Source organism: Suncus etruscus, chromosome 12, assembly GCF_024139225.1.
Source record: "Suncus etruscus isolate mSunEtr1 chromosome 12, mSunEtr1.pri.cur, whole genome shotgun sequence".
Taxonomy (NCBI): Eukaryota; Metazoa; Chordata; class Mammalia; order Eulipotyphla; family Soricidae; genus Suncus; species Suncus etruscus.
In genome coordinates, this window is record NC_064859.1 from 51,754,500 (window position 1) to 52,040,173 (window position 285,674).

General features: G+C 47.5%; 5 protein-coding genes, 1 non-coding gene and 1 pseudogene across 6 annotated transcripts in view; 4 read left to right on the forward strand and 3 right to left on the reverse strand.

Annotated features, from left to right (window-relative positions):
- Window positions 1-28,560: 28,560 nt before the first annotated feature.
- On the forward strand, window positions 28,561-202,552 carry TCF7L1 (transcription factor 7 like 1). The gene is made up of 12 exons (XM_049784921.1): window positions 28,561-28,809; window positions 28,913-28,976; window positions 29,190-29,317; window positions 187,813-187,896; window positions 195,611-195,740; window positions 196,276-196,378; window positions 196,661-196,744; window positions 197,046-197,189; window positions 197,718-197,877; window positions 197,958-198,065; window positions 199,902-199,977; window positions 201,917-202,552. The coding sequence occupies exons 1-12, from the start codon at window positions 28,561-28,563 to the stop codon at window positions 202,348-202,350; spliced, it is 1,764 nt and encodes a 587-aa protein (XP_049640878.1). The 3' UTR covers window positions 202,351-202,552.
- LOC126024504 (receptor of activated protein C kinase 1-like) lies at window positions 69,520-70,531 on the reverse strand (annotated as a pseudogene).
- Window positions 202,553-213,300: 10,748 nt separating the features above from the next.
- Window positions 213,301-220,586, forward strand: TGOLN2 (trans-golgi network protein 2). Its single transcript, XM_049784609.1, has 4 exons — window positions 213,301-213,349; window positions 213,594-214,828; window positions 217,090-217,173; window positions 220,117-220,586. Exons 1-4 carry the CDS (start codon window positions 213,301-213,303, stop codon window positions 220,120-220,122), a joined length of 1,374 nt encoding a protein of 457 aa, XP_049640566.1. The 3' UTR covers window positions 220,123-220,586.
- Window positions 220,587-226,465: 5,879 nt separating this feature from the next.
- Window positions 226,466-242,047, reverse strand: RETSAT (retinol saturase). Its single transcript, XM_049784920.1, has 11 exons — window positions 241,816-242,047; window positions 237,526-237,708; window positions 236,994-237,235; window positions 235,067-235,268; window positions 234,499-234,696; window positions 231,153-231,272; window positions 227,721-227,859; window positions 227,498-227,607; window positions 227,257-227,423; window positions 226,986-227,145; window positions 226,466-226,791 (listed from the first exon to the last, which is right to left on the reverse strand). Exons 1-11 carry the CDS (start codon window positions 241,982-241,984, stop codon window positions 226,652-226,654), a joined length of 1,830 nt encoding a protein of 609 aa, XP_049640877.1. The 5' UTR covers window positions 241,985-242,047; the 3' UTR covers window positions 226,466-226,651.
- LOC126025391 (small nucleolar RNA SNORA19) lies at window positions 240,809-240,932 on the forward strand. The gene has a single exon (XR_007501397.1). It is a non-coding gene; the product is annotated as a small nucleolar RNA SNORA19 (small nucleolar RNA).
- Window positions 242,048-242,207: 160 nt separating the features above from the next.
- ELMOD3 (ELMO domain containing 3) lies at window positions 242,208-269,221 on the forward strand. Its single transcript, XM_049784937.1, has 12 exons — window positions 242,208-242,289; window positions 245,423-245,710; window positions 251,282-251,356; window positions 252,355-252,424; window positions 258,260-258,328; window positions 260,238-260,329; window positions 261,357-261,480; window positions 261,745-261,867; window positions 264,742-264,872; window positions 267,881-267,957; window positions 268,096-268,223; window positions 268,577-269,221. The coding sequence occupies exons 2-12, from the start codon at window positions 245,657-245,659 to the stop codon at window positions 268,768-268,770; spliced, it is 1,137 nt and encodes a 378-aa protein (XP_049640894.1). The 5' UTR covers window positions 242,208-242,289; window positions 245,423-245,656; the 3' UTR covers window positions 268,771-269,221.
- A 2,994-nt stretch (window positions 269,222-272,215) lies between these two features.
- CAPG (capping actin protein, gelsolin like) overlaps window positions 272,216-285,674 on the reverse strand; it is a 17,459-nt gene continuing 4,000 nt past the window's right edge. The window contains 12 exon segments of the mRNA XM_049784997.1: window positions 272,216-272,360; window positions 273,152-273,240; window positions 276,182-276,314; window positions 276,726-276,818; window positions 276,999-277,148; window positions 280,011-280,178; window positions 280,288-280,304; window positions 280,307-280,439; window positions 280,528-280,565; window positions 280,568-280,600; window positions 280,603-280,706; window positions 280,835-280,870. Coding sequence (XP_049640954.1) covers window positions 272,295-272,360; window positions 273,152-273,240; window positions 276,182-276,314; window positions 276,726-276,818; window positions 276,999-277,148; window positions 280,011-280,178; window positions 280,288-280,304; window positions 280,307-280,439; window positions 280,528-280,565; window positions 280,568-280,600; window positions 280,603-280,706; window positions 280,835-280,857 — 1,047 coding nt within the window. The 5' untranslated portion in view covers window positions 280,858-280,870 and the 3' untranslated portion in view covers window positions 272,216-272,294.

The window sequence follows — 285,674 nt, forward strand, 5'->3', positions numbered from 1 at the left end:
GTTAATATTTTGAAATACTTTCAAAACTCAGTACAGGAGCCATAGCCAATGGTCTAGTGGGTAGGAGCACTTGCCTTGCATGTGGCAGACCCAGATTTGATTTCTGGCATCTCAAAAAGTCACCTGACTGGGGCCAGGAGTGACCTACTAGCATAGAATCAGTAGTTAGCCTGAGCAGAGCTGGTATGGCCCCAAATTTTGTTTGTTTTTGGGCCACACCTAGCAGTGCTCAGGGGTTACTCCTGGCTCTGAGCTCAGAAATCATTCCTGGCAGACTTGGGGGAGCATATGAGATGCTAGAAATTGAACCTGGGTCCATTCCAGGTTGACCACGTGCAAGGCAAACCCCCTACCACTGTGCTATCTCTCTGGCCCTAAGTGTGGCTCAAAATTAAAAAAAAAAGGGGGGGGGCAGAGAGATAGCACAGCTGCGTTTGCTTTGCAAGCAGCCGATCCAGGACCAAAGGTGGTTGGTTCGAATCCTGGTGTTCCATATGGTCCCCCGTGCCTGCCAGGAGCTATTTCTGAGCAGATAGCCAGGAGTAACCCCTGAGCACCGCTGGGTGTGGCCCAAAAACCAAAAAAAAAAAAAAAAAGAAAGAAAGAAAGAAAAAGAGGGGCCGGAAAGATAGCATGGAGGGAGGGCGTTTGGCTTGCATGCAGAAGGATGGTGGTTTGAATCCCAGCACCCCATATGGTCCCCTGAGCCTGCCAGGAGAGATTTCTGAGCATAGAGCCAGGAAAAACCCCTGAACACTGACGGTTTGACCACACACACACACACACACACACACACACACACACACACACACACACACACACACATAAAGAAAGAAAGAAAAGAAAAGAAAAAAAAAAGAAAGGAAAAGAAAAGAACTTACCATTTCTCACATAACACATTAACAAACTTGTTTGGTTTGGGTGGGCCACAGGTGGCAGTACTCACAACCAGGCAGTTACTCCTGGCTCTGTGCTCAGGGATGACTTCTGGCAGGCTTGGGGTAACCACAAGGAGGTGCTGGGGATAAAACCCAAGTCAGCTGTGAGCAAAGCAAATATTCTACACACTGTACTCTCTTCAGTTTCATCACATTTGATTTTTCTTTTCTTTTTTTTGGGGGGGTCACACCCGGCGGTGCTCAGGGGTTACTCCTGGCTGTCTGCTCAGAAATAGCTCCTGGCAGGCACAGGGGACCATATGGGACACCGGGATTCGAACCAACCACCTTTGGTCCTGGATCGGCTGCTTGCAAGGCAAACACTGCTGTGCTATCTCTCCGGGCCCCACATTTGATTTTTGAATTAAAGCTATACAGTTGAGAAGTTTTAAAAAGAAGAAATATAGGCCAGAGATATACTCAATGGACTGGAGCATGTGCTTGGCATGGAAGAGGCCCAGTTTGGCCACCAATACTGCATGGCCCCAAGCAACAGTTAGGAGTGAGTCCTAAGTGCAGAGATATGCCAGGTGCAGCCCTAAAACCAAATAACATGTTGAAATACCTCTCTTCAGCAATCCATTCTGGGCATTAATGCTGAGGAAACAGTGGACTTTTCTTCAGAGGCCTGTTTATGATGGTATTCTGGAGAGCTGTGGCAATGCTGTAAAACGTAATTTGAACATGTCACATTCTGATATTAGAAAATTCTGCCAGGACTAAAATCACATGAGAAAGCATGTTTTCTGGCATAAATATATGAAATATGAAAATATTTCCAGACTATCTAAAGGGACAAGGGCCAAGATATGGTGCTGTTCTGGTCCAACTTGCAAAATAAATTATATTAAGTAAACAAAAATGTGATCTTTTTGTGAGTCAGTAATGTGCAAAAGAGGGACATCACACACACATGCACACACATACACAACACACAAACAGATCCTCAGGGCAGGAGTAGTGATGTGGTGAGCGAGAGATGGTGCAAGTCTACAGCCTAAGCACAGAGGCCAGCAGCCAGCCAGACTTCAGGAGAGACTGTGAGAAGACCCAGAGCATCTGCCCCATTGAGATCCTGACACAAAGGAAATAGGAAAACCAAAACAAACCCACTTTCAGAAATGTGCCTTAAAACCACAGTGTAGGTTGGACACCAGTACAGCCGAGAGGACACTTGCTTTACACTAGGCCCACCAGGGTTCAATCCCCAGCATTCCATATCCCCAGCAGCCATTATCACTCCTGCCAGGAATGATCTCGGAGTAGAGTCAGAAGTAAGCCAGGAGCATTGCTGAGTGTGGCCCCCAAACCAAACCATCTGCACAGTGCCAAGGGCAGAGCCTCCAAACTGCAAATGTCAGCTCAAGAGCTACTCCCCAGGCTGACCTGAGGGCAGGAACCATGCAGCTGCCTCCAGTTCACTCAGTGATGGGGACAGACACCCCAAGCAAAGACAGGGGAGGCTCCAGCTGGCAAAAAGAAACAGGAATCACCTGGAGAAAAGTCTTATAGTCCCAATCTTATCTCTGAAAAGTAGGATTAACTCTTACTTCTCTTTAGCAATCCATTCTGGGCACGGATGCTGAGGAAACAAAGTAGACTTTTTTTTTTTTTGGGGGGTCACACCCGGCAGTGCTCAGGGGTTATTCCTGGCTCCAGGCTCAGAAATTGCTCCTGGCAGGCACGGGGGACCATATGGGACGCTGGGATTCAAACCGTTGACCTCCTGCATGAAAGGCAAATGCCTTACCTCCATGCTATCTCTCCGGCCCCAAAGTAGACTTTTCTTTGGAAGCCTGTCTTGAGGTGGACAAACTTGCATTGTCCAAGGCTTTTCTCTGGAATAAACATTGATCTTTTGGGATTTGAGCTGCACCCAGAAATACTCAAGGTTTACTCCAGATTCTCCACTCAGGGATCAGTTTTGGCAGGGCTAGAGGGACTCTTTGTGGTGGGTGCCAGGAATAGGAATAGGGTCAGTAGCATTCAAGAAAAGCACCTTAATCCTTTTGGGGAAGGAAGAACTATACCTGGCAGTGCTCAGAGGTCACATCTAGTGATGCTGAGGGACCATATGCAGCACTGGGATCAAAACACTGTCATAGTTGCAGCCACTTACAAGGTTAATGCCTTTATTTCTGAACTCTCTCTGGGTCCATATATTGCTTTTTTTTTTTTTTTTTTTTTTTTTTTTGTAGGCTGCACACCCAGTTGTGTTCAGGGCCTATTCCTGGCTCTGTGTTCAAGGATCACTCATGATACGATTCTGAGGACCATATAGGATACTAGTGATCACATTTAGGTCAGCTGCATGCAAAACTGGGTCAGCTTCTTGCAAGGCAAGTGCCCTACCCACTGAACTTCCACTCCAGCCCTTCCATTGACTTGCATATTGAACCATACTTGCATCTTGGGCACTCTATCCACTTGGTTGTAAGTCTAATTATTTTTCTATATTGATAAATTTCATATGTGGAACCATATGTGGTGCTGGAGATCAAACTTGAGTGGGCTATATACAAAGCAAGTGTCTTTCCCACTATACTATATCTTTGCCCTTGTCTTTTACTTTTTTAATTTGGGGGTTACATCCATCAGTATCAGGAGTTACTCCTATATACTCAGAGGTCCCTCCAGGCAGTGCATAAGGGACAAGCATTGATCTTTGGCAGTTTCTGTTCTTTCTGACATAATAAGATGTTTCTAGGGGCTGTGTGAAATAGTGGGACATGAGTTTCACAATCCCCAGAGAGGGAGAGGGATCCCAATCTGGGTAGGACAAGAGATGTAGGTCCAACAGCAATTCCAATGCATAAAATAATCCACATACAGTTGGGAAAGAATAGCAGGCCAGAAACTCACACTGCAAGCTGTTCATCCACAAGCCAATCGGTCCACCACGTGAAACCATGAGCCTAGATGACAGACCTCCTCCTCCAGGCCTCCTGAGTAGCCTTTTTTTTTTTTTCTGGCCACACCTGTTGTTTCTAAGCACTCAGAAATTACCCCTGGTTTGGGGGGGACCATATGGGACGCCAGGGGATCAAACGCGGTCCTTCCTTGGCTAGCACTTGCAAGGCAGACACCTTACCTCTAGCGCCACCTCGCCGGCCCCTCCTGAGTAGCCTTTATTGGGAAAAACAAAGCCCACTTCCAAGGGGAGGGGAAAAAGCCAGATGAGGAGGCAATGGGGAGACATCTTTTTTACAAGAAAACCAAAGGAGCCAATCGAGAGACATCTAAATAGATGGCATTGAGAACCAATCCAAAGGCCTCTACCAACAGGGTTGGAGAAATATTACAGTAGGTAGGGTGCTTTTCTTGCACATGGTCAACTAAGTTCAATTCCCAGCACCCCAAAGGTATGCAGTCCAGTGATCACAACAAAATTAGCATCAAGAATGAAGGGAGATGGGACTGGAGCAGTGGTGTGGAGTAGTAAGGCCTCTGCCTTGCCAGTACTAGCCTAGGACTGGCCGTGGTCTAATCCCCTAGAACCCCATATGGTCCCCCAAGCCAGGAGCGATTTCTGAGAGCATAATCAGGAGAACCCCTGAATGTCACCGGGTGTGCCCCTCACAAATAAAAAAGGAGAATGAAGGGAGGGTCAAAGGGAGAGATAGCATAGTGGTAAGGCGTTTGTTTGCCTTGCACACAGCTGACCCAGGGCTAACGGCGATTCCCAAGTCAGCCAGAAGTGATTTCTGAGCGCAGAGCCTGGAGTAACCCCTGAGCGCCACCGGATGTGACTGAAAAAACAACAAACAAAAAAATGAAGGGAGAGGCCTGAGCAATAGTACAACAGGTAACACGTTTGCCTTGTACATTGCAGACCCAGGTTCAATTCCAGTACTCAAATGGTCCCCCAAATCATATCAGGAATGATCCTTCAGCTCCTGAGAGCTACTGTTGCAAGATTGGAGGCTAAAAAATGGACCCCAAAGCATAAGTACACAGCCCTCAAGACCACTTTAGCTACTTTTACTATATGGCAGCAGAGGGAATTAATGCTGGGTCTCCATCATGGGGCAAGGCTGATAGACATAAGGAGCATTGCTTCATCCTGGTTAGACTTAACACGTCTGGCATTTCTGCTCAGTGCCTTGGAAACACCTTACAGGTGATCTATCAGGAGGAAATGCTGTTCCATTTCATCTTTGGCCAAATTCCCAATTTACAGAGGGAGGTATGACAATGGCCACTGGACAATGGAGTCCATTGATCCACTTAGTACCAAAAGAAGTTTCTGGAATAGTAGACTAAGGGAAGTTTACTGAAGATGTAGCTGAAAAATCAGCTCAGAAAAAAAAAAAAAAAAAAGAATCAGCTCAGACAGGTTACTCCATGAGAACCAAATCAGAGGCACCAGAGAGCTAGTACAGCATGGAAGGCACTTGCCTTGTACTGCTGACCAGGGTTCTCTATCTCCAGCACTACATAGGGTTCCCATGCTCTGCAAGAGTGACCAGAGCACAGAGCCAGGAGAAAGTCCTAAGCACAGGTCGGTGTGGCCAACTTCCTCTCCTCAAAAATAAGTTTATTTTTGGCTTCCATCACATGGACTCCTTATACTTAGAAACCAGCAAAAATGAAAAGTGAGATAGGGACCAGAGAGATAGCACAGCAGTGGGGCGTTTGCCTTGCAAGCAGCTGATCCAGGATGGACGGTGGTTTGAATCCCAGCATCCTATATGGTCCCCTGTGCCTGCCAGGAGTGATTTCTGAGCACAGAGCCAGGAGTAACCCCTGAGCACCACTGGGTGTGACCCAAAAACCAAAAAAAGAAAAAAGTGGGCCGAGCGGTGGCCCGGTAAGGTAAGGTAAGGTAAGGTAAGGTAAGGTAAGGTAAGGTAAGGTAAGGTAAGGTAAGGTAAGGTAAGGTAAGAGGTAAGGTGCCTGCCTTGCCTGCGCTAGCCTTGGACGGACCGTGGTTTGATCCCCCGGCGTCCCATATGGTCCCCCAAGCCAGGAGCAACTTCTGAGCGCATAGCCAGGAGTAACCCCTGAGCATTACCGGGTGTGGCCCAAAAACCAAAAATAGGGGCCGGAGAGATAGCATGGAGGTAAGGCATTTGCCTTTTATACAGAAGGTCATCAGTTCAAATCCCGGTGTCCCATATGGTCCCCCGTGCTTGCCAGGAGCAATTTCTGAGCATGGAGCCAGGAATAACCCCTGAGCACTGCCGGATGTGACCCAAAAACCAAAAAAAAAAAACCAAAAATAAATAAATAAATAAATAAAATAAAGAAAAGAAAAAGAAAAGTGATATAGTCATGGGTAAGTGATTAATCAAGATCTGGGCTGGAGCAATTGTACAATGGGGGAGGGCATTTGCCTTGGATGTAGCTGACCCAGGTTTGATCCCTGTTATCCCATATAATTCCCAGAGCCCATCAGGAGTGATCCCTGAGTACCACTGGGTGCCCCCCCACCAAAAAAAAAAAAAAAAAAAAAAAAAGCACAACCTCAGAGTGTTATTGTTCATGATCATCAGGAGATGGAATTGCTATTACTCAATAGCAGCTGGAAAAATGATTCTTTTTGAAAGGCACACCCAGTGATGCTCAGGGGCTACTCTGCACTCAAGAATTACTCCTGCATGGCTTGGGAAACCAGATGGTTGCTGAGGATTGAATTCAAGTCAGCTGTATGCAAGGCGAATGCCCTACCCGCTGTGCTATTGCTCAGAATGATCCTACACCAGAGTAATTTGCCAAGACATCTGCTCACACTCCCTGACCAAATTTGATGATCACAGAAGTGTCTGGTCACCATAGACTCAATCTACTTCACAACAAGGTTCTGGCCTCTAGGTCAAGCTTTTAGTCTGAAGAGAAAGGAAATCTAGAATTCTAGACAAGGGGGCCTCTTAGAGGAGGGAGATCTAGCACCAAACCGGCAGAAGCAGTGAAGGCTGCAGTTTGTCCCACTAACCCTCTTCCCTAACGTTTTCCCACAAAAGATCTTTTAGAATCTGGATTCCTTCCCAGATGGAGTCAATTGACTAAACAAAGGAAGTGAATCCAAGTGGTGCAAGTGAAGCTGTGGGTGCTGTGCTGCTCCACACAGATCCCCCCATTATGGCTGAAAGCCTCCTTTTCTTCACTGCCAGCAGTGTTGGCAGCCAATCTCGCTGCCAGCTGAATCTGCCTCTAGGAATTGCTCTGGGCAAATGGGAGTTGTCTTATCCAAGACTGTGCCTCTTTTATGGCGACCCATAGTTAATGATGAGTCAGTGTAGAGATGCAAAAGTGTAGATCCGGGCTGAACCTGAGTTTGTTTGTTTGTTTTTGTGTCACACCCAGCTGTGCTCAGGGGTTACTCCTGGATCTGCTCAGAAATCGCTCCTGGCAGGCTCGAGGGACCATATGGGATGCTAGAGATAGGACCCAGGTCTGTCCCGGATAGGCAGCGTGCAAGGCTAACGCCTACCACTATGCTATCATTCTAGCCCCTGGACCTGAGTTTGATCCCCAGCATCTCATATGATCCCCTGAGCACTGTCAGAAGTGATTCCTGAGTACAGAGCCAAGAGTAAGCCCTGAGCACCAAAACAAAAATAATAACAAAAAAGATGCCACACCTACTCCTCCCTCCTCCATAAAACTTCACACAAATCACCTCACAGTTTTCTAAGTGCCTGACCTGAAACTGCCCTGCTGTTCCCATTCTAGAGGTACTCACACTCTGATAACAGACATGGGCCCCTAGACTTGGAAGTATAGTAAAGAAAAGCCAACGAGATATGATTGGAGTTAAGACATTTGCATTGCATGCAGCCAAACCTGTTTAAATGCCCTGCACCATGAAACAGGACAGTTGGGGAGAGAGAGAGAGAGAGAGAGAGAGAGAGAGAGAGAGAGAGAGAGAGAGAGAGAGAGAGAGAGAGAGAGAGAGAGAGAGAGAGAGAGAGAGAGAGAGAACAGCAAAGTTAGAACAGCAGAGTTAGAACAGTTGGAGTTAGAGAACAGCAGAGTTAAAGCATTTGCTTTACATGTGGCCTACCCAATTTTAATCCCCACTCCCTCATATTGTCTATAAGCTCTAAGCTCTACCAAGAGTAATTCCTGAGCACTGCCAGGAATGGCTCAAAAACCAAACCAAAACAATAGGAGCCAGAGAGATAGCCTGGAGGTAGTGCATTTGCCTTGCATGCAGAAGGACAGTGGTTAGAATCCCACCATCCCATAAGGTCCCCCGAGCCTGCCTGGAGCGATTTCTGAGTGTAGAGTCAAGAGGAACCCCTGAGCACGCCGGGTGTGACCCAAAAACAAAACAAAACAAAACAAACAAAAAACCCAGAAAAACCTTTGTATAGGTCCTTCACATTTTTAGTCAAGTTGATTCCAAGATATTTGAGTTTGTGTGGCACTATTGTGAATGGGGTTGTTTTCTTAATGTCCATTTCTTCCTTATTACTATTGGTGTATAGAAAGGCCATTGATTTTTGTGTGTTAATTTTGTAGCCTGCCACCTTGCTATATGAGTCTATTGTTTCTATAAGCTTTTTCATAGAGACTTTAGGGTTTTCTAGGTAGAGTATCATGTCATCTGCAAATAGCGAGAGCTTGACTTCTTCCTTTCCTATCTGGATTTGCTTGATATCTTTTTCTTGCCTAATCGCTATAGCAAGTACTTCCAGTGCTATGTTGAATAGGAGTGGTGAGAGAGGACAGCCTTGTCTTGTGCCAGAATTTAGAGGAAAGGCTTTCAGTTTTCTCCATTGAGGACAATATTTGCCTCTGGCTTGTGGTAGATGGCCTTAACTATATTGAGAAAGGTTCCTTCCATTCCCATTTTGCTGAGAGTTTTGATCAAGAATGGGTGTTGGACCTTATCAAATGCTTTCTCTGCGTCTATTGATATGATCATGTGATTTTTATTTTTCTTGTTGTTGATGTTGTGTATTGTGTTGATAGATTTATGGATGTTAAACCATCCTTGCTTTCCTGGAATGAAACCTACTTGATCGTAGTGGATAATCTTCTTAATGAGGCACTGAATCCTATTTGCCAGGATTTTGTTGAGGATCTTTGCATCAGCATTCATCAGCGATATTGGTCTGTAATTTTATTTTCTCAGAGCATCTCTGTCTGGTTTAGGTATCAAGGTGATGTCGGCTTCATAAAAGCTATTTGGAAGTGTTTCCGTTTGTTCAATTTAATGAAAGAGTCTTGCCAGGATTGGTAGTAGTTCCTCTTGGAAAGTTTGAAAGAATTTATTAGTGAATCCATCTGGGCCTGGGCTTTTGTTTTCGGGCAGACATTTAATTACCGTTTTAATTTCATCAATAGTTATGGGGTGTTTAGATATGCTACATCCTCTTCCTTCAACCGTGGAAGATTATGAGTCCAAGAATTTATCCATTTCTTCCAGTTTCTCATTTTTAGTGGCGTAGAGTTTCTCAAAGTAGTTTCTGATTACCCTTTGAATCTCTGCCATATCAGTAGTGATTTCTCCTTTTTCATTCCTAATACAAGTTATCAAGTTTCTCTCTCTGTCTCTTTCATTGTTAGTTTTGCCAGTGGTCTATCAATCTTGTTTATTTTTTCAAAGAACCAACTTCTGCTTTCATTGATCTTTCGGATTGCTTTTTTGGGTTTCCACTTCGTTGATTTCTGTTCTCAGCTTTGTTATTTCCTTCGTCTCCCTATTTTTGGGTCCTTTTGTTGAGCACTTTCTAGTTCTATGAGCTGTGTCATTAAGCTACTCAGGTAAGCCCCTTCTTCCTTCTTGATGTGTGCTTGCAAAGCTATAAATTTTCCTCTCAGTACTGCTTTTGCTGTGTCCCATAAGTTCTGATAGTTTGTGTCTTTATTATCATTTGTTTCCAGGAACCTTTTGATTTCCTCCTTGATTTCATCTCGGACCCACTGGTTATTCAGTATGAGGCTGTTTAACTTCCAGGTGTTAAAGTTTTTCTTCTGTGTCCCTTTGGAATTCACAAATAATTTCAGAGCCTTGTGGTCAGCGAAGGTAGCCTGCAATATTTCTATCCTCTTGATTTTATGGAGGTATGTTTTATGTGCCAGCATGTAGTCTATCCTGGAGAATGTCCCATGTACATTGGAGAAGAATGTGTATCTAAGTTTCTGGGGATGGACTGTCCTATATATATCCACTAGGCCTCTTTCTTCCATTTCTCTCCTCAGGTCTAGTATATTCTTGTTGGGTTTCAGTCTGGTTGACCTATCCAGTGTTGACAAAGCCGTGTTGAGGTCCCCCACAATTATTGTGTTGTTATTGATATTATTTTTCAGATTTGTCAACAATTGTATTAAATATTTTGCTGGACCCTCATTCGGTGCACATATGTTTAGGAGAGTGATTTCTTCCTGCTCTACATACCCCTTGATTAATATAAAATGTCCATCTTTGTCCCTTACAACCTTCCTGAGTATAAAGTTTGCATTATCTGATATTAGTATGGCCACTCCAGCTTTTTTATGGGTGTTGTTTGCTTGGATAATTTTTCTCCAGCCTTTTATTTTGAGTCTATGTTTGTTCTGACTATTCAGGTGCGTTTCTTGTAGGCAGCAGAAGGTTGGATTGAGTTTTTGATCCATTTAGCCACTCTGTGTCTCTTAACTGGTGCATTTAGTCCAGGGGTCCTCAAACTTTTTAAACAGGGGGCCAGTTCACTGTCCTTCAGACTGTTGGAGGGCCAGATTATAGTGAAAACAAAAAATATGAACAAATTTCTATGCACACTGCATATATCTTATTTAGAAGTGAAGAAACAAAATGGGAATAAATACAATATGTGGCCCGCAGGCCATAGTTTGAGGACCCCTGATTTAGTCCATTGACATTGAGTAAAAGAATTGTCCTGGTTTTTAATGCCATCTTTATATCGAAATTTGGTGTTTCTTTGGTTAGTCTTGTCTTAAATAAGGTCTTTCAGTTTTTCTCTTAAGACTGGTTTTGAGTCTGTAAAGTTTCTGAGCTGTTTTTTGTCTGTGAAACCATGTATTCTTCCGTCAAACCAGAAAGTAAGTTTTGCTGGGTACAGTATTCTAGGTGAAGCATTCATTTCATTCAGTCTTGTCACAATATCTCACCACTGCTTTCTGGCCTTGAGTGTTTCTAGTGACAGGTCTGCTGTAAATCTCAAGGATGCTCCCTTGAATGTAATTTTCCTTTTTGATCTTGCTGTTTTCAAAATTCCGTCTCTATCTTTGGGATTTGTCATTGTGACTAGGATGTGTCTTGGGGTATTTTTTCTGGGGTCTCTTTTGGTTGGTACTCTTTGAGCAGGCAGGATTTGATCACATATATTATTTAGCTCTGGAAGTTTCTCTTTAATGATGTTATTGACCGTTGATTTTTCCTGGAAATTTTCTTCCTGGGTCTCTGGGACTCCAATGATTCTTAAGTTGTTTCTGTTGAGCTTATCATAGACTTCTATTTTCATCTGTTTCCATTCTTTGACTAATTTTTCCATTGTCTGTTCATTTGCTTTAAGTTTTTTTTCCCAATCTCTCCCACTGTATGGAATTGTTATTTATCTCATCTTCCACAGCACCAATTCTATTCTCAGCTTCTGTTACCCTGTCCCAGAGCTTATCCATTTTGTCATTCACTTCGTTTATTGAGTTTTTCAGGCCTGTTAGTTGACATTTATTTCAGTTTCATTTATTGAAAGTTATTTCAGTTTGGAATTTTGTGATTTCTGTCTTCATATTTTCTTGGTTCTTGTTAGTGTTCTGTTCAACTCGATCCATAGTTTCTTTAAGTTCTTTGAGCATCTTCCATATTGCTTGTCTAAAGTCCTTATCTGAGAGGTTGATTAGTTCGTTGGTCATTATCTGGTCATCAGAATTGTCATCTTCATTCTCTATGTCTGATGCTGGCCTGCATTGTTTCCCCATTGTCACACTTGTATTGTGAGGTTTTCTACGTGTTGTGGTGGTATTCATTGGCTAAATGATGTATGCAGCCACACTCCTCTGGCTCCACTCTTTCTGGGTGGGTTGACTTGCCTCCAAGGGAGGGGAGTCCTCTGTGGATGAAGCCTCTCACAGGATCAAATCTTAGGCCTGAGCACGCAGCAGAGAAGTATATAAGAGAGGACACGCAGAACTGGAAGCACATACCCTGCTCATGGATTGACAGGATTAACATAATCAAAATGGCAATACTCCCCAAAGCATTGTACAGATTTAATGCAATCTCTCTAAAGATACCCATGACATTCTTCAAAGAAGTGAATCAGGCACTTTTGAAATTTATTTGGAACAATAAACACCCTAGAATAGCTAAAGCAATCATTGGGAAAAAGAATATGGGAGGAATTACTTTCCCCAACTTTAAACTATACTACAAAGCAATAGTTATCAAAACAGCATGGCATTGGAATAAAGACGGGCCCTCAGATCATTGGAATAGGCTTAAATACTCAGAGAATGTTCCCCAGACATACAATCACCTAATTTTGTATAAAGTAGCAAGAAACCCTAAATGGAGCAAAGAAAGCCTCTTCAACAAGTGGTGTTGGCACAACTGGCTAGCCACTTGCAAAAAATTGAACTTAGACCCCCAGCTAACATCATGTACGAAGGTTAAATCCAAATGGATGAAAGACCTCAATATCAGACCGAAACCATAAGATATATAGAACAACACATAGGTAAAACATTCCAGGACATTGAGACTAAAGGCATCTTCAAAGAGGAAACTGCACTCTCCAAGCAAGTGAAAGCAGAGATTAACAGATGGGAATATATTAAACTGAGAAGCTTCTGCACCTCAAAAGAAATAGCATTCATGGGGCTGGAGAGATAGCATGGAGGTAAGGCGTTTGCCTTTCATGCAAGAGGTCATCGGTTCGAATCCCAGCATCCCATATGGTCCCCCGTGCCTGCCAGGAGCAATTTCTGAGCATGGAGCCAGGAGTAACCCCTGAGCACTGCCGGGTGTGACCCAAAAAAACCACAAAAAAAAAAAAAAAGAAATAGCATTCAGGATACAAGAGCCCCCCACTGAGTGGGAGAAACTATTCACCCAATACCCATCAGACAAGGGGCTAATCTCCAAAATATACAAGGCACTGACAGAAATTTACAAGAAAAAAACATCTAATCCCATCAAAAAATAGGAAGAAGAAATGGACAGACACTTTGACAAAGAAGAAATACAAATGACCAAAAGACACATAAAAAAATGATCCACGGGGCCGGGCGGTGGCGCTGGAGGTAAGGTGCCTGCCTTACCTGCGCTAGCCTAGGAGACGGACCGCGGTTCGATCCCCCGGCGTCCCATATGGCCCCCCAAGCCAGGAGCGACTTCTGAGCGCATAGCCAGGAGTAACCCCTGAGCGTTACCGGGTGTGGCCCAAAAACCAAAAAAAAAAAAAAAAAAAAAAAAAAAAAAAAAAAAAAAAAAAAAAAATGATCCACATCACTAATCATCAGGGAGATGCAAATCAAAACAACTATGAGGTACCACCTCACACCCCAGAGATTGACACACATCACAAAGAATGAGAACAAGCAGTGTTGGCGGGGATGTGGAGAGAAAGGAATTCTTATCCACTGCTGGTGGGAATGCCGTCTAGTTCAACCTTTATGGAAAGCAATATGGAGATTCCTCCAAAAACCGGAAATCAAGCTCCCATACGACCCAGCTATACCACTCCTAGGAATATACCCTAGGAACACAAAAATACAATACAAAAATCCCTTCCTTACACCTATATTCATTGCAGCACTATTTACCATAGCAGGACTCTGAAAACAGCCAAGATGCCCTTCAACAGATGAATGGCTAAAGAAACTGCGGTACATATACACAATGGAATATTATGCAGCCATCAGGAGAGATGAAGTCATGAAATTTTCCTATACATGGATGTACACGGAATCTATTATGCTGAGTGAAATAAGTCAGAGAGAGGAAGACGCAGAATGGTCTCACTCATCTATGGGTTTTAAGAAAAATGAAAGACATTCTTGCAATAATAACTTTCAGACACAATAAAGAAAAGAGCTGGAAGTTACAGCTCACCTCATGAAGCTCACCACAAACAGGGATGAGTTTAGTTAGAGAAATAACTACATTTTGAACTATCCTAATAAAGAGAATGTACGAGGGAAATAGAAAGCCTGTCTAGAGTACAGCGGGGGTTCGGTGGGGAGGAGGGATATTTGGGACATTGGTGATGGGAATGTTGCACTGGTGATGGGTGGTGTTCTTTTGTTGTTTTTTTTTTTTTTTTTGGTTTTTGGGCCACTCCCGGCAGTGCTCAGGGGTTACTCCTGGCTGTCTGCTCAGAAATAGCTCCTGGCAGGCACGGGGGACCATATGGGACACCGGGATTTGAACCAACCACCTTAGGTCCTGGATCGGCTGCTTGCAAGGCAAACACCGCTGTGCTATCTCTCCGGGCCCAATGGGTGGTGTCCTTTATATGACTGAAACTCAAACACAATCATGTATGTAATAAAGTTGTTTAAATAAAAAATAATAATAAGAAAAAAGAGAACTGGAAAATAGTACAGAAAGTAAGGTATTTGCCTTGCATGTAGCTGACCTGAATTTGATCCCTGCCACCCCATGTGCCCCCTGAACCCCACCTGGAGTGATCAAGCCCTTTGCACCACCAGGTGAACCCAAAAAGTGTAAAGAAAAAAATCACTTCTATGTTCCCACTTGATGCTTTCCTGCACCAGAGGTTTCTTGGCATAAATGGGCCCTTATAATAAATGGTGCCAAATGCTTCCCTTGCATGCAGGAATCGTCGACATTCTGCTTTGTTTTTGTGAAATAAAGGTTGACTTGGTAGTTTTGTATGGGATTTTAGTTTGCCTTTTTGATTTTTGGGTCACACCCAGCTGTGCTCAAGGCTTACTCCTGCTCTGCATTCAGGGATCACCCCTGGCAGTGTTGAGGAACCATATGGAAAAACAAAAACAAAAACAAAAACAAACAAAAAACAGAAAAACCCAAGAAAGTAGCCAATTAGCCCAGTCCCACGAAATAAATCTGCTCAATAGTGAGTAGTGCTTTAGATTATTCATTGTTTTGTTTTATGTGGCCCATATTACTTTCAAAATTCTAAAAAGTAATACATTAATACTATCTTTAAAAAAACCTAAAATGACAAGAAAATGAGATCGAAAACTTAATACGGGAATTAATTGTAGGGCTCTTGCCAGCAGCAGCAAACTCCTTTCATTAGACCTGGGTGTGCATGTGGGGACTGTCTCAGTTCACGGAACCCGAGTATTTGAGTACTCTATAAGCTGCAATTAAAGAAAAGTACGAGCACTCCATCTCGCCTTTCAAAACTAAAGGGAGGAGGAAAAAAAAAAAAACCAAGTGTCTGTAATTCTGCCAAGAATAGTAACACCAAATGCTCGGAAGCTGAAAACTTGATAGTAAAGAGAGAAAAGAAAGTGAGCTTGTTTGAAGAAAACACTCAATAGTAAGGTTTTATTTGCATAAACTCTCATCTGCTGCTGGCCAACCCTGTTCAGATTTCCTCAGCTGAACCCAAAATATTAGCTAACATTTTGTTTTTAGCTTGTTTATGTGGACAATGAACCCCAGACAGGTTTGGTTTTTTTTTTTTTCCCTGATTCATGGATGAGGGAAGATTGTGTTCAAGATACTAAGTAAGGTGACTTGTCAGAATCACAAGTCAAGGGACAGGAGAGAGCAGAGAAGGGAAGGTGCTTGTTTGCCTGCAGTTCGGAACCATCAGGAATGATCCCTGCACAAAAAAGCCAGGAACAGGCCTTGAGTAATGCTGTGTGAGGCCAAATTCCCCCCCTCCCCAAAGGATCAGAATCCAAATTGCAAACACAAAAAAGTATTTAGATCATAGCATATAATTTTTCATGTTCTTCATGTTGAGAGTAAGAAAAAAGATAGGTCTGTTGCATAATGTTATTTTTATAAATCCAAAGAATGCTTAATAATCATTTATTGAGATGACTCAGTATACTTTTTATGGATGGAAAAGTTCTTTAACTCATAAAATGAGTAAGTAGGCTGTGTAATCTTGCTCAAATGTTAACTCATCCAATAAAAGATTTGATTCCATAGCAGTAAAAAAGATTAAATAACATAACTGGAAAACTTCATTCTGACCATAGGAGATTGATGACAATAATGTGGCAAAGTAAACAAAATTTTAAGTGCATAGTCTTTATGAACTTGGTGATACATGCCAGGAAAGTTGGAGTCTGCCTGGAAGGAATATTTATTCTTTCAGAAAAGGTAGCTTCCCAAAATATAACTCGGGACAAACATTTTCCAGGTAAATAATATTCTGTAAAAGGATTCCAAAACAAGAACAATAAATAACCCTGACTTCTGCAATCAAGATGAAAACAAAACCAATTTCCATGTCTTCATCACCCTTACCACTTTCATTCCTGGTGTATAATTAAAATAATATCCAATAATTGCTACAAGTTTTCCCAGAACACATATCTTCTAGCTGCTATAAATAAACACTAGTTTATTATTATTATTATTATTATTATTATTATTATTATTTTGGTTTTTGGGCCACACCCATAGTGTTCAGGATTTGCACTCGAGAATTACCCCTGGTGGTGCACCAGGACCATATGGGATGCTGATGATTCAACCTGGGTCTGCTATGTGTAAGGCAAGTGCCCTCCCCATCTATCCCCATACTATCACTTCAGCCACAAAACACTGATTTTCAATGTAGCAACCAACAAAAGGTGGACTGTGAGGTTGCTTACAGATGGTCATTCAGTGGAAACTATGGTACAGTAGGCAAGGCACTTTCCTTTCATTTGGCCACCCAGGTTTGATCCCTGGCACCAAGCCCCACCAGGAGTGATCTCTAAGCACAGAACCAGGGGTAAGTCTTGATCTTTGCCAGATATGTATCCAAAACAAAACAAAAAACATAATATACTTCATATTCTACATAGTTTTTCCCTTCCCAGGAAAGCAGTCTAGAGAGGCCAAAGTGATAACACAGCAAGTAGGGCATTTGTCTTGCACACAACCAACCCATTTGGTCCTCTGAGCCTGCCAGGAGTGATTTCTGAGTGCAGATTCAGGAGTAATCCCTGAGTGCCATCAAGTGTGGCCCAAAAAAACAAACAAAAAAATGCAGTTTAGAATAGGGCCCGGAGAGATAGCACAGCGGCGTTTGCCTTGCAAGCAGCCTTGATCCAGGACTTAAGGTGGTTGGTTCGAATCCCAGTGTCCCATATGGTCCCCCGTGCCTGCCAGGAGCTATTTCTGAGCAGCCAGCCAGGAGTAACCCCTGAGCAATGCTGGGTGTGGACCAAAAACCAAAAAAAAAAAAAAAAAAAGAATAGGGTGCTCAGGGCCGGAAAGATAGCATGGAGGTACGGCGTTTGCCTTTCATACAGGAGGTCATTGGTTCGAATCCCGGTATCCCATATGGTCCCCCAAGCCTGCCAGGAGCGATTTCTGTGTGTGGAGCCAGGAGTAACCCCTGAGCACTGCTGGGTGTGACCCAAAAAAACAAAAAAAAACAAAAGAATAGGGTACTTATCACTGTAAATATCTTTGTCTTTTTATGAACTTTGTATAAACAGAATTTATGTCTAGCTTTTTTTTGCTTCACATTATTCTTTTTGTTTTGTTTTGTTTGTTTGTTTTTGGGCCACACCCCGAGATGCTCAGGGGTTACTCCTGGCTGTCTGCTCAGAAATAGCTCCTGGCAGGCATGGGGGACCATATGGGACACCGGGATTCGAACCAACCATCTTTGGTCCTGGATCGGCTGCTTGCAAGGCAGACGCCGCTGTGCTATCTCTCTAGGCCCACTTCACATTATTCTTATGATATAATTTCATAATTTTATGTCATTGTTCTTTTTTTTTTTTGGTCTGGTTTGGTTTTGGTTTTGTACCATACCCAGAACTGTTCAGGGATTACTCTGGGTTCTGAACTCAGGTATTACTCCTGGTGGTACTCAGTGGACCATATGGGATATGGGGAATTGAATCTGGTCAGCCACATGCAAGGCAAATAATCCACCCATTGTTCTATTACTCTAGCCACTCATCATTATTTTTTGTTTTGTTTTGTTTTCTTTTAGATCACACCCGGTCACGCTCAGGGGTTACTCCTGGCTCTACACTCAGAAATTGCTCCTGGCAGGCTCGGGGGACCATATAGGATGCCGGTATTCAAACCACCGACCTTCTGCACACAAGGCAAACGCCTTACCTTTATGCTATCTCTCTGGCCCCCCCACTCATCATTATTTTAAATGTGCATTTTTTGGTATAGATTATTTTTGTTTTAGGGCAGGGGTCTCAAACTCACAATCCGCGGGCCGTTTGCGGCCCTCTGTACAACATTTTGTGGCCCGCAACCGGCCTTCAAATATCGCAGTATTCGTGATTATTCGCTTACCAAATGATCGCAATAAAAATCGCATTAGTAAGAAAAAAATCGCATTAAACATTAGCATACCCCAGCAGTTCCATTTGGGGTATGCCAATGTTTAATGTGATTTTTTGCGATTTTTTTCTTATTAATGCGATTTTTTATTGCAAATATTCAGTAAGCAAATAATAGCGAATACTTTGCACCTAGTACAGACGTCATTTCCTCTGCTCCTGCCCGCTGTCCCTTGCATTATCGGAGGCCTAAGGGAGAGAAGTTTATTACAGAATTAGATTTTGTCATACCTTCATCATGACTTCATCAAAGCCTGCAGTGAAGAGAAAGATTGATGGCGAGCACAGACAATTTCAGGAAAAGTGGGAGACACAGTATTTCTTTGTTGAGCAAAGGGGCATCCCCACATGTCTTATTTGTTCTGAGAAAGTTGCAGTGCACAAGGAATACAACTTGAAACGCCATTATGCAACTAAACATGCTGAGGAATGTGCAAAATATCAAGGAAATGAGAGAGCCAAACGGGTTACCAGTCTTCAAGCATGTCTAATGAGGCAACAAGATTTCTTCAAGAAAGCAACCAAAGAGAATGTTGCATCAGTCGAAGCTAGTTACATGGTTAGTGAGATGATTGCTAAGGCAGGGAAACCATTCACAGGAGAGTTTGTTAAAAAATGCATGTTTACTGCAAGTATTATCTGTCCAGAAAAGAAAGGCCAGTTTAGCAAAATCAGCCTTTCTGCCAACACTGTGGCAGAGCGCATTTCTGACATGTCAAGTGACATTTATCATCAACTGTGTGAGAAAGCCAAATGTTTTGATGCATACTCAGTTGCTCTTGACGAGGGCACAGATATAACAGACACTGCGCAGCTCACAATTTATGTCCATGGTGTTGATTGCAATTTTGAATCGACAGAGGAGCTGCTCACAATAATTCCAATGCATGGCCAGACCACCGCTAATGAGATATTTTGGCATCTGAGTGATGCCGTTGAGAATGCAGGTTTGCCATGGAAGAGGTTTGTTGGAATAATAACCGATGGAGTGCCATCGATGACAGGGAGGAAAAATGGACTGGTGGCACTTGTTCCAAAAAAACTTGAAGAGGAGGGTGTAGAGAAGGCCACTGCTCTTCACTGCATTATCCATCAGCAGGCCCTTTGCAATAAAATGCCTGCCATGTGACAGTGTGATGTCTGTTGTTGTGAAATGCATCAACCAAATCAGATCCAGGGGCTTAAAGCACAGGAGGTTCCATGCTTTTTTTTTAGAGGAAATGGAGTCAGAATATGGAGATGTGCTCTATTTCACCGAGGTACATTAGCTCAGCAGGGGAAATGTCCTGAAAAGATTTTTTGAGTTGAGAGAAGAAGCCTTCATGGAGAAAGGGCCGAAGAGATAGCATGGAGGTAAGGCGTTTGCTTTTCATGCAGAAGGACAATAGGTAGGGCACTTGCTTTGTACACAGCTGACCTGAATTCAATCTCTGAAATTCCATATGGTCTTCTGTGCACCAGAAATTATTTCTGAGTGCAGAGCCAGGAGTAAGCCCTGAGCATCAACGGATATGATCCAAACCCCCACTCCCAAAATATTCTGTTGTTCAGGGCTGGAGAGGTAGTATAGGAGTGCTTACCTAGGGCTGGAGAATTAACACAGCAGTAAGGCATTTGCCTTGCACATGGCCGTTCCCAGTACAGACCCAGATTCAATTCAGACCGGAGTCTGCCAGGAGCAATTTCTGAGCACAAAGCCAGGAGTAAACCCTGAGCACCACCGGGTGTGGCCCCAAAAAAAACAAACAAACAACAACAAAAAAATGGAGTGCTTACCTCACATATAGGTAGCTATGGTTCAATTCTTTGTTTTGTTTTGTTTTTTGGCTTTTGGATCACACCCGGCTGTGCTCAGGGGTTACTCCTGGCTCAGAAGTCGCTCCTGGCAGGCTCAGGGGACCATATGGGATGCCGGGATTCGAACCACCGACCTTCTGCATGCAAGGCAAATGCTTTACTTCCATGCTATCTCTCTGGCCCTATGGTTCAATTCTTAGAATAGTACATAGTCACATGGGCATAGCCAGGAGGTCACTCCTGGGCAGAGAGCCAGGATTAGCCCCTGACTGTGGTTAGGGTTTGTTCCAACAACACCCCCCAATTCCCAATAATAAATAGTCTTTTTCATCTTTCTAATATTTGTTTGCTTTCTCAGTCAATCAAGTGAGCAATTTTAAGGTAAGCACTTCTGCTTAGGTCCTGTTGTATGGGGCACATTTGGGCCATACTGGCAGTGCAAGAGCCTCAAGGGCTACCACCTGGTAGTGCTCAGGGAACTCCAGGGCTACACCTAGTAATGATTGGAAGACCATATGGACCTCCAAAAAGAGACTATACTGGTGCAGAAATTAAACCTCAGGTCAACTTCAGCTTTCTCATTTTTGTTAGTATTCATTTCCTCTCACTTGGGAAATTGTGATGGGTGGAAACCTTGAAAATTCCTCTCACTGAGGAAACAGAAAAATAGTATAGTATAGCAGGTAGGGCACTTACTTTGCACTTGGCTGACCTAGGTTCAATACCAAGAATCCCATATGGTCCCCTGACCCCCACCAGTTGTAATCCCTGAGCACAGAGCCAGGAGTAAGCCTAAGCAACTTCCAGGTGTGGCCCCAAAACAACAACAAAAAGAAAATTCCTCTCACAAGACTCTTGTAATGTTGATCAATATATGTATACATATATTTGGACCATACATAAATATAAACATATAACTGGAGAGAGGGGATTGGGCTCCACCAGAGGTACTTAGGACTTACTCCTGGCTCTGTGATTAGGTGTTATTCCTGGAGATATTTTGGGTTTATGTATGGTTCTGGAAATCAAACTGAAGTGGGGTGCATGCAAGGTAATAACCTTATAACCTTTACTATCTCACTCCTCTGTTAGCTAGTCTTCTTGTTTCTTTTATTTTGTTGCCAATCCAGCAGTGTTCAGGGTTACACCTGGCTGTTTCAGAGATCACTCCTAGTAGGTCTTGAGAGATCATCTGTGTTACCAGGGATCAATTGTGAGTAGTCCAAGTGCAAAGTCAGTTTACCTACTGTTCTCTCTCTCTTCAGTACTCATAGTTATTCTTGATGGAAGACTCATTGTAACTTGAATATTCCATTAGAGGGGCTAGAGAGATAGTATAGTAGGTAGGACAGTACAGAGACAGTATTGTAGATAGTTTGCCTTGCATACAACCGAATAGGTTTAATTCTCAACACCCCATGTGATCCCTTCAGTCCCATCAGGATTTGTCCCTGAGAATGACCAGGTATAGCCCTGAAAACTAACAAATATTCTATTAAGATGGGAACAGACAGGGCCCGAAAAGATAGCACAGCGGTGTTTGCCTTGCAAGCAGCCTTGATCCAGGACCTAAAGTGGTTGGTTCGAATCCCAGTGTCCCATATGATCCCCCGTGCTTGCCAGGAACTATTTCTGAGCAGACAGCCAGGAGTAACCCCTGAGCACCGCCGGGTGTGGCCCAAAAACAAACAAACAAAAAAAAAAGATGGGAACAGACATCCTTACGTTACTGGAAGGTGAAGGGGCTTGGACTACCAAACAGTTCTGGGGCTATTCCTGGCAAGCTCAGCTGTGCTGGGGACATAACTAGGGTCAGGAGCATGTAAGGCAAAAGAGTCTTTTTGTTTGTTTGTTTTGTTTTTTGGGTCACAACCGGCAGCGCTCAGGGGTTACTTCTGTCTCTATGCTCATAAATCACTCCTGGCAGGCTCAGGGAACCATATGGGATGCCGGGATTCGAACCACCAACCTTCTACATGCAAGGCAAATGCCTTACCTCCATGTACTCTCTCCAGCCTCGCAAAAGAGTCTTCACCCCTGTACTGTCTCTTTGACCTGAAATAGTATTTAATCTGTAACTGTATTCACTCTACAGAGCCACTCTCCACTTTGATGACCCTATTTCCTCAATGCCATGTTATCCCGTTGGGTGAACACATATGGTTCTTCCCTGTGACGGTTCCCAAATCGCCTCCAGCTTCCCACTGTCACAGGCACACAGCTACCTGGCAGTTAACTTGAGCACCTGGTTATTTCCTTTGTATAAAACCTCAATGTCCCAGATGAGTCAAAGGGTTCACACTTTTAAATGTTTTTCCTTGATGTTGCCAAACCTCCCTCTGGAATCTTACACAACAGCATGCCCAGCAGCAAGTGTTTCCTTCCACAGGGCCAGCACTGGGCTCTTCAGATCTGTCCTACCTTTGCCAATCTGATAGGCGAGAAATGGTGTCTCTGGGTTGTTTCAATCAACATCTCTTCTATGGTGACAGGCGTGGAAGGCTAGTAATAGCTCTCTCTCTCTAAGGAAACACCAGGAGCCTCTGGACTATTTTTCTAAGGAGAGGGGGTCTTTGCAGATGGGATTAAGGTCCTGGACCCACTGGAATGATCAGAATTATTGGAGTGGACCATAAAGAAACCCCCAGTGTTCTTTTCTTATAGAAGGCAAAGAGATATACTGTAGACAAAGGAGAGGATCACATAAGCACTGGGATAGATGCTAGACTGCTGAGAGCTGCAAAAGAAATGAAAGGAGATAGTGGTAAGGTATTTGCTTGCACGTGGCTGACTCAGGATGGACTTCGATTCGATCCCCGGGGTCTCATATGGTCCCCCAAGCCAGGAGCAATTTCTGAGCTCATGGCCAGGAGTAACCCCTGAACATCACCGGTGTGGCCCAAAAACCAAAAACCAAAACAAACAAAAAGAAATGAAAGGAGTGGGCCCGGAGAGATAGCACAGCGGAGTTTGCCTTGCAAGCAGCTGATCCAGGACCAAAGGTGGTTGGTTCGAATCCCGGTGTCCCATATGGTTCCCCGTGCCTGCCAGGAGCTATTTCTGAGCAGACAGCCAGGAATAACCCCTGAGCACCGCCGGGTGTGGCCCAAAAACCAAAAACCAAAAAAAAAAAAAAAAAAAAAAAAAAAGAAATGAAAGGAGTAAGAATTATATTCTCTTGAGAGCCTCTGGACAGAATACAACACTGCTAACCCCTGGGCTTTGATTCCAGACTTTCACTTTTCAAAGCAGTAAGAGCATGCATTTCTGATACTTGAAGGCTCTCAATTTGTGGTGCTTTGTTACATAAACCCAGGGAAACCAAAGAATAGGTTTCATGTGTTTATGGGCCACATGAGGTAAATGGATGACTTTTAGACTGAGGGAGATGGCTCAGAGAACTGGAGTGCATGCTTCAGTAATGCATGTGCTGGATCCAGTACATCAAGGAGTACCCAAGCAATAAGATGGGAGTAGTCCCCTAGGATTTATGGGTGTAGCCTTTAAAAAATGTATAAGAATGAAATATTATACACTAATATGAACAATATAGCACTTTTTTGGAGGGGGCATTGGACCACATCTGACTGTGTTCAGGGCTTGTTCCTATCAGGGTTTGGGGAACATTGTGGTGAGGGAGATCAAGACCTACCTACTGTACTGTCACTCAGACTCAGAATATTTGGGGGGGTTTGAATTACACCCAGCGGCGCTCAAGAGTTACTCCTGGCTCTGTGCTCAGAAATCGCTCCTGGCAGGCTTGGAGGACCATGTGGAATGTCGGGATTCGAACCATTGTCTGTCCCGGGTTCACTGCATGCAAGTCAAATGTCCTACCGCTGTTCTATTTCTCTAGCCCCATGATACATTTACTTTTAATGTAAAAGTAAATCTGGGCGGGACGGGGCTAGAGAGATAGCACGGAGGTAGGGCATTTGCCTTGCATGTAGAAGGACGGTGGTTCAAATCCCAGTGTCCCATATGGTTCCCCGAGCTTTCCAGGAGTAATTTCTGAGCATAGAGCCAGGAGTAACCCCTGAGTGCTGCCAGGTGTCACCCAAAAACCAAACAAACAAACAAAAAGTAAATCTGGGGCCACAGAGAGATAGTACAGAGCTTTTACCTTGTAGTGATTGGGACAGATTTGACCCCTAGCACTACAAATGGCCTCCTGAGCACTATCAGGGGTCACTCTTGAGCACAGACCCAGAAGGCCCCTTAGCATCATGGGATGTGCCCCCACTAATCAGAATATCTGTAAATATGTTTACATGCTCTTATAACTGTCTAGCAGTTGAAGGGAGCTATGAGAAAGGTTCTGTGACAATAAAGGAAGAGGTTCATTTACTTTTTGGGGTGGATGGAGTTTGGGGCCACACCCAGCTGTGCTCAGGATTTATTTCTGGCAGGTTTGGGGGACCATATCTGGTGTAACTAACCCCTGTACTATCTCTCCAGCCCTAATATATGTACATATATATATATATATGTTGTTGTTATTGTTGTTGTTCTTTGGGGGGGGGGGTGTTTGGGCCATGCCCGGCAGCACTCGGGGGTTATTTCTGGCTTTACGCTCAGAAGTCGCTTCTGGCAGGCTTAGGGGATGCCGAGAATTGAATCTAGTCCTTCCTGAGTCAGTCTCATGCAAGACTCTGTGCTATTTCTCTGGCCCCTGTATCTGTATGTGTGTGTATATATTTAAATTAAAAAATGGGAGTGGAGCTGGAGTGATAATGCAGAGGTTAGTACATTTGTCTTGCATGCCACAGACCCAGATTAGATTTTTGGCATTCCATCTGATCCCCTAAACCCACCAGGATTGATCCCTGAGCTCAGAACCAGAAGTAATTCCTGAACACCATTGGGTGGGACCCCAAAACAAAAGAAACAAAAAGGATAAACTGGCAATATGTAGAGTGCACACTACTGACCTCAGTTCAATTCCTGGCACCACACATAGTTCCCTGAGCACCCCACGAGTGAGCCCTAAGCAGTTTTGGTGTGCCACCATCCAAATAAATAAATAAATAAATACATAAATAAATAAAAGTTTAGAAAGATGGGGGCCAGAGAGATAGCATGGAGGTAGGGCATTTGCCTTGCATGCAGAAGGACGGTGGTTCAAATCCTGGCATCCCATATGGTCTCCCATGCCTGCCCAGGGTGATTTCTTTTTTCTTTTTCTTTTTTCTTTTTTTTTTTTGTGGTTTTTGGGTCACACCCAGCCGTACTCAGGGGTTTTTCCTGGCTCTATGCTCAGAAATTGCTCCTGGCAGGCACGGGGGACCATATGGGATGCCGGGATTCGAACGGATGACCTTCTGCATGAAAGGCAAACGCCTTACCTCCATGCTATCTCTCCGGCCCCCCCAAAGTGATTTCTAAGCGCAGAGCCAGGAGTAACCCCTGAGCGCTGTCGGGTGTGACCCAAAAACCAACTCCTCCCAAAAAGGAGTAACCCCTCAGTGCTTCCGGGTGTGACCTCCCCCCCAAAAAAAGTTTAGAAAGAAACAAATGGATTCTCCCATATTTTGCTGTGCCTATGCAAATAAACAACTGCCACACACACCTATCTTTTTTCTGTGTATCTCCTATCTTTAAAAAATAAGGGGGAGTAGTTTGGGGGTCACACCCCGCTGTGCTCAGGGTTTATTTCTGGCAGGTTTGGGGGACCATATATAGTATAACTAACCCCTGTACTATCTCTGCAGCCCTAATATATGTACGTATATATTGTTGTTACTTATATACATATGTATTTTTTGGGGCTACCGTATTAATGACTTTATTGGTGATACAATAATTTTCACGGATCTAGTCGCTAATGAATCTTTTCATCTTTTTAGTCCATATTATTTTTTGTAGTTTTTAGATTTTCTATGTTTTTCTTTTCTTTTTCTTTCTTTTTTTTTTTTTTGTTGTTTTTTTTTGTTTGTTTGTTTTGGTTTTTGGGTCACACCCGGCAGCACTCAGGGGTTACTCCTGGCAGGCTCAGGGAACCATATGGGATTCTGGGATTTGAACCACTGTCCTTCTGTTTGCAAGGCAAACACCCTGCCTCCATGCTATCTCTCTGGTCCCTCTATTTTTTTTTTTTTTTTTTTTTTTTGGTTTTTTTTTTGGGCCACACCCGGTAACGCTCAGGGGTTACTCCTGGCTATGCGCTCAGAAGTCGCTCCTGGCTTGGGGGACCATATGGGACGCCGGGGGATCGAACCGCGGTCCGTCTCCTAGGCTAGCGCAGGTAAGGCAGGCACCTTACCTCCAGCGCCACCGCCCGGCCCCCCCTCTATTTTTTAATAACTTTGCTTTCTGTCGTTCTAAAGCAAATGTACTATAATCAGTTATGTCAACTATGTGACACTTTCTTTAAATAGATAATTAAAACAACAACAACAACAACAACAACAAATGGAGACCAGAGCAATAGTATAGCTGTAAGGAATTTTTTTGCACTGGTGGACAGGATTTGATCCCCAGCATTCCATATGGTTCCCGAAATGGTTCCTGAAGATCACCAGGAGTGGTTTTTTTGTTTGTTTGTTTTTTTTTCTGTTTTTGGTTTTTGGGCTACACCCGGCGGTGCTCAGGGGTTACTCCTGGCTGTCTGTTCAGAAATAGCTCCTGGCAGGCACGGGGGACCATATGGGACACCGGGATTTGGGTTTTTTTTTTTTTTTTGGTAGTTTTTGGGTCACACCGGCAGTGCTCAGGGGTTACTCCTGGCTTCATGCTCAGAAATTGCTCCTGGCAGGCACGGGGGACCAGATGGGACGCTGGGATTCGAACCGATGACCTCCTGCATGAAAGGCAAACGCCTTACCTCCATGCTATCTCTCCAGCCCCTTGTTTTTGGGGTTGTTTTTTTTTTTGGTAGAGGGACACCGGGATTTGAGCCAACCACCTTTGGTCCTGGATCGGCTGCTTTGAAGGCAAACACCGCTGTGCTATCTCTCCGGACCCAGGAGTGGTTTCTTTGTACAGAGCCAGGATTAAGAGTAACCCCTGATCCTCTCCAGGTGTACCTCCCAACCCCCCAAAATTAACTAAAAAGAAACAAATGTATGCAGTTTTGTAAAAGTAAAATGAAACATACCATCTTTTGTGTGTTTGTGGGAGAGGGGATGCTTGGACCAGAAACTAGTTGTACTCCATTTATTCCTGGCTCTGTGCTCAGGGATTACTCTATGCAGATCTCAATGTACCATAGTGGTGCTGGGAACTGGACGGGATCAGCCAGCATCGTACCCTGATACCCTACCCCTATCTACCCTACCCTACCTTATCCCTAAACTATTTCTCCAGCCCCTCAGTACAATCTTGATGTTATTACAACAGGCCTGTGTCAAGTACAAGATTACTGGGATCTTTGTCATAAGCCCGTAAAGCATCGATCAGCCTTACAAACCGCTTCAGGAGTCTTGGCTCAAACCTTTATCCTTCTAAAGGAAAGAAACCCGAATCCTTCCTGAACTCAAACCCCATTACAGACCTAGTCTGTAACTGTGGAGTGAAAGTCATTTTTGAGATTGTTGGGTGGGGGGCGGGATTCCGGAAACCTGGACAAAATGGAAAGCTTGATCTCAGAAAGAGGAGGGCGCACCGCGGACGCCCACAGGACCGTAGCGCGGAAAGGTCACCGGGGCGTGCCTGTCTCCAAGCCAGGGCGACCAGGCCGGGAGGGTCCCGGAGCTCGGGACGGAGCTCCCAGGGCGCCTTGCAAAGTCTTCCCGCAGGAGGGCAGTGCCGCCCGCCTTGGAGCGGATTTAGCCGTGGGAGGGGGGTGTGCAGCCGGAGCCGGACTTGTGGGGTTAAGTTGGAAAAAAGTTGGGGGATGCCTAAGGGGGGGGTGAAGGCGGGCCTCTAGCGGCTCTCGGGGGCTCGGTGGCGGGGTCTAGGGTCGGTGTCGGGAATGGGGAGCACCGTGGGGAAGTTCGGCCCCCGGAAGGTGTGAGCGCGCGGTGCGCAAATGCGCGTGCCAAAGTGAGTGTGGGTTGTGCGCGGAGGCGCACGGGTGTCAGCTTGCAGCCGGGGCTCCTCCCTCCGGGCCCCCTGCCCAGCCCAGCCCCGGGTCCCTCCTTCCTTCCCCGCTCGCCCCTCCCTGGCGGGCCAGGCGCTGGGACGGCCCCGGCGGAGCTCGGCGAAGGCGGCGGCGAGTTGGGGAGCCCCGGGCGCGGCGCTTCTGGAGGGGCCCGAGCCGAGCGTCCCCGCCCCGGCCGCGCGGTGCGAGGGGGACCCCCGCTTCCCGCCGGGCCACGCCCTGTCAAACTTTGTTGGGGGCTTGCGGGAGCGGAGCGCAGCTTAGCTCAGCGCAGCGCAGCGCGCGGGGCCCGGGGCGCGCGGGGCGCGCGGGGGCAGCGGCGGAGAGCGGCGGCCCCGGCCCGCGCGCGGCCCCACTATGCCCCAGCTCGGAGGCGGCGGCGGCGCGGGGGGCAGCGGCGGCGGCGGCGGCGGCGGCTCGGGCTCGGGAGCGGCCGGAGGAGGCGACGACCTCGGGGCGAACGACGAGCTGATCCCCTTCCAGGACGAAGGGGGCGAGGAGCAGGAGCCGAGCAGCGACAGCGCCTCGGCGCAGCGGGACCTGGATGAGGTCAAGTCGTCCCTGGTGAACGAGTCGGAGAACCAGAGCAGCAGCTCGGACTCGGAGGTAAGGAAGGAGGTGCCCGCCCGCGGGAACCCCGACCCGGCGCCCCCCGCTCACCACCACCACCACCCACCCACCCTCGCCTTTGTGTCTGTCTCCTCGGCAGGCGGAGAGGCGCCCGCAGCCCGCCCGGGACGCTTTCCAGAAGCCGCGCGACTATTTCGCCGAAGGTACGTGCGCTCCTCAGGGGCAGCCCCCCAACTCCGGGCCCCGAGGCGATCGGCGCACCCCCTCCCGACGCCGCCCGCTCCACCGGGGTCCCCGCAGGCCGTGCCCGAGGGTCCCCCACTTCTCCTGGGCCGCAGCCCATCGTGGGGCGCGCGCTGGGGGGCTATGCGGGGGAACCCGGGGGCCTCATTCCCTTGCCTTGGTCCCGCCCGCAGTGAGAAGGCCCCAGGACGGCGCGTTCTTTAAGGGGCCCCCCTACCCTGGGTACCCCTTCCTGATGATCCCGGACCTGAGCAGCCCGTACCTCCCCACCGGACCTCTGTCTCCCGGCGGGGCGCGCACGGTGAGTGAGCCTCCGTCGGGTCGCGCGAGTTGGGGACGGGGTGGATTTGCGGGGAGGCCTAGGCTGGAGAGTTGCGCCCCCCAACCCGGGCTGGGCGATGGGCTGGGGGATGGGCCGGGCCTTGGGGATCCCGGACAGAACTTGCTTTGCGAAGTTGAACTAGCTCGCTGCTCCGCCGGGGTGATATTTCGTCAAGTTGGTTAAAATCTTTTCTCTTCCCTCTGCTGGGACTAGGCTCTTGGGGTCCGCTTCTGGGGAATGCCTTGGCCTTCCCCCCAGTTTCTTTTTCTTTCTTGTTGCTCGTTTTCAAGGAGAACTTGGATTTGTGCCGACTTTTTTTGGGGGGAAGGGCGTGGGGGTCTCACTTTCCTTCTTGGAAGTCGCTCAGCTTTCCCTGGCACTCAGGCCACCTTGTCTCCCTCCCCAGCTCGCATTGCAATTGCAGTGGGCGACCCGGACCTGGAGCCGAAACAAGCTGGGGTGTCTGTCTGTGGTCCGCTTGTTTGCAGCACACCCCTTCCCTCCCCCCATCCCCCAGCTCTTGGCGCGGGGCCTCTCATTTGTGGGGGGGGGGAGCACTCAGGATTTTCAAGCTCGTCTCGAGGATTTCGAGGGTGACCCCAGGCATTCTCCAAGTTGAGGAACTTGGCTTTTTCGTCTTTTGTTGGCGGCTTTTCTCATTTAAAGCGAGCGCTACGACACTTTAAACCTGTTAATGGGTGCGCATTGTGTGCCTAGCGCTGGCATTTAGAGTGGTGATTAAGCAGATTGAACAGGCCGCAGACGACGTGCAAATGGGGTGGATCCCAGCGACCCCCTCGCTGGCTCTCCACTCCCGCCCCCCGCGGCGCGAGGGGCGCTGCCCCGGGACTTGGCCGGGCCTTTGTGTGCTCCGAGCTTAGCTGCCTTGGCACCCCGGGTTCGCCTACCCCGGTGCCACGGTCCGACCTGACGTCTCGGGCAGCGCCTGCCTCCCGCGTGCCCGGCTTCCCTCGCGTGGCTCCAGGGCATCAAGCGCACAGCGATGATTCTTGGTGCTTCCCGCCTCGAGTACCAGGGCCTGCTAACTGGCTGTGGATTCGGACGCAGTGTTTGGCTTCCTTGGACCGTCTAAGTTTATACTCAAGGTATCCCAAAGTAAAGATCCTCATTAAAGGTCTGCTGAAAGGACGTGCCCTGCTGTCATAGCCAGGGGTCCATGTGGAGTGTTTGCTCGCTGGCTGCGGGGCTGGCATGTGGGGGTGCGGATGGGTGGCTTTGGCCTAGGGAGATGGAAGGGGTCCCCTCCACCCTCACATTTGTAGCTGAGAAAGAAGGTCCTGTTGCTTTGTCCTTGCCCTGGAGAATCCTGGGTGGCTGGGGGGGGGGGGGTCCTGGTCATCGCTCCAAAGGCAGCTGCATTTCTGGCGCTGCTTTTTCTTATTCATGAAACACAAGGTGCAAGTTGCCAGATAACTTGGCGTGGGTTTTCGGGGCCCCACGAACCCTTGGGGCAGGCGTAGCTAAGCCCAAGTTTGGTTAGGTCCTGACACTGAGTGGGCTGTGCAGACACACACACACACACACACACACACACACACACACACACCCCAAGCATCAGAGCCCCCCTTTCCCCCTGAGATGTCTGGAAGGAGCAGAATGGGAGGTGCTCACAGTTGAGAATGGAAACTGATGACATCCCCACCAGACACACAACCCCTCTGGAACTGCTCCTTGCCTCGAACCTCCTCTGAGAGTGACCCACAAGTGCCGGCCTGCATCATTGCCTCCTGGGGATGCGCCTTTGTATGTCAGTCTCGTTTCCTCCTGCCATCCTGTGTCCTTCCTTCCGCCTGCCTCTAAGTGGTTTTCCAGAGCCTGGTGTTTGCTGGTACTGAGGCATCCTGATGGCTCAGTCTGGGCCTGTGGGCACTTTGGGGCTTTCCCACCTTCGGGCCTCTCTGCACCTCTTCCCTTGTCCTGCTGCCTTCTCTCCCACCATATTACTCTTTCCTGGTAAGCCTCCTTCTTGGACTCTATTAGTGTGTCTAGTCCCAGCCCATACTCAGTTTGTCTCCCGAGAACTTTTCCTTCCAGAAGTTCAATTCCCCACGTTATTCCGTGCCTAATATGCCTGGTTAGCAAGGTCTCGGACTGGGTCAGTTACTGCAGTGAAATCAACCTGCAAGGCAACGGAGGAGATACATGTGTGATTATCTCAGTTATAGACTTGAGGGGATGCTTATGTTTGTGATTCTCAATTAGGCACCAATGGCCCTCTGGGGGGGAGGGGGATCCTAGTCTGATAAAGTGAATGTCGGCATCTGAGCATGTGCGAATGGATAGCAAGGCTCTATCATAGGGTCTCTCACATCCCCAGGCCTTTTGGTTTGGTTCCATCTCAATGTTTCCCCACTGTAGGCGTTCCTTTTTTGTGGCCTGTGTGTGTTCTAAAATTGGGTCACCTCAGGGCTTTGTCGCTCAATGATTTTGGAAAATACCAAGCCAGAAGCTTAAGTGGAGAAGGGCTGGAACATTTTCAGGGTGCTAATGGGCCCTGGGAAGAGCAAGAGTAGTACAACTGTAGCATATGCGCCCATTGGCCTCATTCCTAATTCCCAATTCCTTAGTTCTGTATCTCCCCCCCCCCCTTACCTTTGCCCTCCTCTCTAAGAACTGTGAGGCTGGGAAGTGGCCTCTTCCTGAGGCTCTTTAGAGAAGAGGTTCCCCTTAATCTGGGGTGTGTGCCAAGCCTCTGAGCTGTGATTCATTCTCATCTGGAGTCTAGGGGTCCCTAGGAAGAGAATAATTGCCACGAACCCTTCTCTCCTTCAGATTGTTATCCCCAAATTCATGAAGAGGAGCCGCGTGTGTGTTTACTGAGTGGTTGGTTACCTTGGAGCCTGTTGACTAAAATTTTTTTTTTTTTTTTTTTGGTTTTTGGGTCACACCCGGCAGTGCTCAGGGGTTATTCCTGGCTCCATACTCAGAAATTGCTCCTGGCAGGCACGGGGGACCATATGGGACGCTGGGATTTGAACTGATGACCTTCTGCATGAAAGGCAAACACCTTACCTCCATGCTATCTCTCCAGCCCGACTAAAATTTTGTTAGGAAAGAAATGTAAGTCCACCCAGAAGACTAGATGGATTTCAAAAATAGTTGAAGACTCCTAAGAGCCGAAAAGAACATTTTGCTTGTGGTTTGGAGAGTGAGCTGCAAAGCGATTGAGTAGTTGGCCTGTGACTATACATGAATGCAAGTTAATTACTTGGGAAAAGAACATTTCTAAGGTGGAATGGTGAGCTGAGTTATGATTTTAGCCTAATTTGGAAATTTAGGAGATGCTCTGGGCCACCGGTTTATTCAGATTATCTTCTTCACATAAATTTCTGTGTGGACTAGGTCTTTTCCCACGTTTGCTTGTTGTTTTTATTCCTGTTTGTTTTAGAGTTACTATGAGCAGGGCACAGAGCCTATTCCTGACTGTTCAGGCATCACTTTTGGCAAGGCCCAGAGGACCTATATGATACCAGGCATTGGACCCTATTTGGCTGTGTGCAAGACTACTTAGCCACTGTACTATTATTCCTCCAAACCATAAACTTGTTGGGGTTTGGGGGGGGGTTAGTTTTTTTTTGTTTGTTTGTTTTTTGGACCACACTCGGTGATGCTCAGGGGTTACTCCTGGCTCTGAGCTCAGAAATAGCTCCTGGCAGACTCGGGGGACCATATTGGATGCCAGGATTTGAATCACCATCCTTTGGCATGCACTGTCCGCCCTGGATCGGCTGCATGCAAGGCAAAAGCCTTACCATTTTTCTATCTCTCTAGGAGGGGGGATAGTTTTTGACTTTTTGCTGGGGGGGGGGGTTATATCTGGTAGTGCTCAGAAATCACTCCTCATAGTGAGCTGGGACGAACCATATGGACTGCTTGGGATCAAGCTCAGGTCAGCTACACAAAAGGCAAATGCTTTCCCCACTGGCCTATTGCTCCAACTTCCCCATGCTAGTTTGTTTTTAAGTCTGTTTGCTCTTGTTGCTTTCCACGCTCAAACTTCCAATAATCCTTAATGCTCCTGGGGGTGGGGGCTTTCTCCCATGGCACAGTGAAGAACCCAGGCTGTAACCTTTGTGTTCATGTGGAGAAGTTGTCTGTCGAAGTTGTCTGTAAAAGTCAAGTCAATTTTTTTTCATTTGTTAAAAGATAAGCATGCTGCTTTTGGTAAAATTCTTTTAAGCCATTTCATCTAAATATAACTTTTGTTCCATGTTTTTTTCTAAATATAACTCGAGGTTTAATGAGGGCTTTTCACATGGCTGAGCTTTCGTGTGGGCTTGTTTTGTGTTGCCCAAGTTTTGTCCCTTAGCTTGCTGGTGTGACAGTTACAGACTCTGCAAAGGCACAGATTCCTATCAGTCGTTTTTCTTGGGTAGGTAGATCTGCCAGGGTATAATTTGTTTGCTTTGTATAAATGTGGAAGTTGGCCATCTCAATCTTCTTTTATTTTACCTCTGGAATTCTTTCTTTGTTTTTGGGCCACACCCAGTGTTGCTCAGGGGTTACTACTGGCTCTGCTCAGAGCTCACTCTGGCAGGCTCAGGGGGCCAAGTTGGGGTTGCGTGCAGGATAAACTTCCTCCTTGCTGTATGTACTATTGCTCTAGCCCCATCTCTTGGAATTCTTGAGGAGAAAAAATTGTACAAACTTGAAGTTTTTCACCCGGCGGTGCTCAGGGGTTACTCCTGGCTGTCTGCTCAGAAATAGCTCCTGGCAGGCACGGGGGACCATATGGGACGCCGGGATTCGAACCAACCACCTTTGGTCTTGGATCGGCTACTTGCAGGGCAAACGCCGCTGTGCTATCTCTCCGGGCCCAAACTTGAAGTTTTTACTGTACTTTTGTATTGGTTCCTTTTGGAGTAAAGTTGAACTGAAAAGATTGCATAATGGTTAGGGGGCTTGCCTGGCATATGGCTATCCTAAATTTAATCCCTGGTATCCTGTAAGGTCCCCTAGAGGAAGACCAGTGTGGGCCAAAAAGAAATGGAAGGAAGGAAGGAAAGAAGGAAGGAAGGGAGGGAGGGAAGGAGGGAGGGAGGGAGGAAGGGAGGAAGGAAGGAAGGAAGGAAGAAAGGAAGGAAGGAAGGAAGGAAGGAAGGAAGGAAGGAAGGAAGGAAGGAAGGAAGGAAGTTTGTCTTCCTTTTGTCCCATGTTGCTGCTGCTGTTACTGTTGGTGCTAGGTAGGGCCATGGCTGTGGTGAATTTGAGGTTCTTGGTCATATTAGTGGGGTCCTGGCTAAACCTACTGGCACCCATAGCAGAGATGAGGTATGACCTGGGAATAGGACTTGGCCTCACACTTGCAAGGCAGGTACTGTTGCCAGTGAAGCTGGACCTTGGTGGGCACCTTGGAGATAGTGCGGGGATGTGTACCTGATCTTCCCCTGCCCTCCGAACATCAGCGCCATGTGGTCCTAGGTCCTCTGAGCACTGTCATGGTGGCTCCTGGCTCCATGGGGATAGAAGAGCACATCCAAAGAGCTGGCACTGAGTCACCAACCTTGCTGGGAATGGCCTCTGTCCCCTGTGATAGTCCTTGGGAGCCCCACACAAAGAAATAAATACAAAATAAACAAATTAATTTGTTAGTTGGTATGTGGAGGTGCAGGTATAATCCTGGGTGCCCAAAGGCCCCATCTCTTCCCCCAACACTTCCCTGGTGTAATTCCAAAACAAAGATAAACAAAGATGTAGCTCTTCCAGTTCATCTGGTGTGTACTGGAGGGAGGAGGCAGTTATAGACAACAGTTAAGGGAAATGTGGAATTTTAGAGGAGTTAGACTCAATTTTGCTCTAAGAGATTTAAAAATTGAGTCCAGAGGGCAGAGTTAAGGGTCATTAAAACTCACAGCTGATGAAATAGTACAGTGGCTTTAGGCACTTGTCTTGCTTTCTCAGCCATCCTGGGTTTGATCCCCGGGATTACACCTGGTTCCCTGAGCAGTCCCAGGCGTGATCCCTGAGCACAGGTCTAAGAGTAAACCCTAAACACTGGTTGTGAACTGACTCTCCCCACCTGCTTTGCTCTCCCCATCATTAAAGTCCAGAGAAGAATGTTCAAAATTGAAGCAATTTAGATAGAATTGCTTCAGACTGACCTTAGAAAGGAATAGTAAGTTGATTTGTTTTCCTTTTGGGCCACACATGGTGATGCTGTGGGTCACTCCTAGCAGTGCTCTGAGAACCCATGTGGGGCTGGGGATCAACTTATTCCAGTATGCGAAGCAAGCTCTTACCTTGGCCTGCACAGGACACTTTAAAAGTGCAGGGTTGTAGAGATTCATTAGGCAATTGAAGATGCATATTCCTTGCATGGGACAACCCTGGTAATAGACCCTGCACCACACAGTACCCAGAGCATTGTTGTCACCCTGAAAGCCTCTGAGTGACCCAGGTAATTCTGATGCCAAGTAGCACCACAACCCTGTGCCCAAGCATTGATTGAACAACCAGTCTGAGTGGAGCCAAGAATCAGTAGAAGTGGCTCCAATCCCTGAGCACCACTTGGGAGTCCAGAGTAGAACAGAGCTGGAACTCAAGACATTCTTGGATTCAAACTCATTCTTGTTCATTCCTCAGAAACTCGAAAAAAGTGTTGAGAGGTGTTCAGGGAAGTGGACAGAGTTCCTTCTCATTCCCATCTTGAGGTAGAAGTCAGGAAGAGCAAAGGTGAAAAGTTCAGGGCTATTTGGGGCAATAGAAATGATTCCATCTGCCTGGAAGGAAGGACACAGAAGGCCCCGAATGCCAGGGGTGGAATCTGATCTTTTACACGAAGCAGCAGAGAACCATCGAAAGTTGTGCTGGGATGTGATGTGACTCATCGGTGAGCTTAGGAAGATGCCGGGGAATAGGATCCGGAAGGAGCACGAGAGAGAAACCCCACAGGCATTCAGGAGGAGGTGAAGGTTCAGGCAGGAGAGGCTGGGGTGCTGGGAGGGGGGCTCAGGCAGACCTGATGAAAAGGCATCCCACTCAGACATGGTTTTGTGTAGTGCTGGCAGCTGGGTGACTTTGGGCATCAAAATGCAGTTTGGTTGCATTCAGGCGCAGATATTAGGATGTGATTAGGGATGAGAAATGATTGACAATCATGTAGCAAAAAGTGTCCAATAATGTACTTCTGGGAAGTGGGGTTATGTCTTTGTTTTGTATAATGTTCTTTCCTAATGGATTGAATTGAAGACTGATGAAATAAATTTGTTGTCAAACCTTGACACTTGGAAATGAAGGAAAGGGGGTGGGAGAAAGGGGTGGGGGAATGCAAGAAGAGGTACCTCTTCATAATTGTTTTGTTTGAAGGCTACACCCAGCAGGGCTTGAGGCTGGGCTTGGGATCACTCCTGGTGAGACTTGGGGGACTGAATGAGATAGTGGAAATTGAACCCAGATCACCTGTGTGCCTTTGGTTTTTGGTCACACCCGGCAGTGCTCAGAGATTACTCCTGGCTCTATGCTCAGAAATCGTTCCTGGCACACTCGGGGGACCATATGGGATGCCGGGATTCGAACCACCATCCTTCTGCATCTACCGCTGTGCTATCTCTCCTGCCCCCTCATTGTTCAATTCTTTTGTGTGTGTGTGTGTGGGGGGGGGGGTTAAACCTGGCAGTGCTCAGGGGTTATTTCTGGCTCCAGGCTCAGAAATTGCTCCTGGCAGGCACGGGGGACCATATGGGACGCCGGGATTCGAACCAATGACCTCCTGCATGCAAGGCAAATGCCTTACCTCCATGCTATCTCTCTGGCCCCATTGTTCAATTCTTGACTGAGATTCAGAAAAATGTAAGAAATGCTCAGATCTCTCAATGTCAGATACCTTGAAGGGTCTAAAATAAATTTTAGAATCCTAAAAGTTTCCTTTTCATTGTGAATGACCTACCAGTTTACATGGGGAGAATGAGCATGTAGTTTAAAAATATGGTTCAGGGCCTGGAGACATAGCACGGGGCGTTTGCCTTGCAAGCAGCCAATCCAGGACCAAAGTGGTTGGTTCGAATCCCGGTGTCCCATATGGTCCCCCGTGCTTGCCAGGAGCTATTTCTGAGCAGACAGCCAGGAGTAACCCCTGAGCATCTCCGGGTGTGGCCCAAAAACCAAAAAAAAAAAAAATATGCTTCAGGGGCCAGAGAGATAGGACGGAGGTAGGGCATTATTTGCCTTGCAGGTAGAACAGTGATTCGATTCTGGCATCCTGTATATTCCCCCGAGCCTGCCAGAAGTGATTTCTGAGTGTAGAGCCAGGAGGAACCCCTGAGCGCTGCCAGGTGTAACCCAAAAACCAAAAAAAAAAAAAAAAAAAAAAAAAAAAAAAAGCTTCAGAAGCTGGGGAAAGAGTCCAAAGATTGGAGCTCATGCTTTGCATGCCCGAACCTTGGGTTCGATGCTTGTCTCTGCATGGTCCCTCAAATGCTCCAGGAGCATTTCCCCCTAAGCACTACAAGTGTGTCCCCCTTCAGAATTGATACTTTAAAGCTTTAGAATCAAATAAAAATGATTTTAACTAATCTTGGCCTTTTCTAGACATTTTTTAATCAATAAAGTGGTAAGTAGCAACTAGGAGAGCTCAATATAGGAAATGAGATCATACTCTCTTTCTCACACTGAATCCAGCTGCTTAGTCTTGGGTCTTGTTATAAAGGAACAAAATATTGTTCAGGTAGGGCCTGAACAATAGCACAGCAGGTAGGGCATCTTACTTGAATGTGGGACCTGGATCCATCTCCTGAGCCTACTAGGAGTGATTCTTGAGTTACAGAGCCAGGAGTACCCCCTGAGCATCAACAGGTGTGGTCCAGAAACCAAACCAAAACTCAGTCAGACATTCACCCTAATTGGGAAAATCAAACAAATCATAAAATGCACAGAAAAAACTCAAGACTACTAACACAAGTTAGTTTTCAATACACATTGAAAATTATGGCCAACCTCCCAGGTAATCCCCCAAAAAAAGAACATAATTTTGGGGCCAAAGCAATATTACAGTGAGTTGGGGGTTAGATCTTCAAAATTCTTTATGGTTTCCTGAGCTCTGCTAGATGTGGCCATCCTGCCTCGTCCACAGGGGGGAAAAAAATAATTTTAGGCTTCCCTTCCCAAATTAGCAAAGATTTTATCTAAAGGTCCAGAAGCAAATAAAAGAAAAATAAAAGTTGAGTCCTAATTTGCTGTTCTTCTAAGTGTACATAATGCCATCTCGTTTCGAGAGCACTTGGCAGTGGCTCCTAAAACCTAACATTTGTCATCGTTTCTGACCAGCTAGGAAGTAGATACTTGCTGCTCCTATTTCATTGCTATGCAAACAGACTTGTAGAGGTCAAGTATCTTGCTCAAGGTCACATTGCTGGTTATTGAAGGCGCCAAGGTTTGAACTTGATTATGAGTCCAAAGTCTAGGCCCTTTCTTCACTGTGACTCTCCCACATGTAGGCTGGTAGAACTGGTCCCTCCTCCTCTCCAGAGAAGGGAAGTTGAACTTTGTTTCTTGGTTCAAAAATCCTGCTGTGAGTTATCAGATGGGTGGAGGGTGGGTAGATTTGTTCAGACTTTACAAATTGGAAATGTCCCTTCCCAAATAAACAGCTCTGGCAATGAGTGAGTGTGACTCAAGTTCCTTCCGCCACTCAGCACTCTAGAAGTGTTAAATAACCTCTAGTGGGTGACCCCAGGAACTGTTAAATCCCTTTTTAGAGGAAGAAGCGGCCTCTAACATTTGGATTTGGGGGCCTGTATTTCCCTTGTTGAAGTTGGTGAGGCTTGGAGAAAGATGTATGTCTGGCTGAAAGGAGGAGGAGGAATAAATCGACTACCCCAGCAATTTGGGTTACAGAATAGTTTGTTGAATTTAATAGGCCAGATTTCGTGAACCGTGTGTGCAAATATTATTGCCTTGCTCTTAGGTTTGTAAAATGTCTTATAAGTTCGTTGTTTTGTGAACATTTGTGTAGAGAATTATTTAGGTAAGGGCAGAGAATGGATTCATCTTTTCCCTCATGACCTTTTTCTTTTTGTATTTTATGTGATTCAGTCTTTTCCCTTCAGTTTCCAAATTGTCTTTTTCTGAACCCATGGTGGGAGATTAGCAAGAGGGATTAAGAGTCTGGTTGGTTAAAAAAAAATTGGGGAAGGCATTGCAAATTCTAGCTAAATCATCCTGGTAGGTTGCAAGAACTTAGTGATAGAATTGCTCTATACCTTATTAAGGAATGGCCCCAGCCATTCTTTCTGGGAATGACCATAGAAAATATATAGAAAAACAGAAAGGCATAAATACCTGTCAGAAGAAAAGGGATCAAATAAGAAAGAAAAACACATGAAGTAGAAATATATTGCTATGGAAAATGGAGAATTTGCAAATTCAGATTTGTTGGCAGTAGTGATTTCTGATGTTTGGGAGGTCATTGTTCTCCCTTAATTCCAAAGAGGATTAAAATCAATTGGATTTATCCAAATTCCAGGGTGGGCTGGGTGCTTCTCCCTGAGATTCTTATGCAAGGACTCTGCCGGGAGCCCAGAGCCCCATGAGCCAGGAGAAATTACCCAGAGGCTGCCCAGTCAGATGTGCCAAGAGCAGTCATAGACTAGGGCTGCTGCTCTTGTCTACAAGGGTAGATCACTTGGCAGTACAACACTGGGTTCCAAATAACCAACTGGGGAGTAACTCCTAAGCACTGCTGTGTGGTATAGTTCCCCCTTCAAAAAATTTCTACTAAAAAAATTTTTGTTTTTGTTTATTGGGCCACATCAGCAGCACTCAGGGGTTACTCCTGGCTCTGCACTCAGAAATCACTCCTGGCAGACTCAGGGGATTATATGGAATGCTGGGAATCAAACCCAGGCCCACCAGATTGGCCACATACAAGGCAAATGCCATACCACTGTGCTATTGCTCCGGTCCCAAAAATTATTTTTTTGTTTATTTTTGGGTCACACCCAGTGGTACTCAGGGGTTATTCCTGGCTCTGCGCTAAGAAATCACTCCTGAAAGGCACAGGGACCATATGGGATGCCAAGATTCGAAAGACCTTCTGTCCTGATTGGTTGTGTGCAAGGCAAGTGCCCTACTATTGTGCTATCTTTCCGGCTCTAAAAATTACTATTAAATTTTTCTGGGCCATACTTGGTGGTGCTTGGAGTTTTCTCTTAACATTGTGCTTAGGGATCACTCCTGACAGACTTGGGGGTCTTATGGGATGCCAGGATTTGAACTCAGGTTGGCCATATACACACAAGGCAAGCATCCTGCTTGCTGTACTGTTCTGGCCCTTTCAAAAAAACTCGATTAAGCCCTACCTCCTTCACTTCTGGTAGGTGATTCAACATTTGTTGAAAGTTGGGAGCAGGAATATTTAAACATCACTATTGGAACAAAAAAATAAAATAAAAACAAAAAACAGCCCAGGGCACTATCACACCATTTTCTACTGTTTCTGCCTTGAACTCTTGCACATCCGATAGTATCTAGTATCTCTATTATCACTTTCTTGTCCCCGGGAGGCTGAGAGCGGTAAATCAGGGCACACTCTCCTCTGTAGGTGAAAGAGCCCGTAGTTAGGCACAAAGATAGTTTCCCTCTGCTTGTCAGAGTTGACTGGCAAAGGAAAGTGATAAATGATAAAGGCCTCCCCTGACCCCATCCCTAGAAATGCTGTGTTCAAGGGAAAGGTGGGGCCTGAGGATGGTCTCTTTGCTTTCATGCCTCTGGGGCATTTCCAGCTCTTCAGTGCACTTTGCTGCTTTGCTGGGCTTGGCTTTGCCTTCAGGCTGCTCTTTGAGGGTGTTAGAGATTGTTCCTGGCTGCCTCAGTCTTCCTTTGAAAGCCTTTCTCTTTTCCCTGTGGTTTCCTTCTCACTTCTTGATGTGGAAACTTGGTTTCTTAGCAGTTAATGTGGTTCACTCACTCAGTTGCCTGCTTCAACTCTTGCTCTGCCCCCATTCGTGCATATGCATCATTTATTTAATACGTAAATAGAGGATAATCCGTGTGTAACAATTCTATTGCTTATTTAAATTGTTCTACATGGGCTTTGCGGAGGGTAGGTATAGAGAGTATTAGAGATCTATGAGGTGAAAACACTTGATATTTCTTATTGTGTTGTTGGACTACACCTTGCAATTATTTTTTTGGGGGGGGTCACACCCGGCAGTGCTCAGTGCTTACTCCTGGCTCTATGCTTAGAAATCCCTCTTGGCAGGCTAAGGGGACCATATGGGATGCCGGAATTCAAACCATCGTCCTTCTGCATGGAAGACAAAGGCCCTACCTCCATGCTGTCTCTCCGGCCCTACACCTGGCAATTCTTAGTGGTTACTCCTGGCTCCGCATTCAGGGATTATTCCTGGCATAAGGTTCCTGGAATCTTATGAGGTATCAGAGATCGAGCCCAGGTTGAATGCACATAAGGCAAGCATCCTATCTGTTGTCCTATTATTCTGGCCCCAGTGGCCAACAATTCTGGGGTTTGGGCCACACCTATTGGTGCTCAAGGGCTCTCAGGTGGTGCCGGGGCTTGAACTGGCACCTGCCATGTGCAAGGCAAGCATAGTCATTCCTGTGCAGCTTAGGCTCTATTTTAATAAACTTTTTTTATATGGGAAATAGTTAAATTGTATCATTAAGGGAGATTCAGAAATATTTAAAAAATATATCACTTCAGAGGCCGGAGAGATAGCAAGGAGGTAAGGCGTTTGCCTCCCATGCAGGAGGTCGGTGGTTTGAATCCTGGCATCCCATATGGTCGCCTGTACCCGCCAGGAGCAATTTCTGAGCATAGAGCCAGGAGTAACCCCTGAGTGCTGCCGGGTGTGACCCCCCCCCCAAAAAAAAATATATATATATATCACTTCAGCATTTATTTGTACTATATAGTCTTAGTTTCTTTTCATGAAATTTCTAGGTTTTACGAATTCTTCATTAAATTGCTCCTACTGATGTCTTGTAGCAAAAGGCAAGTGCCCACCCAGTTATACTGTCTCAGGTCCTAGCAGAAACAGTTTTGGAGGGGACTCTGGATAGTGAAGCAGGTAAGGCATGGCATTTGCTTTGCGTGTATCCTGCCTGGGTTGGATTTCGAGCACCCCAGAAAGCCCCTTGGGTTCCACCAGGAGTGATTCCCCAAGCACAATGATGCTTTTCAAGCATCAATAAAATTTCTTTTTCTTTTTTTTGAGGGGGGATTTGGCCACACCCATTGACATTCAGGGGTTACTCCTGGCTATGCACTCAGAAATTGCCCCTGGCTTGGGACCATATGGGGCACCTGGGGATCAAACCGCAGTTTGTCCTAGGCTAGTGCATGCAAGGCAGATGCCTTACTTCTACCACCATCGCTCTGGCCCCAATAAAATTTCTTTTTGAGGGAACAGGATCCAGAATGAAAAGTCCAAGATTATGTGTTCTAAGGTCACTTAGTTTTCCTGTCACCAAGTCTCCTTCCAGTCTAGCACTTGCTCATTTTGGGGAGACTATGTGCATGGGTTGCTCTTTGCGCAGTATTGGACATAGAACAATTTTTGGGGACCACATTCAGCACTACTGAACCAAACCCAGGTGTTACTCCTGGCTCTGTGTTCAGAATTTATTCCTGGCAGGCTCGAGAGACCATGTAAGATGCCCAAGATCAAACCCCTGCCCACTGTGCTATTTCTTTGGTCCAAGAGCCTTGAACATTTTTTGTTTGTTTTATTGGGCCACATCCAGTAATTATCTGGGGTTACTCCTGGCTATGCACTCAGAAATCGCTCCTGGCTTGAGAGACCATATGGGATCAAACCGAGGTCTGTCCTAGGCTAGCACTGGCAAAGCAGATGCCTGACGGCTCCGCGCCACTGTTCCAGCCGCAAGGCCTAAAACATTGTTTTGTTTTGTTTTGTTTTGTTTTGTCACACCCAGCAGCGCTCAAGGGTTACTCCTGGCTCCATGCTCAGAAATAGCTCCTGGCAGGCTCGGGGGACAATATGGGATGCCAGGGTTCGAACCAATGATCTTCTGCATGAAAGGCAAATGCCTTACCTCCATGCTATCTCTCCAGTCCCAATCTAACACATTTTTTTTTTTTTTTTTTTGGTTTTTGGGACACACCTGGCAGTGCTCAGGGGTTATTCCTGGCTCCAGGCTCAGAAATTGCTCCTGGCAGGCACAGGGGACCATATGGGGCGCCGGGATTCGAACCGATGACCTCCTGCATGAAAGGCAAACGCCTTACCTCCATGCTATCTCTCCGGCCCCAATCTAACACATTTTTAACTTAATGAGAAGCAAGTTGAATTTTAGCCTGTGGACTGGCCTAAAACATTTTTTTCAGTCTGTGTCTCTTGTGTTCTTGACATTTGAAGAGTACAAGCCATTTATTTGTAAAAAGATCCTGACTCTCCCCCCTTCCCCCCCAATATTTTTTCATGAGTACACTCAGGCTGTACCTTTGCAGCCCAGCTCTGTATGTTGCCCTGCTAGGGTTGTCTTAGTGCTTCTCCTTCCAGGCTGCATTCATTTTAATCACTTGATTAACATTATGTTTGCCAGGTTTCTATAACCACTGTCTGTTATAAGAAGATACTTTAGGGGCCCAGAGAGATAGCACAGCGGCATTTGCCTTGCAAGCAGCTGATCCAGGACCAAAGGTGGTTGGTTCAAATCCCGGTGTCCCATATGGTCCCCCATGCCTGCCAGGAGCTATTTCTGAGCAGACAGCCCGGAGAAACCCCTGAACATCGCCAGGTGTGGCCCAAAAACCAAGAAAAAAAAAAAAAGAAGATACTTTAGGAAACTATGTAAACATCCATTTCTCTCACTCTCTTTTCCTCTCTCTTGATTTTGGGGCTACATCCAGCGGTGCTCATGTGTTTACTCCTGGCTCTGAGCTTAGGGGTCACTCCTGATAGGGCTAACAGAACCCTGAGGGGTGCCAGGTATTGAACCCAGGTCAGCCAAATGCAAGGCAAGGGCTTTACCTCTTATAGTATCTCTCTGGCCCTTACAAACATCCTTTTTCTCATCAAACTTTTGTTTATTTGTTTTGGGACACACCTGGTAGCAGTCAGGAGTTACTCCTGTCTCTGCAGTCAGAAATTGCTCCTGGCATGGGGCCGGGGAGAGAGCACAGCAGTAGGGCATTTGCCTTGGATACAGCCCATCCAGGACAGATGGTGATTTGATTCCCGGCATCCCCGATGGTCCCCCAAGCCTACAAGGGGCAATTTCTGAGCTCAGAGCCAGAAATAACTTCTGAACGCCAATGGGTGTTACCCAACTGCCCCCTCCCCTCCCAAAAAAAAGAAGAAAAAAGAAATTGCTCCTGGCAATCTGGGATTGGGGTGGGGAACATATGAAATGCTGGGAATCTAACCGGGTTAACCACATGCAAGGCAAACACCCTACCCACTGTACTATCTTTCTGGTTCCTCTAGGCAAACTTCATACCCACTGGTTTTTATTACCCATTGCTGTTTTATTATTTATTTATTTTCTGCCAGAAGCTGTTCCTGCTGAGGTGATATTTGATGGTGGCAAACAAGGGCATGAGAGTGGTCCTTTCCCTGCACTGAGGTGTAGGGTTGCTGGCCTGGTGCTCTGCTGCATACCTGTGAATACCAAATAAGATGAAGAAACCTCATTAGCTTTTTATTTGATGACTCCTGTGGCGGTCCTCACAGTTTGGTTTTTGGTAAATGCCATCCCATGATGTGTTGTAAGAGATTTTCTTGCCCCCTGGAGTTCTTGTAAATTGTCAGCTGGCTTTAGATTCCTGATCAAGCTTCAGGGTTCTCTCCTCTCCCATTTAAAGTTGATTTTGAAGCCTCTTGAATGGGTGCCCTGGCCCTGGGATATGCTCAGAATCTCTGTCTTTACTAGCAGTTTCTAATAGGTGCAAGTATTATTCCTTCACCTGTAAGTTGCAATTTTTTGTTTTTGTTTTAGTTTTGTTTTTTGGTTTTTGGATGACACTGGGCAGAGCTCAGGGTTAATCCTGGCTCTATGCTCAGAAATCGCTCCTGGGACCATATGGGATGCCGGGATTCAAACCACCGTCCTTCTGCATGCAAGGCAAATCTCCATGCTATCTCTCCTGCCCCAAGTTGCAATGTTTTAAGAAGAGAAACTATTCTGTATCAGCTCTTGGTTACCAAACATCAGAGGTTAGCACAGTCAAGCCTACAGGCTAAAATTCAACTTGCTTTTCTCATTTATTTATTTATTTTTGGGGGATTGGGCCACACCCAGCAGTTCTAAGGACTACTCCTGGCTCTGTTCAGGGGTCAGTCTAATGGTGGACGGGGACCATATGAGGTGCTAGAAATTGAACAGAGTCAATTAACCCACATCCAAGGATTAACTCACATGCAAGGCAAGTGCCTTTGGCCCCTGTACTATCTCTTCTTCAGGTCTACCCCTTTTGTTTTTTGGGTCACACCCAGCTGTGCTCAGGTTTATCCCCTGGTTCCCTTCTTAGAGATGACCCCTGTCAGGTCAGCATATTCAAGTCAAGTGCCTCACTCTCCAGCCTGCCTGCTCCCTTTTTTTTTTTTTTTTTTTTTGGTTTTTAGGTCACAGCCGGCAGCGCTCAGGGGTTACTCCTGGCTCCACGCTCAGAAATCGGGGGACCATATGGAATCCCAGAATTCTAACCTATAACCTTTTGCATGCAAGGCAAATGCCTTATCTCCATGTTATCTCCCTGGCCTCCTGCTCCTTGTTTTTGAAAAATAAAATTTCTTTATAACACAGCCCTGTTCATTCATTTGCATATTGTCTGTGGTTCTTTCTGTATTCCATGGACTAAACTAAATAGTTGGTAAAGCCCATAGAGCTGAAAATATCAGGCCCGTTACCTAAGAAATTCTTTACTTGTACTCTCAGTCTAATGGAGAAAACAATTTCAATAATTTTTTTTTTCCTTCTTAATTGCCAGTTTGCAGGGCCAGAGAGATAATTATCGGTAGAAATTGGGGCCAAGCTATAGTACAGCAGATGAGATGCTTGCTTCAAATGTAGCTGACCTGAGTTTGATTCCAGGCACCTCATATTGTCTGGCCCTTATCCAACCAGAAGTGTTTACTGAGTGCAGAGACAGGAGTAAGCCTTGGACACAGTTGGGTATAGCCACAAAACAAAACAGATATTTATAATTTTCAGTTGGTTTCTTGACATCCTATAAAGATAACCAGTGAAATTAGTTTCTCTAAATTTCATTATGAACTTGTAGTATACAATCTGATGTATTTCATTTTATTTTATTTTATTTTATTTTTGGTTTGATTCACACCCAGTGCTGCTCAGAGTTTATTCCTGGCTCTGTGCTCAGGAATCACTCCTGGCAGTGTCTGGGGGACCATCTGGGGTGCTGCCAAATTGAAGCCAGTGGGCTACATGCAAAGCAAACTCCTATATCTGATGTTTTTGTTTGTTTGTTTGTTTTCATTTTTGGATCACACTCAGTAGCACTCAGGGGTTACTCTTGGCTCTATGCTCAGAAATCGCTCTTGGCAGGCTCAGGGAATCATGGGATGTCGGAAATCAAACCACCATTTGTCCTGGGTCGACTGCATACAAGGCAAACACCCTACCGCTGTGCTATCTCTCTGGCCCCTAAATCTGATGTTTTTTAGTCTATTTGTGATTATTATTTTTATTGATGGTTTATTAATTTTTTTTCATTTTGGGCCATACCCAGTGGTTCTCAGGGATAATTCTGACTCTGTGCTCAGGAAACCATATGCAGTGCCATGATTCAAACACTGGTTAGCCACATACAAGGCATAAGTGCCTACCCACTGTGCTATGTCTCCTCAGCCCATAAAAAAAAAACAAACATAGGCTTTTAATGCTTCCCTGCTTGTCGTATGTCAGGATGTTCTAGGTTCATCTTGCGCTTTTCCTGTCCCAGGCCACAAAAGAAACTCAGATTCCTTCTATTGAAACATGTTATTTAGAGACCATAGTCTGAACTATGTGTACATCTAAGGCATAATGTAATGGCTGTTCTGGTTAATGTTAGGAGCAGCCCAAGCAAGGTCAGAGTATATAGGAGTAGATTATGATATGCCTATTATAATTTAAAAGGATTTACTAGGTATTTACTTGCTCTAAAAGCATATAAATGTGAGTGTGTGTGTGTGTGTGTGTGTGTGTGTGTGTCTGTCTGTCTGTCTGTCTGTCTGTCTGTCTGTTGTAGCCACAGCAGGCATTGCTCAGGGGACACATACAGTGCCAGGAATCAAATCTGGGCCTTCAGCATACAAAGCTTGGACACTAGCACTTGAGTTATCTTTCTGCTCCCCCTCAGCATATAATAGTCTTTAAAATGTATTCTTCATATTAGCAGTACTGTTAGCTCTCATTAAATAATTGTAATTGGGGCCAGAATGATAGCACAGCGGTCGGGCGTTGCCTTGCATGCTGCTGACCCAGGATGGACCCAGGTTTGATCCTCTGCATCCCATATGGTCCCCTGAGCCTGTCAGGAGCTATTTCTGAGCACCTAGTCAGGAATAACCCCTGATAGTCACCTGGTATAGCCCCAAAAGGAAAAAGAAGTAGGTCCCGGAGAGATAGCACAGCGGTGTTTGCCTTGCAAACAGCCGATCCAGGACCAAAGGTGGTTGGTTCGAATCTCGGTGTCCCATACGGTCCCTGTGCCTGCCGGGAGCTATTTCTGAGCAGACAACCAGGAGCAAGCCCTGAGTGCCGCCGGGTGTGGCCCAAAAACCAAAAAAAAAAGGAAAAAGAAGTAGTTATTTGTTCTATTTTTTTCTATGTAAGGTTAGTGTTTCATGGTATGTGTTATAATTTCAATAAAAGTTATATATACAAGAGCCAGAATGATAGCACAGTGGTAGGGTGTTTGCCTTGCATGTGGCCTACCCACGATGGATCCTGGTTCCATCCCCAGCATTTCATATGGTTCCCCAAGTCTGCCAGGAATGATTTCTGAGTACAGAGCTAGGAGTAACCCTTGAGCTCCACTGGGTGTGGCCCCAAAACAACAACAACCAGCAAAATTGAATATGATCCACTTGGTGATTTCCCATACTTTAATGTGAATTAGCTATGTTGGTACCCTGTGTGACCAAATTCACATCATCTTCAATCAGACAATTTAGGGCCAATAATGACCTAAGCTGAAACAGTAACAGATTGTCAGTGAATGCTGAGGTCCAGGTAGGTCTAGGATCTACCTTATTGGCACTGAGATTAAAGTCATAGACTCATAATCCAGCATTAAACTAGCATATTATAAAGGCTTTATTCACATGAATTTATTTTCCACTTTAGAACCCCCTTAGTGACTGTCAAGTTCAGTCTACCATGTACCAGCCCAAGAGCACTGATGCTTAGTTTTACAGTTCTAGTGTTCTGGAGTCCACATTCTTTTTGGTTTGGGGTCGCTCTTCATTGATGCTGGGGATTGCTGCCAGAGGGGGTCCTCATGCATACAAAGCATGTTGCTTGCTGCCTATAGATTTAGAATCATATTCTTTAGGATCCTGACTGTCACATTTTCCTTCATCCCCCATGTTGGTCACAGAATTTGCAAATGAGTGAACATTTGTTATCACATTTATTTTATTTTATTTTTTTGGTTTTTGGGCCACACCCGGCGGTGCTCAGGGGTTACTCCTGGCTGTGTACTCAGAAATAGCTCCTGGCAGGCACGGGGGACCATATGGGACACCGGGATTCGAACCAACCACCTTTGGTCCTGGATAGGCTGCTTGCAAGACAAACGCCGCTGTGCTATCTCTCCGGGCCCTGTTATCACATTTATTTTACTCTTGCTGTGTATAGTGTATAATAGAGTGTTAAGAAATAAAGCTGTCGGGGGCCTGGAGCAATAGTATAGTGGGTAGGGTGTTTACCTTGCATGAGGCTGACGCAGGTTCAATCCCTGGCATCCCATATGGTCCCCTGAGCACTGACAAGAGTGATTTGTGAATTCAGAGCCAGGAGTAACCCCTGAACATTGCTGAATATGGCCCAAAAGCAAAACAAAAAGCTGTTTTTTGGGCCCAAGCGATAGCACAGTAGTAAGGCATTTGCCTTACATGCACTGCCGACCTGGGATGGACCTGGATTCGATCCCTGGAATCCCATATAGCCTCCCCAAGCCTACCAGGAGCAATTTCTGAGTACGGAGCCAGGAGTAACTCCTGAGTGCTGCTGAGTGTGGCCCAAAAACTAAAAATCAAAAACCAGAAACCAAAAAAAAAAGAAAAAAGGTTTTTATCTTGGATAGTTTTTAGTTAACAAGGAAAACCTTTGTTCCCTTTTGATCTTCTCAGGATATATATAATCCTGGATAAGTTGATCATTGGTGGTTGATCGGTTCCCTTTGATTTTCTTTGAAGGCTTTTGTTATTCATCTGAGTATTGTCTTATATCTTTCTATTATGAAAAGCAAGTCGCTGTTGGAGTTAGAACTCTGGATGCATCTGTGGACTTTTCTTCATCTCTGATACCCAAAGTGTGTTGGCGGTTGTGGAAGTCATGTTTTTATATGTCCGTGCCAAGGAAAATACTTGAGAATTACGTTAGCAACTCCTCGGCCTTTGGGCTGTTCTGAGAGGACGTAGGAGCATTTTCCAGTTATAGGCATAAGTGCTTTTGTTTTATAAGGAAGTTTCTTATAGACTGTAGAACAATAGTGTTTCTATCAGCATTTCCCAGAGGAGGGCCCTTGGGATGCTGAGAGGTACGAATGCTCCTTAACTTGCCACGTACTCCCTAAGTCTCCTACCGGGCAGGCTCTGCAGTCTTCCAAGGCCAAGTCTTCCTTGTATTTGGATCACTGCCCTTTATTTCATTGCCTTAAGTGTATAAAACTCACCATATGTTCCATGGTCTTAGGTCTCTCCTTGATTCTCTTGTCTTCTGAATTCTAAACTCAGAACAGGGAATGTCTAGTTTTCTCTTATATTCTCAATACCAGGCAGATGGAGGGCTCTCAGATGATGTTGGTTGGATGCATGAAACCACCATAGAACCCTTTAATTCCAGGTAGCATCTACAAAACTGCAAAAACACCTTTGGGATTGTAGATCTGTCTATAGTATCTTTGCTCGAGGTGGTTTTGTGCTCAAGTGTGATTAACTGGAATTCTTATCTCTTTAGAATTATAGATCAGTTACTGAGAGCATTTAGTGAGCAAAGAACTGTCAGGATATGTCAAGAGGAAGTCCGAGTGCTTGAAATCACTTTTCATCCTGGACTCTCCTGATACCTGTGCCGGGGCTCTACAGAGGCCTGTCTGCCCCATTAGGAGTTTGCTGGTTACGTAAATAGAAACTAGTGTTTCAGACTCTTGGGGGGGGCAATCAGATGCCCCTTTGTACACTGATTAAGGCAGGCAGAACAAAAGACCCCGCTTGGTTTTTGAGTTCAAGTTTGCCTCATATGTGGTCCTCAGTGAAGATTTTGATCTTGGATAAATGAAAAACAAATGTTAAAGAAGTCATAAGGAGGTAGAAAGGGATCAGGATTCTTGTTTTAAACACTAGACCTAGGGGCCGGGGGGTGGCGCTAGAGGTAAGGAGCCTTCCTTGCCTGTGCTAGCCTTGGACGGACTGCGGTTCTATCCCCCGGCATCCCATATGGTCCCCCAAGCCAGGAGTAACCCCTGAGCATCACCGGGTGTGGCCCAAAAACCAAACCAAACCAAAACAAAACAAAACAAAAAACACTAAACCTTAGACATGCAGTTTTCTTTCTTGTCTTCCTTCCTTCCTTCCTTCCTTCCTTCCTTCCTTCCTTCCTTCCTTCCTTCCTTCCTTCCTTCCTTCCTTCCTTCCTTCCTTCCTTCCTTCCTTCCTTCCTTCCTTCCTTCCTTCCTTCCCACCCTCCCTCCCTTGTTTTTGGGTTACACCTGGCAGGTCTCAGGGGTCACTCCTGGCTCTATGCTCAGAAATCGCTCCTGTGGGATACCGGGATTCAAACCTCCGTCCTTCTGCATGCAAGGCAAACGCCTTACCTCCATGCTATTTCTCCGGCACCTTGTTTGGGTTTTGAGGCCAAATTCAGTGGTGCTCAGAGCTTACTCTTGGCTCTGTGCCCATAGCTCACTCCTAGCAGGGATCAGGGGAAATATATCGGGTGCTGGGAATAGAACCTGTGTCAGCCATATATGAAGACAAGCATTCAACCTGTTGTTCTGTCTGGGCCCCCATTCACCTCCCTTGTACCTCTTTACCTTTGTGCTCTAGATAAGAGTACTGATTATTTTAGATAAGTTAGCAAGGTGGGCGCATCCATCCAGAGGACTCATATCAGGATGCCTGTGATCTCTATGCCTTAAGCACTTCTGCACTAGGAAATGGAAGTGCAGGGATAGAGATGCTTCGCATGTAGGAGGTTTGAGTTTGGCTCCCAGCACTGCATACTCTCTGGAGTACCACTGGGAGCACTGCCTGATGTGTTCCCCAAATAAATCAAAAAGGAACAAAGAAAATGTAAGTTTGAACAAATCTGCTTATTTGTCAATTCAAAGGGGATTGCTCAATTGACATGTTCTTTTCCTCAGAAAAAAACTCACAGTAACCCACTGTTATCCCCTTCCCAATTCTGCTTCCTTGTGCTCAAGCTCCCTAAGGCAAGTGTTGGGAAGGACACACAGAGGCCCCCCTGTGTTCTCCCTGAGGCTGAATTCCCCAGCACATTCTTGACTGGAGCTGGGAAACTCTGGGGCCCCACTAGTTTACACACTAAATGGGACTCTGTATGAGCTGCCAGATGAGGCCTGCGCTGCCTTTAGCACAGTGCCCTTCACAGATGAAAGGCACGCTGTGGGTTGTAGTGTTTGTCTCACAATCCCTGGAGTTTCCAGGAGCTCATGCAAAGGGCTTTGTGCCTATATTTATTCCCTCTGTGCCTGCCACAGACAGCTCTTCATTTTGTCAAAATCTGCATCGTATTCTTTTGTTTGTTTGTATTGCTACACTCTGACAATACTTAGGTTGCCTCTCGGCTCAGCATTCAGTCCTGGTGGGGCTTAGGGGGAACTTATGTGGTGCCAGATATTAAGCCTAAGTCAACAGTGTCCAAGGCAAGAGCCTTATCCATGCTCTGCACCATATTGTGTGTGTGTGTGTGTGTGTGTGTGTGTGTGTGTGCGCGCGCGCGCACGAGTGCACATGCATATATAGTTCTCAAGAGGGATACCCCTGGATGCATTTGATAATAGTTGGAGACATTTTGGGTATTTGGGGGGGAAGAATGTTTGGGTTCCACTTGGCAGTGCTCAGGGTCAAACCAGGATCTGTTATTTGCAAAGCAAGTTTCTTAAGCCCTGTACTATCTCTCTGGCCTGCTGGAGACATTTTTATTGTCAGGGCTCTGGGAGGGTTGTGGGAAAACTCTTTGTAACTTGAGGCAGAGGCCAGTGATGCTGCAAAGCATCTGTGAACAACAAAGGCCCTGAAACAAAACTGTTTTCCCCAAGTGTCTTTGATGGCTATAGTTTCTAGACATACATATGTGTATGTGTGTATGCTTATGTTTAAGAAAGACACCTAAAGAGGTTCACCAGGTTTTTACTTGGAGGCTCAGAGAGGCAGAGTTCCTGGCCTCCTGGAACCAAAGAGAAGTAGTCTTCTCTGAGCTGTATGGAACACAATATTCAATGTATTGTCTAATGTATTGGTCACAATGTCCCTGTTTCTTAGTGTCCCAGAGGTAGGCATCTTTCCCTACTCTGTTCAGGGGAGGTCTTAGGGGTTAGAAGGAGGTGAAGGCCAATTAGAGGTAATGACAGGGTCTACTGCATATGGTGTGCCCCATAGCACCCCCCCCCCATTGTCTAAGTCTTTGCTGAAATAATGTTAGGGTCAGAAGAAAAGCCCAAACTGCATGAACTCTACAAGGTTTTTTATTTTGTTTTATTTTTTTTTGTGGGGGCTGGGAATCAAACCCAAAATATTATATGCAAGTCGATACTCTATAGATAAGTGCTAAGCCCCATGCCCTCCGACAAGTTTGTTTGACCCAAACCCCTATCAGTTTGACTGGATTCTGTTGGGATGGGGAATGTGAACTTTTTATTTCCTTTTGAGGCCACACTGAGCAATACTCAGGAGTTACTTTTGGCAGGCTCAGGGGACCATATGGGATGCCGGGGATCAAATCCAGGTTAGCAAGATAAGTGCCCTCCCTTCTGTGTTATTATTGCTCTCACTCCTGATCTCCTTTTGGAAATAAGAATTGGTGTTTTTTTGTTATTGTTTTTGGTTTTGGTTTTCGGATCACACCCGCAGCACTCAGGGGTTACTTCTGGCTCTATGCTCAGAAATTGCTCCTGGCAGGCTCAGGGGATCTTATGGGATGCTGGGATTCGAACCACCGACCTTCTGCATGAAAGGCAAATGCCTTACCTCCATGCTATCTCTCCAGCCCTAGAGTTGGTGCTTTTCTAACTCTTGACATTTCCTTCATTTGGGTGCCTGTGTTAATCAAATGCCCCTCGTGAGTAGATTTTTTTTTTGTTGTTGTTTTTGGGCCACACCCGGCGGTGCTCAGGGGTTACTCCTGGCTGTCTGCTCAGAAATAGCTCCTGGCAGGCACGGGGGACCATATGGGACAACGGGATTCGAACCAACCACCTTAGGTCCTTGATCGGCTGCTTGCAAGGCAAACACCACTATGCTATCTCTCCAGGCCCTCGTGAATGGATTTTTGATTTGGTTTTTGGGCCACACTCAGCAATGCTCAGGAGTTACTCCTGGCTCTGCACTAAGAACTTACTCCTGCTTAGGGGACCACATGAAATGCCAGAGATTGCTGCATGCAAACTAGGGTTGGCTGCCTGCAAGGCAAACACTCTACTTGTTGTGCTATTGCTCCAGACCCATGAGTGGATGGATTACTGAGCAGGACAGCAAACTCATTTCTCTGTCCTCAGGCCTGTGCAGGCCCTGGTTCTTTGGACATACTCCAGAACCCCAGAAGTGTAGCTCACCTGCTGAAGGACTACTGGCACCCCAACAGGCCACACCCTGCCCTGCCATTCTGTCTGTCCTTGGAAGGCTGCTCTCTGCCCCCCCAACAAAGATCCCCTTTGTGGACACCCCTCTTCTTTAGACCTGCACTGCTTTTCCATCCCCAGTACAAATTGTCTCCCCTCAGGCCAGTTTCTGTCTTGAGCTGGCTGCGAGGCAGCTGAACACAATCAGGCTTTGTGGGGATCCAGGGCTCGTGCTGTGCCTGCAAGGTGGGGTCTGGCCTGTGTAAATAAATAGCAGCAGGCTCAGCCTCAGGAAAAGGGGATTCCTGGAACCAGGAGCAGTTGGGGCTCAAATCAGGAAACTTCCTGGTATGTCTGTGGCAAGCACTCAGGACCAGACCAGCAGCCCTTTAATGTTGCCCGTTTATAGGATCAATGAGCAGCCTCTGGAGACAGTGCTCTGGGCTGCCTGGGACTATTTGGGAACCAGGATGGCAGCTGCCTTCCCTGCTTTAGGTTGCCTCTGCTTCCTTTTCTCCTTTTGCCATTGTGGTGCTATGCCCAGCCTAGCTAGGAGCCCAGCCTGCGGGAAGGGTGTACAGGTCTGCAGGCTTGTAGGGTAAAGGGAGGGAGGGAGGCTTGACTTTTTCCCTCTCTGTCTGCCCCTGGGCTGTGTGGGGGCTTTAGACTTCTGAGACTGGAGAACATAAAGCTATTTAAGCTCATGTCCTCAGCCCAAGGCCACAGGGAGTCTTGGTGCTGGAAATGTTTAGGGGCAGAGGGAATCTGTTCTTCAGGCTCCAAACGGCACGCTTGGCCTCTGGTGGCCCCACCCACAGTTTATTTCTATCCCTAGATAATTTATTTTTGTTTTTGTTTATTTTTTGGGGGGTCACACTTAGAATGCTCAGGGTTTACTCCTGGCTATGCTCTCAGGAATCACTCCTGATGGGTTCTGGGAATCATATGGGATGCCAGGGAATTGAACCAGGGTCAGCCATGTACAAGTCAATCTCCCTACCTGCTGTCCTATCACTGGGCCCTCCTTGCTGCCATCTTTGTGGCTCTTTCTCCATCCATTGCTCAAGGATTCAGCCCTATCACAAGGTCACTGTAGCTGTCCCCTGTTAACCTGGCCCAAGTGCACTAACCATTGGTCTTTTGCTTCTTTGCCTGGTTTGAAAGTCATGACTTTGGTCCCCTGTGCTGGCTAGACCTGGGACTGTTCCTTGGGGGCAGAAGGTTGCTAAAGCTGGGACATCTCTGCCAGCACTTTTTCCCTCTGCCAAAGACCTGATTGATGCTATATATATAATTATTTTTCTTTTTAAGTGGAAAACAACATTTAGGAAAAGGTACTCTTTTTGAGGTGTTTTTGTTTGTTTGTTTTTTGTTTTTTGTTTTTTTTTTTTGGGGGGGGCACACCTGATGATGCTCAAGGGTTACTCTTGGCTATGTGTTCAAAAATCTTTCCTCGCTTGGGGTACCATATGGGATGCGGGAATCAAACTGCAGTCTGTCCTAGGTGAGGTGCCTGCAAGTGCCCTACTGCTTGTGCCACCACTCCAGCCCCTCTTTTTGAGGTGTTTTATGAGTTTTGTCCTCATCCTGGGCTTCCAGCAGTCCTTGGGCCTGCTGACGTACTGCTTGGGCCTGGTGTTGGGGTGACACATGTATGTGGTACCATGAGATGCAACTTGGGGTCTCATATATGCAAGGTGTGTGCTGCTCTTGGATCCCATCCACTATGCCATGGGTTTTAGCAAATAGAGCTTTGTAACCTAAAACCTAAAGCCACAGTTTTAACTCTTCAAGGCTCTCTGTGGATCCTTCCCTTTATGGCCAGGCCTCCCACTCTACCTCCACCCTACCTCCCCACAAATGGGATGGTTGTCTTATGCAGATCCTCCTAGAAATGTTCTCAGTGGGAGAGAAAAGTATGAAACACAAGGCTGCTCACCTGGGAGCCCCATTTTCAGCGCCCCTAGTTTGAACCTGGCAGAGCCCATGGCTCTGTCTCTGTGCCACCTACCCTCCCTCCCTATTTTTCTGCTCAGTTAGAAAGGCACCATATAATGTGGAAGAAGAAGCAAACTCAATACTCAGAGGAATGTTATTTATATGGAGTGCTGTTCGGCCATAAGAAAAGATGAAGTCATGTAATTTGCTGATCCATGGATGGATCTGGAGAGCATCAGATTGAGTGAAATGAGTCAGAGGGAGAGAGACAGATACAGAAAGATCTCACGCATAAGCATGATATACCGAAACATAGCAGGGGAAAATGAAGCCCAAAGGCAATAAAAATTAAGAGCCGGAGGACTGGTCTTTCATTGAGAGCTTGTCGTGGGGGTGGGGGGGAAGTGGGGTAAGTCAGGGAAGGGATGTCACGACAATGACAAAGGGATGTAGCCACTCTGGACCAGGACTAGGCACTGAAAGGAGATAAAATGATGTGTCTGATACCTTTTTAGTAATTGTATGGTAAACCTCAGTGCCTAAAAGAGAGCTGGAAGGGAAAAGGACAAAGATAAAGTGTCTGCCACAGAGGCAGAACAGGGGCCAGGAGGGAAACTGGGGACATTGGTAGAGGGAAGTGGGCACTGGTGAAAGGGTAGATGTTGGAACATTGTGCGCCTGAAACTCAATCATAGATAACTGTAACTCTGTAATTCATGGTGAATCAATTAAGATAAATAAAAGAATGTGATTAATCCTAAAAGAAAAAGAATAGTTGGGAAAAAGCATGTGGGAAATCTGGCAATGAATCTGAACCTTTTTGGTTTTGTTTTTGATTTATTTTGGGGGGTGTACCAGCAGTGGTCAGGGTTTATTTCCTTCTGCACTCCTAATGTGGCTCAGGTAACCTTACAGGATGCTGGGAACTGAACCTGATCAGCCACATGCAAGGCAGACACCTTTCCTGATATTCTATCTCTGCACCCCCCTGCTTTGTCTCTAGTCCACAGATAGAGACTCCCTGGCATTTGTCCTTGTCCTCCTTGTCCCTTTGATTTACTTGGTGTTGATTTACAACTTGTTTCACCCTAAACAAAGCTGGCTTCAGGCCTCTTCCCTGCTCTCTTTACATGTCAAAGACTCACCTAGGTGGGACTAGTTCTAGATAGGCCTCATGTCTTCATTCTTCCCCTCCTGCCTGGCGTGATCTTTGTGCTTAAAAAAATCTGTAGTTTTGGTGGGTAGTTCTTCTGCTCCATGAAGTTGAAAGCTCCCAACTACATGTGTTTCACCCTCTCAAGCTTGGGCTGGTTTATTTTCTGTGGTGACCCCTGCTTCAGACCCGTTTATCTCAGCATTGGATTATGGTGAATGGAACCCCATATCTGGTGCCCGAACTGGGATCTGAGAACAGAGATCTCAACGAAACGGTGAGTGGACATGACTCTCTGGAGGATCATCGCCATGGACAATGAGTGGATCCCTTGGTGGATTAAGACCATGGTGGCCTCCTTGTACTGGACTGAAAGTGACATGTTCTTTACTGGAGTGGCAACATACATGCCAGGTGGCTCTATGTTATTCTGGTGCATTCACATACATTTCTCATACTGGAATTTACATGCTGGCATACTCTCTAAAATCTTTTCCATGCTCTAAAGCATAGAGGTGCTTTCCCAGCAGTGATGTGCTCTCTAATTAGAAGCCGTCCCAAGGCCAATAATTTATTGTTCACTACTGGCGTAAGACCTGGGATTCTTCCATCTGCCAGGTTTAGTACATTAGATTAGGGAGCTGCTTATGACGAGCTGGCTACTACCTCTTTGGATTCAGAGTCTGAAACGGCTCAGTAGAAATGCCCTTCTCTTCCACCGCTGTTCTATAGAGACTACTCTAGACATAGTTTCAAGCAAAGCTCACAATTACCACCTAGTTCCTCTCTGTCCATCTGGGGGATAATCAGCCTCCATCTTATGAAGGCTTGAATATGGACTTGTTCAGCCAGTTTAAAAAGACCTGTGACAGGGGTCAGGAAGGTGGCGCTGGAGGTAAGGTGTCTGCCTTGCAAGTGCTAGTGTAGGACGGACCGCGGTTCGATCCCCAGGCATCCCATATGGTCCCCCCAAGCCAGGGGCGATTTCTGAGTGCATAGCCAGGAGTAACCCCTGAGCGTCAAACAGATGTGGCCCAAAAAACAAAACAAAAAAAAAAGGCCTGTGACTTGTATGGACCAACCTCTCCATACTATAATGAGAACTTAACAGGTTGCGATTTTCATGTGATTGCTAAGATTTGCCTAACCCCTTCACAATATATGCAGTGGAAAATGTGGTTTAATTGGGGCTGGAGAGAGCATGGAGGTAAGGTGTTTGCCTTTTATGCAGAAGGTCAGTGGTTCAAATCCTGGCATCCCATATGGTCCCCTGAGCCTGCCAGGAGCGATTTCTGAGTATAGAGCCAGGAGTAGCCCCTGAATGCTGCCGGGTGTGACCCAAAAACCAAAAAAGAAAATGTGGTTTAGTGATGAGGCCAAGACAAAACTCCACACTCCTAGGTTGTTTTCAGAGGAAATTTCAGGGGTTTAGTTGATAGGAGATGTTGATTGTGGAAGAATAATAGATCAACATAAGAACATAAGTGGCCTTGTCTCGTGCTATCCAAGCACAGGTCCGTGAGGTAGCATTGTGGGTTTGGAAGAAGATCGACACTGATGCTGAATTCAAAGGAGGTTATACAAGGATTTTTCTGGGAGTTTTCGAATGATAAGTGGAATTTTGGGGAAACTGATAGATGCAATTCAGAGATACCGTAGGTTAGAGGTAAAGAAACAGAGCAGCACCTAGTAAGACTATTAGCCTTTGAGAATGCTATCTTGCACCCTATAAGAGAGAGAGGGAGGGAGAGAAACAGAGAACAGAGCCTCTCCTAATTCGACCCTTCAAGGGCATCACCCAGACCCTGCCTGAAGTGCAGCAGGGGAAACCATTGAGCTAGAGACTGCAGCTCATCAGTAATCTGGAGAAACTGGTGAAGAGGTCAGCGCCAAGATTCACAAGCTCAGAGTAGATATTTTAACTGTGGTAAATTAGAGCATTTTTGCAGAAACTACAGGACTTCTCAACCTGCCTTCTCTAAATCATTACCTAATCATTTTGTTTCAAGAAACTGACCAAGGGACCACTCCCAGGTCCTACAAAATCAGAGGACACTCCCATCTGCCTTTCCCTTCCCTTTGCTCTTTTCTGAAAATACCGTGCACCAAAGGCTTGAGGCTTTTACCTGAGCTGCAATGGGGGCTGGCTGCACCCCTTGTGGGAGGGTTCCAGCAACTGTCTGTCATAGCTTTAGCTCCACAGCAGGCCCATTGCTGAGGCTCGATGATTTCTCACTGAAGAAATATGAACTCTGGGGGCCGAAGCAATAGCACAGCAGTAGGGTGTTTGCCTTGCATGAGGTCAACCCTAGACAGACCCTGGTTAGATTCCTGGCATCTCATATGGTACCCCAAGCCTGCCAGGAGCGATTTCTGAGCGCAGAGCCAGGAGAAACCCCTGAGCAATGCTGGGTGTGACCACAAAAAAACAAAAAACAAAAAAAACAAATATGAACTCTGTGGTGGGGAAGTGGGGTGTGGGTGGTGTAACCCAGGGGCTACCCCTAGCCTGTGATGAGGTTTCTCTCCAGCAGAGCTTCAAGGATCTTGCAGTCCTGAGATTGAACCAGGGATATCTACATATAAGACAAGTGTTTTAACTCCTGAAATAATTCACATTCGTGTGTGTGTGTGTGTGTGTGTGTGTGTGTGTGTGTGTGTGTGTGTGTGTGTGTGTATGTGTGGACTTGGCTAGCTGTGTGGTGCTCTGCAGTCAAGCAGAGCTCTAGTTCAGGGGCCTCTGCAACCTGGCAACTCTCTCCAGCCCTGGGAGCCAGGGTCTGTCTCCTTAAATGTCTCTACCTGGGGCTGGAGCAGTGGCGCAAGTGGTAAGGCGTCTGCCTTGCGCACGCTAGCCTAGGACCAACCTCGGTTTGATTCCTCGGTGTCCCATATGGTCCCTCAAGCCAGGAGCGATTTCTGAGCGCATAGCCATGAATAACCTCTAAGTGTCACCAGGTGTGCCCCCCCCATAAGCCTGTCTTTGCACCTAACAGAGCTAAATTAGTTCAGCTCATCATGATTAAGCCTGCTCATACTTTAGTTTGTTTGTTTTGTTTTGTTTTGTTTTGTTTCAGTTGATTTATTTGGGGGCACACCTGACTCTGCTGAGGGTTACTCCTGGCTCTACACTCCTGGTAGTCACTCCTGGTAGCTCTTGGAGGACCACTCAATATGTAACAGATTAGTATGTAAAGCAAACACCCTCCCTCTACCTGCTGTACTACAACTTCGGCCCCTCAAAGAAGATGTTCTGATTCTCCTTTAAGAATCATTTTGGGGTGTGGGCTGGAGAGATAGTATAGCAAGTAAGGTGCATGCATTGGATGCTCCTGACATAACTTCGACCCCTGGTATCTCATATGATCTCAAGCACTGTCAGGTGATTACTGAGTGCAGAGCCAGGAGTAACCCCTGAGCATTGTTGTATGTGATCCCCCCCAATAATACAAAACAAACATAAGGATTTGACCCAGGGAGTATAGGGGAATATCAGTGTAGGGGGAAAACATACTGGCCCCAAAATAGAATCCTCCCATTTTTTAATGAGGGGATGGTGGTCGTTGGGGAATATCCAGTAGTGCTTGTGCTACTCTTGGCTCTGTGCTCAGGTATCATTCCTGCTAGTGTTCAGGGAATGATGTATGATGTCGGGATGGAATTGGCCTTATGCAGACATGCACCTTAACTCCTGAACTATCTCTTCAGCTCTGACCTTAATGTTTTTTTTTTTTTGTTTTGTTTTGTTTTTTTTTTGGGGGGGGGGTGTCACACCCGGCAGTGCTCAGGGTTACTCCTGGCTCTATGCTCAGAAATTGCTCCTGGCAGGCTCAGGGGACCATATGGGATGCTGGGATTCGAACCACTGTCCTTCTGCATAAAAGGCAAATGCCCTTCCTCCATGCCATCTCTCTGGCCCCGGAACTTAATGTTTTAATGAAAGAGTCAGAGAAACTTGACTGTCCCCATCCCCATGCCACTGTCCTTTATGTCCATCAGAAGTCTTGGTTCCCTTATTCTCTGGAAAGGCTGCTGGACTGGACCTGCAGGAAACTAGCTCCAAGGCAGCCCAGCGCTGCAGAGAAGCACCAGGATAAACATGAACTGCCCTCTAGCAGACTTCTGAGAAGAAGGGCCTGCAGGGGTCATGGGGTCCAGTGACTCTCAATGCCGGCTGCACACGAAAACCATCTGGGGAGCATTTATAAAGTGCTCATGCCCGGCCCTCGCCCCAGAGGTTTACTTCAGCTGGGCTGGGGTGGGGCTCAAGTTTTGTGGAATTTTCTGACCGCTCTCCCGGGGTTTCTTAGCTGTAGCCAAGTTTGCAAACCACTGCTCCAGCCCTGAGCTCCTCTCTGCATATTTAAGCTAAAGGATTAGGAAGCTCCCTGCTGGAAAGAGAATGGACTGTTCCCAGACCAGGAGCTGCTCCCTGCCTTTCCCGAGCTGTTCTAATAACAGGGCCTATGCTTGGCCTTGGGCTTCTCTGGTGACCCCAGCATGCTCAGCAACTATCCAACCCAAAGAGAAGTAGTGACAGCTCTGGAGGAAGCTGGTCTCCCGTGGATCTTGACAGTGAATATTGTCTTCATCTGTGTAGCTTAGGGGCACAGCAGAAGTGTAGGAAGTGTGTTGCCCTGGAAGTCTATTATTGTCCTGCAGTCCTGGATTCTCAAAGTCTGGAATCAGGCTGTGGGCAGGGTTGGTAGCTTTTGAATACCCAGAGACACCATCTGCTTCCACACCTCTTTCTCCCCCTTTGCATCTTGTCCTCTCTAAGTTAATTTTTGCTTTAAGGGCCACACTTGATGCTCTGGGACAAACCCACACCCCTGCATCATGGCACTCAACACAGCACATTGAGCTTTCTTTGGCCCTAGTTATTTTTTTTATTCATTTTATTTTATTTTTATTTATTTATTTTTTGGCTATACCTGGTAGTGCTCAGGGGTTATTCCTGGCTATTACTCTTGGCAGTATCGGGGACCATATGGGATGCTGGAGATCGAATTTACAATACTGTTAGTAATGCACATAATTCCAACTTTTTGTTGTTGTTGTTGTTTTGCGTCACACCCGGCAGTGCTCAGGGTTTACTCCTGGCTCCATGCTCAGAAATCGCTCCTTGCAGGCTCGGGGGACCATATGGGATGCCGGGATTCGAACCACCGTCCTTCTGTATGCAAGGCAAACGCCTTACCTCCGTGCTATCTCTCCGGCCCCTAATTCCAACTCTTGTCCTACGTGTGTATGTGTGTGTAACAGGTAGATTATGTGATATGTGTGTCTGTGTGTATCTTCTAAGCAGTGCTCAGGAACCAGGGGATCATCTTGATTCCCCCCCCCCTCTCACTCTCATGCTCTCACTCTATCCCACTCACTCTCTCTCCCACTTTCTCCTCCTCCTCCTCCTCTCTCTCTCCTCCCTCTCTACACACAGGACTTAATCCTCTATGGGATGCCAGGGATTGAACCTGGGTCTACCATATTCGAGACAAATGCCCTCCCCCCACGGTACTCTCCTGACAACTCCTGGCCAACAGTTTGGTGTGAGGGTCTGAGGATACAGAGCTGCTGAGGTCCCCTGCTGTGCCAGGGGCTACCCGAATCTCCTAGCAGTACTCAGGAAACCTTGTGATGATTGAAATGAGGTGACCATATGTGTCATACGCTTTAGCCCCCGGACTGTTTCTCTGGTTCTCTTTCTACGACTATCGTTACCTCATCATGACATTATTCCCTCTATAGATAACTTATCCATAAAGTTAATTTCTGAGGTATAGGGGTTGTGATATATATGCCTGTTTGTATGTATAATAATATATAGTAGAGGACAATTTAAAATATGACATGTTTTGTCAACTTATATCTAATAAACATTATCTGAACATTTCAACTTAACTGAAGCTTTAGTGGGTTGAACCACCAGTGGTCCATTACAAAATTTTTTTTTTCTAAATTTTGGGCCGTACCCAGTGACAGGGGTTACTCCTGACTATGTGTTCAAAAATTACTCCTGGTTTGGGAGACCATATGGGATGCCAGAAGATTGAACTGCGATACATCCTAGGTCAGCTACATGCAAGACAAATGTCCTAGCGCTGTGCTACTGCTCCAGTCCCAACCATTACAATTTTTCCATACATTCTTGAGTCACCAGGACCTGAGGCCTGGCTGGGCAGCTGTGGTGGGTGACAGCTTCATCGGTCCCAGCAGAGGCTGAGATTCTGTGTTCACCATGGCAAGCTCAGCTCAGACTAAATAGTGAATGAGCTGGGACATGGCAGGAATGGGTCCTGCTGTTTAGCATAGGCTTAAGTACAAGCTCTTAATGGCAAGTGCTGATGCACTGGGTGATGCACTGGTATACAATGTGCATACCTGGAGCTGGAGCAACAGTATAGTAGGTAGGGTGCATGCCTTGAATGCAGCCAACTCTGGTTTAATTCACTGTTTCCTGTTTCCTGTTTCTTGAGTTCTTCCAGAGAATACAGAGCCAGGAGTGCTCTAAATCCATAGAAATGGGAGCTGGAGAGATGGATAAAACAGTGGGGTAGTGTGAAATGGTGGGTTGTGTTCCACAATCCTCAGAGAGGGAAAGGTATCCCCATGCCCCAGGTCTGGGTAGAGAAGAGACGCAGGTCTAACAGCAATTCCAATGCAGGAAATAATCCACACACAGTTGGGAAGGAATAGCAGGCCAGAAACTCACCACAAAATGTTCACCCACAAGCCAGTCGCTCCACCACATGGATCAAGCCAAGATGGCAGCTTCCCCTTTATGCCTCCAAAGCAACCTTTATTGGGAAAAACAAAGCCCACCTCCAAGGGGAGGGGAATAAGCCAGATGAGGAGGCAATGGGGAAACATCTTTTTAACCTATAAGTCAAAGGATCTAATCGAGGGACATCTAATTAGAAGGCAATATGAGGAACAATCCAAAGGCCTCCACCAACAGGTATGAAAGACTCTTTGATTTACATGTAGCAGCTACTCTGGGTTTAATCCCTGGCATCCTAGATGGTTTCACAGCCCTGCCAAGAGTGCTCTTTGAGCTTAGAGCCAAGAGTAAGCCCTTAACACTGCCCAGTGTAGCCCAAAAACCTAAAACTAAATAAAGAAGTAGAATAGAATGTATCTGTATTGTTGGTGACCAGGTTGAGGGAGAAGCTGGGTGCAGTTAGGTAGCTGCTCCATGACTAGCAAGTTATGAGTCAACTCCGTGACTCTGAGTTGGCCCACAGAATCCAGATGCTCCAAAAACTTAGATGGGGGAAAATTCCCTTTCATTCTTATTTGCTCAAAGGTCACATTTCCTGCAGTTACAATTGCAAAAACAACCATAGCGAGAAGCATCAGTGGTGATAGGAACCTCAGCATCCCCGTCACTGCATCTCAAGGCTATTAGGAGGCTCACTGCTAGGCCTATGTAAGCCTGTGACAGCTACTACCCGTCTCTTATCCATCTACATATCTACCTACCTATTATCTCTTATTTATCTATCATCTATCTACCTATTTATCTACCATCTACCTTCTTACCTATTATCTATCTTGGTTGTGGGACATACCTGGTGGCTATTCCAAGCTCTGTGTTATTTTTTTTGGGGGGAGGGGGTTTGCTCTGACAGTGCTCAGGAGTCCATATTGCTTTGGGAATCAATGCAGTATTATTCCACACGTAAAGTAGCCTGTCTATAATGTTAATTACAGGTTATAATAGTAATCAATACTTCTTTTTCCCTTTTTTTTTTTTTCTTATTTTGCTTGTTTTGAGGCAATACCTGGTGTGCTCAGAAGTTATTCCTGGGGCCGGAGAGATAGCATGGAGGTAAGGCGTTTGCCTTTCATGCAGGAGGTCATCAGTTCGAATCCCGGCGCCCCATATGGTCCTCTGTGCCTGCCAGGAGCAATTTCTGAGCGTGGAGCCAGAAATAACCCCTGAGCACTGCCGGGTGTGACCCAAAAACCACCAAAAAAAAAAAAAAAAAAAGAAGTTATTCCTGATTCTGCACTCAAGAATCAGTTTTATCAGTGCTCTGCAGATCATATAGGATGCTGGGGATTGAATCTGGGCCAGCCACTTGCTAGGCAAGTGCCCTAGCTCTGCGCTATTTCTCCAGCTCCATGAACTCCTTTTGATATATTTTATTGTAATCGATATCCTTTGCAGTGCTGAAGTAAATGTGCATTTACCACTATTCTGGGGCAGTCCAGTGTGTTGAGGCAGTGTGTGGCCCTAGAGGTGTCAGGACGCAGTGCCTGGAGATGAGGTTTATGGATGTGACTTGCCTGGCATATGTGAGGCCCTTGATTGATTTCCAGCACCACAGGAATGAGGAGAGGAGTAAGAAGCTGTGATTGGGCAGAGCAATAGCACAGTGGGTAGGGCATTTTTCTTGCATGAGGCGTTTGCCTGGGTTCGATCCCTGACATCCCATATGGTTCCCAAGCCTGCCAGGAGTGATTTCTGAGTGCAGAGCCAGGAGTAACCCCTAGAACCTGAGCACTGCCAGGTGTAACTCAAACAACAACAACAACAACAACAGAAGAAGAAGAAGCAGCTATGGTTGTTGTAATAATTTCTTATTTCCATTGGGTAGGTAAGTTCTTTTAATTAAAATGTTTCTAGGCTACATAGGGCTAATAGTAACTGATATAATTTAAATTTGTAATTTAATTTTGGCTCCTTAAGATTAAAATGTTCAGGGCTGGAGAGATAGCATGGAGGTAAGGCATTTGCCTTTCATGCAGAAGGTCGGTGGTTCTAATCCTGGCATCCCATATGGTCCCCTGAGCCTGCCATGAGTGATTTCTGAGCATAGGGCCAGGAGTAACCACTGAGCGCTGCTGGGTGTGGACCCCCCCCCCAGAAAAAAAGATTAAAATCTTCTCCTTCCCAAACACTGGAAAGAATTGGGTAGACTTAGATTAGGTCATTTTTGAACAAGCTGTGCTTTTCATCTCTCCTCTAAGTATTGTTGGGTCCAGTTTGGGAAAGCAAGTTTTAACTCAGGCCCATTGTCTGCAATAAGTGGGGCTAAAGAATCTAGGCAGAATTGTCACTTACTCTTTCCACTGTCAACTACATTCAGAGAGTTTCTGGATCATTCAAGAAAAGTGCAGATCTTGTTCTGTTGCCTTGTCTGTGATGGAGACCAAAGCTGGGCTGGGGGACTGATTACAAGTGGCGTGGAAAATGTTTGTTTTTATTTTGTTTTGGGTTTTTTTTTTTGGCCACACCCAGTGAGGCTCCACCAAACTCTGCTGGGTTCACAACATAAGGCAGGGATTGAATCCAAGCCTCCACCTGGAGCTACCCTGGAGTTAATTCTCCAGCCCTGGGAAATGCCCACTTACAGGTCCTGGTGTGCATGAAAATCGTGTGATTGTAGGTGATTAGTTTTATCAGTTTCTTTTGAAAGGACTGGATTCCAGGTAGTTGGAAAACCCATACAAAGAGTTGAGGGAGTGGTATGACTCAGAGGGCTGGAGCATATGCAGTACATGTAGGGGACCCAAGTTTGAATCTTGGCACTGCATGGTGCCCTGAGCACGAGCCAGAAGCAGCCTTAGAATATTGCCAAGTTGGCCCTGAAGCCAGGGGGATCTTCACTTTCCTCACAATGGTGCCATTTTCTTCTGTAGCTCAAGCTCAGTCTGAAAACTGGACCCAAGCCTTATCCTGCTCCCACCATTCCCACAGGCCTTCACAGGTGGGACTCTATAAACAGTTCTGTTTTGTTTTTTAAAGAAAGATCTTTTCCAAGAGAACAAATGGGATGCTGAGGATTGAATCCAGGTTGCCTGTGTACAAGGCCCCCAGCTCCCTTTTTGAGGGGGCTCATCTGGTTTGGGCAGACTGTGTATGACAGTGTAGAAACTGTGGCAGGAGGTCATTGGAGGAACCTGCCTTTAGTTTCTTCCTTTGGCTTTAGAGGCTCATTATTAGTCTTCAGTCCTATCTTCCCACAGACACCACCATTTATTGTTGGTTTTGTTTTGGGGTCACACCTGTTGGTACTCAGGACTGACTTCTGGCTTTGTGCTCAGGGATCACTCCTGATGGGGCTTTGGGGATTCTGTACAATGTTAAGTCCAAACCTGGGTTGGCCACATTCAAGGTCAGTATCTTCATTCCTCTCTCGAATTTCTAGGAAACAGGTCAAGTTGTGCCACTGCCATTGGGAAATACACTAACCAGACTGTTCACCCACAAAACTTGTTCATTTTTTTAAAATTTTTTTGGGGGGGGGGGCTACACCTGGCAGTACTCAGGGCAACCCTTGGCTCTGCACTCAGAAATTGCTCTGGCAGGCTTGGGGACCATATTGGATGCTGGGGATCAAACCCAGGTTCATCCCGGGTTGTCCTTGTGCAAGGCAAACACCCTACTGCTATACTATCACTCCGGCTCCAGGACTTGTTCATTTTTTTCATTTTAGTTTTGGGGCCACACCTGGTGGTGCTTTAATGATGCCAGAGATTGAAGCTGTATTGGCTGCATGCATGGCAAGCACCCTACCCACAGTAGTCCCTTGCCTGGATCTTGGCCCCTGAATGATACCAGGCATATTGGAGGTGCCCGATCAAGTGTTTTTCTTTCTTTTTCTTTCTTCTTTCTTTCTCTTTCTTTCTTTCTTTCTTTCTTTCTTCTTTCTTTCTTTCTTTCTTTCTTTCTTTCTTCTTTCTTTCTTTCTTTCTTTCTTTCTTTCTTTCTTTCTTTCTTTCTTTCTTTCTTTCTTTCTTTCTTTCTTTCTTTCTTTCTTTCTTTCTTTCTTTCTTTCTTTCTTTCTTTCTCTTTCCCTCCCTCCCCCCTCTCTCCCCCTCCCTCCCCCTCCCTCCCCCCCTCCTTCCCCTCCCTCCCTCCCTCCCTCCCTCCCTCCCTCCCTCCCTCCCTCCCTCCCTCCCTTCCTTTCTTTTTGTTGTTATTGCCTTTAGTTTTCAGTGTTTTGGGCCACACTCAACTATACTCAGTGACCACTCCTGGCAGTGCTCAGGAGATCATATGTGATTCTGGGCATCAAGCAGGAGATAGCCAGGCCAAGTGCCTCCAGCCAGGCAAGTGTCTTCAGCCCCCAATAAATAATTTTAAATATACAGTGTCAAAAAATTCTTTTAAAATACAAATATTTCTCCTTTTCTCTTACCTATTGCCAGAGAAAAATTGACCATCTTTGAGTTGGGTCTCAGCAGAGGTACCCTCTACACCCTGGCCTGGCCTGTCTGACACCTCTCATCCTGAGAAGGGATGTGAGCACAGACCCACGCCTGCTGGGGAGAGAAGGTTGCATTTGATGTGATTGACAGACTGACAGGGAGCATTAGAGGAAACAGTAAAAAGGGGCTGACTTGTGGGAAGATGTTGGAGTCATTAGGGGACATGTTACTTTAATTATGGTCCAGGGAACTCATAGACTGAGAACTAAAATGACAACCTTGAATTACTAGTAAGGCTAATTTTTTTTTGTTTTATTTTGTTTTTGGGTCACACCTGGCAGCACTCAGGGATTCCTTCTGGCTCTATGCTCAGAAATCGCTCCTGGCAGGCCAGGTGTGTGTGTGTGTGTGTGTGTGTGTGTGTGTGTGTGTGCATATGGGATGCCAGGATTCGAACCACCATTCTTCTGTATGCAAGGCAAATGTGCTACCTCCATGCTATCTCTCCGTCCCCTAGTAAGGCTAATTGATTCAATCATAAGCATACCTTGTCGAATAGGTGAATAATGGCACATATATATAGAAAATGCTCATCAAGCCAAATTGAGAAAATTCACAATTTTATTGAGATATGATTCATAGAATTTCTTGTTTTGTGTTGGATCACATTCACGCACGAGCTCCTTGGCTGTTCCTGGCACCATTCCAAGGAGCAGGCCCTGGCAGTGTGCAAGGAACTATATGTGGTGTTGGGGGTTGAACCAGGCTTCACACATGCGAGGCCAGTGTCCTACCTCTATAGCCCTAAATTAATTTTTTGAGGGTGGGGCCACACTCAACGACGACGCTCAGGGGTTACTCCTAGCTCTGTGTTCAGAAATTGCTCCTGGCAGGCACGGGGGCGGGGACATATGGGATGCTGGGATTTTTTTTTTTTTTTTTTCCAAATTCAAGGCTTTATTTCTGATCTGTTTTTTGTCTAATGTGTGCCAATGGTCACTTGCCACACTCGCACCAGGTTGTCTGCGTAGCCGGCAAACAGTGTCTGGCCGTCAGCAGACCATGCCAGAGAGGTACACTGTGGAGGTTCTGCCTTGCTGCTGGTGCTGATCACTTCCTGTTTCAGCTCATCAACAATGATCTTGCCCTCCAGGTCCCAGATCTTTATGCTGGGCCCGGTGGCAGCACAGAGCCAATAGCGGTTGGGACTGAAACACAGAGCATTGATGATGTCACCTCCATCAAACGTATACAAGTGCTTGCCCTCGTTGAGGTCCCAGAACATCGCCTGGCCATCCTTGCCTCCAGAAGCACAGAGGGACCCATCTGGGGAGACGGTGGCCAATGTGATTAGTCTTCAGCTTGCAGTTCGCCAGGTTCCACACCTTGACCAGCTTGTCCCAGCCACAGGAGATGATGATGGGGTTACTGCTATTAGGTGAGAAGCGGACACATGACACTCACTCAGAGTGGCTCTCGTCTTGTACAGTGTACTTGCACACCCCCAAAGTGTTCCCGAGCTTGATGGTCTTATCTCTGGAGCCAGAGACAATCTGCCAGTTGTCAGAGGAGAAGGCCACGCTCAGCACGTCCTTGGTGTGGCCCACAAAGCGGCAAGTGGTGGTGCCCGTTGTGAGATCCCACAGGCTCAGAGTTCCATCCCAGGAACCCGAGAGGGCAAACTGGCCATCGGAGGAGATGACCACGTCACTCATGAAGTGCGAGTGACCCCGCAGAGCCCGATGCGGGATGCCATAGTTGGTCTCATCCCGGGTCAGCTTCCACATGATGATGGTCTTATCTCGAGACGCCGACACTGTCGGGGAACTTCAGGGTGGTGGCGATCTGCGTCACCCAGCCATTGTGGCTCTTGAGGGTGCCACGGAGGGTCATCTGCTCGGTCATGGTGGCGGGAAGCGCGGGGTCGCCGTGGCGACGAGGATGGCAGCGGATCCTTCTGGAGCAACGAGGCCAGCCATTGCTCCGCCGAGGCTCCGCCAGGGAAAAGGGGGATGCTGGTATTTATTTATTTATTTATTTATTTATTTATTTATTTATTTTTGTTTTTGGGCCACACCCCTTTGATGCTCAGGGGTTACTCCTGGCTATGCGCTCAGAAGTCGCTCCTGGCTTGGGGGGACCATATGGGACGCCGGGGGATTGAACCGCGGTTCGTCCTACGCTAGCGCTTCAAAGGCAGACACCTTACCTGTAGCGCCACCTTCCCAGCCCCGGATGCTGGTATTTAAACCAACGTTGGTCCTCAGTCGACCGCTTGCAAGGCTAACGCCCTATACTGCTGTGCTATCTCTCTAGCCCCTCCTAAATTATTATTATTATTATTATTATTATTATTATTATTATTATTATTATTATTATTATTATTATTATTATTATTGGTTTTTCGGGCCACACTTGTTTGATGCTCAGGAGTTACTCCTGGCTGAGCACTCAGAAATTGTCCCTGGCTTGGGGGACCATATGGGACACCAGGGGATCGAACCGTGGTCCTTCCTTGGCTAGCGCTTGCAAGGCAGACACCTTACCTCTAGCGCCACCTCGCCGGCCCCTCTAAATTAGTTTTTAAGCACATACCCCTCATCTTTGGTATTTGTAGCTCTAGGGCATTCCCTCACCCTATAAGTTGTCTTCTCTCTCCTGTCTCTTCTCCCCAATTCTTGACAGCCACAGTCTGTGAGCTGGGCTTTGCACATCATGAGATCCATTCACCATCTTTGTGGTGCTGTGCCCAGCTTCTTTGGGGGAGCTCTGTGTTCTTGGTTCCTCCACACTGTGGCACACGGATCAACACACCATTCTTTCTGATGTACCATTGTCTGGAAAAACTTACATTTTTTCACCACATTTTTTTGTTTGTTTGGTTTGGGCCACACCTGGTGGCACTCAGGGGTTACCCCTGGCTCTGCACTCAGATATGACTCCTGGCAGGCTCGGGGGACCATATGGAATGCTGGGAATTGAACCCAGGTCCGTCCTGGGTCAGCCAAATGCAACCCTAACCTACCACTGTGCTATCTCTATGCCCCACAACCCACATTTTATTTCTCACATTCATGATGGACCTTTAAGTTCTGTGGGACTTGAAGCTGTCATGAGTCCCTGACAGGTAGTGGACAACTGGAGAAGAATAGGGGCTTCTCAATTTTAAAGTGGGGGGGGGCTGCCTGTCATCTGGGGGGGGGTGGGGGAAGCCACAAGGTACAGACAGCTCAAGACATCTCAGCAGCCATGCATCAACCATTCAGAGAAGGGGCATTTCCCACTTCTGACCAGTGTGTGAGATCATTAAAATGGTCTTTTGACCTTTGAGTCAAATTTAACTGGGCAGCCCGACACCTTGAGGCCGGATTCTCTCTACCCTACCCTCCATTCTACTCTGCCCCAGTCAGTTTGTTCACAGTGCTCTGTGAGGGCCTCCATCTTTCCATAGCTTTACTCAGCCCTGCTGGGGCCTTCCAGAATCTCTGTGTTGGCTTGCCCTTACCTCTTCTGTCAGACCCTGTCTCAATGATTAGGCCACTTGGATGCTGTTTTCAGACTGTTACCTCAGGTGCCTTTCTGCTTATAATTCTGTCTCCTTGGTGGTCTTGTCTTGCCAAGGGACCTGACTGCCTCTCAGCCAGTGTTCTGTCATTGCCCCGTCCAGATCCCAGTGGCTCTGCTGATTGTGGGCTGGTCTGATGTCTGGGAGTGGGGAGCCCTTTGCCATGTAATCGGAGCGGGTGGAAGGAGTGAATGAGGCACCTGCTCTGTTGTACAATGCTCTTTGGCGCAGGGGGGATCAGGTTTTAATCATTTTGAACCCTGCGTTAACCTCCCATTGTGAATTCCTGAAAGTGCATGGATGAACTAGCTACAGGGTGAGCCAATGTGGGGCCTGGACTTCAATGATGAATTTTCTTTCTGCTCTTGTGTGAATTCCACAAGACCACACCAGCCCCCTGCCACCACTTGGTGGGACCTTTGATAACCCCATGCTGTGCGGGACAGCTGGGGCAAATGGTTTCCTCCCTCCTGATCACCAACTTGGTGTTTGCAGTTCCAAGGGGGGCAGGGTGTGACTCTAGATAACCACCTTGATAACAATGGGCAGCCTCTTTCTTTGTGGACTTGTCTTTCTGTTTTCCCATGGATCAGGTAATCAGCATTAGCAGGTAACGCAGTGGAGTGTTTCTCACTGCTCCTCTGTGCTCATTGTCTGTGGAGATAATAGCGACACGGAAAAAAAAAAGAAGAAAATTAAAATAGGAAGCTGGGAAGGGCAGGAAGAGAGTCTGGAGGCCGGTAAACAAAAGTTGGCTGTAACCAGAGTCCGGATATGGAAGCGTGACCAAGTGCTTCTGATTATCTCGTTTTCATTGGGGTTGGCTCATCTCCCTGCCTTGCTGATAGCGGACATGTTTAGGTCAGTCTTTGGGGGGTTGGTTTGCTTTGGCTCTTGTTCCCTCCCAAAGAGAAAAAGATAATCAGATCGATCTCTGGAAAGTGGAGTTAGGTATCAGAGTGAATCCCAGTGAAGAACAACTTCCTCAGGCTGAGGTGGTGCCAGTTTCTGGGAGGGCCATCCCCTTTACTGTGGGGACAAGTGCCCTAGCCCTGTGCCTTCCCAACACTGAAATAATGAGGTAGGTAGGACAGATGGGGCAATAGACAAGGTAGAAGACAACAGAAGTAGGGGCTCTTCTGGGCTGTCATGCAGTGGGAAGCCCCAGCAAGCCAGGCCTTCCTGATTTGGATTTGAAGCCCTTGTGGAATAGGCTGTTGCCCTTGCAGTATTTGGGGGATTGAGAAAAGATTTGGGAATGCCTAGAGATCCCCCTTCCTTGCAGGCAGATCACTCGTTGCCTCTTCCCCACCTTCCACGGCATTAGGAGCAGGAAACTCCATCTACTAGTTGCACATCTTAGTTCCCCTCTGTACTTCTCTCCAGGGCCCCTCAGGGCAGCCACAGCCTTGCTGTATCTCAGCTGTAAAGCTCTGATGTCTCAGGGTAACTGGTTCTCATTTGAGCAGGGTCCTCTGAGTCCCTCACCAAAACCATGACTTTATGTCAGTCACAGAAAGTTCGAGAGGGACCAGGGGCTCCCAGATGCCGGTTCTGTTTCCCCTAGAGTTAACCATTTTTTAATTTTATTTTATTTTTAAGTTTATAAATTATACCCAATGGTGCTCAGGGCTTACTCCTGACTCTATGCTTAGGGATCATTCCTGGTGGGACTCAGAGGACCAGATGAGGTGCTCAAAGCTGAACTCGGATCAGCCACACACCACAGCAAACACCACACCCACCGTACAATCGTTCTAACTCAGATTAAACAACTTTCATTGATTTTTGCAGGGCTGAGGATTGAACCCAGGACCTCATTCATGCAAGGTGCTTTAATTGCTGAGTCACTTCCGTGCTTGGACAGTGACCGTGTAAAGTAATAACAACCACATTCTATGAGAAAGAAAAGGACAGTGGTCCAGTCACCTGTTTCCATTTGTGCATTTCCTCTGTCTTCATTGTGATGTTTCATTTCATGTTTCCATCAGAGCGTATATACAAAGTCTGATGGCCTTTTAATTTAATATTCAGGAACTTACCCCTCTGTTGTAGGTACCGTAAAATGAAGATTGAAGAGCACAGACTTGGGCATTTGGAAGACTGTACTACAGGCCATTGGACAGATAATAGCCTCATTTAATTGATATGTGTGTCAAACATTGTAGTTTGCAAGGACTCTCCTTCCCCTCTGTGTCAGGCCAGGCCTATCACCCAGTATACCACCTGCCACCACAACCACCTCAGCCCTTCTCCCCATACTGCTGCTAGAGTAGAAAAATTTGCTTTTATTTATTCATTGTATTTTTTTTGTGGGGAGGGGGGGTGGTCACACCCAGCAGCACTCAGGGGTTACTCCTGGCTCTATGCTCAGAAATCGCTCCTGGCAGGCTCAGGGGATCATTTGGGATGCCAGGATTCGAACCACTGACCTTCTGCATTCAAAGCAAATACCTTACCTCCATGCTATCTCTCCGGCCCCCATTGTATTTTTCTTTATAGTCCCCACAAGAGTGAAAACATGTATTTACCAACTGTCTTTGGATTTTTCCTTCCTTCCTTCCTTCCTTCCTTCCTTCCTTCATTCCTTCCTTCCTTCCTTCCTTCCTTCCTTCCTTCCTTCCTTCCTTCCTTCCTTCCTTCCTTCCTTCCTGCCTTCCTTCCTTCCTTCCTCCCTCCATCCCTCCCTCCCATCCTTTCCTCCCTCCCTCCCTCCCTCCCTCCCTTCCTTCCTTCCTTCGCATATTATCACTCCAGCCCCATCTTTTTTTTTGTTCTTTCTTGATTTTTGGGCCACAGCTGGCAGTGCTCAGGGCTTATTCTTGGTTCTGTGCTCTGGGATAATTTCTGGCAGTGCTCAGGGGACCATATGGGATACTGGGGATCAAACCTGTGTTGACCACCTAAAAGGCAAGCACCCTACCTGCTGTACTATTGCTCCAGTCCCTGTCTTTGGATATCTCACCCAGCATTGTCTTCTTAGGTTCTATCCATGTTGCCACAAATGGCAAAGTTTCATTTTTTGGGGTTTTTTTTGTTTGTTTGTTTGTTTTTGGGTCATAACTGGCAGTGCTCAGGCATGCTCCTGGCTCTGCTCAGAAATCACCCCTGGCACGCTCGGGGATGCCAGGATTCAAACCACCGTCTGTCTGTTCTGGGTCGGCTTCGTGCAAGGCAAACATCCTATCACTGTGCTATCGCTCTGGCCCCAAAGTTTTATCTTTTTATGGCTGAATAGTATTGCATTGTGTATGCAGACCACACCTTCTCTATCTTTCATCTGTCTGGCACTTGGATTGTTTACAAATCTTGGTTTTTATAAATAGTACTTTGATGAACATAAGGGGTGTGTGTATATGTACCTTTTTGAATGAGTGTTTTCATACTCTGTGTAAATACTCAGAAATGAGATTACAGGGTAGCTTTTAGTCTTCCAAGAGGGCTATTCCCCCATGGTACTCTGGGGACTGTACAGTGCTAGAGATAAAATCTGGGTTTTGCATAGACAAAGCATCACTCCTGCCCTTGGAGCTATTTCACTGACCTCTTTTAGGAGGCTCTAGCTGTGCTCAGGGGAGAGGGACCATGTGGTATTACAGATAAAATAAAGGCCTCCTGTATGCAAAGTCATATGCAAAGTCACATCCCAGCCCACTAAGTTATCTCTCTGGCTTGACTTTTTTGATAACAGCCATTCTAACCAGTGAGGTCAAGTCTTGTAGACTTGATCCTGTATTTGAGTTTCTCCTGGTTTTGGTTTTGGTTTTGATTTGCATTTCTCAATGGTAGACGATGTAGAGCATTCCTTTTCCTCTATCAATAGACTGTTGGTCAGAATCATTGAGTGTGTGTGTGTGTGTGTGTGTGTGTGTGTGTGTGTGTGTGAGAGAGAGAGAGAGAGAGAGAGAGAGACAGAGAGAGAGAGAGAGACAGAGAGAGAGAGAGAGAGAGAATGAGAATGAGAATGAGGTGGAGCCCCATTGCCTAGCACTCAGGTATGCAGTAAGTTCTTTATTTTTTTTTTTAATGGCTTTTTGGGTTTTGGGCCACACTCAGCAGTGCTCAGAAGTTACTCCTTGCTCTGTGTTCAGAAGTTGCTCCTGGCAGGCTTGGGGGACCATATGGGATGCTGGAAATTGACCCCGGGTCCCTTTCAGGTTAGCTACTTGCAAGGCAAACACCCTACTGCTGTGTTATTGTGCTAACGCTCTGGCTCCAGGAGTAAGTTCTTTTTTTGGTTTTTGGTTTTTGGGTCACACCCGGCAATGCTCAGGGGCTACTCCTGGCTTCATGCTCAGAAATCACTCCTGGCAGGCATGGGGGACCATATGGAATGCCAGGATTTGAACCAATGACCTTCTGCATGAAAGGCAAATGTTTTACCTCCATGCTATCTCTTCAGCCCCAGGAGTAAGTTCTTGAATGGCCATTTCGGGAAGGGAAGGGAAGCCATGTCACTTTTCTATACTTTCCAGAATTTCCTATTAGCCTGGTTGCTGCTGTGACTTCCTTTCATGAGAGTAAACATGGCTTGTTTTGTTTAGTGGTTTTCTTCCCTCTCAAATGCCAGCGCTGATCAATTCTGCCTTTTTGTTTGTTTTGTTCGTTTGTTTTGGGTCACACCTGGGCAGTGCTCAGGAGTCACTCCTGGCTCTGCACTCAGGATTCTTTCCTGGCAGTGCTCAGGGGACTATATGGGATGCCAGGGATAGAACCCAGGTTGGCTGCATGCAAGGCAAGAGCCTTAACCACTGTGCTATTGCTCCAGCTCCCTCAACTCCACCTTTGCTGGCATCACATATCTAGGAATTTGTTCCCTTCATTCTCTCCCTCAGTACACTCATTCCTTTGCTGGCAAGGCAAGCACCTTACCCACTCTCCTTTCTGGCTCAAGCACTCTGACTGAGCTCCTGTGATAAACTCAATTTCAAACTGGCCCTGCCTGTTCATTTTAGAGATAGGGAACTTGAGGCCCAGTTTTGCTGCTGGATTCTGACTGAAGCAGGTGTGACCACTCTTTAGCCCTGGCCTGGCTTTGATTTCCATCCTGTGGGAACTTTTTTGTTTTTGCTCATTTTGGGGCCTTTAAGCAGTGCTCAGAGGGTGCCAAGACTCCTGCAGAGACACTTGACTGGCTGGCCTGTTCAGTGTGGTACCAGTAGAGCTTGGGGCATATGGTGCCAGGGATCACACTGGGAGCCTGGTGCATGCCAGACATGTGTCCCGACCCTTGAGCTCATGCCTCCTTGTGGGTCTGAGCTTTGAGAATCAGAGATAAGTGGTTTGGACTGCATTTTTACTCCTCAGTGTCATTATTTTAAACTTTTTCATTTTCCCTTCCCTGCCTGTTGTTGTGATGGTTGATGGCCACACACGTGGTTGTGATATTTACACTTGCTTGTTGAGGGTCACATCCTTGTTTCCTGTGCAGTTTGGTGGCTTTGTTCACTGTGGTGGCACCTTTTAGAGGTAGTGCTTGCATACCTGTACACTGATCCCTATTTCCAGCTCCAGTCACTTGACTGGGACTCGTGATGCTGATGTGGCTAATGACAAGGGTAACCTGGATTTTGTTTCCTGCTGGATGGTCCAAGACAGTCAAAGTGCCAAGTCAAGGACTCCATATACATCTGATTTCCCTTCCTGGCAGAGATTGAATACTAGCATTAACTAACTAACTGGACCTTTCTCATCAAGCTTTTGAGTTAACAGGTCTGGGTAGGAACCCCAGGATTGTGTATTTCTTACACTGGATGGATCTGACCCTGAGAATAATTGCTCCAAGACAGAGCTTTGTGTTTCTGTCTCTAGTCCCCAAACCAACCCAGTATGTGGTGGAGGCATCATCTAAGGGATTTCTTTTCTTTCAATATAGGAAGTTTGACTGAGTCCTAGAGCTTATCTGTCCCTCTGGACCTGTCCTGTGGAACCTTCCACACCTGCAGTTGGGGCAGGGCTCAGAATGGGGTTTAGTCAGCTCCCCTTTGTCCTGTTGTGTTGGTTTGGCTCCTTTCAGCATGTGGAATTTGACTAGCTCAGCATTTTCCTTGGTAAGCACATGATAAAGATTCTTTTTTTTGTTGTTGTTTTGTTTTTTTGTTTTTTTTGTTTTTGGGCCACACCTGGCGGTGCTCAGGGGTTACTCCTGGCTGTCTGCTCAGAAATAGCTCCTGGCAGGCACAGGGGACCATATGGGACACCGGGATTCGAACCAATCACCTTTGGTCCTGGATCGGCTGCTTGCAAGGCAAACACCGCTGTGCTATCTCTCCGGGCCCGATAAAGATTCTTTATCCTTCTATGAAAGTAAGGATTTTTCTCACTTGAGTCCTCACCTATTGTCAGGTGCGATTGTAAACAAAAACAGTTCATGTGTGTTTTTTGAAACAATGTTCTCAAACTTCCTTCAGCTCTAGACGCTATCTCCAGTTCATTTTCTTGTGTGTGTTTGGACCACACTCAATGGTGCTGGTTCCGCACTGGTGTTTGCTCCCAGGTGGGGTCCAAGATTAAACCTACACACCTGCATGCAAAGCATGTGCATAGCCCATTGTGCCATCTCCTCTGCCTTTCTCCAATTCATGTTAAATGGATTTAAGTATTCGTGGGAGAGAGTTTTGCTCACTTGTGAAAAATGTCACTGATCAGGACTGAGTGGGCACAGCAGAGGGGACACATGGATTATGGAGAGGGTCTCTTTGACCCTTTTGAGAGGGGGAGAGAGGAGGGGTGTGTGTGTGTGTTTGTTTGTGTGTGTGTGTGTGTGTGTGTGTGTGTGTGTGTGTGTGTCTGCCTGCCTGCCTGCCTGTCTGTCTGTGTCTGAGCTGCCCAGGTTGGCCCAGGTCGACCTGCTCAGTGCTCTTCAGCTGTCTTTGTGCTGCTCACAAACCAGCTGCTCTTGCTTTTGGCTGGCCTGATCCTCAGTCGTCCCGGCCTCTTGGTTTTTGTTTTTATTTTTGCGTTACCTCCAGTGGTGCTCAGGGGTTACTCCTGCCTCTGCAATTAGGAATCACTCCTGGTGGGCTCCGGTGGACCATATGGCGTGTTAGGGATCAAACTCAAGTTGGCCCCAGACCACATCCAGCATGTAGCAGGGCTGGATCGAGGTGGCTGTGTCCATCCCATCCAATGGCCACCCACATGGTAGAAGCTCATCTCTGAATCTGAGCCGGCAGCACCCCCTTCACCCCATTTCTTCTTTCATGTTCTTTCATGGCATCTACCGTGTGTCCACTTCAGACTCCTTTCTGCTTGTCCAACACATGCCATGTCAGCTCCCCCCCCCCCCATGGCCTTTGTGCCTTCCTTCTTCCTCCTCTGCATCCAACCTGGTGATGGTCATCGGCTGATGGAGCACTGCTCCTCACCCTTTCAGCCAGCCCACTGCAGGCACCAAGCCTTTCTCAAGTCTTTCTGGTCACCCTACGGGCTTCTCTCAGACTGTAACACTCTCTTTTGAGAGGGGTTTGTGATTTTTGTTTGGTTTTATGGCCACACCCAGCTTTGCTTCAGAGCTTACTCCTAACTCTGCTCAAGGTTCACTCTTAGTGGTACTGAGGGTGGGAAGTACCATATTTTCTGGCGTATAAGATGACTTTTTGTTTGTTTGTTTGTTTGTTTTTGGGCCACACCTGGCGGTGCTCAGGGGTTACTCCTGGCTGTCTGCTCAGAAATAGCTCCTGGCAGGCACGGGGGACCATATGGGACACCGGGATTCGAACCACCCACCTTTGGTCCTAGATAGGCTGCTTGCAAGGCAAACACTGCTGTGCTATCTCTCCGGGCCCGTATAAGACGACGTTTGAAAAAAAAAAAGTCAACCGAAAATTGGGGGTCGTCTTATACGCCGAGTATATCCCGAAAAATGTTTCAATATGCCGCTAAACGAAAATTGTCTGAATATTGCCACAAAAAGAATTTTCCAGCTCAATCCTGCACCAATCACTGCAAGGCTGCTCGGACCGCCTCTCTAACACAGCCAATCCAAGCAGGCTTTTTATGCATGCAAATTAGACAATGTTCTACAATCTACACTGTAAAAAGCCTGCTCAGATTGGCCAGAGTCAGAGAGGAAGTCTATTACAGTATAACCTTTGAACTTTTGCTTGTTGTGATTGGCTCACTGTGGTACATGAGCACAGGAACACATGCAGCACAGAAATGTTCTGTCTGATATAGCGAATATAGGCCTAAACCTATGTTTTAACTGCAAAATTAGGGGGTCGTCTTATACGCCGGAAAGTACGGTACATGTGCCAGGGATAGACCCAGAGTTTGTCACATGCATGCAAGGAAGCTTCTTACTCACTGTGGGATCTTCTTCAGCCCCCTATTATGGAATGCTCTTTTTTGTTTTTTTGATCTGTTTTGTTTGGAGCCACACCCAGAGATGCTCAGGGCTTACTCATGACTGTGCACTCAGGAATTACTCCTGAAAGTGCCTGGGGAACTATATGGGATAGAACCTGGTTCAACATATCCAAGTTGCTACCCACTTACCTATTTCTCTGGCCCTGAACTGTCACACATGTTAGTCTCCCCATAGACCCTTCTTTCCTGGCACATATCAGGGAAGAACATTTGCAAGCTCAAAAACTTAAGAGAACTATCAATATGTAATTTACATACATGTGTAATTTTGAACACAGAGACATCTGCCACATGGAGTGAAATTTATATTGTTGAATGAACTAAATGGTTGCTAAGTGGGAGGTGACTGTCCCTGCTGACTCGCTTGCTGGGGATTAGATGGGGTGAAGCTGCATTAGTGAACACTGCTCCAGTGTTCCAGACCTTCACTCCACAGTGTTGTGGGTTCTGGAGGCTTCTGTCCTTGAGCTCCCTCGCAGCCTTTCATGGGGGTCAGAGTTTAGGGATTCCTAACATGAGGCAGGGGAAATGGCCATAATCAGAGCCAAGTGGATGTGCTTAGCTGTCCCCTCTGTCCCAGCGCAGCTCCCAGTGTTTTATTCAACTTTCACCATCCTCTGGGCGGTGGGGTGGGGTGGTGGCCCTGGAAAGTAGCCCTCTTATACTGGTGGGGAAACTGAGGTGCTGGGAGGTTCCTACTTTGTCTCTCACATGGCCTGTTCCCACCCCCAGTGCCAGCCTGCTGGTGCCCAGACACCTCCACAAAGTTGCTGCCTATATAGCTGAGGGAAGGCAGGTTTGGGGCTTCTGTTACACCAGCCTTAGTGACTCAACTTCTGGAAGAGAGAAGAGATTTACAAAAAAGGGTTAGAAAGGAAAAAGCCTGGAGAAAGGCCCTGCTCACCTGTGAGGGCTGGAGGCACAGAGGGGACAAATGCATTTATTCTGCAGCTGTTGTGAAATAATCTGAGTTTTCTGGGTAGGATTGGGCATTGTGGTAGCATTTGTCTTGCATGTGGGAGGCCCTGGTTCTATTCCTGACACTATAGAGGAACTCCACCACCACCACCAACTCAGAAAGGTCCTACTTTGGCAGGTAAATTGGAAGAGATATGGGCACATCCAAAGGGGCGTATGTCTCAGTGCTGGGCCGGATCCCCCTTAGAGGGGAAAAAAAACAGTGAAGAGGAGAATTTGTGGGGATGTGGCGATAGAAGCCCAAGGTGAAAAAGGACAACCTCCACCAGTTCCTAAGCTAAGGGGAAGCTTCTAGTTTGGGAATGGAATGATGAGGGGGAAGAAGAACTCTGTGCATGACGTGTACCCCAGCAACATAGCCGGTGCCTGCATCTGGTGTCTGAGTGTGTGGGCCCTGCGGATGTGGCAGTGTCATTGGGATGCTCACCGGTCAGGAAACACGCTGATTCAGTCAGTGCTGGTTTAAGAAGGACCCTGTGCTGGCACCCAAATTTTAGGGTGCATGGAGGGTGTGTAGAACACAAGCTCGACGTGTGTGTGTGTGTGTGTGTGTGTGTGTGTGTGTGTGTGTGTGTGTGTGTTTCTAGGGACACAAAAAAGGGAACAGTCATTGGTCCAGTAGAAGAGGCAGATTGGGAGATTGTAGGGGAGAAAGACTCTTCTGGAGAGGAAAGGAAAAGACCTCAAGACCCCCTAAATGGAGCCCATATGTCACCCAAGGAAGGATGGACATCCAAGGCTGCAGAAAGATCTGCTCCTCAGCTGTACTGTTGGCCAGCAGGAGTGGCTCCCTGGAGCTCTGTGAGTGAGCCCCCAGATGCATGCTCTCGACACCCTTCATTGACAAGCAGGCAGGTGCTGGCAGGGGGTGCCAGGCAGCCTGTGGCGGGCAGGAGGGCTGAGAGGCTGAGGAATGCGTTAGCAGCAGCAGCTGGCTGCTATCTGATCCTGGCCTGGCAGTGACTTCCTCTTCCCCCATTGTTAACATACCAGCCCCAAGGCACAAATGAAGGGTGGGTAGAAAGGTTCCTGTGCAGCCGCCCAGCGGGAGACTGCACTCTCTGGGATGGCCTTTCCAGGTTTTGGCATGGGGGAACCCCAGGTGGGAAATTGCCCTCAGGAGGAGTCCCAGAGCCAGGCCTTGGTTGGGATTATTGGCATTTTCACTGGAATAATATCTGCTCAGCAAAGTAACTCTCCAAACTACTGAGCACTGTGAAGGGTTTATTTCTCTCCCCAGTGCAGGGCTGAGGTGCTCATTTCATTGGGGTTCCCAGGTGATTGTACCAGAGCTTGGAGCTTTTTTCCTGAGCTGATTCCCTCTCAGATCGCTGTGTGCCACTCCCTCGGCCATGGCCTGAGAATCTGCATTCCCAGCACATTCCAGATTTTAAAAAAGGCCACATCTTGAAAGCCATTGTTCTATGGCAGAGCTATGACAGAGATTTCCAAACTTACTTGGCTTATTGCCCTCGTCTCAGGGGGAAAAGTCAGTCAGTGGGTGGGAGGGGTAGCTCAAAGGACTTGTGTATATGCTTTGTAGGGGGGACTTGGACTCTCTCCCCGGCACCGAATGAGCACTGATCCAGGAGTAGTTCCTTAGCAACACCAAATGTGGTGCGTCCACCCAAATAAAATGCCCCACTGAATCTACCTTGTACATGTGAACACATAAAAAAAAAAATACTCAATTTGCTCCCTAGCCTGTTTCTATTCCAATCTCCTCACCCCCATCCCCATGCACCCAGAGACTGCATTTCAGTGTTCGAAAACATTGTTTGGGGGGGGGGGTGTTGTAGATCTGCATCAGCCCGGAACTGAGAGGAGAAAGAGCAGAGGCACTGGGCTCCCAGGAAGCCTGAGAGCGTGACTTCCTGGTAGGCCCAGGAGGAAGGTTGAAAAGGCTCTAAGGCAGCCCAACTCTTGCTCCCGCCGACCTCTGCCTGGAACACGGAGTTCCAAGTGCTTCCCAGTGGGAGAGAATTGGCCAAGACTGGAGTTTCCAAGACGGCAGTGCTGGCAAAGCTTGCAGCTTCGGAATCACAGGTTGCAAAGGTATCCCAGTTCCTACCTTCCTATTTGGGGCTCCAGGGAAAAGGAACAAAGAGGCTCAAATGAGTGATGTTGAAACTGGAGCTTTGCTATTCCAGCTCCTTCTTGATGGACTCTTTGCCTTACTTGCTTTGATGACTCAAAGAGTCCAGAACTTCTTGTTTCAGGGGCCAGGCTGGAGCAGTAGCGCTGTAGTAGGGTGCTTGCTTTGCACGTGGCTGATCCAGGATGGACCTTGGTTCGATCCCCAGCGTCTCATATGGTCCCCCAAGCCAGGAGCGATTTCTGAGCACATAGCCAGGAGTAACTCCTGAGCATCACCAGGTGTGGCCCAAAAAACAAAACAAACAAAACAAAAATATATATAGTTTTGGCCAGAGCAGTGGCACAAGCGGTAGGTGTTTGCCTTGCACGCACCAACCTAGGACGGACTGTGGTTCTATCCCCCAGCATCCCTTATGGTCCCCCAAGCCAGGAGCGATTTCTGAGCTCAGAGCGAGGAGTAACCCTTGAGCGTCACTTGGTGTGACCCAAAAACCAAAAACAAACAAACAAAGACACAAAAACCAAAAACACCCTGCTCGTTTCAATGGGTCAGCAGGTAAGAGAACCTTAGTCTGATGCTAGGCCTGCCCCATGCACACGGACTAGCTGGCCCTCTGTGATTGACTTAGAATTTCTGCAATATCCAATCAGGAGAAATTTGGAGTTGGGGCTTTTTCTCAGGTCTCAATACTGCCTTCTAGCGCTGGAGTGGCCACAAGCCCCCAGTCTGTGGAATATGCCAAGTTTTGATTGGGTTCTGTTTATGTGTTGTTTTTTATTTTGATGTTTTTGGGCCACACCTATCTGTGCATAGTGCTTAGTTCTGCTCAGGGATCACTACTGGTGAGTTTTGGGAAACCATATGTGGCAGCAGTGTTCAAATGAGGCCATCTGCAAGCTCCTAACTCCTGTGTTATCTCTTTAGTACTTGGCTGTTCTTGGGCCAGACACTCAGAGCAATGCTCAGGGTCCTTCTCCTACTTATTGTTCAGGAGTCATTTCTGGCAGGGATCGCATCTAAGCACTAACTTTGCCAAGCACATACTCTAGCCCTTTGAGCCTGGCATTTGGTTTGTTTTCATATCATGCTCTGTGTTTTAGCATCACCTCATAGCTACAAAATAACCATCTGTTATTTTGATTTTTTTTTTTGTTGTTGTTGTTGCTGTTGTTGTTGGGGCACATCCAGCAGTGTCAGGGCTTATTTCTGGCTTTGAACTCAGGGATCACTTCGGAAGACCTCAGGGGACCATATGGAGTGTCAGGGATCAAACCTAGGTTGGCAGAAGTGAGAAAAGTGCCCTCCGCACTGTACTATCTTTCCAGCCCTTACAAGTGCCATCTATGTCTGAGATAGACACTTAGAGTGTTTTTATGTTCGATGATCTTACCCCATTGCAGTCCCCTGTAAATGTTCTGAGCACATTTAAGGTCCAGCAAAACCAATGTTGTGTGAGCTGCGTACATTGTACATTTTCCACTTGTAATTTCAACTTCAGTGGGTTTTTGAGGAAGACGAATAGATCATTTCTGGCTTAGGACAAAACCAATGTCTGAACCAGAAGTTAGATGTGTCTTATCTGCCCAGCTCTCTGGAGATGGCTCTCTGGAAAGTTAGCTCAAGTGAGGCCAGCACAACCCAAAAGAAACAAGGAAGCTTCCACAAGGCTGGTGCTCTGAGTATCAGAGCTGTTCCAGGGGCGATGACCTGGCAGCTCTGTGCTTCTCACACCATTTTGGAAGTTTCAGCTTCATCCTGGACTTTCCTGTTCCAGCACAAGTTAGACAGATGTTGGAATGAGGAGGGTGGGAAGGAGCAGACTCAAGGAGAGGATGGGTGAGCAGCTTTAGGAGGGACACAGCCTGTGAACAGCCTAGGTGAGAGAGAATGGCTCTTGTGTTTTTTGTTTGCCTGGTTGGGGGCCACACCTAGCAATGCTCAGGTGTCTATGCTCAGGGTCCCCCTGGAGACATCAGGGAACTAAATGAGCTTCCAGGGATTGAACCTGGGTCGACTGCCACAAGGCAGGTGCTGTAACCCCTCTACTATAACTTTAGTTTTAGGGGAGATGTTTTCTAAGTCTGCTCAGAAATCATGGGAAAGTTCCTCTTTAGGTTGCTGCCCTGACCCCTACTGGCCCTCTGGGTAGTCTTCAGAGAATGAATGGGCACCTCTTCAGAGTGTTTCCCAGACCATACCTAGGACCTACCCTCTGTGAGATAGCAGGTTTCGAGAGAGTGAGCTTCTCACTTGCTCATGGATCTTACTGGGGCCCACTCATCTGCATGCAACTTCCTACAGCTCACAGGGATCATTCTGGTTCAGTTGTGGGTCTCCCACCTGGTTATGTAGGGCAGGAGTTCCAGACAGCAGAGATTCACATTTGGGACATGTGGAGAGAACATGTGCAGTGTCAGAAGCACAGATGGTGCGGTCAGTGAATACAGGCTGCCGCAGTGCTCAGGAACAACTCCGACTCATGTTTGAGGGCCTCTCTCATGGTGCTTAGGGTACCAGGTGGTAATTGGATTCAAACTCAGGCCACCAGCATACAAAGTCCACTGTGCTGTCTCTGTGACCCTACAGTGCCTTTTGCATTAGCAGAGAAAAATTTTCTTTGAGTTTTTAGTGTTTTACCCTGAGCCCTATTCCCTGCTATACAGAATTCTTGGTACTCTGATTTGCTCAATAATTGAAATTTGTGTCTTATTTCTCCCAATGGAATTTTTCCTAGCAGCTATTTAATATTCCATTGAATAGATGTACCACAGTTTCTTTTATCCACTCATCTGTTGAGCACTTGGTTTTTTTTCCCAAATTTTGACTATTGTGAATAGCGCTCTGGTACACCTAGAAGTGCAAAGAACTTTTTCTTTTCTTTTCTTTCTCTTTCTTTTTTTTTTTTTTTTTCTTTTTCTCGGTTTTTGTGTCACACCCGGTGGTGTTCAGAAATCACTCCTGGCTGGGGCCTGAGAGATAGCACAAAGATAGCAAAGTGTTTACCTTGCAAGCGGCCTGACCCAGGACTGATGGTGATTCGAATCCCTGCATCCCATATGGTCCCTTGTGCCTGCCAGGAGTAACCCCTGAGTGCCACCAGGTGTGGCCCAAAAACCAAGGGCTTTTCTTTATAGGAGGCACACAGGTTATGTTTGAGATGCTGGAGGTGGGACTTGGGGCCAGCACACACATGCTCCCCCAAGGCTGTGTTTCCTGCCTGTGATGTTGTAATATCTTCTTTAATGTGTTTCTCTCTGGGGTTGGTGTCTTTGTGTGCTGCTTTCACATGGCTGGCTCCTGTGTGCCAGGAAATCACTCACGATGCCAGGGATCATAGGTGAAAGCTGTTAGGCCCAAAAAGAGCTGCCACAAATTTCTTGGGTGCATGTGGTGTGCCAGAAACTTTGATTCATGACTGTGTGCTTACAAGGCAGATGCTTTAATTCACAGTGCTGCGTTTCTAGACCTGAGATTCATTTTGAGTTATTTTTCTTAGATGTATGAAATGGGAGTTTATTTTCCCCACTTCTTGGGGTTGTCCAGTTGCTGCAGAAAGCACCATTTACCAGAAGGCTCCATTGTTGTAATGATCAGAAGTCACTTAGGGTTGAACTGGTTGTGAGTTCTCTTTCCTGTTCCATTGATCTCCGTCCCTCTCTCCATACCATGCAGACACAACTACTGTAGTGATACCTTAGTCCTTGACATCAGAAAGAAAGAGTATTTCATCCTTTGAAAAAGTAATTGAGGGGCCAGAGAGCTAGTACGTGTGCCTTGCACACAGTTGACCTGGGTTTAATCCCAGGCATTTCTTTTTTTTTTTTTTTTTTGGGGGGGGGCACACCCAGCGGTGCTCAGGGGTTCCTCCTGGCTGTCTGCTCAGAAATAGCTCCTGGCAGGCACGGGGGACCATATGGGACACCGGGATTCGAACCAACCACCTTTGGTCCTGGATCGGCTGCTTGCAAGGCAAACGCAGCTGTGCTATCTCTCCGGGCCCTAATCCCAGGCATTTCTTAAGGTGTCCTGAGCACTGCAGCAGTAATTCTTGAATGTAGAATAAGGAATAATCCCTGAGCACTACTGCCAGGTGTGACCAAAAACTGGAGAAAAAAAAAACTTTATTGAAATAATTTAAAAATGATCTCTTTTAGTTGGAGAGACAGATGAAGGGTGGAACTCAAGCTTTATGTGTGTGTGCATGCTCGCTTGTACGTGCACTTTGCGTGTTTTTCAGTAACATCTGGTCTCCCAGTCATTGCCAAGAGTGACTCCCAAACAAAAGACCAGGAGCAGCCCTTGAGCATACCTAGGTACGGCCTTTAAACTTAAAAAAAATTTAATTCACTCGATAATTGGAGCTTTGAGATGGCCCTTCTTCTATAAATACAGAGAAACCTGTTTGTGGATATTCATAGAACCTTTTTTCAAAATAGTCACAAACTGGGAACTGTTCATTTGTCCTTCCGTGGGGTATGGCTGAACAAACACCCCGTGTGCATGTGTGTACATGCACAAATACACACCCTGAAATATTACTCTGCAATAAAAAGAAACTAGTTTATAAGGATATTGTATTATGAATATTTGAGTCAAATAAACAGGCTTATCTCCAAAGGTTATAGTGACTCTATTCCACTTATATAAAATTATTTTATTTATTTATTTTGGTTTTTGGGTCACACCCGACAGCGCTCAGAGGTTACTCCTGGCTTTATGCTCAGAAATCGCCCCTGACAGGCACAGGGGACCATATGGGATGCCGGGATTCAAACCACCGACCTTCTGCATGCAAGGCAAACATCTTACCTCCATGCTATCTCTCCGGCCCCTCACTTATATAAAATTCTAGATCTGAAACTGATTAGTAGTTGTTAATGGACAGGGCTGGGGCAGGGCATTGTTGTTTCTATGAAAGGGTAACATGAGGGTGGTATTGTATTGTTTAGAATCTTGATTGTACAAAACTACACGTGTGATAAAATTGTATTCACCCACTCATACAAACACATTCTTGCAAAATGGGCGAAATCTGAATAAACAGGAGCAGGCCAATGTCAGCATCCTGGATCGAATAGTAGTTTTTTATGCAAGAAGCTAAGAGTGGTAGGTGGGTGGAGAGTGTTTGGGATCTGTCTATACACTTTGGTTTCCTGTGAACCTGTAATTATTTCAAAACGAAAATGTTTGAAATACACAAAACAGTATTTCATTCTATTTATGCTATGTCTATAATATAACCTATGAAAATAGGCAGACCTATAAAAATACAGCCCTGCGGCTGCCTCCGTGGCGGGTGAGGGGCTTTTGGCTCTGTGACTTGAATTCTTCCTTTTTTAGAAAAGCAGGCGTGGAGGCCAAATGGGAACGTTCGGGAATGTGGGACAATTTGGTTTGTTTCTGTCGTTTTGAACATTTTTGTTATTCCAGTCTTTAAAAAATGAAGTTTAAATAAAACTCAAAACCAAACTATTTGAACCTGGGCACGTTCGTGTCTCTGCATCCTCGTGACTGGTTTGCAGAATCGGCCTAAATGTTTAGCAGGTCCTGCGTGACGCAGCCGTGCAGCCAGTCTTAACTCCGTGAATTGCTCGCTTTGGGCTGGAAGGCCTAAGCACACAATCCATCTTCTTTATTATGACAAGCTAATTTAGTTTTAATTGCTTATTATGGTGTTACATTTGTGAGGAGGAACTCTTTAATGATCTTTCTGGGGGGCTGTTTCCCAAGGGATGTGATATTGGGCGCCACAAGTCCCCTTCCAGAGACCACCTGAAGGTGAGCTTGAATATTTGTGTGTGACATTGCTCTCAGCCCACTGGCCCTTTGTCTGGGAAAGCTTCCCCACCCCCGCCTTGAAGCAATGGTGGGGTTCTCCTTACTGGTCCAGTTTAAAAATACCAGCATTGGGAGCTGGAATGATAGTACAGTGAGTAGGGTGCTTGCCATGGCAAGTAGCTGGCCAAAGTTTAATCTCCGGCATCACAAATGGTCCCCTGAGTACCACCAGGAGTGATCCCTAAACACAGTTAAGAGTAAACCCTGAGGACTACCAGGAGTAGCCCCAAAACTACAACACTAGTGTTGCTACTGAGGTCTCCCCCCCCCCCCCCAAAAAAAAAAAACATTGTGAATGACACAAGAACGAGAGAAGCCTCATTTAAATATTGGCCGCATCTTCTTTGCATCATTTTTCTTGGTGACATGTTAAACAATCTCAGGTCACAGAGCCTTGGGGAGGGGGTGTCAGTGTGGTGTCAGGGAAGCAGCCCCAATCTAGGCATCGGCTCAGCACACGCGGTGACTCCCCTCAGCTCCTGCCCTGGAACTACAGCTCATTTAAAGCCAAATTCCAAGCCGAGTAGTTTTGGTGGTTGATTTTATTTTCTGCCACTCAGTCTTGCCAAAGGATCCTCCCTCACTACTGTACCTTCCCCTGCTAGGTGCAGGGGCTGTTGGCCCTCAAGCACTCAGGATGCCAGTGGAGCCTTCGGTACGTCTTCACACTCTCTTTGTGCCGTGCCAGCCTCCCTTCCCGTTGGCAGAGCTGGGCTGCCCAGCGGCCTTTGTGTGCATGCAGCTTTCAGCCCCTGTCCATCAACCTGAATGGGCCCATTCAAGGGCATTCATGCGCCTCGAGACCCCGACTGCCTGGACACAATCCGCTAAGGGGGGTGCCCATCCCCACTTGGGAGAATGTGCCTGCTCCGCCTGCCTCCAGCAGCCCTGATTGTTTGGCAGAGCCTGGGTCCCAGGAGTGAGACTGAGGTGATGCCAAGCCACCTTTTGGGGCTCCTTCACTTTGTACCTTGGAAGGGAGGTGGGGATGCTGCATGGCCCAGGAAGCATATACAGGTCCTACGCTTCTCTGAGGCTCTGCAGTGTTTATCTTCTTGTACATCCCTCTTATCCCCTCTTGTTCCCACTCAATCTTGCACAGTGAGCCCCCCAGGAAGTTTATATGCTTGGAGAGCCGTAGGTTGCAACTCTTCTCTTGGGGGTCCAAGGGGCTCTAACCCCCTCAAATACTGGGACCACGTCATATTCAGAAGGGCAATGGGTTTGGAGCAGCACATCCAGGTATGCCAGAGCTTACTCCTGACTTTGCACGCCTCGGGACTGTATATGGTGCTGAAAATTAAACCCAGGTCAGCCCCATGCAAGGCAAGAGTCCAACCCACTGTACTATTGCTGTAGCCCCAAGAAGGGTCTTTGTGAGGATGTGACAGGCTGTGATACTCAGATGGCTGAAGGAAGAGGTGGGACCCTGGGCAGGGCTTGAGCCTGCTGGATGGAGATCAGGGTTTGGCAACATGGAGGGAATCTCATCCTTGACTCACGCCATTGGTCAGCCAGCATATGCCAAACGTGACTCTCAGCTCTGGCGCTGTCCTCACTGCACTGCAGGCACCCTGGATCATGCTGAGACCATGGGGCAATTCAGAGCCGGGCTCCAAGTGCCAGGGAGCCTCTTTGTTCCCTATTAGAGAATCATGTCTGAGAACCCTGGCAGTGGCTGTTGGCAGAAGAAGCAATACTAGAATCTTCCATTTATTTGGAACTTCCTGGGCTAAGTGCTTTGTATATAATCCTTCTTTTGACTTCAGTCAATAAGCTGTTGCATGCACAGACACACACATACACTTGTAATATATACATACATGAGTATACACATTGTAAGTGCTTTAAGCACGATCGGGGAAGAAAGATGATCTTTCCCTTTTTTATGGACAGAATAAATGGAGAGGCAGTTACTGAGCATATAGATTCCCAAGGTGCTTCCCAAGGTAGTGGAACTTCCATGGAAACAATTTTTAGCAGATTCTTAGCAGGCACAGGGAAAATGTTGCAAGCATTGATCTGCTACAATCGACTGAGCCATTATTATTATTATTTTTTTTTTTTTTTTGGTTTTTGGGTCACACCAGGCAGTGCTCAGGGGTTATTCCTGGCTCCAGGCTCAGAAATTGCTCCTGGCAGGCACGGGGGACCATATGGGACGCCGGGATTCGAACCGATGACCTCCTGCATGAAAGGCAAACGCTTTACCTCCATGCTATCTCTCCGGCCCCTGAGCCATTATTATTTATGTTTAGACTAGTTTGGGAGTTCTGTGCAGTGTAGGGGATCAAGCCCAGGCCTCACCACATGCAAGGACAGTGTCCTCTGGCTGAGCCACATGCCTAAACCTACCAAATTTGAAGTCTGAAGAAAAAGAAGCCAAGAAAATGCCTTTGTTGTTTCTGGCCCTCAGAAAAGTAGACCAACCTCTTAAGAGTGTGTAGTAAAACCCAGGAATTCCCAACAGAAAATTCTAGATGCTAGAGCAACAGCAGCTGTGTGCAGGGACAGGAAGGAAAGCGTATCCCACATCTGGGGAGGTGGTACGGAGCCCTCTGTGACTGACGCATTGACTTTCCTCTTGCTCACTGACTTGCTGCCTATTGCTAATGGAGGGTGTAGGTCCCCATCACATAGCACATTTGGCTCTGATGGAGTCTCCTGTGCGGAGCAGGTGATATACCTACAGGTCTGAGGCCTCACAGACCCGTTTTTTTTTTTTTTTGGTTTTTGGTTTTTGGGTCATACCCGGCTGCGCTCAGGGGTTACTCCTGGCTGTCTGCTCAGAAATAGCTCCTGGCAGGCACGGGGGACCATATGGGACACCGGGATTTGAACCAACCACCTTTGGTCCTGGATCGGCTGCTTGCAAGGCAAACACCTCTGTGCTATCTCTCCGGGCCCAGACCCGGTTTTTTATAAGATTTTTGCAGCTGGAACTTGGTAGTTTTTTGTGGTTTTTTTTTTTTTTTTTTTTTTTTTATCCCTGTTGTCCCAGAATTTATTTCTCTGCACTGAGCTCCACCACTCTCAACTTTGCACTGCTCAGATCTGATACTCCTTAATTGGAGATTTAGCCTAGAGAGATTGGTCAGACGGTCAGCCTCAGGACCAGAGATAGTGCAGTTGGTAGGGCGCTTGCCTTGGATGTGGTTTACCTAGATTGCATTCCCCGCACCCCAACCCTGCCAGGAGCGATCCTTGAGAGTAACCCCTGAGTTCTGCTGGGTGTTTTCCTCCCTCCTCAGTCTGACCCTGAATTAGCATTAGAAAGGCCCTGAGCAAATTTTTCAACCACTTACTATTTTGTTTCTTCGTCTGCAAAATGGGGACAATAGTGAGACTTGGATGAAAAGGATACATGTGACACCTACTAAAATGGCTCAGTAAAATGAGCCTATTTTTTGTTTTTTTGAGTGCATTGTGCTTAAAGTTGGAACTGGAGGTTTCACCAGTAGTTGGGACCTCTCCACTCTCCCCTGTGGGATCCTGCAGGGCCAGAAATAACCACATTGTTTCACTCTTATGTTGTCTGAGAAGGAAAAAAAAATCCAATTCTGGCAGAAGAACCACTGTCTGCACGGAGTTGGGTACATTCTTGCACATTTGCGTGGTTTGTTCCTCTTAGGCTTCCTCCCACGCCCCACAGAGGTGCCTGTGAGGTTCATTATGTGTCTGAGTGGTCCCAGTCTGAGTGTGCGTATGTGTGGGTGTGTGCTTCGGCTGTGCGTCTGCAGGGAAGGGTTCTATGCCAGGCTGGCATTCAACTCGCTCCTGGAGCTCCGGAGATTGGCCGCAGTCACCTGTGACTCAGAACCAGAGCATGCAGGCTGCAAAGGGGATGAATGCATACCAGGTATTCATAACTTTAGAAGCATTGTGCGTTTTATTTAGAAGTTGATGTTGAGTGGGAGAGAGAACTCCAGAGGCAGAGATTGCTCCAGGGGCTCTGTGCCTTTGGCAGCCTGGCTTTGCTTGATTCCCAACACCAAGCACCACTGGGAGGAACCCCCAAGCTCAGAGCCCTACGGAACACCTCCAAGGGTAGCCCCAAACAACAACAAAGACATTGGTTATGTTTGGGGGCCAGACACATCCTCTTTTAAACTGCTTGTGCTAAAATAATTGATTCTGTTATACATGATTTAGTAGTTACCATTTCTAAGGACTTGTGAACTCAAAGAAGCTGGCAGGTGAGCTGCGGGATGGGTGTTGCTCCCATCTAAATGGAGGCTAGAGCTGGGGAGGAAAGTCTGTCCTAAGTGATGAAGCTAATGTAGCTAGTGGCAATTCTCTGTCCAAGGTCCTTTTTTTTTTTGGTTTTTGGGCCACACCACACAGTGCTCAGGGGTTTACTCTTGGCTGTCTGCTCAGAAATAGCTCCTGGCAGGCACCGGGGACCATATGGGACACCGGGATTCGAACCACCCACCTTTGGTCCTGGATCGGCTGCTTGCAAGGCAAACACCGCTGTGCTATCTCTCCGGGCCCCAAGGTCCTTTTTTTTTTTTTTCTAATCTTTTTTGTTTTGGGGTTTGGGCCACACCAGGTGACACTCAGGGGTTACTCCTGGCTATGCATTCAGAAATCAATCTCTTCCAGCTTGGGGGACCGTATGGGACGCCTCGGGATAGAACCAAGGTCAGTCCTAGGTCAGCTGTGTGCAAAGGCAAAACGCCCTACAGCTGCACCATCAGTCCGGGCCCCCTGTGTCCAAGGTCCTTTAAAAATGGGATTGAAGGTTTCAGACACGAAAAGAAGCTGACAAGTTTAGTCTAACCAGGCCCTACTGGGTCCTGAACTATAGATTTCTTCTGTTTTAAATTGCTTTTGTGGGCCAGAGCGATAGCACAGCAGTAGGGTGTTTGCTGTGCACATAGCCAACCTGGGACAGACCCAGATTCAATCCCAGACATCCCATAAAGTCCCTGGCTTTTGTGAATATTACTAGGACAGGTGTGACATTTCAATAAAGTCTGTAGTTTCATAAGATATTGTACAATATTAATTTCCTGACTAGGTCATTAAACTTGCATGAAAATGTCTTTTTGTTCTTTTTTTTTTAATTTAATTTAAATCATTATTTTACAAATTTATTCGTAATTGGGTTTTAGACATGCTATGTTTTAATACGGATCCCACCATCAGTGTCAACCTCCCAGGGTCCCTCCCATATCACACTTTCCACCCTTCACCCCAGCCTGCCATTATAAATGACCCGTTTTTTTGTTTGGCTGTTGACTCTTTGTTTTGGATATTTAATTTGTCCTTCCTTAAAACCATCAATGCCCAGGAGTCCCCTTGTCTGTTATTTCATATTTGTCATTCTCTTTCTCCACTCAATTTCTTTCCTTCTCACTATACTCTAGGGCAAAGAGTGTTTTGTTTCTTAATCACACCTGGCTGTGTTCAGAGCTTACTTCTAGTTCTGTGCTCAGGCAGTGGTTTGGGAAGCATATGGAGTGTTGGGAATTGAATTATGTGGCCATATGCAAGGCGTTGCCTTACACGCTCTATTATCTATAAGGTCTGAGAAAGGATATTTCTCTGTAGAATTTAGAGGCAAATAAGGAATCTTGTGTGCAATTTCATCTCAACTGATGACAAAAAAAAATGGAGAAAAGGATGAAGAAGAAAATTAGTTGTTATTAGTTGGTGTATAGGTGGGGAGAGTTCATTTTCTATTTTTGCAATTTTTTGGTAGATTAAAATGACCTCAAAATAACAAAGTTGCAGAAATAATTTTTATATGACCAGGCTTATGTCAAAAATAGAACGAAGTGTGAGTATTGGTTATGAACTAATCAGTGTTCTCATAGAGAGTGACCCTTTGAACAGAGGTGTTCTAGAATGACCTCTGGGTTAATTGGGGAGGGGCAAGGTGGGGCAGTAAAGGGCAGGTGTGGGAGATCTCAGGAAGGGACCAGGAAGCCCCCCTGAGGAGAGCAGGAGTAAATACCATATTTTGAAACAAAAAAAAAGTCAACCAAAAATCGGGGGTCGTCTTATACACCGAGTATATCCCGAAAAATGTTTCAATATGCCGCTAAACGAAAATTTTCTGAATATTGCCACAAAACAAATTTTCCAACTCGATCCTGCACCAATCACTGCAAGGCTACCTTGACCGCCTCTCTAACTCAGCCAATCCAAGCAGGCTTTTTATGCATGCAAATTAGACAATGTTTTGGACCTGAATCTACACTGTAAAAAGCCTGCTCAGATTGGCCAGAGTCAGAGAGGAAGTCTATTACAGTATAATCTTTGAACCTTTGCTTGTTATGATTGGCTCACTGTGATACATGAGCACAGGAACACATGCAGCACAGGAACGTTCTGTCTGATACAGTGAATATAGGCCTAAATCTATGTTTTAACTGCAAAATTAGGGGGTCGTCTTATACACCCAGTCGTCTTATACGCCGGAAAATATGGTAAGTGCCAGAAAAAACAAATGGTCCCATAACATGGTACCTTTCCACCATCCAAGGATGACCACTCTTAGGAATTGCTGAGGTGGGAATAGAAGGCTGTCTGAAAAGTGGCTCTAATTTGGAGTTTAGTGGGTGGCAATTTTTTTTTTAATTTAAACACTGGTTTACAAAGTTGCTCATATTACAATTGTTTCAGGAACTCAATGTTCCAATACCAATCCCACCAGTGTGAACTTCCCTCCACTATTGTTCCGTTTCCCACCCACCTCCCAAGCCTGCCTCCTTAGCAGGCACAAAATGATTTAGTTTATATTGCTTAATAGAATAAAATGGCTAATGGAATTAGTCAAAAATATGTGAGTAAAACAAAATTTTTGAAAATTGTTATATCACACAATGGGGCCATTAAAGTCATTGTCTTAGCGTTTACCACTTGTTTGTTGCTAGTTGAACCTTCTGTGTCGCTTTTTTTGTTTATTGAGCTTAGATGATTTCTGTGTCACTTTCTCATCTAATTCGCTGTGTTCCTACTGGGGTATCAATATTAAGAAATTTGAGGTATTGCGTAGCCACATACATGGTCATGCTTCAGGACCTTCTGAGTCTGTAAGGGGTTCTCATTCTGAACCCCCTCTCAGGGACACTCCAAAGTTTCAGCCTGAAGGCCAGTGTACCTGTGAGTTTCAGTGGCTTGGCTTGTATCTCTCAAGATTGGTCATGAAGAGCTGGGCCACTGTTGAAATACAATGGCTGTAGCTGTAGGATATGGGTGTGGCTGCTGAGGCTTCTGGCAGTATAGGGGTTGTCAGTAGGTTGCCTGTTCCCACTCCAAAAGACCCTAAAATTTCAGCCTCATAACTTGTACCTGGAAGGTTTGTCATCATGACAGCAATTGTGGTGTATGGTTGTGGCTGCCGAGCCTTTGGCAGGGCTAGCCTCCCTCCCAAGGGCTCCCCAGAGTTTTTTTGGTTTTTGTTTTTTTGGTTTTTGAGTCACACCTAGCAGCGCTCAGGCTCCACGCTCAGAAATCGCTCCAGGCAGGCACAGGGGACCATATGGGATGCCGGGACTCGAACTAATGATCTTCTGCATGAAAGGCAAACGCCTTACCTCCATGCTATCTCTCTGGCCCCCTAGAGTTTTTAATCCTGAAGATCTATGTACTGTGAGTCTCAGCAGCTTGGCTTACATCTCTTCTGAGGTTAGATGGAGGGTGCCAATTTTAAAAGGAAGATCAAATAGATGGATAAGGGATAGAGAATCAGATTAGTCTATGAAGGTGTCTGAGGTCAGACTGGAGGCAATTTATGCAGCATGTGATTTCTGTTGTGCTCTGTGTCTTAGATACCTCCAAAGTGGATTATCATAGGACAATCAGGAGGAGACCCTGAGCATCAGGTCTATGGATGGTGGCCGCAGGAAGCTCCCTGCTGGGATAGAGAAGCTGGTTTGATCCTGGGCATCACATATGGTCCTTTGAGCAATGATAGGAGTGATCCTTGAGGGGAGACCCAGGAGTAAGCCCTGAGCAATGTTGGATGTATGTTCCCTTTTCGACCATCCTCCAAAAGCAAACCCAGATCAAATAGAAGGAATAGATCAGAGTCCTCCTTCACCCCGGCCCCAGCCAAGAGAAAACAGGTACAGGCAGTTAGAGTCTCCCCAGACCTTCTCCAGAGCCTTGGTGCATTGTTTGTGGTGTTTGGCACTCTGGAACCAAACTCAAGGGTTCACACAACAATGCCACTTCCTATAAACTCCAGCTTTGGTACTAAAGCTTTTCTGTGTCTTCGTGTTCTCACATTGTAATGTGAGAAGAATATAGTACAGACCTTACATGTATAAATAGGAATTCTAGATTGGTTAGTGCATGAAAAGAAATAGCTTAGCACTGTGGAACAGTAAATGCTCAAGAAATACTAACTCTCTGGTAGAACAGCTGTTAAAGCACTTGTCTTGCATACAGCCGACCCAGCTTCAATCCCTGGTACCTCATATGTCCTCTGATCCTAGGAATGCTTCCTAACTGCAGAGCTGGGTATTCTCTCCCATCCCACCCCACCCCCAACCCCCTAGAGAAAGAATGAATGAAAAGAAAAGAAAAAGAAAGAAATATTAGCACTCCATTGGCATACAGGGCCTGTTTTCTCTTTGGGGGGAAATTACACGAGACCAATTTTGAATATTTTATCAGCAGGGATTTTGATTACAAACTGTGGGTATTGCAGGCTGCTGCCAGCAGAAAGGGCATTTTTGTAAAGGGTAAAGCAGGGTGGTTGCCAGCCTTGCTGGGAAAGTCGTGGATCAAACTGGAAATCAGGCAGCAGCCCAGCCCAGGACCACAGTTATGCCACAGAACTGGAATGGTGAGAACACTACTGCAGGGATGCTGCTGGTACTTAGTGGTGGTGGCTCCTGCTTCCAGGCAGGACTCAGGGATTCCTGCATCAGGGAAGTTCAGATACCAGTAGGTGAGAGTCTTCCTACACAGGGCCTTGCTCTTCAAGGTCTACACTGGCCCTCAACTTTCTCACGGCTGCCTCTGTTCCCTGAGAAACCCATGAATGTAATTTAGCACATTTATGTTAAAGAAACATTTAAAAAAAAGACCTAGCTTTATTTAACATTTCATCTAGAGGTGAACTTTTAAATATGTTTTTTTTTGCCATATTGCAACATGACCTACTAAGTATACTTGTATATACAGATATATTCATATATCTTTTACACAGATGTGACATTTCTGTTGGATAGATTCTTAGTAATTTAAAAATATAATTATACTTGGGCAGCAGCAATGGTACACGAGATAGGGTGCTTGCCTTGCACGTAACCGAGAAGAACTCAGAACCTGAAGTGGATCAGTCCTGATCCAGGTATGAGCCCCCAAAAAGATTGTTATCCCAAATTTTAGGTGATCTCAGTTTATAGGCAGCTCACAAGCACTGTTTCTCTTTGTTTGTCTGGGAGCTGAGCTTACTCATGGCTCTGTGCTCAGAGATTATTCCTGGGCTTAGGGGCCCCTATGGGATCTCAGGAAGTTTAGCTTAGGTCAGCCACATGCATGCAAGTCAGACACTCAAACTGCTGTAATAGCTCGCTAGCCCCACAAGCCAGAACCCCGATGCTTTACACTGTGGTTCTCGACCCCATATATGAGGCCACATAACTGAACATGGGGTCTGTGAAAAATTTGGCTACAGTAAAAGGTTTTTGAACACACAACGACAGAAAATGAAGTCATACCCTGCCATGTGACGAACTTGGGGTGTTTCTGGCAAGTGTGCCCCTGCTTCATTGCTTGGCAAGTGGGAGAAAGGTAGGAATTGGCTGGTCTATTCAAGATGCATTTAACCTCCCCTCTCCTATGGGATTTATTTGAGATTTCCCTTAATTTACATTGAGAAACCAAGTTTGAGGCAGGGTAGCAGTGTGTGAGGCTCCCCCCCACCCCATCCCCAACACCTACCTCTAATTGCAGAAACTTTCTCTGGATAAAGAGCAGAAGCATCCTGTCACAGAGAGGACCCCGCTTGTTCCTCCTTCATGGGCCTGTTTTCAGATGGTCCAAACAACCACTGTCTCAGGGGCTCCTGTGGGGGCTGCTGTGACCTCGCTCCTCCTGTAGGTCATTTTCGTCCCGCCATTTGTCCTGTGTCATACTAGTGCGACCTTGATCTGTCTGCTCTGCCTCCCCGCTGCAGCCTTCATGCACCTGGAGGAGTCAGTTACTGGAGCACAGTTAGGAGTGCAAAGTAAGCAAATCCCCCCAAACTTCTGAGAGCAGTTTGGAGAAGGAACAGTGAAGCAGCCACTTGGTTTCTAGGGACAAATGGGGCCTTAGACCAGTTGGATATGATCCTGCTCAGAGTTTGTGACTGTTTAAAAATGAAAATTAAAATAAGCTGGAGGGGCCGGAGAGATAGCATGGAGGTAAGGCATTTGCCTTTCATGTAGAAGGATGGTGGTTCGAATCCCGGCATCCCATATGGTCCCCCGTGCCTGCCAGGAGCGTTTTCTGAGCGTGGAGTCAGGAGTGACCCCTGAGCACTGCCGGGTGTGACCCCAAAACCAAAAAAAAAAAAAACTGGAAGAGAGAACTCTCAAGCTCAATGCACCTCTATATTACCTGGGGAGAGAGAAGGTGCCGCATCACAACTCTTAGCCATGATTGGAATTGGTGCTTGTCTTTGGACCTCTTCAGTAGTTCTTGGGAGCTAGAGGTCCACATCTCCCTATGCTCAGGAACCATGTGATCCTGAGGACCCAACTTGGGGGCCTCTGCACACAAAGCTTGTGGTCATGCTTTTTTGAGATGTGAACCAGGCCTCAGGCATGTCTCTTTGGTAGAAGGCAAGGTTGGGGATGAGGATGTGGATGGATTTTTTTTTTTTTTTTTTGCTTTGGGCCACACCTCCTGGTGTTCAGGGCTTGCTCTTGGCTCTTCATTCAGGAATCATTTCTGATGGGGCTTGGGGGATCTTATGGGCTGCTGGGGTGGGGTGGGGGTTGTTGAAACCACATCAGCAGCATGCAAGGCTGTACACCGCTCCAAGGGTAGAGGTTCGGATGGAAGTTCAGAGGGCCTGGGTGGGTGACCAAGAAGGAGCTGGAATGCCCATCCCAGCTTGTTGCTTGAGCATGTTCTTAGAACAGGAAAGTCACTGGATGATTTCAACTTCCCGCCTCTGGGCCTCATGCTTTGGGGATATCTCAAACCCCAGTCTTGCTCTCTTTAAGACAACTGTTTCACCACATAAACTGTGACTGAAGGAAAGCCTGCCTGATGAAAGATGCCACATTCCATCCTGCTGGAGACCACCAGAGCACTAGCTGGCACTGCCAGCACTGCTCTCCTAGGGGCAAGGAAGTCCCTTGCCACTTTCTGAATTGGAATGTCTTGTAAATGTGGCTTTGGTTAGGAAACTTGTCGCCAAGCCCCAGTTTTGTTTAATATTCAGGCCTGCATCGCCGGCTCACAGGCCCATATCCAGATGTTCCCACCTCCCCATGGTGGGCCCAACTTGGGGTGTCTTTGCCACTCAGGAAGCCAGCCATGAATGTGTTGCCCTGCAGAACTGCCCCATGACCACTGAGTGGTGTCAGGCGTCTTGTCAGCGTTGGGTGCATCCTTCTTGCTGACAGTGGCTGTTGAGGAGAGAGGGTGAAAGGTATTGTTTCAGTACCAGTGGCTGGAGCTGGAACCTGGGACCAGCTTCCCAGCTCTGTCCTGTGAGAGCACACCACCACCACCACCACCACCACCACCACCACCACCACCACCACCACCACCACCACCCTTGCAGCCTTGGGCAAACCTTCTCAGCTTAGTGGTGGGCCCCGTTTGACTCCCCTGTTAACTGAAGCTATGAACAATGGCCCTTCGAGCTTCAGTGAGTGGGAACACAGGTACAATTGGGCCAGTAATTACTGTGTCAGAATATGAGACAATATTCTTTTGATAATTCTACTTCGGTGGAAAGAATTGCCTGACCTGGAAACTTTAGTTGAATGCATGCATCCTCAGCTGAAACAATCATGCCGTCAGAGGGGTGGAAGGTGCTATTTGTGGCAGTGGTGGGGTTCCCCAAACAATCTTTGTGCATAGAACACAATGTATTTATGGTGTGGAGACTTTGGGGGACTGGATTGGAGTGACAATACCGGTGTAGGAACTTACCTTACAGGCAATCAGTCTATCCTGGCTTGATCCTTAGCACTATGTGCAGTCTCTGGAGCAGCTCCAGGAGGGGCCCTTGAGGACTGACTACTAGATGTGGTTCCCCCCACCAAAAAAAAAAAAAGAGGTGGGAGGAAGGGGAGCATAGTTAGGCAAAATGCCTATCTGTACTTGTGAGTGATAGAAATACTAACACTGATTCATCTAAAAATCTACCTCTGGGGTTAAGACACAGGCCTTCTGTGGGACTGGCTTAGCTATGATCCTGGCACCATGTAGTTCCTACTCTCGGCTCCACTGGGTATGGCATCAGTCGTTAGCAGTGCAGGTCCTGTTAGCATTTCCTACCACTTCCTTGGGCATTAGGATTCCCTCTAGTAGGACAGAGAGATCCGCAGAAGGTACTTGCCTTCCATGCAACTCATCTGGGGTTGACCCCTCACCCCACATCTCATCCCTCAGCACTGTCATGATATGACCCCCAATTCAGGAAAATAAAAGATACAAAGCAAGTTCCCCCCACGTTTCTTTCAAATTAAAAACAGAATTCCCGGGGCCGGAGTGGTGGCACTAGTGATATGGACTGCAGTTCGATTCCCGGCCTCCCATATGGTCCCCCAAGCCAGGAGTGATTTCTGAGCACATTGCCAGAAGTGTAACCCCTGAGTGTCACCTGGTACGACACACACACACACACACACACACACACACACAAAATTCCCCAATGCATTCCTACATGAAGTTGTGGATGGGAACAGATTTGAGGGTGCAGCAAGACCCTTTCATTCATTTATTGATGCATTCGTTTGGCCTGCTCCTAAGCAAAACGCGTCCTGCTGAGTGGGACTGGTCCTTATATGTAGTGTTTGGACCTTTTGGGGGAGGTGGCAGGTGTGCAGCTGAGCTGATGGAGGGAGTGCGCCTGTGGCCCGGGAGCTGGTAACCCCTGGCTGTAGTGCAGGGGCTCCTTAGGTAAGCAGTGCCTTGGGCAGGGGGGCCATACTCCAGAGGTCAGGCTGTGTTCTGGAACTCTGGGGGGTTGGCCACCAGAGCCTGTGGAGAGGAGGTGCAGCCCATATTGGTCTTGAGCAGAAACAAAGACCTTCTTTATTGCTACAATTGGGTGGGGCCGGAAGCCCCCAGAGGGTGTACAGGCTTGAAAACCGAATCTAGTCGACTGGCGACCTTAGATTTCAGTCACATGGCTTCTGCATGGCTCCCAAGCGTCCTGTACGGGGTTTTATTAGCTCTTAATGAAAGGCAACATTGTGGGGAGATCCAGATTAGAACTCAGCATAGAAAGCAGTGGAGTGAGGGAAAGCAGGCAGCAGGGCCTGAGGGCCACGAGACCTTCTGGGAAAGGCCTTCAGAGCCGGCCCCCAACACCATACACAGCTGTGTGTGTTCCTCTGGAAGCCCCCCTAGAGGTGCAGGTAACCCCTGGTGTCTGGCTTCAAGCTTGGAGGGCCCCCTGGTCTGGGGAGGAATTTCCCACGGGCAGAGTCTGGATTGGGGGCCTCACAGCCTCCCACAAATCGACTAATGAACAACACACATTGGCCGTGACTCTGCCAATTGGAAACAGCTTTGGGGTCTCTGATGACTGTGGGGCCTATTGCAACCCCTCTGAGGGTTTCTCCTGCTTATGGGGAAGTAATGAAAATCAGATGGGGGGGGTGCGCAGGTAGGGCGTGCTGGGGGTCACTTTCTTTACCTGGGAGCTGCAGTGAAATCGCTTCCTGCTGGCCTATATGGAAAATGGGTTTGTTGGGGAGCAGTGGGGGCAGGTGGAAGGGTGAAATTCCCTTAAACCAAATCCACATGCTGAAGACAGTGGGCCTGAGACTTTTCCCACCCAAGGCACTCAGCCAAACGCTCCTGGCAGTTCAAGTCAGATCCTGAGGGTGCATTGATCATTCAGTGCCCATCCCTGCTCACCATGGTGACCGCGGCACAGTCTTAGCCATTTTGCACATCAGATTCCCATGGAAGCAGCAAAATCCAGTCCTAGTTCTAATAACCAGAAAATGAGAGTGACTCACAATGGTCTCTTCAGTGGATGAGCGGAGAAAAGAACTGATCTCCAAGTCATTCTTTCCCAATGTGGGCCGTGGGGAGGAGTGGGGGGAACACTTGTGTTTGTTTATGCAACACACTAAGATTTCCAAGGGATGCTGAATGATTTTTTTTTTTTTTGGTCCTGAAAGAAAAGGGGGCGGTAGGCCAGATAAGTCTGGAAGCCTCTGGGCTAAGCTTCACTAGGGACTCTTTGTAAAGCTCAAATTCTAGCTCTGAGCTTCCCAATTCTGCCTGCACCTTGGAATCCGCTCGGGAGTTCTGGAAAAACACTAGTCTCTGAGCCCCACCCCCAAGCAATTAAACTGTAATCTCCGGGAAGGAGGTCCAGCATCTGTGTGTTTTTAAAGGTTCCCTGGGTGATCCTGTTGCAGCCGCCCTGGGAGCGAGTGTTTGGGGGTACGCCAAAGGAATGTAAAGGTTTGGGCCTATTTCCAGAAATATGGCTCAAGCACATTTTTTTTCTTTCATTTCTTTAATGGCTTAAATATAGATCCTATTTATTTTATTGAGATCTAATTCCCATGCCGTAAAGTCAGCCCTTGTATTCAGATGAGCTGCTCCGTGGTTTCTCTGGAGTCGCAACATTGTGCAACCCTCCAGATTCAAGAACATTCTCATGACTCCAAAGAGAAGTTTGGACCCATTAAGCAGTTCCTTCACTTATCTCATCCCTTCAACCCCTGGGAGACATAAATCGACTTTGTCCTCAGAGTTGCCAGTTCTGGGCATTTCGAAGAACTGGGTGATGTCTGTGGCCCCTTGACTTGCTGTGGTTGGGCTGCATACTCATATTTCAGTGTAATTAGAACATTTGTCTCTGTACTTTAGTAGTAGACCAACCTATAGACTGAATGGACATTGGATCTTTTTTATACTTTGATTAGTATGAATAGTGACACTATAACAAAAATTTACAGAGTTCTGTCTGAACATATATTGTCTTTGTTATTATTGTGGGATCATACCCAGCAGAGTTTAGGCCATGAGGTCACACCAAGAGTGTGTTTGGGGCTGGTGATGGTGGTGGTGGAGCACTGGGCATAGGATCAAATTAGTCATCATTTTCTGTTGTTACATTGCAAGCATCTTCTTTCATGTATTCTGAGTTTTAGATTGATAGAAGGTGTGTGATCTGCAAGTACTTTATTCCATTTTGTAGGTTATTTTTCACTTTTCCTTTGAGCCTCAGAAGTTCAAATTGGGGGCCAGAGTGATAGCACAGCGCAGGGCATTTGCTTTGCACTCGGCGGATCCAGGTCGGACCCAGCATCCAGGTTCAATCCCCAGCATCCCATATTGTCCCCCGTTCTTGTTAGGAGTGATTTCTGAGTTCAGAGCCAGGAGTAACCTCTGAGCTCTGCTGGGTGTGCCCTCCGCCCCCCAAAAAAATATTCAAATTGCCTGTCTTCTCTTTTATGGTTAAAGTTTTGTCTAATCTTAGTCCTGAGAATTTGTGTCTGTGCTTCCTCCTAAGGTTATGTAGTTGTAGTATTTCTGTTTTAGATCTCTGGTCAGTTTTACAGTAATTTTTTCCTTACACTCAGGAATGTTCATAATACTCCTGGCTCTGTAATTAGGCAGTATTCAGGGTGCTCAGGGAACCACAGGGCGTACCAGGGATCAATCTCTGTTTGATCAAACTCGGTTCATCTGCGTACAAGGCAAGTGCCTGAACCACTGTACTATAGCTGCAGCCCATGTTTTGTAATTTTTTTTCTTTTTTTTTTTCCCCAAAGAGGCTTTTACTTTTTTTTGTTTGCTTTTTTTGGGTCACACCCGGCAGCACTCAGAGGTTCCTCCTGGCTCATGCTCAGAAATCGCTCCTGGCAGGCTCAGGGGACCATATGGGATGCCGGGATTTGAACCACCATCATCATCCTTTTGCGTCTAAGGCGAACGCCTTACCGCTGTGCTATCTCTCCGGCCCCCTTGTTTTGTAAACTTTAAATCTCATAGGAGGTGGATTGTTTCAAGCCCCAAAGTTATGCATCAAAGTATATCCCAAGCAAGTAATGATAATCTTCAATGAGAGTGTGTGGTGGGACATGGAACTCAAGCACCTTGTTGTAATGGTGGAGAATTTGAGGCAGTATTATATTGTTTCAGTGGAGGGGGAAATAATGAGCAAGGTCCTGGAGGAGGTCCTGCATCCTGACTCCCTTGAGAGATTGAGGGGGGAGCGCCCTCCTTACTTCATTTTAGTCCTTAAATAGCCTTGCATTCAGCAACTGTTGATTGTCTAACAATTGGGAGCAAGAACTTCTCTCTCAGGACTAACCGTTTTCACACTAAGTTGACTGAAATGACCAAAACACTGCTTTTCCTTGTCATAGATTAAATGCTCACATAGCCTGCAGATTCATCTGATTTCATTTCACTTTGTAACTTCCTACTTGCTTTCTCCCTCTGCCTTGTTACGGCCATGAAACTGGGGCCTAGCACATACACTTGCTTCTGCTGCTTGCTGAGAATCCTGCATCTGGGCTGGGTGCCCAGGAGGTGGGACATTAGTTTACATGCACTTTGCTTGGAGGCTGCAGCAAGTACTTTGGTTGTTGCTCCAGAAGTCCCAGAGGACAGCACTGCTGGGACCTCACTGGGCACTAGGTATTGTATTTATGGCCTGATGCTCGCATGGAAGCAACATTCTGTCACTGAAATATCAGCTCCTGGTATGAATTTGTTTTTTGTTTTTGTTTTGCTATTTCTGTGCTAGGGAAAGACCCTGGTAAGTGCTGGTGAGGACATGTTCAGTGACAGGGACTGAACAGGGGTTGGTCACTTGCTGGGCAAGCACCTTAGTCCATGTCCTTACTCTCTGCTCCCACAATATGGAGATTTAAGAGGCCGGAGAGATAGTATGGAGGTAAGGCATTTGCCTTGCATGCAGAAGGATGGTGGTTCGAATTCCGGCATCCAATATGGTCCTCCTATCCTGCCAGGAGCAATTTCTGAGTGTAGAGCCAGGAGTAACCCCTGAGTGCTGCCGGGTGTGAACCAAAAACCAAAAACAAAAAATTCTGATTGTGGGGCCAGAGCGATAGCACCATGAGTTGGACACACAGCTGACCCAGATCTGATCCTTGGCATCCCGTATGGTCTTCCGAGGCTGCCAGGAGTGATTTCTGAGCACATATCCAGTAGTAAATCTGGAGTGCCACCGAGTGTGGCCCAAAACAAAAGAAGGTCTGATTGTGGGGCTAGAGACATAGTACAGCAGGCAGGGCACTTGTTTTGCATGTGGCCAACCCAGGTTTAAGTCCCAGCATTCCATATGATCCCCCAAGGCCTCCAGTACAAAGCTGAGTAAGCCCTGAGCATTACCAGGTGTCACCCCAAAACAAAACAATAAAGTTCTGATTACATGCAGTTGGCCTGGGTTTGGTCCCTGGCACCCCATGTGGTTGACTGAGCACGGAGCCAGCAGTAAGTCCTGAGCACAGCCGGGTGTGGCTCAAAAACAACAAAAAAGTTATGCAAAAGATGTTTAAAATATCCCATAAAACCACATCCCACAAATGAAAAAGTCATGATAATAGAACAAGGAAAAAATTTAGAACTCATGGCTCACATTTGGCAGCTGTTATGTTTTCCCTTGTCTTTCTGTTCATTTGTTTGTTTGAGTCATATTTTGTAGTGCTTGAGGCTTACTCCTGGCCCTGTGCTCAGGGATCATTCCTGACAGTGGTCAGGACGCCATATTTGATGCTGGCCATTCAACCTAAGGTCATCTTCCTGCAAGGTCAGCACCCTACATGCTGCACCATGGCTTCCCCTTCATCCACTGTATAATCTGTCTTGGTCTTTCAGATTAGTATCTATGTTTCTGCATCATTTTGCAGAAGTCAAATAACCTGTAACCATTCCTGTAATGATAGACTTTATTCTATTATATTGGGTATCTGTGGCAGTTGTGTGGAAGGTTCAAGGATGTGATCTTGCTTGGCACCAGAACCAAGAATGAAACCTGACCAGCATGTTCCCACATGATTGTTTCCTGGCCCCGTAGACTTGATTTCAAGCACTGGGGGAGCCTATCTGTGTCTCTATGCCCACAAGTTAGCTTTTTTAGTTTATTAACCACTCGTTTAGTTCCAAGTTCTTTTTTTGTTTGTTTGTTTGGTTTTTGGTTTTTGGGTCACACCCGGCAGCACTCAGGGGTTACTCCTGGTTCTACGCTCAGAAATCGCTCCTGGCAGGCTCGGGGGACCACATGGGATGCCGGGATTCAAACCACTGTCCTTCTGCATGCAAAGCAAATGCCCTATCTCCACGCTCTCTCTGGCCCCAGAAGGAACCGGCTCTAGTTCCAAGTTCTAAGACTAGACTTATTGGGTTGAATGTATATGTTCTAACTTTAATGAGTTCCACCATTAAGGGAAGACTTTTTTTCCCTTAACAATGTTTCATTTAAGGGCCCGGGCGGTGGCGCTGGAGGTAAGGTGCCTGCCTTACCTGCGCTAGCCTAGGACGGACCGCGGTTCGATCCCCCGGCGTCCCATATGGTCCCCCAAGAAGCCAGGAGCAACTTCTGAGCGCATAGCCAGGAGTAACCCCTGAGCGTCACAGGGTGTGGCCCAAAAACCAAAAAAAAAAAACAACAAAAAACAAAAAACAAAAAAAACAATGTTTCATTTAAAGTAATTTAGCAAGCAGAAATTATGCCTCGTTTTGGGGCTTTCTTTATAAAGCAGAACAAAATTAAGCATATTACTCAGGATTTTCTCCTAATCTATGCCAAGAGAACACTTTGGTTGTGGAATAAGATTAGGGGAATTTTTGTTTTCAAAATTCAAGTAACGCTTCATTTCAAAATAACCTATTACTTATAAAATGGAAAATACCTACGTAAAGAAAACATTCTTAATTTCTGAAGAGAGCTGGGGATTTGGCTCAGAGGTAAAGCACTTGCCTTGTGTGTATGAGACCCTGGAATCAGGAACTAGCACCACATGACCCCCTGAGCACCACTAGGAGTGACCTCCAAACACCAAGCCAAGAGTAGCCCCAACAAACACATCCCTGTACACCCCCCTCCAAATAATCCAACCTAAATGAGTAAATGCATTCTGACATGGCTTGGCTCTCCCTGTTTCCTCTCAGAGCAGGTCTGGAGAGGAGGGTGGGTGGGGTGTGCAAAAACCTTTGCTTCCTGTAGTGGAGACACTGAATCAAAGCAGACCTCAGCTTAGTTCTAGGTTAGTATTTGGTGCCTGAAAGTCAGGACCTAGTCAGTCTAGTGTGTCTTTATTCAGGATCCATTCCTGATGGGAGACTTTGGAAGCAGCTGCAGGGGTGCTTGTTAGCTCACACCCTTTATTTCAGTTTTTTCCTGGAATCATTTGCATGAGGTTTCTGAGACAATGGGAATTTTGTAAAAATGCTGCCATGTTATTTGGGCACTGGAAATGAAATCTCTAAATAAACATTAAGGACTACTTCAGAGCCCTGGTGTCCACTTGGTATGCTCTGCTGCCACCTGGGGGCATTAACCCTTTTCCATTGGGCTCCTACCTAGAGGGACTGTGAGGCAGCATGCATGGTGGAAAGGAACGTGAGCATTGGTTCGAAAGTAGTCCATGTGTCTGGTTCACTGGAATTGCATCCCCCACATGGGGACCTTGGCGCATTTCTTCCATCTATACAACCCAGCCAGTGCTGTGCTCAAGGTCCTGAGATCACTCAGAGCTTCTCTAGGGGGGTTAAGGCAGCTACACTCAGATACTCTCTGCCATACTCCATTCTCTGGGGCTGTGTGTTGGTTCAGTCAGTGGGGTGATGGATTTTTTGTAGCTAACTGAGTTTCTGAGAGACTATTGAGGCGCTAATACAAAGCTATACAGGCACTCCTACAGGTGCTTGAGTTTGTAGGACAAAGCGACAACCCTTTCCACTGCCTGCCTGCCAAGTCTTGGACTTTGGGATGGGAGCTCTGGGCATTTTATAATTAATTTTTTGAAAAGGCACTTCTAAAGGGTCCAGAGCCCTCTGGCATGTGACTGACACTGGCCTGGGAACAGTGTTGTTACTAAACCAAACAGACAAACCTTTGCATCACAGCCCTTTCAGTTGATTAAGCTTGATGGGCTCACTATTAGGAGTCCAGGGAACTCACTGAGTTCTATAAAGAGACTCTCACTTACTTTATTCAACACCTATTTGTTGCATGTATTGAATTCTTTTCTGGGGAAGGTGGAGTTCAGCAATGCTCAGGGGCTATTTTTGGCTCTGCACTCAGGAATTACTCTTGCCAGAGCTCGAAGACCTAATGGGATGCTGGGAATTGAACTCCAGTTGGGCTCAGGCTCAAGGCAAGCACCTTATCTCCTGTACTATGGCTCCAGCCAAAACATGTACTGAAACCTTAGTAGGACAAAATATCCCTCAGGAAAGCAGATGTAATACATATTGTCATTGTGCAAGAAAAAAAATAATGCAACCTCTACAGAATTGGTCTTTAAGCAATGCACATGAACTCCAATCCCCAGGATATGAACTTGCTTTCTATAGTTATTCAGAAGTGCCATTCTGGCTGGACAGTCAGGACAGTGAATACACCATTTGCTGAGCACATGGCAGATCGTGGTTTCTTCCATGTCAGGCACCTCATCCAGTTCTTTAAATTCACAGCTCTGAGCATTGCTGGGTGTGCCCCCCCCCAAAAAAATCAAAAACCAGAAATACTATTCTGAATAATGATGTAAAGAAATGGCCTGGTTGGGCCTGGAGAGATAGTACTGCAGTGTTTGCCTTGCAAGCAGCCGATTCAGGACCTAAGGTGGTTGGTTCGAATCCCGGTGTCCCATATGGTCCCCCGTGCCTGCCAGGAGCTATTTCTGAGCAGACAGCCAGGAGTAACCCCTGAGCACCGCCGGGTGTGGCCCAAAAACCAAAAAAAAAGAAAAAGAAAAAGAAAAAAAAAAAAAGAAACGGCCTGGTCTTCTCAACAAGATTTAAGTTTTAGCCACACTTATCTTTGTACTAGTATGTTGTCATGAAAGGAATTTCTTCCTTTAGTTAGAAAACTTTAGGGATTTCAATCCACATTTCAATAATGAGTTTGAGAAATGTATACTAATTGCTGTTGGAATAGCTATTTTCAGTTTGTTTATTCCTTGCTTGATACCTCTATTGACTCAATTCCAGGTTCTTGTCCCTGTGAGTGTGAGTGAGAGAGAGAGAGAAGAGTATATGTGTGTGTGTGAGTGTGTGTATGTGTGTGTGTGTGAGAGAGAGGGGGGGGGGCAGGCAGACAGAGAATAGCCCCATGGTGAAAGGGGGCTGCTGGGTTAATCTCTCTGCACTCTTAAAGTCCTACCTTTTTCCTTTTGCTTAGCACCCTGATCCTTCCCCTTGGGCACATCTATTAAACGCCTAACTTTGAATTTTAAAAGTCATTCATTATTCATACATATCAACTTGCTCTTCATCTTCCTAAGCGTGAAACCCTGAAACCCAGGGCTATTCTCTTCAAAATAACGTGTATTGTGAAAATACCTATGTAAAGAAGACATTCTTTTTTTTTTGGTTTTTGGGCCATACCCGTTTGATGCTCAGGGGTTACTCGCCTCTGGCTTGGGGGGACCATATGGGATGCCAGGGGATCAAACCGCGGTTAATTTCTGAAGAGAGCTGGGGATTCGGCTCAGTGGTAGAGCACTTGCCTTGCGGACATCTCTGCTTTACTCCGGCTCTGAACACAAGGATATGAGAAACCACCAACTTGTCCTCCAGAGAAAGTGATTGAGATAGGAGGACTTAATAAAAAAAAAAAGACATTATTGGGGGGGCTGGAGAGATAGCATGGAGGTAAGGCGTTTGCCTTTCATGCAGAGGGTTGGTGGTTTGAATCCCGGCATCCCATCTGAGCATAGAGCCAGGAGTAACCCCTGAGCACTGCTGGGTGTGACACACCCCCCCCCCCGGAAAAAAAAGAGATAGGAGGACTTGCTTAGAAAATTTGCCACCCCTTTTGTGTTGGTATTTGGTTGGGGTGTGGGAGAAGATGTGTCTGTGGTATTGAGCATTGCTGGCAGAGTCACTCCTTCCTCTTCTCTGCTCTATCCCATTTTTGCTGGTACCCTGAGAGTCTGGAGGGGCCATTCTGGGCTGTGAGGAGGGAGTGGGGAACTGCAGGTAGGATGCTCAGAGGTGTCACAACACAAGACTCTCAGGAAGTGATCCTTAAAGTGGGGTTCACAGACCTCTCCTTGCAATCTTCTTGGTCTTTGTTCAGTGGAGATTCCTGGATCCTCCCGTGTTGGGGGTGAGGGCACTGTGCCTGGTGCCAGGTCCTCATAAGAAAGAGCAGAAAGCTGCTCAGAGACCTGCCAGTGGTGTGTCTGCCCCTCACCCCCTGAGTCCTATATGTCTATTCCCTCATCTGATGTAGCAGGCAGGAAACATGGGGGGCTTCCGATGAGAAATCAGTTTAGTTGTTCATGTATTAGGAAACTACTTTAGTTGAAAGACTTTCCATTGGGGACATGGACCTGGTGAGCAACTACAACATTTAGATCCTGTTGTGCTTAAATTTGCCAACTTTTCAGGGGAGGTTGGAAAAGGGCCTGTCTCCGGTTGTCCCCAGGAGACAGACATAATCATGACAGGTCACTGCTAACTCAATGGAGCTTCTCTAGGGCCGACATCAGGCACAGCCCACCGTACCATATACCATGTGTGGCCTTTTTGTTTTTTGTTTTTTTTACCTTTTAATTTTGGGCTATATTCAATATTTATCAGTGCTCAGGAAACCATGTGGTGATGGGGTTCGAATTCAGACCCCCACATGCAAGGCCTATACTTCAGCCTTTTGAACCATTTCCCTGACTCCATATTACCAGCTTATCCTTTTTTGGCTGTGGTGGAGATGGGGAGGGGTTTGATGGTAGTGGTGGTATATGTGTGTATGTTTACACCCACAGTGTAAGACTTACTCCTGACTTTTCATTCAGGGATCCCCTTTTGGTGAGATTCAGGGGACCATATATGCTGCTGGGGATTCAATCTGGATCTGCGCCTGCAAAGCAGCACCTACCCACTGTACTATCTCTCTGGCCCTACACTGCAAGCTTTTTAGGGTACCCTTCGCCTGTCTCTTAGATCCAGTCGCACACCCTGCCTTCTCTACACTCTACACTATATCTATTCTTGCTTCTCCTGGGAGCTGAATACCATTCTAGGGAGGTCTTGGACCCAGTATAGCCATGACTCCTGCAGTTTCCCTCTTTGGCAGGCATTGCCAGGTAGACAAGATGAACAAGTCATCTTAAGACAAGAGACAAGACGAGCAGAGGCTTAGGGGGGGTAGGAATCATACCAGTTGGGAGAGAGACATAAATATGGGAAGATGAAAGGTAACATGATGTCTACCTGAAAGACTAGAAGATCAAGTGAAAATCACCAATAACAATGAGACACTCGTCCAGGAAGGAGGTTTTCTCTGGCTGTCCAAAGACATCTCAAATCAGTGTGAAGTTGTGCTCTCTCCAATATTCCAGCCCTGCCTCTTGTCCAGTTGTCTGGCTGGACCTCTGCTTTTCCTGGGTACCAGTTACAGTAACTTGCTATTCTAACACCAATCCCCACTTCTGGAGAGTCCGCCATGGGCCCACCATGGCTCCCAACATACACATTTACAAAGAATCTTCACAGCTCTGTGAGGGACTGATTACTCTTAGGGCCATCCTCAGCACCCCCACTGTTAGTTCTAACCCCCCCACCCCCCGCCAAAGAATGATGTAGCAAGGAAACTCACAGATCACCTGGCTCATGAGTAAGAAGGCCCCAGGGTCCACACAAGAAACCGCCACTTCATTCAATTTCCAGCTATGCTGCGTGAACCATGGATAGACCCATCTGTTTCCCACTAAGAAGTGCCTCCCCTCCCCCTCATAACCAGGATTGGGCCAAGGCTGTCCCCAACCAAACCTTGGTCTCCGGGCTGTGCTCAGGTTTCCAGGTGCTTTATTATTCACTGGCATGTCTCAGGTGAGAGCCTTTCAACAGAAACCCTCCCTCATTAATTAATAGAGGAATTGATTTTCCTGCCTGCAGCCACTGAGATAGAGCATATCAACAATTATTTACCTCTCAGGGCCCCAAGACTAGCATGCAAGAAGTTGCCAATAAATTGCGGGATTTTAGGCAAGAGACTAATCCCCTGGAACATCCCGTCTTCATTCATTAAAAGGATAAATCAGGGGCCCAGAGCAAAAGCACAGTAGGGAGAGCACTTGCCTTGCTTGGGGCTAATTCAGATTTGATCCCTTTAATCCCATAGGCCCCTGCGCAAAACCAGGAGTAACCTTTGAACACAGCCAGATGTGGCCTAAACTTTTTAAAAGATGTTAAAAATCAGAGGTTTCCTTTATTGGGCTTAAAATCTTGTTCAGCAGAGGCAACCTTATCTCGCACAGGATGCACATGTGTATACACACAAGTGCGCGCACACACACACACACTTTGTAAAGCCACTGAGTAAACATCTAATGACTATTATTGTGATTTGTGATGCTGACCGTCCTGCCTGGCCCTGGGAAGTTCATTTGCTTTGTCAGTGGCCCTCAGGAAGGCAGCACATTATAGCCTGGGGTCTGGATGGTTCTGTTGTTTTTTGTTCCCAAATAACAAAATTATACCTGAGTGGAAGAGAGGAAGGGAGCATGCCAGGCTGGGGAAACAGCAGCAAGAGAAGGTCAAGGGTCAGAAAAGGTTACTCCTACTGGCTGTAGATACATGCAAGTCTTTGGGATTATATTTTAATATTTATGTTTTGGGGACCTGAGCTCCTCCTGGTAATGCTCAGAAGGGAGGCATGCAGTGGTCAAGATGAAACCTTGAAGTCCTATGTACCATATATATACTCCAGTCTTTTGAACTTCTTCTCTGGCCCTAGTTTTTGGTGGTTTTGAATGGTCACAGAGGAGGGGTTCCTCATGTTTTTGTGTGACTTTTAAATAATTAGAAGGAGACCAGGGTGAGGGGTCAGCATGCTGAGGACCAGCAATGAACATCTCAGAGATGCGCCTCAGGAGCACCCAACCTCTCCTGGTGCAGCTCTTGAGCACAGACCCAGGAGTAGCCTCAAAGCACTGCCACATGTGGCCGAAAAATGAACAAAAACAACCCAAAAACTCAGCCAGGTGCTCTGCAGCTGCCCACCCGTCCCTTAGGCTGGATGTACTGAGCACAGGCTGAAGTAGTTTTGGTCTCTGAGCTGTGTTGGGGGAAACCTCTGATCTGACCATGGTATGTGTCCAATGACACGCCATGTCAGTCGCAGGAGTATAAGTTGGACAAGTCTAGGATCAGAACAGCATAGGAGCCCCATAAGCACAATAAACAAAACCAACAATGGAATACTCAACAAGCAGTAAACAGCTTCAGACTATGACATATTGATCATATTGTGCGATACAACAATTTTTACAAATTTTCTGTTTATTACGTTATTTTTCAATAGTTCTTTTACCATTTAAGTTGTAACAAGCAATATTAAATAAATTATTTGTACCTGCCAAGGAGGGGCGTCTTAGGGGTGTTTGGGATACTGCAAACCATGAGGGAATGTGGGTGGGGTTGGTGTTGTAACATTGAATACAGAAATAGCTGTATTTTGAGTTACTCTGTAAATCACCATGCTGTCTCAAATAAAGGCATTTATTAGCTCTCTCCAAAAAAGAGCTTGCCATGCCAACCCAGGTTTGATTCCCTGGCACCACAAAGGGTTCCCCTCAAGGAGTGATGTCTGAGCTTAGAGCCAGGAGTAAGTCCTAAGCACCAGTGGGTGTGGCCCCAAAACAGAACAAAAATGATGAACTGGCCTTTCAAAGTCCTTCAAATCAGAGCAGGACAAAGCTCCTTCCCTGAAGGACTGTTTTTCAGACTGTTTAATGGAGACAAAAGGCTAGAAGGTAGTGTAGAAGCACAGACAATGCTTGAGTGGGAGAGTAGAGAAAGAAGGGGAAAGTCCTGTGTCCTATGCCTAGGCTAAGGACCCCCAATGGCACGGGGGGCCTGTTCATAGACCCAGAGACCACTCCTGTCAGAGAGCGTTGAACTTGGGAGCAACTCGTGTCTGTGTACATCAGGTTTGCTCTTTCCCCACCAACCAATGATCTGCCTAACTCATTCCATGCTGCCTACACCAGATACCACCTCTTCAGTAATCTCTCACATCTAGAAGTAACGCCCAAAAATTTGCTCCAGGGGATCACGGGCCCCTGGGGCTTTATTTGGAAGTTCCAGTCACTGTGTTTATGTGTCAGCAGCCCTAAATTCTTGGACTGGAGTCTGGATTCCTAAGGATTTGCCATTTCCGCCCGCCAGATCCCTTGGAAGTGTCCTGGGTCAGAGTGTGCCAGCAGACTCAGAATTTTCAGTCTCAGAGACAAACAGGTGCACCCAGCAGCTAAGAATAACCATCCTGAAGTGAATCTGGGGCAGTGGCATGGGGTTGGTGTGAACAGAGCTGGGCTGTGTGTGCTGGGTGGGGGTCAGGACCCTGGTGGAGAAAGTCCTGCTTTTACCTCCTGCAGTCCCCAAAAGGCTTCAATTTTTCTTTTTTTTTGGGGGGGGGGGGGCGAGGTCACACTCGGCTGTGCTCAGGGGTTACTCTTGGCTCTATGCTCAGAAATCACTCCTGGCATGCTCGGGGTCATCTAGGATGCAGGGATTTGAACCACCAACCCTCTGCATGCAAGGCAAATGCTACCTCTCCGGCCCTGGGCTTCATTTTTTCAAGTTGCTGGTATGTTGCCGTTTTGCTTCATTTCAGTGGCAACTTAAGCTCACCCCCATCTTTCTGAGTTTTCCTGCTCAGATTTTTGAGGATGCCCAGCCCAGTGTGTGTGTGGGAATGGGGTGTGGCCTTGGGTGGCTATAAGTGCGGGGGTGACCTGAGAACCCTTGCATCCCGTTTAAGTGCCCCCTCCTGTGAGGAGCCACATCCTCTGAGCCTTGTTGCACTTCCTGAGCCTTGAGGGATGGTGCTGTCAGCAGGGAGAGGATGAGGGTGACAAGTGGGCTAATCAGCTCATAGCTTCCAGATTCAGTTACAGGCAGTGCTCAAGACAGATGGTCAGGCCTGGCCCACCCCTTGAGGACAGATTATTTTCGAGATCTTCAGAAGAAAGGTTGCAGACATGGTGATAGCGGTTTTTCTAAAGATTTGAACTGGAGCAATGGTACAGTGGGTAAAGCCTTGCACATAGCCTACCTGGACTCAATCCCCGGTGTCCTATATGGTTTCCCCAAGCACTGCCAGGAATGATCCCTGAATAAGCCCATGTGTGGCCCCCAAAATAAATAAATAAATAGTATGTAACAGTGCTGATTATGTTGTCTCTGGTTTTCATTGTTGGCAGTTTCTATTGGTTTGTTTTTGGGACATCACACCTGACAGTCTTTCTGGCTTTCTTCCCATTGAGGGGGATAGTCGATTGATTGGGCCTGGTGGAGGGATGGAGTGTGTGGCAGAGTGAATACAGATTCCTGCTTACAAAGCATGTGCTCAGCCCCTTGAACTGTCTCTAATGTCCAGTAGTTTCGAATTTGGGTCCTGACTTGCCCCTGAAAGTAACTAAGAATGTACAAAAGACAAATCTTTTAGGGCCTGGGAGACACTCAGTGGTCAGAGGCACAGGCACCCAATTCTCTATGTTCATTAGACCTTCGGCCCCCCAACACTGCTGGGGGACTTATCCTTCACTACCACCAAAGAAAGACTTGTCTTTACACCAGAGACACACACTGTGATTCCATTTAAGCAAAAGCTGCCTGTGGCCATAAAGATAAGACTATTGGCTGGGAAGGGATGGATGAGAACCTGCTAGAAAGGCTCCCTGTCTTCATCTTGTTGTACTCCCATAAGTGTACGCAAAGGAGGACATCACAGGGATATACACAGGGTGTTTGCACGGACCAGAGAGAGTGCAGGGTCTGGAAGGTGTTTGTTTTGCTTCCCGTAGATCTGGGTTTGATCTTCCACCTGCTTTTGCACAGCCAAGAATCACTCCTGAGCAAGAGCCAGGAACAGCCTTGTGCGATGCCAGCACACCACCACCTTCAAAGGAAAAGATAGATTGTGCATCTTGCTATTAGTAGAGATCAGTTTGTATAGGCTAGTAAATAAAGGCTAGTCAAATATAAAGGAAATATAGGCTCTTTCAAAGCAAAATGAGGGTCCTGCTTGGAGAGAAGAAAGGCAGAAGATACTAGAGGGACATCAGTAAATAAAGTAAATAAAGTAAATAAATAGTAAATAAAGGCTAGTCAAATATAAAGGAAATATAGGCTCTTTCAAAGCAAAATGAGGGTCCTGCTTGGAGAGAAGAAAGGCAGAAGATACTAGAGGGACATCAGCCCAGGCCTTCAGATGTCCAGGATGCTTGTTAGTGATGTTACTGTCCAAGGAACAAGGGTGCAGCCCAAACTCTCTCTACCCCCCCCCCCAAATGTTCTATTGGTGGTTTTTCCACAGGGGATGAGTGTACTTTTAGCCTACTCAGGGGCCAATGACACCAAGTTTTTTTTTCTTCCCCAACTTTTTGTTTTGTTTTTGGGCCACACCCAGTAGCACTCAGGAATCACTCCTCGTAGTGCTTGGGGGACCATATGAAATATCTGGAATTCAACCCAGGTGACTGCGTGCAGAGCTGTGTTATCACTCTGTCCCCCACTTCTGGAAGTTCTGAAGCTGGATGCTTGCCTACTTCCACACACAAAAGTAATTTTTAGTCAAAATAAGAAAGGACTCAGTGAAAGGGAGAAGGGAATGTTCTTACAAACAGACCCACTCTGGCAGCATCTAAATAGCCTGGCTTTGACCACACTTCGGAGTTCACTGTTCTACAACCCCAGCCCCCCATCCTCACAGTTAGGGCCCAGCTAGCACCCTGTTGCCTCAGGAGAAGCCTGTATGTCTAGGTGATGTGGGTCATATTCTGCAAAGCTATTCGATCACTTCCTAGCACATGGAGTTTGCAAGAAGCTGCTCCCCTCAAAGGCTCCGTTTCCCACCTGTGAACTAGGTGGACAAGAACACTAGGGTTCTTCAATGAGGACATCCCTGTGAAGGGTTCATGGGTGCCCTCCCCCCCACCCCCGCCTGGAGATGACCAGCCCTGGGGCTTCGGCCTTGTGTCATGTTCAAGGCTTTGAGTTTCCACACCACCCAACATTCCCTGCAGCTGGGCGGACTCCAGGGTGCATCGGCCCCCTCAGGCTTGGCAGGGTTATGGGATTGGTTCTCAGAGTCTGGTCAGATCGGAGGCAGCGTACATACCCGTGTTGAGGCAGCTGTGGCACACATCTGGCTCTGATTATCTGGTTGGGAATGAGGGGGGGTAGTTGCCATGATTTATAGATTGCTCCTCTGGCTGTAAATCCCATCTGTAATTGTGACTTCTCTGTCCCTAATTGTTTGCAGAGAAGAGCCCAGCTCAATGGCTTGCCATCCCTGGAAGGGCCTGAGGCTGCTGGGGGGTCCGTTTAGTTGCTAGGACACCTCAGGCTTTGTTTGGGTCCCAGCTCGGCAGTGTTTTTAAGGCCGTGTATACATTTCTCTGTATTGTTAATGTAATTTGTTCAGGCACTGAACAGCCAAGTTCAGTTGGAGGAATCCGATACTTCACAGAAACACCAGAGGCCAGGTTTTTGTGGTCAAATTAGGGTTTTGAGGCCTAGAAACAGAATGAAATGTTTGAGCCGGGTAAGGGGACAATCTCCCTTTCTCTTGTTCAAGCCCTGGCCTGGGTTCAGTTTCCCTCTCAGAGCTTGGCGTGACAGGCTCTGGGCATCTACATTCAGGGCTGTGTGAGGTGGGGAATGGGGCTGCCCTTCTTGGAGAAAAGAAATGCAGATTTGGTTCAAAAGAGATGAAAGGAAGCTCACAAAGTGTGGGCTCTCTCTGCCCAGCCTCCCCTTACCCCAGCTCCAAGCACTTTTAATCTACCTCCCTTCCCAGCCCCAATGACTGGTGAGGAAGTAATCCTGGGGTCCTATTGAGAGGGTTCGTGACTGTGCACAATGCAGTTTACCTGTGGCCAGTACTGGGGAAGACTGAACAGGCCACCTGATCTGGGACCCTCACTTCTATCAGGGATGGGTTTTCAGAAAGGATATATTGGGGCAACGTTGGGCAAGTGCTTGTTTGATCATATGGGTTGACCCAAGTCATTCCTATCCACTTCATTTAGCCTTAGAGAGTCCCAACATTCTGCATGTTCTCTCTCTCCTCCCCCCTCCCTCCCTCCATTTCTCCCTCTTTTCTTGGGTCACACCAGGTGTGACTCAGAGGTTTCTCCTGACAGCCTCGGGGGACCATATGGGATGCCAGGATTCAAACCACCATCCGTCCTGGATCGGCTGTGCACAAGGCAAAGACCCTATCACTGTGCTATCTCTCCAGCCCCTCTTTCTCTCTCTTTTTTTTTAATGCTTCTAGAATGTGTTTATGCTGTGAAATTAGCCAGACCATCTTTATCAAATATACCCCATACCCCACCCTGGGAAGAATGCCTAGTGCACACATAAGTCTTCATCCATTTAGAAATAACAGAACAGAAAAACACCCTGTGCATACCAAGAAGACCTTGATATGGTGCTGGCCTCGGAGCTCACATGCAAAGGGAAAAAGGTTTTCAGGCTTCATGAGCATTGACAAAACAGAGAAGAGAACAAAAGAAAAGACTACTTCAGGACCACATATGGTCCCAAGAGCTTCACCAGGAATGAACCTTGAGCACAGAGCCAGGAGTAAGTCCTCAGCATAACTGGATGTGTGTGGCCCATGAACATGAACATCCCCTACCCCAAAGGAAAGCTGAAGACCTCATTGGGAGATCTGAGAATGAAACAGTCAGTGGAGGCCCTGCCTGGGAGCTTTAGCTCCTACAACTTTAGCCTAGTAACCCTCAAGTTTCCCTGGCTTGTGTTGGAGGCTGGAAGCCATATGTGGGGTGGGAGGGGGTCTTGGAGAAGATAGGGGCTTTCTTAAAAAGCCATGGTCCTTGGAGTTAGCCTCAGAGATTAACCATATGCCATTGGGAAGGTGGATTGCATATGGAACATGTCTCCCAGGGTAAACCTCATCCTCATTCTCTCTATTGACATCTTGGACTGAGAACAAGCTAGTATGTTATGGGAATTTTCACTTTGTGGCAAATGTTCACAAGTCACCACTAGCTTGTGACCACTTATTCTTGACTGTCATTGACTTCTGTCCCTTCCCTCCAATAACCCAACAGTAAGTTTAACTCCCATTAAAATAATGCCAGTCATTTATATTGAAGAATTGCTGTTTTATGTATTGTCTCATCCATGTGCTCACAAATTCCTTGAAATAAAAAATGATGTTCTCTTTGGTGCAAAGAAGAGTGGCTGAGAGATGACAGATGTGTATTTAATAGGATAAAAAGTTCATGTGTATGTCTTGATTCCATACAAATTTTGGTTTTTCTGGACAACAAATTCTTTTGAAATTACAGAATTAATTTTGACCATTTGTAACCTATTCCTTAACTGACATATCTAGGATCTTTTGGGGTTTTTTGTTCTTTTTTTGTTTGTTTGTTTGTTTTCCATTTTGCTTTGTTCTTTACTATTCAGATTTGTGAATCCCCATTTTGTAGAGGGTTAAAATCAACAGGCTTTTATGTTTATTTAGGATTCTTTAAATGTTTCAGTTTAAAGCTAAGTCTCAAGCCATCTAATTGATTCTTGTACACACTAGGAAAATGAACTGGAACCAGCAGCTAAGTCTTCCCGGTCTTACTTTCTCACCTACCCTTTGCCCATCTATTCTTTCTGCTTCATCCCCTAATGCCAACATTCTCCTCTCAGACTACTTTAACTAAAGCAAGAAGCAGCTTCATTTGCCTACAACTGACCAGTTTCATTTGGAGGATGTGGGGAGACACTCTAAAGCAGTGTCCAGAAAGGATTTGACAAAACCCCTGGCAGCCAACCAAGATGGATGGTTTATTGCCTGGTAGTCTGTGCTGATGGGTCCAACTGTTCCGGGAGCCTTCGAGACATCCAATGGCATGTAGGGGCATGTAGTCCTTGGGGCCTTGTACATTCACAGTCCCTGAATTTTATTATTGGAAAAGAAGCAGTGAGTTTTAGACCTTGATCTGGTTTGTATTTTGCTGGTTCATAGAGTTGGAAGTGAGTGATACTTCTCTGATAGTGCACTTTGAATAATTTCAACATCTTTATTAAATTTAAGAACTAGAAAACATTTTTTAGGATTAGTTAAAATAGTCTGTGTTCCTCTTGGACAAAAAGTCCTTTCTGTCTTTTGCTCTTATTCTTGCTCTTTAGTCTAGAGAAGGGGGGAGGGACTCCTGATGCCTTTCCCCGGGATTTATTGTCTTGATTTATGGAGGCGACTTGTTACTTGGTTATTGGACAACCTAGTTACCTGCAAATTAATAGGAACTGACCAGTCCAGAAAAGAAGACTGAAGTAAGCATACAGAAGGGAACTTAAGAAGGAAGGTTTTTTTTTTTGTTTTGTTTTGTTTTCGGGCCACAGCTGTTTGATGCTCAGGGGTTACTCCTGGCTAAGTGCTCAGAAATTGCCCCTGGCTTGGGGGAACCATATGGGACGCTGGGGGATCGAACCGTGGTCCTTCCTTGACTAGCACTTGCAAGGCAGACACCTTACCTCTAGCACCACCTCACCGGCCTCATAAGGAAGGGTTTGATGGTGGCCTTAGATGTATATGACAGGTTGACTATGTCCTATTTTGTTTGTTTGTTTGTTTGTTTGTTTTTGGGCCACACCCAGCAGCGCTCGGGCTACTCCTGGCTCTGTGCTCAGAAATCACTCCTGGGAGGCTTGGAGGGACCATATGGGATGATGGGAATCAAGCTTGGGTTATTCCAAGTTCAGCTGCATACAAGGCAAACACCCTACCGCTGTGCTATCTCTCCGGCCCCCTATTTTATGTTTAAAGGAGGAAGCAGATATATGAGAAAGAAAAGGACAGTTAGACAATGAGATGGCAACTACTAAAGTATGCAGCAAGGGTGTAGCTTAATGAACGTAACTTAAATCATGTTAACTATTTTGAGAATGATTTGACAATAGCTAGTAAAGTTGAGCCTGCACATAACTTGTAACCCAGCAAATCTACACATCACAGGACATAGCGGTCAGTGTTCGCAGCAACATAGATTAACATGACTATTCTGCCATCAGTATAGAAACAAAATAAAGAAATCAGTATGTTCACATGTAGTAGGATAAATGAAGTCACAGGATTTGGGTGTAGCTTCACAAATAAATTCCAAGAATCTATGCTGTTTGCAAAAAGAAATTGCTATAAATAATTTCTAAAATGTGGTTTCAAGGAAATGAAAATTGGATTTCCAAGGATAGTCCGGTGCTTAGAAGAGTTGCTGATGGACTGAGGGTGATGTTTTATGATGATTATGAGTTCTTTCCAGTGGCTCAATAAAACAAATTGACTGCAGTATGCTTGCACACAGGCACACATGTGCATATATGCATGTGTGTGTGTATGTGTGTGTGTGTGTTTGTGCCACACAAACAGCAAACTTCGGGGCATTGTGGCAAATTAGTTTAAAGGACAGGTGTGTTTGCATTGTACTTTTACAACTTCCCTGTAAATTGGAGAGTTTTTCTAAATTTGGGAATTTGCAAACAAACAAATAAGTCTTCCAATAGGATCTATAAATTGTGGCTTATGGGCTAGAAGATAGTAGAAAGGTTAAGGCATTTCCCTTGCACATGACCAACCCAAGTTAAATACCAAGAGTAAGTCCTTGAACAGAGCATACTGTTTCTCATTTAAAGGCAGCATTTTTGGAGAAGTAGGTGATTTGTTGTAAGGATGGGTGAAGACTAGTTGGCTCTTTCCAGAAGCACAGCAACTAGTGGGATTAATAGATCAGGTCTTGGGACAATTCAGTCCAAAGGGCTTGGGAGTCAGTCTGTATATTAGGGGAGAAAGGAGAGGACCTCATTACTAGTAAATGCCCACACTTCCTTAACCCTTCAGCTCACAGGAGCATAAAGCACACACTGGGCAGCAGAGCAAATTCATTACCTTTGCTTCTATTTGTTTTGAGGTTATACCTGGCAGTGCAGGGGTAAAAGGCTGCTCCCCCACCTCCTTTTTCTGCATCCTTCAGCAGTGATCTGGGACTTAGCTGCCAGTGTCAAACCTATGTCTTCACTCAGCCTTTGGACCATCTCTCTTATCCTCAAAATAATTTCTCCGGAGAGATAGCACAGCGGTGTTTGCCTTGCAAGCAGCCAATTCAGGACCTAAGATGTTTGGTTCAAATCCCAGTGTCCCATAAGGTCCCTCATGCCTGCCAGGAGCTATTTCTGAGCAGATAGCCAGGAGTAACCCCTGAGCACCGCTGGGTGTGGCCCAAAAAAAAAAGAAAAGAAAAGAAAATTAATTTCTTTTATTTTTCTCTTCGGGGACCACAGCCAGTCATGCTCAAGGCTTACTTACTCCTGGTTCTGCCCTCAGGGGTCAGTCCTGAGGTAAGGGTCTTCCATGCCAGCGGAAAAAAAACCCAGGTTAGCTGTGTGCAAGGCAAGTGCCTTACTGCTGTACTATATATAGCTCTGGCCCTTCAAAGTTATTATTTTAAAACTCAGTTAATAAAGGCAAAGAACCAGAGAGGCGGCCTGCCTGGTTGTTACTGGATCACCAGTGGACAGCAGGAAAGTTTTTCATTCCAGAAGTCTCCCAGCTAATAAATAAAGAGGAGTTTTGTTACCTCTCCCCAGATAAAATAATGCTAAGCCTGAGTTTTTGATCTTACGTCTTGATTTATTTATTACTTTGCCAAAAAAGTTCGGAGAGATAGCATGGAGGTAGGACGTTTGCCTTACATGCAGGACAGTGGTTCAAATCCTGGCATCCCATATGGTCCCCCGTGCCTGCCAGAAGCAATTTCTGAGTATAGAGCCAGGAGTAATCCCTGAGCACCGCCGGGTTTTTGACCACCCTCCCCCCCCAAAAAATCAACTCCGTGGTTCTGGGGACAGAAAACTAGTAGATATGGGTAGGGCACTTGTTTTGTTTGTGGTCAATCCGGTTCAATCTTTGGCACCTCAAATGGTTCCAGAGGCTGGTCTGGATCCCTGAGGACAGAGGCAGGAGTAAAACCTTGAGCCCAGACATTGGACCAAAAGAAACAAATACAAGGAGGGGGAGGGGGAGGGACAGGGGACAGGAATGTGTAAAATGACAACATGAGGATGTGATTAGAATAATCTAGACCATTGGAAAATGCTTCAGAAACAGTGTCATATTTGCTTATACAAATAATAGTCAGATAAAAAGAACAAGAATGAGTGAGAGACCCCCTTAAGAGTAGAAAGACTTAAAAGGGGGAGAAAAAAGACACATATTGACTATATTTGTACATAGTGATGTATGAACCACATTTGAATCCAGTTTGAAATAAACCAATGGGGAGGGACTATTCCTAATTTTTGATGGTCTCATCAAAATAGCAAAAAGCATGACGATAATCTTTCAAGAGTTACTGTTAAACAGAAAATGACAGTGACATGCCGTTCTTTGTAAAGGGAAGTTTGCTTTTGGTTTGGGGACCACTCCTGACTGTGCTAAGGAGTCACTCCTGGCAGTACTGGAGGACCTTAGGCAGTGCCTGTCATCGAACCAGGGCTGGAAACAAGCATATCTAATGCCTTACTATAGTATCTCTCAACCCCTGTATGGGGAGGGGAAAGAGGGAATCTGTGGGGATTGCCAGACCCATCTACACTCAGTGCTTACTCCTGGCTCTGATCACTCCTGGTGATCTTCAGGGACTATATGGAGTGTCCAGAATCGAAGCCAGATCAGTATCTGCAAGGCAAACATCCTACCCTCTGTACTTTCTCTTCACCCTGTGTAGGACAAAATTTTAGTTTCTGGTACCTGGAAACACACAGTGACTACTCCAAGAGAATTATTAAAAAAAATTCTATGCCATTTTGGTATTTCATTTATTTATTTATTTGTTTGTTTGTTTATTTAGATTTTCGGGCTACACCCGTTTGATGCTCAGGGGTTACTCCTGGCTAAGAGCTCAGAAATTGCCCCTGGCTTGGGGGGACCATATGGGGCGCCGGGGGATCGAACCTCAGTCCTTCCTTGGCTAGCGCTTGCAAGGCAGACACCTTACCTCTAGCGCCACCTCACTGCCCCCCCAGTTTGGTATTTCTGAAGTGGCTTAGAGCTTGGTGTGAAGTAAATAGGGAATGAATGAGGGGAATGGATGGACCGTGAGTTAGCTGATACCGTGGTGATGATTTTTTGTTTTGTTTTGTTTTGAAGTTTCACCGGGCAGTGCTCAGGGGTTACTCTTGGCTTTGCATCTGACTTTACAAAGGATCTTGTGGGATGCCGGAGATCAAACTCAGATTGACCGTGTGCAAGGCAAACTCCCTATAATCGGGCCCCCTTCATTATATTATTTTATGAGCATCATTATATTACTTTTGTTTGTTTCTTTTTTGGGTCACACTCGGCGGTGCTCAGGGATTACTCCTGGCTTTGTGCTCAGAAATCACTCTTGGCAGGCTCAGGGCTTTATGGGATGCTGGGGATCAAACCTGGGTCTGTCCTGGGTCAGCAGCGTGCAAGGCAAAAGCCCTACCACTGTACTACCACTCCAGCCCTATATTACTTTCTACTTTTTTTTTTTTTTTTTTTTGTGCTCAGGGACTATTTGGGATGCCAGTACTTATGTCCTTTGTTAAATATTTTTCTGCTCCAGTTAACCACCCACAGAGCCCATATCAATGGACCTCAGATCTGGTTTCCGGCCGTTTCCGGCCATCAGTCTCCCTATCCCATCACTTCCTGGTCCCATGTCATCTGTGTTTCTCCCTCTTCTCTCCCTTTTGTTCATGTGATGATGATGATGTGGACATAAGGTGTCACACATGGACTTCACTGTGGGGGTTACAACTTTACTTGCTATATAACATGTGACTGTCAATTCTCCGAGAGCAGTACTTCCCCATGCTGGTTTTGGATTCAGGGTTTGCCAGGGTTGCATCCTTCAGTTGTGATGCTCATTCAGTGGAGCTGGCAGAACTGAGAATGGCATGTGTGGTGGCCCTGTGCACTGAACTTCACACCTCATCTTGCAAAGCAGATGCTTTAGTCACTGAGCCATGGACAAGCATCTTCTATTATCTCCACTTTAGGGGTGGTGCTCAGGACCCACCTTGGCTCTGTGCTTGAACTATATGTGGGGCCTAAATTCAAAGCATTCGTGCAACCACATTAAGGCAAGTGTCTCCATTCACCTCTGTGCTTTACTGTGCTTTATCCATCCGTTCCTGCCTGTCTGTCACTTTTCAGAAAGCCTCCACTTTCTTTATAGCACAGTCCTCCTTACAAATCTCTGAAACTGCCTCATGGACCATAGAATGCACCCCAGGCCTTGCTTCTCAGGCTGTGAGTTGGAAGGACATGGAAACGGCACCAAGTTCTACTCTTTGCAGCTTATCTGTGATGTTCTCTACAAAATGCAGGCTTTGAGATGGCCAAATGTGGGGGTGGGAGAGGTGGAGAAGGTTCTTGGCCCAAAACCAGCACTTGGCCTGCAGACAGAACTAGCACTTGATTTTTTTTTAACCCCTTAGCTGTTTTTCTAATATCCGCCTGAGAAGAACTTGCTTTAAAATGCATTTACTCAACATCTTTAGACTTGGCAAATTGTATAAATTTAGCTTTTACTTGTTTAAATATATTAAACAGTGTCTTGATAAATATTTGCTATTTTATTGGTTTATAATCCATTACAGTTGTGTCGTGTTTAGGGATTTGCCTCTTTATTCAACAAATAACGTCGTGTTTGAAGATTTGTTTTTTCACTGTCAGATTGCAGGGAATATATCAGTCTGACAAAGTCTTGGGGACAGAGATCTGAAATGGAGCAAGGTCTCCCAACCTGGAAGGTCTCAGTTCAAGTAGGGCAGACAATGGTGTCAGAGGCAGGGGGAGAGGCCAGCACCAGCATGCAATGTGCCCTTCACCCCAGAGGCCAGTGATGAAAGTAGGGGATTAAGTGGATCTCATCTTGAAAGTTTGGAACCTCCATAGGGTTCCTTGGGAGTTCTCAATGGTTTGTACTTAAAAAAAGGAGGAAAGAGACATTGAAATTTGGGCTGATGAGGTAACAGTTGATTGGCTCTTGGAATTCCTTCTTAGAAATTAGCACTTTTTTTAGATTTGTTTTGGGGCCACACCTGGCGCTGCTCCTGTCTCTTCATTCTGGAATTACTCTTGGTGATGCTGGGGGGACCATATGAGACGCTGAGGATCAAACTCAGGTCAGCCGTATGCAAGACAAGCTTGCTATACTATCTCTCTGGCTCAGCACTTTTTGTTTTTGGTTGTTCAGTGGAGTTTGGGGGCCAGTTTTCAAGAGGTTTAAAGCTCCCTTTAGCAATTCTTGGCCAGTCAGGTCCTGTAGTTTCACGAATTACCTACTCTAACCCAGCTATGCTGGGTGTGGCCCCCAAACAACCAGTGGTATCCAGTCTCAGTAGTGCTTAAGGGGGAGCACCAGGACTATAAGTGTGATACTGGGTTGGAGGGCTTGTTGTAGTAGCTCCTGGATAGAACTCAGGGCCTCATACATAGTAATTGTGTGCTTTAGCACACAAGCCATATTTGTGGCCTATAGATATTTGGGGAAGGGGGTTGTTTTGGGACCACACCCAGCAATGCTCAAGATTTCCTCCTGGCTCCCCTGCACTGATATTATTCCTAGTGGTGCTCAGGGGACCATATGGGATGCTGGGAATTGAACTCAGGTTGGCCTCCTGCTAGGCAAACACCCTCCCTGCTGTACTATTGCTCTAAACCTGATTTTTTTTGTTTTGTTCTGTTTTGTTTTTTGTTTTTGAGTCACACTTGGCAATGCTCAGGGGTGCCGGGAATTCAACCACCATTGGTCTTGGGTCAGCCACTTGCAAGGCAAATGCCCTATAGCTTTGCTTCTCTCCGGCCCCATGATATTATTTTTTTTCTCGTCCCATCCTCCCCATGATATTATTTTTAATGTCACTTATTTCACCCATTACCCAAATATAACCTTTTAAATGTGCTAGTCTCATTCTTGACAGAATGTTCTCTGGGGGGTAGTTTTATATACTTTTTTAAATACCAGTGCTCTCATACCGAGACATAATTTGGTTTCTTGAATTTTTCACATAATATTTTAACGTAAGTTGACTCCAATTGACATACGTAGCCATTCTCCTAATTTTAGAATCTTGCATTCTCTGGTATTTTAGTCTCATAAAACTTGAGTATGGCACAGGCTTTTATTGACCAAGTTTTTTGGGAACTCAGGAGTTTTGCCCTGGAGTTGATTCCCAGACACAGGCTCATTGAAGAAAAAAAGAGTAGGAGCGTTTTCAAGCTCTTACTCATATTCCCACAATTCTCTGCTGAGTAGGTTTATATCTGGAGCTATTGAGGTGTACCCCTGCATAGCAATTTCTTTTCTGCAGTGATTTGTAATCCGTATTCTTTCAAAAACAAAGAGGGGCCAGAGAGATAGCATGGAGATAGGGCATTTGCCTTGCATGCAGGAGGACAGTGGTTCGAATTTGGCATCCCATAAGGTCCCCGAGTCTGCCAGGAGTGATTTCTGAGCTTAGAGCCAGGAGTAACTCCTGAGCACTGCCGGGTATGACCCAAAAACCAAACATACAAAAAAATGAAAGTGCTCAAGTCATCACTTTTTCCTCTGTCCTATGTGATATCTGAAGTTTGATTAGGTTGCAAGAAAAGCTAAGGATACTGCCTTTTACTTTGCTGGTAGTTTGTCCTGAAAGAACAAAGGTCTTAAGTGTTCCAAAAACTAGTCTAAGCTTGGAACAATTCCTGACTTTTTTTTTGGGGGGGGGGGGGGAGGAGTCACACCCAGCAGCGGTCAGGGGGTTCCTCCTGGCTCTACATTCAGAAATCGCCCTTGGCAGGCTCGCGAACCTTATGGGATGCCAGGATTTGAACCACTATCTTTATGCATGAAAGGAAAACACCTTACCTCCATGCTATCTCTCCCCCCCCCCCCCCCAACACTCTATTTTAAAGAGAAAAACATGTCGTGTTTCCAGAAACAGGAAAGAAAATCCTCTGGATGATGTGTGGAATCTTCTTGCTGGACAAGGTTAGCTAAACCGATCGTGGCGGTTGGCACTTCCTGGGGCTCTAATGGCTGCGCCCATGCCCATGGGAATCTAGCCCTGCACTGCAGAGGTACACTCCTGAGGACACGAAAGCATCCTCTCTACTGCCTGCCTTTTTTGCCTTACCATTTCTTCTCTGAGTTGGCTCTGACTCTTCATGCTCATTCAAAATTGTTCTTGGAGAACTAAAAATCACTTTGTATCTGAGTCTAATTAATCCTTGCCAAGGTCAGAGGGCTCTCTGGTCCAGCAATTTGCCATCTGTCCTCTACATGTACACCTGCAAATCATATACACCTTTTTTCATGATAGCTCTCAGTTTCTTAAAAATGACAGCCTCCTTGTGTTCATCTTCTCTTGACACTGAATTTTTCCAGGCATCATATCACCTCTGCAGGAGATCTGAGATGATTTCAGGATACTGGCAGAAGTTCAATCAGAACTCAGGAAGGTACTTTTTCTATGCACTGGGATGCATGGACTTGATGTCTCCTGTTATTGTCACATGCAATGTGTACTACAGTTGTCAACTCAATCCCATTTCCTTTCCCCACTGTGTCACACACACCCTTTGTAGTAAAATATGATCTTGGGTGTCAGAGTTTACCTTGGCTAGCTTGATTTTTTGTTTTGTTTTGTTTTGTTTTGTTTTGTTTTTGATTGGGAGGCAGGCTCACCCTGCGGATATTCAAGGATTACTGCTGGCTCTGAATTTAGGAATTATGTGCTTGGGGACCAGAATGGATCTGGGAATCAGACCCAGGTTGGCTGTGTGCAAGGCAGAGTCCCTACCAGCTCTACTATGGCTCCCTGTCTTAATAGTTTGGGTTTTTGTTTGTTTGTTTGTTTGTTTTTGGGTCACACTCAGCATCGCTCAGGGGTTCCTCCTGGTTCTGTGCTCAGAAATAGCTCCTGGTAGGCTCGGGGGACCATATGGGATGCCCGGATATGAACCACCGTCCTTCTGCATGCAAGGCAAACACTCTATCTCCATACTATCTCTTCGGCCCTTGTCTTAATAGTTTTAATTCCCCCCTCTCTCTCTCTCTCTCTCTCTTTTTTTCCTGAGTGTTGGAGGGATTATGTAGGCAGACCCTTACATCAGGGTAGGTTCACGTCTAACTTTGGTTTGTCAGAGATCTTATCCTGTGCCTCAGTTTTCTTATCTGTGTACTGGGATTCTATGGCCCCTCATTCTCTACGCCCCCACATTTGATGGTTGTTAGATGAGTATTAACTTTAGGTGAGAATTAATGTATTGTATGGAAAGTGCTTAGCACCTGGACATTGTTATTTTAAAGTGACTGCATAATGTTGACTGTCATTCAGCATTCTTGGGAGCATTGTTGCGGTTCCTCTAGGTCCGACCTGGGGACTCAGATCTGTAGCCAACGTCACAGTCAGCTCTGCTGGGCTGCACAAAGCGGAGAGTGAAGCATTAATTCACTCCATCATTCTCGGAGCACTATCCAGTACTGTCTGCCTAAATGACCCATATCCAAGAGTAGTTCTCCATTTCTTTCATGAGAGCTTCTGCCCTGAGATTCATTATTCATCTGGCTTTGTTTCTCTTGTGGATTCTCTGCTCTTCAGATGCAGGGTTCAGAGCAGTGATGGGAGAGTCTGAGTGAAACTGATGCTACAGGAATGCGACTCACCAATGTCTCATCCTCCAAGTATGGACCTTTGTGAGTTGAGTGGAGCCTTTGCATGAAGACCTCGAGTTTGCTTACTTGCTTTAGTCTAAGCCTTGAAGCTTAGTGCATGCTCTTCTCATCCATCTTCCCACTGTTTGCCTTTTAAAATTCTTTATTTTTTTGGTGGGGGGGGGCCACACCCAGTGGTGCTCAGAGGTTACTCCTGGCTGTCTGCTCAGAAATAGCTCCTGGCAGACACAGGGGACCATATGGGACACCGGGATTCGAACCAACCACCTTTGGTCCTGGATCGGCTGCTTGCAAGGCAAACGCAGCTGTGCTAGCTCTCCGGACCCGCCTTTTAAAATTCTTTAGCATTACAGACTCAGAAAAGCCACTGATGCCAAAGGGATAGTACAGGGTTGAAACAAAAGCCTCGTTCCCCAATCCCTCAGGATTGAGGAGCACGGGTCTGGAAGCAAATGCTGACACAGGAAATATCCCATACAAGGTTGAAGAAAATAAAACAGGCTCTGGAAACTTCCACCACAAGCTTTCCACTCCCTAGCAAAAGATATCAGCAGGTAATTAGACTAGTTGTGGAAAAGGAAACTGCAAGCAGCTCCCTTAGACCCAAGGTCTTTATTGGGAGGAGAAAGATCACTTTCTTGGGTGGAGAACAAGTAGAATGGACCAATACGGAGGTACTTCCAGTCCCTGAGTGAGAAGCACCAGCAAAGAAGAATTATCCTGATTGGATTGTAAACTGGTTACTACAACATAGGGTTAAGGTTTTTACTTTGCATGTAGCCTACCTTGTTCCATCTACAACACCACCAGGTGTGGCCTAAACACAGCTTCCCAAAAAGGAGAAAAACACCAAAAAATAAAAATATTGATCTTCAGGGGCCAGAGAGATAGCACAGCCGTAGGGCATTTGCCTTTGCAAGCAGCCAATTCAGGATGGATGGTGGTTTGAATTCCAGCATCCCATATGGTTCTCCGAGCCTGCCAGGGGCAATTTCTGAGCACAGAGCCAGGAGTAACCCCTGAGCGCTGCTGGATGTGACCCAGAGACAAACAAATAAACAAAATAGTGATCTTCAGTACATAATCTTGAATGTCTTTTAGAGCATTATTATCCTTCCATTACTTTAGTTCTTGACTTACTTTGTATCTGCCATTAAACTGGTTAGAGAACATAATGACATGATGAGAAGGATGGAGAGGATGGTTTGTCAGGTGTAATTTAGGACAAGTGGATTCTTTATTATTTCATTATTTTATCCTGACCTGAGATTCAATACACTATTTTCTTGTTTTGTTTTTTTTCTCTAACTCAGGGTAAACTTCTTGCTATGACCCCAGGTAGATAATATAGGCATACGAATCAACTATTTACTGATCATGAATCTATTTTAAAATAAATTTTCGAGGCCAGAGAGATACCTAAGATCCCTTAAGCTTGCCAGGAGCGATTTCTGAGCGTAGAGCCAGGAGTAACCCCTGAGCACTGCCGAGTGTGACCCAAAAACAAAAACAAAATTTTTTTTCACAGCCCCTTACAATTTAAGAAGAGAAGCTGAAATCAGAAGCTGGAGTGATAAAATAGCTGATAGGGTGCTTACCTTGCATGCTGTGACCTGGGTTCTATCCCCAGTATCCCTAGAGGCAGCCAGGTAAAATCCCTCAGGTGTAGAGTGAGGAGTAACTGCTGAGCACCACTGGTTGTGGCCCAAAACAAACACATTTAGAAAAAAAAGGGCACTACAATCTTAGGACAAAGTGATAGCACAGCAGATAGGGCATTTGCCTTGGATCTTGTGACCCACGTTTTTGTTTTGGTTTGGTTTTTGGGTCACAACTGGCAGCGCTCAGGGGTCACTACAGGCTCCAAGTTTAGAAATTGCTCCTGGGAGGCTCGGGAGACCATATGGGATGCCGGGATTCGAACCACCGTCCTTCTGCATGCAAGGCAAATGCCTTACCTCCATGCTATCTCTTCAGCCCCGTAACCCACGCTTGATCTCTGGCATCCCATATGGTCCCTGAGCCTACCAAGATGATTTTTGAGCAAAGTTCCAGGAGTAACCTGGCCCAAAGACCTAAAAGAGGTGGGCTGGACTAAATTCAGCAATTTAACGAACAAAAACTATGAGGCTGACTCTTCTAGGAGATCAGTTCTATTTATGGGTGTTTACAAATTGGATCTCCCAGGCCAAGAATGTGGCTCAGAGCTGTAGTGCTGGCCTTGAATGTGGAGGATCTGAGTTCAGTTGCCAGCATCACTAGCCAGACTGGTCTCCATGATCTGGGTCTGTGCTTGGGAATCACTCAGAGGAGCTTGGGGAATCATGTGATATCAGGGATCAAAACCAGGCTTCCATCATGCAGAGCAAAACACTCATCCCACTATGCTCTCTGGCCCCTTGATAATTTCACTCTGTTTAAAGATTGATGAGTATTGTGGCAGAACCTGAGGTAAGTTACAGGTGGCAATGTACCTTTTGAAGAAATATCCATTATTGGGGTGGGTGAAAAGAAAAAGAGATGGACTGGTTGGGTAGGAATGGTAAGCTTTCTCAAATAAATGCCAGAGGATTTTTGACTATTAAAAATCTTTGATTTCTGGCTGGAGTGGGTAGGGTACTTGACTTGCATGTGACCAATCCAGGTTTGAACCCTGGCATCCCAAAGGGCCCCTGAGTCTGCCAGGAGTCTTTCCTGAGCACAGAGCCAGGAGTAACCTCTGAGTATCACCAGGAATGGCTAAAAACCATCCCCCCCCCCAAATGCTTTTGAGCCATTTTCTCATCTTTGGTCATCATTTTCTGTTGAAGCTTTATTCTGTCTTTAGGAAGATAATTTTTTAAATCACAAAAGCTCTGGTGCTGAGCAAGTGATGAAGACACCAGAGTCCAGGAATTCTCAGGGACAGGGCCTGCCCCTCAGCTTTGGATCCATGGGAAGAGAGGTTAGGTGATTAGGGATGGTGGACAGTGGCATTACCCTAGAACAAGGCAAAGTAACTGGAAAGAGAGAGGTTTGGGGATTTAACTTGTTTCTGAAGGGCATTCCCTAAACCTGCCCTGGGCTAATTCCCCAACGACCATTTAATCAGCTCCATTAAACCCTGCCCTGTCTAGTGCTCTGTGCTCCAGACAGGGCTCTCCTGGGCCCTCAGTAATAGCTCAATTGTGTGGAAGTGGCTGTGAAGAGGCTCTGTGTGCTGGATGAATAGGCCCCGTCTCCATGGAAACCCACTCTGGCTGAGGGGCTGACCTTTGACCCACTTGTTGCCACCATACTGTTAACCACTGGTGCCTCTTGGGTGGAGAAAGCGAGCAAGGAAATGGCTGTCAAAACTATGTTCACTTTCCCGTGGTTTAGCTGGGCTCACACTTACTAGGAATCACACCACAATGTTAGCTCGTCACACTGGGGTTTCACTGCAATGTCTGACGTGGGTTCCTCATGCCCCTTCCAGAGTCTTGCCCTTAGCCCAGGGTGCAGAACCCCGCCCTGTGCGGCAGGATTAATCACCCACTCCGAAGATGACCAGTGCCAATCTCCAGCATCAACTTCTGTCCCAGGAGTTTCTCTGCTGTGACCTTGGGCCCAGTTATTTCCGCCACTCTGAGTCCCTGGTGGAAGTTGGCCAACAGAAGTGGCCAAATTGTCCAAGTCTGGGGCTCTCTCTCTTAGCGGACGCATTCATATCGCAGTGGCAAGAGAGAACAAACAGCACAGCACGGTGATAGTAAAATGAGAATGTGGCCCTCCGATGACAATGATAGTCAGAGGGGGGGAATGCCTGTCCTAAGACAGGTGGGGGATGAGGAACACTGGTGGCAAGAAGGTTGCACTGGTGAAGAGTGATGTACATTCGATGACTGAAACTGACTATGAACATTTCTGTAATCATGATGCTTAAATAAAGAAAAAAAATGTTGGGGGGGGGGTCACACCCGGCACCGCTCAGGGGTTACTCCTGGCTCTATGCTTAGAAATCGCTCCTGGCAGGCTTGGGGGACCATATGGGACGCCGGGATTCGAACCGATGACCTTCTGCATGAAAGGCAAACTCCTTACCCTCCATGCCATCTCTCCGGCCCCCAAATAAATTTTTAAAAACAAACAAGTAAAGGAGGAGGGGAAAAAAGAATGTGTCCCTAGGAAATGGCCAGGTCAACCAAGTGAGCTTTAGCAACATCCACGTTGCTTTCTCAGCTTGCCCCTGTAGTTTTCACACAGAGACCACCCAGCCCTGGGTGTCTAGCTTTGCTCTGACTCAGGTCTCATGACTATCCTGGACCCTGTGAAGATGCCACAGGGGCTGAAGAGGGGCTCTGGGCCTGAGCTCGGGCCCAGGAGCTCCTTGAATAGGTGGCTGTTTCTTCCAAGAGGGCACAGGCACGCTGGTTTGTTCTGGAGAGCAGTGTAATTAAAGAGCCAGCCAGTAAGCAGGTGTGGGGTTTGTCTCGACTCTTGCTGGTCATAACGGAGGTCCAGATATCCTACCGTACCGTACCGTACCATACCATACCATACCATACCATACCATACCATCATAACCTGTGTTAGTACCTGGGAGAAGACATGGGGCCCTGAACATAGCAGACATGTCCTCCCCCTAGACCCACATAATCCTTTCTAAAGAAGGGGTCTGCATTTTGTAATTGCAGTGACTCTTACTTGGCAGAAGCCCGGGTCCTGGACCAAGAGGGAAAGGATAGATGAATGCATAGTTTGTCCACATCTGTGGCAGGAATGTAAGCCTATGTTTCTATGTTCATATGGCAGGAGTAAGACACTCAGCCTGAATTCCTCTGAGCAGGTCACACCTTTGGTTCAGAGTCGGCAGCTTCCAATGTTCTGAAGCTCTTTTGGAGTTGAGGGAACCAAAGAAGAGAAGGGGCTTTAGGAGTTGTTTGCTGTCACTGGGATTTTCCCAGGAAGCTGAGGGTGTCAGCTCATTCTCTGTTGGATTTTTAGGCCTTGGGGCACTGACTTGAGGTGTTTTTTGTTTTTTGTTTTTTTTGGTTTTTGGTTTTTGGTTTTTGGGCCACACCCGTGGTGCTCAGGGCTTACTCCTGGCTATCTGCTCAGAAATAGCTCCTGGCAGGCATGGAGGACCATATGGGACACCGGGATTCGAACCAACCACCTTAGGTCCTGAGTCGGTTGCTTGCAAGGCAAACGCCACTGTGCTATCTCTCCGGCCCCTGACTTGAGTTCTTATGTTCATGCTTTGACTTTATATAACGCACATTGGTCTGGGAGCCCCCTTTGTGCTGTAGGCTAATGAATCCTACTTTGTAGATGTTACATCTACTTTATTGATCCCATTTGATTTGCAATGTGGATCAAGAAGCAGCGTTTTGGGATCCTTACTAGAACTGGAGGAGCCCCAAATGATTTCAGGGCCTTAAAAGTTCTTAATAGGGGCCGGAGAGGTAGCATGGAGGTAAGGCGTTTGCCTTTCATGCAGAAGGATGGTGGTTCGAATCCCAGCCTCCCATATGGTCCCTTGAGCCTGCCAGGAACAATTTCTGAGCATAGAGCCAGGAGTAACTCCTGAGCGCTGCCAGGTGTGACCCCCCCCCCCAAAAAAAAGTTCTAAAATAATTGTTACAACTGGACGGGTTTGTGCTTGGCCACACCCATCAATGCCGGTTTTCCTCCCGGCTCTGCTCTTAGAGCACTTCTAGTTGCTTCAGGGGAGCATGTGGTGCCGGGAAGTGAATCCAGGCCTCCAGTAGGCAAAATCTGTACCCAGCTCAGCCCACTGAGCTCCCTCTCTGGCCCAGAACCTGACCGTTTGTTTAGAAGCCCTCTTTTGTTTTCTTTGAACCACAGCCCTTGGTGGATTGTAGGATAATTCTAGAATCAAGGATGTACATTGCAATGGTCCCTGGCTGGACCCCCATTCCTTGGGGTTTACTGTGCATTTAGGTTCTTGCTTTAGGGAGTGTAACAAGCTGCTTCTGTCTTGGCCTGTGCTGGCGACTACAAGACCCTGTGCTGGCGACTATAAGACCCTGTGCTGTGAGCCATTCAACATGCAATTGCCATTCCATTCTTAGTCTTCTGACTATTGACAGGAGATTGGGTTGGGGTAGCGTTCCCATCAACCAAGTTGTTGGGAGCCGGAAATATACATATATTAACCCAAGCCCAGAGTCCCTTCATTCAGCAGCTGTGCAAACAGTCCAGGGGGAGACAGCCTGAAGCAAGGATAATGGGGGATAAAAGGGGGGGGGTGCTATGTGCTAGGGCTGCCCCGTCCAGGAACTGTAATGGGCTTCAGAGAAGGGCAAGAGAGAATCAGGCAAGAGCAGGAGGTATGAGGGGCTGTGCTAGGACTCCCAAGATCCTCACAAGTAGAAGACCCTGCCTTGAAAATCGAATGATGCTAAGTCATAAAAAGTACAAATGATCTGGGCCTTTCCTTTTTTGTTTGTTTCTTTCTTTCTTTGGGTCACACCCATCGACCTCGGATTACTCCTGGCTCTTTGTTCAGAAGTAGCTCCTGGCAGGCACAAGAGATTATATGGGGTGCCGGAATTCGAACCACCTTCCATCCTGGTTCGGCTGCAAGCAAGGCAAATACTCTACCACCGTGCTATATCTGTGGCCCCATCTGGGCCTTTTCTTAAAAACTTTTTTTATTATAGCACCATAGTTTTTACCAGTCATTCATAATACAGTTGTTTCAGGTATTTGCTATTCCAACACCAATCTCACCACCCGGGTGACCTTCCCACCATAAGTTTCCTACCCCAGCCTGCCCTCCCCCTTTGCAGGCACACATTTACTTCCTACTATTTGTTACAACATAAGGCAAATGGAATTATCAAAACTTAGATCAACCAGAATCAATTGGTAACAATCGTTCTCTCTTTCCATGTTGTTGCTAAAGTCGTCTGAGGATTCACTGGGCCGTGGTTGATGCTAGTAGAACTTTCCACGTCACTATTCAGGCTCACTGAGCTTGGTGATCTTCTATGCAACTTTCTCATCAGGTTTGCTGTGATCCTAGTGGGCTGAAAGTGGTATGAAATTTTGAGGTATCTCAGCCACACCATCCAAGATCTATAGATCTGGAATGATTTTGTGGCTTGGCAGTGGGATAAGGGTCAGAGCTGGGTTGTTTCTGTCACAGGCACCAAAATCACAGTGGATTGGATGAATTGTTTGCCCTTGGGGGATATCACATAGGGGTGGGAGTGGGGCACGCTCAACCCATGAAACCACCAGACAAAAAGAGGTTCTGGGAACACCACAGTGGGACTGTGCACTAGTGTTTGAGGGTTTACTTGGTACCTTATTGACAATTTTGCTGGTTTTGTTTTGTTTGGGGACCACACCCAGTGATCCTCAGGGAAACTCATGAAGTGCTGGTAACCCAACACAATGCAAATCCCACACTAGGTCTAGGTCAAGGGAGTACTCCCTCCAGATTCTGCTTTAGATGGGTTAACAAGAGGCTTTCGAGCAGACAAAAGTACTATTGTGGGGCTGCCAGTATGAGAGTGAGTGTGAGCCTGGCATAAGAAGCAATGAACAGTGAGGTGGCAGGTTCAGTTTTTATTTTTTGTTTTATTTTGGGGCCACACCCGATGGCTCTGCATTCAGAAATAGCTCCTGGCAGGCTCTGGAGACCATATGGGATGCACATTGAACCCGGTCCATCCCGGGTTGACTGCGTGCAAGGCAAACGCTCTACCACTGTGCTATCAATCTAGCCCCCAGTTTTCATTGTAAGAGCTGAGCCATTGATAGAACAGTTTTAAGGGGTGATGGCATCAGTTGATAAAATTTTTATTGATTTGTTTGGTTTTGTTGGGGACCACATCCTCCTGTGCCTGGCCTTACTCCTCTGTGTTTAGGGATCATTCCTGATGTGCTTGGGGGACCAGCTACAGGGAGGGCGGGGATCAAACTCAGGTCTGCTACATGCAAGACAAGTACATTCCCCACTGTTATTTTTCTGTTCCCCGGCTGAAATAACATTTGGTGGGGGGTGAGGGCTCACCTGGCAATGTTCAGAGGCAATCCTGGCTCTGCACTCAGGAATAACTCCTGGCCATGCTCAGGGGACCATATGGGATGTCAGGGATGGAACCCAGATAAACACTTGCACAAGTGTCTACCTGCTTGCTATCTCTCTGACCCATGCTGATAGAACTTGTAGAAAGGTGATGAAGGAAGGATAGAGATTAGATCCATAGGGGTTTCTATGTATTGTTCCATCCGCACTGCCTCCTACTGTATGTCGTGCAGCCCTACCCTGCCTTCCTGGCTCGGACAGCATCTGTGTTTAAGATTCCCCCCTCCCCCCCACAAGCATCAGTGGAGACTTGGCCCAGGTCTGACCTGGTGGATGGCGCAGGAAACATTGTCTAATGTGCGAACCCCAGGGCCATGTTTTAAATAAAGGAATTATGTAGAAGCAAGTGAGATTTTCTCAACTTATATTTCTCCTGACCCACCTCATCTATGTGCAGTAGCTTGGTGTCAATGAGTCAGGAAAGAGTCAGGGGAGAGGAGGGTCGCGGAACTGGGCTCCTTTCAGGGGATATTTCATGGGTCAGCACCAAGCAGAGCTGCCCAGAGCAGCCGCCTCCCTTCCTTCCCACTGCACAGTAGACTTGCCCTGTCTGTCCTCCCGTGAGGCTGAAGGGGAGGAACTCCAAGGCAACCACGGATCTGTGGGATGTGGGAAGCTCTCATCTCTCCTAGAAGGGATGAGAACCGGAGCCGGAATGAAGGGAATTTCCCTCCTGCTCTGGCTGTAAAATGTGTTCCAGACAGACACAGGATTGACACAGTGGTGCATGTGCTATGGGACCCACCACAGTAGAGGGCAGTGATTAGGGTCTAGCTGAAATGTGAAAACTTTACCTGGCAGCAATGACGGAAAGAGAGAGTATTTCTTCCCCCATCCTTTCCACCCCCAAATGTGTGATGCCTTTTTGTTAAGATGTATTTTGATGGAAATATTCAATCTGGGGCTTTTGTTTGTGTTTTTAAGGAAATGGATAAAGGAAGGAAGCTGGAGGGTTTGAATTCGGGATGCTGGCTTCGGGTTCTGCAGCATCAGGAAGTCAAAAAGTACAGATTCTCAGAGCAGTGACATTTTGCTGGGCAGGGAAGGGCACACCCAAGGTCACCCTTTCACAGGGCTTGACTTCCGTTTGAATATTTCTACCCAGCTGTTTTTTGGGAACTCAGCAGTTTTGCTTTTTTTCCATCTCTTTCTTGCTCAGTGTGGGAACAAAAATTACAATAGGACAGTTTTGGAGCTTGACTCGTGAGTGTCCCTTGCTCAGTACCATTCATGCTGAGGAACAGGCATTTGTTGACTGACTGACAGGTGGTGCCTAGAGGCGAATACACCATCTTTTACTTTCCTTTGGGCCGAAGAACTAGCACTCCTGGTTTGTGTGAAATACTTAAGGCCCCAGGTATATTTTTATTTTATTGTTTCTCTCCAAAACTAAAAAAGAAAATTAAATAGTTATTTATTTTTAGCATTTTGCTTGGACTTAATTTTTGCTGCATTTGGATTGGGACGCCAAAGTCTAGGAATAGCTGCTTTCTCTTGCTCTGTAAATATTTCTTCCGGTTTCTTGTTTTTCTTTCTTTCTTTTTTTTATTTTAATGGCTTGGGAAGTTTTTTAATTAGCCAGAATTTAAAAACATCTCACTGTAAGGAGCTTGTGATCCATCTTTCCTGGATAGATCACCTCAAACCAAAACAAAACAAACCTACCAGGCAGGGGGAGTTGGGTTCTGAGGTGTTACCTAGCAGATTTGTTTCCATCTCTGATATTCAGTTGGAGCCCATCATCCCCCAAGCACTAGGAAGACCAAGCGCATCTATGGCTTTGGCCTCCCTAGGATGGGGCTCCAAGCCCTGACAGTGGTAAGTAACCTCCAATCCCCTTGCAGGGCAATCTCTGTCCAAATCTGTGCATGACAAATTCTGAATACAGAATTTCTTTTCCATGAGATGACTCAAATAACAGAAGAATGCTCCTACATTGCCCTGAGGTTTTGTGGGTGTCATTCTCACCCAAAGCTAACCGCGGTCATTCCATCCTCAAAAAAACAGACACCATCTCTGCACTGACTCAATGGCCACTTTTGCTCTCGCAATAGTCATTGAGGCTCAGGCTCCCGCCCCTTGAGCTCGCTCTTGGCATCAGCCAGTCTGTCTGCTCAGGAATCTCCGGGGCATGTGGGATATGTCGCTTCCTTCCGCTGCTTCTCTCTGCAGATCTCTATTTCTCTGTTTCCCTCCAGAAACCAACCCCCTGATGCCTCCATTTTCCTGTCACCCTGCTTTTTCTCTGCCTCCCTCCATAGAACTGCCACCTCTTTCTTGATATCCTGCTACACTTATCTTTTTCCAGTGCTGCTCCCCTGTTTTCTTTTCCAGCCCTGAATGAAAGGGCCTGTTTTTCTTTCCTTTCCCAATTTAGATGCAGGTGAAATCGACAAGTCTCAGAGACCTCTGCCCCAAGTATCAGTGAATAACTGTTATTGGCTGATAAGGAACTTGGCTTCTAGCTTGTCCCATATGCATAATGGGTGTGCCTTCCTCACCTGTTAATTTACCCTTCCGCTTAATTTTTTTTTTTTTTGGTTTTTGGGCCACACCCAGCGGTGCTCAGGGGTTACTCCTGGCTGTCTGCTCAGAAATAGCTCCTGGCAGGCACAGGGGACCATACGGGACACAGGGATTCAAACCAACCACCTTAGGTCCCGAGTCGGTTGCTTGCAAGGCAAACGCCGCTGTGCTATCTCTCTGGGACCCCCGCTTAATTTTTAAAGTTTATTAGCAATCCCCTGGGTGCTACTTCTAAAGAACTAAATCTTCAACATGTTGTGGGTATGGCTTTTCTTAGTAATTCCTCACACCCCCACCATTTTTTTTTTTTTTTTGGTGATTTTGGGGTCATACCCGGCAGTGCTCAGGGGTTTATTCCTGGCTCCAGGCTCAGAAATTGCTCCTGGTAGGCACAGGGACCATATGGGATGCCAGGATCCGAACTGATGACCTCCTGCATGAAAGGCAAATGCCTTACCTCCATGCTATCTCTCCGGCCCCACCCCCACCATTAAAAATATTTTAATTGGAGGCTGGAGCAATGGCACAGTGGTAGGGCATTTGCCTTGCACGTAGCTGACCAGTTCGATCCCCGGCGTCCCGTATGTCCTTCAAGCCAGGAGCAATTTCTGAGAGTATAGCCAGGAGTAATCCCTGAGCATCACCAGGTGTGGCCCAAAAAACTAATAACAAAAAAAATTTTTAATTGACTCACCGTGAGATAGTTACAAAGTTATTCATGATTGAATTTCAGTCATACAGTGTTTCAATACCCATCTCTTCACCTGTGCACATTTTCTGCCACCAATGCTCCTGTTTTCTTCTCACACACACCCTCCGATCTGCCTCTGTGACTCCCTCACTCCACGCTCTGTTCCCCCACTTTTTTCCTTGTAGACACTGTGCTAAAGGGGTATCACACATTTCACTACCTCTTCTCGAGTCATGCTATGAATTCCCAACTATTATAGTCTTAGTGGTCCCTTCTGTCTTAACTGCTCATCTGCCCCTACCTCAGCCCCCGCCCCCACTTTGTCACAAGCTGTTTACCACTAAACAGTCCTAGTTTCAATTGTCTTTGGGTATTATACTCTTTTCAAAATATTCCAGGAACAAGGCTCATGGTATCTGAGCTCTCTTTATTCTTTGATCAAAGGAGATACCAGTAACCACCCCTGGGGAAGGACAGAAGATTTGATTTGTAGCTTATTTCTAGAATTGGGTGAAGTTAAATGATGGCCTTGCACTAACTGCCTGGGGCTCCCTCACTCTGCTTTTTGCATTCTGAAGGGCCATGTCATCCTTGCATCCTGAAGATGCCTTTAGTGCAGTGCTTCTCAAATAGAGGGGCGCACCCCCCAGGGGGGGTGTCGAGGCTCTGTAAAGGGGGACGTGTTTGACCTCAGCAAACACTGTCATAACAAGCTAAGCCCCGTGTTTATGTCTCTGTATGTCTCTGGAGCTGAGTTGCTGTGTCCTGCTTCAAATCCCGCTTCGAAAAGCTATGCATCGCAAAACGTACTCATTGTAGCCATTAACCCAGACATCACCTCTGATTAAAAAATCAGCTCAAGGGCCCCGGAAAGATAGCACAGCGGAGTCGATCCTGGACCAAAGGTGGTTGGTTCGAATCCCATCCTGGACCAAAGGTGGTTGGTTCGAATCCCGGTGTCCCATATGGTCCCCCGTACCTGCCTGGAGCTATTTCTGAGTAGACAGCCAGGATTAACCACTGAGCAATGCCAGGTGTGGCCCAAGAACCAAAAAAAATAAAAAAATAAAATAAGATCATCTCAATTAGTTATATATTTTTGTTTTGCAGGTTAAAGTTTTTTAAATAAAGATACTATTTACAGTTGTGCAGGGGGGCGCGAAAAAAATTTTTTTCTGCTTGGGGGGGCATGACAGAAAATAATTGGGAAGCACTGCTTTAGTGTTAGTTCTGTCTACATTTCCCTCTATGTACCTTATGGTCTTGATATCAAAATCTTTAATCCATTTTGACTTGAGCTTTATGCATGGTGTTAGAGGTCTGAGTTTATTTTCTGGCATGCAGCTGGCCAGTTTTCCTAGCACCACTTATTGGAGAGGTTTTCCTTGCTCCGTTGTCATTTTTTTTGCTCTTTTATAAAAAGTTAAGTTATCATATACCTGAGGATCTGTCTCTGGATATTCAATTTTATTCCACTGATCTGAGAGTATGTCTTCATTCTAGAACCATGAGTTAATCTTTATTGAATGTTCTCTCTCTTGTTAGGTGATATTTTTGTATTCATAGAAATTTTGAATTAACATTTTTTTTATCTTTATTTAAACACCGTGATTACAAACATGATTATAGTTGTATGATTACAGTCATGTAAAGAGCACCCCCCCTTCACCGGTGCAACATTCCCACCACCAATTTCCCAGATCTCCCTCCTCCCTACCCCCCTACACCTGTACTCGAGACAGGCTTTCTACTTCCCTCATTCATTCACATTTTATGATAGTTTTCAGTGTAGTCATCTCTGCAACTGCACTCATCACTCTATGTGATGAGCTGCATGTCCTGAGCTGCACCTACCAGCCCTCATCTCTCTTTCTCTGAGATACTGTTAAAAATGTCCTTCATTTTTCTTAAAGCCCATAGATGAGTGAAACCATTCTGCGTCTTTCTCTCTCCCTCTGACTTACTTCACTCAGCATAATAGATTCCATGTACATCCATGTATTGGAAAATTTCATGACTTCATCTCTCCTGATGGCTGCATAGTATTCCATTGTGTATATGTACCACAGTTTCTTCAGCCACTCATCTGTTGAAGGGCATCTTGGTTGTTTCCAGAGTCTGGCTATTGTAAATAGCGCTGCAATGAATATAGGAGTAAGGAAGGGATTTTTGTATTGTATTTTTGTGTTTCTTGGGTATATTCCTAGGAGTGGTATAGCTGGATCGTATGGAAGCTCAATTTCCAGTTTGTGAAGCATTATCTATATTATATTTTGTTTTGTTTTTGGTCCACACCCAGATGCACTCAGGCATTACTCTTGGCTCTGTGCTCAGATATAACTCCTGTCAGGCTCAGGAGACCATATGGGATGCTGAGGAGCAAACCTGAGTCAGCCACATGCAAGGCAAATGACCTGTCCTCTGTGCTAATGCTCTGGCCCTATGTTGTAACAAAGCAAACAATTCCCTTTTAAGAAAGCACACTTTTGTTTGTTTGTTTGTTTGTTTGGGGGCTATGCTCAGGGCTTTCTCCTGGCTCTGCATTCAGACATCACTGCTGGTGATACTCGGAGACCATCTCGGGTGCCAGGGTTTGAACCTGGGTCAACTGTATGCAAGACAAACACTTTACCTACTGTTCCATTGCTCTGGCCCAGAAAGCTCACTTTTATGCTTTTATAGGTCTATTCAGATTCCTTGAAGTTTTTTAAATTTCTCTCTTCTTACCCTTGGAAAATTGTATATTTCTAGGTTTTATCTACTTCATGTATGTTTCCTGTCAGAGGTGGGGGAGAAAGATACACATTAACTGGGGGGGGAGTTATTTTTCAATTTGTGATTGATTTATAGTTTGTAAATTATCCTTGTTTTAATATTCTGTTTATGTGCGTAGTTGTCACCACCTTCATAATTAAGCCATATCCCTTGAGATGTGGGACAGATGTAGGACATTTCTTTATATAGGACATAAAAAAAATACAGTAAGGGAAGGACAGATGACCAAATACACCCAAACTGGAGACTTTGCCTATGGATCTGGCCTTACCTCTGAGAGTCCTGGGACCATGGCTGAGAGAAGGGGCTCTCTTCCCTCAGGGGATGTTGTATGCATGAAAACTATAACAAGTTTCAGAATGAAGCAAAGCTGCTGTAATCCTTGTACCACAATAAGAAAATCTTTGTTGTATTATTATTATTATTATTATTGGTTTTTGGGTCACACCCAGCAGCGCTCAGGGATTACTCCTGGCTCTATGCTCAGAAATCGCTCCTGGCAGGCTCGGGGGACCTTATGGGGTGCCAGGATTCAAACTGCTGTCCTTCTGCATGCAAGGCAAACGCCTTACCTCCATGCTATCTTTCCGGCCCCAGAAAAATCTTTTAATAAAGACCAAAGGAAGACACAGTCTAGACCCCGGAGGAAATAGCATGATATAGAGAGAAGAGCAGGTGCAAACTGCCTTTGGCCTGTTCTGTGAATCTGGGTGGCTGTGTAGAGATTGCGGGGAGACCAGAGTACATCTGGGGAGCTTGTCATTGGCTCATCGTTGGCTCCCACTGAGAGTGAAGCCCAGCCCGGGCTGAGAGCCATGGGTGAGAGCCTGGCTGTCCTGCCAGGCCTCCCTTCATGCCCTCTGCCCTCTCAGGAAGACGAGTGGCCGGCCATGAGCTTTCTGCTGGAGTGTTGGATGGCATAGCAGAATGACAGTGATTTGAGGGTGCTGAAAGGAATTTGCCTAATGGAGATTGTTCCCAGAGTCCAGTCACCCCTCACAGAATTGACTGTGGGTGTCCACGACTGGCTGCTTGTCCTTCCTAGAGGAGGCTTTCTGTCATTTTATGATTCCTTCTTATTAGTGCATTGCTTAAGATTGGACCATCCAGGGCCCGGAGAGATAGCACAGCGGTGTTTGCCTTGCAAGCCTCTGATCCAGGACCAAAGGTGGTTGGTTCGAATCCCGGTATCCCATATGATCCCCTATGCCTGCCAGGAGCTATTTCTGAGCAGACAGCCAGGAGTAACCCCTGAGCACCACCAGGTGTGGCCCAAAAACCAAAAACCAAAAAAAAAAAAAAAAAAGACTGGACCATCCATACTACTGGCTCAATTGAAGGGGATTATTTACTGATGCCACTAGAGATTCGAGCTTGGTGCTGGGCCCCACATATAAGAAAGTCATTCCCAGAGCTTAAATCATGCACCAGAAGAAAAGTGATGATTGGTGTCGCAACACAAGGTGGAGTTTCAGCTTCTAATTACTTCTAAGCTGCACGGGTTTAGAAGAATCTTAATCTGCCCTCAAAAGAAAACTCAATTAGATAGATCAAAATGGCTATAATTGCTTACTGAAGTTTGAATGTGTTAAAATTGAAGGGTGAGCATGTTCAGGGCGGGAAGGAGCTGTGTTCGAGTCTATTAGGACAGGGAGGGAGGGAGGAAGCTTGGGCCCAATCACAGCCCCATCCACAGACGTCCAGTTCCCTCAGATATATACTCTTGGGCTCCTGCTGATTGACAAAGCTGAGGACTCACACCCATGAGCTCATCGGAGCCTGAAAATACTTTCAGAATTAAGTGAAGCTGCTGTAATCACTTCTGTTTACTAGACGGTGAGCTGAGGCTTAGACAGGTGATGAATTGGCCCCTGGCAGGGCCAGGCCCGCCCACCAGGCCTCCTGTGCTCCACATGTGGCTGAGGGGCCGAGCCTGGAAGTTTCCCCTCTGACACTTGCATTTGCGGATATTAGCACCAGCGTTTATTAGCAACAGATGGGCTGTGACTCCAACCATTGAGCTCTCCAGACGTGTTTTCTCCTTCACTCAGGAAATCATGCCGGCAACTCAGAATATGAGGCATGACCTCCCAGAAAGATTTTGGGCCACCTCTGCCTGGTGTCCGGTGGTCACTAGCCTCCCTCCTTCTCTGCTGGGGCATTAGAGGGGTTGGGCATTACTGCCAATCTCTTGCCATTCTAGGTCCTGGCTGCCCACCTTCTCTGCAAATTGTAAAGGCCAACAGTTTTTGTTTTTGTTTTTGCTCAGGTTTCCTCCTAGCTCTATGCTCAGAAATCGCTCCTGGCAGGCTTGGGGATGTCTGGCTTCGAACCACTGTCCTTCTGCATGCAAGGCAAATGCCCTACCTCCATGCTATCTCTCCAGCCCCGCCAATAGCTTTTGATGTGAGCATGCCCTTTGAGTGGGGGGGCTTGTAGCTGTTTTCTTTCTAATTAGAATGATCCCATTGATCATACTATTCCCATGTTCTGTTGGTTTGTCACACCGTATGGGAAGCTCCTTCTGCCTTTGTGCCATATTGGAGCAAATGCAGGAACAGTGAACTGTTTGGCAGACTCCGCCTGAAGAAACTGAAGAGAGGAAGAGAGCTCAGCCCTTGTTTCCCTAAACAGCAAATTCCACACTGCCTGTTGTTGTTACAGTATATTATAGTATTTCCCCTCGTTTCTAGCCTAGGCAGTATATTATCTTTTATTGTGCTGGCAGAGTATTAGGTCCGCTATTATTAATAGCTTCTCCCTCTTACACAATCATTCCTGAATATCCTATTTCAGATGACGTATCTTCCTAAATGGGTAAGATACTTTTCACATTTAAGCTTTAAACACCGAAAACAAGAAAAGGAAGCCAGTAAGCTACAGTTAAGCTCAATCAAGTCTTTAAATTCCAGTACCTTATTGGAAAAATATCTCTTCCCATTAGATAATTTTTTTTCTCTGCCAAGGTAAGTATTTTGAGAGGCTTTGCAGTCAATCTATTTGGATGTTTGTACTCAGTTTGCAAAAACTTAAACAAATGAACTTTTCCGATTTAGACTGTTTCAAGATTCACAGGAAAATAAAATGAAGCCCTGCCTCCTGCTCAGGCAGCCAAATGTATGTTTTAGCAAACTCCTAAGAGTTTGAGTATCCGCTTTAAATTTAGAGCATGCCCATGGTGGTGGCGCGGCTTACGTGCCCAGCGGCTCTGAGAATTAAGCATTAATGTTGCAGCTGGATCCTATTCCTTTGTGAACATGCAAATCTCCATCTTCCATGGCTTCCTCTGCCTGCATATGCCAGTCTTCGAATGTGTTATTTGTTATTAAAATTACCATACTTATATGTGGGGGTACACAGTTACTCCCCCAGATGCAATGACCCTGATTGCAACCATACAGGCCATAATGGCCTCCTTGGATAGGAAAAGCAGTGAAGCACCCTGGCCAGTGAGGTCTGTGAATCGAGTGTAAAATGCATGCAAAGATGCTGGTAGTATTTGTGTTCAGTTCGATTCAACTCTAAGAAATATTCTATGTAAGTTGGTTCTATAAAGAGATAATTGCCGACTCCTTCCAGGAGACTTCTTTCTAAAGTTACAACAAGTAGGAGCAGGGGAAATAGCACAACAGGTAGAGCACTTGCCTTGCATGTGGCTGGCCTGGGTTCCGTCTCTGGCATCCCATATGGTCCCTTAGCACTGCAAGGAATGATCCCTGATTGCAGAGGCAGGAGTTAAATCCTTAGCACTGCTGGGTGTGCTCCAAAAACAAACAGAATCAAGTGATTGCATGTTTCTAAATCTTTGGTCTTTACTAATGTTTGCTTTTTGATGAGCAAAACCCTAAGAAGACTGCACACTGGGCCCCTGCACCATTTCCCAATGGGACATGGGGAATGTGGGGCTGCAGGGGATCCTAAGAGACAATTGTCTGGTGATCTGGACTAGTGCCTCTCAGCTAGGCCTATGTGGAAATTTCTGGAGACACTTGCTGAGATGTTGAAGGGTTGCAAGAGGCTGGGCCAGGCCTGAGACTGACTTTGCAACACAGCATCAGCTCTGCCAGCCTAGGAGCAAGCAAGACTCTGGAGCCAAGGAAACTGTGGCCCTGTTTCCAAGCAGAGAGGACCCAGGTCCCTCCCCATGCCTTCTTCCATCAGGCCTAAATCTCCCTAATCTCTCCCATCCAACTCTTGCTTTGTTCTGTTTGGGGGCTATACCCAGTTGGTGTTGGGCGCTCCTCCTGCCTGCTTGGAAACATCGCAGTGGCAGAAAGTGAGCCTGGCCTCTGACACCAAAACACACATACCAGTCCTCTGTGTCTTTGCCTAGCCCTCCCTGCTAGCTCAAGGGACCCCACATTTCAAGGATAGAACGGAGGATATCTGACCTCATTGGCTTCACTAATTTTGATTGTTGTGGTTCCTTTGCGAGTTGGGGGAGAAGAGCATTTCAGCCAACCTTCAATTCCCATCCCCAGCCCCCCAAACCACTGGGATTGTTAACATCATTTGTGTTTTTCCAAAAATGTCCATGATTGTGACTGCTCCACCCACTCGGGCCTGCTGTTCCGGAGGCTGCAGAGCCAGAGGCAGAGATGGGTCCAGAAGCAGCCACCCAGGGTGGCGGGTCTGTTCAGACCTGGCTTGAGGATTGACGTTTCCTTTCACTGGCTCAAGTGAGAGCTGTCCTGGGCCTCTTCCAGCAGCCCACATCTCCGCCCAAACTCCGCAATCCTGTGGGCGCTCCAGAAATACTTGCTGACTGACTTGATTCTCCTTCGGCAAAAAAAAAGTGGGGGAGCAGAGGGAAAAAAAATAAAAACAATCAGCAGAGGAAGTGGGGAAAAGGGAGTAACTTGGTTTTCTTTATTTCTCTTAAGTGTGAAGGGAAGGCTAGAGCTTGTGTATGACTTCGGGATGTGACTATTTCCATCTTGTGGATTTACGTGAGGAGTTTGGATTCTGGCTGTTTGTTTGTTTTGTTGTTTGTTTATTTATTTTTGGGTTTTGGGTCATACCCTGGCAGCGCTCAGGGGTTCCTCCTGGCTCTACGCTCAGAAATTGCTCCTGGAAGGCTCGGGGGACCATATGGGATGCTGGATTTGGACCACCGTCCTTCTATGTGCAAGGCAAACGCCCTACTTACATGCTATCTCTCTGGCCCTGTTTGTTTTTTTAAACTCCCAAGTGGCATGGTGGCCTCTTTGGAGGTTGAAGGGAAAAAGTGGTTTTCTTTAGAGTTTTCTGCTGGCCTACCTGGAGAATGAGCTTCCACACCCTGACACTTGACTTGGGGTGGTGGGGAGGCTCCTGCCTACATCTCTGTCAGTTCCCCTCAAAGGAGAGTAGAGACCCTCAGGCACTCCTGTGGTGACTCATTGGTGGACTGTGAGAGGAATGGGACTACCAAGGCCCAGCCACGATGCTCTGGAATGTGTTTGTTCTCACAGAATCTCAGATGGCTGCCTCCATCCTTCTCTCTCCTGCTCATGAAGACAGGGGTTCCTTAGCTTGGCCACATGTATCAGGAGAAGGGAACCCCTTTGGGGCCATTGTCTCAGAAACTCCCCCTTTCTCTAGCTGGCCTGGACTGCCACTTGACTGTATTTTCCCCAGAGTTTGTGCCCACACACCCTCCCCCTCATCACTAGCCTTAGTTGTGGTTGAGGCCCAGCTTGGGGTGGGGTGGAGTGGGGTTCTTGAACCCCTGAAGTTCTGCAAAGGTCTATTCTGTGGCCTTTTCCTGGGCACTGGGGCAGGGAAAAGCCCTGAATATTCTGCCTCTGTGAGCGACACCAGTGGCCCTCAATGCTGGGAGGCTAAGGGCGCCCCACCTCAAGATTTGGGGTGCTACTGTCAACTGTTACTGAGCATGTGCAGATGGCATTGTGTTTCCATGTTATGGACAGACTTCAGTTGTCTTGGTTCCAGTGCAGAATACTTGAGCCTAATAAATGATAAGACTGTACACTCAGGAAATGTGGGTTCAAAACTTAGCACCACAAGATACCACGTCCACTGCCAAGAATAGCCCAAAAGCAAACATAATAATAGTGTTAATGGCTGAAAGAGAGGTGGTGGGCACAACAAACAGTGATGTTCCTGCAGGCATGTGACCCCCTGCTTGGACCGAGAGGGCACCTATGCTCAGGTCTGTCCCTCCTTGATCAACGCCAGACCATGGGGGGTAGGGGGGTGGGGATGACAACACTGCATGAAAAGAGATACCGCTTTTCCAGCCCAGGCAGCCCTCATACCCTCTGGGCAGCGCCCCCTGGCCTTCCCACACAGTCACTAGCGAATGGCTATTTGGCACTTTCTGAGAGACTTGTTTTGAAGGGAGGTGGGATTTTAATAAGCTACTGGGGTTTATACACGAGTTGAGGTGTTGCTGGGAGTGAAACACTGGCATTGTGCTGCCCACACTCCTGGCAGAGGCTGTGGGATATCAGGAGGGACCTGATCAGGGCAGAGACCAGCATGTCTCGAAGAGATGTGGTGCCTGAGTGAGCAAGAAGGTCCCATAGTAGCCCAGTTTTAGGACCCGGATGTACAAACATGTGAGAGAAGGACTCAGTCTTCTCATAGTGAGAATCTAGCCTCCCCACAGCAGAATGAGGCTGCCCTTCATTGTATTCAGTGCATTTCTGTACTTGGTTGGTTTGTCTTGTTGTCTCGTCTAAACTAACACCTTCAGAGTGGAAGGGAAGTTTTTTGTGCTCTTTGAATATGTTTTGAATAAAGACGAAGCATGTCAGGCATTGCTCTGCTCAGTGATCCAGATTAGATGCTGTTGTTATCTGGAGTGACAACCAACCTGTCCTTATCACACACAAGAAAAAGCTTGTGGGAAAGAAAAGACTTCTGCCTGTGTATGGTGCTGGAATGTTGGGTTCAGCAAAAATTTTGGGGGTTTTTCCCCAGAAGTTATGCTCAATATGGGAACTTAGGACTCACTGTTAATCAGGCAAGGTTCGAACAGATCCAAATGTTCTCCGAGTTCAGCTGTAAACAGCCACTGGAGGTGAGACAACAGCTTTCTTGACATTTTTTTTTGTTGATTTACCAGGGAGGTTTTGGGAGCTTCACCCATCAATTCTCAGGGCCTACACCTGGTTCTGTGCTCAGATGTCACTCCTGTTGGATTTTGGGGAGACCATAGTTGTGCTGGTATTGAACCTGAGTCAGCCACACACAAGGCAAGCACCTTACCCACCCACTCACCGTCTATCTCTCCAGCCTCTAGACATTGGTCTTGTGCTACTTTCACCCTTCATGTCTAGGCCCCTCCTGTCTGGAATTGCTTCACTATTCTCTGTCTGTCTCTGATTAGACTTTAAGAGGTCATGATAAGAAGCTGTTTTTCTTACCCTTTCAGCTGGCTCCCCATTTGGCTTAGGTGCAGCAGAGATGGTCTAGAGATGCTTCCCTCTGAGAATGTTGTGTTGTGTTGTGTGTGTGTGTGTGTGTGTGTGTGTGTGTGTAGGTGCAGCAGAGATAGTCTAGAGATGCTTCCCTCTGAGAATGTTGTGTTGTGTGTGTGTGTGTGTGTGAGAGAGAGAGAGAGAGTGAGTGTGTGTGTGTGTGTGGCATAAGGAAAAAGGATCAAGAGCCCAAGCAATATTATAATGGAAATGGCTTTTGCCTTGCATGCAGCCGACCAGAATTTGAACCCTGGCATCCCATATGCAACCCAGGAGTGATTCCTGAATGCAGAGCCAGGAATAAGCCCAAAGCATCTCTGGGTGTGGGCCAACAAGAAGAAAAGGACGTGGGTGTAGCAGGAAGGACTAAGGAAGTGAGTCCCTTCCGAATGTGCTAAGCCTCTCATTTCCCAGGTCTGAACTGTGAGACCCCTGAACTGTCTCAGGTTCCTTTATAGTTTTTGGTTTGGGGCCACACCTGGCTATGCTCAAGGCCTTTTCCTTCTCTATGCTCAGGCATCTCTCCTGGCAGGCTCAGGAACCTTTCATGGCTGACCCAGGATTGGCAGCTTGTGCAGTCCGTGCCTATCTACTGCACTATCGCCCTGGCCCCTCTTCGATTCCTTTGGCTGAAGCTACAGCCATTATCCCACATTTGGGCAGTTGCAGAAACAGGCCCGGAGCAGTCCCAGGTCATAGGCATTCTTATCACACCGTCTCCTTGCACTTGCTCTAATAACCAGATGCTGGCTCTCCAGGGGATTACACAATGTGTGCTGTCAGCCTCCCACCTCCTCTTACACCCTCAACTCAACCCCAGTGTGACCCACCTAGCATGGCCACCCCAAGAGGTTCCCACTCAGAGAATATGGGGTCCCGACTCCAGGTAAGAAAAATAGCAGAGGGGCCAGAGAGATAGCACAGCGACGTTTGCCTTGCAAGAAGCTGACCCAGGACTTAAGGTGGTTGGTTCGACTCCAGGCGTCCCATATGGCCCCCCGTGCCTGCCAGGAGCTATTTCTGAGCAGATAGCCAGCAGTAACCCCTGAGCACCTCTGGGTGTGGCCCAAAAAAGAAAAAGAAAAAGAAAAGAAAAATAGCAGAGCTAAAGGAGAAGCAGTATGTGAAGGGGCAGCTCTTCCTGACAGTCCTTTCCTCAAGAGAAGTCCCAGAACTATTTCATTCTGTACACCCAAACTGGTGGCTCCCCTGACCTTCCTGCCCGGTGCCCCTGCACACCTCTCATTCAGCTGCTCACTGCCAGCTCCATGAGAGTTTTCTTTGAGTCAGTCTCAAGGGCCCTGAAGATTCTAGGCCTGAGGAGACTGACGGCTACTCAGGAAAACACTTGCTTCGGGATTGTCAAGCCTCCAAATTAAAGTCTCATGCTTTCCTTTTGTTGTGCTGTCAGAAAGTAAGCCTGGGGCAAACCGCCTGGCAGGTTTCATAAAAAGACAAAAATGAGGCCCGGACCACCCCCAAAAGGGATCATGACTGTCCAACCCAAAGATGTCACAGCCTGGGAAAAGGTGACCTCTGACCTCCTGGCCCCTGTACAAAAAACGAGGTAGGTGAGTGTGCTAATGGTCAGCCCTGCAGAAAGCGTTTGCCCAGTAAATCCAGCACCAGGCCCGCACTAATGAGTTCTGCCTGGATAAACCATCTTAATAGTGGCTGTAGCTTTTTAATTGTCCTTCGGGTTTCTTGTATGGTAAGTGGCCTGGGGCTGGAGCACTGGTTCTTGTTTCCGGCAAGGGGGGGGCGCTTATTTCCACCCCTGCCCCCCTAGGGCCTCACCAGCCTGCTCCCTGCCCCCCACACTCATGTCTGGTTTCGTTCCAACAACTGATGAAGTTTAGGCCTAGAGTGCATGGGGGTAAGGAGTTGTTGATGCTGAAGGGTTTTCTCCTGAAGATTTAGACTTCCAAATCAAATTTATAAAAAGAGCCTCTAGATCACTCTAGGTTTATCTCCTTATAAGGAAGGACCCCAGGAGAGATAGTACAGAGTAGGAGAAGTAAGGCATTTGGGTATTTGATCCCCAGCACCGGATGTGGCCAAAAAGCCAAAAATAATAATAATACACTAAGAAAGGATCCCAGAGAATGTTCGAGGGCCGTGCTGGCAGTTTTGAGAAAAGAGATGAAAGCGAAGGCAGATAACAGCTGGATGGAAAAGTCTAGAAAAGAGCTCACTTCCTAGGGATTGTGTGAAGTTCAGTGCTTAGGGGCAAGATGTCTCCAGACCATCACTGTGTCACCTTCACCTCTTGCGCCCCCACACTTCCTGGCCCATTCCTGTTACCAGGGGCTTCCAGACACGGCAGATGTTTTTCTGTCCTGCCTTGAACACTCCTGCCACCCAGCGCTCCAGTTCTCTCACGCCTGCTAGCCCGCACTAGGCAGAGGTTTGAGAGCTGTCCCTTGTAGGCTGTGGTCACTGTGCAGTGACCCATGGGCCTAGGGTCTCACTGTGGCCTCCTCTGTGCGGTGGGTGTTAATCCACAGCCCCCAGAAGCTGCCTGGCAAATGGGAAGTTAATGTGCCAACAGCAGGGAGCTTGTCAGCCTGTGAAGCTGGACAGGAGTAGGAGGGAAATAGTTAAAAATCCTATTCAGGGCCTGGGAGGAGGGTGGAGTGGGCCGAGCAGGCCTGGGCCTTGTGCTAATCTTGCTGGAATGTAACCAGTTGGGGCAGTTTCTCTGTGTGCCCCTGCTCGGAGCCTGCCGCCCCCCTAGTCCATGTTCCTTGGGAAGCCCAGCAGCCTGGGCACCCGTTCTTTGTTTGCTCTGGCCAGTCTTGGGGGTCAGGGGCCGTCCAGGTTAGAATTCCCTAAAGCCCTGATTACCACCACCACCACCCCTTTTTCTTTCTCTCCCCTCCTCCCTTCAGAGCCAGAGTCAGAGCCTGTGCTGGCCTGGAAAATCCTCGAACTCTTTCTCTGTGCTAGAACTGGAGGTGAGTGGGTGGGCAGGAGAGAGTGAAAGACCCCCAAACCTGTTTGGTCAGGCTGCCTTACTTGCCTGCAGGCCTGGGAATGTGGAGGGGGAAGCCTCACTTCCGGGCAGACTGATTTATAACAGTGGGGCCTTGTTGGGGGTTCTGTGGGGGGCCATGAAAGAGTCATCTTACATGTCGTGTGTTAGTGCTTTACAGGGGGAGCTTCTCATGTCTCTCTGTTGACACACAGTGATGAGTACAATTTAGACGGCTCTGAGTGCTTCACAGGGCTCTGTACCATGTTCATCTTCCACCTTAGTTAAAGCCTTAGTAAGAAATGCCACACATCTGGGCCCGGAGAGATAGCACAGCGGCATTTGCCTTGCAAGCAGCCGATCCAGGACCAAAGGTGGTTGGTTCAAATCCCCGTGTCCCATATGGTTTCCCGTGCCTGCCAGGAGCTATTTCTGAGCAGACAGCCAGGAGTCACCCCTGAGCACCGCCGGGTGTGGCCCAAAAACCAAAAACAAAAAAAAAAAAAAAAAAAAAAGAAATGCCACACATCAGGTATTTGTCTTGCATGAGGCTCATCCGGGTTCAATCTTCTGCATGTCATTGGTCCCCCATGCATGGCCAGGAATTACCCCTGCACACTGAGTCAGGAGTAACCAGGAGCACTGCTGGGTGGAGGGAGGGAGGATGAGAGGGGTGTCCTGACTACAATGTGGAAGGCCTCATGTGGGGGTGCAGCTGCCCTGCAAAGGGTAGAAATCAGTGAGATTGCGGCTCCCCTGCCACTGAACTTTAGGGATTCTGAGAGAGAGCATCCTAGACTGCCACTCAGGGGCCCCCTCCAGGCTCTGGCCAGTGGCCTCCTCATTCCCCTGGGACTGCCAGGGAATACCCTGGATTCCTGCTCTGCCCCATGGGCCCTGCCAGCAGGTCCCCCTTGGGAGAGTTTAATATGATGAATTTAGTTCCAGCGCCATGATCTTCCTCTGGGCATTTCCAGGCCCAGACTTAGATCCTCAGCAGCCTCTGGCTTTGCAGCCTAGTTAGAGAAGAATTTTTCTTCTACTTCGGGTTTAGGAACTGGGAATCAGAACCAGCAAATTGGATTCTTGCCCTGTGGTGTCATGTCACCCTGAGCCCAGTGAAGGCCCGGTCCTTTACATGATCTTTGTGGCACAGGGACATGCAAAGGGAAGAGAAATGGAATTCTGCAGCCAACTTTCTCCCCAACTCCCCCGACACACACACACACACACACACACACACACACACACACACATATTTTGATGGTCAGCCCTCTGGGACCAAAACCAGAATTTCGTCTTATGTATCACTGGGGAGTATATCTGTGGGGGGAATAGAATTTATTTTACAATTAGCATGGCCTTTCACTTTCCAACACATAAACATAGGCTTTTATTTTACCACTTTTTCAATAATAGCGGCCTCCCAAGCAGTGCTGTGTGAATCCATTGCTGGGCTCGAGGATATGGTCCTGCAGTACTGTGAGATGTGTCCAGTGGTTTGGGCGGGGCGGGGGTGTTGGAAGGGGTGCTTTCTCCCCACTTCCATTTATAATCTCTAGACTCATAATTCTTGGGTAAGGACCTATATATGCCCCTTCTTCCCCAAGAGCTGACAATCATTAACCCCTGAGAGTCTATAATATTACAGAGCCTTCTTCTTCAGCTAATGTCTTTGAAGGCTCCTTCCCCAGATTTTTTGGTTTTTCTTTGTTTAGGGGCCACAACCAGTAAAGGCTCCTGGCTCTGCACTCACATTTCACTCCTGATGTGGCTCAGGGGATTGACCATATGGGGTATCTGGGATGGAACCCAGGTTGGCCTCGAGCAAGGCAAACACCTTCCTGCTGTCTTATCACTCTAGCCCTGGCTCATTTCCCCTAGAGCCCAGATCTTTGTGACACGTTCAAATGGCAGTTTGGTGTCATCATCCTTCAAAGTCTGGGTCACTTCACACCTCAGAGCATCACTCCCCACTTACTCACTCTAAGGCATTTGTCTCTAGGGCTCATGTTGCACTGAGGCAGCCTCCTAGACAGGCACCTTGTCTGTCTGTCTGTCCCTCACATCACCTCACACATCGCTGCAGCACGCTAGGTGCCCAGGGACCATTTGAGGAATGAGCCAGCTGCAAACTAATTAGTGTTCTGTGGGCCTGTGTTGATTTTTCTGAAACTGCTGTGTCAGTAATCACCCCCCCCTCATGTAAATATATTCTAGACCTGAAAGAAAATCAGGCAGCCAGCCTTTAACAAGGCCAATAAACCTGGCCCTGGGTTTTTTATTATCTTTGGGGTGGGATTGCTTGGGAATTTGTATCTGTAGAAAATCTTGGTGTCTGCTGCTGTAAGGCAAATTTTTTGCATTCATTTATTCTTTCAGTGGTTTGGCCCTGCAGAAGACTAGTCGGGGGTGGGGGTGGGGGTGGGAGGGTGGAAATTGTGAAAGAATCCTAGTTTGTCTTTGGTGGGAAGAGTTAAACAGCTTCTAGGCCTTTCTCTTCAACTCCAGCCCAATTTACTATTGAAAATAGTGTCTCAAGGGGTAGAGAGAGCCGTGGGAGAATAGATGGTAAAGAGGGGGGAAAATTTTTTTTTTGGAGTTTTATCCATTTTGTCTTCTTTTCCCTTGGGCTATAATCTTTTGGGGAGAGGGGAAAACTTGGATGGAGATACTTAGAACACATTTTTTTTTTTTTAAGTTGAGTTCAGCCTCAAGTCCTGGCTTGATTTACTTCTTCTCAACAATGGACAATAATTGCTGGTGAGGAACTGTGAAATACCAGGATGGTGACTGAGTAAAAGAGGGAAGGAAGGGCTGACTGGGAAGGCTGAGAGCACAAGGTAGACCCTAGGCATGCGTGCCTGTGAGGGGAGGGCCTTAGAGGAAACAAAGCACCCCCAAAGAAGCTCGCAGGGCTTACCTTCAGCAAACTTACCTTCTAGCTCTCTGCACTGCAAATGGTGCACCTTGAAGGAAACATTCTAGGCTGGTCACATCCCTCACCATCAAGGCAAACACCATCCTGGGTTCAGCTAGACTGGGCGGTTTGTGGCCTCCGGCTCTCTGGTGCTCAGCAGGCGCCAGGATTTGGTACGTGAGTGCCCACATTTTCCCCTTAGTAGTATTGAGAACACAGGGTTGCTCTGGGAGGCTGGACCTTCACTGAAGAAGAGATTCTGATGTTTAAGGAAGCTTAGGGTATGAGGTTTAGCTCAGAGGTCTAGGCATATGTGAGTACTATTTCAGTAGCCATTCACTACCAAGGCCACAAAGCTGCATGGTTGTAAGGGCAGGGGGGCCCGGCTGCCGAGTGGAATGAGGTGCCCGCCCAGGGATGCCAAAATGTAGGGACTGCCACCTGAGTGGGGTGAGAGGGGGGGAGAGAGAGAGAATAGAGACAGGTAGAGGCGCTCTAGATGCTACCCTGCCCACCCAGACTCCCCATCAACTGTCAAACTTTTTTCTTAAATACCTAATGGACTGTTGTCCACTAGGGGGTGTGTCCAGGTCCAATTACAGTGCCACAGATTAACAAAGATTAACATATATAAATCACAAAAACATGTTGAATGTTGTGCTTGCATCAGTACCACAATGAAAAAACTTACTGTTTTCAATGATTTGAGGGCCAGAGAGAGAGGAGATGAAGGTTAAGACACTTGTCTAGCAAGCATCTGTAGTCACGATTCCAATTTGAATTCCAGCACCGCATAAGAGCCCCAGAGCTCAGAACCAGCCTTGCCTGGTGTGACCTGGCCCAAAGTAACATCCACAACCAACTTGACTGGGACAGAGGCCCGTGGTGCACCCTCTGCACTTGCTCAGCCCGCTCTGTCTGCTTGCATGGGCCCTACATTCTGAGACTCTTCCAGCAATCACCTTTCTGCTGTTTCCAATTCACGTCTTTGTGGTTCACCGTTGGGGGATTGCCACCAAAAGGATACTCATGAACATAATTATGGTTTTGGCTCCTTGTGGGATTATTGCTGAAATATATGTGCATGTATGTATACTAAAGTCAAGCTATAAAATTTACTTCTAATAATATTAGTCAAATTGTCTAAGATCTTAAGACCCACCATAAAAATTAACTGTACTGGGGCTGGAGAGATAGCTCAGTGGTAGGGCATTTGCCTTGCACGCAGCTGATCCAGGACAGGCAGTGGTTCAAATTCTAGTAACCCATACGGTCCACCAAGCCTTTCAGGAGCAATTTCTAAGCACAGAGCCAGGAGTAACCCCTGAACGCCACAGAGTGTGACCCAAAAAACAAAATGAAACAAAAATAAGTTAACTGTACCATCAGAAGGCCTGCAGGCCTCTTTGGCTGTCAGTTGGGTTCTATGAAAAAGCATCATGCCCGCCTCACTATTTGCACATACTCAAGGAACATACGTTTCCAGTGGCTTGGTTGTAGGGACCACAGGATCTGGGGTCACTTGCCAGAGGGAGAGGGAAGAAGAGGGGAGTGCTGCCTGATTCCACCAGTGGCCTCCTGTTCTAACAGGAGGGCAGGAAGATGTGCTTTAGCTAGACCAGACCAGATAGCATTCTCAAGTTCAGGAATGCTAAAAAGATCTGATGGAGGTTCAGGGCTTCTCCCTGCTGAGAAATCTCTGTCTGGTGGCCAAGTAAGGAGAAATTGCAGGAGAGTGAGGCTTGGCAGAAACTGTCTCGGGCCCAGGGAAATTTCATAAGAAATGAAAAGATCCCAGTTTGGTCTTTGGAAAGATTTCCACCCCCACATGAACACCCAAGATAGAGCCTAAGGGGAAGGAAGAAACTTGGGAAGATGGAGCATCCCACAGCATCCCAGAACATCCGTTTTCCGAGGGCCCTGAGAGCAGTTTGAGGGCAGGAATCTGGGCAGTGCCCCCTCTGGGAAGCCTGGGTAGGAGATCTTGGCCTCACCCCAAACATGGGCCAGGTTATTGGCGATGGGCAGAAAGAGCAGGCCTGTCTGGTGGGTGGAGCTCCCTCTCTCCATCTACACACCCACACACACACACACACACACACACACACACACACACACACACCACATATGAGAACTCTTAGCAGGTCAGAGAGTGACATGGTTAAGACTGGAAGTAAATTAAGTCAGGAGTCTTAGGGTTGAGTAGAGAAAGGAGGTGGCTTTGAGACACCCTAAAGATAAACTGGGAGAACCTGGGCTTCAGTGAGTTGCCAGGCACCCTGAGTTTGTGAGGTTGTCAGGATGACGGTGTCCTGGCTGACCACGGAGATCTCAGGATGAGTCAGTGCCCTGAGGCCTGGAAAAGACAATGGTTTAATTCTAGTCTCATCAGTCTGATGCCAGAGACATGAACCAGGACAGCTAATAGTCTACTTTCTATTCTTAAACCAATCAACTCAAAGCATGGGAGACGCTGATATGTTTCCATTTGAGTCCAAAGACAAAATCAAAGCCAGATACCCTATGTGATGGGCCTCCCAAATGGAACAGTTCTCTCAAAGGGGACTCCAACTTTCGTTATTCTCAACTGATTGGAGCAGACCCACCTCCATTCAAGAGGGCAGCCTGCTTTATGTCAACTCAGATGTTCACTTCTCTGAGTGTTGACTTGGCAACCATGTCCCTATGGAGAGGACACAGAAATCTAACCATCCTTTACAAAGTACCGTATTTTCCGGCATATAAGACGACTTTTGAAAAAAAAAAAAAAAAAAAAGTCAACCGAAAATCGGGGGTCATCTTATACCCTGAGTATATCCCAAAAAATGTTTCAATATGCCGCTAAATGGGGCCGGAGAGATAGCATGGAGGTAAGGTGTTTGCCTTTCATGCAGAAGGTCATCGGTTCGAATCCCGGCGTCCCATATGGTCCCCTGTGCCTGCCAGGAGCAATTTCTGAGCATGGAGCCAGGAGTAACCCCTGAGCACTGCCGGGTGTGACCCAAAAACCACAAAAAAAAAAAAAAAAAAAAAAAAAAAAAAAATATGCCGCTAAATGAAAATTGTCTGAATATTGCCACAAAACAAATTTTCTGACTCGATTCTGCACCAATCACTGCAAGGCTGCTTGGACCGCCTCTCTAACTCAGCCAATCCAAGCAGGCTTTTTATGCATGCAAATTAGACAATGTTCTGTACTGAATCTACACTGTAAAAAGCCTGCTCAGATTGGCCAGAGTCAGAGAGGAAGTTTATTACAGTATAACCTTTGAATCTTTGCTTGTTGTGATTGGCTCAGTGTGGTACATACAGTTGCAGCACAGGAACGTTCTGTCTGATACAGCGAATATAGGCCTAAACCTATGTTTTAACTGCAAAATTAAGTGGTCGTCTTATACGCCGGAAAATACGGTAAGCTTTTTCTGGTGGTTTTGGTGGGGGGATTTTGATTTTTGGGCCATATCTGGCAGCACTCAGAGGTTACTTTTGGCTCTGCACTCAGAAATCGCTCTTGGCAGACTCAGGGTACCATATGGGATGCCAGAGATTGAACCCAGGTCCATCCCAGGTCAGCAGAATGCAAGGCAAATGCCCTACCTCTGTGCTATCATTCTGGCCCCTCTAAGTAGTTTTTTGTTTTGTTTTTTGGTTGCTTTTTGTTTTTGGTTTTTGGATCACACCCGGCAGCACTCAGGGGGATTACTCGTGGGTCTATGCTCAGAAATCGCTTCTGGCTGGCTCAGGGGACATTATGGGATGCTGTGATTCGAACCACCATTCCTCTGCATGGAAGGCAGATGCCCTATCTCCATGCTATCTTGCCAGCCCAGTAGTATTGTTGTTGTTTTTTTTATTTTTAACTTTATTTATTGATTGGTTTTTGGGCCACACCCAGCAGCACTCAATGGTCAGTTCTAGCTCTGCACTCAGAAATCGCCCCTGGCAGGTTGGGAGACTATATGGGATGCCCGGGAATCTAATTGGATCCCTCCAGGGTCAGCTACATGCAAGGCAAACACCCTATGGCTTTGCTATTTCTCTGGCCCCATCAAGGTAGTTCTTTTAAATAGCCTATTTGAGGGCAGAGAAATATAGCTTAGGGGGCAGGGCACTTGCCTTACTTGTGGCAAATTCCAGGTAGATCCTGGGCACCACATTTGGTCCCTAGAGCTCTACCCTGAGTGGTCCCTGTGCCCACAGCCAAGAGTAATCCCTGAGCACTACCATGTATAAGCCCAGGTCCCTAAGATAAAAAATAAAATGGTTCTCTTTTATTTCAAAGGGTTTTATAGGGTCTTAGGAAGTCAAATTTGTAGTCAGTTTAATGACTACATGGGGATAGAGTTGTCAGTGACAGTATAGGGGAGTCAGTTAGAAACGAAGAGCAAAGTAATTCATGAAGAAGGTTGAAACCTCTTGAGGGATCAGCGCGGGGTGAGGGAGGTGGTGGAAGATCTGTCACAGGGAAGAAGACTGGGAGCAGCAATATAGAAGTGGAGAGAAGGGGGAAGGAGGAAAGCCAGTGAAACAAAGTGGTTTAGGAACTTGCCTTGCATGTAGCCACCCCCAGTTCAGTCCCAAGCACTTATAAAGGTATCCTGTGTACCTAGATGAGAGGTCCCCGAAGCATAGGGGCAGGAGTAAGCCCTGAGACTGCAGGTGTAACTAAAGAAAAAAAATATTTTTAAAAAGAAAAGGACTAGAGAGATAGTACTGCAGGTACAGCACTTCCCTTAACACATAGCTGGCTCTGATTCTGTCTCCTGTATCTTATATGGTCCTCTGAGAACCAGCAAGAGTGATCCTGAGTACATACTCAGGAGTTCCTGAGCATTGAAGAATGTGGAGAAAAGGAAGGAAGGAAGGAAGGAAGGAAGGAAGGAAGGAAGGAAGGAAGGAAGGAAGGAAGGAAGGAAGGAAGGAAGGAAGGAAGGAAGGAAGGAAGGAAGGAAGGAAGGAAGGAAGGAAGGAAGGAAGGAAGGAAGGAAGGAAGGAAGGAAGGAAGGAAGGAGAGAAAGAAAGAAAGAAAGAAAGAAAGAAAGAAAGAAAGAAAGAAAGAAAGAAAGAAAGAAAGAAAGAAAGAAAGAAAGAAAGAAAGAAAAGTAAATGAAAGAAAAACAAAATGTCTCATGAGCACTGATCTTTAAAATGACATTGACCTTGGTAGGTATAATGTCAGCAGGTACCTGAGCAGGAGCAGCACAGAGGCAGCCAGAGTGCAGTGGGCCAGGCAGTGGGGTGGCAGGGGTGACACTGGGCATGTGGGGGTTGTAGAGAGGCTGTAACGGAAGGATGGCAGTGGTATAGCGACCCACCAAATTGTTGTTGAGGTCCTACTCAACAGTGTGATAGATGGGTGAAGGGGCAGCAGTGGGAATGAAAATTGAAGAAGGAATTAATGATACTGTTTAAATCGTGAGTTTTGTAAGATAAAAGGGGTATTTGAGTAACCTTGGGTTCCTCTGTTGTTAGAAGCTGGGAGATAGTGTCAGTATGTGAGATGCAGCATAGGAAATCACAGATCACCATGAGCTGACACATGGGTTCAGAGGAATCGCTGGCCTCACAGATCAGTCTCTGTTGATCTCAGAAACTGAGGACAGGAGACAGGTTTGTCCCTCGATTCAGTATTGACCTTTCAGAGTCAATGGATAGGAACAGGGGCCTGGCCCAGAAGAGGCCACAAATCGAAATCTTGATTTCAGACACAAGCTCTGGACAAGGCTGACGATGCCTTCCATGTCACTCTGAGCTGCTTGTGTAAGTTAAATTCTCGGCCAGAAAGATATAGTACAGGGAGGTTAGATGCTGGTTAATCATGATCTAGCCCAGTTCAATCCCAGGCACCACTTAGACTCCCCTAAGCTCCTCTAGGAGCAAGCATTACTGGGGGTGACCCAAAAATCTAAAGAAAAAAATTCCTTTTTTGTTTTGGGGTCAAACCCAGCAATGCTCAGGGATTACTCCCAGTGGTGCTTGAGGAGGGACCACATGAAAATGTTTGAACCCAGGTTGGCCACGTGCAAAGCAAATACCCTCCCACTGTAATCTATCTCTCTGGCCCCTAAAGGAAACTTCTTGGCTGGCCTTACACACAGGCCATGCTGAGAACTGATGGACTACCAGGTCACTGGCAAGGGACATGCGATCCAGGAAATGCTTTTAGGGCCTCTCAGAAATGTTCCCCACCCCCAACGCACCGAGCCCAGATGCTTGAAATTCCATAAAGCCAAGCCCTCTATCTGCCTGCAGAGGTTGGGGAGCTGCAGCCCTCCTCTCAGTCCAGAAACAAGGCATGTAACATGCTAATGCGCTGAGGAATGCAGGGCCCCTGCCTGTGACGGAGAAGGTTCCACTCCCACACAGGTGTTTCCTGTCCATCCCCTGTTGCCTACTTTATGGCAGCCCATCATGGCACTAGGCCTCTGCACTCATGGTGCTGTCTGGGCAAGGGCTTGAGGAGAGCTGGCAATGTCTAAGGCGCTGGAAATGTGTGATGAGGGGATGGATGCTGTCTCTGTGGAGTGCAGATGAGGGACTGGAGATTCAGCACTGGGGTGTAAGCACTTATCTTTGTTTGAGACTGATCCTGACAGTGCATGAGGCCCCTGGAACAGCCATCAGTAAGCGCTGAGCTTTGTCAGGTGTGGTCCCCTAAAAATGTGCAAAAGAAAACATGGAGAAATAGTGCAAGGGCTTGGAGCCTTGGATACTAGTCATGGGCTTAAGTCCCTGATGTTCTGCATGTGCAACACACAATCTAGGCAGTTGTGTCTGATCTATTGAGACTCCAACAGTTTCCTACTGCCCCACAGTCAGAGGTGTGTGAGCATCAGCAAGAAGAGGGATGTGGAACCAGAGAGGCAATACAGCAAAGAGACCCTTATCTTATATGTGACAAACTGGGTTCGATCCCCTGCAGTCCCCTGAGTAAAACCAGAAGTGGTCCTGAAAGCACTGTAGCACCTTGAGCACCACTGTGAGTTTTGGGTTTTGGGTTTTGATCAGTGGGTCTTGACAAATGGTGCGAACCCCAGAGAGCATGTACAAGCACAGTGACTATAGGATTGCACTCCTCAGGGAGCACCATGGCTGAGTGTGTGTATCACCCCAAGTGAGCACCATAGCCCCAGAGTTCATGTTAACCGCCCCATCACAGCAATAGCAGTAGCAATGAAGAGGGCATTTCTAAAAAACAAGTAAATGAATTATAAAGGCAACAACAGGAGGAAGGGAGAAATTTTTTAAATTAATCAATAAAAGGCAAAGACTGGGGCCAGAGAGGTAGCACACTTGCCTTGCACATGGCTGGTTTGGGTTGAATTCGCAGTACTCCATCTCTCTCTCTCTCTCTCTCTCTCTCTCTCTCTGAGGACAAACACCTAGCTGAAAGGTCCATTATGCGCATGCATGCACGCGCGCGCATACACACACACACACACACACAAACACTACTTGTAGGACAAACCCCAAACGGGTTCCAGGCTGGGTTACCTGGGCTCAGGCCAGTCTAAGATAGAACAACAACAACAAAAAAAAACTTTCTGCTTTGTCCACTGTTCTGGGTAAGGGCCTGATGTTCAAAGGTAGAAATTTCTGGAAATTGGAAGGATTCTCCTAAGGCTCATCCAGGGAACTATATCCCTCCTGAAGTCTGAGCACTTGTAGACTGGGGATTCCCAGACCTTTACCCTCTACTTGGAAGGCCCCAACGCTTCCTGCCTGGGACCCCATTTGTGTTCAGTCAGGAGAAAGAAGGGAGAAAGCAGGGGTACAAGTGACTGAGAGCCCCCTTTTCCTGGTGGTGATGTGGGGGACAAGTCTCATGACTGAGCATGTTCAGGGAAATTTCCGGTGCTGACCATTCAGGAAAGTAGATATGGTGGGGATGGACATGAGGCCTGAGAGGAACATGGTGGGGATGGATGTGTGCTGGAGAGGAACATGATGCGAATAGGAGCTGCACTGACAGGGCTCACACACACAATTTACACACAAAGTGCCAACAGCTGCAGTATGCATAGAGTACTCCCTAAGCATTCTGAGGTGCTCACATACATTCTAGTTGTGTTGCTTGGGAACCCCAGGCAAAACTGTGGCTGCAGCGCTGGGCCTCTAGCTGCCCAAACAGGTGCTTTTGCCATTGATCCATCTCCAAATGACCCCCATTCATATTTGTCTGTCTTTACTTTATTTATTTCTCATTAAATTATGGAAAGCCCATCCTCAAATTTTGTAATGTTGAATGACAAGAGATTACTAAACTTAGATTACCTTATAATGTTGTATGTCTAAAACTAACAAAGATAAGAGTTTTACCTCAAAAATACTTTAAAGGAGACTGCCATTCCTTATATTTGCTTTGTAAAGTGATATCTGCTTAGCTATAAAGCAAAAGTGTAACAGTCTCAGCATCAGAGTTCAACTCACCCCTTGGTCATGCCCTTCAGATCTCTTTGCAACACACATGTAAAAAAAAAATCAGGTGGCAGAGCTCAACATGTTGAGTGCAGCTTTACATACAGGAGGCCCAAGTTTGAACCCCAGCACCATGTAGGCACCACGTAGTCAGTCCCTAAGTGCTGCTGGGTGTGTCCCAAAGCCTTCTCCCCCACCAAAAAAATACATATACTTTATAAAGTCAAACTCACTGTCTATTTTGCCTTTTGTTGTTGTTATTTTTGTTTGCTTTTGAGCCACATCCACACCTGCCAGTATTAAGGTCTTACTCCTGACTCTGTCCAGGGGTCACTTCTGTTTGTTTGTTTGTTTGTTTGTTTGTTTTTGTTTTTGTTTTGGGGCCACACCAGGCGGTACTCAGGGGTTACTCCTGGCTGTCTGCTCAGAAATATCTCCTGGCAGGCATGGGGGACCATATGGGACACCGGGATTCGAACCAACCACCTTTGGTTCTGGATCAGCTGCTTGCAAGGCAAACACCGCTGTGCTATCTCTCCAGGCCCCAGGGGTCACTTCTGGCAGGGCTCGGAGACCAAATGGGGTGCCCGGAATTGAATGTGGTTAGCCACATTCAAGGCAAGCTTCCTGCCCATTGTACAGACTCTCTGACCCCCTCTATAGCTTTGTCGAATTCTCCTTTCTCACTAAACAATACCTTCCCATGTCACCCACTTCACAAATTCAAATATAGGTAGCATTATGTGCATAATATCTTTTGACTAGCATTAACAACTCTTGCATATTTGTAGCTATATTTTGCTCACATCCTTAATTATTTCCTTAGGATTACATTCCTAAGGGTGGTGAGGCTTTGGAAGGCTTCATACATACCTTCAAGTTGCACAAGAAAGGCTTAGTAATTTTCTCTGCCAGCAATCAGGGATAAAGAAGTGCACATGATAATTAAGGAGAAAAGCTTTTGCCAGTTTAACAGACTAAAGTATTTGACTCCTTACTAAGTTCCTGACTTCTTTCTCTCAGAATCTGCACACACCTGGAAATGGAGCCCTGAGGCTTTCCTGGGATTTTGGGGATTTCTATGGGAGCTGGAGGAGAAGACTGTGTATAGGGCTTTCCATTTGGCCAAACCCCCACTTTCAGTCTCTGGCCCCCATATAGTTCCCTGTACACCACCAGGAGGAAGACCTGAGCGCGCGCGCACACACACTCTCTCTCTCTCTCTCTCTCTCTCTCTCTCTCTCTCTCTCTCTCTCTCTCTCTCTCTCTCTCTCTCTCTCTCTCTCTCTCTCTCTCTCTCTCTCTCTCTCTTACACACAGACACACACACACACACACACACACACACACACACACAGGATCTTTCTGTCTGGGCCTCTGAGATTTTGGAGGCCTTTTCTGAGGTGACTCCAGTCCTGTCATCTTCTCTGTCCCTGGTCCTTCCTGTTCCCCTTCCTTGCATAGGAACCACCAGGGGGCAGTTTGGAGCTATTGAGCTCTCTCAAGGTTTCCTAAGAAGAAATTTCAGATATCACAGTAGCAAACTACGATGCTTTTTTGTTACATATCATATGACTTCTTGTTGGCATGCATGATATTGGTTTGTTTAGTATAATCATACCGTTCCAACTAGTTCTATATTTTCCCCTATTGTTTCTATGTTGGTTATAAAAAATAATCTCATGGGGCCGGAGAGATAGCATGGAGGTAGGGCGTTTGCCTTGCATGCAGACGGACAGTGGTTCAAATCTCGGCATCTCATATGATCCCCTGAGCCTGCCAGGAGCGATACAGAGCGTAGAGCCAGGAGTAACCCCTGAGTGCAGCCGGGTGTGACCCAAAAATAATAAAATAAAATAAAACAAAACTCATCCCTCCTCATGCTTCGGGACTTGAGGTCAAAATGTCTGAGTTGTTCTTTTTTGGGGGTGCAGGAGGTGCTCAGGATTTATTCCTTACTCTGTGCTCCTGGCAGCCTCAGGGTACCATATGAGATGCTGGGAATTGAACCAGGGTAAACTGTGTGCAAGGCAAGACCTACTCACTGTACTGTGGCTCTGGCCCGTGTCTGAGATGTTCTAGTCTGAGTTCTGCACCCTGGAAATGCCTGCATAGGTGGTGGCTGGGGTGATGCTCTCCTTCCAGCTCTAAGCACAGTGAAAGGGCTAAGAGTGTGGCTTTTAAGGTGAAAAGGATTCAATTGTTCCTGAAAATCTCTAGGCCTTATTCTCTCCACCTGCTCAGCAGGGATAATAATGGCATCAAAGGTCAGGCGAGGTGGCACTAGAGGTAAGGTGTCTGCCTTGCAAGCGCTAGCCAAGGAAGGACCACGGTTTGATCCCCCCAAGCCAGGGGCAATTTCTGAGCGCTTAGCCAGGAGTAACCCCTGAGCATCAAACGGGTGTAGTCCGAAAAAACAAAACAAAACAAAAATAATAATAATACTGGCATCAAGGTAAGGCTGTGGGGTTAAATGAAATGGCATGTAATCTGATGTTGGCAGGAGGTACAGCTATCAGCTAATGTTATCTTTTTTTTTTTTTTTTTTTTTTTTTTTGTGGTTTTTGGGTCACACCCGGCAGTGCTCAGGGGTTATTCCTGGCTCCGTGCTCAGAAATTGCTCCTGGCAGGCACGGGGGACCATATGGGACGCCGGGATTCGAACCGATGACCTTCTGCATGAAAGGCAAACGCCTTACCTCCATGCTATCTCTCCGGCCCCAGCTAATGTTATCTTGAAAGATATCTGCCTAGTCTTCTCTGCAGTTCATCCTTGAGTTTGGCAACTTACTTGCCATGACACTAGTACTAATAGAATGAGATTTCAGATATGCTCTACCAATCCTGGGCTGAGCTGCACAGTGCAGGCAGCGGTGTGGCCTCATGTCGCTCAGACCTGGAATAGATAAGCTTCAGCTTGGGGGAGGTGGGGGCTGCAAAACTTTACAGAGGGCAGAGTGCTTGCTGTGCACATGGCCTGCACTCCATGTGCACAGCTGGTTGTAGCCCAAAAGCAACAACATCAAAAACAGTTATCAGCTTGTTTTTCGTAATCAGCTTATGACAAATGGCTGGAAGCAGGTATGAGGCAGTGCCTACGGGTACTGGATCTGATCAGGTTTATGTGCATGTCAAGTGAACTCTTGTCCCAGTGTGCTTACCCACTTCCATTTCACTGCATCCCTGCCAATCTTGTCTGCCCCTGCCAGCATTTTTAGGGTGTGAACACTGGAATATTCTCAGAGCAGGACAGGAGGCGACACCTGCAGGAGAAACACTTGAACCTCTCTATTTGGTCACATCCAAAATATCCCACATGACATCATTGGGTGCCTCTCACACAGGCTGTGGAGACTCAGGGAATGGAGAGGATTTGGTTTCTGGTCAGGGAGGCTCTGAGCCTCACTATGAAATGGGAAGTCAGGGGGCTGCAGAAGAACAGAAGCAAATGGGCAAGTGGGGGGCATTGTAAGGTCAAGGGTGGTAAGGGTAGAAATCCTGCACAGCTACTGTGGAAAAGGGAGGGTGGGGGGAAGTTGTGAAGTTCGAGCACAGAAATCTGCAAGCAGATAGTGGGTTTGGGTGCGTATTGGGTTTTCTGGTTTTGTTTGATTGGTCTAATTTGGCTTGGACTACTCTAGGCTCTGTACTCAGGAATCACTGCTGGCAGTGTTCAGGAGACTATATAGGGATTGTTTTTGCCTTTAGGGAATCAAACCCAGGCTGCATGCAAGGCAAATGCCCTACCTACCCGCTGTACTGTGTATGTATCTTTGAACTCCTTAGTATTGGTGCTGGTGGGTTTTTTTGTTTGTTTGTTTTTTGGGTTTTTGGGTCACATCCAGCAGCGCTCAGGGGTTACTCCTGGCTCTATGCTCAGAAATCACTCCTGGCAGGCTCGGGGGACTATATGGGATGCCGGGATTCGAACCACTATCCTTCTACATGAAAGGCAAATGCCTTACTCCATGCTATCTCTCTGGCCCCTGGTGGTTTGTTTTTGGTTTTGTTTTTGTTTTGGGCTATACCCAGTAGAGCTCAGGGCTTACTTCTGGTCCTACACTCAGGAGTCAGTTCTGGTGGGGCTTAGAGAACCGTATGGGATTCTGGGGATTGAATCCCAGGTAGTCTGTCCAAGGCAAACACCTTATCCACTGTTCTATCTCTCTGTTCTGGCCCTTGGGTGACTGAGAAGAAATAACGGTGTGTCTTGGCACGAGTTGACATTAGGTCTGTGTAGAATCTCTTGGTGTCTCAGATGTCACTTGCTTAAACACACATGATGACACAAACAGTATTTCTCAATGGCACCTATTTACATACATCACGTTTGCCTCATACCATCTCTGTTATTCATGTTTTGTTTGAATTGATTCATCTTTTTTTGTTTCTTTTGTTTTGGGGCCACACCTGACAGTGGCTTTCTCCTGGCTCTGCTCAGGGCTCACTCCAGATGGTGCAAAGGCTCCTTAATCAGTATGGAGTCAACCATGTGCAAGGCAAGCACCGTAATGCTTGTTCTTTCTCTCTGGCCTTAGACTCACTTTTTAATGTGATGTTTTAAGGGACCTGGGCAATATTACAGTGGGTGGGGCTCCGCCTTGCATGCAGCTGACCTTGGTTCAATCCCTTGCTCTCTTCATGGTCCACTGAGCACAGAGCCAGGAGAAAGCCCTGAGCACCAACCACTACATGTGACCCTCCCCCCAAACAAAAACACATAAATAAGTAAAATAAAATGGAAGTTTAATGCCAGGGAGATGGCTCAGCAGTAGCAAATTTTCTTGCATGTGTGAGGCCCTGGTTTCAATCCTAGCCATCACCAAAAGCCAAAAACCATCACCAAAAAAAGTTTCAATAAAGCTTTATTGTAACAACAGGAAGAAATCAGTTATACCTATGAACAGATGTATGTATAATGCTTATTCATGAGTCGTTGAAATTCTGCCTCAGTGTTTAAATAGAATTGCTATGGGAATTGAGTGAGCTGCATCCGCCCTTCATTCAGTGAAGCGGATCTGGTGAGTGTGGGTTTTGTAATAATGCAGAGAAAATCAGCCACGATAATGTGAGTAGGGAATAAATGTCTCGGTCTCCTCCAAACTTCCTGTGCCCCTCACTGCAAGCCAAGTGCAGACTCTTTCTTCCCTGGATTGTCTCCCATTCTCGGACTTCTGCATGCTTACACCTCATAGGCTGTGTTCACCTGCCCAGGCTCTGGGCTCAGAGTGAGGCCTTGTTCTCAAGGTCTCTCACCTATCGAGTCTGAGGCCTCTCCTTGAACTGCCTGCTCCAGCACCCTGGTTAGACAGTTTTCATTTTCTGATGCTCAGGAGCTTTTGACTCTGGCCAGCCCTTGGCCTGCAGGACCAGTGGAGACGGTTCTGGAAGCTCCTGATGCAAGGAGGCTTTCGGCTGCCTCCTGGCTGTTCTTTTGTGTTGTGTGTTTTACTGGCCTCAGATAAGAGCTTCCTGTTCGCCATTGATTCTGCACAGATCCTGCTTCCTTTCTCCTCAATACCTGGGATGCTTTCCAGCTTCTCCTCCCACAGGGAAAAAATCCATAACCTTCAAGATTCCCAGGCCTGCTCTTGCTCAATGGGCGCCTGTGTACCATGATTACTGTGCCCAGCGTCTCTGCAGCCCTGAGCCCAAGTATGTTTCCACATTTGCCCACCAACAGGACCAGACCCCCTCTTTCCTATCAGCCTCAGTCTCTGCATCTTCCTCATCCTGAATAAGTGGCGCCTTCCAGGTTCTTGTTCTCTGCCCTACCACCAGGGACAGAGCTCATGTGGTAATGCCTTCTCTAGGCACATAGGTTTGCATGTAGAAGGGTTGGCACACTTGTGCCCTAGATTTTCTATCCCAAGATCCTTAGATCAGGTCCAGAGAGCTCCAGTGGCCTGCCCTTCTTATGGACAACCCTCATTCAATCCCGGCACCAAGATTCTAAGATAAGGTTGACATTTCTGGAAGACAAACTAGATTCCCTCGTATTATTTGAGACATACCATAAAAGTCCAAAGCCTAGTATTGTAGGTCCATTCTAACATTTCCAGCAAGGAGGGTGCTTGCCTTACACACAATCAACCCAACTTCGATCTCTGACATCCCATATGGTCCCTCAAGCACAGCCAGATGTGACCCCAAAGCAAAAAACAAAAAAGATGATACAGCTTTCTCCTATGAGACAATTCATAGTCAACATTTTAAATTTCAGTGTTTACCTTTAAAAGGACAGTCACAGCATCAGGGAGACAGTGCAAAGGGGTCAGACAAGCCCTCAGTCCAAACCCCAAGCACTCTGAGAAAAAAGCACTGATGTACATACAGGGGTTATAGTGGCTCCCAGAGTCTGCAGGAATGGACCTCTCCTTGATGGGAGAAAAACTTTGTTTGTTTCTGGGCCACACCTGATATGGGCTTATTCCTGGCTTACTTCTGGCTCTATATTGAGGGATCATTCCTGGAAGGCTCAGAGGACCCTATGGGATGCCAAGAATTAAACCAAGGTCAGCCTCATGCAAAGCAAGTGCCCTACCACCTGTACTATTACTCCGGCCCCATTGAAAAAAAAAATTAAATGACAGTGGAAGTAGTTTGCCTGCTTGACCACACGCAAGTGCCACCATCTTCATAAGGCCCTTCAAGTTTTCCACAAGAATCCTGCCCAGTCTCCTCAAACCTTTTTTGTACCTTTCATCACTGATTAATAAACCTGTGATTTGTGCACCTGAAAAATCTCTGTGCTGAAGCACAGACTTTGCAGGCAAGAGGCCAAGTTTGAACCACTACATGGTTCTCCAAATTTCTCTCCAGGAATAGTACTCCCAAGCAATGCCAACCAATAGACATCTCTGTAGGGCAGAGGTGTATTCCAAGTGTAGTGTACATGCCTCATGTTTGAGGCTGTGGGTTTGATCCCACCAAATAACTTCCACTGAGCATCTGATGCATATAGTAGCACCATCTATCGGACCTCGCTAGCCATTGAGGATTGCTCTGTACAGAATTTTCAGGAAGGGGGATGGATGGTGTTCGGGCCTATTCCTCAATCCATGCTCAGAGCACCTCCTGGTAGTGCTCTGGGGACCATATATGGTGCCACAGACTCCAGCCAGGTTGAGCTACATGCAAGGCCAGCACTTAGCCCATGCTTTCTGTGTCAAACTGTCCCTGCACCTGCATCAGGTTTTGTTTCTTTCCTTTTTGAATCTATTTCTTAAGCATAAAGAGGCAGTTTCTGACAAGAACAGAGGCTTCCTGGCAGCTTGAGAGCATTGTTGCGTGTTTTAGAAAGATGTTTCAGCAGCCAGCACATGTGGGCTGCCGATAGCAGGCCCTCATTGCCCCAGGAGAGGGTGCAAGACCCTTCACCGCCTTGGCCCACCTGTTGTTCTTTGATCTGAAATACATGATGCTTTGTTCAGTGGCTCCCTGCTGGGCAGTCTGGGGCATTCCCTGCTGCAGAATCAGGAGACTGGACACAGGAGAGCTGTAGGGGCCCGTCTTGGAGCAGTTGGGAGGGTGTCCCTGGACTCCTTGGGGACTTGGGGCCCCACAGTGGAAGTAGGAAAGCAGCTAAGACCTAGTGCTCTCCAGCCAGGAAACAAGTCAAGGGTTGATCACTGATATGATTTCTCTAGGGTCACCTTTATTGCTTGGCTGATGGCTGATCTGGTCAGATATATGGTCATTGCAGAAACTTCAAATAATTAAGAAACACTTATAGTAAGAAAAATGCCTTAAATGTTGCAGCAAGGTGCGATTATTGTGGTGACCATCCTTTTCAGTCTATAACTGGTCTCTGGATGGTATTTGAGCCTTTCTTCGGGTCAGTGAATGGAGCAAAGGGAATGGGGAGCCTGAAACCTGGGAGCTGAGAGGTTAAACTTGTTTGCCCAGAGCTGCCAAATAAGCTGAGGCCTCATAGAGGCTACAGAGTTTAGCCAATAAAAAGCCGGAGCTTGGGGTCAGAGAAATAGCACAGCAGTTGCATGCAGCCGACCCAGAACGGACAGTGGTTCAAATCCCGGCATTCCATATGGTCCCCCATGCCTGCCAGGAGTGATTTTTGAGCATAGAGCCAGGAGTAACCCCTGAGCGCTGTCGGGTGTGACACACACACCCCAAAATAAGAAGCCAGAGTTTTTATTTGCTGGAGCCCAGGGAGAAGGCTCAGGGGGCTGGAGCATAGGCTTTATACCTGGTAGCTCTGGGTTAGGTTCCAGTGCCTTGTGGCTTCCCAAACATCAAGCCAGGAGTAGCTCCTGAGCTCTGTGAGTGTGGACCCAAGACAATGTAGGGGGGTGGTGTCTGTGTCTGTGTGTGTTTTAAGCCAGTTGCCAGTTCCAAGCCTGGTGTCCTGGCAGCAGTGAGGAAGCAGAGGCAGCTGTAGACACCACCTGCTTCCTGGACCTGCAAGTTTCACACTCGTCCCTCAGTTGCTCCACTCTGGATTGTCACCCCCATCATCCCTTGGCCACTCAGAGCTCCTTTCTCTCCTTCAAATCATTGCTTGTGTATTGGCAAAACCCAGGCACAGTTGTAAGTAAAGCAATGCAAACAGGAACTACGACAAGCTGCCCCCTTTCACCTAGACTGGTGGCTTATCTCTCACTGGGAAGAAGCTGTGGTAGTATGGACTGTGGCTCACTAGCCTCAAGCTCAACATGGGCAGCCCTTGAGCCTAGAGCTCCCCTCACCACTGCAGCTAAAACCTACAATGACATGTAGCTGGAAACAAAATGATGGGTGTTGAGGGCCACTTATAGCATCAAAAGTTCAGGATGTTTGACTGGCCCTTGAGTCTAGGCCTGTGAGTAGGGAAACAACCTGGAGGGTAAATGCTGTGTGGTATCCACGGAAGGCAGAGAGCTGTTTATGTGCTGATTCAGAAGCACTTCGACTACCTGCGGATGATCAATGTGTAGAGACAACTGGCCGAAGTAGGATGGCTGCGGAGGATGAACCAACCTGCCAACATGGCAAGTCAAGTTGGGAACCAAGGCTGGTGGTCTTGCTCCACTGGAGGTGATTTTTGGTTTCTGAACAAATCTTGGCCAAACTGCCAAGTGTCCTGGCTCAGGAGACAATGCCATAGGCTGAGCACACATGACTGGCATGGAAGAGGCCTGTATTCTAACTGCAGGAACCACCGCGAGTGATCCCTGAATCAAACAAAAGCCAGGTGCTTTGTGAAGTGGGTCATCTGAGACCATCCGAGTAAAAGGGTACAGAGGTGGCAAGGGATGGGGTGTGAAGAGTTTTGTAGGGGTTAGGGAAGACCCCAACTAACCCACTAGCTTACTGGCAGCATGACAGCTAGAAACATTTACTAAATACATCTAGAAGAGAAATTACTTTATTGGTTTAAAATACCACAGGGAGGCCAGAGAGACAGGACAGATAGGGAAGGCACTTGCTTTGCACACAGCCGACCTGGGTTCGATTCTCCAGCATCTGATATGCTCATGTGTCCCTTCCCCTAATCCCCCAACACTGCCAGAAATGATTCCTGAGCACCACCGGATGTGGCCCCAAAACAAAATGACACAAAACACCACAGGAAGGTGGCTCTGAATAACTTTTCCAAGGAAAGTTCTGTGTCATCCTATGAAAAAGGAGGTTATTAATTAATGACTTACTGGATCAATTTGTCTTGTGGTTTTGGGGTGGCCAACCTCATCCGCTGTGCCGTCTCTCTGCCCCCCCCCCTTTTGTCTTTTGGTTTTTGGGCCACACCGGCAGTACTCAGGCTCTGCACTCAGAAGTTGCTCCTGGCAGGCTAGGGACCATATGGGATGCCGAGAATCTAACCCGGGTCCATCCCAGGTCAGCCGAGTGCAAGACAAATGCCTTATTGCTGTGCTATCTCTCTGGCCTCTTAATTTGACTGTTTAAAGATAACCTCAAAGAGGACCTAACCTTTTTTTTGTTTTGGTTTGGTTTTGGTTTTTGGGTCACATCTGACAGCACTCAGGGGTTACTCCTGGCTCTACACTCAGAAATCGCTCCTGGCAGGCTTGGGGGACCATATGGGATGCCTGGATTCAAACCACCATTCTTCTGCGTGCTATGCGAATGCCTTATCTCTCCAGCCCCAAGGACCTAATCTTCTATTCTAGATAAACAGAGGGTGACTGTTTAGGATCCTGTGTGAACCATAAAAATCAGCAAATGTAGGAACTCCTCATCTTTAGAAAAGAAGTCAAGAGCCAGGGATATTAACCTCATTTTCGTCCTTTTTTACCTGTGTTTTTGTGGGGCTTCAGGTAAATTAGTAGTACAGGGAACCATATGGATGCCCAGGATCCAATCCAGATTGGCTACATTGCAAGGCAAGTGCCCTACTTGCTATACTATCTCTCCAACCCTGTCTTAACTATTGCCCCTGGAACTTTATCAAGCCTGTTTAGAACTAGGTCTCTTTTCTTGGGGGGGAGGGGTTGGGTTTTGGGTCACACCCAGCGGAGCTCAGGGGTTACTCCTGGCTCTGCGCTCAGAAATCACTCCTGCAAACACGGGGGATCATATGAGATGCCAGGATTCAAACTACCATCTGTCCTGGATTGACTGCATGTAAGGCAAAAGCTCTACTGCTGTGCTATCTCCCCAGCCCCAGAACTAGGTCTCCTAATAGTAATACTAGTTCCTAATACTCCTAATATTTTTTTATGGCCATCTGAAGCTGAAGATTCACTCCCATCTGTCTCCCCAGTCCCAAGTTTCTCAGTTGGAATATGGTCAGGCTTAGATCAATGCATGTTCATTAACAAAAGATATGGGATCTTAAATGCACCCCAGGAACTGGCAGGACTGGGTCTCACAGCAGCAATGCTTGACCGGGCAGAACTAAATCTGGTTATGTGAGTGCCCATTGCTTAACAGAGCAGAAATGATGTCATGGATGTACCCCATTTCTGTGGGACTTGGGAGCTCCTAGACAGCCTCATTTTGTAAGAAGCGGGTTTAGGAATTACTAACATGCTTACATTCCAGCCAGGACAGCCTGGCTGATTACTGCCTCTGAGCAAGGAATTGGGGGGAGGGGGTACATAAAGTTGACCTTTGAGCTCCCAGTTCACAGGACAGGCATGTAAGTGGTCAGAACTCAGCTTGCTGGGTGCCCCAAGTCCAGGGGGCCGAGAGATAGCATGGACGTAAGGCGTTTGCCTCGCATGCAGGACAGTGGTTCGAATCCCAGCATTCCATATGGTCCCCCGTGCCTGCCAGGAATGATTTCTTGGTGTAGAGCCAGGAGTAACCCCTGAGCACCACTAGGTGTAACCCTCCCCCCCCCAAAAAAAAAAAGGAATGCAAGTCCAGTTGTGGTGCACAGAGAAGTGAGATTAACTCTGGGGGCTGCTGGTGTTGGCTTGCTTGGGAGGAAGATCTCTTTTGTTTTGGCCCCATAAGTGTGGCTGTGCTCAGCGGGACCATGTTGGGTGCCAGGGATTAAACCAAGGTCAGTTATGTGCAAAACACGTGCCCTCCCTGCTGGAGTACCTCTCTAGCCCCTTGATACTGGATCTTAATGAGGGGTGGCCTTTCTCACAGGTAAAGGATCTGCCCAAAGGGGTCAGCTGGCCTTGTCGAAGATTCAGTCATTAGGAGGAGTGTTAGTGCAGCTGGTGCTGGGGGAGGGCAGCCCTGAGAGTTGAACCTGGAGGGTAAATTGGTCTTGGAAAGCAGCTGATTTATTCCTTCTTTCCTTGACCCCTGTCATCCTCCAGGGGGGAACACATTTTCTCTCTTCCCCGCTCTTGATTGTTGATGCAACAAATGGACTTGTCCACACCAGCTGTGGCACTCACATGTTTTCGCTGCAGTGGCTGCACATTGGTCTCTCAGTTGGGGTGCTCAGCACACATGCTCACTGGCTGGGGTGAGCACCCTTAGGGGAGGTGCACACATGCTCCCTCCCTAAGGTCACACTTCCGGTTCACACAGCTATACAGCCTCACGGTGCTAGGAAGCTTCTGCAGTGGACCCCAGGAGATTGCATGAGGAGAGTGAACCAGAGATGCTTTTTTCTCCACCATGTTCATTCATGATATAACTCACTGTGGCTTTAAAGGAAGTGGGGAGCACTAACACAGACATCTGTGCGAGTGTGAGGCAGGACTGCCATCTAGCCTATTTCTGGGGCTCTGTCCCTCCCTAGGAAGATGTGAGAAAATTCCAACTAAGGAGACCTGGATCTGGAGCTCCAGAGCCTCTTCATGTGGAGGGCTAGAGGGATGGGAAGACTGGTCACCGAACTTAAACTGTGATTCTTTTTTTTTGGGGGGGGGTGTTGGGTCTTTGGGTCACACCCAGCAGCGCTCAGAGGTTATTCCTGGCGCTACGCTCAGAAATCGCTCCTGGCAGGCTCAGGGACCATATGGGATGCCAGGATTCGAACCACCGGCCTTCTGCATGCAAGGCAAATGCCCTACCTCTGTGCTATCTCTCCAGCCCCTTAAACTGTGATTCTAATAGAGACGTTGAGATCATGTTACATTACTTCATGAGCAGCCATCTAGTGTCACCTAACTCTTGCAGAATGTGTTTAAAACGAAGTTTCCTGGGGGCTTGAGAGTGAGCCTAATAGGCTAGAGTGTTTGCTTGCATGGAGGAGGTCCAGATTCAGTCATTCATTCCCCAACACTGCCCTGTTCCATAGTATCAAGAGCGAAGTTCACAAAAACCCAAAATAAATTTCTTGACGCATTATTATCAGTGTTTGATTTGCATACCATTTACTCTCCTGACTCTGTTCCAGCATCATTTCTGATAGGGCTTAGGAGGCCAAATATGGTGCTAGGGCTCGAACCCTGGGTCAATTACCGGGTTGCAAAACAAGCAATGCCAAGATTTCTCTGGTTTAAAAGGGGGGGACATGCATGAAGAACATTTAAGAAGGCCCAAACTAGACTGCCAAGCTGAAAGCACACAGGGAGCAGAAAAGCTAAAGAAAGGGGCCTTTATTTTTTCTGCATCAGGCCTGTCCCTCCTCTGAGCACAGAGGGGACCCTGTGGGCGGGGCTTTGCTCAGAGTCTCTGGGAGGTGGGGGGCAGTCCATTTCCCGAGGTGGCAACACACCCATGACTGTGACACCACAATCCTGCGCGTCTGTAGACAGAAATGGGGACCGTGCCTCGTTCCCACGAGCCGGTCAAGTCCTGTACACAACGAAGCCGGCTTGGGCCAGGGTGGTCGTGGGGGCAGGGCCCCCACCTCTGGGAGCCCGAGGGTTAATCTCCGCAGCTCATTGGCAGCATGGCCTATGCACGGGGCATGCTGGGATTTCCTCCCAGCTGTTTTACATCATGAAGATTTGTCTGTTGGGGAAATTCCAGGGCACAGCTGCAATTAATCTGCAGTACAGTCTTGAACGGAGCGAATTGAGGGTCCTATAGGCCCTGTTCTCCCCCTCCCAACAGGAAAAGGGGCTCAGGCTCTGGGCTGAGGCTCCCTGCAAACGGGTTGGGGGCTCTTCCTGAGAGGCACCCAAACACAGCATCACCCCCAGGATGGCTCTGCAGAGAGAACAAGAAGCGGACAAAGAAAAAGCAAAGCAGCCAGGCACCCCTTCTAAATAACAAAATGGGCAGCACTGATAGCAGCCCTTGATAAAGGCGTCACAGGACCGAAAAGCCCGCTGGCTCTTCCCGAGGAATGTAGCAGTGGGCACTGAAGGGCTCCAGGCCGCATTCCACCTGGGACAAGAACAGGCAAGAGCGGGCAGGCTGCCCTGAGCGGACAGGACGGACAGGATGGGCCTGGGGTGCTGCCCTCCTGGGCTATCAGATCTGAGAAGCCAGAGAATTGTTTGAACAGAATCCCCCAGGATCTGACAGGAGGGCTGAACAAGAACAATTGAAAACCAAAATCATCCTTTCAAAACTAAATAAACCCAGTTTACAGGAGCCGGGAGCTGGTCAGTGGGTCAGGCCCACTATATGCCTGACCGGCGGTGATTTCCAACCAGATCCTGGGCCCATCATTGAATTGACAGCCTAGGAGCCCTGGAGCTTCCTGAGCGCTGTCTTTCCATTAAAAAAAAAAAAAGGTAAAGATAGGCTCTAAACATCGACTCACCCTCCTTAATTAGGAGCTATCACAAAATTCCCCCGAGATGTTTTCCCAGAACCTTGGTGCCCCCAATGCATTTCCAGATTCAGGTTGTTTTGGGAAGCCACTATCCAGGGTGTCATACTTGTCATCAAAGTCCACATTGTTTAGGCCAGAGTAATAGTACAGCTGGTAGGGCGTTTACCTTGTATGTAGCCAACCCGGGACCTACCTGGGTTTGATCCCCGACATCCCATATGTTCAGGTTCCCTGAGCCTGCCACGAGCAATTCCTGAGTGCCACTGGGTGTGACCCAACCTCCCCCACCCCACTCTACCCTCTGCCAAAAAAAAAAAAAAATCCCTTTATTTGTTCTCTGTTTGGAAATTCTGATAACCAGGAATCCAAAGGTGTGACCTGCCTTCTTGCTAGGGTTCTCTCTACCTTGGAATGCTCAAGTCCTGTTTTTCTCTGCCTGGGGGGAAAGCTGTCTCATCTTAATGCTCCTGCAGCCGGCCCAGCTGCAGCCAGATGGGTGAAGCAATGAGGACCAGCAGCATTCGCCTGCCCACAGGTCTTTCCGGCCGAGAATATGGGCCTGGCCACGCCACCTAATCCTCACAGACATGTTCCACCAGGACCAATTAGGCATGGTCCTAGATCCCGTGAGAATGAAGCCAAGAAGAGCTTTGTTACCACTGGGCGTGACCTTGAATTGAGTACAGTCCTGAGCTTCTAAGTAACTTGTAGGCAGGATCTCTTAGCTCTGAGGTTTTCCCAGGGACATGGCTGGCTCTTCTGACTTAATTCTTGCTTCTGGGATGCTCACCTGTCCTTCAAAATAGGCTCTGTTAATCAGAATTGTGCTCGAGAAGCAATGGTCAACCTGGGCCAAAAGAGGAGGCAACAGTCTTTGATGACATCCCTACATCTCTGCCTTATTCCTGTTCCCCACCTCTGCTTGTCACTCCAGAGCATGTGCAGCAGGCCAGGCACCAGGCTGCACTCAGGACCATAGCCCTTCCCGCTACCCACTCCTTTGGTCTGGTTAAAGCAGTGAGTGGACACTAGGCAGAATAGAAATGTGGATGACACGGGCTGGGGAGATAGCATGGAGGTAGGGCATTTGCCTTTCATACAAAAGGATGGTGGTTCAAATCCCGGCATCCCATGTGGTCCCCCGAGCCTGCCAGGACTGATTTCTGAGAGCCAGGAGTAGCTCCTGAGCACTGCCGGGTGTGACCCAAAAACAAACAAACAGAAATGTGGATGATCTCCAGGATTCAGGCCAGGAGATGCTCAATAGGCTGGGACTCAGGTTTTCCATCCCCAGCACCACATGGTGACCCAAATATTGCCAGGAGTGATCCCCTAAAAACAGGTGGGAGTAGCCTTAGTGAGACCACCCAAAAATACATTTCCAGGACCATGTCAGATCCTAAACAAAAGGCCTAAGACCACAATATTAGAGAGAGGGGGAAGGGAGGAAGAGAGAGAATGCATGCATCTGTGAGTGCACTCACTGATAACCCCTGTTAACCTGGGGTATTGAATAGCACATCCTCAGGCCTCAGAGTGGGGGTTCTCTGAAGACCTGAGGGCAGCTTGTTCTTGTAATAAACATCTGGCAAAGTCTGGAGATGTCTTCAGTGAAGACAGATGGACAGGGGTGGGACTGCATGTGTCCCACAGGTGGAGACCAAGGATTCTATGAGACATTGTTTGAAGCTCAGGACCACAGGCACCCAACCGTGGCTGAGAACCCCTGTGTAGAATTCTGCGGCCTACTGTGTGGGGCTGGACCTGTGTGCAGAAACAATAGGCCCAGTCCCCAAAACCAAGAAACATGGTGATGTTATTGGTGGTTCCCTGGATCCCCAGTTTGTGTCTGTCTTAGTAGAGAACATAGTGCTGGTGTTGGTGATTTCAGGGATCTACTGTGTGTTTGATATCGGGAAAGTGGGTGGACCTAGGGCATCTGATATGTGGAATTGTAGTTTAACTTATAAAAAACAAATTCTTCAGGGTGCCAGAGCGATAGCATAGTAGTGAGGCATTTGCCTTGCACAAGGCCAATACAGGACAGACCAGTTCAAATCTTCGGCATTCCTTATGGTCTCCCGAGCCTGCTAGGAGTGACTTCTGAGCGCAAAGCCAAGAGTAACCCATGAGCACTGAGAGAGAGAGAGAGAGAGAGAGAGAGAGAGAGAGAGAGAGAGAGAGAGAGAGAGAGAGAGAGAGAGAGAGAGAGAGAGATTAGGAGGCGGGATCCTGAGGCATTGGTGCAGTTGGGAGGTATTGGGACACTGCACATGAATTCTTGTCACAAACAGTGTAAACACAAGGTCTCTAATTTGGGGAGAAAAATTAAAGAGGTAAATATTTTTAAAATGTAAAATTGAAAGACATGGGGCTGGAAAGATAGCAGTAGGCAGGATACTTGCCGTGCTCACTAACAACCCAGATTGGATCCCCAGTGTCCCATATGGTCTCTTGGGAACCTCCAAAAGTGATTTCTGAGTGCAAAGTCAAGAGTGGCCCCTAAACACCATCAGGTGTGGCCTAAAGAAATAAACTAAAGGACAAATAGTGGCAGAAAGTTAAGTACTGGAGTTAAGGTCCTTGCCTGGAATGCAGCAAACCCCATTCAATCCCCTGGTACCCACCTCCTAAGTATCTTCATATCCTGATTATCACCTTTGGCTGATAATCACAGAGGAGCTTCTATACCTCCTGAGCACTAAATATATACATATGTGCATGTATAAATGAAGTGAGCGTAAGGGCAGGCATGGACAGACTTTGCTCCTGGAAAATGCATGTGAAGATCCACACCGAGCATTGATCTCTGACCTGACCTGTCTCATGGGACTGCACTGGCATCCTCTTTCCTTCCAGGTTCTGGTGCCAAGTTGGTACCAGACAGAGAAGGAGAATAAACGTTCACCCAAGCAAAGAAAGGCTGAGGCTATCGAGGGTCTGGGGTCCAAGGAGGTGGGCATACAATAAGCCTCCCCTGTGTTGTTTAAGAAGTGAGGGGCTCTGAGACCTCAGTCCCACTCAGCTCGTGCCATGAGGCAGGCCAGGTTGTTTGCCTGTTCCTAGAGCTTATGTCTGCTTTGTGACAGTTGTGCAACTATCTCGCCTGCTTACAGTGGCAGGTTGTTATGAAGATTGAGTTCATACTCTGAAAACTGCTGGGTTGGAGATAGAGCGATATAGCATAGCTGGTAAGAAGTTTGCCTTACACGCAGCCAACCCAGGTTTGATGCCCGGCATCCCATATGGTCCCCTGAGCATATCAGGAGTGATTTCTGAGTGCAAAACCAGGAGTAATGTCTCTGTGCAGGCAGGCAGGCAGGAAGGAAGGAAGGAAGGAAGGAAGGAAGGAAGGAAGGAAGGAAGGAAGGAAGGAAGGAAGGAAGGAAGGAAGGAAGGAGGGAGGGAAGGAGGGAAGGAAGGAGAAAGAAGAAAGGAGGGAGGGAGGGAGGGAAGAAAAGAAAAGAAAACTGCCAGTTTGGGCTTGGTATGATCATACAGAGAGTAGGGGCACTGGCCTTGCATACGGCTGACCCAGTTCAATCCTCAGCATCCCATACGGTATTCTGAGCCTTTGCAGGAGTAAGCCCTGAGCACAGTCAGTGTCCTATTAACATTTCTATTTGCTAACGTTTTGCCAGTGAGGTTAGTCCCATGAAGACCAATCAAATCATTTGGGAAATTGGGTTCTGGAAAGAGACTGAGGAATTGTCAATAGGACAGGACAATGGAGCCTACAGAGGGTTGGACTGAAGGCCCAAGACTCAGAGAGGTGTGGGCATCAGAGGTCCCCAATCATTATCCCTTTTAATTCCCACTTTGCAACCAGGTCAACTGCCCAGCTATCAGCTGCTCACCTCTCCCTGCTTCTGGGTGGATTGCTTCTCAGTCACTTTTGCCCAGGATCGCTTTTCTGAAAACCCAGCTCTTACCTTCTCAAACCATCTTGGTGGCTAATAAGGTGCAAAAGGTCCTCAAGAGTTCCTGTCCTACAACCTGACCCTGTACGGGCACTTCTGGCATGCCTCAGGCTTCTGGCTCTGAATCCCCACAGATCTCAGGTTGCTGAGGTTGCTGCACTGCTCTGCAGCGTGTGTGCTGTGAACACCCTGTGACAAGCGATTTGCTTACAAGACTACTAACTACCCTCTCCTGAAGGACTGTTCTGACGACCACCTTGCTTTCAAGACAGAAAATGAAAATCCAGTTGTTAAAATGCTTGTGGAGGGCCAGAGAAAGGGAGAGAAAATGGGTTAAGGTACTTTGAGTAATGCAATCGCAGGTCAATTTCCAGCACTACCCCCTGAGAACCACAAAGAACCCAGCACCTCAGGGTATGACCCCAGTCTAAAAAGGCTTGTCCAAAAAAAAAAAAAAAAAAAAAAAACTAGAAATTAAGCTCCCATATGATTCAACAATACTAATCTTAGGAATATACCCTAGGAACACAAAAACAATACAGAAATGCTATGTTCAATACAGCACTGTTTACAATAGCCATTGTATTGAATCTGGAAACAACCCAGGTGCCTGACAAACAGATGGCTAAACAATGGAATACTATGCAGCTATGAGGAAAATGAAGTTATGAGATTTTCTTATACATAGATGGACATAGAGACTTATGCTGAGTGAAATGAGGGACAGGGAGAGGGATCAATATAGAATAGTCTCACTTATCTGTTTGATATAAGAAAAATAAAAGGTTGGGGCCTGAACGGTGGCACAAACAATAAGGCATTCTTTGCTCACGCTAGCCAAGGACGGACCACAGTTCAATCCCCTGATGTCCCATATGGTCCCAAAGCCAGGAGCGATTTCTGAGTGCATAGCCAGGAGTAACCCCTGCATGTCACCGAGTGTGACATGTCACCAAAAATAAATAAAAGACAATATAGTATCCAGAGACAATAGTGATGAGGGCCAGAAAGTCCAGCCCATGATATGAAGCTTTCCACAAAGAGTGCTGAGCACAGTTGAAGTACTAACTGCACTGACAACTACCATGACAATTATAGAAGTAAATGCCTGTCCAGAAGACAGGCAGTGGGTGGGGGAGGAGAAAAATGGGGAACATTGGTGGTGGGAAAGTTACACTGGTAAATGGTGGTGTACATTCTATGACTGAAATTCAACTATGAACATTTATGTAGCCGTGGTGCTTAAATAAAGAAATTATAAATAAATAACAGTTTGTCAAGATCATGCAGTCTACCCTGATAGAGAGAACAGGATTCTGAACTAGGACCCTGGGATCTTTTCATTAATTAATTTATTGGGGGAGCCTCTATGCCTGGCTATTTTGGGTCTTATTTCTGCCTCTGCACTCAGGAATCACTCTTGGCAGTGCTCAGGGGACCTTTTGTGGTGCTGATTGGATTGGTATGCCAATCCAAGGGTATGCCACATCCAAGGCATCTCTGCAACCCCAGAGGGTTTTCATTTAAATTGTGTGTGCGTGTGCATGGACACACACCTGCTCAGAACTTACTGTTTGGATTTCTTGCAGCAGCACAGGGGAGAAAGCTTCTTGGGGGTGAGGAGTCAGGGAGGGAGTTGGACCACAATGGCAGTCCTCAGGGGTACTCCTGGTGCTCTGGGTAAGAACCTGGTACTGAGGATTTACCAAGGTCAGTCACAGGCAAGACCAGTGCACCCCTTGTACCATGGCTATAGTTCTCAATCATGTTTCTGAGGTTGAGGATCTCGAAGTGAGAGCAAGTTTCTCTTCCTAGAGTGTGGATCTGCACACCATAGACCTGTACGTGTCTGATGGTGTCGTTCATTTATTCACCCAATTCTGCAAGGGTCATCGTGGGAGTCTCCCCGAGGGCAGTGAAGGGAAGGGGTAGGGTTGCTGGGATCTCCACTCTAAAACGCACCCTATCTGGGGAGTTCTCGACCCTCACTGGGAGGTTTTTCTCATTCTTTTTTGTTGTTCTTGTGTTTGGGCTATACCGATAGTGCACAGGGATTACTCCTGGTGGGTTCGGGGTATATATGAGATGCAAGGGATTGAACCTGCTTTTGGCCGTGTGCGAGGCAAATAAATGCCCTACCTGCTGTGCTATATTGCTTGGCCTGGTTCTTCCAGTTTTTGAGCTGGTAGTGCCACCTTGAAGGGATGGCTGCTGCCAGCTAGCAAGTATTTGCAGGAGGTTGGGTAGGTGCTGTAAATGTAGAATGTGCGGGCAGGAATGGCCAGACCATTCTCTTCGAGGCACTGAGACCAGTGGTTCTCAGTGACTGACCATGGCCCCTGTCCTAGCAATTGGCTCCCTGTTCTCTAGCCCTGGCCCTACTTCTGCAGTTTTCATCTGGGGCCCACAGGGGCCTCTAAGGCCCTAGCTAGAAACATCGCTCTCGAGGCCTCCTCTCACCAGCTATTGTCTCTCTGTCCTCTGTGCAGTACCTGCAGATGAAATGGCCCCTCCTCGATGTTCCCTCCAGCGCCACAGTCAAGGACACCAGGTCGCCGTCCCCAGCACATCTGGTAAGTCTGTTTCTCCCTGCCCCGTGTCAAGTCCTCCCCAGACTCCCCTGGCCAATGGGGTCTGGGACTATGCCTCTAAGGCATGACCACCACAAGTTGGGACCTTAGCAACGGGAGTAGCACTTAAGTTGGAGCCATGCATAGCCCACTCTGTGCTGGCACACACCACCTATAGCCTTCCTGGACTGAGCCAGAGGCTCTCATCTTTCCAGGGTTGGGGGTGGGGACTGGGGCCAGCAGCTTTGAGTTTGCTCAAAATAGTTTCCTCCCTCCCCCACAGCCACAATGCAACAGGAAAGATCTGCTCCCCCGAATGCTGGGTTTCTGGGCCTATGTTGCTGTAATGGGGCATAGCTGGGTGGGTCTGGAAAGTGTCTGCAGCCTTCTCCAGGCTGCTTCCAGCTGGAATCAAAGGCTAAGGAGAGAACTTGTGTATCCCCACCCTGAACTTAGATGCATTGGGCACCCTTTGCCTTCAGTCCTACCTGCTGGGGCCACCTATGCATTGAGTCTGAGACTTATTAAGGGGTACAGCTGGAGGAAGCCATATGGCATGACCTAGCCCTATTACAGACAAGAGATTGTCTTTAAACACGTGATGCTTTGGAAAACTTGACTCAGCCCTCACCTGTGTGTTCCCTTCCACCACTCCAGGTTGTTTTATTCACTTATTTATGTATCTAGGACCTAGGTATTGGGCTTGGGGGCCATACTTGATAGTGCTCAGGGAACCATGGACAACGCCAGGGATCAAACCCTTGTGCACACTTTGCACATGCTCCAGCCCTCTGAGCATCTCTCCAGCTCTCTTGTTTGTTTGTTTGGGGGGGGGGCACACCTGGAGTTGCTCAGGGATTACTCCTGGCAAGGTCAGAGTAATGTATGGGGTGCTGGGAGTCAAACCCTGGTTAGTCGCATGCACGATGAGCATGTACTATTTCTTGGGCCCATGCTGGGCTGTCTTAAAACTAGTCCCTTCTATTCAGGAGTCATATGTCAGTCAAGTTTAGTTTCTAGCTCTAGGGTCAGAGAGAGTGAGTGACAGAGTTGAGGCACTTGACTTGATGCAGCAAAACTGGTTTAACTCCAGGGCATTGACAGAAGTAAACCAGAGTACTGCTGAGTGTGGTCCCAACTCTCCCCCACAAAAAAATTGAAGAAGCTTTGCTTCTAGTTGTGCAGATTAGCTAAGCATAATGTGCCCCTGTGGGCCGCAGTTATCCACAGACATTTGTCCAGGGCAGGACTAGTAGTGGTTGACCAAGGTGGGTGTTTCACCCAGTAGGGATCGAGACAGCAGATTCAACCGCTTTCCTGACCATAGCACCCCTTGAACAAGCCTAGGGTGGACCATGGTAGGTGCCTGGAATGACCCTCCACAGTCACTTCTGGGATAGGAACGCGTGTTGAGTGTGCCCTCTAGTGGTTAGTTGGCGGCGACTGTGTGCACCTACCCTGCCACAATTTGCTTGTCATCCCTCAGCTAAACCCATGGTTAGGACCTTTTCTTCCTTGCCCCCTCCTGCCTACTCAGCTGTTGCACTGCACTGCCCTATTGGTATACCAGACATAAATGGCAAGGCCCTCCTGTACCCTCTGCCTTTTCTGCCTGTGCACTATCTCTGAACTCTCCATCTGTTTTCCTGTTGCAATAACCAGGGTTGAATGATGCCCCATGTAGGTGGGTCGGTGGGGCAGTTTGAGATCAGCCTGGTAGCACTCAGGGCCTATTCCCAGCTCTGAGCTCAGGGTCACTTCCGAGGAATGCTTGGGAAACCTATGTGGTGTCAGGGATCAAATGCCTGGCCCAAAGATTCTCCCTGGGTTGGTCCCCAAGATTGCCATGGATGGAGATAGGGTGACACTCGTTTAGTGGTGCACACATGTTCTGGCTCAGTGCTTAATGCGGTGACTCCTTCTCACAGCTTTGCAGGGGGTGGGGGAGCAGCAAAGCTGCCAGATGATGCTCAGCCTCCGCTGGACCCCACATTTTATCTTCCCCTCAAAAACTGAGAGCACTTGAGCATGTACTTTAATTTAGAATTACAAGCAGCATCTTTTCTGGTGAGGTTTGCCTGGGAGAAGGACAAGAGAAGGATCTGCGTGCATCCCTACACTCCCTGAATCCTGACCAGCCTGCCCGGCCTGTCTCAGCCACGCGTAAATACGCCAACCCTACCCATGAGAGTGAAGCTAAGGGCTGTTGTGAATCTTCCAAACAAGCTCTAAGAGCCCACGGGGCAGGGGAGACACAGACTTTGCTTGGGGAGGTCTGGGCTCCACAGGTGTCTGTGAGGTCCACGACCAGTGAGGTCACACTGTTAGTAGTGACCCAAGGTCCCGAGCATCAGAGAAGAGACTCAGGAATTAATAAATATGTGAATGATAAAAAATAGATGAATAAATAATTTTGCGGGGGCCAGAGAGATAGCATGGAGATGGGGCATTTGCCTTGCATGCAGAAGGACGGTGGTTCGAATACCGGCATCCCATATGGTCCCCGAGCCTGCCAGGATCAATTTCTGAGTGCAGAGCCAGGAGTAACCCCTGACGCCACCAGGTGTGACCCTGCCCCCCCCAAAAAAAAACACAAAAAAATAAATAATTTCTCTTCTCCATTCTAAGCATTGAAAGTTCAGAGAACTTCAAAACTCCTGAATAGTTTGCAGTTATTCGGTTTTGCCTCTAATTCTAATTTAAATTCTTTCTTCACTTTTTTTGGAGGGGGAAAGTTGAGTTTTTGGGTCACACCCAACGGCACTCAGGAGTTACTCCTGGCTCTGCGCACAGAAGTCACTTCTGACAGGCTTGGGGGACCGTATGGAATTCCAGGATTTGAACCGGTGTCTGTCCTTTATTGGCCGCATGCAAGGCAAACAACTTACCAAAGTGCCATCACTCCAGCCCTCTTCACTTTTTTTTATTGTATTTTTTGTTTTGTTTTGTTTTGGGGTCACACCCGGCAGCGCTCAGGCATTACTCCTGGCTCTACGTTCAGAAATCGCTCCTGGCTGACTCGGGGGACCATATGGGATGCTGGGATTCAAACCACTGACCTTCTGCATGCAAGGCAAACACCTTACCTCCATGCTATCTCTCCGGTCCCTTCTTGTACTATTTTTACTTTTTTTGGTTTGGTTTTGGTTTGGGGCCACATCTAAATGTGCTCAGGCTTTACACCTACACTCAGGAATCACTCCTGGCAAGATTGGAGGCCATATTGGGTACCAGGCATCCAACCCGAGTCACTGAGTGAGAGGCAAGCACTCTACTCACTGTACTAGCTTTCCAACCCCATTAACTTATCTGGTCACAGGGATGTTTTATGTCTTTAGCTTTAAATAATTGCCAATGTATTTCCTCAGAACATTATCCTTATTGACCATAATACTTACCAATTTTTTAAAATAAGGCTGGAGAGATAGTACAAGGTTAAGATTCTTGCCATGCATGCAGCTGACCCCACTCTGATCCCCAGTACCATATGTGGGTGTTCATAAACTCCCAAGAAGCACTGGCAGGAGCAGACACAAGAAGAGAATCTGATATGGCCCAAATCTCACCTCCTCCCTGCCACCAAAATACTTTTTTCAACAACTCTTGGGGGCCTAAATAGTACAGCAAGTGGAGCATTTGCCTTGCTTATGACCAACCCAGGTTAGATCTTCAGCATCCCATATGGAGTGACCCATAAGTGCAGAGCCAGGAGTAAGTCCTGATCTCTACCAGGTGTTACCCAAGAAACAAAAAGTAAATAAATGAATGAACATTTCATGCTACTTCTGGTCCGTGAATACATTGTAACTCCCCTTACAGAGAGATAAATACAACAAAAAACTAAACAAAAATTTCTGGAGAAGACTGGAGAAGAGATTCAAACAGACCAAAGTGATAAAAGACAGAAGAGAAGAAAGCTTTGCTGAGCTTTGCCAATAAATTGGCCTGAATTTCTGGACACACCAAACACCCTGCATGGTCCCCCAAGCACAAGCTGGGTGTGACCCCAAAAGTTAATGTCATGAGGATAAGTATTTTTATTGAAATAGACAAGCTTCTGGGGTGTTTTCAGAGGCCTCCTCTGTGTCCCCTAGAATAAGATGCCACAGCTTGGAGTTGTGTTCTCTGAAGAGCTGCAGAGAGCTCAGCAGCACCACCAGGGGATCCACATTCTTTTCATCTCTGGCTACCCTTGCAGGGCCTACCATGTGGATGGACAGACTGCACATGGCATGAGTCAGATGAATCTCAATGTCTTGCAGTAGAAGGGTAACTTCCATGGGTGGTGTCTTGGTCAAATTTCTTTCCTGAATAGGACACTGACAGCTTCGACAATGCTTATACTTTGCTTTTTTTTTTTTTTTTTTTTTTTTTTTTGGTGGTTTTTGGGTCACACCCGGCAGTGCTCAGGGGTTATTCCTGGCTCCAGGCACAGAAATTGCTCCTGGCAGGCACAGGGGACCATATGGGCTGCCGGGATTCGAACCAATGACCTCCTGCATGAAAGGCAAACGCCTTACCTCCATGCTATCTCTCCGGCCCCTATACTTTGCTTTTTAAATTTATATTTGTTAGGACTAGAGCAATAACACAGAGGGTAAGACACTTGCCTTGCATGTGGCCAACCCTGTTTAAATTCCCAAATGTCCTGGTGGACATTCCACAGTGCAGATTCAGGTGAGACTCCTGAGCATAGCCAAATGTGCATCCCAAGAAAATAGTCTTAATTCTAATAATAAGAATAAAGTAGTTTGGGCCGGAGCGATAGCGTAGTAGATATTTGCCTTGCACGAACTCCACCCAGGTTCAGTTCCCAGCATTCCCAGTAGACATTCCAGTGGTCAGCGCCAGAAACCAGACACTTTCACGCTGGCAAGTCAGATGATTGTCACCCATTGTAAGAAGCCATTGTGATTTATGTAGCTCAGTGGTAGAGAGCAAGGCTTGCATACACAGGTGGTCCTGGTTTCAGTCTTCTACATACACTATATGCCCAGGTTCAGAACTCCGGTATGTCTATCAAATGTCCCAGATACTAGAATCAGATCTGGAGCGCCACTGCCCGAAGATCCTGTTCTTTTGCACTTAGGCTGGCAGGTGCTCCTTCCTCAGGAAACCTTCCCTTTCACTTGAATGTTAAACGTGTTACTCTCATGACATAAAATTTACACTACAAACGAAGTCCCAATTTAGAATAGTTGGGCTTACTGGCTGTATCTTCCAAGACAAGGAAAGGGAATGGATGTGAACATTAGGGAAACAAGTTTTCAACTGAGAAGCAACATGAAATGAGCCCTGGGGAAGCAATGGAAGTTTTTCAAAGTGATCTAGTCTTCTTCCTGGTTCTTTGCTTAGGGATCACTCCTGGTGAGAAGTAGAGGGTCCATATAGTTGGCTACATGCAAGGCGGGCAAGTATCCTACCCGCTGTCCTATCTGAAGGCCTTCTTAAAGTTCTGGAGCCAGGGGAGAGTGGTTGGTATGGAGACAGCTCTGGTGGTGAAAGCTGTGCTAGGCTGGCAGGAAATGAATCAGTCTATCATCACCAGTCCCATGCCCTGGACTGTCACTTCGGCTCTGAACTCAGTTTCACGTCCCACAATGGAAATCACTGTAACATCTTTGCTATATTGAAGTAAAGGATAGAGATTATTGCTGTGCTCTTAAATTGTAGCTTTGGGTTGAAGGCCATATCTGGCCAGGCATAAGCTAGGGGAAGGTCCGTGTCTAGGATCAAACCCAGGTCCCGGTGCAAAGCATGTGCTACAGCCATTGGGTCATCTATTTCATGTCCTATAGCAAATTGTTTTTTGGGGGGTTGGGTCACATCCAGCAACACTCAGGGATTACTTTTGGCTCTGCACTCAGAAATTGCTCCTGGCAGGCTCAGGGAACCATTTGGGATGCTGGGAATTGAACTCAGGTCTGTCCTGGGTCAGCTGTGTGTAAGGCAAATGCCCTACCACTGTGCTATCTCTCTGGCCCCCTCCATAGCAATTTTTATCATACTTATCCTTATTGTTGATTCAAATTGGGTTCAGACTATTAAAAAATTAATTCCACTTATCACTCCTCAGTGGATAAATGTATTTTGATTTCAACCTCTCACGAAACAGGGTGCGTCAAATTATATGCTAGAGTTCTTTCTAGTGCTTTTATGAAGCCTTAGTGCTCTTGGCCTTGGGTGGTGGGTTTGGGATTTGGTTTGCTCTGTTCCCTGCAGGACTCAGTCCATGGGAGTGGATGATGGGTCAGTACTTAGTCCACCAGTGCAGGTGGAAATTCAGTGATTAAACTTGGGTTCTCACACTTGTCCTGTTCCCTGTGCCTCTCAGACCTATGTGGTGTACTTTGTTTGTTGGGGTCACATTCAGTGGTGTTTGAGGTGAGGAAGGATCAAACTGCAGTCAATTGCATTCAAGAAGCTCCTTAAACTATACTGCCTCTCTAGCCCTTTTTTATGGGGTGATTTTGCTAGTTGATTTAGGTTTGGGGGCTACATCCTATTGACTACCAGGGATTAAAGTCTGGTTGGCCCCTTGTGGTGTTTTGATGAACATTAGGTGAGGTCAGAGAGTGTCTCTCGTTCCTGGGCTTTATCTGTGAAATTTGGACATGGGGGTATGTTTGGCCTGGTAGGGACAGTCCCCCCACCTCTAGTTACTTCATGCACTGGAACATGAGAGCTGCCTTTTTTTTTTTTTTTTTTTTTGGTTTGGTTTGGTTTTGGGCCACACCCGGTGACACTCAGGGGTTATTTCTGGCTATGCACTCAGAAATGGCTCCTAACTTGGGGGACCATATAGGATGCTAAGGATCGAACAAAAGTCGTCCTGGGTCAGCTACGTGGAAGGCAAATGCCCTACTACTGCGCTATCACTCCGGCCCCAAGAGCTGCTATTTTTGCAACATTTACTCAGCAAGGGTGTGTGGAAGCCTTTACAATTCACTGCAATAATAATTTAAATTCACAAGCAATAAAAATAGTACAACAGAGAGAGCATTTGCCTTGCATATATCAACCTGGGTTTGATCCTGAGCATCCCATATGTCCCTTGAGCTCTCAAGGAGTAATTCTGGGGCAGGAGAGATAGCACATCGGCATTTGCCTTGCAAGCAGCCGATCCAGGGCTTAAGGTGGTTGGTTCAAATTCCGGAGTTCCATATGGTCCCCCGTGCCTGCCAGGAGGTATTTCTGAGCAGATAGCCAGGAGTAACCCATGAGCACCGCCGGTTGTGGGCCAAAAAAAAAAAAAAAAAAAAAAAAGGAGTAATTCCTGAGTCCAGAGCCAGAAGTAAATCCTGAGCACCACCGGATGTGGCCCCAAAACAAACAAAAATAATAAAATAAAATTCATCATGATTCTGGACCAGAGCAATAGTAGTACAACCGGTAAGTCACTTGCCTTACACATGGCTGACACTAGTTCAAGTAAGCCCTGAGTACTGCTTGGGTGTGGCCCCAAAACCAAGAAAAGAAAATAAATCAAATTCACCCCCATTTCAGCCGGTCTGGAACTCAGCTGCCTGAGGCTTTTCACACCAGTATCTGGAGAGTATCTGTGGGGAGAGTGTGACAAAGTAGGTGTCAGCCCTTCTTGGACTCTGCTTCTACAGCTGAGTAGGCCTCTCTGCTTGGCACTGCGGGCTTTGGTCCAAGTCAGTTAAGTTTCTGTGTTCTGTGGTCAACCAACCAAATCTTTCTGTCTGTCTTTTAGTCAAATAAAGTTCCCGTTGTTCAACACCCACATCACATGCACCCGCTGACACCCCTCATCACCTACAGTAACGACCACTTCCCCCCTGGCTCCCCCACACACCTCTCCCCTGAGATCGACCCGAAGACAGGTGAGCTGGGGTCCCACAGGGTATTCCTCGAACCCGTCCTGTGCCCCATTTGGGGGGGGGGGGGTGGCAGAAGGACATGTGGTGTGGGACCAGCGCCCCCTCCTGTCCAGGCCTCTCTCTACAACAGGGAGAGGTTCTCTATCCACTGACTTAACCCCTCCATACCCTGTCAGTCCTGCAACAGGCCTGCCTAAGCTCATCCTGCCTGCTTCTCTGCCCCAGGAGGAAACAGTGTCCAAGGGCCTGGTATAGGGCTCCAAGTTTTGGGGGCCCCTCTTTAGAGACATCATCCTTGTTGCTATTCACTGACCTGGAGGACTCATTTGTATCTCCACACCTGAGACTGGGGTGGCCCCAGGGTCAGCCAGGATTCCGGGACAAAGATCACCCCTCAACCCCATTCCACACTTCTCTAGAGAGAAAGGGAGTCAGAACTAGCCAGAAAGTCTTACCTCAGCCTCTGACTATCTTGGGGAGGTTCCCCTGGTGGTATTAAGGTGTCCCGGTCAGGTCTGACCCATGTCTTTGGAAATAGGAATCCCCCGGCCCCCACACCCATCGGAGCTGTCTCCCTACTACCCACTGTCTCCCGGGGCCGTCGGCCAGATCCCGCACCCCCTCGGCTGGCTGGTTCCACAGTAAGAAAACTGCACCCTCCTTCTCTTCCCAGCCCTCCTTCCTTCCTTCTCTCACCCATACTTCCTTCCTTCATCCCTCCATCCTCCTTTTCTCCCTTCCTTCCTACCTCCCTCCCTCCCTCCCTTTATTCCTCCTTCCACCAAGCTCTGCCTTCACAGCCCCTAAGATTTAGGGGCACTGCGCCTCACTGCTGCCCAGCAATTCCTTCTCCTTCCAGCCCTTTCTCCTCTCCTTTCTTTCACTCTACACTAACCAGAACCCCTTACACCCACTTTTTTCAGGCAGGGACAGCCCGTGTACTCGCTCCCTCCTGGTGGCTTCCGGCACCCCTACCCCGCCCTTGCCATGAACGCCTCTATGTCCAGGTGAGTTGGGCCAGAGCAACTGCGCTTTCTCCTCCCATCCAGTCAGTTCTACCCGGAAACCCCAAGCTTCGTTGAAGTCCCCTTGGATCCACTGCCTCTTCCCGGTGGGGTTAGAGTAGCAGAGAGAGTGCAGGGCTTTCCCCAGGGTCCCCACCCCAAGAGTCCAGCCTGGAGCCTGAGATGAGTTTGGGGAATCCCCAGCCTGGCCCTGGGGCGGGAGTAGGGGATTCTGTACCATGCATCTGCCCTAAACATAGGGGTGCCCTTGTGACTCATTCTGATCTGTTTCCACTCTCCCCAGCCTGGTTTCCAGTCGCTTCTCCCCACACATGGTGGCGCCAGCCCATCCTGGTCTGCCCACTTCAGGGATCCCTCACCCCGCCATTGTCTCCCCCATTGTCAAGCAGGAGCCAGCACCCCCCAGCCTGAGCCCGGCCGTGAGCGCGTAAGTAACAGCTCTGTCAACAGAGCTTCCCTTGCACTGTGCTTTGGGTGTGAGGACTTGGATTCGATCTCAAGTACTGCAGGGAGAGAAAGTTTGTGTGGTTTCTCTCACTCCCCCACTTCCAGCACCCCTGAAAAGGCAGCGCCCAGAAAGGAGGCTGTACTCAGTCTCCAGGTGACCTCATGAACCCTGGCACTGACTGAATCAACCCTCCTAGATGATGGTATGGGGTCCAGAGGGGTATGGGGACCCCCCTCCCCTATGCAAAGAAGTAGTAATCAGGACCCCTCATGCAAAGAGGCAGTTTCTGGCAGGAAACTGGGGCCATGCTGCCTGTCTGGCAGAACCCCCTGGTATCTCTGGTCACTTCGACCACCCTCTTCCTCTCTACACCTGGGCCTGTGCCACCCAGTTGTCTCCACCTGTGCCTTTCGGAAGTCAGTCCAGTCAGCAGGTGGTACCAGATACCAGATAGCAAGAACTCCAGGGCCTGTGGGTATTTGCTCACCCTTAGTCCTGTGCCTCCAGGAAGTCGCCCATCACGGTGAAGAAGGAGGAGGAGAAGAAGCCGCACGTGAAGAAGCCGCTGAACGCCTTCATGCTGTACATGAAGGAGATGAGGGCCAAGGTGGTGGCTGAATGTACCCTGAAGGAGAGCGCCGCCATCAACCAGATCCTGGGCAGGAAGGTAAGCATGGCCCTGGGCAACGGCCACCCACCGACGCCCCTGCACATCTCACATGCTCTGCCCCTGATCTCCATCCACAGTGGCACAACCTGTCCCGAGAAGAACAAGCCAAGTACTATGAACTGGCCCGTAAGGAGCGACAGCTCCACTCACAACTCTACCCGACCTGGTCAGCACGGGACAACTATGTAAGTGTAAGCCCACAGGGCCCTGTGGGCTGTTCAGAGAGGACTCAGGGTCAAGGGGATCTGCATTTCAAGTAGGGAAGGTGGAAGGAAGGAACAAAAGAGAAGGGAAGGAAAGATTACTATTTTGGTTTTTGGATCATACCCAAAAAGCATATTCCTGGCTCTGTACTCAGGAATCACTCCTGGCAGTGCTTGGGGAGACATAGGAATGCTGGGGATTGAACCTGGGTCACTTATGTGCAAAGCAAATTCTCTCCCCACTCTGCTATTGCTCCAGTCCCAGGAAGGTGTTTAAAAATCAGGGGTGGGGGGACTGGAGCAGTGGTGCAAGCAAGCCTTGCGCACACTAGCCTAGGACGGACTGTGGTTTGACCCCCCTGACGTCTCATATGATCCCCCAAGCTAGGAGCGATTTCTGAGCACATAGCTAGAAGTAACCCCTGAGCATCATCGGGTGTGCCCCCCCCAAAAAAAATCTTAGGAGGGGGCCAGAGAGATAGATAGCACAGTGGTAGTGTGTTTGCCTTGCAAGCAGCTGACCCAGGACGAGCAGTGGTTTGAGTTTTGGCATCCCCTAGAGTCCCCCACTTTCAGCACTTCTGAAAAGGCAGCACCTAGAAAGGGGGCTTTGCTCAGACTCTCTGTGACTTCGTGGGCCAGGAGCAATTTCTGAGCGCAGAGCAAGGAGTAACCCCAGAGTGCCACTGAGTGTGGCCCTAAAAAATAAAGATCTTAGGAGACAGTAGCAAGGGCCCCAGAAAGAGCAGTCCCAGGCCGGAAAATAGTGCACGTGAAGAAGCCTTATCTTGATCCCCAGCACCACAGGGTCCCCCAAGTAGCACCAGAGAGGTTAGCCAGGCAGGAAAGGAAGGAAATGTGTGATATGTCTCATATGAACTGCCTCTGCCTTAATTCCATGATCGGCGGACAGTGAGAACTGCATGTCTCTGCTGTCACAGTGCCTCTAGCGATGTTCTTCTTCAGACACAAATGCTTAAACCCTAGGGGCAGATTGGGCAAACAGCAGCATGTGTCTTCTTTCTCTGAGGCCTCATTGTTTCGTCCAGTTCTCCGTGGGATCTGACACTTCTCAGAAGATAATCTCAGGGCTGAAAAATCATTCCTGGAGCCATATGGCTCCTAAGCATTGTCGGACATGTCAGCCCCAACACTGCAGACAGCAGGCATCTCAGCCATGGCCCACCTCTTGGGAAGGCCACAAACCAAAACAAAATCAAGGACCTCAATCTCATGAGGGATATAGAAACAAGATAACAAGACAGTGGCATATAACTAAGCCACTGTCACCAACATAAGGATGGGGCCTAGAATACAATGAACTTAAAAATGTTTCTGGGGGCCAGAGAGATAGCATGGAGATAGGGTGTTTGCCTTCATGCAGGACAGCGGTTCAAATTCTGGCATCCCATATGGTTCCCCAAGCCTGCCGGGAGCGATTTCTGAGCTTAGAGCCAGGAGTGACCCAAAAACCAAAAAAGAATGTTCTGTTACGGAGGTTGATTGCAGGCAGAGGGGCAAAGGGAACCTGAAGTGATTGGTGAAGGGATGAAGGCACCAGTAATGGGATTGGAAGTCAGACATTTATAAATCACAGTGTCCAAATTAAGAAAAAAAATCAAGTGACACTATTTTAGAGAGAAATAGAAAGTCTAGGGGAACAAGAGGCTTTCAGACACTCAATTAGAAGAACCTTCTGGAAAAGGCCCAAGAACAAGCTCACTTGTTTCCTCGTGAGGCTCTTGAGAAAGCATGAAGGGATCTGAATATTTTTCCTCTCGCCTGGGTTTCTGACCCATGTTACCTCTTCCTTTTCAGGGAAAGAAGAAGAAGAGGAAGAGAGAAAAACAGCTGTCACAGACACAAGCCCAGCAGCAAAGCCAGGAGGCAGAGAGTGAGTATAAGGAGAGCTGCCTCTTGTCAGGATACCTGCCCACAGCCTAAGCCCGGTCCTGCTGCTTCAGGACTGGCTTGGGGGTAGCTGAATCATGTAGACACAGGTGGAAGTTACTGACTATACACTTCCTGGATTCAGAATCTCAGAGAGAGCGAAGAAGACTCTGATCCCTCAGCTTGGTTCAATACCTGGCACCCATATGGTTGCCCAAGCACTACCAAGAAATAATTCCTGAATCCAGAGCCAGGAGTAACCCCTGAGCATTGACAGGTTTTGCACAAACCCATAAACAAATGCATAAATGAATAAGAAAGACACTCCATTTTGGTCTGGGGCATGGCTCAGCGATACAGCTCTCGACTTGCAGGTGTGAGACTTTGTGTTTCATCACAAGTGTCAGACCAAAGGAAATTTATAAACAAGCTCAGGCTTAGAAACCTGGGGTTTGGGCTCAGAGAGCTAGCACAGCGGCGTTTGCCTTGCAAGCAGCCGATCCAGGACAAAAGGTGGTTGGTTCGAATCCCGGTGTCCCATATGGTCCCCCGTGCCTGCCAGGAGCTATTTCTGAGCAGACAGCCAGGAGTAACCCCTGAGCACCACCGGGTGTGACCCAAAAACGAAACGAAACGAAAAGAAAAGAAAAGAAAAGAAAAGAAAAGAAAAGAAAAGAAACCTGGGCCTGGAGAGACAGCACAGTGGTGTTTGCCTTGTAAGCAGCCGATCCAGGACCAAAGGTGGTTGGTTCGAATCCCGGTGTCCCATATGGTCCCCCGTGCCTGCCAGGAGCTATTTTTGAGCAGACAGCCAGGAGTAACCCTTGAGCACTGCTGGGTATGGCCCAAAAACCAAAAAAAAGAAAAGAAAAGAAAAGAAAAGAAACCTGGGGTTTATTTATTTATTTTTAGTCACTTCTCTTAGATGTGAAAGTAGGATTCGCTCCATCATTTGCTCTCTCTGACTTTGAGGTTGAGGTGCTTTTTGGTGTAATCACACTTCACTTAAGGGGCAGGTCAGGAAATCCTGGCAGAATGTGAAGACTGAAGGAGATGAAGTTTTCTTTGACAAAGCTCAGGAAGGCAGAAAGCATGTCCAAGACTGGCACAGCCCTTAAGTAGGAATCCAATCAGTTTTCTTCCAGGGTGTATCTTTTGAACACCAGAAGACAGATTGCTCAGGGTTGAGGGTCACTTAGTTCTGAAAAACTGTGCTTTAGTTCTCCTGTGCTTTAGCTCTTCTCTTGGGGGGGGGGGGGTCTCTTACACCTACACAGGTGCCCTTCTTCCCCTTTCCTCCTGCCTGCTGAGCTCTAGAATGTTTCTTCCTTCTTACATTTGCCCAGCAGTAGCATAGGCCTATGTGTTGAGCTGCTCAGAGTGCAGAGTCCCGTTCCTTGGCTTAGGCAGGAAGATTAGGCCATGGACACAGCTGTTTTCCCTCCCTTCAGAAGCTGACTAGGCCTTTGTCCTTTTGAGTGGCTCCTGCTCTTTTTCGTTTTGTTTTGTTTTCTTTCTGGGTGACACCTGGCAGCGCTCAGGGCTTACTCCTGGCTCTACATTCATAAATAGCTCCTGGCAGGCTCGGGGGACCATATGGGATGCCGGGATTCAAACCACCGTCCTTCAGCTTTTAAGGCAAATGCCCTACCGCTGCACTATCTCTCCAGCCCCCTGGCTCCTGCTCTTGACTAGGATTCTTTTTTTCTTTCTTTGTGGCCATACCAGGTGGTGCTCAGGGTTTACTCCTGGTTCTGTGCTCAGGGATCATTCCTAGAGGACTCAGAGATTCTTATGGGATGCAGACGATCGAATTTGGGCTCTGTGCTATCATTCTTGGAGCCTTTGAACACAACTTTGTATCTGTGGGAGTCACTTCCAGCTGCGCCTTCTCAGACTTACTGCTGGCTGCTCACCCTTGGTCTTGTGTTTGCCTCCCCCAGGTGCTCTGGCCTCGAAAAGCAAGAAGCCATGTGTTCAGTATGTGCCCCCGGAGAAGCCCTGTGACAGCCCTGCGTCCTCCCATGGCAGCATGCTGGACTCCCCAGCCACCCCTTCTGCTGCCTTGGCGTCCCCTGCGGCCCCTGCCGCCACCCACTCGGAGCAAGCACAGCCCTTGTCTCTGACCACCAAGCCCGAGAGCCGGGCCCAGCTGGCTCTGCACTCAGCAGCCTTCCTGCCCTCCAAGGCCGCGGCCACCTCCTCGGGCCCCCTGGGCAGCCAGGCTCCACTCCTCTCCCGGCCTCTGCCGCTGGCGGCCATGCCCGCCGCTCTGCTGACCTCCCCACCGGCCTTCTCTGCCGCGCTCCATGCCCACCAGGCTCTCCCAATCCTCCAGGCCCAGCCTCTCTCCTTGGTCACCAAGTCAGCCCACTGAGCTGCCCCCGACCTAGGCAGGCCGGCAAGCGAGCACCAAGTAGGCACGATACAGAAGAAGAGGGAAACAAAGGAAACTTTATTGGTCAATATTTGACCACTCTGGACTGTTCTGTAAAGTGACTGGTAACAGCAGCACTTTACCATTTGTAGATGTAACCAGTAGCTGACCTTAAGGCTTTTTTTTACAAAAAAAAAAAGGAAAAAAAGATAAAGAAAAGAAACAAACAAACAAAAAAAAAATTCTTACAAGAGAACCGAACAGTAGCGTGTTATTCCTCCCAAATGTGCGGTGGTGGGTGGACCTGGGTTCAGATCCATCCACACTACCTCTTCCCTGTGCCCCTTTCCGACTCCAGACTCCATCGGCACCTCGACAGTCTGCTGGCGTGAGCCCTTGTTATAGAGCAGCTCCTGCCAACTCATGCCAAGCACCACCCGAGAAGCGCAATCAGATGAGCCTGGCCACCAGCTACACCTCGGATCATTTAGGTCCTTCCACCTTCCAGACTTTTCATTGGTGCAGTTTTCCAGAACATCCACAGTCAGTTCCGCGGGCACCCCAGTGGGGTCGTGACCTACAGTCTATATAGCCAGATTCTAGCTCCAGGTCCTTTTCCGGAACATTTGCCTTTACTTTCCCCCACTATTTGTCTTTTGCTCAGTCAACTCCATGAGTTCTTCGTTCACTTCCTTCTCTGCCCAGGGTAAGGCTATCATCATTTGAGAGGCATCCTCTGCCTGATTTATCGCCACCAGCACCCCATTTCCGTCCATGGCCCCCTTTTCCCTTTCCCTTCATTCCTCCTACCCCAGCAGGGAAAGAGGTCCTCTGTAATGGATCTTGCCCACATTTAAAGGGAGTCAAGTTCCCTGCCACCTCCTTTGAGAAATTTGCCTTCCTCCCCCTTACCAGTGGAGTCTCCTTGTGGTCCCTGAGATGCAGATGGGACCAGCTTCCCAGCCTGGGTCCTGCCCTGGGTCTGTGCTAGCACAATCTGCCAAAGTTCTAAAGACCCCTGTCCTCTCCCCATCACCTCACATGTTCTTCTGTGTGTATTTTCTTTTTGTTTTTAATGGGATTTTTTTTTCGGAGCAATTTAAACTCCCAGTTGTTTATTTTCACAAAAGAAAATAAAATTGCAGTTGCAAGACCTTTTCTGAGTGGCATGTTCCTTCTTTACCAGGATGCACCAAGCTCAACAACTCCAAACCGCGTCAAAGATGAGGGGCAGGGGGAGCAATGTGCAGACACTCCCACAAGGAAGACATATGAGTAGAGAGTAGGCATATGAAGAAATGTTCACCATTTATTTTTAGGAAATTGCCAAGAAAGACAAGGAAATGGTGTACCAGCAGAGATGAAGTGAAAAAGAAACCTTCATTCACTGCTGCTGGGAATATTGTAAGAAAAGTTCCAAACACTAGATTCCAAATGCTTGGCACCTATTCCCCAAACACAAAAATATTAATTGGAAAAGATATATGCACACCAATGTTCATTACATTGTTCAATGTAACAGCCAAAATATGGAAACAACCCCAATTTCAATGAAAGATAAATACATAGAGTAATACATATGTGTATAGATATGTAAGTGTGCTATATACCGCACAATGAAGTAATATGCAACTATAAGGAAAGACGAGGACCTGAGAGATATTACAGTGGCTAACACAGGCTCAATTACCTTGGTCCCTTAAACCCCGTCTCGAGTGAGCTCTGAGCACAGAGCCAGGAGTAATAAACCCTGAGCACTATCGATTGTGGCAAAAAAAAAAAAAAAAAAAAGAAATCATGCAGTTCACTTCAACTTTAATAGAAGTGGAGAGTGTCATGTTAAGCAAAGTAAATCCAGGAAGACAAATATCAAATGATCTCACTAATTTGTGGTATATAGAAGAATAAAACAGGGCTGGAGAGATAGCACAGCAGTAGGAGGTTTGCCTTGCAGGCAGCCAACCCAAGACAGATGGTGGCTCGATTCCCAGCAACCCATATGGTCCCCTGAGCCTGCCAGGGGTGATTTCTGAGCACAGAGCCAGGAGTTACCCCTGAGTGCTGCCGGGTGTGACTCCCCCCCAAAAAAATGAATAAAAGAAGAATAAAACAAGTAAATGGATAGCACCAAAGAACAATAAACCCTTAGCCAGAATCACAGAACTTAGAATACCTAGTAGGGGGTAGAAAGAATACTGCTGTGAATCCAGAGTAACAAGAGGATCTTGGCAGAGGAGGGTCTCAGGCATTTGGGTGGTGGTAAAGTACATCAAAACATGTTAGACTTATAAATGTGACCTAAATGTTAATTAAAAAGATCACTGTCGGGGGGCCGGGAAGGTGGCGCTAGAGGTAAGGTGTCTGGACCGCGGTTCGATCCCCTGGCATCCCATATGGTCCCCCCAATGCGGGGGCGATTTCTGAGCGCATAGCCAGGAGTAACCCCTGAGCGTCAAAAGGGTGTGGCCCCCCCAAAAAAAAAAAAAAAGATCACTGTCGGGCCCATAGAGATAGCACAGCGGCATTTGCCTTGCAAGCAGCTGATCCAGGACCAAAGGTGGTTGGTTCGAATCCCGGTGTCCCATATGGCCCCCCCATGCCTGCCAGGAGCTATTTCTGAGCAGACAGCCAGGAGTAACCCCTGAGCAACGCTGGGTGTGGCCCAAAAACCAAATAAGAAAAAGATCACTCCCTTTTTGTGGGGGTGAGTCAAACCCTCTGGCACTTGGGTTACTCCTGGCTCTGCACTCAGAAATAGCTCCTGGCAGGCTTGGGGGACCATATGGTATGCCGGGATTCGAACTACCATCCGTCCTTGGTCGGCTGCATGCAAGACAAGCACCCTACCGCTGGGCTGTCTCTTCAGTCCCTCCTTATTTTGGAGAGGGTAGAGGGTTAGGGCCATAACTGGGTATGTTTAGGGTTTACTGCTGGCTCTGCACTCAGGAATCACTCCTAGTGGGCCTTGGAGGACCATATCTGGAGCCTAGGATAAAACCTAAGTTAGCTGTGAGTTAACTATCTAGGCCCAAATTCCCTTTTTTCATCACTCGGTGGTGCTCATGGCTTACTCCTGGCTCAGTTTGCTTGTTAAATTTATTGCTATGGTATTTAGGGGCTGGAGAGATGACAGTACAGCAGGTAGGGCTCCTACCTTGCATGTAGCCGATTCTGGATCTATCCACAGAACTAGATATGATCCCCCAAGTCCCACCAAAAACTGGGTAGAGTTCAAAAACAGACAAAAAAGGGGCCGGAGCGATAGCATGGAGGTAGGGCATTTGCCTTGCATGCAGAAGGACGGTAATTTGAATCCCGGCATCCTATATGGTCCCCCAAGCCTGTCAGGAGTAACCCTTGAGCCCTGCTGGGTATGATCCAAAAAAACAAAAACAAAAACAAAGACAAAAAAAAAACACACAGAAAATTTATTCCTAAGGATTTTCATTTATATTTTTAAAATGATATTTGTTTTTGCTGTTGTCATTTTGACCAAACTCAGCAGTATTCAAAGTCTATTCCCAGCTCAGTGTTCAAGGACATGCAAGAACTGAACCCAAGCCTCCTGCAAGCAAAACTCATACACTCTAGGATCCCCCCACCCTGCCCTCCCATCTTCCATCCTTCCCTCTTTTTTTTTTTTTTTTTTTTGACTTTTGGCCATATCCACTGATATGTAACCAGGGTTACTCCTGGTTATGAGTTTGGAAATCGCTCCTGGATTGGGAGACCATATGAGACATTGGGAAATCGAACCGTGGTCCATCCTAGGCTAGCGCTGGCAAGGCAGACACCTCACAGCTTGTGCCACTGTTCAGGCCCCATCCTTCCCTCTTTCTTTTCCTTCTTTCTTTTCCTTCTTTTCTCTCTCCTCTCTCTCTCTTCTCTCTCTCACCTCCCCCCAACCATGGAACTATTTCTTTCTTTTTTTGGGGGGGCCACACCTGGCGATGCTCAGGGATTACTCCTGGCCGTCTGCTCAGAAATAGCTCCTGGCAGGCACAGGGGACCATATGGGACACCGGGATTCGAACCAACCACCTTTGGTCCTGGATCGACTGCTTGCAAGGCAAACGCTGCTGTGCTATCTCTCTGGGCTCTCATGGAACTATTTCTTTGATTTGGGTTTTAGGTGACATCCAGCTGTGCTCAGGGATCACTCTTGGTGCTGAGAGGAACCAGAGATCAGCATGCTTAAGGCAAGCACCTTGCTTACTGTACTCCAGTAATGGTCCTTGAACAGTCAGGAGTAAGACTTAAGTGCAGCAAAGTATGCCACCCACACTCGCCCATGCTCCCCAAAATCTCCCAAGACAGAGGAAGAAGAGACAGTGAGGCACTTTCTTTGCTCAATTCCATCTCCAGCACCCCATATGGTTTCCTGAGTCCTGCCGGGAATTATCCTAGAGGACAGAACCCGGAATTAGTCCTGTGCAGTGACCCAAAAACCAAAACTAAACAAAAATGCCATTAACATTATTGTTGACAGCACTGTTGACCATGTCATTTCAATAAAAAATCCCATCTCTGACATCTTTCCCCAACTTAAGCCTCTTTAATGACTTACTGTTGTCAAAGTTAAATATAAATCACTTATCCTGGCTTACTAACTGCCTGATCTGCAGTAACGGGCACAATGCAAATTCTCATCTTACCTAGTCACATGCACATTTATCCGGTATTGTTAGTCAAGTACTTATCCCAGGGAAGTGGAGGGAATTTGCTTCAAGAAAGTTAACCATTCACTTCCTTCTGTAATGATTTGGTAATAGAAGTCTTACTTCCCTGTGATTCTTATTCTCCCCCTGGATAAAGATTTTTATAAACAAAGCATTAAGAAGTAGGGCTGGAGAGATAGCACAGTGGTAGGGCGTTTGCCTTGCAAGCAGCCAACCCAGGACCAATGGTAGTTCAAATCCCAGAATACCATATGGTCCCCCATGCCTGCCAGGAGCAATTTCTGAGCACAGAACAGTAGTAACCCCTGAAAGCTGCTGGGTGTGAACCCCTTCCCCCAAAAAAGAAGTAGGTACTAAGTAGGACTGGTCCATGGTAGAAAGCTTGCCACAAAAGGGTGTGGGAGAAACCATATGACAATGATATTTGGAAACGATCACTCTGGGCAAGAATTGGGTGCCGAAAGGTAAAGTGATATGCCTGATAGCCCTTCAGTAGCATTATTGTAAACCACAGTACCAGAAAGAGGAAGAGAAGAAAATTCTGTCATAGAAATGGGAGGGGGGGACGCACTATAAGAAAATTTGAGATTTGGTGGTAGAAAATGCGCGCTTGGGGAAGGAATGGGTATTGGAGCACTGCATGGCTGAAACTCAGCCATCAGCAACTTTTTAATTCTGTATCTCACGGTGATTCAATAAAAAAATTAATTTAAGGGCCCAGAGAGATAGCACTGTGGTGTTTGCCTTGCAAGCAGCCAATCCAGGACCAAAGGTGGTTGGTTTGAATCCCGGTGTCCCATTTGGTCCCCTGTGCCTGCCAGGAGCTATATCTGAGCAGACAGCCAGGAGTAACCTCTGAGCACCGCCGGGTGTGACCAAAAAAAAATTTTTTTAAATAATTAGGAGGAGCCGAAGCAGTAGCACAGTGGGTAGTGATTGTACACAGACAACCTGGATTCAATCTTCAGCATCCCATATAGTTCCCTGATCCTGCCAGGAATACTTTCTGAATGCAGAGCTAGGAGTAACCCCTAAGCACCAGTAATGAAGGCACATGTCTTCCCCAAAGAAGGCACTTATCTGACCCAGGTTTGGTCCCTGACACCACATAGTCCTCCGAGTCCTTCCAAAAGTGAACCCTGAGTTCAGGGCCAGCAGGCCCTTAGCACGACTGAGTGTAGTTCAAGGGGGAAAAAGTATATTAGAAGACCCCATATCAAGAAAAAAAAGTTATTTTCTTCCTTAAATAGGCTGGAGTTTGGGGGCGAAGCAGTGGTGCATGCTGTAGGGCATCTGACTTGCACTCGCTAACCTAGGACAGACCGCAGTTTGATCCCATATGGTCCCCCAAGCCAGAAGTGATTTCTGAGTGCATAGCCAAAAGTAACCCCTGAGTGTCACCGGGTGTGCCCACCCCAAAAAAAAATAATAGGCTGGAGTTTTTTGTTTATCTCTGGGTTGAGGGTCACACCCACTAATGTTTAGCTGCTACTCCCAGGTCTGTGTTCAGGCTACTCTGGCAGTTCTCAAGCCTCAACTCAGGCTTTTCACATCTCCAGAGAGCTGGAGCTACCCCTCCAGACCTGTTTGTTAGTCCAGGTTTCAGTCCACACTCCATGGCACAAAGACTACTCGGGTTTTGTGCTTGAGGGTCATTCCCAGTGGTGCTTGGGGAACCATGAAATGTTAAGGACTAAATTCAAGGCTCTTGCATGCAAAGCATGTGCTCCAGTCATTGAGCACTTTTGGGCCCCTAGAGGAATTTTTTTGTATTTTGTTTTGTTTGGGTGGAGGGATAGGTTTAGGGTATGCTGAGGGAATCATTCCTTTTAGGACTCTCTAGCACTCCATATGATTTCCTGGGCCCGCCAAGAACGATTCCGGAGTGCAGAGCTAGAGCACCACAAGGTAAGACATCACCACCACAACCACCACCAAAAACAAAACAAAAAAACAGACAAGCATAGGCACTTGCACTATTTCTTGAAACTGTTTAGAATTTCGTCTCACTAGAACTACATACACAATACATGCAATTCTGTGCTCTGACAGGCTACAAAGATGTTAATCCCCTTGGTGGCTGCAGTCCTCTTTGGCAGAAACAGGATTTACCAAGGTCTGGAACAGACCTGATTTAGCTTGCATTCTTTCTGATTTACTTTGTTTGGCTGGTTGATTGGTTTTTGGGCCACACCTGATGGCTTTCAGGGGTTACTCCTGTCTCTGTGCTCAGAAACTGCTCCTGGCAGGCTCGGGGATCATATGGGATAAAGGGGAATGAACCTGGGTCTTTCCCAGCTTCGCCATGTGCAAGGCAAACACCCTACCACTGTGCTATTGCTCCAGCCCTAATTTTGATATCTCACAGTGGTTTATGTTCTTGACACTCCCAGATCATTTATTTCTTCTCTAATTCTGCTGGCCAGAGAGATGGTACTGGAGGTAAGGCATTTGCCATGCACGGGGCCAACCCTGTTTCCATCCCAGGAACCACATGTGACCACCGTTAGGGGTCACCTCTGAGCACAGAGCAAGAATAACCCTAAACACCAACCACCCCCATCAATTAATAATAGTAGTAAAGATGGTTCTGCAGAGTCCAACCTCTGCCATTCGTCTAGTTCTTTGCTGTCTGAAAATCCCATCTTCAGATGTACACAAATGCCAGGTTCTAACCTCCCCCTTTGCCTGTACCTTTTGCACATGTTGTATCCTCAGTCAGGAAAATTCAACCTCCTCTTCCTTCAAGCCAACTGCACCTCAGGAATAATGGCACCCTTTGTTCTTCAGCTCTAAGAACCTTCCTCAAGAGATCTCCTGGTTTCCTCACTTCTCTTTAATGACATTTCTTGGAAAGGACACATGCACACTTGTGTAAATATTGCGTAATATTTGTGCTCCTCACTAGATTACATGCTCCATTAAAGTAGAGATTAGCACTTTTTGTTTCTCCAGATTTTGGGTCACATCTGGAGGTACTCATAGCTTACTCCCAATTCTGTGCTCAGGGAACCATATAGGGCGCTGAGTAAGTTATGTGCAAGGCAAACGCCCTACTAACTGTACTATCTCTCTAGCCCAAATGATTACTTCTTTTGTACTTGCTTTTGTTTTCTTTATGGAAAAAAAAGTGGTAGGTAGGGTGTTTGCCTTGCACACAGCTAACTTGGGTTCAATCCCCAACATCCCATATGGTCCACCGAGCCTACCAGGAGTGATTTCTGGGCGCAGAGCCAGAAGTAACACCTGAGTGCCACTGGGTGTGGCCCAGAAACAAACTAAAAACAGCTAATCTGACAAATGGTAGTAAAACTGATTTCAAGTAATCATTACATAATTTTTCTGACAGGGCAACAATCATATACTTTTTTTTTTTGGTTTTTGGGCCACACCTGGTAATGCTCAGGGGTTCCTCCTGGCTATGCGCTCAGAAGTCGCTCCTGGCTTGGGGGACCAGATGGGAAGCCGGGGGATCAAACCAAGGTCCGTCCTAGGCTAGCGCTGGCAAGGCAGACACCTTACCTCTAGCACCACCGTGCCAGCCCCAGCAACAATCATATAAACAGTAGATTTATTTTATTGATGTAGCCCCCACCCAGCCCTGCACTGAACTTATTCCTGGCTCTGTGTTCTATGCTCAGGGTTCTCTCCTAGTGGTGCTCAAGGGATTGTATGAGGTGAGGTGCCTGGGATCAAAACCTAATCAACCTCATTTAAGGCAAATACCTTATGTGCTACACTAACTATCAGACTCTCATAACAGTCATCTTAAACAGAAGGATGCAAAAGTATCAGTTTCCAGTTTGAGAGAAAATTAATATGCATAGATCAGAGATCAAGAAAATATATTGGGGCCGGAGAGATAGCATGGAGGTAAAGCGTTTGCCTTGCATGCAGAAGGTCGGTGGTTTGAATCCCGGCATCCCATATGGTCCCGAGCCTGCCAGGAGTTTTGGAGTGTAGAGCCAGGAGTAACCCCTGAGCGCTGCTGGGTGTGACTCGAAAACCAAAAAAAGAAAATAAATTAAGGAACAAACAGTAAGTCCCTATTACATATTTTGTTTTGAGTTTGGGGTCACACCCAGCTGTACTCAGGGTTTATTCCTGACTACACTCAGAGATCACTGCTGATGGGGACTCAGGTGACCATATAAAGTATCGGGGATCAAACCCAAGTCAGCTGTGTGCCTTAACCTCTGCACTATCACACTGATCCTGCATATCTATATATTTTTGCCTTCCCTTTTTGTTTTGGTTTTTTTGGGTCACACCGCTGCACTCAGGGGTTCCTCCTGGCTCTGTGCTCAGAAATCGCTCCAGGCAGGCTCAGGGGACCATATGGGATGCCGGGATTCAAACTGCTGACCTTCTGCATGCAAGGCAAATGCCCTACCTCCATGCTATCTCTCCGGTCCCTAGCGCTGTTGTTTTTATTTTTGTTATTGTTTTTGGTTTTTGGTTTTTGGGCCACACCCGGTAACGCTCAGGGGTTACTCCTGGCTATGCACTCAGAAGTCCCTCCTGGCTTGGGGGACCACATGGGATGCCGGGGGATCGAACCGCAGTCCTTCCTTGGCTAGTGCTTGCAAGGCAGACACCTTACCTCTAGCACCACCTCACCGGCCCCTAATATCCCTTTTTTTTTTTTTTTTTTTTTGGTTTTTCGGGCCACACCGGTTTGATGCTCAGGGGTTACTCCTGGCTAAGCACTCAGAAATTGCCCTTGGCTTGGGGGGACCAAATGGGACGCCGGGGGATCGAACCACGGTCGTGATTTTTCCTTGGCTTGCGTTTGCAAGGCAGACACCTTACCTCTAGTGCCACCTCGCCGGCCCCTTTTTTCATTTTTGTTTTTGTTGTTGTTTTGTTTTGTTTTGGTAAATATCCCTTTTTAAATCCTTTTTTTCTTTTCTTTTTGTCTTGGGGGGGTATTCTTAGCAGTGCTCAGGCTCTGCAGTAGGGATGTAGTGTTAGGGGAACTATAAGGGGTGTAGGGGATCAAACCTGGGTTGGCTACATACAGGTAAGTACCTTACCTCTTATACTCCAGTCCCTAAATCCCAGTTTAATTTTTGAAACATCAGAATACATTGCCTAATCAAAAATATTAAAACATGGGGTTGAAGCGATAGGGTAGGACATTTGCTTTGCATGCAGCCAACCCAGATTTAATCCCAGGCACCCAATTTGGTCTCCTGAGCCAGCCAGAATATTCTGAGTCCAGAGACAGGAGCAATCTCTGATCAACACTGGGTGTGGCCGCAGTGTTGATATATATATATATATATATATATTATTTATATGTATTATATAAATATAGAGAATATAATAATATATTACTTTACGAATAAAATGTTATATGAAACATCTTTTTTTTTTTTTTTTTTTTTTGGATTTTGGGTCACTCCTGGCTCCACGCTCAGAAATCGCTCCTGGCAGGCTCAGGGGACCATATGGGATGCCGGGATTCGAACCTCCGTCCTTCTGCATGAAAGGCAAGTGCCCTACCTCCATGCTATCTTTCCGACCCCATAAAAAATTTTTTTTGAGAAAAGAAAAACGAAAAGACGAATCCAAGCTTTAGAAAGATCTCTGTCAACCTTGAAGGGCTATATTTCCATGGCATCTGAAGCAAAAAAAGGCGTTTATTCCTAGATGGGATGTACTTATTCACAGCCTGCCTGTGTGCTAGGAAAGCTAAAAATTAAAAAGAAAAAAAAAAATGCCACCAGAACCTGGGAGATAGCTCAAAGGGCTTGTAGCACACAAGACAGCTCCAGGTTCGATCCCCCACAGAGCACAGTTCTGAGTGACACCCTCACACGGCACCCCAGCACTAAACCAGGAGTGCCCGGCCTCCAAGTCCTCTACGGTGGTGGCCCTAAAACAAAAATGAAGGGGTGGGGCGTGAGCAAAAGGATGCAGATAGGGGGCCGGAGAGATAGCATGGAGGCAGGGCGTTTGCCTTGCATGAGAAGGACGGTGGTTCGAATCCCGGCATCCCATATGGTTTTCACGGAGCCTGCCAGGAGCGATTTCTGCGGCCCCTGGTTGGTTCCAGGGCGAACCGAAAGGCGCCGCCACCGACCTAACTAACCCTGGGCCAGTGCAGGAGGAGAGAGGCGGAATCGGAGACGCGCGCCGGAAAAGGGCGTGGACAATAAGCACCGGAAAAGGCGTGACTAAATCGCGCCGGAAGGGGCGTGGCTAGGCCGCTCAAGTCTCGCGCCATCTCGCGAGAGCGCGAGAAGGCGGAAGCGCAGTCTGCAGGATGCGGAGCTTGGTGGCGTTCGTGCTGCTGCTGAGCTTCTTGGCGGCGGGTAAGGGGCACCCCCACTTTCCAGTGCCCCCGTCTTGTCACCCCTCATATAAGCTTTTATCACGCGCTGTCTGAGCTTCCCGCCCCCCTGTGCTCGCTGTCGCTTCCTCCCCCGTCTGCCTGCCCTTTGCCCCGACTCTTTCCCAACTCCCAGGGAATGTATCCCCTCTCCCGCTCGCTCCGCAGCTCTCCTAGGCCCTCGCTGTCCTGCCCTTGCCCCTCCACCTGAGCTGTCTCTGTTTCAGGAGCCGTCGCCGGGGACCCCAACCCCGCCACGAATCAGCCCGGAGGAGGACCCCGTGACTCCTCGAGTCAGAATGATCCACCTGTGGCACTTACTGACGAGGAATCCTCTCCTGGCGAGGTAAAGAAGCATCTGAATGGCGATCCGAGCTCGTCAGAACAGCAGGCGCCTCCACCTGGGGGTTCTGTAACGACTGGCAAGACGACTCCTGCTGTCACTTCTAGCAGGAAGCCTTCATCTGAGGGTTCTCCTGGCACGCCTGCCAAGACCTCTTCACCCGGGGGCTCTTCTGACACGTCTGTCAGGGATCCTCCGTCTGAGGGTTCTTCTAACAAGTCTGACAAGAACTCTACATCAGGGGCTTCTCCTGACAAGCTTGGCAAGAGCCCTGCATCAGGGGGTTCTCCTGAGAAGCTAGGCAAGAACCCTTCATCAGGGGGTTCTCCTGACAAGAATCTTCCATCAGCGGGTTCTTCTGACAAGCTTGACAAGAGCCCTGCATCAGAGGGTTCTACTGACAAGCTAGGCAAGAACCCTTCATCAGGGGGTTCTCCTGACAAGAACCCTGCATCAGGGGGTTCTTCTGACAAGCTTGACAAGATCCCTGCATCAGGGGGTTCTACTGACAAGCTAGGCAAGAACCCTTCATCAGGGGGTTCTCCTGACAAGAACCCTGCATCAGCGGGTTCTTCTGACAAGCTTGACAAGAGCCCTGCATCAGGGGGTTCTCCTGACAAGAACCCTACATCAGCGGGTTCTTCTGACAAGCTTGACAAGAGCCCTGCATCAGGGGGTTCTCCTGACAAGCTAGGCAAGAACCCTTCATCAGGGGGTTCTCCTGACAAGAACCCTGCATCAGCGGGTTCTTCTGACAAGCTTGACAAGAGCCCTGCATCAGGGGGTTCTCCTGACAAGAACCCACTTGTGAGTCCTGACAAACTCCCAGCAGATAAGCAGCAGCAGAAAGGAGAAGGGAGATCTTCAGAGCTTGCTGAAGAAGCAGAATTCAGGGATGCAGAGGACAGTGAGCTGGAGCCCCAAGAGAGAGAGCCCCCTGCCTCCAGTGAGAACCGCCTTAAAGTGGGGGCTTTGGATTCGGTGGGCCAGGGGAAGGATTACCATTATAGAGACAATCTTGGAGCTGCCAGTGCTGAGAGCAGCCACTTCTTTGCTTATCTCGTGACCGCAGCCATTCTTGTTGCTGTCTTCTACATCGCTTATCACAATAAGAGGAAGGTAAGTTATAATGCCTCAAGAAAATGACCATGAAGGGGCCAGGAAACTATCCCAATGTTAGAACACTTGTCCAGTTCAGTCCCTGCAAGCTTGGTTTGGAGGACAATGTCCATTGCTTATCTGCCTGTGAAGACTGATTTTAAGACAGTCATCTTCCTTGTTTGTATGTTTTGGGGACTCCACAGGCATTGCTTGGAATTACTCCTAGCTCTGCTCAGGAATTAGTCGTGGTGTGCTTGGAGAACTGTATGGGAAGCAGGGAATTAAACCCAAATAATCTTTGTGCAAGGCAAGAACCACCTGTCCACTATACTCTCTCCTACCCTAATAGTTTTTTTCCTTTAAACCAGGGGTCTCAAACTCAATTTACCTGGGGGCCGCAGGAGGCAAAGTCGGGGTGAAGCAGGGCCGCATAAGGGATTTCGCTTACCGAATATTCGAAATAAGAAATCGCATTAGTAAGAAAAAAATCGCAAAAAATCGCTTTAAACATGTACATACCCCGAACGGAACTGCTCAGGGTATGCTAATGTTTAATGCGATTTTTTTCTTACGAATGCGATTTTTATTGCGATTATTCAGTAAGCGAATAATCATGAATACTGCGATATCTGAAGGCCGGCCTCGGGCCACAAAATGTTGTATGAAGGGCTGCAAACGGCCCGCGAGTTTGAGACTCCTGCTTTAAACCTTGCTAAGGCTCTTTACTCTTGTTTTTTTTTGCGGGGGGGGGGGGGTTTCTTTGCTTGCTTATTTGTTTTGGGGGCCAGATGTGGAGATCAAAGCTTACTCCTGCCTTACTGCCTTATCATTCAAGAATCCTTTTTGTTTCGTTTTTTGTTTTAGCTTTTGGGCCACACCCAGTGACGCTCAGGGGTTACTCCTGGTTATGCGCTCAGAAATCGCTCCTGGCTTGGGGGACCATATGGGACACTGGGGGATCGAACCGTGGTTTGTCCTAGGCTAGTGCCGGGGACCAAACCCAGGTCAGCCACATCCTAAACAAGCTCCTTAACCATTGAGCGATCTATTTAAGCCCACTCTTGTGGGGTTTTTTTTGTTTGTTTGTTTGGTTGATGGTTGGGTTTTTTGTTTTCTGTTTTTTTTGGTTTTGGTTTTGGGTCACTCCCGTTGATGCTCAGGGGTTCCTCCTGGCTCTATGCTCAGAAATTGCTCTCGGCAGGCTCTGGGAACCATATGGGATTCGAACCACTGTCCTTCATGCAAGGCAAAAACTTACCTTCATGCTATCTTTCCGACCCCCCACTCTTGTGTTTTAAGTGGTTGTTGAGTGACACCCATTTCCTGAGTGCCTTCTGCTGCTCTTTTGATGTCAAGTCAGGTTGTTCTTTTCATCTGACCCGATTGGGGAGTCTCCTTCCAGTGCCTTAATCTTAGATCCTAAAGAGGACCAGAATATTGATAGTTTCTAAGCAGTTGAAGCACTTTTTGTCCTTTCCTCATCACAAAGCAGTGTGTCACTGTTGCCTTCCTCCTCTACCAAGTCTACCTTCCTCCATCTGCGATGTCGAAAGAACAGTTTCTGTTCTGTAGCTTTTGGCATCAACAGCAAATAGCACAGAGACTCTGCAGTCATTTTAGTTTCTGATTAGAAAAGTGACCAGGAAATAGAGGGATAATAAAGGGTAAGGAGCTTGCTTTGCACACAGCCAACCTGAGTTTGATCCCCAGAAACTTATATAGCCCCCTGAGTTGTTGGCCAGAAGTAATCCCTGAGCATAGGTAACTCAGACTTCCCACGGATTATAAAAACCTGGGAAACCCCACGGATTATAAAAGCCTAGCCCTTTTCCCTTGTCTATCATTGCCTGTTTATTTTGTTTGTCACATGCAGGGCTAAAGACAAAAGCAGGGCCTCCCCTGCAAACCAAGAGTCTGTTATTTCCTGTAAAAGATTTCTGATGTTAGTTATCAAGCCCTGTCCTTCCCAAAATGGTTAGCAATTTAAATAGGCCTCTTTGTGATTATACTGCTCTTTGTACCAGGAGGTTCTTTTTTGTTTGTTTTCTTGTTTTTGTTTTGGGTCCACACCTAACAGTACTCTGGGAGTCTCTCCTGGTGGGGCTCCGGAATTGAACTTAGAACTCTGACCACCTATCACACTCTCTCCGGGATCTTTATTGACATAACTGTGAAGGGCCTTTTCTTGTTTCTATGGTCATAGAAATGATTGAATCTGTGAATCTATGTACATGTCTTCATAAGCTACTTAGTAGTCATTGTCTTTGTCATTTTCCCAGATCATTGCTTTTGTCCTGGAAGGAAAACGATCGAAAGTCACTCGGCGACCCAAGGCTGGTGACTATCAGCGTTTGGACCAGAAGGTAAGAGAGAGAGCTACAAAGTGTGGGGTAGGGCGAGGGAGCAGATTCTGGCAGTCACAGCTGGTTGAAGAGTGCCTTGACACCAGAGGACACCAGAGTAGCAGCATCACGTATGCAAGACTCACACAGCAAAGCCAGGGGGAGGCCTTCAGGGTCTCTGCGGCAGGCAGACTTGAAGTTTGCCAACTCTCAACCCCATTTTTGCCTGAGAATTTTTATCCAAGCGTACCAGTAGATGAAATAGGTGTACAAACCTAATAATCACAAATTTACTTAGAAGCAAATTTCATACCCATCATTTATAAAGCTAGGTTCAGGGTCCAGAGTGATAGCATAGCAGTAGGGTGTTTGCCTTGCAACACTGCCAACCCAGGACAGATCTGGGTTCTATCCCCGATATCCCATATGGTCCCCCGAGCCTGCCAGGAGCAATTTCTGAGCACAGAGCCAGGAGTAACCCCTGAGCGCTTCCAGGTTTGATTAAAAAAAACAAACAAATGAACAAAAAGCTAGGTTCAGGGAGCCAGAGAGATAGTACAGCGCGTAAGGTACTAGGCTCTACAGTCGCTGTTTTGACAGAGGAGGTCAGGCGAGGGAGAAGGGGTGTTGGCACTATATTTAGCAGTTTATGGGCTGCTTCTGGAGGGGTACTCTGTGTTATTGGGGGCCAAATTGGGGTTGATAAGATGCCAGGCAAGTGCCTTAAGTCTTGTGTTCCAGGCCCTTTTTATTTTTTAACTCCTTTATATTCCCTCTTGCAAGTTGGTGGCAAGATTAATACACAGTGGTCATTCCTTAGGCACCTAGCCTATGTTTTTGTATTACCCCAGCATGTCACAGACTTTATTTTATTTTGGGGGGCTTTTTTGTGAGCCATACCGAGCGGCACTCAGGAGATACACCTTGCTCTGTGCTCAGAAATTGCTACTGGCAGGCTTGGGGGACCATATGGGATGCTGGGGATCAAACCCAGGTTCGTCCCAAGTCAGCAGCATGCAAGGCAAACACACTACCAATGTGTTGTCACTCCTGCCCAGCATGTCACAAATTTTAATTGGCGACAAATTACCTTGGGAATTGTGAAAAAACAAAATCTGAACCACTTAGTAATTGGTAGAGCCTATACTTCTCCTAGAAAGTTCCCAGGGGGTTACCAAATGCCACTGACCCTCACTTTAAGTCTCAAAGCATTAGGTGACACCTCTTTTAAAAGAAAAAAACCCAAAACATACCCCACTTCCCTAAGCCCCTTCCCTGCTGAACTCTGGACTTGAAGCTGTTACATCTGATGCAAAACAAAAAATATTGGACAACCCTACTAAATGTTGGCCCCACTTTCCTCAGTATAGCCCAGTCCTGCCACTACTAGAGGTCAAGCCCTCCTTCACCAAAGTTTCTCTCTAAAAGCAGCTTGTTTCTTGGGGCTGGAGTGGTGGCGCTAATGGTATGGCATCTGCCTTGCGCACACTAACCTAGGGCGTACCAGGTTCGATCCCCCGGCGTCCCATAGCTAGGAGTGATTTCTGAGCACATAGCCAGGAGTAACCCCTGAGCATCACAGGGTGTGACCCAAAAAATAACAACAACAAAACAAAACAATAAAAGCAGCTTGCTGAAGCCTGGCATATACTTCAGTGACAGCACCAGCCTAGCATGGTGAGACAGTTCGAGCCCTAGCACTGCAAAAAGGGAAGACAGAATAATCACCAGAACAGTGGCCTGTTTTAGTGGCCCCATGTCATGCTGCCAGCATCTGCCCTCTTTTCCCCGTTTAGGGACAGGAGGACATTGGTAAAGAACAGCACAGGGCTGGATGTGGGCGGTGCAGTCTTCCTACTGCAAGAGTGTGTACATCTGTGACCATCTCTGCCAACTAGCCCAGTAGGTCAGATCTCAAGATAGCCTCTGACCTCACGCCTTTTAGAATAGTTGACTTTTAGGTTCCCTTTTGCTCTAATGAGCTGAGGATATGGCTCTGAGGTAGAGCACAACCTAGTCTTTGGGAGCTCCTGGAGTCAAACCCCACCAACTCCAAAAGAACCCTCATTGTTCTTGAGAACAATCCAGACTGGTACAGAGCCAAAGTGCTATATTCCTTTACCAAGCTCAGTGTATATTTTCTAGAATGTGTTTTATTTAAAACTGACTTCTAAGGGGGCCAGAGAGATAGCACTGGGGTAGAGCGTTTGCCTTGCACACGGCCGACCCAGGACAAACCTGGATTCAATACCCAGCATCCTATATGGTCCCCCAAGCCTGTCAGGAGCAATTTCTTTTTGGGTCACACCCGGCAGTGCTCAGGGGTTACTTCTGGCTCTATGCTCAGAAATTGCTCCTGGCAGGCTCGGGGAACCATATGAAATGCCAGGATTCAAACCACTGTCCTTCTGCATGTAAGGCAAACACCTTACCTCCATGCTATCTCTCCGGCCCCAGGAGCGATTTCTGAGCACAGAGCCAGGAGTAGCTTGAGCGTCACCAGGTGTGGCCCAAAAACCATTAAAAAAAAAAGCAAAAACAAAAAAACACTGACTTTAAGATCACTTTTACTTGGGGGTTTTGGGTCATTCGAGAACTACTCCCAGTTTGTTCTCTGGGGTCTTCCCCTGGCAGTGCCAAGGCTTGAACTGGTATCTACCACATGCAGGCCAACTAGCCCCATGGAAGATAATTTGATGTGCTTTTAATTTTGGCACAGCAGGACTAACTGCTGACTGTTCTCGAATCACTGCTGCTGGGGATCAAACTTGCCAGTTTCATGCAAGACAAGTGCCATATTTGCTGTTTATAGGCTCTGTTTGGCCTATTTTGCATTTCCTCCCTGAATCAGTCAACCTTCGAAAGTGTCACACCCACCCCCCCCTACCCCCAGCACCTTTTTCCCTAATTTTCCTCTAGGGGAAAATTGAGTTTTACCAATGGATTGTGTTGCTCTTGTTTCAGATTTAATTTTTGTGTCCTCAAGAACCTCATCCTTCCTGCTGATTTGTTTCTAAATCAAGAGAAATGAAGAGAAAAAGAAAAAAAAACTGCCCTGAGACACCTCCCCACCACCCCACTCCCCACTCATGTGTCTGATGACAGAGTCAGGGTAACTGGTTTTGCACCTGCACTTTGGTGACCTTGTACTTCTGTAGTCTATTTATGTGGTTTCTTCCAACCCTTCCACCTTGAAGTGTAAGTAGAGGGAGTGTGTGGAACCCAACCTGACCAAAGGGAGCTCCAACTGTCTTCTGCCTTCCCGGAAGTTGGGTCCCATAGTCAGTCTGTCCCTCGAAAATAGCATTGCACTCGCCACACTCTATCTTTATATGCCAATACGAAACTCTGTAACTTGAGGTGCTTTTTATACCTCTTACTTTGAGGAGACGTGCCCTACTAATGATGTATAAAATACTATATGTTGATGGGCAGAGAGCTTTTGTGAACACATCCTTCTTTTCAAGGTGTTGGCAGCAAACAAAAACAACTCTGAGGTTAGGGATATGACTCAAAGAGTTAGGGTTCATGGTTTCATGTGGGATCCCCAGGGATCTTGACACCACAAGCACCATTGGGATCCACTTTTGAGCTGAGGGTAGCCTCCGAGCTCTTCCGGTTCTGATCCCAGAACCAAAAGTAGGTAAGCAAAAACAACAGCTTTAAAAAACATTTTTCCTCTCTATTGCTTGAAAAGTTCAGCCTGTGAAGCCTAAGTTCTTCACTTTTTCCTGATTTTTTTTTTGTTTTTCTTTTTGGGGGGCCACTCTGGGGTTACTCCTGGCTATGCACTCAGAAATCACTCCCGGCTTGGGGGATGATGTGGGACACCAGGGGATCAAATTGAGATCTGTCTGTCCTAGGTCAACCGAATGCAAGGCATGCGCCATCACTCCGGCCCCATTTCCTGAATTTTTTTTAATCAAGGCAAAGTGAATTAACTTTGATTTGATATACTGAGCATAAACTTGATTTTGGAATTCTGGGATTAAAACTACTCACTTGTGATATTTCTTTTCAAATACAGTTAGGACTTCTGCAGCACTTTTCTTCATACTCTGAACCACAATGGAAACTTTTTTTTTTTTTTTTTTTTTTTGGTTTTTGGGCCACACCCAGCGGTGCTCAGGGGTTACTCCTGGCTGTCTGCTCAGAAATAGCTCCTGGCAGGCACGGGGGACCATATGGGACACCGGGATTCGAACCAACCACCTTTGGTCCTGGATCGGCTGCTTTCAAGGCAAACGCCGCTGTGCTATCTCTCCGGGGCCCACAGTGGAAACTTTTTAAATAGAGTAAATTTGTGCTTCATGCAAGTAAGCCTGTAGAAGGGTACTGGTATGAGTCTGCACTTTTTGCTAAGGACCTACCTTTATGAAACAGGTTTCCCACAAACTTTTTTTGGAGGTGCAATTTGGGCCACACCCGGTGACCCTCAGGTTACTCCTGGCTATGTGCTCAGAAATCGCTCCTGGCTTGGGGACCATATGGAATGCCAGGGATCGAACCGAGGTCTGTCCTGGGTTAGCCACATGTGTGACAAACACCCTACCACTGCACTATCACACCAGCCCCATCCCACAAATTCTTTTACCTTAATCTACTTAATGTCCTTATTGAAAATGCCGGAATAACTAGTAAAAATTCTTCTGCTTTATGTGTAGAGTTCCTATAATTTGAGAAATTCTGTGAGTTTCCCCAGGGTACAGAGGGTAGTGCCTGGGATCTGGTCATAGTTTTCCTTAGTCTGATGACCCTTTGATAGAGTGCCTAAGGAAAGGTGTTTTGTTTGTTTTTCTAAAAAATAGAATAGCTGATCTCAGGGAAATACGAGGAATGTGGGAGATGACAGAGTACTCTGGTGTCTCTCTTGTCTGAAGATGAGGCCATCCTGTCATTTGTCTCCTATTTTGCTTAAAACAGCCAAGACTTTTGGTTGAGATTTTCCTTCACTGCAATTAGCCTTCTTGGAGTTACAGAAGGAAGGAACATTCTCTCTGCTCATGTACCATTCTTAGGGATCTCCTACATTCTCTATAAGCATAGCTATCTTATTTCTTTGTTTTGTCTTCTCTTTGTATTGGGGGGTCACACCTGGCAGTGCTCAAGGGCTTAATTCTTTCTCCAGAAATTACTCCTGACAGGCTTTGGGGACCACATGGGATGGCAGGGATTGAACCCAGGTCAGACATGTGCAAGGCAAGTGCCCAACCTGCTGTGCTATTAGTCCAGCCCCTTCATTTCTCTTTTTTCTTTTCTTTTTTTTTGTTTTTGTTTTGGTTTTGGGGGTCACACCCAGAGGCACTCAGTTGTTACCATTGGCTCTGCGCTCAGAAATCGCTCCTTGCAGGCTCAGGGGACCATATGGGATGCCGGGAATCAAACCTAGGTCTATCCATGGTTGGCTGTGTGCAAGATAAATGACCTACTGCTGTGCTTTCTCTCAGCCCCTCACTTCTCTTTTATCTCCTTTGTATCTCTTATTCCTCTCATTGGTTATTTGTGCCATTGTGCACTAGTACCTTTCTTTCTCCCTTCTTCTTTCACCTCTTTCCTGCTTCTCTGGAACCCTGCCAGTTCATTCTGCATAATCTTTATACATTTACTTTGTTCCCTGCCTTTCTCGAGAGCGCGCGCGCGCGCGTGCGTGCGTGCGTGCGTGCGTGCGTGTGTGTGTGTGTGTGTGTGTGTGTGTGTGTGTGTCCCAGTCTTTCTCTTAATGACCTTTTCAGTACATTCCAATCACCAAATCATCCAGTGATTGGTTCTTGAACATGATCTTGTTCTAGATAAAATTAGGCATGCTCCATCATCCAATTGAAATTTTCCTTCTTTTGGTTTCTCTGAGACACAGTCCAATCATCTGAGAACTCCTTTGCCTTATCCTGCCTGTGCTGCGGTCAAATGAATCCTCAGTGGCATGTCCCTCTTATTCCTTTGTCTCAGAAACTCATTCTTTCTTTGCCCTGGCTGATTTCCTGGCTGGATTTTTAAGAATATAGTCCTGCTCTGTGTTCACTTCTCACTAAACAAAATGTCTCTCTTCTACCCTTGAGCAGCCCTCCTAATTAATTTCTTTAGCCAACTCTTAGGTTGCAAGTTTTACACTTTGACTGTTACCTACCAGATGATAATATCTTTGATTATCTCCAGCTTTATTCCATTTACCTTGCTTTCTTTGCTCTATACTCCTGAGTTTTTGTAAGGCCCCAACTAGATTGGTTCTCAGAGGTGTAGTATTGAGCCCAGGTGCTTGGATCCAGAGCTTACACTCAAACCACTCATGGTTTAGGGAACAAAAGTTTGTCGTTTCTTTGGTTTTCAGTTCTCTGTGATAGGCACATCCTAGCCACACCAATGGACCCTCTTGCCAGTTGTTCATCTACTTTTTGCTCTTGCTGTGCCCTCTATTCTGTTTTCCTGTGGTAGTTCTTTAGTCAGACTACTCCCTTCTTTCTTCCCTTGGCTTTCCCAAAATGGTGTCGTCAGGGTTCAGTAAGTTTTCCCAGATCCGTTCTAACTCCACTTCTCCATGTGATTAGCTTTTTCTATTCTACTCCAGTAGCACTTAATACCAGTCACTTATTTTGGAGCCTCAGAAAGGTAGACAGTCTCTGATGTCTGTTTGCCTCCCTCCAAGAAAACTAAGCTATTTTGGAGTCCCCTTGGCATTGTTGCCACATGTCTTGAACATAATATCATGTTAAGGAATTTTAGGAGTTCTGTTTTCTCTTGCAAAGACAATTCCTTTGTTTAGAACATCTGGATGGGACCTGACCATAGCCTCAGCTCTCCCTGGCTACTAATGCTGTACTCTGTTGATGGGCTTTGCTTGGGAAGAGGACAGCAGAAAGTTTGAGTGCAAGACCTGAGAGGTATGCACCAAATATATACACGAGAGTAATTTTTGTAGTTCACATACTCCCCTTTATGAGCCTCTATGAAATGTCATTTTGGGGACTGAGAAGGGTAAAATAGGGATTCAAAATCCTTTAGAAATTGCCTTGGGAAATCTCGTACGCCAAAGGGAAACTTGTATTCTGACAGGGGCTTTCTTTAGAGATGTACCGTGGAGGGTTTTTCTGGAGAAAGTGTGAATATACAGGCTCAAGATGAAGCCTCTTTAATCATGCCTTTCCAGGACCCATGAGAGGCCCCTGTCTCAACAGCTGAGCAGCTTTCCCTGTCTCCACCTTTGGAAAGTTTCTTCTTCTTTTCCTTTATTGGAGGGAGGGGGACACACACAAATGACTCCACTTGTGAATCACTTCTGGCGGGCCTCAGGACTACACAGAGTGCTGGATTGTCTGTATGCAAGTTCCCTCCTCACTGTACTATTTCTCTGGCTTTGGAAAGACAATTTTATTAAGTAATTCGTGTTTTAGTCATGGGCCTTCATAGATGAGCTTATTTTCCTACCTTAGATTCCTGAGCAAGATTGTATATGGATTTTTGGGCAGTACTTGGGGCTGTTCTTGATGCAGTGCTCAGGGAGCCACTCCTGGCAGTGCCTGGGGGACCCTGCAGTGCTAGCAATCTATCTAGCTCTCCCCTGTGCAAAGCATGTGTACTACTAACTTTATGTGTTCTCCCTGAGTAGAATTATTTAGGGTCCACTGCTGGCCTCTGAAGGAGGGGAAATTGGTGTATCTTGAATAACTTAAACAATTCAGTGTACTCTAGCATATCATTTCCTGTGGTGACTTTTCATTCCCTTGATGGTAAATCTCCCTATTTTATATCATTTAAGTCATTTAAAAAAAAAAAAAAAAAAGAAATCCCACCCCTTGATGGTAAATCTCCCTATTTTATATCATTTAAGTCATTTAAAAAAAAAGAAATCCCACCCCTTGATCTTACAGGGTAATGTGGTAAAAAGTGCCACTTTGCACGTTTCCTCCAATCATCTAAGCGGGGGTGTGTAGTAAGTGTTGTACCTCAAATCCTACCAGCTGTTTCCTGTGCATCCTTGCTGGAAGGCTGTGTTTGTCATGGCCTTGCTTGAGTGAAGGAATCAATCTCTTGGACAGATTTCTTTCAGATTGAATGTATCCAGGGTCAAGACTGAACCACCATTCAGCTGAATCCTGTAATCACAGGGCTTTGAAGTTTTGGGTCAGGCCTTGGGTCTGGGCAGGAGAGGTCTTTTGACTTCTGGCTACCAGGAAAGCCAGATTGCCACATCACCTGGGAACTTCAACCTCAAAAGCACTGTGAGTTTAGGACACAGCTGATAGTGGGAATGCTTCCCTTCCTGCTTGTGAGTAGATTGCCACTGTTTTGTGATGTTTCATATTTTCAGCTTTTTGTAATTTAACTGTAATTACTTCATTTTATTTTTAAAGCTTATTTGGGTTAATGAGAAGTCTCTTTCAGCATATGTTTTACTGAGCTTCTATGAATGCCATCAATGTAGTTTTGTATCATTGCACAGAAATAAATTTCAGATATTAAAGTGGTGCAGTTTTAACTTTATTCATACTATAGTAAAATCGGCTGAAATAAGGCCAAGCATAGGTGAAAGGCCCTTTTTATCCCCCTACCTTCTGGTTTTCATTCATCTTCCTTGCCAGTTTTTTTTTTGGTTTTTTGGGCCACACCCGTTTGACGCTCAAGGGTTACTCCTGGCTATGTGCTCAGAAATCGCCCCTGGCTTGGGGGGACCATATGGGACGCCGGGGGATCGAACCGCGGTCCGTTCCTTGGTAGCGCTTACAAGGCAGACACCTTATCTCTAGCGCCACCTTCCCAGCCCTCCTTGCCAGTTTTTGACATGTCAGTAAAATAAAGCAGAAGCACCAACCCAGACTTTGTATATATAGTGTTTCATGTTCTTCCCCCACTATTCATTCCACCCTCATCTCCAGCCCAGTTCCTTGTTTCCCACCCGGCAGCCCTGTCCTCACTCTAGGAGGCATCTGAGTCATTCATTCTCTTAGGTCCTACAGCTTCAACTCTAGTGTAGGCAGCACTATCCTAGCCTGGCTCACTCTTCCGTGGATGTTTGTACATGTAAACCCCAAGGCTCAGATATGAAGGCATCTTGATCTGGCACACCGAGAACCTGATGACCCCTGACCTTGCAGACAATGAACCTTGGGCCTGGTTGTTCTCTCCTAAGCATATACCTTAATAGTCATCACCCACAGATCTACCATATTGGACTCCTCAAACCTTTCCCTGCCCTGCAGGAAAAAAAAAAATACTGGAACCAAAAATGAGATCAGGAGACCTCAGTGAACATGGAGAAGGCTTAAAACAGCCGGCAGCAGTTTTCATTGTAGGGCTGGCATGTTAGTTGTATAGAAGATAGACACACACACACACCAGCACAGAAGAGTTTCAGCTCAAAAGCGATGTTAGGCCTTATCTATGCTAGACTTAGTATTGGACCCTCTTCAGAAGTGAGAGTAGGGTGACGGTGGTGCTGGGATGTGAGTGAGGCACTAAAGCACAAAGATGAGCTCCTTAGGGCTGAGTGCAGTTTTCTGACTCATCCCTAACAGAGCTTCTTCTGCGCCTGGATCCTTGAGCCGAGGTTCTTAAGGTCCATGTACATGTTCCGCTTCAGGATGGCGCTGCTGCAGAGCAGGGCTCCCTGCAGAGCCCCCATCAGCCCACAGGTAAAGATATCCTGGCCTGGGACAGGAAAAAAGGTCTGTGAGCCTCCCCCAGACAGGCACAGGGGACATAAGAGCTCGACTATCTGTTCCTCCCCTGCCATGGCCACTGAAAGATGCCACTTAAGAGAATGGGGTCCTTGTGACTAAGATGACAGCAGGACCTAAAGCTATGGATGACATGAGGTTCTGGCACTTGGAGGCTCTGCATACCTGTCAAGTAGAGGTTGGGAACAGCGCTCTGGGCCCTCATGGAGGCCATCACACAAGGGTGTAGGCGGCCCAGGTCATGATCTGCCCCATAGCAGGCTCCCCGAGGAGCAGCCAAGTAGAATTGGCTGGTTAGTGGGGACCCTCCGGCCACACTGTCCACCTGAGGAAGTACAAAAGGTAGGAGCTTGTACCCTAGAATGAGCCCGCTGCTCTCCCCAGCTCCATCACTTCCAGGATTGGCCCAAGAGAGGTCCCCAGTTTACACGCCTACCTTGTCCTCCAACTGGGGGAAGAGCTTCATGACCATCGACACTGAGGCTTCCACAAAGGAGTTTTTCAGGGTCTCATAGTCGCTGCTGCGCTTGCCCTTTGGCTCGTCCCGCCACTCCTTGAACCACTCATAGGAAGCAGGCACCAGCACAATCATCGTGGAGCGGTCTGGGGACAAGGCCAGGCCCATGACACCCCTACCCCGTGGGGTTCGCTCCGCCCCTGTAGGGGACCCCACCTACCTGGAAAGCGGTCTTCCCAGGATGGGTCCTTGGCTGATGAGGAGGCAATGAAGAGAAGAGGAATGTGTGCAGCCGCCTTGTCCCGGGGCGCAGAGAGATAGCGGTCCATCCTGGAGAGAGATGCATGAACACCTTCCAGGAGGGAGGCCTGCCGCGTCCACCTTCACCTGCTGGGGAGACGGGGTGATCCCCCCACCCCCACATGCACACACACACGCCTTACGCATTGTCCATGTCTGTGTCGAAATAAACATAGTAGTTGGTGGCCGGCAGACCCAGTTCCTTCTTGGTGCCTCGCAGGCAAATGAAAACTGTGAACATACCCAGGCTCTCGCGCACCATGCCCAGCTGCTGCTTCACACCTGCAGGAGAGGTTCGGAATAACAAGCTGGCCCTGCACAGGAGCAGCTTGAGCGGCTCAGCAGCAGCTGCTGTGCAGGTCAGTATTCTGAACAGTGACTTGGCAGCACCTAGTTCTGGCTCCCACTAGACTCTCATTCATTCTCCTCCTCCCTCCTCCCAGAAAAACAGGAGCATCCTCCTGAGGGGGGCTCACAGCTCCATCTCCACCCAAAACACCCCTGAATGTCTTGAGTCTGCAACACATCTCCATGATCTGAGACCCTTGACAGTACCCCGCAGACCACATGAGAGGCGTTGGTTACATGCCCAATTTCAGCACTCGCTAACGTACAAACATGCCTCAATCCTACATGCCCAGTGGCCCAAAAAGCCTCACCATGGGAAGCAGAGCAGAGAAACATGCACATAGCGCTACTGGCATTTATTTGGTTGGGGTGTGGGAGGGAGAATGGCACCGTGGTAGAGGCAGCAGTCACACTATTGGTGGTCCCTGGACCTAAGTCAGCATGGGGTGTCCCTGCCTCTCCATACATGAACTGAGACCAATTTTCTGGAAACTGCTCCCACAGTTTAACCCTTTTAGTTTTCTTTTGTTTTGTTTTTTTTTGGGGGGGGGCCACACCCGGTGACGCTCAGAGGTTCCTCCTAGATATGCACTCAGAAGTCGCTCCTGGCTTGGGGGACCATATGGGATGCCAGGGGATCGAACCGCTGTCCTTCCTAGGTTAGTGCTGGCAAGGCAGACACCTTACCTCTAGCATCACCACACCGGCCCCACAGTTTGACCCTTAATATGCTTAACATATTTCCTGCTGGCCTCCAAGGAATCAATTTGAAGAGACTTTCCTAAGGCAGTAGCACACCCCAAAGAGACAAAAAAACTAAACTAAGCACTGGGAAGGTGATCATTTATTTTGCCCAACATTGGCTGGTCTCAGCTACACATTCCTTCCCCAGATGGACTGCAGGTAGGCCTAGAGAGAACCAGAGCTCAGAATAAACCCCCCACCTCCCCAGTCTTCAGAGGCCCCTCAGAACAGAACCTGCCTTCCAGCTAGAAGGAAGGGGAGTTCAGGAATCTTATACCTGGCTGAGTATGATCATCTCAAGAGGTCAAAAATGAGGCAAATGGTCAAATCAAGTCCCTTTTCTTGGTGCCAGACCTTTGTTATCTTCATTGACTTTGTTCCCCAATCCACAAACTCCTGCAAACCAGCTCGACATCTTTGAGCTGTGAAGACCTCCTGCCTGACCACCCCACCTTCAACCTGCACCCTATTGGCCCAAGATCTGGGGATCTCCAGCCTGCACCCTCCATACTGCTGAGACAGGGAGGGCCGCCCCATGGGTGGGCCGGGAAACTGGCCCCAGGAAACTGCTCTTGGGGGTACAATATGAAGAAGTGAGTGTCGTAACCAGGCAATCTACTGGGGAGAAGCAGGCCTGGAGGTGCCTGGCCACATATCAGAGTACAGAGTCCTTGGCGAGAAAGCAGGAAGTATCAAAGGCCAAGTCTGTCAGTCCACCTGACCCTACTCAACTGCCCTGCCACTGGTCAGCCTTGACCTCACCCTGTGTCCACCCAATCAGAGGGTGGTGGCCTGAGGTGGCAGCAGAGGCTGGCTGAGGTCCAGCTGGGTGAGGCACAGGGACACCAGCTCGGCTCTCCCTGAGGAAGCCCCAATCTCCCTTTCCTTAGAACTCCTGTTCGGCCCAGCTGCAGGGCTGGATAGCTCTGTCCTCTGCCCCTGGCTCCTCACAGTCCAGTCAACCAACCCTAGCTAGAGCTGCTCATTTCTCTCCCTGTGCCCCAGAAGCCTGAATCTGGGCCCTTCAGGAATATCTGGACCTGCCTCTCCACACCTGCTATCTCCAACCATTGAATCACACCCCTAGGATACAGTTCTAAGCAAAGTCAGAAAAGGATCTCCCTTTGTTCCCTGTGGGCAGCCCTAACCCAGAAAGCCTCGCACTCCTCAGCCCAGAGCAGGCCCCAAGGAATTCGAAGCCCCAAGCTTCGAGTTCCTCAAAACCATCAACAATCTCGATGTCTGCTACTTCCATTCGCTGGCATCCTCAGCCATGATCATCAGGATCATGATCTTCATGAAGGCATGATCATCTTCATTGCATGAGCCTCAGTTTCCCAGATGCCAAAATTGGGATGATGATCTCACAGCCAAATGACTATATGAAGGTAAAGCATAAGGCAATGGCAAGGGGTTTCTGGGCCAGAAAAACAACTTATAGGACTGAGCGCATGCTTTGCATGTGGGATGCCTGGGTCTGATTCTCAGTACCACATGGTCCCCTGAGCACTGCTGGGAGCAACACCTGAGCACAAAGCCAAGAATAGGCCCTGAGCACTGCCAGGTGTGGCTCAAAAGAGAAAGAAAAAAATAACTCTCACAAACTTACCAAGAGCACAAAGAGAAGTACACCGACCTCTCCCTGCCACCAGACTAGACTCCTACTGGGGATGAAGCCTATCATAGTTGATTGCACTGGTGATTATTTCCATCTGGAGATTGAAGCGCAGGGCTCAAGGATAGAAGAAAGTCAGAAGGGAGCTCCCGCCTCAGTCCCAGAAAGGAATTGGTTCCTGATAGAGGCAGAGAAAGGTCACCTTGACTCCCAAATCAGGCAGATGGTGATTGTCCATTATGTCTTTCTTCTCCTGCATCAACCCCAGCACCCCTACCAGTAAGCTCAGACCCAACTTCCACACCCAAAGAAGCCGTTAAAGAGCAAAACAAGAAATGGCCCTTAGTGAAAACCCAAGAAATGGCCCTTTGGGACTCTACCCAACATCAGTAACTATTGACAATATAAGGTGAAGGGCAACATGGATGGGAGATATAAGAGAAAGGAGAAAAAAATGGTGCGGGTTTTTTTTTTTTTTTTGGCCACACCCAGCGGTGCTCAGGTGCTCTGAGCTGTCTGCTCAGAAAGAGCTCCTGGCAGGCACGGGGGACCATATGGGACACTGGGATTCGAACCAACCACCTTTGGTCCTGGATTGGCTGCTTGCAAGGCAAATGCCGCTGTGCTATCTCTCCAGGCCCCAAAATGGTGCAGTTTAAGGGGAAAGGAAGCAAATATGTGAAGAACAAAATGAGCTACTGGAGGCGACAAGATAAAGGAATGGTGTTTCCAACCACAGGGCTGGTTCAGAACAGATGTAAGAGGCCCTGAGCTCCTCTTTTCTGCTAAAGGATAATCAAAAGGCAGCCAGGAATTGGGATGACCTTACACAGGCCTGACATGCAGGGGGAAAAGTTGGGAGCGTTACCTGGCAGACAGCGGGCACTCTCTGGCAGCAAGTTCTCGTAGGTATTGAATAGCCCCGCATCGGAGATCACGATAGGACAATAGATGTTCACCAGGTCGTGACCCTTCTTCACGCTCACCCCTGTGGGCACAAGAGGTTGGCTGAAGTTCTGCCAACTCCAGGGACCTACTTTTGATTTTCTCAGAACTGAGCCTCAGGCCTATTCATGGCCAGACAGGCTGTCCCAGGCCAGACTGCAGCATGAAACCCTAAAGCTCTCATGTGTCCCTCCATAATTCTGTGTTCTCCTCCCACCCTTTCATACTGCATGCGGGTGATCTTTAATCAAACCCAGCAGCCGGACAGAGCCAAGTGGATGAAGTCCTTACTTTGGAACCCGGGCTCTGTGCACTGCTGCCAGACTTGCATTTCTTTCTTTTTTTTTTTTTTTTTTTTTTTTTGGTTTTTGGGCCACACCCAGTAACGCTCAGGGGTTATTCCTGGCTACGTGCTCAGAAGTTGCTCCTGGCTTGGGGGACCATATGGGACACCGGGGGATCGAACCGCGGTCCGTCCAAGGCTAGCGCAGGCAAGGCAGGCACCTTACCTTTAGCGCCACCGCCCGGCCCCCAGACTTGCATTTCTTTCTTTCTTTCTTTCTTTTTTTTTTTGGGGGGGGTCACACCCGGCGGTGCTCAGGGGTTTCTCCTGGCTGTCTGCTCAGAAATAGCTCCTGGCAGGCACGGGGGACCATATGGGACACCGGGATTCGAACCAACCACCTTTGGTCCTGGATCGGCTGCTTGCAAGGCAAACGCCACTGTGCTATCTTTCCGGGCCCCAGACTTGCATTTCTAAACACTCTCTTTGAAATCCTCTAAGGGGAACAGAATTAACAGGGCTGAAGGCACTTGCCTTGTATTGAACCCTGGCTCAACCCCCAGAAATGCATATGGTTCTTTGAGTACTGTCAGGTATGGCCCCAAAATCACCCTGCTCCACAAAATCCTCAAAGGATACCTCAATATCTATAAAATAATCTTTAAAAAGTCTTGTGTCGTCCCGGAGAGATAGCACAGCGGCGTTTGCCTTGCAAGCAGCCGATCCAGGACCAAAGGTGGTTGGTTTGAATCCCGGTGTCCCATATGGTACCCTGTGCCTGCCAGGAGTAACCCCTGAGCACCGCTGGGTGTGGCCCAAAAACCAAAAAAAAAAAAGAAAGTCTTGTGTCAGCTTCTCATGATCCAGTTCCTTCTGTGTATCCAACCTTATCAGTTGGCCTCTAACTGAACTAAGATAGAAACAGTAACCAGGGCCCAGAGAGATAGCACAGCAGCCGTTTGCCTTGCAAGCAGCCGATCCAGGACCAAAGGTGGTTGGTTCGAATCCCGGTGTCCCATATGGTCCCCCGTGCCTGCCAGGGGCTATTTCTGAGCAGACAGCCAGGAGTAACCCCTGAGCACTGCTGGGTGTGGCCCAAAAACCAAAAAAAAAAAAAAGAAAAGAAAAAGAAACAGTAACCAGATAAAAATACTTGCCGTGCCATTTTTTAACTAAAAATTGCAGTTTTAGGACTGGAGAGATAGCATAGCCATAAGGTGTTTGCCTTGCAAGCAGCCGACCCCGATGAACCTGGCTTTGATTCCTGGCATCCCATATGGTCGGTCCCCCAGCCAAGAACGATTACTGAGCACAGAGCCAGGAGTAACCCCTGAGTGTCACCAGATGTGATCCAAAAATAAAAAAAAATAAATAAAAATAACATTGCAGTTTCAGAAAGAGAACACAAAGCATAAGGTGCTTGCCTTACGGCCAACCCAGGTTTGATACCCAGCACCCCATGAAGTTCCCCCCAAGTACTTCCAGGAGTAATCTCTGAGCTCAGAGCCTAAACTCAGCTGGGTATGGCCTCAAAACAATGAAAAATAAGAAGAAAAGGCAATGTCAGGGCCAGGAGATAGTTAGAGCACCTGCCCAGCACACACCTCTCACCACATGGTCCCCTGAGCATCACCAAGTGCAGCCCTGGATGATCCTAGCACCACTGGGGTGTCCCAGGTACCCCAGGCACTGCAGGGCCTGAGCAGCATCACATCCTCAGGTATGAGTTAATCAGATGCCATCCCACTCAGTATATGCCTTATTACTCATTGGTTGGAAACGTCTTTGAATGTAGTATCTTGGATTGGTGTTTAGATCCCTTAATCTCCACCTCTTAAGTGTGATCTGATTCTTCCTAATAAATACCTGGATTTCAGGAAAGCTTGCTTGCATTTCCATACTTCCGCATGGAGCTGCCTGGTTTTTGTTTGGTTTGGTTTTGCTTTTGGGGCCACAACCATCATCGCTCAGGAGTTACTCCTGGCTCTGCGTTCAGAAATCGCTCCTGGCTAGAACTATTTGGGATGCTGGGGACAGAACCACATCCGTCCTGGGTCAGCCATGTGCAAGGAAAATGCCCTACTGCTGTGCTACCACTCTGGCCCCAGAGCTGCCTGCTTTTTATGAGTAGGAGGCTTAGTATTGGAACTCCTGAACCCATTTCACCCTCTTTAGTGCGTGTGGATTATTTCCTACATCAACATTTGCTTCCAGACCCGCATACTCAGGGGTTACTCCTGGCTCTCTACTCAACCATCACTCCTGGTGGTGCTTAGGGGATGCTGGGGATCAAACCTGGGTTGGCACGTGCAAAGTAAACACCTACCCACTGTGCTAATTGTGTTATTGCTCCATCCCCGTACTTTTATTTCCTGGATGAATGAGCACACATTATTCTTTAGAACCATGCAATCATTTATCCTTCCTGCTTCCATTTTTGTTGTTGCTGTTTTTTGTTTTTGTCTTGGGTTTGCATCCAGCAGTGCTCAGGACTTATTCCTGACTCTGTTCAGGGATCACCTTGGTAGGAATCTTGTGGGGAGGGTGATATGTGATGTGAGGGATCAACTTGAGGATGGCTACATGCAAGGCTAAAGCCTTAACTCTATTATTATTACTCTAGCCTGGGCTTCCTTTTTCCCTGTGTTTGTTTTGGGCTATACCCAGTGTATTCTGGGCTTCTTCTGGGCTCTATGCTCAGGAATCCCTCCTAATAGGTGCCAGTAATCACACAGAGTTGGGTGCATAAAAGTCCTCCCCACTGTACAATCATTATATCTTCCCCATCCCCTATCCTCGTTCCCTTTTCCCTGTAGACTTAGTCACTCTCCCAGGGCTCGGACCTGCCTCGAGAACCCCAAGAGGAGGCCGCTGATCTCTAGCCCTGGTCTCATTGCTACCTTTTCTCCCTCCCCAGGTCTCACCCCTGCACCCCTGCTGCTTGCAGCTCGGCAAGTGCAGAGCATGGCACCCAGCTCAAACTCACCACACGCTCTCCCGGCCGAGTCCAGCAACACCTTCTCCACAGTGGCCCTTGTCAGGACGGCGCCACCAGCCCGCTGGATCACAGGGATCGTGTGGAAGGCTATTTCACTGGAACCCCCACGGGGATAAAAAGCACCTTGCACATAGTGGTCAACCAGCAGGGCATGCATGGAGAACGAAGTTTGGCTGGGGGGTACACCTAAGGCAGGAAAAAGGAAAGAATGAAGGGCAGGGCAACCACTTGTAGTCAGAGAGGTCACATGGAATCTGGGTCACCGACTCAGGAACCAAATGGTCTTCAAGGCTCAGGGCAACCAAAGGGTGTGCCTTAGTCAAGGAAGGGTCTGGGGTTGATCATAGGGCCTTGGGAGAAGGTACTTCTGGAAGCTTCCATGCTGACAAGCACAGAGAGGACAGTGTGGGCTGAGTGAGGAAATTATCCAGGTGTTAATGAAAAGAAGTTCCACCAGGGACTTTTCCTGGGGCCTGCACAACTCCCAGGATGTAGACCAGGGTATTCAGAAAAAATGGGGGAGGTGCCACCTTCTCCAGGGCTGCCCGGCACCCACCGTATGTGGGAAAGATGTAGCTGAGCACAGCCTGCAACTCGAGGGAGGCAGGCAGCTGCCGCAGCACCTCAGCCAGGCTCTGGGTCGAAGCGTGGAGGAACGGGGAGAGGCGGGACAGCAGACCGAGCTTGTTCAGAATCCGAGTCACAGGCAGCGGGATCATCTTCAGCAGGATGGCGTGTGTGACCCCATTGGCCACCACCTGGAGGACATGAACCAGAAGAACTGGTCTCCCCTCTGGAACCCTGAGACACAATCCCCAACAAAGCAGCCATCACCCAAAGGCCTGGAGTGTTGCATCTGGCACGGAGCTCACCTCAACTGGGATCTTTCCTCAGTTCAATTGTTTCTTTCTGGGCCAGAGTCAATTTGATTGGGTATCACTTTTTTTTTTTGGGGGGGGGCACACCCGTTTGATGCTTAGGGGTTACTCCTGGCTAAGCGCTCAGAAATCGCCCCTGGCTTGGGGGGACCATATGGGATGCCTGGGGATCGAACCGCAATCATTCCTTGGCTAGTGCTTGCAAGGCAGACACCTTACCTCTAGTGCCACCTCAACGGCCCCTGGGTATCACTCTTAAGAGGTGGTCAAGGGGTGCTAGAGAGATATCATGGAGGTAAGGCGTTTGCCTTTCATGCAGGAGGTCATTGGTTTGAATCCTGGCGTCCCATGTGGTGTGTCCCCCCCCCCCCCTTGTGCCTGCCAGGAGCAATTTCTGAGCCTGGAGCCAGGAATAACCCCTGAACGCTGCCAGGTGTGACCCAAAAACCACAAAAAAAAAAAAAAAAAAAAGAGGTGGTCAGGGGAGCATGAACAGTGTCCAAATTGAACTCAAGTCAGCTATATGCAAGGCGTGTGCTTAGCGTATTCACTATTGCTCCAGTCACTGAACTGGGATTTATTTTTTAATTAATTGGAGGAGAGGGGTGTTGGGACAACACCAGACAGTAGTCAGGGCTTACTCCTAATTCTGTGCTCAGGGATCACTCTTGGTGAGGTCAGGGAAGGGAAACTGGGATTTTTTAAAAATATGCACTCTGAATTTTTATTTATTTATTTTAGTTTTGGGGTCACACCCAGCCATGCTTAGGGGTTATTCCTGGCTCTGTGCTCAGGAATTACTCTTGGCAATACTTAGGTGACCATATGGGATGATGGTGATGGAACCTGGATCGGCCACATGCAAAGCAAGCACATTCCCTACTGTGCTATTACTCTGGACCTGTACTCTGAATTTTTACCATCGTATAATTGGATGAGTCCTTTTTGTGTGTGTGTGTGTGTGTGTGTTTTTGTTTGTTTATTTGTTTTTGGGCCACACCCAGTGATGCTCAGGGATTACTCCTGGCTATGCACTCAGAAATCGCTCCTGGCTTGGGGACCATATGAAACGTATGGTCTGTCCTAGGCTAGTGTGGGCAATGCAGATGCCTTACCATTTGCACCACCACCCTGGCAACATGAATGAGTCCTTTTTTGTGCTTTGTCAAAATCCCAATCTAGGGGGCCGGAGAGATAGCATGGAGGTAAGGTGTTTGCCTTTCATGCAGGAGGTCATCGGTTCGAATCCCGGCGTCCCATATGGTCCCCCGTGCCTGCCAGGAGCAATTTCTGAGCCTGGAGCCAGGAATAATCCCTGAGCACTGCCGGGTGTGACCCAAAAACCACAAAAAAAAAAAAAAAATCCCAATCTAGTCTCAGATGTGGATAAAGGGGTAGTACTCTGACACCAGAGAAGTGGCTTATTCCAAAATGGGGGCAGAGCACCCCCCATACACACACACACATACCTCACAGGTCAGAGTGAGTAGAGCCCCAGAGACAAAGACCCCCCACAGGACCCAGATTGGCCCTCGTTCCTCCCTCTTGCCTTCCTGCTTCCCATTCTGCTTGTCGAGAATAAAAAGGTGCTCATGGTCCCCTCACCTTCACCAGTTTCATATACTTGTCAATAGCTGCTTCTTCCTGGGGAAACTTGTCCTTGAGGCCCTGGATGTAGGCTTTTCTCCCGCTGTACATGGGGAACTCCTTCCGGCCCTCTGGCCTTTCCAGCACCACAACATCAAACGGGGAGTCAATGGGAGCCCAGTCCAGCTGGCCCTCGGTGATCTGGTCCAAGATGAAGCGCCCGATGCTGCCCTCATGCATGCGCCCAATATAATGGATTCCTAACCAGAGACAGAAAAGTGAGGTGTTATGGGGAAAGCGGGGGACTGACCCTGGCCAGGGGTTCAAGGAAGCTATGACCAGGATCACACCCACGTGGGGCTCCCTTTTCTAAAAGATTTGCTGTAAAAAACAGTTTAGTTCCGAGTACTGATGGCCACCAGACAAGAAAACTGGTACCAGAAAGGAGATAGAAGATGGGCTTTCTAATGGCACCCCCACCATGGCAGCCCACTCTTGTGTATGGACAAGAGAGCCACATGCCACCTACCTTCAGCCATGCTTGCCTTACCTGTGTCAAACTCAAGGCCATCCTGCCCAAAGGTGTGGCAGCAGCCCCCTGCTTTGGTGTGCTGCTCCAGTACCAGGACTCTCTTGCCAGCTTTGGCCAGAATTGCAGCAGCTGCCAGGCCCCCAAAGCCACTCCCAATCACCACCGCATCCAACTTCTCCGGCACTCGGCTGGTTGAGAAAGCTGCAGCATGGGAAATGACTTTTCAGGTAGGGGCAGCAAGAGAGCAAAAATACCAGACACAAAGGAGACTTCTCTAGCTGTACAGCAAGAAATGCTAGAACAGCTGCAATAGAGTTGACTCCACGCAAAACACACAGCTGGGAATACTTACAACTAGCCAGCCAGATTTGAGGGCCAGAGATATAGCATAGCAGGACAAAGCTGTACTTGCACACGGCAGGCTCAGGTTCTATTTCCCCACACTCCAATCTGGTCCCCTGAGCAATGATCCCTGAGCACAGTTGGATGTGGCCCCAAAACAAAAACATTCTTTTATAAAAACAAAGTAATTTGGTTTTATCTGAACAATTTCTTTTTGGAAGGAGGATTGGGGCTACACCCAAAGGTATACAGGGTTTACTCCTGACTCTATGCTCAGAGATCACTCCTGTGGAGCCGGAGGGCATTCGCCTTTCATGCAGAAGGTCATCAGTTCGAATCCCAGCATCACATATAGTCCCTGGAGCCTGCCAGGAGTGATTTCTGAGCATAGAGCCAACTGAGCACTGCCAGGTGTGACCCCCCCCCCCAAAAAAAAACAAAAGCAAAAACAAAAACAAAACAGAGATCATTCCTGAATCTGTGCTCAGGAATCACTTCTAGCAGTACTCAGAGGATCAAACATGGTACTAAGGATGGAATATGAGTTGAATACATGCAAGACAAGTAAGCATCTTATCTCTGCATTATCTCTCTAGCCCTGATCTGACTCATTTAACCAAAGTACCTGAAGATTTCTCCTATTTTCTAAGAAAGTAGAAATGGGTAAACTGATCTATAATAGGAACAACAACAACAACGACAAATGAACAAGAATGGAGACACAAGCTATGAAAACTTATAGAATACAGGTGTTGGAGCAATAGCACAGTGGGTAGGGTGTTTGTCTTATATGCGGCTGACCCAGGTTTGATCTCCGGCATCCCATATGATTCCCCGAGCCTGCCAGGAATGAGTGCAGAGCCAGGATTAACTCCTGAGCACTGCTCGGTATCCTCCCCCCCCCAAAAAAAAAACCCTTAAAACAAAAAAACTCAAATTATGGAACACAGCAAAAAAATGCATAAAGTGGGACATTTATAATAATAATAATAATACAAGAAGGTCAGAAAGATAGTACTGTAGATGAGGCACTTGACTTGCAAGCAGGTGACCAGGGTTTGATACCCATACCTCATATGGTCCCCCAAGAGACCAAGAGAGATTCCTGAGTGCAGAAGTAAGCCCTGAGTACTGCCAGGTGTGGACCCAAAACAAAACAAGACAGACAAGGAAAAGAACAAATACTGAATGATGTCACTCATCTGTGGCATCTGTGGTATATAGGGGACAAGTAAGGGAAAGGACAGTACAAGAAAAGGAGCCCTTGGACTAAGACAGCAGAACCAAGGTTACCAAGTGGTGATAGAAAGTGGGGAGGGATGGAATGAACTAGAAATGACCAAAGGGCAGTGGAGAGTTTGAGTAATTTGTTGGTGGAGCAACAGCTACTTTATTTTCCCAGAGCACCAACATTAACACTATTGTAAATCATGTTACAACAGTATGAGTAAAAGAAAATATTTTTTAAAATTCAGAGGCTGGGGGCTGGAGAGATAGCATGGAGATAAGGTGTTTGCCTTCCATGTGGAAGGTCGGTGGTTCAAATCCCAGCATCCCATATGGTCCCCTGAGCCTGCCAGTAGCAACCCCTGAACATTGCCGGGTATGACCCAAAAAACAAACAAACAAACAAAAAAAAAAGATCAGAGGCTGACGGCCCAGGATATAGTATAGTAGGGTAAGGGTCTGCCTTGCACAGCTGATACAGATCAGATAGCTGACCCAGGGACTATTCCATATCTCCCCCACCCCTGCAAACCCTGCCAGAATTGATCCCTGAGTGGAGAGCCAGAAGTAAGCCTGAACACCCTTGCGTGTGCCCCCCCCCAAAAAAAATCCTTGAGAGGTAGGAGAGATAGCAAAGCAGTAGGGCGTTTGCCTTGCATGTGGCCAACCTAGGAGGGGCCCAGTTCAATTCCCAGCATCCCATATGCCTCCCCAGCCTGCCAGAGGAGATTACTGAGTGCAGAGCCAGGAGTGACCCCTGAGCATCATCGGGTGTGGCCCAGAAATCAATCAATCAATCAATAAAGTTTTTTTAAAAATCCTTGGACTGGGAATATAATATAGCAGGTAGCTTGTCTTGCATGTTGTTGGCCCTGGTTCTATCCTCGCCATTCCATATGATCCCTCAAGCCCACCAGAAGTGATTCCTAAGTACAGAACCAGGAGTAACTCCTGAGCACTACCAGGTATGGCCAAAAAAATTTTTTTTTACCAGGAAAAAAAAAAAAAAAAAAAAGAACCCTGAGACTTGTGCAGGACAATGTGGCCAGGGGCTGCAGCTCTGAATAATCTCAGCTCTTCCACTTCACCTCAGGGACTCTGCAGACAAGGCAGAGGGTGCCTCGTCCTCTCCAAACTCCTAACTTGCCATCTGATGGTTGGGGATGGCTCCAGAAGGATTGAGCTGCAGAATTTCACAAGCTGTGGCTGGACCTGGGAGATTTTAAGCTCTAAACATCTTTAGGAAGAGCTAGCACGTAATGACATTTTTTATATCATCACCTCGGATATATATCATTGTGCTTGGAACAGAACTTTCACCATATAATACTTCTCAGAATTCTGCATGGTGCACTCTGGTCAGTTTATACCCTGCTGCATTTTAAGAAGTGAGCTGAAATCCACAAAACTAATTTCATGACTCACCAAACAGGTGGCCATCTGATTAGAAAAAGTGAAACTGGGGCTGGGCGGTGGCGCTAAAGGTAAGGTGCCTGCCTTGCCTGCGCTAGCCTTGGACGGACCGCGGTTCAATCCCCCAGTGTCCCATATGGTCCCCCAAGCCAGGAGCAACTTCTGAGCACATAGCCAGGAGTAACCCCTGAGCGTTACCGGGTGTGGCCCAAAAACCAAAAAAAAAAAAAAAAAGTGAAACTAGTCATCTTATTTTCAACCCTGAATGAATTCCTAATGGCTATGAGTCAATAAATGTTCCAACTAAAAACTTGCTTCGGTGCACATTTCATTGACCTCCTCTGTTCATGTGAGCAGTGTTATTTCTCATGTGCTATATAATAGTTGAAGGCTAATTAGCAGTATGACTCCATAGTGATACTGCCAGTCTCCTTCAGACAGTTCTGTCAGATTGCCTGGGCGAATTACAAATCAGAATGTTACCAGCACCTGGTTGGTCATTCAGTGTTTCTTGTTAGAGTCTAGGGTTTAAAAGATTGTGTATTTGAGGAACATAGGTAATTCTCTGTCACTAGTTGAAACCATAGGATTGGGGGTTGGTAGCTTTGGATTGGATTTCCAACTCCATACTGTACATATTCTGAACCATCTCTCCCCACTCCCATGAAAAATGCTTGTCTGTGCGTGTGTGTGATCCTCTGTCCCCAAATGGGCCTATATTTATTTCTCATGGTTGACGTTATACTATTATCTCATCAGAAGTACCGAATAAATACCATTATCACTGAAGGGAAAAAAAAACTTGCTTCGGTCAGAGATCTACTCACTGGGAACTGGGAATCAAACTGGGCATCCACAGTTTTGTTTGTTTTAAGAGGAACCTTTAAACCTTAGAACCCAAAATCTGTTCTAAAGACCAGAGTGGAAGTTATGTGGTTAATGAGCAAATCTTCCTAGCACGCAGCTTCAGAACCAGGGTTCAGCCAGATCAAACGATATTTATGGGGCAAAATGCAATTTCTGAAACAGGCTAGAAGAGATTTCTATGAACTTCGCACAGGCGCCTTACCCATGGGGGAGGATGCATGGGGGGAAATTCAAGGTCTGGACATTGAGTTGCGATAAGATCTAGAGACAGAGAAAGGCTTGGCTGTGCGCGACACAAAAGCAAGGCAGACGTCTCCACAAACAAGGGCACCCTACTTAGCATTTATGGGGAAACTGAGGCTCAGGTGGGCAAGCGACTTGCTCTGCGGGAAGAAACACACGAAGCCCAGAGCAGTGCTTTTAGGGCAGCGTCGGATCGCCGGAGCTCTCCAAGCTAACCTTGTTTGAGAACCTTCTTCCTAGCCTCCTTGTCGGTCACCAGGGGTGCAGGAGGCCGCTTGACATCTTCGGAGAAGGGGTTCGGGGAGCTGCTTGCAAACAGCCCGAGAGAAACGCGGCCGATCACCGCCAGCAGCAGCAGCGCCAGGAGCAGCAAAGCCAGCCACATGGTAGCAGGCTCGGGGTCGGAGAACTTGGAGTCGGTTCCGTGGGCGCCGATCTCTGTGACCTGGCTGACTCTCAGTTAGTTTGTCCTTGCTAGCGGGCCGAGGCGGAGACCGCCGAGCACTGATTGGCTAGGAGCGCGTTTGACAGTCAGCCCGGACTCCGGCGCAGATGGGCCCTTCCGGCTCGCCGTAGGTCGGGCAGAGTGAAGCCAGGATGGAGACGGGCAATTCCCAAGATGCGCGGCGGCGGTGACCAGTGCGCTTGCGCGGAGAGAAGGGTGGTACCCAGATCCTGCTCGGGAGAGCGGTGGGTAGTTCTTGAGCATCCTCCAAATCTCGGGGGGTCCGGACAGGGCGATGTGGGGTGCAACTGACCGACCCGGGCTGCGGCAAGACTGAGAGCTGCAAAACCCAGTTTCCCCACGGCGAGACGGAGACTTGACTTTGGGGGTCGCTCTAGGCAATCTGCTTCCCCAACCCCTAGTTCCCACCTCCGTCCGGTTTCGGGGTGCCTGGGCACCTCAGAGGACTCAGATCTCTGTTGACAGCGGTGCGTTCCAGCACTGAGTCCTGCAGATGGGGCGCAGGACTGATTGGGAGGGGCTGATGGTACTCCCAGACCTCTGGCTGAGTGTGTTTTGGCCCCTTGGTTAGGGACAAACTTGAAGGAAAAGATTAGAGAGACACTTATCACCTTGTATGAATTTGTATTTTAAGCTTTGAGCATTGCTTGGCTTCTAAGTTTAGTCATTTGTTTTTTGGGAGACCACACTCGGTGGTGTTCAGGGGTTACTCCTCTTCTGCACTCAGGAATGACTCCTGGCAGTGCTCAGGGATCCACCTGGGATACTGGGAATCAGACCCAGGTAGGCCTGTGCAAGGTAAGCGCCCTACCTACCCACCCCTCCACCCTCCAGCCTTTCTAAAGTAAATTCCTTTTTCCTAGAGAGTTTAAGCTCCAGAAAACTATCCCATCATGTGATTCCTGGCCTAAAGAGAGTGCACCATTGAAAACAAAATTTAATGGATATTGAGCCACACTGTTAATGCTCAGAGATTCTGTAGAAATTACTCCTGGCAGTCTTGGGGACTATATAGGATACCAGGTACATGCAAGGCAAATGCTCTTTCCACAGTACGATAGCTCTAGCCAGTGGTCCTCAAACTATGGCCCGCGGGCCACATATTGTATTTGTATCTGTTTTGTTTCTCCATTGCAAAATAAGATATATGCAGTATGCATAAGAATTCGTACATAAGTTTTGTTTTTACTATAGTCAGACCCTCCAATGGTCTGAGGGACAGTGAACTGGCCCCCTGTTTAAAAAGTTTGAGGACCCCTGCCTGTCTAGACTCATCACCATTGAATATTTGATTTGTAGATCATCTTTTCTAGGTCCAAATCTAATGAAATTTTTGGTGACTGTATAGCTCTTAGCATTGCTCATTTGGCTGCTGTTGCTCTTTTCTTTTTGGGAGAGTAGGATAGGAAGGGATTGTTGTACCCTACAGTGCTCAATCTTACTCCTGACTTTGCACTCAGGAATCACTCCTGGTGGTGTTTGCTGGGGATCAAACCCAGGTATCTCTCTGCCTTTGCAAGATAAACACCACACCCACTATACTATCACTCCGGCCCCCATGTTGTTTATTTCTTTCTCTGGCACAGAAAGAGCCCCCAGTGAAGTCCCAGCCTCTGCATCCAGAATGTGTCAGGAAGCCGTGTAAAGCAGCCATGCATCTGTGCTGTGATTCATTTCACAGTTTACAGAAGAGATTTACCAGGATGCTCCCACTGCACCTGCCTGTTGCCTACTGAGGTTGACTCATGTGTTCATGGTTGTTGAATATCTGTGGGTAACAGAAAGGAGGCGAATGCTGAGACCCCAGAGGCCATAGGAACAGTGATGCAAAAGCCGTGCTCTCTCTGTTAAGTGGCAGCCAGCCAATTGTTCCACCTCAAGCCAGGAGGTGCTCTGGGCCTTTTTGTTTTGGGGCCATATCAGTGGTGCTCAGGGGTTACTCCTGGCTCTGAGCCCAAGAATCTTTCCTGGCTGATATGGGGGACTATACAGGATGTGGGGATTGAACCTGGGTGGGCTATATGCAAAGCAAGCTCCCTACCCTCTGTGCTATCGCTCTGGCCCCTACTTTTATGTTAGGGCTCAGTACATCTCACTGCATGGCTACGGCATTGTTGCTGGTTGCTGGATTCTGAGAGTCCCACCAAGATAGGCTTTTCCCTTACTAAATTGGCTGCATCTGTGAAGGGGGACTGCCTATGTGTGTGAAAGCCATGTGTCCACAGTTTTGTTGTGGTTGGTATTCCTGATGTCCAGTTCCCTAGTTAGATGAAAGACATAAAGGCAGCCATATTGACTATTAGTTAGCCCACTGGCTGCTCCACAACTGATTTGTCCACTGTTGATGGTAACTGGAGAAAGCATTGTGTGACATTTTTTATTTCAAGAATTAGATCTACTACTATTCAATGTTTCCAGTTTTGGGGTTTGTTTTGTTTTGTTTGGAGATTTGTGGGCCATTTCTGGTGGTGCACAGGCTTACTCCTAGACCTGTGCTCAGCAGATCATGGGATCAAATCAGGAAAGCCTACAGGCAAGGCAAGAAACCCTAATGTGTCTCTCTCCAGGCCAGATACCCCCAGTTTACTCCCAGTTTTAAACCTGTATCTGAGGCCTAACAAAACTGAGTCCTTCAACTAAGACCACCTCTCTGGGACTGTAGGTCAGCCTCCCTGAGGTGGTTAGCTGCCCCGGATGGCAGTAGTTTCCACTCACAGTGGAGCCTCCTGGACCCTGGCAATCCCTTTCCATTCCAGCACAATCCCCCTTCTTTCCAGCCAGCAGCCAGAGTTGTACGAGATTGGCATTTAGCTTATTTATTTGGCATCATTTTGCATCTACTTAATGATTTTTTCTTTTCTTTTCTTTTCTTTTTTTTTTTTTTTTTTTTTTGTTTTTGGGCTACACGCGGTGGTGCTCAGGAGTTACTCCTGGCTCTTCACTCAGAAATTGCTCCTGGCAGGCTAGGGGGACATTATGGGATGCTGGGGATCGAATTCGGGACTCTCTGGGTCAGCCATGTGCAGGGCAAACACCCTTCTGCTATGCTATCACTCTGACCCTTAACAATTTTTTTTTTTTTTTTTTTTTTTTTGGTTTTTGGGTCACACCCGGCGGTGCTCAGGGCTTACTCCTGGCTGTCTGCTCAGAAATAGCTCCTGGCAGGCACGGGGGACCATATGGGACACCGGGATTCGAACCAACCACCTTTGGTCCTGGATCGGCTGCTTGCAAGGCAAACGCTGCTGTGCTATCTCTCCGGCCCCCCCTTAACAATTTTTTAAGATAGATTTTCTCAAAAAAACCCATTGAGCGATGAAAACCATCTTAATTTTTTTTTCTTCTTCTTTGAAACAGGTCTGAGTCCTCCGAGACCTGAGGGACTTCTTTCAGTCCTCATGGAAACTCCTTCACCCTGGTGATGGCCCACAGGGATTGTTTTCTTGCTATTGGTCTGAATGATGGCCAAGAAGGAAGACAGAGGTAGAGCAGTTGGATCTCTGGCTCTCCTCATTGCTTCTACGCTTAGACCCAATTAAATTCATCTCTGAGCCCCAGGACAAAGGTCACTTGAACAAATGATTCTGAGCCATGAGTGAAAAATCTTGCTCTTTCCATACTGAGAAAGAATCAAGAGATGAACAGGTAAGCAAGCACTTTTATTTGGCAAGGAAGGTAATTATTCCTTGAGAGCTATCATTAATATAAGTCTGGATTTATCAAGAGAAAGGGAAGGGGCATTAGAAATGTTTACCAGGGGCCGGGTAGGTGGCGCTGGAGGTAAGGTGTCTGCCTTGCAAGCGCTAGCCAAGGAAGGACCGCGGTTCGATCCCCCGGCGTCCCATATGGTTCCCCCAAGCCAGGGGCGATTTCTGAGCACATAGCCAGGAGTAACCCCTGAGCATCAAACGGGTGTGGCCCAAAAACCAAAAAAAAAAAAAAAAAAAAAAAGAAATGTTTACCAGGGCCCGGAGAGATAGCACAGCGGCGTTTGCCTTGCAAGCAGCCGATCCATGACCAAACGTGGTTGGTTCGAATCCCGGTGTCCCATATGGTCCCCTGTGCCTGCCAGGAGCTATTTCTGAGCAGACAGCCAGGAGTAAGCCCTGAGCACCGCTGGGTGTGGCCCAAAAACCAAAAAAAAAAAAAAAAAAAAAAAAGAAATGTTTACCAAAGGAGAGGGAGACTGGGGTATGGCTCACCATGTACAAGGCCCTGGGTTCAATTTCCCAGCACCAAAGGAATAAAGGAAGAAAATGTTGACTTAAAATCTTCATTATAGGACCGGAGAGATAGCATGGAGGTAGGGTGTTTGCCTTGCATGCTGAAGGATGGTAGTTCGAATCCCAGCATTCCATATGGTCCCTCCCCTGAGCCTGCCAGGAGCAATTTCTGAGTGTAAAGCCAGGAGTAACCCCTGAGCGCTGCCGAGTGTCACCCGAAAACAAACAAAAAACTTCATTATAGGGAAAAACTCCCTCTCGCTCTCTACCTCCCTTTCTCCTCCCTCTCTCCTGATCCTTTCTCTCTCCTTTCCCTCTCTTCCTCTCCCTCTTTCTTTCCCTCTCTCCCCTCCCTATCCCTCTCTTCCTTTCTCTTTCTCCCTACCTCTCTTCCTTCCTTCCTCTCTCTCTCCCCTTCTCCCTCTCTTCCTCTCCCTGTCATTCCTTTCTCTCTCCCTCTTTCTCCCTCCCTGTCCCTCTCCTTCTCTCTCTCTCCTTCCCTCTCTTCCCTCTTTCTCCCTCTCTCTCCCTCTTCCTGTCACTCTTTTCTCTCTCCCTCTCCGTCCCTCTCCCTCCTTCTCCCTCTCCTCCTCTCTCTCCTTTTCTCTCTCTCCTCCCTCTTCCTCCCTCTCTCAAAAAAATATTAAAAAAAAAACCACTTCAATTTAGTTTTATTGCATTCTTTTTTTTTTAAGTTTTTTTTTTTTTTTTTTTGGTTTTTCGGGCCACACCCATTTGATGCTCAGGGGTTACTCCTGGCTAAGCGCTCAGAAATTGCCCCTGGCTTGGGGGACTATATGAGATGCAAGGGGATCGAATCGTGGTCCTTCTTTGGCTAGCACTTGCAAGGCAGACACCTTACCTCTAGCGCCACCTTGCCGGCCCCTCTGTTGCATTTTTAGAAGCTTCTGTTCACCTTTGAGTCAATTATCTTTCCTGGTAGCTTATTTTTCAAGCAATTAGATTAGCTTGAGTTTAAGAAAAATACTCTTCCAGCACAACAAAAGGAACTGAAAGTCAGAAGGACATGGGCACAGGCTCTTGCTCCTGGTGAGAGGAAGAGGGTCCTTCCAGGCACTCAGGGGTAACTGACAACAAATGCGTTGGCTTCAAGTGGGCACCAACGTGACTGAAGGCCAGGTGGTTTCCTTCACTAGTGAAGGAACGATGCAGGGAACCAAGTGATCATTTTTTTGGCTAGATTCTTGTCAGGAAATGTCTGCTACCGACACCATTTCATTCTTCTTGAACTGAAATGGAAGGAGAATGAGGTTGTTCTGGGGATCTGTTTCATACACATACCCCAGGCCCTCCAGAGGAAATGGTGGATAAGGTGGGGTTGTCTGTGGTGGTCCTGATGGGAGCCTCCTGGGTTCACTCCATGATTTCTTATACTCCCTCTTGGCTCTGAAGTCACTTTACTTTTTGTTTCTTTGGTATTTTTGTTCTTGTTTTGTGTCATCCCTGGTAGGATTTGGGGGATCATATGGGGTGATGAGGATAGAACCTGGGATGGCCACATGCAAGGTAAGCACCGCACTACCCGCTGTACTATGGCTCCAGCTCTGTGGTCACTGTGGTGTCTCCTCCATCCCTTCCATCTTCACTCGAACAGGTACCTTCACTTCACATGCATGCAGCCCATCACCTGGTAGCTTATCAGCTAAGTGGGCATCTGCATGTCTTTTTTTTCTTTTTTTTTTCTTTTTTGGATTTTTTGGGTCACATCCAGCAGCGCTCAGGGGTTCCTCCTGGCTCCATGCTCAGAAATGGCTCTTGGCAGGCTCGGGGGACCATATGGGAAACGGGATTCGAACCCATTGTCCTTCTGCATGAAAGGCAAATGCCCTACCATCATGTTATCTCTACGGCCCCTGCATGTCTTCTTTAAGCATTTTTCTTCATCTCTTCCCCCATTTTTTGATGGGGTGACCTTTGAATTTTTCTTTTCCTTTATTTCTACCTCCCCACTTCCCTTCTTCTGTCCTCTTTCCCTCCCTTCCTCTTAGGCAGTGCCAGAAATTAATCTCAGGTCCTCATGCATGTTAGGTCTGTGGCTCAAAACTTGAGCTGTCTTCCTGACTTTTATTACTTTTTTTTTTCCCCTTGGTTTTTGGGTCACACCCGGCAGCGCTCAGGGGTTACTCCTGGCTCCACACTCAGAAATCGCTCCTGGCAGGCTCAGGGGACCTTAGGGATGCCGGGATTCAAACTGCTGACCTTCTGCATCAAGGCAAATGCCCTACCTCCATGCTATCTCTCCAGCCCCATGACCTTTATTTCTTTTTTTTTGTTTTGTTTTTTCGGGCCACACCCATTTGATGCTCAGGGGTTACTCCTGGCTAAGCGCTCAGAAATTGTCCCTGGCTTGGGGGGACCATATGGGACGCTGGGGGATCAAACTGCAGTCCTTCCCTGGCTAGCGCTTTCAAGGCAGACACCTTACCTCTAGCGCCACCTCGCCGACCCGACCTTTATTTCTTTTAAAAAAATTGACTGGGTGGGGGCAGAGAGATAGCACAGCGGCGTTTGCTTTGCAAGCAGCCGATCCAGGACCAAAGGTGGTTGGTTCGAATCCCGGTGTCCCATATGGTCCCCTGTGCATGCCAGGAACTATTTCTGAGCAGACAGCCAGGAGTAACCCCTGAGCACCGCTGGGTGTGACAAAAAAAAAAAAAAAGAGAAGTTGACTGGGGGATGTAACTCAGCAGTACGTACAGCACTTGCTTTGCCTGTGTGATGTCCTGGATTCTATCTGTGGCATCAAAGAAAAAAAATTTTTTTTAATTTTTTTTAATTTTTAGTTATGAGAACAATGATGCAAAGAGGAGAAGGTAAAGTTACAGTGGAAGGACAATCGCCCATAAACAGAGTTCTCAAAAGAAATCCCCTTGCTGGCGCCTAAATATTGAACTTACAGTCAAAGAACATTAAGAAAAATAAGGCAGAACCCATGTACAATTACTTTGTCCACAAGTCCCCCGGTTGTAGTACATTATAAAATTTCTTTTTTTTTTTTTTTTTTTTTTGGTTTTTGGGCCAGAAATAGCTCCTGGCAGGCACGGGGGGAAGGGGTGGGTGGGTGGGGAACCATATGGGACACCGGGATTCGAACCAACCACCTTTGGTCCTTGATCGGCTGCTTGCAAGGCAAACGCCACTGTGCTATCTCTCTGGGCCCCAAAATTTCTTAGCAGTACACAAAGCAATCTAAAGCCATGAGATTTATGTGACTCCTTAAACATTGAAGGCATAGTATTTTTTTTATATTTTCATGCACATGCATATTAGTTTAAGTTAACATCAAAAGTTTAAGGTTTTTTTTTTAAGGGTTAGAGTCAAAAGAACACAGTAAAAATGGTGTTAGAGTGGTAAATATTGTTTGCATAGGCCCACCAAAATATGGGGGACATGGAAAGGAAAAGCCTTGGTCTAAATACAAGGAGACCCTACCCCTAAAGTTTCCTGGCATAAGACCAAATCTAGGCTCCAGGCAAACTAGTTTATTTAATCCAAGTCATTGTCTGTAGTGCCAATACAGTTTTATTTTTCACCAGTCTCTATTGTTGGCATCAGGTTTCTGTATTAAAGATCCTGGAATCTGCACAACCTACATTGAAGTCAGGCTGATGTGGAGTATCCTCTAGTTTCACCTCACAATTAAGGGGCAATAGAGAAAGACCTGTCCCGTAAGCAGGTCATTGTTGTTAAGCCTTCTCAGTGTTAAGTGTGTGGCTTTTGGGCCACACACACCCAGCAGTGCTCAGGGGTTATTCCTGGCTCTGTGCTCAGAAATCACTCCTGGCAGGCTTGGCGGACCATATGGGATGGCGAGCAAGGCAAATGCATGCAAGCAAATGCCATACCACTGTGCTATTGCTCTGGCCCTCAAAAGAAAGTATTATATTCATATGGTTCAAATTATTTTAATTACAGGACCAGGGCTATAACTCAGTGATAGGGCACAACCTTCACTTACAGGAGCTTAATCTGTGGCTCCACCACAACAAACATTCAGAAAGTATGGAAAATGTGCAGACAGTGAAAAAACTGTTTCCTGCCCTGTTTTCCAGCCACCCAGTTTTTCTGCTGCTGGAGACAGACTTGCAGATCATTAGTCAATAGAATGGTTTTCCTGGTATTGTGGGGCCAGGAACCGCGCCTAGGGCTTCACTTGTGCAAAGCAAGTGCCCTTCTGGTGCTCTTCCCACTACCGCTTACTTGGAAATGATTCTGGAAATAGTGTCTTCAGTGACAAACATGTTGGCTTGCTTCCTCCTTACTGGAGATCCGGAGATGTGTGGTGACTTGGCCGTGTTGGCATAGGCAGTGCTACTGGCATTGACCTTACTGCTTTCTGCTTGGCTGTTTTAAAGCCACTCAGCCATTTCCTGCCTCCAACAAGCATATATGTTAATTAAATGTTTTATAAATTATGGTGCCTGGAGCTGGAAAGATAGCACAGCAGTGGGATGTTTGCCTTGCACGCAGCCCACCCAGAATGACCCGAGTTTAATCCTCAGTATCCCATATGCTCCTCTGAGCCTGCCAGGAATGATTTCTGAATGCAGAGCCAGGAATAATCCCTGAGTGCTGCTGGGTGTGGCCCAAAGAAACAAAAAAAAATTTAATTATGAATGATAAAATAATATATATATTCGGTCCACTGTGTGTGTGGAGTATTGGGCCAAACCCATAGTGCTCAAAGTTTATCCTGAACTCAGGGAACCATATGGGGTGCCAGGATCAAAACCAGGTAAGCTGCATGCGGGACAAATGCTCCTCCTCATGGTACTGTCCTGCAGGCCCCTGTCATCTTTCTCAGGTCTAGATCAAATGGAAGTTTTTATTGGAAATAGTCCTTGCATTTGACTTCTGAGGTGCTCATCTTTTTATTTTATTTAAGTAATACTGAGGAAAGGTAGAACTTTTAAGCTGCCATCTTTGGGGAACTGAGGTGTACCTGAGATGCTGATACTGGTTTATCTTCCAGGCTGAAAGCATGTCTGCTGGGTTCTCATCACAAGACAAGAACGACAAACCTTTTCTGGCTTTCCGAGGGATCCCCGTATGTATCAACCTCCCATCCCCCATTCCTCTTGTCAGTGTTATTGTGGCTGCTGCTAAGTGGTGCTGGACCCTGGGGAACTTGCCCTCAGGAGGAGGGATGAGGGGTTTCAACAGGCAAAACCACCTCTATCTAATAAGATCATTTGTCCTAATGAAGCAGAATTTACAGTACAGTGGGAATAGCAAAGGCCTTCAGCTGCAAGGTGAATTGTTTCTTCTTCTTTTTTATTTTTTTTGGAGGGGTCACACCTGGTGGTGCTCAGTGGTTACTCCTGGCTTTGTGCTCAGAAATCGTTCCTGGCAGGCATGGGGGACCATATGGGATGCTGGGATTCGAACCAACGTCAGTCCTGGGTTGGCCGCTTGCAAGGCAAATGCTCTACTGCTGTGCTATCTCTCCATAATTGTTGTTTCTTTACTAGTGAAGGAAGATATTCACTTGTCTTGCACATCACCCCACATCTCCACCATAACTGGAATTTAAGATGTTTGTTAACAGTGGGGGTGAGGCAGGGACTCTTCCTGACTGTGCTCAAAAGTGACCCCTGATAGTGTTCAGGGACTACTGATGGTGGCAGTGATTGAACTGCATAGGCAATTGTAGCTAGTAGCTAGTGCTTTACCCCTGTACTGTTTCTCCAGCCACTCTTTTTGTTTTATTTTGGGGTCACACCCAGCAATACTCAAGTGTTACTCCTGGCTCTGTGCTCAGGAATCACTCCTAGTGAGGTTCAGGAGACCAGTGGGATGCCGGAGACCAAATCCTGGTTGGTTGGGAGACCAAATTCTGATAGGATGTATGACAAACATCCTCCCTGCTGTGCTATCACTCTAGCTCTCTCCAGCCACTCTTGACTGTGATGTTTTTAAGTAGTCCCTTTGGAAGACTAGATCTTTCTGGTGTCCAGTTTCAAAGACACTTTCTGTGACGGGGTGGGGAGTCCGTCCGGGGCTGGGATGGGCTCTGCCTTACTCGACAGGCTTCTGCTCCTACAGATCTGTGAACTGAAGAACCACAGCATCCTCCAGGCGCTGACAAGCAAAGCCAATGGATGGGACCCAAATGGTAAGCTTACCCTGGTAGCTGCCTCCTCCTCTTCTTCCTCCCCCTCCTCCTCCCTCTTCTCCTGCCTCTTCTCCTCCTCCTTCTCCTTTCTCCTTCTCCTCCACCCTCTCCTCCTCCTCTCTCTTCTCCTCCTCCTTCCTCTTCCCCTCCCTCTTCTCTCTTCTCTTCCTCCTCCTCCTCCCTTTTCTCCTCTTCCTCTTCTTCTTCTTCCCCTCTTCCTTCTCCTCCTCCTTTCTCCTCCTTTCTCCTTCTCCTCTTCCTCTCCTCCCTCTTCTCCTTCCCCCTCTTCTCCTCCTCCCTCCTCTCCTCCCTCTTCCCCTCGCACTTTTCTCTCCCCTCTTTCTCTCATTCCTCTTTTTCCTTTTACTCTTCTCTCCTCCCTCATCCTTCTCCTGCTCAGGGAGAGGGATGTTATTCCTGACAAGGCTCAGGGGACCATATGGGGTTCCAGGAACCAACCCAAATCAACCACATGCAACGCACCTTACTTGTAACACTATCAATCTGGCCTCCGGTTTGTTACTCATTCTAGGAGAATTCGATAGAATCAACCTGGATTAGAAGTCAGAACCACCTGATTCTGAGTCTTCTTGTGGTGTTCTGTATGCCTTTGTGTAAATCATAGAGTGCTTGACTCTCCAGGGAAAATATAATACCATCTTTATTCTCCAAGGATACAATCATTAAAAAAAAGTTTTTTTTTTTTTAAAAAAAGAGGGGCTGGAGCTGTGGCACAGGTGGTAGGGCATTTGCCTTGCACTCGCTAACCTAAGACAGACTGCAATTGATCCCCCAGCATCCCATATAGTCCACCAAGCCAGGAGCGATTTCTTTTTTTAAAAATCTTGGGGGCCGGAGAGATAGCATGGAGGTAAGGCGTTTGCCTTTCATGCAGGAGGTCATTGGTTCAAATCCCGGCGCCCCATATGGTCCCCCGTGCCTGCCAGGAGCAATTTTTGAGCCTGGAGCCAGGAATAACCCCTGAGCACTGCCGGGTGTGACCCAAAAACCAAAAAAAAAAAAAAAAAAAAATCTTTATTTATACCAGGAGTGATTTCTGAGCACATAACTAGGAGTAACCCTTGAATGTGGCCCAAAAACCAAAAAAAAAGATAAAAAGAGACTATAGGTGAAAAGGCTTTGAGAGAAAAAAAAAATATCCTATTTTATCTCCTTCCCATGGTTCTTTTTCTGCCTTATCAACATTCATTCCACTTACTGACTTCTTACACACTACCCTTTTTTAGAAGCCCTTGGCTCTGCAATCAGGTTCTCTGGCTCAAAACCTTGCTCTCTCCCATTAGCTGTAATGTGCAGACCTTGCAGACCTTCACTTTCATTTTTATTTATTTATTTATTTGTTTTTAGTTTTTGGGTCACACCCGGCAGCGCTCAGGCCCGGACCTTCACTTTCTTATCTGTAGAACTGGGACTGCATCAGAACTTTTGTGAAGGGAGCTGCAGGATTTTAGGAAGGTTAAAAGCAAATGTAAACTGCTCAGCACACAGAATAGGAATCTTTATGAGTGCTCATTGATATATTTTTTTTTAATTTTGTACACTAAGGGGACCCAAGAGATACTACATCAGGTAGGGTGCTTGCCTTGCTTGTGCCTGACCCAGGTTTTATTCCCCCCTCTCCCCCACTGAAATATGGTTGAGTGCAGATCCAGGAGTAACTCCTGAGCATTAGTAGGTGTGCCCCCACCAAAAAAAAAAAAAAAAAAGGAAGGGCCTGAGAGATAGCATGGAGGTAAGGCATTTGCCTTGCATGCAGAAGGACGATGGTTCGAATCCCAGCATCCTATATGGTCCCCTGAACCTGCCAGGAGTGATTTCTGAGCGTAGAGCCAGGAGTAACCCTGAGCACTGCTGGATGTGACCCCTCCAAAAAAAAAAGGAAAATTCTACAAACAGAAAATAGATTCTCTGAAAATAGAGAGATTTTTTTTTATTTAAACACTTTGATTACATACATGATTGTGTTTGGGTTTCAGTCATGTAAAGAACACCACCCATCACCAGTGCAACATTCCCATCACCAATGTCCCAAATCTCCCTCCTCCCCACCCGACCCCTGCCTGTACTCTAAACAGGCTCTCCATTTCCCTCATACATTCTCATTATTAGGACAGTTCAAAATGTAGTTATTTCTCTAACTAAACTCATCACTCTTTGTGGTGAGCTTCCTGAGGTGAGCTGGAACTTCCAGCTCTTTTCTCTTTTGTGTCTGAAAATTATTATTGCAAGAATGTCTTTCATTTTTCTTAAAACCCATAGATGAGTGAGACCATTCTGCGTTTGTCTCTCTCTCTCTGACTTAAAATAGAGAGATTTTAAAAATAGAACTCTAGGGCCCGGAGAGATAGCACAGCAGCGTTTGCCTTGCAAGCAGCCGATCCAGGACCAAAGGTGGTTGGTTCGAATCCCGATGTCCCATATGGTCCCCTGTGCCTACCAGGAGCTATTTCTGAGCAGACAGCCAGGAGGAACCCCTGAGCACCGCCGGGTGTGGCCCCCCCCCAAAAAAAAATAGAACTCTAGGGGCCAGAGTGGTGGTGCAGCAGTAGGGCATTTATCTTACATGTGGCTAACCTAGGATGGACTTCAGTTCAATTCTCCCAGCGTCCCATATGGTCCCCCAAGCCAGGAGCGATTTCTGAGCCCATAGCCAGGAGTAATCCATGAGCACCACTGAGTGTGGCCCAAAACCCAAATAATAATAATAGTAAAACAGAACTCTAATACATCTAATATAGAATATTATTTGGATATCTGTAACATCTCTTTTTGTAGAAGTTTGTTTTAGATAAATCTAATACTAATTAGACAATTTGCCTAAGTGCCCAAATATTTTGTATTTGTGGCACCTGGTATTTGATTGCTAGATATTTTTTATTGTATTAAAAGAGGGCCCATTTTTCACCTGGCTCTCAGCCAATTTAAACGACTAGGTTAAACAAAGCTCTTTACCATATGAATCATTGAGGAGAGCCAAAGCAGAGGCAGCTGAAAAAGGAGAAAGGTCCCTAACTCTTGTGAATTGAAGTATGGCCGAAGAACTGAATTATGTATTGAAGTATATATATTGAATTTATTGAAATGTATGAATTGAAGTACGACCTGTTCTTCAGGGCAAATGAGTTTGTTTACCTGACAGGAGGTGGAAGTTGTTTACCTGACTCCAAAAGGAAAGTGGCCCTGATATTCCCTATGACCTGTGACTGTGTTGGTTGGTGAGACCTTTGTACTGTTTCTTAACATGCTGTCCCAGCAAAGTCCTGCTTACTTGTTGGCAAGGTTTATCCTCCTGACTCACAATCTCACTTGCTTGTTAGCTAGAGACTGATCCAATTACTCAAGGGAGGCTCTGAGTTGGCGCCGCCAGAGTAGGCGAAGGGATGAAGGTGACACAGCTCCTTGCTGCCTCTATAGAGCACATTCGTCCCACCAGACCACGCTACTCTTTGTTCATGCTTTGTCCCTCTCTTTGAGGTCACCGCATGCCAGAGCTAAGTTGTATTACCTTCACCTTCCAAGGTTGTTTTCTCTAGTTCCTTGATGTATGTAAATTGGAATCCCTATGCTCATGGCTTCCTCCAGACACGAGTTGGATCCTTGCAAAATGGACTTTTATCAAGGTCTCCTGAGACTCAGGACCTGGGTCTTATCTACTTGCTGCCTTTGTGCCCCATGCAGTGTGGGTGGTGCTGACTGATATGTACTGACCTCTTCCCACTACTCTTCGCAGCTATAGAGTTACACCAACCTCACTATGTTTCTGGGAGTGAGTGCTGAGGGTCCAGTGAACTACCAAAAACAATCCAGTCAGTGCAGTGTGCAGTGGAGAGGCTGCACCTCAGCTACATGGCTCTAGGGTCTACATTCTGGTTGGGTCCTTGGGTGGATGAGATATTACACAGGTTGCCTTCCCCCCCCCAAAAAAATAAAACAACAAAACCTATCTTAATGTGGTCAAGGATATTATATTCCTAATACCAGGAAGGGGAAGGTTGAATAATCCAGGTGGGCTTTTACATACCAAAAGAGAGATTTATGGGAAAGAGGAAGATGGGGAACACTTTTGGGGTTGATAGCTGGGTGTCATCTTACAGAGAACCAAACTGCTTTTCTTTCGCTCCCTCCTTCCCCTACCCCTCCATCATTCCATCATTCCATCATTCCATCCCTCCCTCTCTCCCTCCCTCTCTCCCTCCCTCCCTCCCTCCCTCCCTCCCTCCCTCCCTCCCTTCCTTCCTTCCTTCCTTCCTTCCTTCCTTCCTTCCTTCCTTCCTTCCTTCCTTCCTTCCTTCCTTCCTTCCTTTTTTCTTCTTTTGTTGGGGTTTTTTTTTGGGGGGTCATGCCCAGCAGCACTCAGGGGTCACTCCTGGCTCTACGCTCAGAAATCGCTCCTGGCAGGCTCGGGGGACCATATGGGATGCTGGGATTCAAACCACCGTCTTTCTGCATGCAAGGCAAATACCCCACCTCCATGCTCTCTCTCCGGCCCCGTTTTATTTTGTTTGGGCTACAGCTGAGCAATGCTCAGGGATTATTTCTGGCTCTGCACTCAGGAATCACTCCAGGTGATACCATACAGGATGCTGATGCCTGGGATCAAACCCAGGTCAGCCATGTACAAAGCAAGTTCCTTTACGGCTATGCTATGGCTCTGGCCCCAAACTGCTTTTCTTCTCAAATTTTTTTTTTTTTTTTTTTGGTTTTTGGGCCACACCCAGCGGTGCTCAGGGGTTACTCCTGGCTATCTGCTCAGAAATAGCTCCTGGCAGGCATGGGGGACCATATGGGACGCCGGGATTTGAACCAACCACCTTAGATCCTGGGTCAGCTGCTTGCAAGGCAAACGCCGCTGTGCTATTTCTCCGGGCCCTTTTCTTCTCCACTTTCTCCCTTTCGTGTGCTTTCATTTATTCACTCATCAGTCATTCGTTGAGCATCTCACACATGTCAGGTCTCCCTCAGGTGCTGGACTCTGCCATCACTTAACTCCCAATGCAGTGGGAGAGGCAGGAAGGGTGCACTATCCAAAGAGCAGCTCTGTTGCTTTCAGTAAGGTCAGAGAAGGCTTCCAGATAGGAAGCACCTTCAGGATGAGTGAATCAGTGACCCACAGGATCCTGGGGTACTCTCTGTAGGAGAGCAACCAGTGCCAGGGTATCAGAGAAGGGAAAGCCACAGAGCTCGAGAGGGAAGAAGGATTCAGATTTGACGCTGCTCTGAAGTCTGGGTTTTTATTTTATTTTTATTCTTTATTTTAGTCCACACCTGGTGTTGCTCAGGAGTTACTCCTAACTCTGCACTTAGGAATTACTTCTAGCAAGCTCAGGGCCCATGGAGGTAGAGCATTTGCCTTGCATGCAGAAGGATGGTAGTTTGAATCCCGGCTTCCCATATGGTTCCCCGAGCCTGCCAGAAGTGATTTCTGAGCATAGAGCCAGGAGTAACCCCTGAGCGCTGCCGGGTATGACCCCCCCCCAAAAAAAGAGTGAGTCCCTAGGGTCAAGGCCTAGAGGGGTGCCTCAGATCTGCCTCTGGAAAGGCTCCCTTTATTTATTTGTTTGTTTATTATTTTGGGGCCACACCCAGCAGTGCTCAGGGGTTACTCCTGGCTTTGTGCTCAGAAATCGCTCCTGGCAGGCTCAGGGGACCATATGGGAAATGGAGAATTGAACCACGATCTGTCCTGGGTAGGCCACATGCCCTACTGCTGTGCTATCTCTCCGGCCCTGGAAAGGTCCCTTTAGCAACTGTATGAACAGGGTGCCACCAGGCTGAGTGTCTCTCAAAATTTCTCTCCTTTTCTCTCTGTTGCAGTTGTGAGTACTGAGGTCCTCAGAGCCCAGGAAGAATGGGAGTCTGTGGACAGCATCCTGCCAGAGCCAGGTATCTGGGATTGGCTACAGACACCTTGCACATGGCTCCATCTGAGGCACAAGGATGGCAGGCAGAACAGGCTGTTCCTGGAGGAAATGGGAGTGAGTGGGGAGCAGCTGCCACCTATCTGAGAGAGGAATGGGGGAGCTCTACTGGGCAGTGAGGGCAGAGAAGGAAAGAGCTGGTTTGCTGAGTAAAGAAGTACCTGGAGGCAGCCAGGAGTAAGCCCTGAGCATTGCTGAGGGAATTCTCAAACAAACAAACAACAACAAAAAAACCTCTAATAATTTCATATAAATAATAATAATTTCAAGATTGTTTTTTCCTGATAAAATACTTTCCTGGACATAAATACTTGGCCAAGAACATATTTGCAATGCTGTATAATCTAAGTCATGGGTAGTGTTTCACAATAGTACTTTTTTTTTTTTTTTGGGCCACACCCGGCAGTGCTCAGGGGTTCCTCCTGGCTGTCTGCTCAGAAATAGCTCCTGGCAGGCACGGGGGGACCATCTGGGACACCGGGATTCGAACCAACCACCTTTGGTCCTGGATCAGCTGCTTGCAAGGCAAACACCGCTGTGCTATCTCTCCGGGCCCTCACAATAGTACTTAGGATTTGAAATAACAGTTTTTGGGGACCGATTTCACAAGATAGGGAATCACAGGAAATGGAGGAAAGCTTTCTGCAAAGGTGATGGGAGAGGACAACGTACAGCTGGCGAGCAGTTGGGTTCTTATGAGCTCTTGAACAAGCTGCTCCTGTGAGTGTGATATTGATGAGAGAGAAAAAATAAGCTGTTCCAAAGGGAAAATGGAGACTAACTGGGATAATGGGGGATTGACGGAGACTGTTTCCCTAACATACATTTAACTCCAAAACAAATGTACTTCATTTTGTGATATGAAGCATGTTTTTCGTGGAGAGGGAAAGTCCTGTGCAACTCCATCAACTGGTCTTGACTCCGCTGATTCTGTGTAAGAAAAATAAATGCGATTGAATTTCAAAAAAAAAAAAAGAAGAAGAAGTACCTGGAGAAGAGGGTAGATTCTATTTTCTGGAAGGCTCTAAGACAGGATAGAAATTGTCTCCTGGGCTAGAGAGATAGCATGGAGATAAGGCGTTTGCCTTGCATGCAGAAGGATGATGGTTTGAATCCCGGCATCCCCTATGGTCCCCTGAGCCTGCCAGGAGCTATTTCTGAGTGTAGAGCCAGGAGCAACACCTGAGTGCGGCCGGGTATGACCCAAAAACCAAAAAAAAAAAAAAAAAAGAAAAGAAAAGAAAGAAATCGTCTCCTGGGCCCGGAGAGATAGCACAGCGGCATTTGCCTTGCAAGCTGCCGATCCAGGACCAAAGGTGGTTGGTTCGAATCCCGGTGTTCCATATGGTCCCCCATGCCTGCCAGGAGCTATTTCTGAGCAGACAGCCAGGAGTAACCCTTGAGCACCGCCGGGTATGACCCAAAAATCAAAAACCAAAAAAAAAAAAAAGAAATTGTCTCCTGTCCTTTCAGAAGTCAGTAGCACCCTCTCACCTGAACCCCCATCAGCCTCTGGGAGGGACGTTAGGGGCCTGTGTATGAAGCATCACTACTATACTATCAGCTGTTAACCGATTCCCATGGAGCTGGGGTCGAGGACAGGGCAAGCACTGGGTAGAATTAGGAAGGTTCTCTAGACATAACTGTGGAATATTACCCTGGCTCTCTCTTCTGGGCAGTGGGGTTCAAGGGTCCCCTGCAGACCAGAGCCTCCCTGCTCACCACGGAGGTCATCTGGCAAACCTCTGATGAGCCCAGTCTGAAGGGGTGGCCCTGGAAAACTGTATTCCTGATGTCAAGACTGGGTGCCTGGCTGCAGTTGCCCTGAACCCTTGCTGCCACTTCAAAGGCCGCCGCATCTGCTCTACCTGCAGGGGATCCAGCCAGCTCTGGCCAGCCTGGGCAGCTGGTGTCCTTCAGTGAAGCCCTGCAGCATTTCCAGACCACTGACCTCTCCTCCTTCAAGGTAGGAAGTTTAGGTGGGGTTACTAGGGTTTCTTCTCAGAAGACAGGCCTCTGTCCCGTCAGAATAGGGGCCTGGACAAGCCAGGCAGTAGTTTCTGTTGAGGACACTATGTGACCAAGGAGCCCAGCTTCATGTGGGAACTCGTGGTATCATGTTCCCCAATTTGGGGGGGGGGGTACATTCATACAGAAATTAGTACTCCGGTCAGAGTAGGGCAATCTTCCATTTCTTCCTCCAGGAACCAGACAGAAGCTGCTTGGGGATTTTGAAAATACAGATTGGAAAAGGAGGGTTCCTGGGGAAAATGGAAGCCAAATGGAAGTCGGCACAATTCCCTTCTCTCTGGAATGGGCCAGAAGGAAGTTTTGATGAGTGTGACTCCTTACCTTCAGCTTAAAACCTGGCTTAAGAGAGAGGCTGATTTATAGGACCCAGAGACCTGGAAACCAATCTAATGGGAGAATTCTCAGTCCTATGGACAGGGAGCAAAATCAGTCAATGCAACCACTAGTACCCTGGGTAGACCAAAGGCTCTGGCCCCTACTGAAGCATCTGACTTAAGATCACACCCTGCGACCTTCCCTTCCTCACAGGTTTGCTAGACTGGAAGTTGGAAGGGTTGTTAGATTTAATCATTTATAGCCTTTGCAGATAGAAGTAAGATAGTCCTACAAAAGACAGAAACAGGCCAGGTTGGAAACCTGGACAAGCATTTCTCAGATGATAGCAGGAAGGGTTCCCTGGGGCTGGTCATATCCAGCTTCCTTGGGAAGCAGTAGAACTGCTAGTTCTGAAAAGTCCACAGGCCCAAACAGACCACTAATGGCTGTGCTGGGTACAGCTCTACCTAGAAAGAATCCAGGGCCAGATGAGTCCTCACAGCTTCTGCAGAGGGTCCAGAGACCCACCAGTTAGTTGGGGAAATCACTTCTTTCTTCCAAATGGCTCCTTGACCAAGCCTTGTTGAGGGTAATCAATAGGGCGGTGAACTCAGGGCTCAGCCTAGTCCCCTCAACTCTCTCCCCAGCAAAGGATCCAGCCCACCATCCGAAGGACTGGGCTCGCCGCCCTCCGGCACCGCCTCTTTGGGCCTCCCAAACTCCACCAGGGCCTCCATGAAGAAAGGGACTTGGTCCTGACCATCGCCCAGTGTGAGTGCTTTGGCATCCATGGCAGGGCTAGGCATGTAGGCAGGCAAGTTCAGCTTGCCCACCTATTGCCAAGGCCAAGCCAGGTCTCCTACCTGCTCTATACTAAGGTGTGGGGAGTGAAAACCAAGAAAGACAAGCAGGACAGAGCATATGTCCACCTTGGCTGTGCTCAGAAAGCTGAATCTGTCTTGGTGGAGCCATCCGAAGAAGTGAGGGGCCCTCCCACTGAGGCACCAATGGAGACCTGGGTGTGTTTGGGGGCAGGTGGCTTGGACAATCAGGACCCACTGCACGGCCGAGTCCTGCAGACCATCTACAAGAAGCTCACCGGCTCCAAGTACGACTGTGCTCTTCTCGGAGACCACTGGGAGGACCTGGGCTTTCAGGGTAAGAAGGGGGCCACCATCTTTCTTTGCTTGTGAGTGAGAGCTGGTGTCCTGCCTCCTGTTACCCCAGTGCTGCAGAGGACAGAGCAACTGACACAAATGCTCTGGGCCAAGCCAGCTTATTTGGTGGGACTCGACCAGGAGCTAAAGTGGAGAGAGAATTTTCTTTTTTTTTTTTTTTTTTTTTTTTTGGTTTTTGGGCCACACCCGGCGATGCTCAGAGGTTACTCCTGGCTGTCTGCTCAGAAATAGCTCCTGGCAGGCACGGGGGACCATATGGGACACCGGGATTCGAACCAACCACCTTTGGTCCTGGATCGGCTGCTTGCAAGGCAAATGCCGCTGTGCTATCTCTCTGGGCCCGAGAATTTTCTTATTATTTTTCAGGAAGTACTATAAAAAATTTAATAAGATCTGGAATCTTGGGGCCAGAGAAATAGCATGGATGTTTGCCTTGCATGCAGAAGGATGGTGGTTTGAATCCCAGCATCCCATATGGTCCCCCGAACCTGCCAGGAGTGATTTCTGAGCGTAGAGCCAGGAGTAACCCCTGAGCACTGTTGGGTGTGACCCAAAAACCAAAAACAAACAAACAAACAAAAAGATTATCTGGAATCTAGTTTATTTCTTCTTTCTTTTTTTTTTTTTTTTTTGGTTTTTGGGCCACACCCGGTAACGCTCAGGGGTTACTCCTGGCTATGCGTTCAGAAGTCGCTCCTGGCTTGGGGGACCATATGGGACGCCGGGGGATCGAACCGCGGTCCGTCTCCTAGGCTAGCGCAGGTAAGGCAGGCACCTTACCTCCAGCGCCACCGCCCGGCCCCATATTTCTTCTTTCTTTATAGTTGGAATTTTTTTTTTTTTTTTTTTTTGGTTTTTGGGTCACACCCAGCAGTGCTCAGGGATTACTCCTGGCTCTATGCTCAGGAATCACCCCTGGCAGGCTCGGGACCATATGAGAAGCCGGGATTCGAACCACCATCCTTCTGCATGCAAGACAAATGCCTTACCTCCATGCTATCTCTCTGGCCCCATAGATGCAAATTTTTTCTTGATAAAGTATATGAATATTTATGTCTATGTAATTTTTTTTTTGTTTTTTGCCATTCTAGGAGTCAAACCTGGGACGTTGTGCATGTAAAGTAGATGCTTTCGACTGAGTCACATCCCTGGCTCTGTTCTACATTACTTTATTTTTTTGAGGGAAAACAGTGACTTTACCGTGTTTATTTTACCTTGTGCTACTCTTTCTTCAAAATCATATGAGATAAAAAAAAAAAATCATATGGGGCCGGGCGGTGGCGCTGGAGGTAAGGTGCCTGCCTTACCTGCGCTAGCCTAGGAGACGGACCGCGGTTCGATCCCCCGGCGTCCCATATGGTCCCCCAAGCCAGGAGCGACTTCTGAGTGCATAGCCAGGAGTAACCCCTGAGTGTCACCGGGTGTGGCCCAAAAACCAAAAAAAAAAAAAAAAAAAAAAAAAAAATTATATGAGATAGCATTTTCTCTCCTGGAGAAGCCCAGGTTCTCTTTTAAACATATGTGTCTCTCTTTTGTTTGGTTTTTGAGACATATCTGGTGGTGCTCTGGGCTAACTTCTGGCTCTGCCCTCTGGATCATACCTGGTGGGGCTCAGGGGAACATATGGAATGCCAGGGATTGAACCTAAGTCAGCTGCATAAAGGCAAGCACCCTACTTGTGCTATTGCTCCAACTCAGTCTCCCCCCCCCTTTTTTTTTTTTGGATTTTGGGTCACACCCAACAGCGCTCAGGGGTTACTACTGGCTCTAAGCTCAGAAATCATTCCTGGCAGGCTCAGGGGACCTGAGATGCTGGGATTTGAACTACCGTCCTTCTGCATGCAAGGCAAATGCCCTACCTCCATGCTGTCTCTCCAGCCCCAGTCTTCCCCATTTTTCTCTAAATAATTTCTTTTTTAATTTGTGTTTTTGGGTCCTACTTTGCTGCAGACGTGTTAGCGTCCCTAAGCAGAATCTTCGTAGGGTCCGAGAACCTTTATGGGGAGAAAGCGGAAATAATTGTTTACCATCATAGAGCTAAACTCAGAAAAACAAGCTGCTGGCGCCAGGTTATACGAACTAGCCAGCAGGGAATTTTTGGCGGGTTTTTGGTACTGACATTTCTTTGTAGGAAAGCTGAGGCTGGATTTCTATAGTGGCCAAATAAAGAGAAAAATGTAATGTTACAGCCATGTTGGAATTACCGCCAATAATCCACGCAAAGGGTCAAATGATTGACTTTGCTAAGCGGGCCTTTTGGCAAATAATTCTTTTGGAGGAAGGCACTGCACCAGGGAAGGAAAAAAACCACATCTGGTGTGTGCTTTCCTTAAATGGGAGATAACACTACTTGGCCCAAAAAAATGCTCAGGATTTTCTATTGGCTCTGTACTCAGGAATTACTCCTTGTGGGCTCAGGGGACCATATGGGATGCTGGGGATCAAACATGAGTGTGTGACCTAAAAAGAAATTAAAGATTTCATGGGACTGGAGTGAGAGCACAGTGGGTAGGGCATTCGCCTTGCATAGGCTCACTCTCCAGCATCCCATATGATCCCCAGAGCCTGCCAGCAGTGATTTCTGAATGCCTCAGAGTGTGACCAGAGTGTGAGTGTATAATCTCTGAGTGTCGCAGGGAGTGGCCCAAAAACTTAAAAAAAAGATAAATTTATTTCAAAGTTTTGCTTTTATTTTTTTTTTTGATCGGTTGGGGGGTGAGTAGCTAAGGGGCAATTTATGACTCCTGAGCAATCTTGATCCCTTTTTATAATCAGGTCCTGAGAACCCTGGGGAGCAGGGCCTTTGTGCCTCATTGCTCCCCCAGCCTCAGTGTCCTCATGGTTCCTGTTCCAGGAGCGAACCCGGGCACAGACCTGAGAGGTGCAGGCTTCCTGGCCCTCCTGCATCTGCTCTACCTGGTGATGGACTCCAAGACCCTGCTGATGGCTCAGGAGATTTTCCGCTTGTCGCATCACCACATTCAGGTGAGCTCTGTGGGGGGCACCAGCAGAGAGGGCTGTGGTGGAAGGTGGAAGGGTGCTGAGCATCCCAGAGGCCTCATGGGTAGCTCCTTTGCTGGGATCTCTGGGACAATTGAGGCAACTGGGTGTCACCCCTCACACTCACCTGACCAGTGTAGGCTCTGTGCTCCAGTGTTCATTCATGTGCACTTCAAGCAGGTGCTACTCCTCAGACCTGCACTCCTTGAAGTGGGCATCTAGGAGGCAGGTGGTCGGTTTGTGCAGAAGCACCACTGGGGTGTCTGTGTTTCAGCTCTGGCCCCTCCCCCAGAGAACCCCCTTCCTCATCCGTGGATTCTCCAGATCCAGAAGGAGGAGAGCTGACTATGTCCCTGGAGAAATTTACCTCTCAGGGTTCTCTGTGGCATTGACTGATAGACAGGCCAGAAGTGGCTTCCGGAACTTCAGGTCTCTGCCCAGGCTTTTAGCTGTGGGTGGGTTTGGCTTCCAGCAAATGGAGGCAGCAGCCTCCTTTAGGGGACAGCTGTGACCTATTACCTGCCATACTCACAGCACCTGGAACTCACTGTCCCCTTAGTGACTTAGAGACTTAGTCAACGTGCCTGTGTCATCACACTTGGTGCTCAGGGTACAGCAACAAGCAAAACTGACAAAGATTCTGGTAGTAGAGCTGATAAGACAATAAGCACAAAGAGATTAGGGTATGGCAAAAAGGGAGAAATGCTGAAGAAGAAGTAGGGTGAGAACATGAAAAAGGAGAGAAGCTGTTTTATAGAGCAGCCACGTAGCTCTTGGCAGGCTAAAGTCTTTAGACCAAGTCTTGGAGGGGGTAAGGATGTCAGCCAAGTGTTCATCTAGGGCAAAAGCTTTGGCAGCTGAAACCAGCAGCTGGAGCAAAGGTCCTGAGAAAGGCGTGTGTCTGGCATGCGGAGGGTTAGGAGGAAGAGCGCAATGGGGAACAAGGTCAAAGTTTGGAGCACATACTTCTCAGGAAGGAACCTTGGGTATAACCCAAAACAAAACCAGAAATGATCAATAGAGGCGCAAGATGTCGAGCCTTGATAGGCTATGATAACTTTTATTTAAAGTGAGTTGATTTGGGGGATGGAGGTATTTTGAGGATCAGTCAGCTGTGATCTCAGCTTTATTCCTAGCTCTGTACTCAAAGATCATTCCTGGCAGTGCTCAGGACTTTTTGGGGACAGAGTACATGCAGGAACCCATGTTCCTTCCATGGTATCATATTGTCCCCTGAGCTCCAGGAGGGACCATTGAGCACAGAGCTTGGAATAGCCCATGAGCACTATCTGGTGTGGCAAAAATTCTTTTGGATTTTGGGTTATACCCAGCAGTGCTCAAGGGCTACTCCTGGCTCTATGCTCAGAAATCACTGCTGGCAGGCTCAGGGGACCCTATGGGATTTGAACCACCATCCTTCTGCATGCAAGGCAAATGCCCTACCTCCATGCTATCTCTCTGCCTCCCCCTCCTTTTTTTTTTTAGTTTTTTTGTTTTTGGGCCACACCCAGAGGCACTCAGGGGTTACTCCTAGCTCTGTGTTCAGAAGTCACTCCTGGGCTCAGAGAGATAGCACAGCGGCGTTTGCCTTGCAAGCAGCCAATCCAGGACCAAAAGTGGTTGGTTCAAATCCCAGTGTCCCATATGGTCCCCCGTGCCTGCCAGGAGCTATTTCTGAGCAGACAGCCAAGAGTAATCCTTGAGCACCGCCGGGTGTGACCCAAAAACCAAAAATAAAAAAACAAAAACAAAAACAAAAAAGAAAACAGAAGTCACTCCTGGCAGGCTCGGAGGACTATATGGGATGCTGGGTTGGCCACATGCAAGGCATGTGCTTACCGCTGTGCTATTGCTCCAGCCCCACCATTTTTTTTTTAAGAATAGTGGCAATGAGACAGTGATAGTACAGCCTTTACTATATATGCAGCCAACGTGAGTACATGCTCAGCACCTCATACAATCCCGAGTCCACCAGTACAGATTCGTGAAGGCAGAGCCAGGAGTAAGCTCTGAGCACTGCTGGTGTGGCTCCAAAACAAACCTGTAAAGAATGGTGGCAAGTTCTGTGATCTTTTTTGTTTGTTTTGATTTTTGGGCCACACCGGTGATGCTCAGGGGTTACTCCTGGCTTTGCACTGACTTGGGGGACCATATGGGACACCAGGGATCAAACTGAGGTCTGTCCTGGGTCAGCCACGTGTCCTCTTGCAGAGATTCTTTTATGATAGTAGTGTACCAGCAACTGCAGGGAATCTTAGTCACTGAGTCACTTTAGCTGTACCAGTTCAGCAGTGGGATCTTAACAGTTTGGGTTTGGTTTCTGGACCACATCTGCAGTGATCAAGGCTTACTGCTGGCTCTACATGTAGGGATCACTCCTGGCTCTGTGCTCAAGAATCAGTCCTATGGGCTCGCTGTACTCTCAGTATATATATGACATATTACTTTGACAGTATCATGGCTTGATGCTGCTATACTAGGAGGTTTATTAGTTCTACCGTCATGGTCAGAAGGATCTTCCTTCTCTGGAAAGCCAGTAAATAGTGACTGACTCTAAAAAACAGAAAAGGGTTTTGCCTTTGTAAAAATTAAGTGATGGCCCTACACCTCACACTGTGGGATCTGAGCCACACTGTGGCCTCTCAGGCTTCTGTGTCAGGAAAAGTGGGAAAACCAGCAAGTAAAGACTGGTTTGGTTTCTTCCTCCCCAAGTGCTTTTGAGGAATCAGGTAACCACTGCCAAAGCTGCAGCTGGAATCCTGGCTGCAGAGCCTTTATGACTTGGTACCACTATGAAAGTGCCTTCTAGTCGCTGGTTTGTTCCCTCACCTGTCAGTTGGGAGGAAGGGACTAATGGGACTGACAACAAGCATCAGTGGACTGTGCTGCCTGTGCATTCTGGGGTCTGAAAGGCCCACAGGCCACTATGAGTGGAGGTAGATGGGAAGCAGGTGAATGCAATGGCCCCTCTAACTTGGTGCTTGTCTTTCCAGCAATTCCCCTTCTGTCTGATGTCCGTGAACATAACCCGCATCACGGTACAGGCCCTACGAGAGGAGTGTCTCTCCAGGTGTGTCATGTACCCCACTCGCCTGCCTCCAGCCCCTGCCGTGTCCTCTCAGCCCATTTCTCCTCGACATCCTGACCTCAGAAGGTTCGGGATGGGGGCCGGAACTGGGCCATGACTGAGGGACACGCACCCCTGCAGGGAGTGTAACCGGCAGCGGCAGGTCTTCCCTGTGGTCAACAGCTTCTACGCGGCCACATTCCTCCGCCTCGCGCACGTCTGGAGGACGGGGCAGAAGACCATCTCCGACTCGGGCTTCGTCCTCAAAGGTGCGTGTGCCGGGTGCCTGTCCTGGTCTTCCAGGGTCCCACCCCAAGCCCCAGGGACCTCACCACAGGCCCCTGGAGCCTCCACATCTGTCTCCCACCATCCTTTCCTGGGCCTTCGCCTCCACTTTGGACTTGTTTCTAAACCAGAGTCAAGACTGTTCTGGCCAGGGGAGTCTGTGTCCTGGAAGCTGCCCAGCTCCTTACCGCCCTCTCATGCATTCTCCATTTCTCAGACCCCTTCTCTTCCCTCATCCCCCACAGGGTCTGGGGATTCCTGGGCCATGGGCGCCCCCCCTGAGTTGCTATGTGGGTGACCCTGACCACCTCAGCCCTCTGCCCTGTCTCTGTTCCAGACTTGGAAGTGTTGGCCAAGAAGAGCCCCCGGCGGCTGCTCAAGACTCTGGAGATCTACTTGGATGGGGTGTCGCAGGGCCAGGCCTCCCTGCTGGGGGCACAGAAGTGCCACAGGCTGCCAGCCTCCCACTCCAAAGATCTCACCTTCACTGGGGTGTGTGAGCTGCCCTCCACAGAAGGCAGGCTTATCTGACTGCATCTAGAAGCAGAAGCTATAGGAAGGTGGCCAGGCGGGACTGGGGCCCGCAGCAGTGCGCATCCAGGCCAGCCATGCCTCTTCTAGTCCCTGCCATAGAAAGTGCTGTAGAATGCTCCTGGGCCTGGCCTGGGGAGACTGAGACATTCAGGCCATGACCTGGTTCACCCCAACCCCATCCCACTCCCCCACCCTACCCCCACATGCCTCCAGAGCTGGGAGGACTCTGACTTTGGTAGCTCGGCAGCTCACCCCAGTTTCAGCTCATCTCAGGGAGACTGAAGAACATGAGGGAGAAGAGCGCCCTCTGGAGGCTCCACGCGGCCCTGCGCAGAGGCATTTCCAAGCCCATGCAGCCCAATTGCACCTTCCTGGCTGTGGTGTTTCCAGGCTTCCCCTATCTCAGGGCGCAAGCATGAGAGAATTTGAAGGAAGAAGGTCTTGGTGGAAGCAGAGCAGGGGCTGGCAGCAGATCACCACTCCCTTGCTCTGCTGTGGACCATATAGAATTGGGTGCTTGGCTGGGTCCTTGCAGTGCAGTTGTTTTTGGCCAATGGAGAAGATAGAGGCCATAACCTCCGGTAGTTTTGAATTAAAGCCTGGTTCTGGCTGAAAGGTGTTAGCGTCCCTCTCAGACAGGCTGTGCACATGCCAATGCCAGTGTTCCAGGCCCTGCTTGGAGCCAGGTAGGAGGCTGGATGAGGCCCTGTACTGGGCAAAGCAGCTGCTTGGGGCAGCTGTCTTTGGTCTCTGGTGTTCTGTTCATTTAAGGCCATCCAGGTACGGTTCCGGAGAGATAGCAGAAGGTCATTGGTTCGAAACCCGGCATCCCATACGGTCCCCAGAACCTTCCAGGAATGATTTCATGTTTGTTTTTGTTTTGGGGCCACACCCGGCGATGCTCAGGGGTTACTCCTGGCTATCTGCTCAGAAATAGCTCCTGGCAGGCTCGGGGGACATATGGGACACTGGGATTTGAATCAACCACCTTTGGTCCTGGATCGGCTGCTTGCAAGGCAAACACCACTGTGCTATCTCTCCGGGCCCCCAGGAGTGTTTTCTGAGCGAGGAGACAGAAGTAACCCCTGAACAATGCTGGGTGTGACCCAAAAACTAAAAAAAAAAAAAAAAAAAGACCAACCAGATTGGGGACCCTGAGGAGCTGAGGGCTCCATGCAGCTCTCCTATCCTTTGTCCAGCCCCTGCGGGGCTTCCCACATCTGATGCACAAGTGTGGGTGACCATGGCCATCCACATGGTAGGGGCATCCAGCTGCTGGCCCTGGAGCAGCTGGTGAGAGGCCTGCAGGTGTCATGCTGTCCTCTTCTGCTGGGCACAGGGCAAACAGCAACAGTGGGAAGAAAACGTCTGAGCCTGGGGGCTAGACAGGACAGGAGGAGGAACTAACATGAATTTGCCCTTTCTCTGGCTTGACACCAGAGTTAAAGGAGAAGAAGGGGCTACAGGCCAGATAACTGAATGTGGCTGCTCTGGCCTGCTCTAGCGCATGGGATCAGGGATTGTGTCCTGCAGATCCCTCTCCTTGCTCTGGGTGTGCACAGCCAGGACCAGGTATCAACACAGAAGCCCTGCCCAGGTCACTCCCCTGGCACACTCCTGACAGCAGCTCCACATGTCACTCACATCTGGGGATACTAGAGGTGATGGTGTCCAGGTTTGGGGCCTGAGAGACAGCACAGTGGGTAAGACTCACCTTTCAGGTCGCCAACATACGTCCAAATCCCTGGTTCTGCATATCAGGTACTATAAGCAATGCTGGGTGTGATTCACACAGCGAGAAGGCCTGAGCCAAACTGGGTGTGCCCTCTCTTCCCCTTCCCCAAAGAAAAACCTCTAAAAAATCATAATCTGTACACCTTCCCTTGAGGGTATATTGGGTCAAAAACTGCTTGCTCTGAACTCAGGAGTGATACTTGGGGACCACTAAGAATCAGAACAAACGGGTCAGTTGCACATAGGCAAGTACCTTACCCTTAGTGCTATCTCTGGCTTTTCATCTGTACATTTTTGTGGGGAAAGGCCTTCCCAGGCCTTTCATGGGAAACTTAAAATGCCTCCCACCCAGGGCTGAAGAGATTAGCACAGCAGTAGGGTGTTTGCCTTGCATGCAGCAGATACAAACAGACAGTGGTTTGAATCCCAGCATCCCATATGGTCCCCCGTGCCTGCCAGGAGCAACTTCTGAGCATCGCTGGGTGTGACCCTCCCAAAAAATATGCCTCCAACCCCTGAAAGTGTTAGAACACAGATGTGGTGCAGCCCTTCTCCAGAATCCTCCCCAAGGATCTGAGAAGACTCAGGCTCAACTCATGCATTGTATGCAGTTCAGTGGTTTCAATCCTGGCCTGGCCTGGTCCCAGTGCATCACCTTGAGTGACGACCAAGCACTAGGCCCTGAGTAAGCCCTGAAGAACCACCAGGTGTGCCCCAGAAAAACCATCCCTGGGCAGTGGTCAAACACCCTCTGTCACTAGTGTACAAGCAGGAAGCTACCACATCCCACCTCTATAGAGGACAGAGGATGCTCAAAGAGGTGATTTTTTTCCCCCTTGTGTCGTCTTGACACAGATTCAACCAGGTGGACTGGGTCTAAATTCTGAATTCTGGTCGGGATGGAGGAATGCAGCGTCAGAGCTCAGAAAGGCCCAGAACCTAGGGAGCCTGGGTGTAGAGTGGGTCCCTCAGCACAGGTTCATCCACTGGCCACTCCCCTGGGCCATGGACCTGCCTGCCTAGCCTCTTTGATATTCCAACCAACACCTCTTTATTTTTTGTTTTTGGTTTTTGGACCACACCCAGCGGTGCTCAGGGGTTACTCCTGGCTGTCTGCTCAGAAATAACTCCTGACAGGCATGGGGGACCATATGGGACACCGGGATTCGAACCTACCACCTTAGGTCCTGGATCGACTGCTTGCAAGGCAAAAGCCGCTGTGCTATTTCTCCGGGCCCCAACCAACACCTCTTAATCTGGAGAATGAAGGAAGGCCAGCCCTCCCCCAAAACACCACCTGCCGCAGGTCAAATGGAGGCAAGTGAGAACAGGATCCAAGACTCTATAAGACATTCATTGGAACCAGAACCCACAATGCCTGTGGCCCTGAAGTGACCACCAACTCTTGTCTCACAGTGACCTGTGAGACCTGGTGCTCATCCACCATTTCACCTTTGCCTCAGAATGGCCTACTGAGGACTTGACATGGGTTTGACCAGAACCAGTTTTGGCCTAAATGTAGATATATCCTCATGGCCGGAAGACACATCCCACATACTACCAGATTGAAGGCATGGCTGGGTAGGACCCATCTCCCCACTGGCCCCTCAGAGACCAGAACTGTGCCCTGCTTTTCCCTGCCCATGATGAGCTTATGGGAGCTGGGAGAGGGAGGCCCGGCCAGTCCATGCAGGCAGAGTGGGGAAAACTTTGGTCTCTTTATTGAACCTCCAAGGCAAGGCACCTCATACAGCAGCCAGAGGAAGCAGATGAGGTGGCTTCAGCTCTCACTTCCAGTCCTTGAAGAATTGCTTAAAAATGGGACTCTCGCGGCCCTGAGGCAGGATCTCCACCTGTAGGGACAGTGGGGACAGAGTCAGCCTCAGCATGCCACCACCACCACCTCGGGGAGAGCAAGAAGGTAGGTGCTGGGCACCATCCTGATCTGCATGTAGGGGTGCCCCTCAGATGAGCCAACACACCAGGAGAATGATAGGGCCAAGGATGAAGAGATGGTACAATGGGTAGGGCTCTAACCATATATGCAGCTGACCCAGGCTCAGGAGTGCAGAGCCAGGAGTAATCCCTGAGCATCTCTGGGTATAGCCCAAAAACAAACTAAAAAAAAATGATGACTGAGACAGTGGCTGAGTGGAAAACCAGCCACCTGAGAACTTGGCTGTGCTCCTGGGGAGATGAAGCAACTGTACAGGAGCTACTCAGACAGCCTCATGGAGACCTGGGCTGGGGGCAGGCCTAATTCTGGCTGGGGATGATCCCCAGCTGAACTCCTACGCCCAACAGTGCCAACCAGCATCCACTTTGAATATGATCTATTTTGAAAATGGGTTGGTTTATTTTTGGGGGGCAGGGGAGTTCGCCCAGGATACTCAGTGGCTACTCCTGGTCCTGTGCTCCAATCTCAGTCCTAGCTCAGTGCTCAGTAGACTGGCAAATTATCTCTCTGGTTTCTGTATTTCCTAATTTTGCAGGTTTGAGAAGCACCGTCTCACTGGGTGGTCCAGATAGGGAGGCCTACCCTTGACTTTGTCCAACATTTTTCTGTTAGCTTTGTCAAGCTTGAGGGATAGAAGGTGGCAAGAGGAGCCACAGCAGGAAAGTTTGGGGCCTAAGGAACCCTCACCTGAGTGTTTGGGGCGTATTTCATGCGGGAGATGAAATCCTCGGCAACTTGAAGGGCTGCCTGCCTTTCCTTCTCATTCGCTTTGCGCCCTGGATTAGAAGGAGACAGAGAATTCATTCTTCCATTCATGCTTTTGTTCCTTCATTTTTGGTAACAGAAATCAATCACGTGCGAAGCATGTGCTCTGCCATAGAGCCCATGAGGATTTTTTGTTTGTTTGTTTTTGGGCCACACCTGGGGTGCTCAGAAGTTATTCCTGGCTCTCTGCTCAGAAATCGCTCCTGGCAGGCACAGGGGACCATATGGGGTGCCGGGATCCAAACCACTGTTGGTCCTGGGTTGGCCACTTGTAAGGCAAATGCCCTACTGCTATGCTATCTCTTCAGTCCCCATGTTTTGTTTATTTTTAATTTTGAGTCACACCTGGCAGTGCTCAGTGACTACTCCAAGCAAGTTGCTCAGGGATCACTTGGCTGAATGGCTGTGCCAGGGATCAAAACTGGGGATTCCTCATGCAAAGCATGACCTCCAGCTGAGTGTTCTCCAGTCTTATGAGGAAGGGGGCCATACCAGGTGGTGCTCAGAGATTACTCTTGGCTCTGTTCTCAGAAATCATACCTGGAGGGCCCGGAGAGATAGCACAGCAGCGTTTGCCTCACAAGCAGCTGATCCAGGACCAAAGGTGGTTGGTTCAAATCCCGGTGTCCCATATGGTCCCCCGTGCCTTCCAGGAGCTATTTCTGAGCAGACAGTCAGGAGGAACCCCTGAGCACCGCTGGGTGTGGCCCAAAAACCCAAAAAAAAAAAAAAAAAAAAAAGAAATCATACCTGGAGGGCTCAGAGAACCATATGAAATGCTGGGGACCAAATCCAGGTCAGCCACATTGCAAGGCAAACACCCTCTCTGCTGTGTACTATCACTGCAGCCCCAAGGAAATTTTTTAAGAGCAAGGACTCTTCTAACCCACATCCCAGCTTTCCCATAGAAATTTGAAGGGATCTACAAATAACAGGCAACTTTTTAATAAACAGAGCATATTCTAGACAAAGAAATTGAGTGGTGGGGTTGGAACAGGCTTTGCATGCAGGAGGCCTGGGTTACATCTCTGGCTCCACACAGTCCCCTATGTTTTACACACACACACACACACACACACACACGTGCGTGCATGCACATACACACATGACCAGAAAGATAGTAAGAGTTAAGGCATTCTCCTTGCATATAGCTGACTCTGGTTCAATTCCTGGCACCACATAGAATCCCCCAAGCTTTGCCAGGAGTCACTCCTGAGCACACAGCCAGGAACAGACCTGAGCACTGCCAGGTGTGCCTTCAAAACAAAGGAAAAAAAATTTAAATGAATATAAAATTAAATCGGTAGGTGAGGAGGGCCAAGCACACTGGGGTGCTCATTGTGTGGGATGTTTGCCCTACGCCTAAGTCAATCTCAGCTGGGCAACTCCTGGCCCAGAACTTTAGTCTTACACCCCTCAGCGTCAAACCTGCTCCCACCAGGGCCCCAAGGTCACCAGGGAACTAAGCTTCTCTCTGGACTCAAAAGTAACCTTCCGCTACCATTTCAGACACATACATGCATGCACACCCTTAAGTCTCTCATCAGTCCTGTTACCAAAAAACCCATTTGGGAAAACTAAGATAAAAGGCGTGGTTTAACAGGATGTGACTCCCTTATTCCAGAAAACCACAATGGCTAATGGTTATGCCAAGTCAGTCTCCACAGTCACCTATTCCTTCCTGCAGGCACAAACTCTGCTCCTGTCTCAGGCATTTGCCCCTGCAAGCAAATGTGAACTCTAGTTGGCCTCCAGCCCAGTTATAAAACCCTGAAGAGATTGCACCTAGCTAAAACTAATGCCGGCTCATTCCTCCATGAATGGACATGGAGGTACTTCTCCTGGCTCCCAAGGTTTGAATTTTCCCTGGTTTCTCTTTCTGAGACTGGAGAGATAGTACTGCTGCCCTGCATGCAGCTGATTCGAGTTTAATCCCCTGTCCCGTTTCCCCCCCCCCCCCCCTGTGATACCGCAGCACTGCCAGGAGTAATTCCTGAGAAGAGAACCAGGAGTAATCTCTGAACATTATCAGGTATGGCCCCAAAACAAAAAAGATACTAGAGACAAAAAGTTCCTGATCTCCTGACACTCATGTCCAATCAAGGAGAAGTCAAGAGAGACCCACAGAGCAGGTGTGGGCCCCAAGGCCACTCAAGACTCTTGTTCCACATTTCCAGAGCAACCAATGAACAAGCATCTGCACAGCAGTTGTTTCTGTTTCTAGCAAGACAACCTCTTGGAAAAACAAGTTCTACAAGTTCCCAAGTCATCACAGATGGACAGGGCTGCTCAAGGGTCTCCAGTCCCTGCAGTTCTGGTGTGCCCTAGGACAGGAACCCTCAAAATGTGGCCCCTGCGATGGACAGGCACTTGCCTTGCACACAACTGACCCGATGTTCAATCCCCAGAACCATCTATGATCCCCCAAACACCACCAGGTGTGATCCTTGAATGATTCCAGAGCCAGGAGGAAGCCACTAGGTGTGACCCAAAAACAAAAACAAAAGCAAACAGTCTTTCCCAGATCAGCAGCAAAGTGAGAACTGATGAGACAGGCAACTGCCAGGATTCCCCCTAACCTAGTGAGTCAGAATCTGGGGTGGGCGGGTCCCCATTCTCTGTTCCAGCAGGCCTTCTTCTGAGCAACACTAGACTTAAAACCACTGCCTGGAACAAAGAGGGTGAGGACAGTAGAGAACCCCAGCCACAAAAAAAGAAAATTGTGTTTCCTGAGGCTGACTTGACTTTTCCTGAGGCTGACTTGACCCTTGGGGTTGTGGGGCTTTCCCCAGCAGTGCTCAGGGGACTGGCAGTCACTTCTGACAATTCGGGGCTTCGGACCACCAGGGCTACACCCACAGTGTTCTGGGTGGGGAGGTTGCTGTTCCAGGAATCACACATGCTGGCATTGGCGTTCCCCACAACTTACAGGAGGAGTAGACAGCCACATACCTTTCCAGATGTAAATCTTGCCACACTGCCCATTGTCCAGCACAAAGCAGTCATCAGCCACCAGCAGTCCAAATGCAAAGGGGCTGGCATCAGCAACTTTGGTCAGGTTCATCTGCCCAGTGGCATCAGACACCTAAGGAGGGATGGGGTCGGGGTGGGGGTGGGTCAAGGCAATGCTAGGCCCCTTCTCCCGAAGTGGACCAGCCCCAGCCTTGCCCAGGAGCAAACTCCTTTCAGGCACCCTGCCCGACTTCTGCCAGGCACAACCAGACAGGAGGAAGAGGGAAAGGCTGGGCAACCACCCTTACTTCATCCATCTTGAAGTACCTAGAGAAAGCCAGGAGAGGCAGAAGATACAGGCACAGAGCCTAGCACCCTAAAGCTGGGGCCCAGCTCCAAACCCCAGAAAGATACAGGAAGTGAGTGGCATTTACCGGCTTGGGGCCTCATATGACCACTTCTCAGCCTCCTCACTGCATCTTGCCCAACCCCACCTTCCTCTCTCACCTGCTCCCTGCAGCCCTGGGCCCAGCTCCCAGCTCACCTTGTATAGGGCTGCTGCCTGGGCATTGGTCTGGTCAGCTGTCAGGTCTTCTTCGGGGTTTCCTTCCTTCAGCAGGGGCTTAGAGCCCAGGACCTGCAGGGCCAGGGCAGTCTAGGGTCCCAGGGCTCAGATCCTGGAACACTTGATGCACAGGGATGCCCGGGCCCCCACCACCACACTCCAGGGTCATCCACCCAGAGAACGCTCACTGCACTTGCATGGCCATGGCAACCATTGTCACTCACAACCTTGTCCCCAGCTCATCCCCAGCACCTGGATCATCTCAGGGGGCTCCTCGCCATCAGCCACAATCTCCACCCGGGCTTTCCCCTGCCGCTCGCTGTCCCTGATGGCATTGGCCAGGTCCCGAGCCTTGTTGCGTTCCAGGATGTTGGACTTGCCCCCACACCAGGTGAAGATGCTCTGTGGGGAAAGGACACGCTGGGGTTATAATCAGACTTAGGCCCTCCCCTGCTGCAAGTAGGGTTCAAGGATCTGTTCCCTGAAGCAAGATCTCTAATGATCCAGGAGGCAAGAGAGGCCCCTGGGTTGGGTACATGGATTCAAGCAACCTAGAACTGATCACCAATCATATGCTGGTCTCTGCCAGGACCCATCCCTTGTCTCCTCCGTGTCATTCACCAGCATATCTCTGGGTGTTTTTGTTAACTTCATGATTTTTATTGTTAGTGGGGACATACCAGGTAGTTCTCAGAGCCAACTCCCTGCTCTGTGTTAAGGACTGCTCCATGGCAGAGTTAGGGGACCATGAAAAACTGGGAATGGAACCGTCTCCAGCATGAACTCATGAGCCGTCACCCCAGCCCTATGATTTCTCTGTCCTGCCTAGTTGCCTAGATTCTAAACTTCCTCCATGGGTGAATGTTTGGTTTTGCTTTGCTTTGCTTTCTTTTCTTTCTTTCTTTTTTTTTTTTTTTTGGCCACACCCATTTGATGTTCAGGGGTTACTCATGGCTAAGTGCTCAGAAATTGCCCCTGGCTTGGGGGGGACCATAGGGACGCGGGGGATCGAACTTCGGTTCTTCCTTGGCTAGCACTTGCAAGGCAGACACCTTAGCTCTAGCGCCACCTTGCCGGCGGCCCCTTGCTTTCTTTCTTTTCTTTCTTTTTTTTTTTTGGGGGGGGGGGGTTGGGCCACCACTCAGGATGCTCAGAGGTTACTCCTGGCTCTGCACTCAGGAATTGCCCCTGGCAGGCTCAGGGGACTATATGGGATAATGGTAATCGAATCTGTCCTGGGTTAGTCATGTGCAAGGCAAATGCCTTATAACTGTGCTATAAATCCAGCACATGCTTTGCTTTCTTTACTCATATATGCCAAGGCTAAAATAGGCAGCACATACTCAGGTACAAATAAAATGATTTATAGAATAAGGGGGTTGGAGAGATAGTACAGCAGGTAAGTCACTGACCTTGCATGTACCTGACCCAGGTCCCAGTGGGGACATGGACCTGTACACGTGAGGGTAAAGCTACCCTGGCATCTCTCTGTTGCCCTAAGACTGAGCCTATTCTCTCTCACTGGGTCCCCTGCAACTTCATGGGTGTTGCCTGCATCATGATGTGTCTTTTTCTGAGAGACTAGAAATTCCTGCTGACCTGCAGTGTCAGGAGCGAATCTGGGACCTCACATGCTGCACAGGTGTTTCAGTCCCTCTCTTCTCCCTGACCTCTCAGACTGTTTATTGGCTCATTTATTCATGCATTCATTCATGCAGTCTGTGATGTCCACTCTGAGCACAGGGACCCTGAGAGGCAGCTATGACAGGTGTGTAACTTGCTGTTACACACAGGAAGTGTACATACAGGATGTGACCAGTGTGCTGAGAAAAGCAGAGCCCTGTGATGAGCATGTCAGGGAGGGGTGCAGGGGTGTGAGTTGAAGCCAGTGACCAGAAAGGCGCCTACGTGACCCTTTCAACTAAGAGACAAGCTTGCAGAGACACCAGTGGGAACATAAAGCAGTGAGCGTGAAGAGTGTGAAGGAGGGGGACACTCAAGTTGTGAGGAGGTTGAGGAGCCAACAATATCTTATAGTTGGGGGCCGAGAGAGAGCACAGCGGAAGGGCATTTGCCTTGTAAGCAGCTGATCCAGGATGGATGGTGGTTCAACTCCCGGCATCCCATATGGTCCCCCAAGACTTCCAGGAGCAATTTCTGAGTGCAGAGCCAGGAGTAACCCTAAGCACTGTCAGGTGTGACCCAAAACAAAAACAAACAAAATCCTTTTTGTTTTGTTTTGTTTTTGGGTCACACCAGGCAGTGCTCAGGGGTTACTCTTGGTTCTAAGCTCAGAAATCTCTCCTGGCAGGCTCAGAGGACCATATGGGATGCCAGGATTTGAACCACCGACCTTCTGCATGAAAGGCAAATGCTTTACCTCCGTGCTATCTCTCCAGCCCCAATAAAACAATATCTTATAGTGCTGAAGACCTGGTAAAAAGTCAAGATCTATCTGGAAGAGGCCAGAGCGATAGTACAGTGGGTATGGTGCTTGCCTTATACCAGCCAACTACAGTCCAATTTCCAGACTCCATAAGGTCCTCTAAGTCCTGTAATTCCTAAGCACAGCCTGATGTGGCCCCAAAACAAAACAAAAAAGCAACAAACAAATATCAGGAGCTTTGTGGAACAACTAAAATGGAAAGATGGTGGTAGGGGACAGGCTTGGGGAGGTGTGGTACATGGGAAGGAATTGGAGATACTGCTCCAGGACTACACTCCCTCACTCATTCACTCCAAGTTTCTTAAATTTCTTTTTTGTTTGGGCGTGCTCAAGACTTCTTCCTGGCTCTACATTCAGAAATAACTTTTTTTTTTTTTTTTTGGTTTTTGGGTCACACACACGGGGGACCATATGGGTGCCGGGATTCGAACCACCGTCCTTCTGCATGAAAGACAAACACCTTACCTCCATGCTATCTCTCCGGCCCCAGAAATCACTTCTTGAAGTGCTCGGGATTATATGGGGCTTCCGGGATCAAACCAGGGTGGGATGGGCCACATGAAAAGCAAATGTTTTACCCCCTATACTATCTCTCTAGCCTTTTATTTATTTTATTAGTTTTGAAAAAATTATTACTTTATTTTCTTGGGCCACACTAGGCAGTGTTCAAGACTTCTTCCTGTGATCAGAGTGCTCCTTGGCGGTGCTCAGGGGACTAGATGCATTGCTGAGAAACAGAACCAAGGTGGGCCACAGCACCCCACCCTGCACGGTCTCTGTCCTTTCTTTCCCCATCCCTCATCCACCCAGCCACTGACCTGGCCCAGGTCCAGGATGAAGCAGTCGCCGGTGTTGAAGCTGTCCCAGCTCAGCGGCCGCTCAGTGGCCCGAATGTTCTTCTTCCCCTTCACCTGGTACAGTTTCCTGATGGCCTCGGGGGTGGCCGCTGGGGCGGTCTTGTGAAAAGCCGAATCCACTCCGCCGTCCTGCAGCCAGACAGCAGGCCTGAGACCTCCACAGACCCCCAATCGGCTGCGATGGGGAGGTGCTTTCCAGTGCAAGCCCCGGGGAGCAGGTAGATGGGTAAGTTCTGACCTGGTACTTGAGGCCCGGGGGAAGTAGCTCATGAAGATGTCAGACTCGTTGCCTTGCACCTCTCTGTGCTGCACCGGCCTCTCCCCTAGAAGGGTGTTGAGGTGCACGGCCAGCATGGCGCAGGCCCCTGCTCGTCCCGGGATGATGCTGGCCTAAAGGGAGGACGTGGGACGGTGAGAGCCAGGCTAGGTCCATCTACCTGCAGGCCCCATCTACCTGCCGCTGCCCCAGTCCCCCCACCTGCCTACCGATCCACAGGTGCAGGTGGGAGACCTCCTCGGGCCGTTGTGCAGCACGAGGTAGGAGTCTCCGAGAAGAAGACACCCTGGTTTTCGGGTGCCACCGCCACCGGCTTCAGCTTCTCCACCCGCCAGATGTGCAGGCCTGGGTTCTGCACCGACGTCGGGAAGGGAGAGCCGCTGCGGGAAGAGAGTGGGTGCACAGAGCTCTAAAGGGGATGTGGAGGGGCTGCGATGTTGGGGTGTATGGGCGTGCCCTACAGGGGGGCAGAGGCAGGGTGGGGGGGGGGCCGGCGGCGCAGGCTCACCTCTGGGGAATGGGTGAATACATGTTGTTTCTGGATCTGGAAAGAGAGAAAACATCTTAACTTTGGGGAGGGCTGGGGGGATTATATTTTGGTTGTCTGCAGGGTAGTGCTCAGGGCTCTGCACTCCAAGTTCACTCCAGGTGGAGATTAAGGGACCACAACAGATGCTGGAAAGCAAACCTGGAGCCCAGTCCTGTGTACAGCCAAGTGCCCGACCTGTTGTTGTACTATGTCTTCCAAGACATCACTATTGATGCAAGTATGACAAGCCCCTTCACATATCACTTGGGAGAATTTCAAAGAAGCCAAGTGCCCTCATATTCATAACAGCTTCATCTCCAAGTGCCCAAGAGATTATCCCCCAGCTCCATTATACAGACAAGGAAACTAAGACTCAGACAGTCCAAAGTCAGTCATTGGCTGAAGAGACAATACAGTGCTTGCTTTCCACAGGGCCAACGGGGTTCAATCGCCAGCATCCCATATGTTTCCCTGAGCCCAATAGGAGAGATCATTGAGCACTAAGCCAGGAGAAAGCTCTGGTGAGCCTGAGACAAGGAGGGGAGGAGAGGGAGGGGGGGGGGGGAGGGAGGGAGGGAGGGAGGGGGAGGAGGAAGGAAGGAAGGAAGGAAGGAAGGAAGGAAGGAAGGAGAAGGAAGGAAAGAAGAAAGAAAGAAAGAAAGAAGAAGAAGAAAGAAAGAAAGAAAGAAAGAAGAAAAGAAAGAAGAAAAAAGAAAGAAGGAAGGAAGGAAGGAGGAAGGAAGGAGGAAGGAAGGAAGGAAGGAATGGAGGAAGGAGGAAGGAAGGAAGAAAGAAGAAAGAGAAAGAAAGAAAAAGAAAGAAGAAAGAAAGAATAGAAAAAAAGAAAGAAAGAAAGAAGAGAAAATAGAAGGAAAGAAAGAGAGAGAGAAAAAGAAAGAAAGAAGGAAGAAAGGAAAGAGAAAGAAAGAAAGAAAGAAAGAAAGAGAAGAAAGGAAGAAAGAAAAGAAAGAAAGAAAGAAAGAAAGAAAGAAAGAAAGAAAGAGAGAAAGAAAGAAAGAAGAAAAGAAAGAAAGAAAGAAGAAAGAAAGAAAGAAAGAAAGAAAGAAAAGAAAGAAAGAAAGAAAGAAAGAAAGAGGGCCGGGCGGGGTGGCGCTAAAGGTAAGGTGTCGCCTTGCCAGCGCTAGCCTAGGACGGACCGCGGTTCGATCCCCGGTGTCCCATATGGTCCCCAAGCAGGAGCGACTTCTGAGCGCATAGCCAGGAGAGTAAGCCTGAGCGTCAAACGGGTGTGGCCCAAAAAAAAAAAAAAAAAAAAAAAAAAAGAAAGAAAGAAGAAAGAAAGAGAAAGAAAGAAAGAAAAGAAAAAGAAGAAAGAAAGAAAGAAAGAAAGATAAGAAAAGAAAGAAAAAAGAAAGAAAGAAAGAAAGAAAGAACGAAGAAAGAAAAGAAAGAAAGAAAGAAAGAAAAAGAAAGAATAAGAAAAAGAAAAGAAAGAAGAAAGAAAGAAACTGCAGGCCCAATGGAGTGGTTTGTGCCTATGATTTTATACTGAGTACCTGCCCCCCCCCCCACGGGAATGCAGGCTTAAACTGGTCAGGGTGGAATTTTCAGGCCTAGCACCCTTGAGATCATCCTGAAAGATGAGTTCATCTTCCACACAAACTCTCTTTCACTGCCAGACGTGGTTGTCGGAGGCAAAAAAATAATCATTTTGGTCTCTGCCTTCCTTATTTTGCCTTTAAGAATCTTTCCTTTCAGCAGATTCTTTCAGCAGATTGAATGTTCCTTTCTACTTGCAAAAGGGGCACATGGTCAGCTCATGAGTCAAATCCAATGAAAACTTTATTGTTTCACCCCTTGCCTGCTTTTTGTGACTAGGAGTTGCACATTGGCCCTTGGTGCCAGTACACACTTGGTTGCAGTGTAGTGCACAAAATTACACACTTTGTCATGGTGCCATCACTGATCATATTCAGTGATATAGCATGACATCGTAGAGCAGTCTCAGCCTCATGCATGCAAGGCAGGCCACCTACCACTTACATCTTAACTAACTATCTATCTTACTTAAGGTGTAAAATTTACCTAAATTAGATCTTAAATTTGGGAGTGGAGAGATAGTACAGCAGGTAGGGTACTTGCCTACACATGGCCAACCCAATTTTTTTTTTTGTTGTTGTTGCTTTTTTTTGTTTTTGGGCCACACCCTGTGGTGCTCAGGGGTTACTCCTGGCTGTCTGCTCAGAATAGCTCCTGGCAGGCACAGGGGACCATATGGGACACCAGGATTTGAACCAACCACCTTACATCCTGGATCGGCTGCTTGCAAGGCAAACACCATTGAGCTATCTCTCCGGGCCCCCAATTTCTAACCCTAACCCCTATATGGTCCCCCATGCACCATCAGGAATAATTTCTGAGTACAAAGCCAAAGTAACCCCTGAGCATCACTGAGCCAAAAAAAAAATCTTAAATTTTGCTCAACTGGATTTTTGTTATTTAACACTGCTTATATTGGAAAAGTCTAAGAAATCAATAACTAAAGCACCCACCTTAAAAAAAAAAAGAAGGGGCCGGGCGGTGGCGCTAAAGGTAAGGTGCCTGCCTTGCCTGCGCTAGCCTCGGACGGACCGTGGTTCGATCCCCGGCGTCCCATATGGTCCCCCAAGCCAGGAGCGACTTCTGAGCGCATAGCCAGGAGTAACCCCTGAGCGTCACAGGGTGTGGCCCAAAAACCAAAAAAAAAAAAAAAAAAAAAAATAAAAATTTTTAAATAATCAGAAAATGGGACCTCCTGAGAGATAATACAGTAGGTAGGTGTTTGCCATGCATGCAACTGACCCAGGTTCAATCTCTGGCATCTCATATAATCTCCCAAACCTACCAGGAGTGATTCCTGAGACAGAGCCAGGAGTAATCCCTGAGTACATCTGGGAGTGCCCTCTCCTCAAAATAAAATAAAATAAAATAAAATAAAAATCAGAGATCAAGAAACCCTGTAGCTACCATTAGACTTGTTGCCTTTTTCTCATTCTAAACTCCCTGGGGAGTCAGCTATTACCACAGTCTCTATACACTCAGTTCCCCTTTCAATGAATAGCATCTTTATTCCAGAGGTCAGTGAAAGAAACCTTTTCTTCCACACAAGTTACTCATGGAGAAAATGTTAAAGAAAGTATTTGCAAAATGCTTATTTATTTAATTAATTTATTTTGATTTTGGGACCACATCCTGCAGTACTCAGGGCTTACTCCAGCTCTGCTCTCTTGGATCACTCTTAGTGGGGCTTAGGGACTGCATGTGGTGCTGGGATCAAACTCGGGTGGGCTGTGTGCAAGGCAAGCGCTCAGACTGGCCCAAAAAAGACTCTTTAAAGCAGTCAGCTGGTGCAGCAACTCTAGTGTCATTTCCCAACTCGCTCACATGTCCCCATCACCTGAGGATTTCCTTTTTTAGAGCTCTGAACACAGAGGCCACGGCAGTGGGACTGCACCCTGACTCTCTCCTGCAGCTGAACATCGATTCAGCCTTCAGGGTGCAGAGTAAAGGACTCAAGAGAATAGAGGGTGAGGAAGCAAAGGTGAATTTTGGACGGCAGGCCAGCAGTCTTGGGGCGTGGATGGGAGAGAAGAAAGTGTGACTGGGATACAAAGGAAGACCTGGAGCAGGGCGATGAATATAAAGTGGCACAAGAGAGGCTGGAGAAATAGCATGGAGGTAAGGCTTTGCATGCAGAAAGATGGTGGTTCGAATCCCGGCATCCCATATGGTCCTCTGAGCCTGTCAGGAGTGATTTCTGAGCATAGAGCCAGGAGTAACCCCTGAGCGCTGCCAGATGTGACCCCAAAACAAAAACAAAAACAAAACATAAAGTGGCACATGAGTGATATGTCTTTCCATAGCTAAGGAACAGAACAGCAGACAGGATTCTTGGCCCTGCACCCTCCCAAGGATTGGGGTGTGGGGGCAGGGAGGGGAGACAGAAGGAGGAAACTCTGAGTCTCACCACAGAACACCACATGCTGTTCCCACATCCCCTGCAACCCACAGTACATGGGGATGGTGATGCAGTGACTCCAGTCTGAAGCAGTGAGCAGTTACCCCAAAACCCATGGGAGGAGCTAGGACAGAGAAAGCACAGGAGAGAGAGAAGAGCTGCTGTCAGTTTTACTAGTCCCACTTCAGGGGTTCACAAGGGTCCACAGACATCCCCAGATGAGGGAAGCTCCTCCAGAGCAGACTCTGTCCTGGCTGCCCAGGAGAGTTACATTGGGGTTGTTGCAGGGAGGTAAAAAGGGTGAGGTGAGGGGTTGGGATTGAGTTTTGGAAAGTAATAAAACCAGAATGAAGTTGCCTTTGGCACCAGTGCCCTTAAGAAGGGAGAGAGGGCATATTTTCCTCGCATGTGGTTGTCCCATTTGATCCCCAGTTCCCATAGGGTCCCTGTGCACTGCCAGGAGTGATTCCTGAGTGCAGAGCCAGGAGTTATCCCTGAGCAATGTTGGGTGTGGCCCCCAAACCAAAAATAAAAATAAAGAAGTTGCCTTGTCATTAGTCCCAAAGCAGTCTAGAAACAAGAAGGCTGTAACTCCTTTTTTTTTTTTTTTTTGGTTTTTTTTTTTTTTTTTTTTTTTGGTTTTGGGGCCACACCCGGTGTTGCTCAGGGGTTACTCCTGGCTGTCTGCTCAGAAATAGCTCCTGGCAGGCACGGGGAGACCATATGGGACACCGGGATTCGAACCAACCCCCTTTGGTCCTGGATCGGCTGCTTGCAAGGCAAACGCCGCTGTGCTATCTCTCCGGGCCCTGTAACTCCTTTTTGTGTTTTTGTGTCTGGGTCACACTGTGTGGTGCTCTG

What these genes read in the sequence shown, in the direction of transcription:
- ELMOD3 (XM_049784937.1), top strand. Translation starts at nt 245,657, where the DNA reads ATGAGTGAAAAATCTTGCTCTTTCCATACTGAGAAAGAATCAAGAGAT. An exon ending in GGTCCTGACCATCGCCCAGT is followed by an intron (nt 261,481 to 261,744) that starts GTGAGTGCTTTG and finishes GTTTGGGGGCAG; the next exon opens with GTGGCTTGGACAATCAGGAC. An exon ending in TGTCGCATCACCACATTCAG is followed by an intron (nt 264,873 to 267,880) that starts GTGAGCTCTGTG and finishes TTGTCTTTCCAG; the next exon opens with CAATTCCCCTTCTGTCTGAT.
- TGOLN2 (XM_049784609.1), top strand. Translation starts at nt 213,301, where the DNA reads ATGCGGAGCTTGGTGGCGTTCGTGCTGCTGCTGAGCTTCTTGGCGGCG. An exon ending in GCTGAGCTTCTTGGCGGCGG is followed by an intron (nt 213,350 to 213,593) that starts GTAAGGGGCACC and finishes TCTCTGTTTCAG; the next exon opens with GAGCCGTCGCCGGGGACCCC. An exon ending in CTTATCACAATAAGAGGAAG is followed by an intron (nt 214,829 to 217,089) that starts GTAAGTTATAAT and finishes TCATTTTCCCAG; the next exon opens with ATCATTGCTTTTGTCCTGGA.
- RETSAT (XM_049784920.1), bottom strand. Translation starts at nt 241,984, where the DNA reads ATGTGGCTGGCTTTGCTGCTCCTGGCGCTGCTGCTGCTGGCGGTGATC. An exon ending in GAAGAAGGTTCTCAAACAAG is followed by an intron (nt 237,709 to 241,815) that starts GTTAGCTTGGAG and finishes CCCATGCTGCAG; the next exon opens with CTTTCTCAACCAGCCGAGTG. An exon ending in TCCCCCAGTTGGAGGACAAG is followed by an intron (nt 227,146 to 227,256) that starts GTAGGCGTGTAA and finishes GTACTTCCTCAG; the next exon opens with GTGGACAGTGTGGCCGGAGG.
- TCF7L1 (XM_049784921.1), top strand. Translation starts at nt 28,561, where the DNA reads ATGCCCCAGCTCGGAGGCGGCGGCGGCGCGGGGGGCAGCGGCGGCGGC. An exon ending in CTCCCGGCGGGGCGCGCACG is followed by an intron (nt 29,318 to 187,812) that starts GTGAGTGAGCCT and finishes TCCTCTGTGCAG; the next exon opens with TACCTGCAGATGAAATGGCC. An exon ending in GGTCAGCACGGGACAACTAT is followed by an intron (nt 198,066 to 199,901) that starts GTAAGTGTAAGC and finishes CTTCCTTTTCAG; the next exon opens with GGAAAGAAGAAGAAGAGGAA.